This window comes from Lutra lutra, chromosome 17 (genome assembly GCF_902655055.1).
Source record: "Lutra lutra chromosome 17, mLutLut1.2, whole genome shotgun sequence".
Classification (NCBI taxonomy): Eukaryota; Metazoa; Chordata; class Mammalia; order Carnivora; family Mustelidae; genus Lutra; species Lutra lutra.
In genome coordinates this window covers 54150161-54438518 of record NC_062294.1, presented here as the reverse complement: position 1 = coordinate 54438518, position 288358 = coordinate 54150161, and the positions used below count along the sequence as shown (strand labels likewise).

The 288358-nt window shown below is 43.7% G+C and overlaps 9 protein-coding genes, 2 long non-coding RNA genes, 1 other non-coding gene and 1 pseudogene across 34 annotated transcripts; 6 read left to right on the top strand and 7 right to left on the bottom strand.

Annotated features, from left to right (window-relative positions):
- Positions 1 to 12831: 12831 nt before the first annotated feature.
- On the bottom strand, positions 12832 to 44562 carry LOC125088565 (zinc finger protein 615-like). Its single transcript, XM_047709770.1, has 9 exons — positions 44317 to 44562; positions 41349 to 41475; positions 40994 to 41086; positions 35090 to 37043; positions 24266 to 24499; positions 19916 to 20003; positions 19400 to 19526; positions 18099 to 18194; positions 12832 to 14571 (listed from the first exon to the last, which is right to left on the bottom strand). Exons 1-9 carry the CDS (start codon positions 44368 to 44370, stop codon positions 13211 to 13213), a joined length of 4134 nt encoding a protein of 1377 aa, XP_047565726.1. The 5' UTR covers positions 44371 to 44562; the 3' UTR covers positions 12832 to 13210.
- Positions 44563 to 53179: 8617 nt separating this feature from the next.
- LOC125088919 (zinc finger protein 432-like) lies at positions 53180 to 85235 on the bottom strand. Its single transcript, XM_047710547.1, is given in 7 exon segments — positions 53180 to 53601; positions 53604 to 54518; positions 71279 to 73003; positions 77669 to 77764; positions 78935 to 79061; positions 83515 to 83697; positions 85092 to 85235. Coding segments are annotated over 6 exon segments (3030 nt in total). The 5' UTR covers positions 83530 to 83697; positions 85092 to 85235; the 3' UTR covers positions 53180 to 53449.
- Positions 85236 to 98406: 13171 nt separating this feature from the next.
- On the bottom strand, positions 98407 to 114713 carry LOC125088876 (zinc finger protein 613-like). 3 transcript variants are annotated; one of them, XM_047710468.1, is made up of 5 exons: positions 114592 to 114713; positions 108705 to 108909; positions 106698 to 106824; positions 106323 to 106466; positions 98407 to 102538 (listed from the first exon to the last, which is right to left on the bottom strand). In XM_047710468.1, exons 2-5 carry the CDS (start codon positions 108717 to 108719, stop codon positions 100806 to 100808), a joined length of 2019 nt encoding a protein of 672 aa, XP_047566424.1. In that variant the 5' UTR covers positions 108720 to 108909; positions 114592 to 114713; the 3' UTR covers positions 98407 to 100805. The 3 variants fall into 3 exon arrangements, with proteins under 3 accessions (XP_047566424.1, XP_047566425.1, XP_047566426.1); XM_047710469.1 differs by having other exon boundaries at positions 106323 to 106415; XM_047710470.1 differs by lacking the exons at positions 108705 to 108909; positions 114592 to 114713 and adding an exon at positions 111857 to 111966 and having other exon boundaries at positions 106698 to 106826.
- An 8394-nt stretch (positions 114714 to 123107) lies between these two features.
- Positions 123108 to 125488, top strand: LOC125088887 (zinc finger protein 84-like). Its single transcript, XM_047710506.1, is given in 3 exon segments — positions 123108 to 123230; positions 124187 to 125027; positions 125030 to 125488. Coding segments are annotated over 3 exon segments (1341 nt in total). The 5' UTR covers positions 123108 to 123189.
- A 3331-nt stretch (positions 125489 to 128819) lies between these two features.
- LOC125088564 (zinc finger protein 613-like) lies at positions 128820 to 134402 on the top strand (annotated as a pseudogene).
- Positions 134403 to 139699: 5297 nt separating this feature from the next.
- Positions 139700 to 141916, bottom strand: LOC125088921 (uncharacterized). Its single transcript, XR_007123806.1, has 3 exons — positions 141811 to 141916; positions 141540 to 141675; positions 139700 to 140044 (listed from the first exon to the last, which is right to left on the bottom strand). It is a non-coding gene; the product is annotated as an uncharacterized LOC125088921 (long non-coding RNA).
- A 36-nt stretch (positions 141917 to 141952) lies between these two features.
- Positions 141953 to 174045, top strand: LOC125088884 (zinc finger protein 577-like). Of its 17 annotated transcripts, XM_047710490.1 has the most exons (9): positions 141974 to 142121; positions 148419 to 148524; positions 148613 to 148685; positions 150242 to 150325; positions 153313 to 153439; positions 153707 to 153802; positions 159772 to 160959; positions 161889 to 162038; positions 167470 to 167555. In XM_047710490.1, exons 3-8 carry the CDS (start codon positions 148677 to 148679, stop codon positions 162005 to 162007), a joined length of 1623 nt encoding a protein of 540 aa, XP_047566446.1. In that variant the 5' UTR covers positions 141974 to 142121; positions 148419 to 148524; positions 148613 to 148676; the 3' UTR covers positions 162008 to 162038; positions 167470 to 167555. The 17 variants fall into 17 exon arrangements, with proteins under 17 accessions (XP_047566455.1, XP_047566450.1, XP_047566444.1 ...); XM_047710489.1 differs by lacking the exon at positions 167470 to 167555 and having other exon boundaries at positions 161889 to 163672; XM_047710485.1 differs by lacking the exon at positions 167470 to 167555 and adding an exon at positions 143355 to 143446 and having other exon boundaries at positions 141977 to 142121; positions 159772 to 162010.
- On the bottom strand, positions 152672 to 152778 carry LOC125090113 (U6 spliceosomal RNA). The gene has a single exon (XR_007124198.1). It is a non-coding gene; the product is annotated as a U6 spliceosomal RNA (small nuclear RNA).
- A 7177-nt stretch (positions 174046 to 181222) lies between the features above and the next one.
- On the top strand, positions 181223 to 195071 carry LOC125088875 (zinc finger protein 260-like). The gene is made up of 5 exons (XM_047710467.1): positions 181223 to 181764; positions 188468 to 188593; positions 191124 to 191250; positions 191556 to 191645; positions 192350 to 195071. Exons 2-5 carry the CDS (start codon positions 188579 to 188581, stop codon positions 194194 to 194196), a joined length of 2079 nt encoding a protein of 692 aa, XP_047566423.1. The 5' UTR covers positions 181223 to 181764; positions 188468 to 188578; the 3' UTR covers positions 194197 to 195071.
- Positions 195072 to 227447: 32376 nt separating this feature from the next.
- On the bottom strand, positions 227448 to 260535 carry FPR2 (formyl peptide receptor 2). Its single transcript, XM_047710519.1, is given in 5 exon segments — positions 227448 to 227805; positions 227808 to 228434; positions 228437 to 228529; positions 255770 to 255840; positions 260516 to 260535. Coding segments are annotated over 3 exon segments (984 nt in total). The 5' UTR covers positions 228519 to 228529; positions 255770 to 255840; positions 260516 to 260535; the 3' UTR covers positions 227448 to 227530.
- Positions 260536 to 263436: 2901 nt separating this feature from the next.
- Positions 263437 to 272734, top strand: HAS1 (hyaluronan synthase 1). Of its 2 annotated transcripts, none has more exons than XM_047710481.1 (5): positions 263437 to 263551; positions 267140 to 267844; positions 269078 to 269303; positions 269907 to 270039; positions 271721 to 272734. In XM_047710481.1, the coding sequence occupies exons 1-5, from the start codon at positions 263543 to 263545 to the stop codon at positions 272394 to 272396; spliced, it is 1749 nt and encodes a 582-aa protein (XP_047566437.1). In that variant the 5' UTR covers positions 263437 to 263542; the 3' UTR covers positions 272397 to 272734. The 2 variants fall into 2 exon arrangements, with proteins under 2 accessions (XP_047566437.1, XP_047566436.1); XM_047710480.1 differs by having other exon boundaries at positions 263442 to 263551; positions 267137 to 267844.
- Positions 272735 to 277097: 4363 nt separating this feature from the next.
- Positions 277098 to 288145, bottom strand: SPACA6 (sperm acrosome associated 6). Of its 4 annotated transcripts, none has more exons than XM_047710523.1 (9): positions 287981 to 288145; positions 285334 to 285411; positions 279735 to 279803; positions 279117 to 279140; positions 278699 to 278776; positions 278471 to 278580; positions 277949 to 278105; positions 277662 to 277872; positions 277098 to 277198 (listed from the first exon to the last, which is right to left on the bottom strand). In XM_047710523.1, exons 1-9 carry the CDS (start codon positions 288096 to 288098, stop codon positions 277165 to 277167), a joined length of 879 nt encoding a protein of 292 aa, XP_047566479.1. In that variant the 5' UTR covers positions 288099 to 288145; the 3' UTR covers positions 277098 to 277164. The 4 variants fall into 4 exon arrangements, with proteins under 4 accessions (XP_047566479.1, XP_047566476.1, XP_047566477.1 ...); XM_047710520.1 differs by lacking the exon at positions 287981 to 288145 and adding an exon at positions 286103 to 286501; XM_047710521.1 differs by lacking the exons at positions 279735 to 279803; positions 287981 to 288145 and adding an exon at positions 286103 to 286501.
- LOC125088922 (uncharacterized) lies at positions 278073 to 281463 on the top strand. The gene is made up of 4 exons (XR_007123807.1): positions 278073 to 278160; positions 278685 to 278841; positions 279026 to 279183; positions 281024 to 281463. It is a non-coding gene; the product is annotated as an uncharacterized LOC125088922 (long non-coding RNA).
- Positions 288146 to 288358: the final 213 nt, after the last annotated feature.

Sequence of the window (288358 nt, the reverse complement as noted above, 5' to 3'; positions counted from 1 at the left end):
CCATGCTTGGAATAAGGCTGGAAAGTAAGGGGATCAAGGGAAACTGTTGCAATCAGAATGTTCATGCTGCCTCTGTGCCCTCCTCCAGCTTGCTCTCTCTAAATTAAATAAGTAAATCCTTTAAAAAAATAAAAACAAAACAAACAGATTCAGAGATAGACACATAGATGACAGAAAACAGATGATAAATTAGATAGATGACAGATTTCTTTCGAAGCTGGATTATGTGATGAGCTCTGGGTGTTATACACAACTCATGAATCACTGAACACTACATCAAAAACTAATGATGTACTATATATTGGCTAACTGAACTTAATAAAAAAAAATAAAAGTTGGTGTATACTAAAGCAAAAGCTCACCTATTCTCTAAATCAAAATAAATTTAGGTATTCAGATTAGGATGGAGACAGGAGAGGGCCAACGGATTTCTATCCAAGTGGAGAAGGAGGTTAAGTTGTTTGGACAGTCTGGCTACATGGCAGACAGGAGAGCAGGACCAGTAGGGGGGGACACTGCATAGGAACAGGGTGACGATTCAAAAGACCTCATAGGCAGAGCAGAAATGGACAATGGAAGAAAAACAACTATTATAAGAGGATACCAAGTCTTTGCCCTAGAGTACCCTGGTACCTTCTCTCTGTCATTCTTACAATGTCTTTTTATTTTTTTTTTTACAATGTCTTTTTAAAATCCATATAGTTCATGGAGATTTTTATGTGTGAATGCATTCTTTTGAGAATGTACACTGGAGCCTCAGTTTGACATCTGTCCTTCCACGCAGCAATGTCTAATTTTATGGGGAAGACTGAGGTGAGAACATAGGAGCTCCTAATAGTGTAAACTCCCGGAAATAAGGACAGATTCCTGGGAAATCTTTAGCCTTTCAAGACCGTGGAACTAGTACAGTAAAAAAGATCTCTGCTAGGATACAGATAGACCCTGCTGATATCTGGGTCATGTGTACAACGGACAGAGTCACCCTAAGGATAATGTTTATATGATGAGATAAAGGAAGTGAAATAAATGGATGTCCAGAGGGGCAGGGAGATCAAAGTGGTGATGTAAGGTTGGAATTGGATAGGTTGAACAGTGGGGACAGTGGTAAAATTCTTGGCATGCTGTCCTGACCCAGTTGAGAGGTCGTGGTTGGAGGCAAGTCATTCCTCCCCTGCTGAGCTTCTGATTAAGTCCATATGTCAAACCACAGTGAGCCTTGTTCCATTGTAACTTGTCCCAATCCCATTCCTATCTCTTCAGCTCCACAGTAGCCTTGAAAACCAACCACCCTGCAACTACAGTAACAGTGAAAATCAGCAACCTAGCAGCCACAGGAGGGGGCAAGAATGCTTCTGGAACTCCCCAAAATTCAACCCCAGGGAACTTTCACTTTTTAACCTATCTGCCAGCTTACTGGAAATGTGTGGCTTTTCTCTTGTGGCTTTTCTCTCTCTGATCTGACTCTGAGCTTGCTTTGTGCATTTGGGCATTCACCAGAAACAATCAGTGACAATTGTTTAACACCGCAGCCTTTGGAAGGTGACAGTGTGTGGGTATGTGATCCAGCAGCATAAGAAGAGGGCGCGCACACACACACACACACACACACACACACACACACAAAGAAGAAGAGGGCACACAGAAAGTGAGAGAACAGGATAAGAGGGGGTGATGGGAGGACCCAGAAGTTTGGGATACAGGGAATGCAGATAAAGAGATAATGCAGGGGGATAAAAGGCAAAAGGTGTTAAATGTTGCTTAGGAGTTAAACTGCAAGGCCAGGCTTAGGATTACAAGGGGACAAAATGTGCAGGGAAAGTAAGGTAAGGGAGTTATTAGGATCTGGGTGGAAAAGGTATACGGGATGTAATGGGAAAAGGGAATAATGGCAATGGAGAGATGGTGAGCAAGCATGGTAAAATGTAAGAACTAAATCTATGAACTATCTTGATGACCTTGGATTTGATCATGGTTCCTTAGACATAACAACAAAAGCACAACCAACAGGTGAAAAAATATATAAATCAGACTTCATTAGAACTAAAACATTAGTACATCAAAAAACACTATCAGGAGAGTGACAGACACCATACAGGAGAAAACACTTGCCAATCATATATCTGGTAAGATAGTAGTGTCTAGAATATAAAGAACTCTTATATCTCAACAAGACAGAAACACAATTTGAAAATGGATAAAGGATTAAAGAACAGTTCTCTGAAGAAAATATGCAGATGGCAAAAAGCACATGAAAAGATGCTCAGTGCCATTAGTCATCTGGGAAATGCAAACCAAAACTGCAATGAGTCACACCCATTAGAATGGCTCCTATAAAAACAAATATTTTTGTGAGAATGTAGAGAAATTGCAACACTTGAGCATTTCTGGTGGAGATGTAAAATTGTGCGTCTGCTATAGAAAATAGTATGGCAGCCCCTCACAAAATTAAACATAAAATTACTGTATGATCCAGCAATTTCATTTCTGGGTATACCAGAAGTGGTAAGGAAAGGAAAACGAAATCCTCTTTCCAGAAGAATGGGAAGCAGGAATTCAAAAAGGTATGAATGAGATGCACTCGAAACGGACTACAGGGAGCACTGGGTGTTATAGGCAAACACTGAATCATGGAACACTACATCAAAAACTAATGATGGGGGCGCCTGGGTGGCTCAGTGGGTTAAGCCTCTGCCTTTGGCTCAGGTCATGATCTCAGGGTCCTGGGATCGAGCCCCGCATCAGGCTCTCTGCTCAGCAGGGAGCCTGCTTCCTCCTCTCTCTCTCTGCCTGCCTCTCCACCTACTTGTAATCTCTGCCTGTCAAATAAATAAATAAAAAATCTTAAAAAAAAAAAACTAATGATGTATGATATGGTGACTAACATAACAAAAGAAATAAAAATAAAATAAAATAAACTGGATACTCTAACAGCCAGAGTAAATGAGGCAGAAAAACGAATTAGTGATCTAGAAAATAAGCTGATATAGGGATAGGCAGCCAGAAGCACATGAGAACATGAGCATTTGGCCCTAACTCTGTTTTTCTAGGCCATGGTGCCCTGCATTCTCAGAAAGTAGACCTCAACTACAAAACATCCTCTTTGCTAGCCTAACCATAACCCACATCCTAGATGAGCCCTGGACAGAGCCCTGTGAAAAACCTGCCACCTCCTGCTGTAGCGGGCCAAGAATTGACTTCTCCCCCTCTGGTATCCCCCCATGGGTACAGCTACAACCCTCTCACATCCTTAAAAACCCCAGCCTGACAGAAACTCAGGGCCAACATTCTTCTAGACGTCTGGCCGCTCTCCTCCCTTGCAGAGTGAATAAACTCTCTCCTGCTCATCGCACCACTTGCGCAGTTCCTTGCCTTCAGTGTCACTGGCCATCCTAAAGCAGTATCTTACCTGGGTGAATTCCCCGATGTCTGATGAGACATGACTTCCGAGCAAAAGTTTTCCTACATCCGCCCCATTCATAGTGCTTCTCCCCAAGGTGAGTTCTCTGATAGGTAATTAGGTACATTCCTGAGTAAAGCATCTTCCACAGTCTCTGAGTTCACAGGATTTCTCACCCGATGTGAGCACGTGAGACTCACACACAGCCGCCATGTGCGGAATGTTTAGTGAGGTAGCTTGCTAGGAGAAAGTTTTCCTACACTTGCTGCACGTGAAGAGTTTCACCACAAAGTGACTTCACTGAGGTACAATGAGATATGACTTCTGAGAGAAGACTTCCCCACACTGATCGGATGTAATGTGGTATTCCAGATGGAATCCTAGAAAAGAAAAAGGACAGTAGGTGAAACAGTAATATAGACTTTAGTTAATGATAATGTAACAATATTAGCTCATTCATTGAAACAAATGCAACACATTAATGTTAGATGTTAACTGGATGTAACAAATGTACCACATTAAAGTCAAATGTTAACTGGAAACTGGATGTGGGATATATGGGAACTCTTTGTTTTGTTTTTTTTTCTGTAAATCTAAAACTGGCCTGAAAAATATAGTTTAGAGGGGGGAAAAATTAACGATAGCCAGGCTACAGAACAGCTAGTATACAAGAGGAAGGAATGGGGTGCCTGGGTTACTCAGTCGGTTAATGTTCAACTCTTGATTTCAGCACAGGTCATGATCTCAGGGTCGTGGGATCAAGCACCACATTGGGCTCCACATGCAGCACATAGTGTCTGCTTGAGATGCTCTCTCTCCCTTTCCTTCTGCGCCTCCCCAGGCTTGTGCACTCTCTCCGAATAAATATTTTTTAATTTTTTTTAAATAAAAAGGAAGGAAATAAGGAATTATTGGGGTGTGAAGATAGTTTCCATTTCTGATCTGTATAATGAAAGAAGAACAGCACAGGGGAGGTATTCTGGAGGCAAGTAAATATGGGGCTACAGGCCAAATGTGACAATTGTCAACTTGGGAAACACCAGCATAGAACCAATACCATCAACTTTCAGAGGGAAGAAATTACTGAGGAAGTTACAATAAAAGTCAAGAACAGAAAATGGAGAACAGAAAAGCCAAGAATAGAAAGTGGGAGATTGTTAGAATATGAAGACCTAGGACTAGTTCATTTTTTGCTGTTCTTCTGATACAGGCAAACAACTTCCACAGCTGTTCTTTCCAGCGACAATTCTTCTGTGTCCAAATCTGCAGTATGTGGTCTCCAGTCAAGTGCATCTTCAGAAAAGATGAATTCCTAGTCCTATGACACCTCTCCTCCTCACTTCATTTATCATTCATGGGAATCTGGGAACTATGGATTCAGGAGAAAATTCACTTTAGGTGGAACAGTAATGATGGTCACTTCTGAGTGCTCAACCAAAATGGCACTTCTGTAGGCTCTAACCAGTGCTGCTAGGCCAAAAGCTGAATGGAGCAGGCAGGAGGATCCTGGTGGCTTCTGAGCACATATATACCAAGAGCTCCACCAAGATGCTGAGAAAACCTGAAAACATAATGACCACTTCTGAGATACTCTCAATATTTCCTCTAAAAGGATGTTCTGGGGTTACTTGAGGGTAGATCAACTTGCTAGTCATTATGAGTTTTACCCAAGGAGTACACTGGAAAGCACATAAGATTTGAAGGGAAACATGCCTGGTTTTAGTCCCAGTTAGTCTATATACTTGCTAAGGGACTTCTTAGCAATAATTAAGTGAGTCACAAAAACCACTACTTCTCTGACACACAGCCTTTGTAATAGTTAAAACATGGATAGAGATACGGAACTCACAGGCATCAAATATGTCACAGTGCCTTTTAGTAATAACAATTTCTAGTAACATTGGAGGGAAATAATGTATAAGTTAATAAACAAGCAATATACAGTATTTTATTTCATCCTCAATTATTCCTATTTTATTTTTTTAAGATTTTTTATTTATTTATTTGACAGAGAGAGATCACACGTAGATGGAGAGGCAGGCAGAGAGAGAGAGAGAGGGAAGCAGGCTTCTTGCTGAGCAGAGAGCCCGATGTGGGACTCGATCCCAGGACCCTGAGATCATGACCTGAGCCGAAGGCAGCGGCTTAACCCACTGAGCCACCCAGGCGCCCCAATTATTCCTATTTTAAAACAAAGGAAACTAGAATAGAGAGTTGAAAGACTACCTAAAAGCAAGCCATTTTGCTAATTAAAATAACGTAAACTCAAGAATATTTCTGAAAAACTTCAAGGGAATTTCCAAGATTATAAACAAGGTGATCTTCTAAATCACTGCATACAACAAAAGCTAAAATGCATAACCTATGCAGCAGGAATTATAAGGTAAAATAAACTAAAAGGAAACAAATGATTTTTAAAAAAAAAGCAAGATTTAAAATGGAGTGAGAGACAGTACTGGGTTGAGTCAGCAAATGCAAATAGTAAAGCTGACCATTAAAAGGCAAAGCTGAGGGGAGGAAAGATAGTGGAAGAGTAGGGGCTCCTGTTTCTGAATTCAGGGGAATTCCTATCAAACCATTTTGAACACCCAATGAAATCAGCCTGAGACGTAAGAATACACATCTGGATTTCTACAAGCAGAAAAGCAACAGCTTTTTGCAAGGTAGGACGCGGGGAATCGTGAATCTTTGGGGAGATACTGGAAAATAAACAGGGGGAGCAAGTCTCCGTAAGTTGGCTACTAGAAACGGATATAACACCAGAGCACATAGTCGGAACCCTTGGAAATCTGCTCTCGTGAGAGACTCCCTCTCTGAAAGGGGCTCTGGAAATGAAAAGGCATAATTCTAGTAGGGCATTGGGGTCTCGGGAGACGAGGAGCCACAGAGTGAAAAAGGGGGTGCCTGAACCCGTTCGTCTCCAAGCAGTGGAGCCAGGAAGCAGGTTATGGTCAGTGGGCTCAGGAAGGGACTCTTAGCTCCCATCGCACTAAACCACGAGCCTGGGGGTTGACGATCACACACTCCCTGAGCAGCCTGAAAAAGTCTGGAACCTGTGACCTCCCATCCGGTTCCGGGTCACGCTTCCTACGTCATCAGCACTCGACGGCCCCGGGGCTGCCCCAGGACGCATTGTTTCTCAGCCCTGAGTGTGTCACAGGGAGGTTCGTTCATTCAGACTGAATGACGTCACAATGACTGAATGTGACGTTTGACGTCACAATTGTCACAACCTCTCAGGGCGGAAGCGGCCTGGAAGGGACATCAGAGCAGCAGCTAGACATGATCCGGAAGCGTTGGGTGCACACACGAGCCTGCGGCCACTTGTAGTTTAGTCACAGGGGACAGTGGCACTCCTGGGCCCCTGGGACTATCTTTGGAAAAGCTTCGGTGGGCATGTGCCGTGGGAGGCTGCAGTTTCCAGTGGCGCCTAGAGAAGTGGAGGCTGTTTGTCCTGGAGGGTTTATTGAAGAGGGCAGACCGTGAACTTTCTGCTCTGGGCCAGAGGTGTGGGTGACGCCATTTTTGCTGATCCTCTGCAGAGGCACAAAAAGCCTCCAGAAAACAAAAGTCGCACAGAACATGGGCTTCCACTGAGCCCACCCTCCCCACGGTGGGTGGGGAAACGGCACCAGCCAGATTACCTAAGAAACAGTGGCAGAGGACAGTCTGGAAGAACAGGCGGACCGCAGCCCTACGGATCCTGTAATACTGTAAAATCCCAATGTCAGGGGAAGGTAGTATATTGAGCTCCAGGTGCTGCCTCACAACTTGTTTATTTTTCAGATAAAATTCTCCTTTTCTTTTTTATCTTTTTCTTATGCTTTTTCTTTTTAGATAATATGCTTCATTTTACTCCTTTTTTCACTCTATTCAATATGTCATATATGGTTTACTTTCCTTGTAATTTGGGGATGTAGTATCCTCTAACACACAGACCAAAATTCACCAAGAACTGGAACACCCTGCTTTGTCCATCCTGAGAGATTATAGTATCCCCATTTTCTTTTCTTTTTTACTTTTTAAATTTTTTTAAAAAGATTTTATTTGACAGAGATCACAAGTAGGCAGAGAGGCAGGCAGAGAGAGAGGAAGGGAAGCAGGCTCCCTGCTGAGCAGAGAGCGGGATGCGGAGCTCGATCCCAGGACCCTGAGCCGAAGGCAGAGGCTTAACCCACTGACCCACCCAGGCGCCCTTACTTTTTAAATTTTATTCTTGGGTTTCATTTTGGCTTTATTTTTCAAAGGTGACTTCCGACCGACAGACCACTCCAGATGTGCCTAGGGTGCACCTTGCTTGGGTCGTGGTTGATATTTTGGACTCTGTTCATTCACTCTACCATCCCTTGACAGAACGACTAAGAACTCCCAACAAAGAAAAGAACCAGAGACGCTGTCTAACAGCTGAGCAGAGTGACCTACCTTGGGCTCACCCCCGGGTCCTGAGACCATGACCTGAGCCAAGGCGGACACTTAACCGACTGAGCCACCAGGCCCCCCTTAAGTCTGAAATGACCAGAAACGCCTTCGCTAACACCCTGCACCCCAAGTTTCTCCGTGTCCGAGCCCCGCAGGGAAGCGTGAACCTGATACACACCTCTACCATTCCAGCTCTTCCTCACCACGCCCCGCAAGTAGAATCACTCACACCGACACCGACGCAGACAGTCGGGCCCTCGGCCATTAATTTCTTTAAACGCTTAAGAACACGGACTCCGGAAGGGCCGATTACTAGAGCCCAGATTTCCCCAGTGACCGAACCAAAACAAATCCCCAAAAAGGCAGTTTACGGGCCTCAGGAGCCTCACTCCGGGGACACCCACCTGACGCTGAACTTCGGTGGACTCCACCTGCCGCTACCAGAGACTGAACTCACTTCCAAATAACCCAGTCCCGGCGCCCCCAGCGGTCGCTAGAGACGCGTCAGGTGTGTCCTCAACCTCGCCGCGCTTAGGCAGCCGCGTTCTGGCGGCGGATGCGGCTCTGTGACGTACATGGCCACGCCCCCCGCAGCGATCTGGGCCCAAAAGACGGTAGCGGGGGCTGCGCTCAGGGCCGAAAGACGACGCTAAAGTCGATTTGGGATATCTCCTTGCCTTCTCCGCCTTCTCGTTGGCTACAGCGCTGTGATGAATAAGTTTGCAGAGGCGGACCCTATCCAAGGCCCGCGTCGCCCTGTGGTTTTCCTGGTTAGCCTTTTGGAACGATGGCGGCGCCCGTGAGCCGTTACAGAGGAGCACCGTGGGGGCGGCCATCTTTGCGGGGATGCGGTTCCGCTGGGTGAGGAAGACCCGGGGAACTAAGGACGGGAGAACACGAGGACCCTTCGACCGCCTACGAGGGGTGTGGGAGCCGAGGCGTTAAAGGGATAGCGGTCAGACCATGGACGAAGTACGGGAGAATTCCAGTCCTGGTGAGATTTGAGAATGGGGTAGAGTGGACGTGAGGACGATAGCGCAGTTCTGTGTTAGGTGGGTCGGAGACCCTAGAAAGGGCTGAGCGAACGGTGGAGGGCGGGGCTGCGGAAATAGATGCCCTCGGGGACCTGTCTAGGGCGCCCCATCCAGTAGGGAAAGGAGATGGGTGAGGCTTCAGATATACGCAAGTGTTTCCCCAAAATACCCGGGCACGGGAGAGTGATCAGATAATCAGACATGCTACTGCTTTGTTTGGCATCATTTCCAAGTAAAATAAACATACTTAAGAAATACTAGCCATTATTTTATGCAGGCAAAAGAGGTGGGGGGAGTGGAGGGTATAATCCATACATCTTTTTTTCAAGGTATTTTAGAACTATCTATACAGTTTAAATTTGTCATTCTCCCTGACCTAAAACTTCTAATGGTAAGAATCCTTTAAAATTCTCTTTATAAGGAGTACCTGGGTGGCCCAGTCGGTTGAGCACTGACTGGATTTTGGCTCAGGTCCTGAGCTCAGGGTTGTGAGACTGAGCCCAGTCAGACTCTGCACTCAGTGGGGAGTCGCTTGAGATTCTCGCTGTCCCTCTGCTCCTCTGCCCCATGCACTCTCCCTCACTTGGGCTCTCTAAAATAAGAAATCTTTTTTTTTTAATCAGGAAACATAGAAATTTTGTTTTTGTTTTTTTTAAGATTTCTATTGTTTGAGAGAGAGCCGGGGGAGGGGTAGAGAGAGAATTTCAAGCAGACTCCCCAGAGAGTAGGAGCTAGAGGCAGGGCTGATCCTAAGAGCCTGAGATACTGACCTGAGCAGAAATCTAGAGTCTGCCACTTCACCAACTGAGCCACCCAGGCAGCCCAAGTAATTTTTGCTTGCGAAAGCAATTTTTAAGAACAGAAGATTCCCAGGAACTGGCAGCGCGTGAGGGGTGGCCATTACCCACCAGAGGGAAAGAGCAGCTGGAACCACCCAAATTGGAATCGGAGCCTTGGAAAAAAGCCAACAAGGCCACCAAAATCAAGGCCTGGGGAAAGGGCCACCAAAGTCAAGGCCAACAAGGCCAAAAAAGGCCACCAAGATCAAGGCCAACAAACCTGGAGGCAATGAGAAAGCAGTACCTGAATCCATCCAGTTATACTGTGAGGGCGGTGGTGGGCAGTAATTCCGTTTTTAGGGTAAAGAGTGCTGAAAATTAGTTGTTCGTCAGGCCGGTGTCCTAGACTCCGCCTCAGAGATTCTGGTTTAGGACACATGGGGTGTGACTTGGGAGTTTGCATTAAGTTTCTCAGAGGATCTGAGACAAGAAGCCTGTCATAATCATTAGAAATAATTATAAACTGTTCTGTGGTTACAAATATTAGGATGGGTGATTCCCCTACTTCTGTCTTGGCTCAAATTATATCCAGAAAAGCCCATGGGCGTGTGGGTGGCGGGCGAGAAGAGCCTGTCCTGTTGCAACCTATACATTACTGTCAATTAGTATTACTAGGCTTTTTCTTCACAGTATTTATCACTTCCTAAGATTAGGTAATCCACTGTCTCCCCCTCACTAGACTGTAAGGTCCGTAAAGGCTGTGCTGTTGCCTGTTTTGTTCAGTAATGTTTCCTCAGTGAGCTTCAGAATGTATCTGAAGGAACGAAAACCAATAACCGGGCATTTCCTATTGAATGCTGAGACAGGCACAGGACAGGAAGTTTCTTTTCCTTTGAGAGAAGTGTTTGTAACTCAGGTAGGTGGATAACTATGTGGTATTTATGAGATCAAGGGAAAATATTCAGTAGTGAGAGGCCAAGAGCTCCACTCCCAGAAGAGGGAGAAGGAATCATAAGGAGAAAGCACATGTCTCAACTCAGCAGTGACCAGTGCAGCTGGAATCCTTGATTTGGTGGCAGCTCTCAAGGGTGATGGTTCTGGGGACAAATATGAAGGTTTTTCTCCATGTTATCCATGTTATCCCTTAAGGACCTCATCTCCCATTTCCTAGATTCTCCAGTCTTAGAAACAAAGACTCTTGTCCTCTTTTTTATTCTGAGACCTCTTTTTTATATTCTTGCCTGGTTTATATTCAGTTACTGAGTCTCTAATCACACACGATTTGGAAGGAGACGTCTGTATTCTTTAGAACTGCTTTCAAATGACTTACTGCTTCCTTCGGTGACAAAACATTCTGACCAGTCCATTGGCTAATTTATTTACTTTCCAGACCAACATATTTGCCCTCATTTTTCTGTGCTTGGTAACATAAAGCCATGCAAACCAATACGCTCCAAGATAACTTTCTGGAGATGATGACAGATTTCTCTCAGTCTATGCTTTTCAGCCACATAGTGAAGCTACAAAATTTGCCTCACTGTGCTGTCCAAAGGAGTAGCCACTAGTCACAGATGCTACTGAGCACTTGAAATTTGGTTTCGTGCAACTGAGGAACTGATTTTTTATTTTGTTTTTAAAACTTTAAAATTTAAATAGCAAAAACAAAATGTCAATGAATGTTTAACCTACTTCAGAAGATATGGACATTAAAAAAAAAAAAACTTACTTATATCCTAGGGTGCTTTAAAATCCATTGAGTCCTTGCCCTCCACTGAAGTAATACACCCTTTGAACAAGAAATTATCATAATCCCTAGAACCAAACAGTGTCATCCCTTATCTGTGGCTTCACTTTCAGGGGTTACCTGAGGTCAAAGGCGGTCTGGAAGCAGATGATCCTCCTGACAGCAGCAGTGGCCCAACCCTAAGTCACAAATCCTCCTGACAGCAGCACTGACCTAACCCTGGGTAACAAGTCCTCCAGATCACTTCGTATCGCACGGGCCTTTTATCATCTCACATAATCACAGAAGGGCGAGTACAGGACAGTAAAATGTTTTGAGAGAGACCACATTCACATAACTTTTATTACAGGGTATTGTTATACTTGTTCTATTTTATTACTGGTTTTGGTGTTAATTCTTACTATGATTAATTTATAAATTCGACTTCACCAGAGGTGTGCCTGTATAAGAAAAAACATACTGTACATAGGATAGGGTTCAGTGCTTGCCTAGCTTCAGGCATCCACTGGGGGGGTCTTAGAACATATACCCCACACATAAGAGGGGACTTCTGTACTCCATTATCTTCTCTGGACTGTTTGTGTCCCCTCCCCCAAATTCATATATTGAATCCTAATCCCAGATATGATGGTACTAAGAAGTGGGCCCTTGAGGGGCACCTGGGTGGCTCAGTTGGTTGAGTGGCTGCCTTTGGCTCAGGTCATGATCCCAGCATCCTGGCATCGAGTCCCACATCGGGCTCCTTGCTTGGCAGGGAGCCTGCTTCTCCCTCTGCCTCTGCCTGCCTGTGCTCTCTCTCTCTCTGACAAATAAATAAATTAATTAAAAAAAAAAAAGAAGAAGTGGGCCCTTGAGAGGTGATTAGGTCATGATGGTAGAACACACACGAATGGGATTAGTGCCCTGGTAGGACATCCCAGAGAATGGCTCTCCCCTTGCCCTGTGTGAGGACACAGTGAGATGACTGCCTTCCCTGAGCCTGGAAGCAGACCTTCAGCAGACACCAAATCTCCCACCACCTTTATCTTCGACCTTGCAGCTTCCAAAACAGAAATAACTTTTTTCTTTCATTATTTATTCAAGACTTCTCATGTGTAATTTAGAACATTCTGAAACTTTCATTATGTAAGAACTCTGCACTTCTTTTTCTTTTAAATAAATTTCTCTTTTTATAAGCCATCCAGGCTATAGTATGCTCTTACAGCCACCAGAATGAACCAAGACGGTATCTATTTCACGTAGAATAGATATTTACATCCTCTTTCTAGATTAGCTGGTGTAAATGTACCACTTAAACATAATCCAGGTACCTCAGTGCTCTCTCCCAGGAGACCATGGCCTTTTTCTATTTTGGTCACCGCTGAATCCTCGCCTCCTCAAACAGGACCCAGTACAAAGGGAGTATTTAACAAATACTCGGTAAATGAATGAACTGACTCATTCTAAGGCTGCTGTTCCTAAGTGCCTCTGTAGAAAATAACCTTCTAAGAGTTCACAGCAGACATCCCAGTTTCCAATTACTCATTCCCCTTGGACTGCAGAAACTGAATTGATATACACATGCCCCGTATCCCGCCCACCCAAGGTTAGCCCTGATTGAACTTATTTCCTCCACTTACTGAACTCGATATTCCTTCATTCCTTTGACAGACACATACAGCAACTGAGGCGTATGTATTTGGGTTGACATCAGATTATGCCTCTGTTTCAAGGCATATTTTTAACAGGATGAGCTCAAACTTTCCCACCCTCAGGATTCATAACGATTCCTCGCAGTATATACTTTTCAGCCATAATATGACCTAGAAATTTTTGCTCAACCCTTCTCTGCTTTCTCCTACTGGTTTTCTGCGACATAAAATAAGACATAATTGACCACGGAAGGCACGACCACATTCACTGCATTCATGAGGTTTCTGTCCTGTGCAAATCCTCTGTTGTCTCCTGAGGGCGCACATCTGGCTGCAGGCTGTCCCACTATGACCACATTCCTATTTGCTAAGAGCCCACTGATGTTTAGTGACGTCTGACAAGCCACAGAAGGCACCTGCACAGTCACAGTATTGACAAGGTCTTTCCCCTGCGTGGCACCACCGGTCTGTGATAAGCTGTGATTCCCTGAGGGAGGATTTTCCACTTTGACTGAGTCTCCACATTTCTCTCTTGTGTGTATTCTCTTATGTTTAACAAGGCAAGACATGTAGGCAAAAGCTTTCCCACACTCACTGCAGATATAGGGTCTCTCACCCGTGTGAGTTCTTTGATGGACGATGAGCTTTTGCTTTGTGGTAAAGGCTTTCCCACATTCACTGCATTCAAAGGGTTTCTCTCCTGTGTGGATTCTTTGATGTTTAATGAGACCTGACTTCTGGGAACAGGATTTTCCACATTCACTGCACACAAAGGGAGTCTTTCCTGTGTGAAATCTTTGATGTGCTATCAGGCATGTCTTCTGGATGAAGCCTTTCCCACACTCGCTGCATATGTAAGGTTTCTCTCCAGTATGGATGCGCTGATGTACAATGAGATTTCCCTTCTGGATGAAGCCTTTCCCACATTCACTGCATATATAGGGTTTCTCTCCTGTGTGTGTTTTCTGATGTATATTGAGCCGTGATTTCTTCAGGAAGGCTTTGCCACATTCAGAGCATTCATAAGGTTTTTCTCCTGTATGTGTTCTCTGGTGTTCAGTGAGCATGAACTTTCTGGAGAACGCCTTCCCACACAGACTACACCTGTGTGGTTTCTCTCCTGTATGAATGATCTGGTGATCAGTGAGCCAGGACTTCTTGATGAAGGCTTTCCCACATTCACTGCATACATGAGGCTTGTCTATTTTTTGTTTTTTCTGATGCTTGATGAATTGGGACTTAGTACTGATGAGTTTCCTGCTTTCAGGGAATTTAGTTCTAGGATGAAATTGTTCATTGTTAGCATGCAGAAGGGATTTCCCATCTCCAGTAAGATCTGCAGGGTTCTTTATTTCACAATTTCTGCTCTGGTGATGTAAAGTTAAGTTTGGTTTTGTAATTTTTCCATGTAAGTCATACATATCAGGATTTTGCCTTAACACAAAACGAGCTGTGCTCTGACGAACATTACTTTCAAATGTTCCCTCTTTGTGCCATCGTTCTATGCTATTCTCCATGATTTCAGTTTGTAAGTGCTCTGGCAAATAGTCGTCAAGTTTCCAGATTCCTAGAAAGGAAAAGAATAAGGAATTCATTTATCATCTTGATTTGGACAAAAGACAACTAAAAGACTCCCTAGATTTCATATGTCTATTTAGTGATGACTCTACAAAATTAGTATTGACACATGTTTGATGTTCCTTGCATATCTGATAAAACAATAATATAAATAACCCAAAAGATAGTTAGTGTAAAAACAAGGTTGGATCGTTCACAATAAATAAATACAGATTTGACTGATTTCTAAACGAGGCCTTGCAAAACACACAGCGCCTATGAAATAAATACACACAATTTCCTAGGAACAGCAGACGACAGGTTGGAGGGCCACCTCATCCAAACTGGCCAGAGACAGACTCAGTCACATCACAAATCTACTGAGGACTACTGTGTGCAGGACACGGTACTCATGCTGGGGACACACTCAGAGTCCTCATGTTCAGGGGCCTACACTGCAGTTTGGTTAAAGGACACAGGAAGCTGCACACTGTGAAAACTGGTATGAAGGAGCAATGGGGATGGAGAGAGATGCAGGAAATCAGGTGACACTGTGGAGGAAGACAGGCCTCCCTGGAGGATCCGCTGTCACCGTCTGCCTTGGGGAGCACCAATAATGATGCGCGCTGGGCTCCAAACAACATGTAACCTACAACATCCAAAAGGGAACTCCTGATCTCCCGTCCCGAATCTCCTCCTCCACAGCCCCTCTGGCACAGTGAATGGCACCTCTACTCTTCCCTCTAACCAGGACAGGACTCAGCACCGCCTGTCATCTGTGTCTCACTCACACATAGTTTCTCCCTCCGCGATCAGTCCCGCCTGCCCTCTTCATAATCATAACCGGAACTGGACCAACACCAGTGCCTCGCACCTTCGTGGAAGCCAGTCACTTTCTTGTTCCACAGCAGCAGCCTCCTGCTTGGCTTTCCCGTTCCTGCCCAGCCAGCTCCTGTCAGCTTTCTAGACAACAGCCAAGGTGATCCTTCCGAATGTAAATTATATCGAGTCAAGCCTCCACTGCTTGAAACTCCCTAATGTTTTCTCATCTCATGAGGAATAAAATCAAGGTCTTACCATGTCCCTGAAAGGCTCTTATGCGACCTGCTATCCCAACCCCCAGCCACCACCCCGTTGACCTTCTCTCCAGTCTTGCTCTGTCTACTCTTCCTAAATTCTGCAGACCACACTCCTGCCTCAGGAGCTTTCCAGTTTTACTGTGGAACGTTCCTTACCCAGGGAGCCTACTCACATCCCTCATCTACCTGCTCAAATGTACCTTAACAAGGATTTCCCATACCTCAAATCACGGGCAAGGCCAAGCACTCATTGTTCAGTCACGCTGTTTTAATGTCCCTAACACCTGTGTTCACGCCCAGAGCCTTACCTTCCACCTCCATCCATTCCTTCCTCTCACAAAGGCCATATTAATGTTGAATCTCACCTGTCCTCTGTAATGATTACATCCAGAACGTGACCAACATTTCCCCTCCACCCATGCTGAAGCCAACCGATCCGCCATCATGTGGTACAACAGCTGCCTACACGGCCCCTCTGCCCACCACTCTCTACTGCTTGTACAACAACCAGAGGGATTCCCTGGAAACAGAATTAGTTCGTGTCATCCCAGTACTCAAGAACTGCTCATGTTTTCTCATCTTATTAGAAACAAAATCATGATTCCTTGAAATGGATTACTTGAATGATCTTACTCTCCCTTCCCCCTGCTGTTACAGCCTCTCTGACCTTATTTCCATCATGTTCCCGACGGCACACTCCACTCTGCCCACACAGCTCCTTGATGTTTCTCAAACACATTCCTGCTTTGGGCTTTTAAGTTTGCTCCGCTCTCTGCTTGGAACACTCCCCATCCAGCAGCCTGCTAATTTCCCTCACCTCCTGGCCCTAAGGCACCTTGTAAGTTCCATTCCTAAAGAGGAGACCAAGCCCCTACTGTTCTGTTAGAACGACTAAATTTTTATCACAGTACTTTTAACCCTCTGGACATATTATTTATTTGTTTATTTTGATTCATTTTTTAAACCTCTTGGAATGAAAGCTCTTGGTGTACTTGTATGCATGTCCACTGGATCCTCAAGCATACAGTGCTATCACAAATGATTTTTAAAGGCATGAAGGAAGGAAGCAATCACACGTACAGAACACAGTTTTGAGAGTATAAGAGAGATGACAAAACTCTGTATTTGTGTAAGCAAAATAATACATTAAGGAGAACACAGTTTCATGTCCTGTGACCAGGTAACATGGTTAACTGGGACTTCATGTCAGCAGAATATGATGGAAAAAAATAAAAGTTTCAGAGAAATGAACACAACAGTTTAACACCTACAAGGAATGAGAAGAAAATTCAAAATTAGTAAATACATAGAGGAATTAAAGGAGGCCTGAGTTATGATCTGGCTTAGGTTAGAATGGAGACTGGAGAATGCTAAAATATCTTTTAAGCTCAAATTCATGAACAAGAGACTCCTTTAAAGATGAGAGCTCTGCATATAGGGAACATCTGAGGTAATGTCTGGATGGCCAAGGTGTAAGATGCACAGGAGTATAGAGAACCTAAGCTTATAGGGGTTTTCTGGGAGGGAAGATGAGAGTTCCTTGCGCTTATTGGGAACTTGGGAGAGTTGCCAAGGGGTGAGTGAATGATACAGAACTGAAGTCTGGAGGATCACTTTCAGGATATGTCAGTTTGAGAGTCTCCTGCAGGGAACAGAAGAAGCTTAGCTTATTAGAATAAAGAAAGTTTGAGGTGCTTAGCTGGTTCAGTTAGAGAAGCATGCGACTCCTGATCTCAGGCTGTGAGTGGGAGTCTCACACTGAGTATAGAGATTGCTTAATTAAATAAAGCTTAATTAAATAAATAAAGCTTTAAAAAAGAAAGAAAAAGAGAGATTAAGAGAGAGAGAGAGAGAGAAACAAAGACAGAGAGGAAGGAAGGAAGGGAAAGAAAGAAAGAAAAGTTTGAAAGTTAGGAGACCAGATGAGAAAATGGAAAACAGAACCTTTGGAGGACCTCAAAGTGAGGACAAGGGCCCAGTGAAGACCAGTTTACTTTGGGGACACAGCATCCAGGATTTAGAGGAGGTCAGGAAGGAAAATCAACATTGCCAGTGGGACAGAAAGGTGCAGCAGTTAGAAGACAGTGAGGAATTCAAAGTTTTCTGTTTGGGGAGGGGCCTCTGGGCAGTGGACGTTTATGGCAAGGAAGGTAGAAGGGTATGAAGAAAGGAAAGATTAAAAAAAAAAGAAGGGAAAGATCTGTGAATCCTAAGAAAAAGAGAACTATGCAAATAAGAAAAAATTAAGATGTACAGAAAATAAAAATGGAAGAGATCCCTGAATAGGTAAAACATACATTTTTCTCTAAATTCCTATGAAGAAAAAGAGGTCACACATCTGGAGAGAGATGCATGAAGGCACTGCCTACCTCTCACAGCTGTGCCTCTTATCTGACCAATCAGAGTATGATTTCCACAGCCTGCCCCCTCCTGACCCCCTCCAGGTTCTCGGACTCACCTGAAAGGGTATGACAGGGGATGTCATCTTCTCCTGTCCATGTTGGTTCTCCTGGATCCAACTTGGAGAGCGCATCTGGTTTGCCAGTGTGAAAACCTGTTCATGGGAATGACAGAAGATAAAAGACTAAGCTTCAGGCTTGGGGTCTGGGAAGACCACCAAATGTTACAGTTAAGGACAAAACAATTTTCACATCATAGAGGAAAACCTTTCTGCGTTATGCATCTCCTTTACTGTTGATACTCTTCTACAGTACTTCTGACATCTGATATGGGAGGTTTTCGCACACCGAAGAATTCCGTGACACCAAGGGACACTGACTGGGTGTCCAACAATTTAGTTCTGACATTCTCCACCTCGTGATGGCTTCAGATCCACAGGTTAGGGGTTCACGCCCACAACACTGCACACCCCCCCCCACTTCCCTGAGACTTCCCCAGTCACAAGTCCAAATTATTTCCCGGGCTTCTGATAGAATATGTATGCATCAGAGGTTCCCATGACCCCTTTTCAGATTCAGTTAATTTGCTGGAGCAACTCACAGAACTCAGGAAGTTTCCTTATCACATTGCTGGATTGCTATAAACCCAGGCACAGCCCAGTGTAAGAGGTACGCAGTACCAGGTATGTGGGAAGGGGTGGGGTGCTTCCATGCCCTCTCTGAGCACTTTCCCCCCACCTCCTTTTGTTCACCAATTCAAAAGGTCTCAAAAAACTGTCCTTTTGGGTTTTTATGGAGACATTATTAAGTAGACATGATTAATTAAATCATTAGACTTTCGTGACTGATTCAAACTCCAACTCTTCTCTCCTCCCCAGAGTTGCGATGGAACTCAGAGTTCCAACCCTGTCATGGTGGTTGGTTCCCTTGGCAACCAGACTCCGTCCTTCAGTTAAACAACTGCTTTCCAAAAATCACCTCATTAACATAAACTCAAATGTGGTTGAAAGGGTCTTGTTATTTAAGTAACAAAAGACACCCATTTTATTATCCTCTTATAATTTAGGAAATCACAACTGTTATAGGAGCTCTGTGCCAAAATTTGGGATGAAGACCGAAAATACATTTGTTTCACATACATGTATGTGCGATACATATATAGGTCATCGTAAATCACACATATGTACAAAGTAATGGCTTGCGCTCAGGAGAAGGGAGAATATATCCCTGTGTCTGGAGCCAGGGAGGAGACTAAGAATCTCACTTCAGAGCAACACAGACACCACAGAGCTTTAAGAAGCTGACAAAGGAAAGGTCACTGATGGGGACCCTCCAAGTGACACTGGGGAGCTGTCCTCACCCACTGACACCAGGTTCCTATAGTTCTCCAACATCACGTCCCGGTACAGGTCCTTCTGGGCAGGGACCAGGAGCTGCCACTCGTCCCAGGTGAAGTCCACGGCCACATCATCAAATGTCAGGGATTCCTGTAATAACAGTGTTCTCTAATGAAGTGACGTCCTTTTGATGATAGAGAAGAAACATTAAAATTTGTCTGCTTATTTCCACGCTAGAGACTGTATCTAAATATCTAGTGGGGGTGGGTATTTTGAAACATTGTGGAAGAAGCAGATGCCTAATTAAATATTTTGTAATTGTGCACAGTCATCCATCCATTTATCCATCCATTCATCCAATGAGAAGTTTCTATAACATGTAAAAGTTCAATCTTCTTCTTAACCTAGAAACACCATCCATATGTATATGATAAGCAGAAGAAATATGTATGCTTTTCAGATTAATGCAGCTGATTTTTTACAGGCCTCTACAATTCTATTAAGGAACAAAGGAAAGAATAAAACAAACCAAAAGTCACCTGGACCTGGATCATTTTTTCTGGCCTCTGAAACAGCTGGCAGTGGGAAAACTCGGCTTTGTGTCTCCTGGATCTACTTCTAGTTTCTCTTCAGAAATCTCAGTCTCGGTCAGGTGTGCCCCCATAAAAACTGACACCACATCCTGTAACTTCTTCCTCCTTCACATGATCCTTTTGCTCCTGGGGCATCAGGACCTGTGGGCTGAGGAGACAAGGGAGTCTGAGGGGCGCATTTCCTCTGGTCCAGACCCTCTCACAGCTCCTGAGCACACGGCACTGCTAAGCGTCCCTTTATTTGCTGGCCCAGAAGATTCTTCCTTCTGACCAATAAAGCCCAAGGTTCTAAATGCACGAAGTTTTCCTTCGTTCTGTGACATGTAAGTTGGGTGAGTGTGACACTGAAGAGGAAAATGAGATCTACCCCAGCACCATGCCTCAGGAGAAAGGGAATCTCACACAAATCACTTTTATAAAACAGAGCACACAGAAGGAGACTATCGGGCCACTGTTTTCCTTTAAACCATGTGTTCAGGTACCTCGCCAGAGCTTTTGTACAGTCGGTGAGTAGAAGCACTTCTTTCAAGCACACTGGTGTGAAAACCAGTGTACTGGGCAAGTCAGAGGCACTGTCTTACAAGTTAAGTATTATTACTTCATAATATCTCAGGGAGTTTTAAATAAAGACATAAGTACAGAATATTGCAAATAAATTGGAGAGTAGTAAATGAAGTTGAAGTGTTCTCAGATCCTGTCTCACTGGAGAAGAGTGTAAAAGTACTAATTAATAAAAAGAATTTGAAAAAGGAAGGCTCCATGCTGTATATTATCTCTAGTGTCATGATGAAAACTAACAATTGTCTTAATGTATGTAATTTTCGTGCTAACAGAAGGGGGAATATAATGACAAATTCATCCAAAACAAGGCAAAAAAAGGGGGGGAACTAAGAACACGTGGGGTACTACAGCTCACTTGGATGACTATTCTTAAACAAAACATACTAAGAATTATATGAAGTATAAATAAAAGAAGGATTTCAGTAAATTAAACACAAACGTCTCAAAATAGTCTGGATTAAAATATAAAATTTAACAATATGCTATTATAGGTTACATGTCTGAAACAATGGCATGGAAAATTCAAGAACAAAAGATTAGAAAAAGATACACCATGGGAAGAGTAACCATATATCATCTGGTGTAACTATATTCTCAGACAAAATGGACCAAAAAGTCCAAATATCACTACAGACAAAGAGAACACTCACTGGTTAAGAGATTCAATTCACCACATTATAAAAATTTGCAATTTCTATCCACTTAACAATATAGCCTTGAAATATATACAGCAAAAGTGGACCAAAAAATAAGAACAAACCAATCATTCCAATAGAAGACTTCAACACACCTCTCCCAGTAACTGACGGAACAAACAGCCCATCAACAAACAAAACAAAATCTATCAACGGCACTCTTTTGATGAACACCAAAAATATCTGATAAGTAGAAAGAAATACTGAAATTTTAAGACTTAAATAAATAGTAAGACATTGACTATGACAATGACCCAGAAAACCAAACATTTTAAAGATGCCATGTCTCTGGGGCACTTGGGTGGCTCAGTCAGTTAAGCCTCTGCCTTCAGCTCAGGTCATGATCTCAGGGTCCTGAGCCAAAGTCAGACACTTAACCGACTGAGCCACCCAGGCACCCCTAAGGTTGTCTTTTTAAAAAATGATTCAGGGACAATGAGATGTCCGTTCTGGGGTTGAGGGGACAAGGAGATGGCTAAACCCCACCCCACATCATACACAAAAATCACTGTTGAGGACAGCTACCAATTAATGAAAGATGCAAATTTTTTAAAAAGATTTTATGTATTTGACAGAAAGAGACACAGCAAGAGAGGGGAACACAAGCAGGGGGGATGGGAGAGGGAGAAGCAGGCTTCCCACCAAGCAGGGAGCCCAAGACCCTGGTATCATGACCTGAGCCAAAGGTAGACGCTTAACAACTGAGCCACCCAGGCGCCCCTCAAATCAATATATTTTTAAGAATATAGGAAAATCTGGGCGCCTGGGTGGCTCAGTGGTTAAAGCCTCTGCCTTCGGCTCAGGTCATGATCCCAGAGTCCTGGGATCGAGTCCCGTATCGGGCTCTCTGCTCAGCGGGGAGCCTGCCTCCTCCTCCTCTCTCTCTCTCTCTCTCTCTCTGCCTGCCTCTCTGCCTACTTGTGATGTCTGTGAAATAAACAAATAAAAATCTTTAAAAAAAAAGAATATAGGAAAATCTCTCAACGATATTAGGGTATGGAAAGATATTTAAAGAGGCTACGTAAACTATAGTATAAAGCAAATGATATTCTACTGGAAGAACTATAAATGGTACAACTGCTCTGTAAAATATTCTGGCATTGCCTGTTTTGGTTGAAGTTAAACACACCCTGAGACACAGCAATTTCACTCTGAGATACACATCTAAGCTACACCACCCTTCACACCGAAATAAGGGCACACGTGAACCAGAAAACAGACAAGAATTTTCACAGCAGCATTTTTCCTAACAATCCAAACTGCAAACAATACGTTTAATTAATAGTAGGAAAACCTGCCATATACTCAAAATACGTAATGCTGTGTAGAAACTACAACTACTACACAATTTGAAGCTAAGAATGATTGTCCCTACATCATTTCCATGTTTTTAAAGACTGTACTACAAAAACAAAGAAGCGTATGTGACAAACTTCTTACGATAGCAACTCCTAAAATATTTATTGTGTATTCACAGAATATGCCTGATTCTTGTTGCAGAGCAAACACAGATACATCTATTTGCAACAACATGAATCATTCTTAAAAGTATTGAGCAAAAGCAGCCTCGCATTTAAAGATGCATGAAGTATAATTACACTGACACAGAAAGATACAACTAAATAAAATATGATTATTGACTTTTATATGACTTTTTAATATGGCTTTTTATTATATGACTTTTTAATATGATAAAACTATACGGGGCGCCTGGGTGGCTCAGTGGGTTAAGCCTCTGCCTTCAGCTCAGGTCATGATCTCAGGGTCCTGGGATCGAGCCCCGCATCGGGCTCTCTGCTCGGCATGGAGCCTGCTTCCTCCTCTCTCTCTCTGCCTGCCTCTCTGCCTACTTGTGATCTCTCTCTGTCAAATAAAAAAATAAAATCTTTTTTTAAAAAAAAACTATATAAAGAAAAGCCTTAAAGGGCTTGATACTGACAGCAGGATGGTAATTACCTTTGGGTGTGAGAATGCAATATAGTTAGGAGGAGACTCATAGCGCACCACTGGATGCTGGCAGCATTCTATTTCTTGACATGGGCAGTGATGGCTTTATATAAATATACATTACTTTTATACAGATCAACTGGTAGATCTTTTAAACAAATAAATAGAAGTACTCAACAACACCAAAAGCCTGTTCTTTAAAAATACCAATAAAACATACCCATTTGTAGTGAAACGGATAACTCAGGTAAAATAGACTATTTTTTTTTTTTTTGTCTTGAAAAATACTATGAACATTTTTCGGTCGTAAGTTTGAAATCCTGGATAACTTCATAAATTTTATTGTCTAACCCTCCTGGAAACATGTTAACTCCAGACAATATAGCAGATGAATTTTATGGGTAAGCAACTGGACACATAGGTATGTCCACTACCACCTGATTGCTGAGTAGACCCAATACACCGAGATAAGAATAAATTATAAACATTGTTAACTGGAATGAAAATTAAGGTTATACTCAGACAATAGCATCGTGGACATGGAAAAAGAGATTCATGGAATTGCTTATATAAAAGAGAAAAGGCTCCCCCAGAAACCACTACACAGATTTTCACATATTTGGCTAGAAATGCACTATATAATATACTAAGCTCATTTCACAGAAATCCAGTCATTAGCAATGGGAACTGGAAGCACCATGACTGAATAAGACCAACCAGTACTTACTAATAAACCGAGATGTGGGTCACCTTGCAAGAAGGACGGATACTAAACAAAGTGGACATTCTTTCAGCAAAGAGTAAAGTGTGAATGTATGTCGGGAAAGGAAGCAACAGTGTTCGCCGCTGTTAGGTATCAAGAGGTGAGTGCAGGTGTTGACAAACATTTTCTGCAAGGGGATGGATATTACACATTTTCAACTTTAAGATCCCTGGCGCAAGAACTCAATTCTTCCTTTTCCGCGGGAAAGCAGCCATTGACGGCTCCTAACAGACGGAGGAGAGGGGTGGGGGGTGAATCTCTCGGTCTGAAGTTAGTCAACCTCTGAACAAAGGACTTTTAAAAACAAATAAAAAACAGAGGGTTTCGAACAGAGGGTTTCTTCTGAGCTCTGCAGCCTTCTGTTCCAGCAGCCGAGGTCGGAACCTCAATCGAAACTCCAGCTCCGGGACCTTGGCGTCCAAAGCCGCGGTCCTCACATGCATCTCTGTGTACCAGACACTCATTACACACCCGCTTACTAATCCGAAACCCAGGCCAGACACCCCGATGTTACGAGCAGCCACCCGGGCCCCAACATTATTGAGCCCCAAATTAAACCCCCAACTGGAACCAGACACTGCGATCACCGTAAATGATCCGCATCGCCTGCACCACCGACAAGCAGACGGATCTGCAGAACCCCAACCTCTCGACAGCCCGGACACAGAGGTTGAGCTCTACAGACCCTGAGCCGACTTACTGACCCCAAAAGTACCCTAACCACGGACAGGTGAGTCACAGACTCCCAGCTCGTTCCTCTCAAATGCCTCCACTTTCGTGCTCGGCCCAATCGATCCCCGCCAATAATTCCACGGGCTCACCCTACTCCGCTTCTACCCTGGGGACGTCACGTCATTCTGTGAGAAACAAACCTCCTAACGGGACAAAAATAGAAAACAAAGACCAGAGAATCTTCAAGGAATAAAAACACACACTGACCTGATTTTCTCCGGAACAAAAAGAGAGTCTAAACGTAACACTTCCGCGAACTGCTTCTACTCCTGGGAACGTCGCCCAAACTGCTTGTCAGCCTATGGCGGCCGAAGAGGACCTGAAGCCTTTGAAGAACGGCGAACAACTGCTGGGCGTTAGTTCAGGAAGCCAATATGTCCGCGCCCGCTCGTTGTGGCTGTGGGGGCGGCCATGTTGGGACGCCTGAAGTACACCAGTCAAAGGGACGGGTTTGCGGCCGCCAGCCGGGGTTGGCGAGGTTCTGAAAAGCCATTCATACCTCGTCCCCAACTTTGGCTGGGGCGGGAAATGGGTAGATTCCTAGAGACTCAAGCTCTTGGAGGCAAAAATGGTGTGGGCTAAATCGTGTTCGCGGGCTGGACAGGAAGTAACAAGGTCGGGGTGTATATTATCCACTTTGTATTTTTTTAAAAGGAAGTTAAAAAAAAAAAAAAAGGAAGTTTCAAAACAGTCAGTGGAACTTCAGGTGTGGATACCGCAGCAGAGAAGGACCTTTTGGAGAGAAAAAGTAATACATCCGGGGGTACCTGGGTGGCTCAGTGGGTTGGAGCCTCTGGCTTCGGCTGGGGTCATGGTCCTTGGGTCCTGGGATCAAGCCCCGCATCGGGCTCTCTGCTCGGCAGGGAGCCTGCTTCCTCCTCTCTCTCTCTCTGCCTGCCTCTCTGCCTACTTGTGATCTCTATCTGTCAAATAAATAAATAAAATCTTAAAAAAAAAAAAAAAAGGAAAAAAGGTAATACATCCGGTAAACGGACACCCGCGGAAAGCTTTTGGTGAAAAATTGCTTGCAGGAAGCGGTTTTTAAGAACAGAACGATTTTGGGCAACTAGAACAGTGTCGTTGCGGGACTGTTGATCACAGCAGGAAAGAATTCTTGAGAGGTTCTGTGGTGCAACTTAGTAAGTTTATTTAAGTAGCTCGGGAACTGGACCCCTCCTCGGGAAGAAGTGCACTTTTGCTGTATGAGACTATTGGTTATATGCTTAGTGCTCAAGGACGAAGGGACATGCCAGGAGTGTTAGATCACTAATGTTTTCTTTAAATTTCTACTCCTAAAACCATTTGCAAGATTTCGCTGGTTTGTCTTTCAGTTTGATATTAACTATGGGTGAGATTTACAGGCAGTCATGAGGCCCTGTAAGAATGTAGCAACCAGCACATATTTGATTTTTTTTAAAGATTTTATTTATTTATTTATTTGACAGACAGAGATCCCAAGTAGGCTGAGAGGCAGGCAGAGAGAGGGGGAAGCAGGCTCCCCGTGGAGCAGAGAGCCCGATGTGGGACTCGATCCCAGGACCCTGGGATCCAGGGACCACAACCCCAGCAGAAGGCAGAGGCTTTCACCCACTGAGCTACCCAGGCGCCCTTGATTCACTGCAACTGCCCCTCAGAACAATGTATTACTTGATTCTTACTGAAACGGTGGAGGTCAGCCTTCTGGGCTACATGTGAATTGCCGCTTCCAGTCGGGGAATAAGAGAAGAATTAGGCACAAACAAGTCAGCTGCAAGAGATTGGGAGCAGGGGACAACAGTCGAAAAGACTGCTGCCCCAAGCAACTCCACAGTCTCGCTTTTATTAGATAGAAACAGTAACCAACAGAAGAGTCGATGAAGGTCAAACGTTAGTCATATGCCTTGTAGATAAACAAGAAGGAGGGCAAAATATGTCTGGACAAGCAGTATAAAGTTTATAGTTGAACAAGCACATTCAAAGGACTTATCTAAGTAGCCTCAGGTGCTCTCCGGAGGGAAAGGAGAGATAACGGAAAAATGAAGCAGGCTGCGATCCGCCCTGAGCGAGGCGGGCATCCCCAGCTGCTCGGCTTCAAGGCCGTCTGTATCGTCCTCTCCCGCAGAGGCCTGTTGCAGTATCTGTTTTTCTTAAGGCTGTATCTAAATGTGCTTGGTAACTAGTAAAATTTCCCAGGGGTTATATTTTAAGTAATACATTGTTCTGAGGGGCAGTTGCAGTGAATAATTTTGTGCTTCTTTCCCTCGTGGGTATGAGACTGGCCATCACCAACTAAAGGAAAGAGCACCTGAGAGGAACCTACATTGGGGCTGGGATTGGGGCCTCAGGGAAAGGCCACAAAGTGAGGCGAACAAGGGTCTGGATCCAATGAGAAAGGTACAACCACAACTGACAGTCCAAAAATATTAAGGTCAACAGCTTTTCTCCCAAAGTACCAAGATGATTCAAAAGGATTAGTTTTTTCAACAAACAATGCTGGGATAATTGTATTTCTATTTGCAGAAAAATAAATTAGGACCTTTAACTCTAACCGTATACAAAAATTAAAGATATTTCCCAGACCTAAATGTAAGGGTTAACAGTATGAAATTTAGAAAGGCAAACTGGAGATAATGTTCATAAATCAAATAAGTTAGCCATAAGTTCTGAGACAAGACAGTAATGGATGAGCCATAAAAGAAAAAGTATTAAGTTGGACATAGTTAAAATACTATATATATATAATACAAAATAAATACAAATAAAATACAAAAAAAAATTTGTATTTCGGATATCTGGCTGGTTCAGTCTGTAGAGCATGTGACTCTCTTGATCTCGCAGTCAGGAGTTCAGGCCCTACACTGGGCATGGAGCCTACTTAAAAATAATAATAGGGGCACCTGGGTGGCTCAGTGGGTTAAAGCCTCTGCCTTCGGTTCAGGTCATGGACTCAGGGTCCTGGGATCGAGCTCCGCATCAGGCTCTCTGCTCAGTGGGGAGCCTGCTTCCTCCTCTCTCTCTCTGCCTGACTCTCTGACTACTTGTGATCTGTCTGTCAAATAAATAAATAAATATCTTTTTAAAATAATAATAAATAAATAAAATTACAAATAAATAAATATAAATAAATAAAAATTAAAACATCTGTACCTTTTTTTCTTTTAAACAGTTGCACTTTTTTTTAAAAACATTTTATTTATTTATTTGAGAGAGAGAGAGACAGTGAGAGAGAGCATGAGCGAGGAGAAGGTCAGAGGGAGCAGCAGACTCCCCATGGAGCTGGGAGCCTGATGCGGGACTCGATCCCGGGACTCCAGGATCATGACCTGAGCTGAAGGCAGTTGCTTAACCAACTGAGCCACCCAGGCGCCCAACATTTGCACTTTCTAAGCACAGTTTTTAAGAAGTGAAAAGTAGAGCCAGAAATTAGGAGAAAATATTTCCACATTATGCATCTCATAAAGGACTTGTATTCAGAATATATAAAGAAGTGTCAGGATGTCTGGGTGGCTCAGTAGGTTAAGCCTCTGCCTTCAGCTCAGGCGGTGATCTCAGGGTCCTGGGATTGAGTCCGGCATCAGGTTCCTTGCTCAGTGAGGAGCCTGCTTTTTGCTCTACCTGCTATTACCCCTGCTTGTGCACTCTCTGTCTGACAAAATATTTTTTAAAAATTGTCATATGGAAAGAAAGCCAAAGTTGGTGGCATCACAATTCCGGACTTCAAGCTCTATTACAAAGCTGTCATCATCAAGACAGCATGGTAGTGGCACAAAAACAGACACATAGATCAATGGAACAGAATAGAGAGCCCAGAAATAGACCCTCAACTCTATGGTCAACTCATCTTCAACAAAGCAGGAAAGAATGTCCAATGGAAAAAAGACAGCCTCTTCAATAAATGGTGTTGGGAAAATTGGACAGCCACATGCAGAAAAATGAAATTGGATCATTTCCTTACACCACACACGAAAATAGACTCAAAATGGATGAAGGACCTCGATGTGAGAAAGGAATCCATCAAAATCCTTGAGGAGAACACAGGCAGCAACCTCTTCGACCTTAGCCGCAGCAACATCTTCCTAGGAACATCGCCAAAGGCAAGGGAAGCAAGGGCAAAAATGAACTATTGGGATTTTATCAAGATCAAAAGCTTTTGCACAGCAAAGGAAACAGTGAACAAAACCAAAAGACAACTGACAGAATGGGAGAAGATATTTGCAAATGACATATCAGATAAAGGGCTAGTGTCCAAAATCTATAAAGAACTTAGCAAACTCAACACCCAAAGAACAAATAATCCAATCAAGAAATGGGCAGAGGACATGAACAGACATTTCTGCAAAGAAGACATCCAGATGGCCAACAGACACATGAAAAAGTGCTCCATATCACTCGGCATCAGGGAGATACAAATCAAAACCACAATGAGATATCACCTCACACCAGTCAGAATGGCTAAAATTAACAAGTCAGGAAATGACAGACGCTGGCGAGGATGTGGAGAAAGGGGAACCCTCCTACACTGTTGGTGGGAATGCAAGCTGGTGCAACCACTCTGGAAAACAGCATGGAGGTTCCTCAAAATGTTGAAAATAGAACTACCCTATGACCCAGCAATTGCACTGCTGGGTATTTACCCTAAAGATACAAACGTAGTGATCCGAAGGGGCACGTGCACCCGAATGTTTATAGCAGCAATGTCTACAATAGCCAAACTATGGAAAGAACCTAGATGTCCATCAACAGACGAATGGATAAAGAAGATGTGGTATATATACACAATGGAATACTATGCAGCCATCAAAAGAAATGAAATCTTGCCATTTGCAATGACGTGGATGGAACTAGAGGGTATCATGCTTAGCGAAATAAGTCAATCGGAGAAAGACAACTATCATATGATCTCCCCGATATGAGGGAGAGGAGATGCAACATGGGGGGTTAAGGGGGTAGGAGAAGAGTAAATGAAACAAGATGGGATTGGGAGGGAGACAAACCATAAGTGACTCTTAATCTCACAAAACAACCTGAGGGTTAATGGGGGGAGGGGGGTTGGGAGAGGGGGGGTGGGGTTATGGAAATTGGGGAGGGTATGTGCTATGGTGAGTCCTGTGAAGTGTGTAAACCTGGCGATTCACAGACCTGTACCCCTGGAGATAAAAATATATGTTTATAAAAAATAAAATTTAAAAAAAATAGTAAAAAAAAAATTGTCATATGGATAAGGAAGATGTGGTCCATATACACTATGAAGTATTATTGCTCCATCAGAAAGGATGAATACCCAACTTTTGTAGCAACATGGACGGGACTGGAAGAGATTATGCTGAGTGAAATAAATCAAGCAGAGAGAGTCAATTATCATATGGTTTCACTTATTTGTGGAACATAACAAATAGCATGGAGGACAAGGGGAATTAGAGAGGAGAAGGGAGTTGGGGGAAATTGGAAGGGGAGGTGAACCGTGAGAGACTATGGACTCTGAAAAACAATCTGAGGGGTTTGAAGCGGCGGGGGGTAGGAGGATGGGGGAGCCAGGTGGTGGGTATTGGAGAGGGCTCGGATTGCATGGAGCACTGGGTGTGGTGCAAAAACAAGGAATACTGTTACGCTGAAAATAAAAAAATAAAAAATTGTCAAAATTTTTGACAACAATAATGACAATAACAAAACCACCGTCCAGTTACTTTTGGTGATCATGAAAATTTCTAAAAATTGGATTGTGGTGATGGTGGCACAAGTCTCTAAACTTAGTAAATGTCATTGAGTTGTACACTCACTAATGGTAAATATTATATGTACATTTTGACAATAAACCTGTTGAAATGAATTGCTGTACCATACTACAAAATGTATAGGGTATGATTTTTTTAAAAAAACACCACATAGAATTGAAATATATAAACTACCTAGGCATAAAAGTAAATGGAGATATCTGGAACATATAAAAAAGTTACAACAAATCTTGCAGTAAGAATGTGAGAATTTGAGGGGCGCCTGGGTGGCTCAGTGGGTTGGGCCTCTGCCTTCAGCTCAGGTCATGATCCCAGGGTCCTGGGATCAAGCCCTGCATCAGGCTCTCTGGGAGTCTGCTTCCCCCTCTCTCTCTGCCTGCCTTTCTGTCTACTTGTGATCTTTCTCTCTCTCAAATAAATAAATAAAATTTTAAAAAAAGAATGTGAGAATTTGAATAAAGAGGATCAAAATAGAAACTGAACATAATTGAAGAATTTGTTCTTCAAGTATACCTTACTTTAATGCATACATCTTATGTGACTCGTTACCATCCTCCAAATTCACCTATATTATTACAGCTGTTTAATAATAATATCATATATAAATATGCATAAACATTTTATAATATGGAACTATGTTTTCAGTGAGATATTGTGATAAATTTAGGTTACACCTATTTTTCCCAGTTGGACTAAGATATAATTGACATAGGTTATATCTATTTTTAATAAACTTTTTGTTTTCAAAAAGCTTAGATTTACATAAAAGTCACAAAATACTACAAAGAGTTCACATATGCTTTATTCAATTTCCTCTTGTGTGACCGCTCTATATAATTATGGTACATTTGTCAAATTAAGAAAACAACATTGTATAAATGGAATATTATGGAGCCATCAAAAATGAAATCTTGGCATTTGCAATGATGTAGATGGAACTAGAGGGTATTATGCTAAATGAAATAAGTCGGTAAGAGAAAGACAATTATCATGTGATCTCACTGATATGAGGGATTTGAGAAACAAGACAGAGGATCATAGGGGAAGGGAGGGAAAAATGAAACAAGACAAAACCAGAGAGGGACAAACCATAAGAGACTCTTAATCTCAGGAAACAAACTGAGGGTTGCTGGAGTGGAGGAGGGTGGGAGGGATGGGGTGGCCGGGTGATGGACACTGGGCAGGGTATGTGCTATGGTGAGTGCTGTGAATTGTGTAAGATTGATGAATCACAGACCTGTACCCCTGAAACAAATAATACATTATATGTTAATTTTAAAAATTGTGTAATACTCAATTATATTACAGATTTTATTCATATTTCACAAGCTTTTCCACTACTATCTTTTTTCTGCCCAAGAATACAATAATGCATTCAGAAATCATGTTTGCTTGATTTTCTCATATAAAATGTATAATAAGAAAACTCTGTTAAAAATGGGCAAAGACCTTGAGCAGGTGCTTGATCAAAGACAAACAGATGGCAAACAAGCATATGAAAAGATGATCAACGTCATTCAGTATTAGGAAATCACAAATTAAAACCGCTGTGTGATACTAGGACTCAGATATTGGAATCGCCAAAATCCAAAAAATTTTGAGTAGAAAATGCTGCTGATAAGGGGGAGCAACAGGAATTTTTGATATTTTCTAGAGACAATACAAAAGCATACAGGAGTGTTAGAAGCTAGGCAGAGTCTTGAAAGTAGATGACCCCAATTTTTTGAAACGTGATCTAAAAAATCTCAAAATTTTAACAAAATAGCTCTCACTGAGGAGGAGCATTTAGGACAATGGTTGCTTTTACTTGTGTCAAACCTGAGAGGAAATATCAGAGTAAATTTGGTCGTAAGTTAAAAATCCTCTCTTTAGTCATGGACACACCACTTGATCATGGTGCACTACTCCCATTTCTGTGGGGACAGTGGGAAGAGTGGATGTAGGAGACAAATTTTTCTTCACATTTTTGTAGGAACCTTGAGAAGCAACTCGAAAGACTAAAAGGAAATGTTTCCATCTGAAGGTTGAGCCTCAAAACACCCACTAGCCCAGGGCTATGGGTCTCAAAACTCCCAGACTCCAATGCTCCCAAACACAGACAAACCCTGCACTCCCCAAAGACACTGACCTCAAATTCAACCTCAAGTTCACCCCAGGAGCTCTGGTCCATGGAAACTCCCGCCATAGGGGACCCCTGGGTGACATCCCTAAGGTAGCCTAGGGGCAGTGATCATGGGTCCACACCTGCCACCTAGTTTTCAGTCACTGAGCCTGAGTTAACACACAGGCCCCAGGCCCCTGACCATCGTCCTTTCATCATCAGTCTCTGAAGACTACGCCTTAACTCACGCTGGCATTCCTTCGTGACTGGCCCCAAATAAAACCCCAAATATGGCAAATGTCCCCACACGCGTTCCTGCTTCACTGGCTAGGCCCCCCACTCGGGACCCACACCCAGTCAGACGCACCAGACCCCCAGCCTGTGAGGGCTCCCTGGAGGGTGACCGCGACCGAGTGCGGTGCTCTCCGTGCTCTCCGTGCACTCTCCACCAGCGCTGGGGACGTGGAGGGCTGTGTTCACCTACCTGGAAATTCACCTGCCATTGGGGTTTTACGGAGGCATCCTCGGGTAGAATTGATCAGTTATTAATTCAATTTACCTCTCTCTTTTCTGAAGGATTGGGGGTGGGGAGGGAAGGGGAGAGGAGACAAGGATGGAAGTTCTAAGCTTCTGACTATGGCTTCGTCTCTCTGGGGACCTGTCCCAATCCAGAAGCCATACAGGAGCCCACCCAGTGCTGCCTCATTAGAATAAAAAAAATGCCCCTTCGGACTCTCTGCTCAGCAGGGAGCCTGCTTTCCTCTCTCTCTCTCTGCCTGCCTCTCTGCCTACTTGTGATCTCTGTCAAATCACTAAATAAAATCTTAAAAAAAAAAAAATTGCCCCTAGTGCACTCCTTAGTAATTTACAAGGATTATAGGAATGTGTGCCAGGAACCAGGGGTAGAGACCAATGTATATATTTTCTATTATCTCACAAGGCCAAAGAGTAAGTGCTAAATGATTCTACTTTCCTCATAGTCTATAAATGACAAACTTACAGAATCTCTGATGCCAGGGGTCAGGGTCACAGAAAATTTGACTATGAAGGAGTAGCATGAAGGGGTTCGTGTTGACAAAACATTCTGTGGTGTTGGTTACACAAACCTACGCATGTGATAAAGTTTCTTAAAACTATATAAAAAAAAAGAAAGAAAGAAAAATGAGTACATGTTACAACTGGTGAGATCAGGGCACCTGGGTGGCTCAGTCAATTAAGTGTCTACCTTCAGCTCAGGTCATGATCCCAGGGATCAAGTCCCGCATCAGGCTCCCTGCTCAGTGGGCAGTCTGCTTCTCCCTCTACCTTCCCTCCTGCTTGTGCTGTCTCTCTCAAATAAATAAACAAAATCTTAAAAAAAAAAAAAAAAAAAAACCCAACTGGTCAGACCCAAGTAAATCCTGTGGTTAAAAGCATTATAATTTCACTTTCCTCTATTTGATAATGAACTCTGGTTATGTAAAATGTTACCTTCGGAAATAGCTGGCTGAAGGACATTTAGGAAGTTTCTGAAATATTCCAGTGTTTGTGATTCTAAGCTTATTTCAAATTCAAAACTGATGGTACTTATAACTTGGTTAAACACATCCAAATATATTATTATACTATGAAATTAACATATTGCTTCATTTTGAAATACTTCAAGTATTCTGTAATAACAAACTTGGAACTAAAGAAATTCTGAAGTTAATTATATAATGACACAGGCATAGAACACTCCTACACTGTACATATTAAAATTTAATTCATGGTGAGAGTAACGGCCACTAGTTACAATTTATAAAATCAATGACAAGGCAATCAAATATAGCTTAAGTGTCCTCTTCTGGATGCTTGTGAGGCGTGTTATCCGTTATGTTTAGATGTGACAGAATGCTCTCATTCATCATTTCCCCAAGGCTTCAAGGCTTCTTTCCTCTAAGTTGTCTGATATTTTGCTGAAGTCCACCACATCCAATGTGTTCCTAAGTTATTTCTGTATGGATTTCCTGGCAAAATAGTACTTCAAGCCCTACTGTATTCATTGCCATAGGAAGTACTTGTCTAGTGTGAACTGACATCTATTGAGGTCTTACTTCTGGGCAAAGGTTTTCCCACAGTTACATTTCTGCCAACTGGAAATACTCATTATCTGTGATCACATGATAGGGTCTACTTCCCACTGAAGGCTTTCCCCATCTTTCACATTCATAGAATCTATTTCAGTCTACAGTTTTTAGATGTATAATGTCCTAAAACATTTTCATCAAGGACGATTGTGAGTTGTTTTGTAAATTTTTTCCTCAACATAAAATATGACACAATTGATTACTCAAGATGATACCATTCTTTGCACTGTTATTTTCTTTCTTTCTTTTAAAGATTTTATTTATTTATTTGACAGAGATCACAAGTAGGCAGAGAGGCAGGCAGAGAGAGAGAGGAGAAAGCAGGCCCCCTGCAGAGCAGAGAGCCCAATGCGGGGCTCGATCCCAGGACCCTGGGATCATGACCTGAGCCGAAGGCAGAGGCTTCAACCCACTGAGCCACCCAGGCACCCTGCACTGTTATTTTCATTACATACTATTATCTTGAGGGCCTACAACTGGCAACAGGTTATACCAAAGTGACTATCTATGAATTCTCTTATGTTTAACAAGGATTGACAAGTGGGCAAAAGCTTTCCCACAGTCACTGCAACCATAGGGCCTCTCTCCTGTATGTTTTCTTTGATGAACATTGAGCCCTGACTTTGTAGTGAAGGCTTTCCCACATTCACTGCATTCATACGGTTTCTCTCCTGTGTGAATTCTCTGATGGGTAATGAGGTCATTTTTACGCAAAGAAAATTTCCCACATTCAGGACACGCAAAGGAAGTTTTTCCTGTGTGAAATCTCTGATGTTGTATGAGGCAGGTTTTCTTCCTGAAAGCTTTATCACATTCATTGCATTTGTATGGTTTCTCCCCAGTATGAGTTTGCTGATGTATACCCAGAGTACTCTTCATGGTGAAGCCCTTTCCACATTCATTGCATATATACGGTTTCTCCCCAGTATGAGTTCGCATATGGGCAATGAGCATGCTTTTCCCAGTTAAGCCTTTGCCACATTCGTTACATATATAGGGTTTCTCTCCTGTATGAGTGCGCCTGTGCACATTGAGATGACTCTTCTCTGTGAAGCCTTTTCCACATTCGTTGCATATATAGGGCTTCTCTCCTGTATGAGTTCGCTGATGTCCAATCAGCCGTATCTTTGCTGGAAAGCCTTTCCCACATTCACTACATATATAAGGTTTCTCTCCTGTGTGAGTGCGTTGATGTACAATCAGACGGTTCTTCACAGTGAAGCCTTTCCCACAATCATTGCATATATATGGCTTCTCTGCAGTATGAGTTCGCTGGTGTACAATGAGATCACTCTTCATGGTAAAGCCTTTTCCACATACACTGCACACATAGGGCTTCTCTCCTGTATGCGTTCGCTGATGTCTGATGAGAGGACTCTTCAAGGTGAAGCCTTTTCCACACTCACTGCATGTGTAGGGTTTCTCTCCTGTATGAGATCGCTGATGTACAATGAGACAGTGCTTCACTGAGAAGCCTTTTCCACATTCACTGCACGTATACAATTTCTGTTCTGTATGAGTTTGCTGATGTGTGATAAGACTGTTCTTCAAGGTGAAACCTTTCCCACATTCATTGCATATAAAAGGTTTCTCACCAGTATGAGTTCGCTGATGTGCAACAAGACGCCTTTTCTCGATGAAGCCTTTTCCACAGTCACTGCATATATAAGGTTTTTCTCCTGTATGAGTTTTCTGATGTGTAGCAAGACTGAACTTTGTAGAGAAGGCTTTCTCACATAGACTGCATGCATGGGGCTTCTCTCCTGTATGAGTTCGCTGATGATAAAGAAGCCGACACTTCTTGATGAACGCTTTCCCACATTCATTACATGTATAAGGCTTCTGTCCCATATGAGTTTTCTGGTGTAAATTGAACTGTGATTTCTTGAGGAACGTTTTGTCACATTCAGTACATTCGTGTTTCAGTCCTGTATGAGTTCTCTGATGTTCAGTTAGACTGGATTTTCTAGAGAATGCCTTCCCACACAGACTGCATCCATGAGGTTTCTCTCGAGTATGAACTCTCTGATGATCAATGAGCTGAGACACCTTGACAAAAGCTTTCCCACAGTCACCACATACATGGGCTTTCTGCATGTTGTGAGTTCTCTGCTGTTTAATGACCTGCGATTTATTGTTGATGGATTTTACACTTACAGGAAATTTTATTACACTATAAAATTGTTCATGGTTAGTATGAAGAAGGGATTTCGCATCTTCATTAAACTCAGAGTTCTTTGAGTTATAGTTTATACCCCTGCTTTCAAAACGTAAATTTGATTTTAAAGGTTTTTCACATAAGTCAAATATATCATCATTTTGCTTTAACAGGAAATGACTTTCATTCTGATTAAGAATATTTGCAAATGTATTATGTTCACACCATTGTTCCACACTCTTCTGATTGCTTCGATTTTCCAAGTGACATTGCAGAGAATCATCAACGTTCCTGATTTCTAAGAGACAAATGAATAATGAATCACTCTATAATCTCTCATAATCTTAGCTTGGAATAAAACTGTTTGTTTTTTTTTTTAAGATTTTATTTATTTATTTGACAGAGAGAGATCACAAGTAGACGGAGAGGCAGGCAGAGAGAGAGAGAGAGGGAAGTAGTCCCGATGCGGGACTCGATCCCAGGACCCTGAGATCATGACCTGAGCCGAAGGCAGCGGCTTAACCCACTGAGCCACCCAGATGCCCTGTAATAAAACTGTTTTAAAAATGCCTTCACATTGGGCGCCTGGGTGGCTCAGTGGGTTAAAGCCTCTGCCTTCCACTTGGGTCATGATCCCAGGGTCCTGGGATCGAGCTCCACATTGGGCTCTCTGCTCAGTGGGGAGCCTGCTTCCCTCTGTCTCTGCCTGCCTCTCTACCTACTTATGATCTCTGACTGTCAAATAAATAAAATCTTTTTAAAAAATTAAAAAATAAAAAATAAATAAAAATGCCTTCACCTGGGGGTGCCTGGGTGGCTCAGTCCATTAAGTGTCTGCCTTCGGCTCAGGTCATGATCTCAGGGTCCTGGGATTGAGCCCCACTTTGGGCTCCGCACTCAGCGGGAAGTCTGTTTATCTCTCTTCCTCTGCCCCTCCCTCATTCAAGCACACTCTCTCAAATAAATAAAATCTTTTTTAAAAATAAATGTTAAAAATAGAACTACCCTAGGGCACCTGGGTGGCTCAGTCGGTTAAGTGGCTGCTTTCAGCTCAGATCATGATCCCAGGATCCTGGGATCGAGCCCTACATCAGGCTCCCTGCTTGATGGGCAGCCTGCTTCTCCCTCTCTACCACTTATGCTCTCTCACACGCTTTCTCAAATAAATAAAATCTTAAAAAAAAAAAAAAATAGAACTACCCTATGATACAACAACTGAACTACTAGGTATTTACCCAAAGGATATAAAAATACAGATTTGAAGGGGCACATGCACCCCGATGTTTACAGCAGCATTATTAACAACAGCTAACATATGGAAAGAGCCCACATGTCCACCAACTGCTGAATGGATAGAGAAGATGTGATATATAGACATACACACAATGGAGTACTACTCAGCCAACAAAAAGAATGAAATCTTGCCTTTTGCAATGAAATGGATGAAGCTAGAGTGTATTATGCTAAGTGAAATAAGTCAGTCAGAAAAAACAAATATAAAATTTCACTCATATGTGGAATTTAAGAAACAAATGAACATACAGGAAGATACATGGAACATATAGGAAGGGAAAAAAAAGAGAGAGAGAAGCAAACCATGAGCCTCTTAACTACAGAGAACAAACTGAGGGTTGCTGGAGGGAGGGAGGTGGGGGATGGCCTAAATGGGATGGGTACTAAGGAGGGCACTTGTGATGAGCACTGGGTGTTGTATGTAAGTGATGATCACTAAATTCTACTCCTGAAACCAATATTAAACTATATGCTAACTAACTAGAATTTAAATAAAAATTTGGGGAAAAAAAGATAAAGAAGATATGGTATACGCATACAATGGAATATTACTAAACCATAAAAAAGGAAATCTTGCCATTTGCAACAAAATGAATGGATCTAGAGGATATAATACTAAGTGAAATATGTCAGCCAGAGAAAGACAAACACCTTATGATTTTACCCATATGTGGAATTTAAGGAAAAAAACAAGTGAACAAAGCAATAAGAGACAAACAAAAAAGCAGACTCTTAAATACAGAGAAGAAACTGATAATTGCCAGAGAAAAGGTGGATAGGAGGATGGGTTAAATAGATAAAGGAGTTAAGAGCAACTTATCTTGATGAGCAGAGAAATATATAGAATTGTTGAATCACTATATTGTGTACCCAAAATGAACATAACACTGTATGTTAATTATACTTCAATAGAAAAAAAAAAAAAAGAATCAGAGTCAAGGTCTTAAAAAATTAGGGGAAATTCCATTTTGCCATCACTTTAGAAACTGGAAAGTAATAATAAATGGCCACAGCCAGTGTCAGGGCATGATTGACTGGATTACCAAAAAAAAAAAAAAAAAAAAGTGAAAACAAAAGCTTTAGGAAAATAAATGCAGTGATAGTATCTAGTAAAGAAAAATATGAATTAGCAAAACCATGAAGGAAATTACTTGAAGCAGACTTAAGTTATGACCTGGTTTGGGTTGGAAATCATGTAGCATGTTAAAAAGATATTTTCTTGTTAATCAAATGACCTTTAAGAAGGGAGCTCAGGGGCACCTGGATGGCTCAGTCAGTTAACCATCCAACTCTTGATGTTTGCTCAGGTCATGATCTCAGGTTGTGATATTAAGCCTTGTGTCAGGCTGTGGAGCCTACTTAAAATTCTCTCCCTACCCCCCTCCCCCCCAAAAAAGAAGAAACCTCAGCAAGTAGAAAACATGCCAGGATAGGGAGAAATTTAAAAATGTGTAGTTGTGTTGAGATGAAAAAGAACCTAAATTTTTAAAAAAGATAGAGAGAAGATGATTCCCATTCTCATACACAAAATGTGAAGTCATAGGCTGCTACCATGAAGAAGGATAAAATACACTGAAAGAAAGCAGACTGTATTAAGAGAGAAGCCAATTAGGATGTATGAGAGAAGGAAAAGAGATTAATTCATGGGAATAGAGGAAGCTTTTCAGAGTTATGAGAACTGAGAAGAAAATGAAAACAGAAGTATGGAGAGAGAACCTCCAGGGTTCTGGTGGGAAAGTAGGGGAAGGGAGCCAAGGAACAACATAAATGCACAGAAAAACCAGGTTATCATGGAGACAAAGCATCCAAGGTGGGGTTAGATATTATGGAAGGAAATCATTATTTCCTAGTAAGGCAGGTAAGGAAAGTAGTAAGAAGAAAGTGATGAACTTAAAGTTGTTTTTTTCCAGAGAGGCCTGGAAAGTGGAATTTCATTGCAGGAGAGGTGGTAACACAGGCAAAAACACTGTGACAGCAGATGAAGAGGAGGAAGATTAGAAAATCCTAGGAGGGAGAGCCTGGCTGGCTCAGTCACTGGAGCATGTGACTCTTGATCTCAGGGTTGTAAGTTCGAGGCCCATGTTGGGTGTTTAAAATACCCATGTTGGGGGCACCTGGGTGGCTCAGAGGGTTGAGCCTCTGCCTTCAACTCAGGTCATGATCTCGGGGTCTTGGGATCGAGCTCCACATCGGGCTCTCTGCTCAGCAAGGAGCCTGCTTCCTCCTCTCTCTCTGCCTGCCTGCTTGTGATCTCTCTCTCTCTCTCTCTGTCAAATAAATAAATAAATAAATCTTTAAAATACCCATGTTGGATATTTAAAAACAAAAATCCTTAAAAAAAGAGCCTGGGTGGATCAGTAGGTTGAGCATCCGACTCTTGATTTTGGCTCAGGTCATGATCTTAGGTTGTGGGATTGAGACCTGCGTCAAGACTCCATGCTCAGTGGGGAGTCTGCTTGACGATTCTCTCTCTGCCTCTCCCTCTGTCCTTCCTGCTCATGCACACTTTCTCTCTAAAAATAAAGAAATAAAACTTTCTAAAAAATAATAAGAGGGGCACTTGGGTAGCTCAGTGGGTTAAGAATCTGCCTTTGGCTCGGGTCATGATCTCAGGGTCCTGGGATCGAGCCCTGCATTGGGCTCTCTGCTCGGCAGGGAGCCTGCCTCCCCCTCTCTCTCTTCCTGCCTCTCTGTCTACGCATGATCTCTCTCTCTCTGTCAAATAAATAAACAAAATCTTTTTAAAAAATAAATAAATAAACAGGGATCCAATCTCAAAAGAAAAAAAAGGAGCATATTTTCCTCTAAACTTCAACAAAGAAAAAGAATTCTCATATGAGAAGAGAGATACAGGGACGGGCTGTTGATGTTTCCTCAGACACGGTCACAGTCCTTGATGCCTTCTCTGAATGACCTAACACCACTAAGCCGCCCACCTTGCCAGTTCTCACTCACCTGGGCAGATCTGACTGTGCATTTCATCTTCTCTCGTCCAAAGTTCTCCTCGCTCCAACTTGGACAGTGCATCTGGTTTGCCGGCTTGATACCCTGTTCATGAGAAAAGACGGAAGACTCAGTGGACTGGGGTACATCAAGAAGGGATAATGTTACATTTTAGGAACTAAACAGGTTTCATATCTGTAACATCAAGGCTTTTCTCTCAGAAGATGGGACATTATACCCTCTTGTCTAAGGCAAGAGAAGGATCTGAGGATCTACCATTTCAGAGTATTAAAGAATTAAGTAGCTGAGAAAGAAAGAAAGCCACTGGCAGAGCGCCCTGTGAGTGACACAGGGAAGCTGTCCTCACCCACTGACACCAGGTTCCTATAATTTTCCAACATCATGTCCCGGTACAGGTCCTTCTGAGCAGGGGCCAGGAGCTGCCACTCCTCCCAGGTGAAGTCCACGGCCACATCATCAAATGTCAGGAATTCCTGTTATAACACAGTTATGTTTAATGAAGTGATATTCTTGTGGTGACATGGAAAAAACAGATAAAGGAAGTTATTCTGCTCATTTCACTATATAGGAAATGGTGGTTTTTATTCTTTAATACAGTGTGATAGAAAAAATCTTGTATAATATTATGTCATGTGCAATCTTCTATTCATTCAACGACCTTGAATATTTAAGGAAATTTCTGTAATATGTGTCACAAAATCCTCTTGCTAGTGTAGGAATCTATAATCTATATATATTTGAGAATCTCTTTGCCAATACTGAACTACATAACACTTATAAGCAGACAAATAATATAGATTCCTAAATTCACCATGAGCATTCGAGCTAATATCAAAACCAGTAATGAAGAGACTGCAGATAAGACAATATGTACTTATTTCAGTGGTTAATAAAACAAACAAAAGAAGCTGTATAAACATGTATAAAGCAAAAGGATTAACAGATGACTAAGCAAATTTAAAAAAAAACTATAAAGAACATATTTATGGACACATATATGTAAAAAGACAAACATATATGTATGTGTGCATATCATTAGGCAGGGTTAAAACTGTAAAAGATACAATGAAGAAACAGCTGTAGGAAACACATTTTTACATTTATAAGTAGTAGGGGCAGTTAAGGACCTCACTGACCACAATACCTCTCTGAAAAACCATCAGAGACCTATGTGAACTTCAGACCTATGTGCCATGAAACGTTAACATCCCTCAAGGAACCAGTCTGTTTTCTCCTCACACTTGAAGCCTGTGATATTGTGATATAAGAAGAAGTCTGTATTTCGTATTCATCTCTGGTTCTTTGCACAAGAGCTCCTACAGCCCTGGAATTTCCTAAGTGGTTGGGATGGGAGGGATATCTTGCGTTATTTGTAATAAGCTCCTTTCAACCATACCTGAATATATATTAACGAGGTAACACTAGAGGGACCCTAGATGCCCTAAGGATATGGCTGGTTGCTAGGGAAACCAATCTATTGATTACAGGGCTGGGACTTTCATCCCCATCCCAGCTGTCCAGGGGAAGGAGAGGGACTGGAGATTGAGATAATCACTAATGGCCAGTGATTTAATCAATTGCCCCTACATGATGAGACCTCCATAAAAAACACAGCACTCCAGGGGACACTTGGGTTGCTCAGTGGGCTAAGTGTCTGACTTTGGCTCAGATCATGATCTCAGGGTCCTGGTATGAGCCCTGCATCGAGCTCCACGCTCAGTGGAGAGTCTGCTTGTCCTTCTCCCTCTGTACACCCTACTTTGTGCACATATGCACATGCTCTCTCTCTCTCAAGTAAATAAATAAAATATTAAAACAACAACAATGACAAAACTGACTCACACTACACTATAGGGCTCAGAGAAGTTCCAGGTTGGTGAGCATATCAAGGTGCTGGGAGGGTGGCTTATCTTGAGAAGGCTTGGAAGGTCCTTGCTCCTTGCTCTGGGCTTCTCTTCCATTTGTTTGCTTCCACATTCTATCCTTTATAATAAATTGGTAAATGTGAAGTAAAGTGTTTTCTTGAGTTACGTGAGTCACTGTAGTGAATTATCAAAACCAACAAAGGGATTGTGGGCACTGTCTATTTGTAGTCAAGTCAGAATTATGAGTACTCTGGGCACCCAATACTTGGCATCTGACATGAGGGCAAATTTGTGGAGTATGTGTTGGAGGGGATGTGGAGAAAGGGGAACCCTCTTACACTGTTGGTGGGAATGTAAGTTGGTGCAGCCACTTTGGAGAACAGTGTGGAGATTCCTCAAGAAATTAAAAATAGAGCTTCCCTATGACCCTGCAATTGCACTACTGGGTATTTACCCCAAAGATACAGATGGAGTGAAAAGAAGGGCCATCTGTACCCCAATGTTTATAGCAGCAATGGCCACAGTCGCCAAACTGTGGAAAGAACCAAGATGCCCTTCAACGGACGAATGGATAAGGAAGATGTGGTCCATATACACTATGGAGTATGATGCCTCCATCAGAAAGGATGAATACCCAACTTTTGTAGCAACATGGACAGGACTGGAAGAGATTATGCTGAGCAAAATAAGTCAAGCAGAGAGAGTCAATTATCATATGGTTTCACTTATTTGTGGAGCATAACAAATAGCATGGAGGACAAGGGGAGATGGAGAGGAGAAGGGAGTTGAGGGAAATTGGAAGGGGAGGTGAACCATGAGAGACTATGGACTCTGAAAAACAATCTGAGGATTCTGAAGGGGCGGGGGATAGGAGGTTGGGGGAACCAGGTGGTGGGTATTGGAGAGGACACGTACTGCATGGAGCACTGGGTGTGGTGCAAAAACAATGAATACTGTTACACTGAAAATAAATTTAAAAATTTTTTAAAAATGGGAAGATTTAAAATGTAATGTTAATATTTTTATAATATGCCCACTAAAATAGTTTAAACATGGCCTATGCAGGAAAATGAAATCATTTAAAGGTGTCTCATGGACCCAGGCATTTCCCTGGTTTCTCCCTTTCAAGGTATCCTTATGAAAGGGAACACAATTCCAGATAATGAAAGTAGTTCATTTTGGGGCTTCCTATGATCATTGCTGATTCAGAAACATTTGGTGTAATAAAATGTTTTTTTTAATAAAAAATTTGAAAACAACAACAACAACAACAACAACAACTTACGGAGTATGATAGTAAATCCATGTAGTCAGTGTCAAGATTGAATCAAATTGTAAACAGGTGATATCTGGAGAGTTGGAGAACTGGTCATTTGTGCACAAAAACTCACGTTTGGTGTCAGAAGTGTTGGCAGTAGATATATCACAGTAATGCCTACCATAACTTACCAAGATTCTCTTGTGATGATTGTCAGAGATATTTGCAGCAAACTGACAGCTCATGTGACCTACAGGGTCTTACACAGTCATATATATTCATTCCAACATGAATCACAAAGTATGAATCCTATGAAAAATAGGTTCCTGATCCTACTTTGCCCAGATTTCTCCAGATCCTGCTATTCTCAATTTAAACTTTTCTTTTTAATTGCACTGATCTTTTTTTAGTCGATTTCTACAAATCCATTGGGAAATAAAGGAAAGAATAAAAGAGCCCAAAAGTCACCTGGGCCTGGATCATCATCTTTTGATTTGGGGAAATGGCTGCTAACTTGGATGCTCTGTCTTTAGCTCTTCTGGATCAGCTCTAAATTTCTGTTCAAAAATCTCAGTCTCCAATCAATGGTTTCCCCAGAAATGACGTCATCTAAGTCTTGGAGTCTTCTCCTCCCTTTTCCCTTGATCTGTCTAGTTCCTGGAGAGCCAGCACCTACAGGCTGAAAAACAAATTACTCTGAGTGGCACATTCTCTTTAGGCCCAGATGTTGTCACTGTTGCTGTGCATTCACCTTATACCAAGGCCCCAAAAGATCTGTCTTTTTATTAAGTACTCTGGGCCAAGAAAACATAAAATTCAGAATGTTTGGGAAGCACCTTTCTTCTGTAGAGTGGAAGCAGTGTGACTATCAAAGGGAATGTGGGACAGAGACCTAAAAAAGTGTGATACCCAGTGGCAAAGAACTCCTTAGGTGGATTCATTTTAGGAACAAGGACATACAGACAGTTAAGATGTACATATTTTAATTTTTAAAATTAATTTACTTATTTACTTATAGAAAAAGAGGGAACAACTGTGAGCAGGAGAGGGGCAGAGGGAGAGGGAGAGAGAGAATCCCAAGCAGGATCCACGCACAGCACAGAGCCCAACAGAGGCCTCAATCTCATGACCCTGAGACCACGACCTGAGCCAAAACCAAGAGTTGGATGCTTAACCGACGGAGCCACCCAGGCGCCCCATTATCTTTTAAATCATGCATGTCCATCCCCCTCTTCAAAAGTCTTCTTACATCCTAGGCTGCATACATTTTGATTTTGAGAACATCGTGCTAAGCAAATATTAAGCGGGGTCTTATTTAATTTCTCATTACCAGCCATTTCTTGATACTCTGTAGAGAATTATAAGTATAAACCTATATAGGATAGTCAGCAAAAATATTCTTTAGAAATAGAACTGAAATAAAGACATTTTCAGGCAAAAGCAGAGAGAATTCTTCATCAGAAAACCTGTATCACAGCAAACATGAATGTTCTTCAAGCAAAAGGAAAGGATCCACCAACATAAGCAGAGGAGCAAGGAGTCAAGAGAAACAAAACTGGTAAGAGTTTAAGTCTAACTTAGTAGCACATGGGGATGCCTGGGTGGCTCAGTCGGTTAAGTGACTGCTATTGACTCAGGTCTTGATCCCAGGATCAAGTCCTGCCGTGGGGGGCGGGTTCCTTGTTCAGCAGGAAGCCTGCTTCTCCCTCTGCCTTCCACTCCCCCTGCTTTTGCTCTATCTATCTCTGTCTCTCTGACAAATAAATAAATAAAATCTTTTTTAAAAAGGCCAATTATGAATATTCACCTAACATGTCTATATACCTCTTTAGTCAGGTGGCTGGTTACAACATTTAAATAGAAAAAGTCTATATCGTCTTTTTTTTTTTTTTTAAGGATTTTATTTATTTATTTGTCAGAGAGAGAGAGCCAGCACAAGTAGGGGGAGCAGCAGGCAGCAGTCAGAGGGAGAAGCAGGCTCTTTGCTGAGCAAGAAGCCTGATGCTGGACTTGATCCCAGGACACTGGGATCATGACCTGAGCTGAACGCAGATGCTTAAGCAACTAAGCCACCCAGCTGTCCCTATACCATCATAAAGCACACAGAGGTCAAGGTCAGTGTTAAAGAACAGGACATTTCATGGGAATAATTTAACATTCAATTTAACATTGAAAGTATTGCTAGTAAACTAAAAATCTACTTCTAAGAATTTCTGAAAAGGAAACCCTGGCAACAGTGTAGTATTTGATAGGACGTTTAGTTTCTTCATTATAGTTTCCATAAGAGCACTTATGTTTTAAATCAGAAAATTATCAGCATTCTATAAGTAAAACTGTGTTGCTGGATCATTAATGTAAGTTCATAACTTTAAAAGTTTTTATACTTCCTGTACCCCTGGGGCAAATAATACATTATATATTAATACAAAAAAATAGGGACGTCTGGGTGGCTCAGTTGGTTAAGCAGCTGCCTTCGGCTCAGGTCATGATCCCAGCGTCCTGGGATCGAGTCCCACATCGGGCTCCTTGCTCGGCGGGGAGCCTGCTTCTCCCTCTGCCTCTGCTGCCACTCGGCCTGCCTGTGCTCGCTCGCTCTCTCTCTCTCTCTCTCAAATAAATAAATAAAATCTGTAAAAAAAAATACAAATAATAATAAATAAATAAATAAAATGACAAGGAAAAAAAGTTTTCATACTTTATGAAAACAGAAACAAGGGAGAGGCAGGAATAGAGCAAATGAGATATAAATACAAATTTTACAAAGCACAAAACCATAAATATGGGGAAATCATCAGCCTTCTTATTCAAATATACTAAGTTCCTGCCATCACAGATCACCATTTTAGGTATTTTACTTCACTGGATCTTCAAAACAACCCGAGGGAGATTTTGACTTCTTTTTGCTATCAGGGAAACAGATACAGGTCACATCAATCACACAGTGGATTGAAAAATCAGATTCATTTCAGGGATGCCTGGGTGGCTCAGTCAATTAAGTGTCTGTCTTCAGCTCAGGTCATGATCCTGAAGTTCCGAGACTGAGCCCCTTGTTAGGCTCCCGGCTCAGTGGGGAGTCTGCTTCTCCCTCTCTTTTTGTCCCCACTTCCAGCTTGTGCTCTCTCTCACCTTCTCTCTCAAATAAATGAATAAAATCTTTTAAAAATCAATAAAAACAAGATTCAATTCATTCCAAAATTCATTTTCATTCCACTTCACAGCAGGCCAAGACTATTTGTAAATAAGAAATCTGTTCATTAAGTAAACGAAGGAAACAAGTAAAAAGCTATTAGAACTCTATTAGCCATGTAATTCCAGAGGCATTTAGAGTAACCTTACAGGACCGCAGCTGTCTTTAGAATGCACCAAAACCAACAGAAGACGGACTCATGATGTGTCTGGGTGGCTCAGCGGTTAGGCTTCTAACTCTTGATTTTGGCTCAGGTCATGATCTCAGGGTTGTGAGACGGAACAAGTCTCAGGCTCTGTGCTGGGCATGGAGCCTGCTTGGAATTCTCTCTCTCTCCCTCCACCTCTCCCTGCCTGTAACAAAAAAGACTGCTTCGTGAACAAAGGATGGACAGAGGGTTAGATAACTGGTAGAGCTAGTCTAGTAGGACATTAATGGTAGAATCTAGGTGGTAGGTGTATGGACAGAAACTTTAACATTCTTCTGATATTTCTGTATGTTTGAAAATCTTCCATGCTAAAATGTTAGGTGGAGAGAAAGATACTGAAATAAGCATTTAGTAACGTGGCCAACTAGCAAGTAGATATTTAAAGTTAATTGATCTTTTTATATTCTAGAAAATTATAAGGAAAAGGGAGTCAGAAAGGAATAACACGCTTACAACTGTGATTAAAAAAAAAAAAAAAAAGTCCACATTGGAGATAAAGGCAGGGGAACAAATCCATGAGTAAATGCATAATCATGAAATGTCCCCAAAATGATACCTAAACATTTCAAACATTGCACCTTTATACAAACATATGCAAACACTGACTACGAATCCACTCACAATACCACAGGTTCATACATTAAAATCATTTGTAAATGTTTATTACATGAAATAGGGGAACAGAGAAAATTCATTGTACCATTTACACAATTTATCGGGATTATCAATATTAAGCACATAACATGAAAGCCTCAAACTGGAATGTACTAAAATTTAGACAAGGGTTATCCCTTGGGAATAGAACTTAATGACAAGAGATGTTATTTTGCTTGTGTCAGACGGAATCTGAAAAGAAATATCCCAGAGGAATGGGCAGGAGTCTTGCAGGACAAAGGAGAAAAGGCTGCATCTTAAACAGGAAACCGCTATGAGGTACGCGGCATCATTCATCTCGCCAGAAACTTTGAAGTTCGACAGTAAGGGGTGATTTTGGGGATCAAAGAGGGTTTAAGACTAGAGCTGAAGACCTGGGGCTACCGGGCAGAAGGGGAAGGCAAAGGCACCTCGCGTCGGTGGCAGCAGCCAAGCCCCGGGCCTCCAGGCGCAGTCCACACTCCAGCAGCGGCGCGGACGCCCGGGGCAGCCCCCCCCGAATCCCGTGAACCCCACAGACCCCTGCACGTGAACCCCGAAACAGCGCCTCATCTTCGAGCCCCGAACCAAATGCGCACCATATGCAGCCGTCCCTGACAGCCACCACCTCCGGCTAGCCATCTCCGAGCCCCAGAGAGTAAACGGCCCCCAGACGTGCCCTCGGCCCCAGGTCGCTGTTCCCCAGAGATCTTCAACCACGAGCCGCGAGAGCGACTCCGGACTGGGGCGCACACGCCACACGGCGGAACACCCACCCACGCCCTCCTCCCGCTGGAATCCCCGCCGCGTCACCCCCAGGCGGACGCCGACCGCCACTCCTCAGCCACCGCCCACGAACAGCCCCAGACACTGACCTGATTTTCGCCACACACCACCACGACCGGTCGGCGCCTGAACTTACTTCGCCGAACTTCGCCCGCGTGGCCCGGCACCGCCGGACGGTGTCCAAACAGGGGTCTGAGGCATTTGTAGAGAAAAGGCAACTGGATCACGGCTTTTCCGCTGCGGCAACATGGCCGCGCCCGGGCCGTGCCCCACGGGGGCGGCCATCTTAGATCACGGTCGTACGGGCCGCCGAGGGGCCCCTTCCGTGCCCGCGAGCAGGGACCGTTGGGAAAGTGGAAGGGCGGGTCGGTCCCGGCGGAAGCGCGCGGGTGTCTCCAAGCTGAAGCTTAAACGGGGCAAAAACGGCGCGGCGGAAATCCCTTTCAGTGAGCCGACTGGAAAATTAAACTTAGATGGCTCCGTTGGCACTACCCCGTTAAAAGAAAGTGGAGGTATCTGTCCAGCACAGAACTCGCTTGGGGAAAGGCGAACCCACCTACGGAAGCCTCCTCCACCGAGTTTCTAGCAAAAATGGGTTTGAAGAGACTTTTGGACAAAGCAGAAGCTCTGGGGGCACAGGGATGGTGGTCATTGACTGGGAAATAAAAGCGTCGGAACGAGCCAGTTAGGCTTGGGGGCAAGTAATGGGGGGAAAAGGCCACGGCAAGTCATAAAAGGTCAGTGCCCAAGGCGAAAGCTGACTCAAGGACGCAGGCGGATCTTTCCGTGGGTCCAGAGAGGAAGACAGGCTTTGACCAAAGGCCAGAAATAGGGAAGATTGGAGGGAAAGGCCTATCTATGCATGTGAAATTGCCAACTATTTTCCAGTTAGTGTATCAACCCATTCCACCAGCCATGTATGAGAGCCACTCTCCACGTCCTATTATAAGAGGTATAGGAAAAAGACCAACTAATTTTTTAAATAGCTCAATAATAAGCCACTTATTTTTTAAAATTGCAAATATCCGATTTTTTAAAGTGCATCTAATATTCAAATAAGTGCAAAGTGAACAGGAAGCAAAAATATGTTAAGCCTTAATATTCATAAAGGCTGAACAATGAATAACATTCAGAGTGGCGAGGCCATGCAATAAAGACACTCTTGTGCTAAGTCTTATTTTTCTCATCTGCATAGGTAAATTGTCCACCACATATGGCTTTGAGTGAACTGAGATGTTACTATCTTGCTTATCATAGTTGGAAGTTTAAAGTGCACACATTTAATATTAGGTATTTGATGTGTTTAGTCAGGATTCAGACTAGAGCATATCAACCAGTAAAATGTTTCTGGAGTACAATCCTGCAATTATCCAACTTAAAACTTTTCATTTTTTTGAGCCAGCAATTAATTTCAGGGATTCAGTAGAAATTTATTTTTTTGAGAACATGTACAAGAATAATTATGGCATCAATTCTGACAATTTTAAGGAAATAACAAACACAAATTTGTTATGTAAATGTACTTCTCTTCCATCTCTATATGCACTTTTGGATAGCATTCCTTCCTAGTGACTCTGACCAGTGTTTCCAATAGGACAAATAACAAACAGGATAGAACTAGACTTGCTCCGTGAGGTATAGTCTATCTCTTGGAGCTCTTTTAACACATTAGAATAGAGCCCAGGCTAGCCTGTTGCAGCATGAGAGCCTGTGAAAGACCCCATCAATTCCATCGGAGGTTTAGAGGTGTTTAAAAAAAAAAAAAAAGCCATCTCATTCATACAGGCTCTGTCCAGACAGCTCTACCAGACAATCCAACCCTAGACCCACACAAAAGAATAAACGTTTGTCTTTAGACATTAACTTTTAGGAAAGTAATTCTGTAATGCAAAAGTAACTAATACCAATATGAATGTGCCTCAGTAGGTGATTCGTTAAATAAATCATAAATGAACATGCAGACAGACATAAAAAGAATGAAGGACACGGTGAGTTTGGTGCAGCCACTATGGAAAACAGTATGGAGTTTCCTCAAAAAATTAAAAATAAAACCACCGTATGATTCAATAATTCTGCTTGAACATACCCAAAGGAAATGAAATCACTATCTCAAAAAGACAGTTGTTCTCCCATGCTCATTGCAGCATTATTTACAAGACCCATGGCATCAAAACTGTGTCCTATACAAATGAATGGGGCTTGATCCCATGACCCATGAGATCATGACCTGAGCCAAAACCAAGAGTCAGATGCTTAACTGACAGCCATCTGGGTCCCCAAAAGAAGACTTTCTTTATAATATTATCTTTTTCCTAACTTACTTTAAGAACATAGTATATAGGGGCGCCTGGGTGGCTCAGTGGGTTAAGCCGCTGCCTTCGGCTCAGGTCATGATCTCAGGGTCCTGGGATCGAGCCCCGCATCGGGTTCTCTGCTCAGCAGGGAGCCTGCTTCCTCCTCTCTCTCTATCTGCCTCTCTGCCTGCTTGTGATCTCTCTCTCTGTCAAATAAATAAATAAAATCTTAAAAAAAAAAAGAACATAGTATATAACACATACACAAACTATATACATATACAAACTATGCGTTAATGGACTGTTCATGTTATGGGTAAGGCTTCCGGTCAACAGCAGGCTATTAGTAGTTACCTTAAGTGCACTGAACACCAAGTGCTGGGGAGCATACAGAACAGTATTTTACACACCGCTGGTGAGAATATAAAACAGCACAGCCACACTAGAAGAGAGTAGTTTCTTATAAGGCTAAACACAACTTACCATACATCCCAACAATCACACCTGAATTTATTGTAGCGAAACGAATTTACGCTCACACAAAACCGTCTATGCGGATTTCATACCATCTTTACAACAGCTAAAACCAGGAGATCTCTTCCAAGAATGAAGTGATAAACAAACTGGTGATCTAGTATGTTTATTACTCACTAATAAAAATAAAACAACCATCCATTAACTCACGTAAGTCTTCAGAGCAATTTGCCAAATGACAAAAACATGAAAAGTTTACATATGTTCTACTAATAAAAAATTATAAATTTGTATATAGTCAATAATGTAATAACTTTTATGGAAAAATATAAAATTATGTCAATAAATATAACATATAAAATATTTTAAATCCAGTTGTAAAAATGATTTTTGTAACATAAAATTATACAACTATATTGATGGAAAACAGAAGTGGTTGTGAGAGGTAGGTTTGGATAAAGGGTATGAGCATAAAAAGGTTCAATGAGGGAATCTGTGTTGATTACAGTATTACATGATGGTTGTGGTAGTTACATGAATCTGTATATGTAATAAAGCTTCTTAGAATTAAAACATTAAAAAAAAAAACCCATGAAAATCTAATGAAATCCAAACAAGGTTAAGGGCTTAGCTAACAGTATACTACCAAGTCATTTTCCTGGATTCAATAACAAGACGTGGCTTACATAAATGTTTTTACTGGGAAATGTGAGGTAAAGGATACTAGGGAACTCTCTGGACTATTTTGCAATTTCTTATAAGTTAAAGTGATTTCAAATTAAACATTTTACAAAAATCACTCAGAAGGTGGTTTTATAAAATATTTGGTCATATTTATAAACTTAGTTAAGCAAGTACAAATACTTGTTTTATAAAAAACATAATGTAAAACATTATTTCCTTTTAAACTACTTCAGTATGCTAAATTTACAATTAAGTTTAGAGCCCAAGAAAGGTTAAAAACAAATCATATAATACAGGGTAGTCCTAGAATACTCCATAGGACACTCTGCATTGTATATAACAATAAATATTCATCAGTAATGAGGAAAGCAGATGACTTTTTGAAACTATGAAATTACTGACAAGGCCACCAAAAAAGGGTTTCAAAGTATCATCTGAAAATGTACATCAGGTGAATTATCTGATGTATAATGAGGTCAGACTTCACATTTAAAACATTTAAAAGGTCAGACTTAACTTTTAAAACATTAAAAACATTTAAAAGCACTCCGACATTTACCACTTTCACAGGATGTCATTCCTTCATGAGTTCTGGTATTTGACTGGAGGTGCTCCACATTTAGCATGTACATGAAGTTTTCATTTCTGTATGATTTCCTGACAAAACGAGGCCAACTGTGTCACTGATATCCTGCCATATATATACTGTCCTCCAGTGTGGACTCTGACCCTCAGGTCTTCTTTCTGGGTGAAAGCTTTCCCATGATCATCATACATTTTTTTTAAAAAATCGTATTTCTATGAACAATAAGCTCACTGACGCTTTATGATGATCCCTGATAATAAAGTCTACCTTCCCCCTGAAGGCCCTCCTAGTCTCTGCCTACACAGAATTTGCCTCAGTGTATACTTTTCAGAATATAATGAAGCTAAAAAGTTTTGCCCAAGGTATCTCCACATTGAATGTATCAGAGTTTTCTCAACATGTTTTCACTGACAGAAAATATGAGGTAAGGATCACTGAAGGCACTACAACACATTCACCGCAGCCACCAGATTTACCTCCTGGACAAGTTCTTTAATCTTCTCAGGGCACGTATCCGAAAACCGGCAGTACCAAGATTACATTCCAATCTGCTGGAAACACTGATGTTTAATGAAGTCTTGGTTGCCAAAGAAGGCATTTTCATAGTCATCACATTCATAGGGCTTCAGGAGTTCACTCATAAGTAATGAGCTGTGATTCTGTGTTAAAAGGATTTCCAACTTGACTGAATCTACCCATTTCTCTTGTGTGCATTTTCTTATGTTTAACAAGGTTTGACAAGTGGGAGAAGGCTTTCTCACAATCGCTGCATCCATAGGGTCTCTCTCCTGTATGAGTTCTTTGATGGACGTTAAGTACTGACTTTGTGGTGAAGGCTTTTCCACATTCACGGCACTCATAGGGTTTCTCTCCTGTGTGAATTCTCTGATGGGTAATGAGACCGTATTTGTGAGAATAGGATTTTCCACACTCAGTACACACAAAGGGAGTCTTTCCGGTATGACAGCGCTCATGTTGTATGAGGCATATCTTCTGGCTGAAGGCTTTCCCACACTCACTGCATTCATAGGGTTTCTCTCCCGTGTGAGTCCGCTGATGTATAATGAGGGTGCGCTTTGTGGTGAAGCCTTTTCCACATTCATTACATAAGTAAGATTTCTCTCCTGTGTGAGTTCGCTGATGTATAATGAGGGTGCGCTTTGTGGTGAAGCCTTTTCCACATTCGCCACACATGTAAGATTTTTCCCCAGTATGAGATCGCTGATGTACGATGAGGTTACTCTTCACTGTGAAGCCTTTTCCACATTCATTGCATATATAGGGTTTCTCTCCAGTATGAGTTCGCTGATGGACAACAAGATAGCGCTTCATGGTGAAGCCTTTTCCACATTCAGTACATATATAGGGTTTCTCCCCCGTATGAGTTCGCTGATGCACAATGAGATTGCTCTTCACCGTGAAGCCTTTTCCACATTCGCTGCACACATAAGGTTTCTCTCCACTATGAGTTCGCTGATGTGCAATCAGATAGCGCTTCATGGTGAAGCCTTTTCCACACTCACTGCATGTGTAGGATTTCTCTGCCGTTTGGGTTTGCTGAGGCAAAGTGAGACTGCTCTTCCCGTTAAAGCCTTTTCTGTATTCACTGATGATACAGACTTTGTCTTGTGTATGAGTTTTCGGATGTTTAGCAAACATGACATTTCTGAAGATGAGTTTTCCACGTGGATCACACCCATTGGGTTTCTCTCCTCTACGACTGCTCTCATGGTAAATGAGCGGAGACGTCCTGATGCAGGCTTTCCCACCTTCGATGCATGCATGGGGTTTCTCTATTCTATGAGTCCTCTGATGCTTAAAGTCTTGGAATTCAGTGCTGCAATGTTTTGTGCTTTCAGGGAATTCAATTCCAGAATAGAAATGTTCATGATTACCATGCAGAAAAGATTTCTCTTCTTCATTAAACTCAACAGCCTTCCTTATTTCACATCTTCTCTTCTCGTTCACTAAACTCAAACTTGAGTTCAAAGCTTTTCTACATAAGTCAAACACGTGATTTTGCGTTATGGCAAAATGTATTTTGCTCGGATGAACAGTATGTCTAAACGCACTCTGCTCCCCGTACTGTTGTGCGCTCTTCAGAAACCTCCGGTTTTGAGAGAGCTCTTGCAGGTGACTATCAAACTCCCCGAATCCTAGGAACACAAGACAGTAACAAATTCTCACGAGGACAGTATGGAATAAAAGTGTTTTAAAGATATTGTGGTGGGGGTGGCTCTTTATTGTTGACAATTTTAGAAGAAAATTATAAAGATTAAGATGAAATAAATATCAGATCCAAGAAGAGATAAGGAGCATATTTAGAGCTAAATGCCCACAAAAGATAAAGAGTTCTCATCTGGGGAAAGGAATATGTGGGGGAGCTGATTAGGTATCCTCAGACACCTGTGACACATTGTGTTAAAGACTAGAAGATCACTTCACCACTCCCCTTCACGGTACTCACTCACCCAGATGGGTTCTATCCCGGATTTCATCCTCTGTTATCAATGGTTCACCTCTGGTTTCCAGCTTGGACAATGCATCTGGTTTGGTAGCCTGACCCCCTGTTCATGAGAAATGACAAAAAACTTAGATGCAGTGACTTGGGGTAAAGTAGGTTGAGATGGGAAAACATTACATTTTAGAGACAAAACAATTTCTCATATGCAAAGTAAAAGCTCTCTTTCAGGATAGAAAAGATTATACTCCTCTGTTTAGGGTCAAGAGAGGGGACTCTTCTGAAGACCATAATGACTGCAAAGCTGTCTTTGAGGGACAGAGGAAAAGCCAGTGACTGAGCACATCTAAATGACACAGAAAGCTGTCCTCACCCACTGACACCAGGTTGCTGTAGATCTCCAACATCACGTCCCGATACAGGTCCTTCTGAGTGGGGCCCAGGAGCTGCCATTCCTCCCAGGTGAAGTCCACGGCCACATCCTCCAGTGTCAGTGATTCCTGTAATAACACGCTCCTGTTTAATATGATGTGAATTACTTTTGTTAACATGGAAGAAGCATGAGGGAGGCTATTCTAATCACCATACAGCCTCAACTATATATAGTTTTTTTCTTTTTAGGGCGCCTGGGTGGCTCAGTGGGTTGGGGCCTCTGCCTTCGGCTAAGGTCATGATCTCAGGGTCCTGGGATTGAGTCCCACATCGGGCTCACTGCTCAGCAGGGAGCCTGCTTCCCCCCTCTCTCTGCCTACTTGTGATCTCTCTCTGTCAAATAAATAAATAAAATCTTAAAAAAAAAAAAAGAAAAGAAATTTCAGGAGACCCAAGTGGCATAAACTCCTGAATCCCCCAAGAAACTGGCCTGCCTTCCCCACAGAGTCAGTGCACATCATGCAGCTTTTCATGTCTCTCTGGTTATGATGTCTCTTAGAGATATCAGACTCAAAGTGACAGCTACCGTAACCCACAGGATGCACCAGTCACACCCGTGTTCTAACAGTAGTCCTTTAGAATGACCCCTGTGAGTAATATATTCCTGATTTCACTTTGCCCTGCCTTTGAATTTAGAGTCTAAGTTAATTTCTCCCCAGAATCCAATTATCCCAATTTATACTAAAAGGTTGAACTGATTTTTCTCAGGTCACCAGAAACCTGTGAAAAACATAGGAAAAATGTAACAAACGAAAATCACCTGGGCCTTCGTCATTTTCTTCTGTGCTCACAGAACAGTAACATGGATTCTTCTGTCTTTCATCTCTCCTGCACCTGCCACGAAGTTCTTAGAGTCAGAAAGCTCGGAGTCTGCTTGAAGTTGTCCCTAGGAGCAATGATATCCAAGTCCAAGCACCTCTTCTTTCTTCCTTCATCACTTGATCACTTCATCACTTGATCACTTCATCACTTGATCACTCTTGCTCTTGGGGACCTGGGACCTTTGGCTGAAGAGCAAATTGACTTTGAATGTCCATTTCCTCTGGGCCTACGCGTGATCACTGCTGCTACACACTTACCTTAGAGGACCTCGATATTTCCAACTGTGCCTCTAGAGGCTTTCACACTCTAGGGCAGTAAAGCGGGGTCCTAAATGAGTGAGAGGTGCGCCTCTCCTCTGTGAAGTAGAAGCCGCATGGCTATTAAAGGGGAGGTGGGAAAGCAATAGCAATAAAGCACGATGCCTCAGAGGCGGGTGAATTATCAATAACAACCATTTAGAACATATGGAAGGTTCCGAAGATCTGGACATTGTGTCTTTAAAAAGCATGCGTGCTCATGCCCTGCTTTGAAAGTCTTTATATGCCCCATGGATACACACACTTCAGTGGGAAGACTGCTGTACCAAGCAAATCACAGACTGTCTTATCCCACTTTGTGCACTAAATGATTAACCTTGCCCAACAGAGGCTTGGCTTTTGCCCTTAGTTTCTAGGAGGAAACTTCTAAGTCCTTGGGATATTCTGCATGATAAGAGTGTCTCTGCTGACCTGGGAGGCTTGGGCCATGCAGGGCAGTCTATTCTAATAAAATGATTTATGGGGAAGGGCCGTGGATCATGTGCTATCAGCCGGGCCTCTGGAGGGGCTGGAGGAGACTAAGGTCAGCCACACAAGCAGTCAGTCATAAGTGCTCATTAACTCCAATAGGAACTCTGATGCCAAGGCTTGTGTGAGTTTTCTCTGGTGGGCAATAATGATAGAAAAGGTAAACAAATGGGGAAGCTATAAATTATTAAACTATATACACCTAATGGCAGAATCACAAAATATAAATAAAAACTGATAAAATTAAAGAGAGAAATAGGAAATTTAATAATAATAGTTGAAAGTTTCAAAATTCCACTGTCAAGAATTAAAAAACAAACAAACAAACAAAAAAAACCAAAAAAAAACCCCAGAAAACCAGGGGCACCTGGATAGCTCAGTGGGTTAATTTTCTGCCTTTGGCTCAGGTCAAGATTTCAGGGTCCTGGGATCGAGCCCCACCTCGGGCTTCCTACTCCGTGGGGAATCTGCTTCTCTCTCTCTGTGCTCTCTTTCTCTCGCTTTCACTCTTGTCTTATTCTCAATCTCAAATAAATATTTTTAAAAACCTAAAAAAAAACAAACCAGAAAACCAGCAGAAATATTTAAGACTTGAACAATATAATCAACTGACAATTATTTGATGCCATACTCAATAGCAACAAAATACACATTCTGTTCAAAGGTACATGAAACATTCTCCAGGAAAGACCATAATTTAAGATATAAAACAAATATCAATAAATTTATAATATATTTTCCAACCACAACAGAACTGAATTAGATATCTGCTTCATAATAAAATTCAGAGGGGCGCCTGGGTGGCTCAGTGGGTTAAGCCGCTGCCTTTGGCTCAGGTCATGATCTCAGAGTCCTGGGATTGAGCCCCGCATCGGGCTCTCTGTTCAGCAGGGAGCCTGCTTCCTCCTCTCTCTCTGCCTGCCTCTCTGCCTGCTTGTGATCTCTCTCTGTCAAATAAATAAATAAAATCTTAAAAAAAAAAAAAGAATGAAATTCAGAAATACACAAACATTTGGAAATTAACTAGTATACTTCTGAGTAATCATGAATTAAAAATAAATATTAATTAGATGAAATGGACAAATGCCTGGAAAGAGACAAATAACAAATGGACAGAAGAACAGTTCTAAAAAAAAGCCAAACAGACATAAAACAAGAAATTGAATTAGTAATTAAAAACTGTCTCCTGGGGCACCTGCATGGCTCAGTTGGTTAAGCAATCAACCCTTGATCTCTGATCAGGACTTGATTTCAGGGATCAAGCCCTACTTTGGGCTCCATGCTGGGCGCGGAGGCTACTTAAAAAAAACTACCTCACAAATTAATGCTTATGCCCAGATGTATTCCTTCTATGGTGTCACTATTACCAAAATACCAAAGCCAGACAAAGGCACCAAAGGAGAGGAAAATTACAGACCAATCTCTTTCATGAAATACGTGAAAAATCATTAACATATTACCAAAACAATAAGCGAAATAAGAGAAAGACAAATACAGTATGATTTCTTTCATATGTGGAATCTAAGAAAACAAAATGAATGAACACATGGGCGAGGGGAGAACAGAGGGAAACAAATCATGAGAGCCTCTTAACTACAGAGAAAAAACAGTTGATGGAGGAAGGTGGGTGTGGGGCAGGACAGACAGGTGATGGTATCAAGGAGGGCACTTATTATGATGAGCACTGGTGTATATGTAAAGGATGAATCATTGAACTCTACTCCCAAAACCAATACTGAACTGTATGTCAATAAGAATTTAAAGGAAAGAAACACATATTAGCAAAAAAATCTAGGATAATATAAATAGGAATTACAGTAACTAAGGGGGATTTAGCCCAGGAATGCCAGTTTGGTTGGCTGGCTGGCTCAGTCTGTTAAGTGTCCAACAATTAATTTCAGCTCAGGTTGTGATCTCAGAGTCGAGAGATCAAGTCCTGCATGGGGCTCCAGGCTGGGTGTGGAGCCCACTTAAGACTCTCTCTCCCTCTCCCTTTGTCCTCCTCCCACCCCTCGCAAACTTAAGTGCCCTCTGTGTCTCAAAAAAAAGATAGATGATAAATTTCAACATAACAGCTAGAAATATAAACTACCTCAAGAGAATGAGAAGATAAGCTACAGACTAGATAAAATACTTGCAAAAGACATATCTGATAAAGGACTGTTACCTGAAATATACAAAGAACTCCTAAAACTCAACGATAAGAAAAGACATCCCAATTTTAAAAATGGGCAAAAGCCCCAAATGGACATCTTACCAAGGAAGATACAAGGATAGCAAATAAGCATATGAAAGGCTGCTCAACATCATATATAATTAGAGAATTACAAATTAAAACAACTCTGAGATGCCGTTACACACCTGTTAGAACAGCCAAAATTCAAAACACCAATAACACCAAATGCTGGCAAGGATATAGAGCAAAAGGAACTCTCATTTATTGCTGTTGGGAATGCAAAATGATACAACCACTTTAGAAGATAGTTTGGCAGCTTTTTTTTTTTTTTTTAAGATGTTATTTATTTATTCAGCCCCACTACCCGAACTACCACCAACACCCAGTGGGTCACTCGGGACCTCGGCTACTGTCATGCCCCATTTCTATCACTTCCAACAGAAAGTCGGGTTCTGAATCCCCAATTTACTGTACATCCTGGTTGCTGACCTTGAGCCATGTAATGAACCCACATGGCAACTTTCTGTTAGAGAAGGCCAACCCTGCACCTCCTAGAAAATGTTTTGAATGGAGTACAAGTCCATCAGGACTACAGTGTGAATGGTGGTACACAGCCTGCATGGTAGTAGTCAGTAATTCTAACACAGGTTGACCATCCCTACCAGACTCACAAAACCTTCCTCTGTCCCCATGGAACTTGTGGTTTGCCCTCAGAAAATACCCCAGGAAGCTAACCTTTAATCTGAATGCCCCCTTCACCCTCTGGTCCAAATCTTGTCCAACCACAATGGTATGAAAGTAGAAATCAGTCACAAAAAGAAAGTGGGACAGTCAAAAATATGCGGAGATTTAACAACATGCTAGTAAACAACCAAGGGCCAAAGAAGAAATCAAAAGAAATTTTCAAAGTACCTTGAGACAAATGAAAAGTTGTGGGATGGAGCAAAAGGGGCTCTAAGGGAGAAGTTCATAGAAATTCAGGTCCTTGTCAATCCTTGTCAATCCACCTGAAAGATCTCTAATAAACAACCTAATTTTACATGGGAAAGAAGTGGGGGGGGGGGACAAGCAAAACCCCAAATCAGTAAATATAAGGAAATAACAAAATGGAATGTGGAAATAAATCCAATGGAGACTAAAAAGACAAAAGATCAATGAAAATACAAGCTGCCTTTCTGGGAAAGATAAACAAAAAACTGACAAACTTTTAGCTAGACTGACGAAGAAAGAGAGAGGACTCAAATACAATCAGGAAAGAAAGATAACTGATCCCTGTCTCACATCAAAATCCTAGAGAACACAGGCAACAACCTCTAACATCGGCCGTAGCAACTTCTTACTAGACATGTCTCTGGAGACAAGAGAAACAAAAGCAAAAATGAACTTGGGACTTCATCAAGATACAAAGCTTCTACCCAGCAAAGGAAACAATCAACAAAAACTAAAAAGCAACCTATGTAATGGGAGAAGATATTTGCAAATGACATATCTGATAAAGGGTTAGTGTCCAAAAATCTATAAAGAACTTACCAAACTCAAGACCAAAACAAACAAACAAACAAACAAAAACCCCAACCAAATAATCCACTTAAGAGATGGGCAAAAGACACAAGTAGACATTTTTCCAAAGAACAACTACAAATGACTAACGGATACATGAAAAGATGCTCAACAGCACTCATCGTCAGGGAAATACAAATCAAAAGCACAATGACATATTACCTCACAACCGTCAGAAGGACGAAAATTAACAACACAGGTAACCACACATGTTGGCAAGGAAGCAGAGAAAGGGGAACTCTCTTACACTGTTGTGGGAATGCAAGCTGGTGTAGCCCCTCGGGAAAACAGTTTGGAGGTCCCTCAAAAAGTTAAAAATAGAACCACCCTAAAACCTAGCAAATGGCACTACTAGGTATTTACCCAAAGGATACAAAAATACTGATTCGAAGGGACACATGCACCCCAATGTTAATAGCAGTGGTATCAAAAATAGCCAAATAATGGGAAAAGCCCAAATGTCCATCAACTGATGAGTGGATAAAAGTGTGGTATATATATACGTATATACAATGGAGTATTACCCAGCCATCAAAAAGAAATGAAATCGGGGCGCCTGGGTGGCTCAGTGGGTTAAGCCGCTGCCTTCGGCTCAGGTCATGATCTCAGAGTCCTGGGATCGAGCCCCACATCGGGCTCTCTACTCGGCAGGGAGCCTGCTTCCTCCTCTCTCTCTGCCTGCCTCTCTGCCTACTTGTGATCTCTCTGTCAAATAAATAAATAAAATCTTTAAAAAAAAAAAAAGAAATGAAATCTTGCCTTTTGCAATGACATGGATGGAGCTAGAGTATATTATGCTAAGTCAAACAAGTCAAAGAAAGACAAATGCCATAGGGTTTCACTCACGTGTAATTTAACAAACAAACAAACAAACAAAAATTAACATAGGGGAAGGGGGGAAGAGAGGGAGACAAACCATAAGAGACGCTTTTAACTATAGAGAACAAACTGAGGGTTGATGGGGGGAGTGGGAGATAGGCTCAATGAGTGACAGGCATTAAGGAGGGCACTTGTTGTAATGAGCACTAGATGTTAATATGTAAGTGATGAATCACTAAATTCTACTCCTGAAACCAATATTATACTATATGTTAACTAACCAGAATCTAAATAAAAACTTGAAACAAAAAAGATAAATAAGCAAATAAAATGATGATTTTTTTAAAAAGGTGAAAATGATTTTAAAAATGTGAAATACTCAGGGAAAAAGATTACCAAAAATTTAAAACACCTTTTGAAAACTGTATCAGAGGGGGCGCCTGGGTGGCTCAGTGGGTTAAAGCCTCTGCCTTCAGCTCAGGTCATGATCCCTGGGATCGAGCCCCCGCATCCCCCGCATCGGGCTCTCTGCTCAGCAGGGAGCCTGCTTCCCTTTCTCTCTCTGCCTGCCTCTCTGACTACTTGTGATCTCTGTCAGATAAATAAATAAGATCTTTAAAAGAAAAAGAAAAGAAAAGAAAAGAAAACTGTATCAGAGAAATTGTGACAACTTAAATAAATGGAAAGATACACTTTGTCCATGTCAGAAAATGGTCCATTTTTTTAAATGAACCGAACAGACCATTCTCCAGAATTGGCCTAGAGTCACAAATCTCAATCATAATCCCAGGAGGCTTTTCTGTATAAACTGACAACCTGATTCTTAAATTCACCTACAAATGCAAAAGGTCTAGAATAGCTAAAACAACTGTAAAAAAAGAACAGGATTGGGTGCATGGGTGGCTCAGTTGGTTTACCAACTCTTGGTTCCAGCTCAGATTGTGAACTCTGAGTCCTAGGATCACGTCTGGTGTCGTGCTCCACACTCAGCTTGGAGTCTGCTTCGGATACGCGCACTCCCTCTCCCTTTGCCCCTCCCCCTACTCTCTAAAATAAATAAGACTTTATTAGTGAGTCTGTACCACCTGACTACAAGAATTTTTATCAAAACTACAGTAATCAAGACAGGGTAATATCCATGTCAGAACAGATGAATGAATAGAATATAGTACAAAATAAGACCCACACATATACAGCCAACTGACATTTTACAAAGGTGTAAAGGCAATACAGTGGAGAAAGGACAACCTTTCAACAAATGTTGATGGAACAAGTAGATATGCTATACCAAAAAAAAAAAAAAAAAAAAAAAAGAACTTGGATCCATACATTGGATCATATATCTTTTTTTTTTAAAGATTTTATTTATTTATTTGACAGGCAGAGATCACAAATAGGCAGAGAGGCAGGCAGAGAGAGAGAGGAGGAAGCAGGCTCCCTGCTAAGCAGAGAGCCCGATGTGGGGCTCGATCCCAGGACCCTGGGATCATGACCTGAGCCGAAGGCAGAGGCTTTAACTCACTGAGCCACCCAGGCGCCCCTGGATCATATATCTTGCTCAAAATAAAAAACAAACGTTAAGTGAAAAACCTAAAAAACAAAACAAAACAAAAAAAAAAAAACCCAGAACACCCTAAACCTTTGAGAAGAAAAGATTGGAGAAAATCCTCTGCTCTTGCAGTAAAGCAGATTTCTTAGGCACAACATCAAAAGAATAATTCATTAAGAAAAGTTCATATGTCGGACTTCATAAAAACTAAATCCTTCTGCTCTCCAAAACATACTGTTAAGAGAATGTTGGAAGGCAAGTCAAAGACTAGGAGAAAAATCTTTGCAAAGCATATAACTGGTAAAGGAAAGTCTTGTATCCAGAATATAGAATGAATTCTCAGAAATTAACAAGAAAAGACAACACAGAAGTGTAAAAGACTTGAACAAGTACTTCACCAAGGAAGATATATGGATGCCAAATAAGCATATGAAAAGATGTTTAACTAACATCATTAGTCATTATTAGGTAAATACAAATGAAAACCACAAGGTAAAAAACAATAAAAATAAATAAAACCACAAGGTACTGCTCCACACCCATCAGAATACCTAAAATCAAAAAGAACGCCAAATCAAAGTGTCAGCAAAAACATGGAGACACAGAACAATTATCCACTTCTCTTGGGAATACAAAGTACAGCCATCTGGGGAAACAGTTTCGCCATTTCTAAACAAGTTAAACATACACCTACCCTATGATTTAGCCATTCAACTCCAAGAGATTTACCCAAGAGAAAGAAAAAGATATAAACATAGACTTGAACATGAGTGTTCATAGAAGCTTTATTTGTAAGAGCTAAAAATTGGAAAAACGACCGCCCATTAACAGGTGAATTAATAAACTATACAGAATGAACGGATAAAGCAACATGGAACACAAAGCAACAAAAAGGAAAAGAAAGGAACTACTGATGCACACAAGAATGTTATCTTGAGGGGCGCCTGGGTGGCTCAGTGGGTTGAGGCCTCTGCCTTTGGCTTGGGTCATGGTCCCAGGGTGCTGGGATCGAGCCCCACATCGGGCTCTCTGCTTAGCAGGGAGCCTGCTTCCTCCTCTCTCTCTGCCGGCCTCTCTGCCTACTTGCGATCTCTATCTGTCAAATAAACAAATAAAATCTTTAAAAAAAAAAAAAAGAATGTTATCTTGAAATATGAATGCTGAGTGAATCAAATCATAATAAAAATGAGTACATCCGGGGCGCCTGGGTGGCTCAGTGGGTTGGGCCGCTGCCTTCGGCTCAGGTCGTGGTCCCAGGTCCTGGGTTCGAGTCCCGCATCGGGCTTTCTGCTCAGCAGGGAGCCTGCTTCCTCCTCTCTCTCTGCCTGCCTCTCTGCCTACTTGTGATTTCTCTCTGTCAAATAAATAAATAAAATCTTTAAAAAAAAAAATGAGTACATCCTGTAGGAGTCCATTTCAATAAAACTTAAGGAAATATAAACTAGCCTGTAGTGATGAGAAATAGATCAGTGGTTGCTTGGGGAAAGATGAGAGGGATGGATTAAAAAGGGGCACAAAGGGGCGCCTGGGTGGCTCAGTGGGTTAAAGCCTCTGCCTTTGGCTCAGGTCATGATCCCAGGGTCCTGGGATCGAGCCCCGCATCGGGCTCTCTGCTCAGCAGAGCCTGCTTCCTCCTCTCTCTGCTTGCCTCTCTGCCTACTTGTGATCTCTGTCTGTCAAATAAATAAAATCTTTTAAAAGGGGGGGGGCACAAAGAAAATTTGGTGGTGAGGGGTATGTTCATGATTTTCATGGTGGCGACACTTTCATGAGGATATATGTCAAATTTACCAATTACCGACTTATAGCTTATTTTATGTCAATTTTACCTCAATAAATCACTTTGGAAAAGGGGAAAAGCCAGTGATAATTATAATGTAGACCAAAATATAATGCCAATGAAAAAAAGGCAACAACAAAAGATTACATATGATTCTGTTTATATAAAATGCCTAGAAACTGCAAATTAAGAGACTCTAGAAGGTAATTGGTGGTGTGTGGCTGAGGGTAGGAGTGGAGACGGAGTGTACAGAGGACTAAGAAAACTTTTCTGGGTGACAGAAATGTTTTAAAGTTGGATTGTCTTGAAACTGGATTGTACTCATGGTTGCACAACTCTAGAAACTCAGTTAAAATCACTGAAATGTAGGGGTGCCCGGGTGGCTCAGTGGATTAAGCATCTGCCTTTGGCTCAGGTTTTGATGCTGGGGTCCTGGGATTGAGTCCCACATAGGGCTCCCTGCTCAGAGGGGAGCCTGCTTCTCCCTGTGCCTGCAGCTACCCCTGATTGTACTGACAAATAAATAAATAAAATCCTCAAAAAAAAAAAAATCACCAAAATGTAAATACTTACGCCTGGTGAATTTTATGGTATGTAAATTAAACCTCAGTAAAACTACAAAATTATAATTGAATACTTTTTTTTTTTTTAAAGATTTTATTTATTTATTTGACAGAGAGAGATCACAAGTAGATGGAGAGGCAGGCAGAGAGAGAGAGAGAGAGGGAAGCAGGCACCCTGCTGAGCAGAGAGCCCGATGCGGGACTCGATCCCAGGACCCTGAGATCATGACCTGAGCCGAAGGCAGCGGCTTAATCCACTGAGCCACCCAGGCGCTCTATAATTGAATACTTTTGAATATAGTTATTATATTAATGTTTCACTCAGACACCATGGCATTGGCTCACCAACCCTGTTGATACTCACTGCAGTGATTAAGAATGTATAAATATCATCTCCTACGCAAATATGTTGAGGATGAGCAATTACATGATACAATTAATTTTTCTGTGTGTTTATACAGATGATCCTAAATGTAGGAGGGAAAAATAAAGTTTTCACTATGGAACAGAAGATAGGGTAAAAGAGACGCTTTTACTTAGAATGACTCTAAAAGGAAATATCCAAAAGTGCAGTGAACTTGAAGCCAAGAAAAACAAAAGCTACATCTTGAACAGTCAATATATCACTAGCTCACTCCGAACCCATTTAGTCTTGTGGGAAAGTGAGAAGAGTGGTGATGTTGGGAGACGAACTTTTCAGTAAGGTCCACGAGGACGGACTGAAGCAGCGAACTGGGTTCGGATTAACTGGAGAAAAGGCCCCTTTCAGGTCTGTCTCCGGCATTCATGGTTTGATCCTGAACCTTCCGATTCTCTGGGGGCCCTGGACCTCCTCAAACACTGACAGCCCCACCGGGCGTCTCCGGGAGGGAGTCCTGTATCAAAGGCCCTACTAACCCACAAGCAAGCCCAAGGAGCCAACAGGGACATCTCCAACCCAGGCTTCTCTGACGCGGAAGCCGGACGAGACAGGCGTTCACGGACATACTCCCCACCCCACTGCTCACCAACCGAGTCCCACAGACAGAGAGATCCACGTGGACCTCAAACCCTAACCCAGTCGGCCGCTTCGGCCGAGACATCTTCAGACTCTTATGCACCGACTTTCCAAAGGCCCCATCACTCCCCTCAGATTCCTCAGGGACTGAATCCCAGTAAAATCCCCAAAAAACCGCTCGGGTTTCACGGACCCCACAGGCCGAGAGCTAAGCCCAGAACCCGACTCACCTGAACCCGAACCGCTACAGACGCTGCTGTCAGCGACGAAAGATCACCCACTTCCGAAGCCACCCCTCTCCGCGTGCCCTTCCTCGCGGTACCTAGGGACTCGGGTCCTCCCGCGAGGACCTGGGAGCGCTACGGGACTTCGGAGCTCCAAGGACTGGCCCGGCTCTATGACATAACGGCCACGCCCACCCCGGCGCGTCTGATGGGAGGGGGCATAGCGGCTGTGTGGGGAGATCGAAATCATCACGGGCCACCTCAGTGTTTTTACCTCCTCGTTGGGAGGGATGGTCAGCAGAGTTGTGCCAACCGCGTAAGACTCCGAGGTCGGTGTCTACCCAAAGCCACCAGGCACGTTTATCCGCCGAGGGAAGAAAGATGGCGGCGCCCTCTGTGCACTGCCGAGAGCAGTCGTTAGGCGGGAGCACCGTGGACGCGGCCATCTTAAAGGAAGGCAGGTGTCCGTACGGCTGGGATGGGCTCAGACCAAGGCCGACTTGGGGAAAGAAAGTTTGAAGAAGCTGGAACGTCGCTGAAGAGGCATCGGTCAAAGAGTCGATAAAACCAGTGGTCGCTTAACGTCTTACGTTTAGGTAGAGGGCGGTTGTGTATAGACTGGGTAAGGCCCTAGTCGTTTAGAAGGAAGACCGCTTTTGACGGGCGAAGCTAAGAGGGTGGGCTTCCTAAAGAAATGCTAATCCCCCCGTGGGAGTGGATACACAGCTACTACCTCCAGTAAGGAAAGGGATGAAGTGAAAGTGCAAATGTTTGTTTGCCTTACAAAAATAAATGAAGATGACCCTGGGGTATTGGTGAATATGAAATTACGAAATAATGTAATTATTATACTTTGCATAGTGCCCAGATTTTTAAGAGCGCACACATTAAAGTGTTTATTATTATTTAGGCGTGGGAGGTTTAATTGTAGGGGATTTAGTTACTCCCTTTTTAGAAGGCAACCTGAATCAATTTACATTTTTCATTCTCTGACCTAGAAATATTAATCGCAAGTTTACTTAGTAAAAAAATTTTTTTTAAGTTTGTTTTAAGATTGTATTTATTTATTTGGCAGAGAGATCACAAGTAGGCAGAGAGAAGGGGAAGCAGGCTCCCCGCTGAACAGAGAGCCCTATACGGGGCTCAATCCAAAGGACTCTTAGATCATGACCTGAGCCGAAGGCAGAGACTTAACCCACTGAACCACCCAGGCACCCCTAAGGATCATTCATTCATTCATTCATTCATACATTCATACATTTGACGAGCAGAAGCAGGCAAAGCGGCAGGCAGAGGAAGAGGGAGAAGCAGGATCTCCACTGAGCAGGGAGCCTGACTGGGGGCCTGGATCCCAAGATGCTGGGATCATTACCAGGAGCGTCAGGCAGACACTTATCTGACGCCACGCAGGTGCCCCCCAAATTTTCTTAATATTAACGACGTTGGCTTTTGCAATTAAAAAGGAAAAAAAATCTAGGGCACCTGGGTGGCTCAGTGGGTTAAGCCTCTGCTTTCCGCTCAGGTCTTGATCCCAGAGTCCTGGGATCCAGCCCTGCATTGGGCTCTCTGCTTGGCAGAGAGCTTGCTTCCCCTCCTCTCTCTCTGCCTGCCTCTCTGCTTACTTGTGATCTCTGTCTGTCAAATAAATAAATAAAATCTTAAAAAAAAAAGAATTGATAAAGGAAGTTCTAACAAAAAGGGAATGACAGAAGGAAACATGAAACACCAGGAATAAAGAAAAATAAATAAAAAAGGTAAATATATCATCAGACGTAATAGGCTATTCCCCTTTGAGTTTTTAAAATTATGTTTGACGATTAAAAGCAAAAATGACAACTTTACCTGCTCCGTGTATGAGCAGGTTTGGGAAAGATCAGTTAAGACCACTATTATAGGGGCGCTTGTGTGGCTTAATGGGTTGGGTTTCTGCCTTCGGCTCAGGCCATGAAATCAGGGTCCTGGGATCTTGCCCCGAATGGGGCTCTCTGCTCAGCGGGGAGCCTGCTTTCCTCTCTCCCTCTGCCTGCCTCTCTGCCTCCTTATGATCTCTCTGTCAAATAAATAAAATCTTAAAAATCTTAAAAAAAAAAAAAGACCACCATTATATGCTACACACACCTGACAGGAAGTCTAGGATCAAATATGACTGTGCCAAGTGCAGGACAAGATACAACTGGGACATTGATACACTGAAGGTGGGAATGTAAATTAGTATGGCTACTATGGAAAAGTTTGTCAGTTTCTTATAAAGTTAAAAACACAAACTTAACATGGGTATTTACCCCAAAGAAATGAAAACTTACGTTCATACAAAACTGGATTCATAGTATCTTTATTCATAATAATGAAACACTAGAAACAACCCAAAGTCCACCAATATTAAACAAATAAACTATGGTGCATTTATAGCAAAAGAATACTACTCAGTAACAAAAAGTAAAATTATTTATATGCCCAACAAATTGGATGAAACTTAAGGGCAATTTGCTGCGTGAAATAGAGCCTATCCCAAAGGTCACACTGTGTCATTCCATTTTAACAGCATCCTTGAAATGACAAGATCAGAGTGATGGAGTACTGGTCATTGGCTGCCATGGATCAGGGTTGCCGGGAGAGTGTCACTATAAAGGGGCGGCACATGGATGTTTCTTTGTGTGGGCACAACAATTCTGCATCCTAACTGTGGTGAGATTTACAGGAGTCTATCTATGTGATCAGGTTTCTTATAACGCTACACTAAAAAACAAAACTTCACATCAATTAATGCATGCAAACACTAGTGAAAACCAAATAAGGCCTATAGTTTACTTAGTGCATTGTTCCCATGTCATTCTATTGGTTTTGATTATGTGTTATGGTTATGTAAGACACTGTCACTGAAGAACCCAAGTACAAGTACTCAGGAACTTTGTACACGTTATAATTTTATGTGAGTCTAAAATTATTTCCAAAAACTTAGAAAAATCATATATAAGGTTATTTTTGTAAACTACTTCCAAACTTGAATAAATATACCCTAATTTGTTAAATTACATTTATAAATATATTCCTTTTTTTTTTGCCTGAAAGAGAGGACTTTAGAACCTAAGAAATCTAAGAGCTATGATGGCCTCACTGAGAATATGGTTCAAGGTTTCCTGCCCCAAAATAGACATCAGATGTAGAAGATTAGACTTAATGATGGAAAACTCAGGTATGCATCGTTTTCGTGAGGCTTCTTTCCTTCAAAATTTCTCTGCTAGCTACTCCACATTTAGTGTGTTCATGAGTTTTATGTCTGTAATGAATTTATCAGAAATGAGGCAGAATGTAGCGCTAAAATTCATATTCACTGCCATTTTCCTTCAACATGAATTTCACACAATTATTGAGGTTTTAATTCTAGGCAAAGGCTTTTGCACAATCATATCATTGCTACTGTGTGTAAGCTCGCTGGTAGGATCTATTATGATCACTGATGAGACAGGGTCTTTATTCCCATAGGAGGCTTTCCTATTCTCGCCATTCATAAGCTTTATCTTAATATATACTTTTCAGACATGTAATTACCTAGAAATGTTTCCTCAAGACTTTTCTGCATTGAAATATCAGGTTTTTTTCCTGTTGTGACATATGATATGAGGTAATTGATCACTGAAGGCACTAGCACATTCTCTGCATTCATTGAACTTCACTCCTGTGCAAATTCAGTATTTCCCAAGGGTGAAAATCTAGCAACAGGCTAATTGATCTATACCGACTATATTCAGGTATGCTGGGAGCACACTGATGTTTAATGAGGTCACTGAACTATCACGGTTTACCACCTGCGAGAGTTCACTTGTAGGTAATGAGTTCAGATTCTCTGCAAAGGCTTATGTACCTTGACTTACACATTTCTTGTGTGTATTGACAAGGCTTAACAAATGAAAGGTGTTGTGAAATCGAAAGTCTTTCTATGAATTCTTTGATGTACGATGGCTGCTGACTTGGTATTGAAGGCTTTCTCCCATTAACAGTCTACATAGTTTGCTGCATAAATTCCCTGGGAATGGGATTACCACAGTCAGTACACATAAAGGAAGTTAATTCTGCGTGAAATCTCTGATGTTGCATGAGGCGTATTTTCCTCCTGAGGGTATGACCATATTCACTGTGTCACTGGGGTTTGTTTCCATTATGAGTTCTCTGATGTACAATAAGATTTCTCTTTGAGGAGAAGCCTTTTCCACAGTCACTACATATAAAGGGTTTCTCTCCTGTATGAGTTCGCTGATGAACGATTAGTCGGCTTTTCACGGTGAAGCCTTTACCACATTCATTGCATGCATAAGGTTTCTCTCCAGTATGAATTTGCTGATGTAAAATGAGCTCAGTTTCCGTAGCAAAGCCTTTCCCACATTCGCTGCATATGTAGGATTTCTCTCCTGTATGGATTTGTTGATGTACAATGAGATAGCGTTTCATGGTGAAGCCTTTTCCACATTCACTGCACATGAAGGGTTTCTCTCCAGTATGAGTTCGCTGATGTACCACAAGATTGCTCTTAAAGGCAAAACCTTTTCCACATTTATTGCATATATAGGGTTTCTCTCCAGTGTGAGTTCGCTGATGTAACATCAGTCCACTATTCACAATGAAACCTTTCCCACATTCACTGCATCTGTAAGGCTTCTCGCCAGTATGTGTTCGCTGATGGACGACCAGCCGACTCTTCAGGGGGAAGCCTTTCCCACATTCACCGCAGATGTAGGGTTTCTCTCCAGTATGAGTTCGCTGGTGTATTATAAGCATGCTCTTCACGGTGAAACCTTTTCCACATTCACTGCATACATAGGATTTCTCTACTGTATGATTTCTCTGATGTACGATGAGATTACTCTTCCTAGGAAAGCCTTTGCCACATTCATCGCATACATAGGGTTTCTCACCTGTGTGGGTTCGCTGATGTTCAATTAGTCGACTCTTCATCGTGAAACCTTTCCCACATTCGTTGCATATATAGGGTTTCTCTCCTGTGTGATTTCGTTGATGTACGATGACATAGTGCTTCGTGGTGAAGCCTTTCCCACATTCACTGCAGATGTAGGGCTTCTCTCCAGTATGAGTTCGCTGGTGTATGATAAGCATGCTCTTCCCGGTGAAGCCTTTTCCACATTCGCTGCATACGTAGCATTTCTCTCCAGTATGATTTCGCTGATGCACAATGAGATTCCGCTTCCCTGGGAAACCTTTTCCACATTCGCTGCATATGTAGGGTTTGTCTCCAGTGTGAGTTCGCTGGTGTTCAATTAGACGACTCTTCATGGTGAAGACTTTTCCACAATCATTGCATAGAAAGGATTTCTCTCTTTTATGAATTCTCTGATGTTCATTGAGCCTGGACTTTCTGGAAAACACTTTTGCACAAATATTGCATCCATAAGGTTTCTCTCCTGTATGAACTCTGTGATGATCTGTGAGCTGAGACTTCTTAATGAAGGCTTTTCCACATTCACTGCATATATGGGGTTTTTCTATTTCATGAGTTCTCTGATGCTTAATGACTTGGGACTTACTGCTAATAGGTTTTGCACTTACAGGGAGTTTAACAGATGAATGAAAATCTTCATGCTTATCACGCAGAAATAACTTCACATCTCCGCTGAATTTAGTAGAGTTTTTAATTTCATAGCTTTTGCTCTGGTTGACTAAACTTAAATTTGATTTCAAAGTTTTTATATAGAACTCAAGCATATGATTTTGCCTGGAAGGAGAATGATTTTTGCTTTGAGGAACAGTATTTCCAAATGCATCATTTTTGTGGTTTTGTTCCATACCTTTCAGCATTCTTGGATTTTCCCAGTGACCTTGCAGGTGGTTATAAACTTTGCTAGGTTCTAGAAGAGAAGAGAACAATGAATCCTTTCATAATCTTGTTTTGAATATAACTTTAAAAAATTCTTTCATGTTTCTTAAAAAATGGCATATTACTGACAATCCTATGATAACAGTATAAAAGAAATGCCATATAAAATGTTCCTTATCTCTTATACATTGGTAAAAACACAGTAATAGAGACGCCTGGGTGGCTCAGTTGGTTAAGCAGCTGCCTTCGGCTCAGGTCATGGTCCCAGCGTCCTGGGATCGAGTCCCGCATCGGGCTCCTTGCTCGTCGGGGAGCCTGCTTCTCCCTCTGCCTCTGCCTGCCATTCTGTCTGCCTGTGCTCGCTCTCTCTCCCTCGCTCTCTCTGACAAATAAATAAATAAAATCTTTAAAAAAAAAAACAACACAGTAATATAAACAAACCAAAAGAGAAAAGCAGTAATTTTAAATAAGGTTATGCATCTGACAATGTATGTAGATTTGCTGCTTTCTAACTAGGATCCCACAAAACATGCAGAAATAGTAAAAACAGAAGCAAGTCATTGTTGGCAGAAAACGACAGGGTTGGAGGAACACCATTCCACAGAACTTGGAAAAACACCAGATCATAAAGGGAGAAGAGACCACTATCTAGAACTATGAGGGTTGCATTTGTTCACTCCAAACTGTTTCCTGAATGGCTCCTGTGTACAAGGCACTATGCTGGTGTTTGGAATATATAAAATATGCCTCACTTTCACTGATCATAAATCAAGTCAGGGAAAACCAAATGATGAAGAAAAGAAAAACGAAGGGAGTTGGATATTGTGAAATGTGATTGAAGGAGCAATGCAGACTGGAAAGTGGAGGGAATCAGGATATACCTCCATAAAGACAAGACAGTTGAATGATGAGTTCAGGGGAGAGTGGTTAATGACAGTGAGGAATCTAGGATTTCCCTGCTACCATATGGCTTGGGTACCTACCACTCGGTAGGTAAAGGCATGTCAAATGGAGATGAGGAATATTGCTGAAATTCAGAACATATAGGAAAAAATCTGTGTTGTAGAACATAAACTTTGTGAGGATTAGGGGACAATGTAGTACAGACATCGAGGTCTGGTTGGAGGTGTAGATGGAGATAGCAGTGTTGAAATGATAACATACCTGTCATCAAGAAAAGAAGACTGGGTGAAAAGTTGTGAGAATACAGATAATGAAAGATGGTTGAAGGCACAGAAGGTTTTAGACATTTCAACACTTAGGCTGGGGATTCTTTAAGTTCACCTAGAGAACCCAAAATCTGACTAGGGACACTGGACAACCATGCAAATGGAGGTGTATGAATAAATGCATTTGTTACCTAGCAAGTAATCAAGTAAGGTCTTCAGAATTGAAAGTGACCTGAGACAGACTCTTGCATAGTAATCCTGTTCCTCAATTGGCCTTTCTGTAGACCACCACCAGACTAACTTTCCACAGACATCAGTCAGATTTAGTGAACTCCACCCTTAGCCTGGCTCTCATGTTATCATACGTTCCATCTACACTGAATAGGCGGATCATGACTGTAGGAAATCTGGCAGCCGGACAGTGTACCGGGTAGCCATTTTCATAAGCTGACATGCTCCTGCACAGGATATAGAAACTGTCAAGCTGATGACATTCTGCGTTCAATACGGAAATCGTACCCAAGCTTTTCCCATTTCAGAGTCTCCGATATGCTGTTCCCTCACTTGCCAGCAGCAGCATCTAGTTCAGTAGCTCTACGTTTGTGTCTTGGTTGGCAACAGGTTGTACGAGAGGAGCAACTTCCTCCTCTAAAAGTTCAGCTTTACCTTCAGTTTTTCTTAGAACATCTAGCTGTTCCTTATTGTTACTCCACTACCACTGTCCAGGTGAAAGGTCATAGAACCTAGAGCTACAAAAAATACAAAACCGGGGCACCTGGGTGGCTCAGTGGGTTAAAGCCTCTGCCTTCGGCTCAGGTCATGATCCTGGGGTCCTGGGAGGGAGCCCCGCATCGGGCTCTCTGCTCTGCAAGCAGCCTGTTTCGTCCTCTCTCTCTGCCTGCCTCTCTGCCTACTTGTGATCTCTATCAAATAAATAAATAAAATCTTAAAAAAAAATGCAAAATCGGGGCGCCTTGGTGGCTCAGTGGGTTAAAGCCTCTGCCTTCGGCTCAGGTCATGATCTCAGAGTCCTAAGATCGAGCCCCGCGTCGGGCTCTCTGTTCAGCGGAGAGCCTGCTTCCCTCTCTCTCTCTCTGCCTGCCTCTCTGCCTACTTGTGGTCTCTGTCTGTCAAATAAATAAATCTTTTAAAAAAAAAAATGCAAAACCAAGCACAGCCCCCCGCCATGCTACCTCAAGTACTCACATATCAAATCCAGTCATTCTGGCGATAAAAGTGCATACCCTCGTGAATACTCCCATTTATCCATGTGTCCACTCCACTGATTCTCCCGTCGACACCTTCTAATGCTGCTTTCGTCCAGCCAACTTCAAGCCATTCTGAGTAGTTAATACCATGCCTTGCAGTTTCCTATTTCATGCCTTCATTCCTAATTCCCAGTGGCATCTTCCTAATTCAAAATGTAGATATCCTTTGTATATATCATGCTGTCGTTTGATTCCGACGATACAACCATAAACTCTATTTCCTTTTTATTTCTAAATTAGTCCCTTTATTGTTTTTTTTTTCATAGTTACCTTCAGTTAAGATTTAATTTCAACCAAAGAGAGGTCTGGCCCTTGCCATTGGCTCCAGGGAAGTGATCTCTAGGGCCTCACAATGTCCTACCTGATAGGAGTGCCTTTGTTTGCCTGGGGCCTTTGGACACTGGATACTCTAACAGTGTGGTTTATGAAGGAGACTTTGGGCCATGCCATGTCAGTTTCAACCTCTGGACCCTCAGAGGAACTGGAGAATTAGTGTGATTTCTGGTGGGGCTAAAAACTAAAGTTCAGCTATGTAGGCAATGTGTGAGTGAGCCCCAGTAAAACCACTGGACGCCAAAGGTTCAAGTGAGCTCCCCTGGTTGGCAATACTCTTTGCATATTCTCACACACCGTGGCTGGGAGGAGGTAATGCTGGCCACAAATCTAGAAGCACTATGTGCTTCTAGAATTCCACTGCTGGGTGTATACCTAAGAAAATGAATGTTCATAGCATAATTCTAAAAGCCAAAAAGTGGAAAAACCCAATGTCCATCAACAGATGAATGAGTAAATAAATTGTGGTATATCCATATAGTGGGAATAGTATTTGGCAATAAAAAGGAATGAAGTACTAACACATGTTAAAGCATGAAAGAACTTTAGAAACTTTAGGCTAAATGCAAGAAGCCAGACACAAAAGACCAAATATTTTATGATTATATAAAATATCCAAAATAGTCACATCTCTAGAGGTAGAAAGTCGATCAGTGGCTGCCCAGAGCTTGGGGCCTGGAAAGAAAAGTTTCTTTTTAATTTTTACTTTATTTTTTCTAAAATTTTATTTTTAAGTAATTTCTACAACCCCCAGATCAAGAGTCACATGCTCTACTGAGTGAGTCAGCCAAGCGCCCTGGAAATGATTCTTTTCAAAGTGATGAAAATCTTCCAAAATTGCTTAAGGGGATGGTTACATAACCCTGTCAATGTACTACAATGCACTGAATTGTATGTGCTAAGTTGGCAAATTATAGGTTATGCAAATTATTTCAAAGCTGCTTTTAAAAATGGGGAAAACAAATGATTTAGAGAAATGGGAAGACCTTGGACAAACCAAGGGAAAATCGGAAATATTAACCATACGAAGGAAGCCATCAAGGCAGGCATAAGCTGATTTTGGGTAGAAGTGATGTAGGATGTAAAACCATCTTTTCTAGTGAAACACTGAACAGAAAGAGCAGAGACCTTAAAGACAAGAATGCTATAGCTGAGAGCAGTGTGAACGGGGTAAGGTGCACAGTACAAAAGGCGAATCTGACGCTCAGACGAGATGGAAGGGGATTGTTGGTGGAGGGAAGGAGATTACTTCTCCTCATGCAGGGACTCAGAAATCTTGGGCAGGTAAAATACCCACAATGCTACACAGTATGTAGGAGACACCAATTTGGAGTCTCTTCTAGACAACAGAAAGAGCTTAATTCATGAGCCAGAAGGAAAGCCTCAAGTATCAGGAATTCAGCAGAGAAAATGGAAATGAGTTGGAAGAATCTCCAGTGGAGGGGAAAGCTAGAAAGGACTGATGCCCTGTAAGAGACCAGGTTACTGTGATGGTACAACACAGGCTGGAGCCGGCTGTAGGGAGGGCAACTCGAATTTCCCGAGAGCCGGGCGGGAAGGTACCAATAGTAAGAAACGGTGTGAATTCACACGGCTCTCTTTGGAGTAAGGCTTGGGGACTGGGGGCTGCGGATTTCACAGCCAGGGTGGCGGAAGGAATAGGGACACACACTCTGACAGGGTACAAAGAAAGGGTAAGCCACAGACTCCATGGAAGAAAACTAGGCAAACCAACAAAAATCAAGATGTAAAATGAAAAAAAGCAAGGATCAGATATCAGAAGAGAAAGAAAGAGTTCAACTTCCCTCTAAAGACCTAAAGGGAAAGTTCTGCTATGGGAGAGAGATACAAGGAGCACCGCTGCCAGCCTTCTCTCGATGATGACGAGGGCAACTTCCAGTTACCCGGGTCCCGGTTCTCACTCACCCCGCCAAGTTCCACCGTGGACTTCCTCCTGTTTCGCCCACGGTTCCTCCCCTCGTTCCAGCCTGGAGAGTGCAGCTGGCTTGCTGGCTTCATACCCTGCTCGTGGGAAAGAGAACACTTAGACTCACTGAATCGGGCTGGGGTCTGTCGAGATGGGGGAATGCTACATTTGAGGGCCTGAGACAGTTTTCACATCTGCAAAGCAGAGGCTTGTCTCTCAGGGGAGGGCACATGTGATTCTGTGAGATAATGATGTGGATTTGGTCTTTGTACCCGGTTCCCGGCATAGACCTCCTAAGGCCCTTGTAATTTCCTAAGTGACAGCCATGCCAGGAGCATCTTCTGTTAGAGCACTTGGTCTAAATTCCGGTTCCCAACACAAGAACTTCTAACACCCCTAGACTCTCTAGAGTGATGAGTGTCTTTCTGTGAACTAATGACTGATGGCAGGGACCCCTGTAGAACTTGAGTGTGGTGGCTGGTTGCCACAAAGACACTGGCAGGATGAGAAGGTTGGAACCTTCAGCTCCAATCCCCTGCCCCTGCCACTGGTAGACTGAGTTAATCACGATTTAAGCTATCATGCCTACAGAATGAAACCTCCATAAAAAGCCCTAATCCACCAAGTTGGGAGTTTCCAGGTAGGTGAACACACCTGAAGGGCTGGGAGGGTGGGCAGACCTAGAGTGGTCATGGAAGGTCCACACCCCTCCCTCCATACCACGCCTTATACAACTCTTCCTTTTGGCTGTTCCCAAGTTTTATCCTTTATAATAAAATGGTAATCTTAAGTAAAGTGCCTTCCAGCTCCGTGAGCTGTTCCAGCAAATTGCCAGGCCTGAAGGGGGTTGCAGGAATGCCCAATTTATTGCTGGACTGAAGCACGGGTAACCTAGGTAGTGGGCACCCAGCAGTGGCCACTGGCATCTGAAGTGAGGACAGTCCTGTGGAACTGAGTCCTTAAGCCTGTGGAGTCCGAGGCTAACTCTGGGTAGTGGCAGAACTGAAGTGAATGGCAGGACACCTAGCTGGTCCCTGGAGAGTTGGAGAACTGGTTGTTGGTGTAGAAAAACCCCACAGGTTTGGCACCGTTTGTGGTGGTAGTAAGAGCAGGTCGTAGTACATCAGACCCTTGTATCATGTGCCCAAGGAGGCACTGAGAATCTGCCAAATGGAGCAAAGCAGTGGCTCTGGAGTGTAAGTAGCTGAGAACGGAAAGGCCACTAACTGGGCACCCTCTGAGTGACACAGGGGAGCTGTCCTCACCTACTGACACCAGGTTGCTGTAGTTCTCCAACATCACGTCCCGGTACAGGCCCTTCTGGGCGGGGGCCAGCAGCTGCCACTCCTCCCAGGTGAAGTCCACGGCCACGTCCTCCAGTGTCAGCGGTTCCTGTAACAACATGTTCCTGTTTCGTATGAGTGTTTCTCTTTCATTGATTCATAATAAGTACACAGGAAGTTGTTCTGCTAATAGTAATTACAAAGCTGAGACCAAGTCTGATGTATAATTTGTGGTCTGCACATTTTAAGGAAATTCCCTGACACCAGCTGGGTAGCCTAAAATTCAACTCAGCTCTAACACGAGCTACCTGGAGATAGTGTCACATTTCATGAGGTCAGTCCCACAAGGCCACCTCTGCCCCCACTTCAGACACCACCAATCCAAGTTCATGTTGTCACCTGTGCTTCAGACTAACCGGCTATAGACTGGAGGTCCCAATGACTCCCTTCTTGGGTTGAATTTGCTTGAGCGGCTCAGAGAACTCAGTTTACTTACTGCATACTAGTTTATTGTAAGAGAATATTATAAAGGACGCAGATTTCATCCATGAACTCAATTTCAAACCCCCCTCCCCTCTCTGGATGATGGGGGTATCATTGAAAATCCCACACTTCTAATCATGGGTTGGTCTTTCTGGTGACACCCCCCGCTGCAGGAATCCACCCAGAGTCATGCCATTAGAACAAGAGATGCTTCTATCACCCAGGAAATTCCAAGGGATTTAGGAACTCTGTCACAGATGAGGTCAAAGACCAAATATTTAATATTTACTTATTAAAGATTGCCTTTCAAAAAAAACAAAAACAAAAAACAAAAAACAAAACAAAACAAAACAAAAAAGACCAAATATTTGAACAAAAGATGCCTCTGGTACTCTTTTCACTTAGGGAATTACAAGGATTTTAGCAGCCTTGTGTCAGAACTAGGGGCAGAGACCAGTGTATGTTTTTTATTCTTTCATAAAAGGTTAGCATCATAGATACACTTATGAGATAATCGGTGAACTGGAACATTCATTAAAAAAATAACCAAAAAAATGAAGCAGACACACAAAAAGATAGAAAATATAAAGGAGAATTAATAAAGACTGAGGATAGAGTGAGGCCTATACATAGTTTTTGGGAGCAATTACAGAGAATCGGAGAAGCAATGCGAAGATCTCAGGACTGAGAAAACTTCAGAACTGACCAAACATCCTGCAACACAGACTTAGTCAGCAAGCAAAACCCGGCAGGAAATCCGAGTCTAGACTCATCAGTGAGTCTATGACTGCATAGAACACCAGCTGCAAAAGTCAAACTATGAAAACAACCAGAAAGAAAAGACTCATTACCAACTAAAGAGAGATAAAATTTAGTGAAATAAAAACAATAGAAGCAGGGAAAATGTTGTAATAAATCTGTATTTGGTCTTTCCCTGGTTCCCAGCACAGTTTCTTAAAACTGTTGGACTCTCTGGAGTCCTAAGTGTCTTCTGCATCCTGATATGATGACTAATGGCTGGGGGCCCCCTGCAGAGCTTCAGGATAAGAGACCTGAAAGACCCCCAGCAGCCAGGGAGGCAAGACGGACTGGACGACCAGCGATTTAATCAACTATGCCTGTATAAGAAAACCATCATAAAACCTCCTACACAACAGATGTGGGGAGCTTCCAGGATGGTGAACACACTGAGGTGGGGACAGGGTAGTTCCATGAGGGAGGACCTCCTCACTCCTTCTCCCTTACCTGGCCCTGTGCATCTCTTCCATTTGGCTATTCCTGAGTTGTAGCCCTTACAGTAAATCAGTAAATGTTTGTAAAGTGCTTTCCTGAGTTCTGTGAATTGTTCTAGCATATTACCAACCCTGAAAGGGGGGTTGTGAGAACTGTCAAATTTACAGCTGGTCACCACAAATATAGGTAACAATCTGGGACTTTGGGCTGGCACCTAAAGTGGGGGCAGTCTCACAGAACCAAGCGCTTGGCCTGTGGGATCTGATGTGAACCCCAGGTAGTGAGTGTCAGAATTAAGTTGAATTGTAGGACACTCAGCTGGGTGGGTAGGACACCCAACAGAGTTGTAGAATTAGTAGGTCTGAGTAAAATAGACACATTTTGTGTCAGAGCTTCTGTGAATAAAAAAACAGATCAAGAGTGTGGAATGTCTTCAATGTCCTGCCCTGTGGTCATAAAGCTTATGCCTGAATGCCACCAGGGAATGAACTGAGACCTGCTTGTCAATGGACCTGCCATATCAGGGAAAAACTGATGGAAATCTATCCCCACATCATTGAGAGATTACAGAGAGAAGAGAATAGACTTGGTAGAGTCTGCAAATTCTTAACACTGCTGATATTATCACATTCTGATTATTTTACGTGACATGGAGACCCATTTGGAAAAACGAAAATTTAGGTTCCTACCTAATATCACACTTGAAAATATCTTTTCCCTGTTTCAAGTTAACCATAAAATAAAGGAACATATGATGTTCACGTTACAATCCAAAATCCATAGAAAAATAATAAATTTTGTGAAAGGAAAAAATTAAAACATCTGTGTTGAAAAAGATATCATGAACAGAGTGAAAAGAAAAGTGACAAGCTGGGAGATGTTTTTTTAATAAACAAAATAAAGGACCAATACACAGTGGTTAATTCTCATTAACTGGTAAGAAAAAAATGTTTTTCTAAATGTAAAAGGCATTTCGCAAGAGAAGAAATCCAACTGGCCGACAAGTAAATAAGGATTCCAACCTCAAAAGAAGGCAAAAGAATATTGGACCAATCCAATTGTTGAAAATTATGCAATCTTGGGGCACCTGGGTGGCTCAGCCAAGTGTCTGCCTTCAGCTCAGGTCATGATCTCAGGGTCCTGGGATCAAGTCCCACGTTGGGCTCTCTGCTCAGTGGGGAGTCTGCTTCTCCCTCTCACTCTCCCTCTGTGCACTCCCGCTCTCAAATAAATAAATAAAATCTTTAAAAAAGAGAGAAAATTTAGCAATCTGATCCTGTCCTATTAGCACCGGGAAAGATCTCAGGCATGGATCAAGCACATACCATTTAGGAGGCACTCACTAAATGCTTCACATCGTTTAACTCCTTTTGCGGAGTATGATTACAGGCAAATGAATTTTGTAGTTAATAGTCACCAATCAGTTGCGCTTATTATTCCTTCAGATGCTTGAATTATAGCATCTTAAACCAACAGATTATGTCCTTTGGAGTATGATTCCACTGATACACAAAATGTTGTGATAGTTGTGTTTACAAACACAAATATACATAAACCTAAATACATTTCTAAATGGGCATGTGTATACAGATGCACACACAGGTTCAGTGACAGCAAGAACACACCAAGTTTCTGAAGTGGTACGAAGCAATGAGGAAAGGGGACAGAAAGAGGGAATTTTTTTGCCCATGTATACTCCATCATGAGGATTTTTTTCCTTTAAAAGGTCCTCATGAGAAAAAAATAATAAAAGGTATTCATGGGGGGCTTCTGGGGGGCTCCATTGCTTGGGCGTCCAGCTCTTGATTTCGGCTCAGGCTCAGAGTGACCTCAGAGTGGTGGGATCGAACCCTGCATAGGCTCCAGGCTACCCTCTCAGAGGCTGGGATTCTCCCTCTCCCTCTGCCCCGCCCCCCACTTGTGTGTTTTCTCTCTCTAAAATAAATAAGTAAGTAAATAAATAAATCTTTAAAAAAAATGATACTCATGAGTCATTTGTACAAATATAAGAAACAAAAGCAATAAAGGAAGAGTACGTAAAAATTAGATCTTAAAATGGAAAAGGATAACACATTTTCTGGGATAACATGAAGTTATACAGCAAACACTCCAGAACCTTATAACTCAAGCTCTTACCAGACAAAATTTCCTGCAACTATCTAACGCCGAATCTGTAATTTAATGCCAGTTCAGCCACCCGTTCATGAAGCCTTGCATTGGTCCCCTGCAAAAATCGTGGTCACGGAGTTTCCTTGGCCTATTCCCACAGGAGACTCTGAGGAACTCTGTAATAGCAGTAGGAAGTCTGCTGCTTCCTTTATTGGAAGGCTACTGCTCACAACACTGTCTACTCCATCACCTCTAAGATTATAACATTTTCCTTGAGTCCTCAGTGCTAGAGGAACCATTCTGCTTTCTCCTCATGGTCACTGCATATCACATGATTCTCTCGTGTTGGTTTTGCACACAAGAGATGCAGTGTGACAGCTAATGTAAGCCAGAGGATCCTTCAGTTACATGTGGTGTTATAACATTCGTCATTTACTAGGAATCATATGAGCACTATGTTCTTTTTTATTTTTTTCTTAAGTAGGCTCCATGCGTGGAACCCAGTCCAGGCCTTGAACTCATGACCTCAGATCAAGACCTGAGCTGAGATCAAGAGCCGGACAGTTAACCAACAGCACCACCCAGGAGCCCCTGAGCCCTATATTCTTCCTTCTGCTTTGTGACAATGTTGGGGTTAGAGTCAAACTTTAATTCTCTGTAGATACTGAAGTGATTTTTACAAGCCTCTACACATCCATTAGGGAACAAAGGAGAGAATAAAACAAGACAAAAATCACCTGGGCATTGATCATTTTCTTCTGTTTTGAGAAATGGCCAGCAACTGCAATATTCTGTCTTTGTGTCTTCTGGATATGCTCTAAATTTCTAGTTAGAAATCTAGTCACAGTCAAAAGTGGCCCAGAGATGACACAGTTTAGGTCCTGGGATCTCCTTTTTCTTCATTCACTTCTTGTCAGGATCTGTGGGCCAAAGAACAAAATTACTTCCAGTGTTGCATTCTCTCTTGCTATGCACTCACCTTAACACATGGTCCCAGTATTTCTGTCTCTTTATTCATTCCCCAGAATTCATGCCTTAGGCATAAGACTCTGAATGTGTAGAGATAACAAGGATGGGGAATGTGGCAAAGGAGAATCGAACAGAACTATGCCTCCCTGGCAGGTAATTTTCAGATCAATTTCAGAAATGAGGCCATATGGACAGTGAGGAACAGCGAATTTTTCCTTTAAACTATGTTGCTCTCCTACCTCTTTTAAAAGTCTTTACATACCCTATCTACATACACTTCAATGTGAGGAACAATGAGCACACCAAAAAAAGGGGGAAGGAACAAATTTTAAGAAACACCTCAAAAATATAAATACTGGGAAAACAGCAGTCTTTACATACATAGGTAACCTGAGAGGAAATATCCAAAAGAATACACAAAAATTACAGAAGAATAAATACAGAATCTTAAATAAAAGGCCAATTAGGGATGCCTGGTTGCGTTAGTCGATTAAGTGGCTGCCTTGGGCTCAGGTCATAATCTCGCGGTCCTATAAATCGAGTCCCGCGTCAGGCTACTTGCCCAGCGGGGAGCCTGCTTCTCCCTCTCCCTCTGCTGCTCGCTGTGCTTGTACTCTCTCTCTCTAATAAATAAATAAAATCTGGTGAAAAAAAGGCTAATTAATTTAAAATCTGAATCGTTCCTCTCCCCCAAATCTTTCATTTCTGCAGGTTCAAAGGGATGGGCTCATGTGGGGGAGCCAAAAGAAATTAAGAAATTATATGGAGGACAGATTTGGGCTTGAAGCTTTTGAGGCATGCTAACATTCAACAACTCTGTTCCAGGAGCGAATATGAGCCCAAAGCACCAACCAGCCAGTGTTCCTGAACATGCACGCCTGTTGTCACACAACCCTGTACAGAAGACAGACGATACCAAACCCAGACCAGCTACACATATACATTAACCTCCCTTAATGGTTCCCCGATCACTGAGCTCCAAATTATTCCAGATGCGCGCCAAACGCCACCTTCATTGACAAACATTACCCCGCCAGCTGTCAATCACCTACAAGGAGAGTGACCCGCGACGACTCTGAACCCTGACTTCAGGACTCTCGACGACTCTAAACCCTGACTTCACGATTCTCGGTAGTTGATCTGTTCAGACATTCCACCACTGACCACCACAGCCCCCCACGATTGACCCCAAAGACATCTCGATTACATACAGTACAGACTCCTCCGTGCTCACCTCCAAAAACATACCCGCCCCTCGCTACCTTCACGAACTTAAGGGGCCAACAACTGACCCAGAGGCCGTTAGGCCGCCCCTCTCCTCCCCAACCCTTCTCCACAGACTGACCTACACGCGGGCAGGAGTCTCTCCTGAGCCTGCAGCGACCTCTTCAGGGCCAACTTACTTCCCTAAACTTCCTTCGCTCTAGTCCCCTCACCCAGCCTCTTTTCCCGGGAACACCTGACTGGGGTCAGCGGCGCTTCTGGCACGTTTCTATGGAAAACGGATTATGGGTTTCCGGCGCTTCCTTATGAGGTCATACAGCCGTGCGCCCGTCGCCTGGACGCCCTGGGGGCCGCCATCTTGGCACACCTGACGTACTGGAGGCGCGGCGGCCGCGTTTTCGCGGTGACAGGATGGTGAGCGTGCCAAATCCCTCGTGCTTCCTGGCCCCTCAGCTCTTACGGGAGAGTGGGGAGATGTTTAGAGGCTCCAGTTCACTCAAGGCAGACATTACATGGGCATCATCTTTGAAGGGGCAGGGCTTCTCGTGGTAAGGGACGGGGAACGGCACCAAGTATTCAAAAGCCGGGAGCCCTACCCGGTCTAAGGGGCGTGGCTCCTACCGCCTGAAGTCTCAGCAAGGTGGGAAATTAAAATAACCTCTGGGCCCCGCAGTCTCGATTCTCATTGAGAAGAGGCTCAGAAGCCGTGTCAAAATTTAAGCAGGGTGACAAGAAAGCAGGCAGTGCGCTGTGGCCGGGGAGGGTTGCGCCCGTAGCGGGTGCGCGTCAGCCCGGACGGAGTTAGGTGTCCGGGCGGCGGAGCACTAGCTGCCTGGGAGCTGGGCGAGAGTGCTTCAAGAGAGCACGGTTTGGAAAAGTGAGAGGACATGGGGTGTGCGGCGGTCGCAAAGAAGGCCGAAGCCACGGACGTTGAGCCTGTTGCCAGCCTCATCCCAACCATGCCCCTTATCCACCCTAGGCAGCCGCTTGTCCTTAAAGATTAGTCTGCGACGTATTCATGAAATGAGCCGTGGGTGTACTCCTCCCCACCGCCCCCACCCCCGCTTCTTTCGCACAGCATAATTGCCATTGGGCTGTTTCCAGTGTTTTGGATATTGCAACTGGAAATCTTACGAACATTCATGTGTAGAAAATAAAATGACCACAGAGAACTGATTTAGCACAGTATTGTGCGTCTGCAGCACCAAGCCGCCTTTGCCAGCCATTTGCAGGCCTACTACCCGTTTCTAGCCCTGCTCCAGCTCATATTCGCCCCACTCCCCTGAGGAACCAGAGATCTCGAGAACACAGGTTGTGGCACAGACGCCAGGTTAACCTGTTTGCTCCCACTATGTTCAACCCCGTAGGCCATCATCATGTTCAGAATCCACCTGATAAAATCATGTAACTACAGGTCAAAGCATGAAGTCAGTTCTTCATCATTACTATGCAGGCCTGGTCTCCTACCTGATACTAAGTCTGTACCATCTCGTTTTCATAAGGCAAGCAAGGTGATCCTAGCAAAACACAAATCAATCATGAAAATTTTCCTGTTCTCAATTATCTAATGACTGCATTACAGAATCAAATCTCAAGTGTTGACATAACCAAATTTAGGTGCTTAAAAATGTGTTGAACTTCCCCCCCAATAATCCAGGGGTGTGTGGTGAAAGATAATACAACTCCTGCATAGCAAATATCCATTTCTTCCTCTCTAACCAGGATTCAAGGGTCTTTTTTTTTAGCAAGATACCTTTATTGCATCAAGAGAAAGACTGGGTAGAGGAGAGAGGACAAGAGCCCCAGTCATAAGAGGAAGAAAGAAAAGAAAAGGAAGATCACACGCGCAATGAAGCAGGTCATGGAGGAAATGGGAACTATGAAATTACGGCAACGTTCAGAGGTGATAGGGCTATGAACAATGTAAAGGTTCTCCAGTACACTCAAGAGGAATCTTGCCTCCTTTCATATGCTAACTTTCTTCCATCTTAGACCGAGGTTCTCATGCCTTTTATTTTACTTATCCTGGGCATCCCATTCCTCTTCTGCTCCCCCCCTTTTATAGGTAAACATTTGTTCTAATAATACACATGTACACAAAACATTTTTTGAACAATTGCGTTCTATTAGAACTGCCTTACAATTGCTCATTCTTTGCAAAGATAGAGCTTTTTCTTTATAATCGATTCACCTTCATCTTCCAAGTCAATATATAATTATTTTTCTATACCACACAGGATATGTGACTCTATAAAGCAGCACCATGCAACAGACTGTTCGGCGATAATGAAATGTTCTACATCTGTACTGTCCAACACTGTAGTCACTAGCCACAAAAAACTATTGAACTCTTGAAATGTGAGCCCTTGATACTGATGAAACACATTTTCAATTTAATTTTGATTAATTTACATTTAAATTTCCACATGTAGCTAATGGGTACTGAAATTAGTGCAAAACTGTCAAGGAATATATAATCAATGTGGGGAGATAAGACATGGGCATTTTTTTTTAAATTTTTTTATTTTTTCAGCATAACAGTATTCATTATTTTTGCACCACACCCAGTGCTCCATGCAATCCGCGCCCTCCACAATACCCACCACCTGGTGCCCCCAACCTCCCACCCCCCACCCCTTCAAAACTCCCAGATCGTTTTTCAGAGTCCATAGTCTCTCATGGTTCACCTCCCCTTCCAATTTCCCTCAACTCCCTTCTCCTCTCCATCTCCCCTTGTCCTCCATGCTATTTGTTATGCTCCACAAATAAGTGAAACCATATGATAATTGACTTTCTCTGCTTGACTTATTTCACTCAGCATAATCTCTTCCAGTCTGACATGGGCATTTTTTTAAAAGTATTTGAATCTTGGATTATTTATACATCTTTTTTCTTTCCAAGTTTTTATTTAAATTCCAGTTAGTTAGACTTTGTGGTGTGTGCCTTCCTATATGTACTACAGCCATGGAGTTTCTCTCCCCAGTGAATTCTCTCGTCTTTAGTGAGCTGAGACTTCCTGATGAAGGATTCCCCACATTCACTGTATACATGCATTTCTCCATTTTGTGAGTTTTCTGATGCTTAACAAATGGGAGCCTTAGTGCCAATGGGTTTTCCAATTTCAGGCATTTTCGTATGAATTTGCTCATATTTTGTAAGGAGAAAGGATTTCCCATCTCCACCGTGTTCACCAAGGTTCTTTATTTCACAGCTTCTGTTTTAACTGACTGAATTTAAATTTGATTTCAGAATTTTCCCATGATTTTGCCTTAAAGGAAAATTATCTTGGTCCAGATGAACAGTACTTTCAAAGACATTATGTTCACACATTGTTCAATATTTAGTCGTCTTTAGAAATCTCTGGGTATGCAAGTATCACTGCAGATGATCATCAATTTCCTCGACTTCTAGGAAAGAAGAGAACAATGAATGCCCAGGTGTGGACTGGCCAGTCTCTAGTATTGAATGCATGACCTCAGGATGAAAGAATCTTTAATAATGTTCCTTATTTCTTGAACACTGGTTAAAAACACAATACACAAAACTCGAGTGGCAAAAGCAAAAAGCATATAAATGAGCTTAGATGATTCACAATGAGTAAATATAGAGTCAGCTGCTTTCTAAATAGCATCTTGCAAAAACATGCAGAGAGTAGAAAATAAGAAAGCCACTGTTAGAAGGGAAAATAGAGGTGAAAGGAAAACATCATCCAAAATTCCAAGGGCTGCATTCAGTCATTCCACAAATCCTGATAAAATGCCCATTAGGTACTGGCCACAGTGCTGGTGTTGGGGACACACAAACATCTTATTCTCACTGAGCTTATATTCTAGTTAGGGAAAATAAAATAAGCAAAGAAGAAAAAGAGGAAGCTTTAAATTATAAGAAGTGGTTTGAAGGAGTAAAGGAGATGAAGAGGGGTGGAGAAAATTAAGATACACTATGGGGTAAGACAAGTCTCAACCCGTGAGTTCAAAACGGGGAATGGGGGGATAAGGAACTTGAGGAATTAAGGTTTACTCCTAAATATTTTGCTTCAGTCAAGAGGTAAATGGAAACTGCCTTCAAGAGGGTGAATGTTACTGAGGTTCAGAATGTGGGGGAAATAAGTGGACTTTTAGAAGTACATAAACATTTAGATTTTTATTAGACCATAAAGTGCCAGAATCCAGTTGGATATATCAATGTTGAGTATTGGCTTGTGTGGACAGAGCAGTGTGAAAAACATCAGTATATAAATATTTAAGGATAAAGGATGAGCTGAAGTCATGTTCAGAGAATGCACAGATTGAAAGAAAGTTGAGGACCAAGATGTTAATCACTCAAATATTTAGACTTCTGGTTGGGAAGATCCCACCAAAGGAAACAAACTGATTATGCTGGTCAAGTATAGAAGCAGATGCTTATTATGAACAAATAGTTCAGAGAGGCAATTCAGAAGGTTGAATCCTCAGTGTTTGATTTCAGCATATCTATGATACTCCTAGGCAGTTGTCCTGTTTCTAAAATTCACTCTTTTCTTCATTCTGCATAGTACCATCACACTGGTCACATGTGTAGAGAGTAACTCTTTTTTTTTTTAAGATTTTATTCATTCATTTGACAGAGATCACAAGTAGGCAGAGAGGCAGGCAGAGAGAGAAAGAGGGGGAAGCAGGCTCCTCACTGAGCAGAGAGCCCGATGTGGGGCTCGATTCCAGGACCCTGGGATCATGACCCGAGCCGAAGGCAGAGGCTTTAACCCACTGAGCCACCCAGGCGCCCCTAGGAAGAAACTCTTACCTCAACACTCCAACTTTCAGTCTAGCTGAGGTATGTTCCCAAATAAAGGGGCAAAGATGAGAGATGATGACCATCCAGGAATTTCCAACAGACTGGATGGACACACAGAGTTCTCCAAAGGCAGATGTCCTTTTAAAGATTTTATTTTATTTCTTTGAGAAAGAGTGCAAGCTAGAGAGAGCTCAAATGGTAGGGAGGGGCAGAGAGAGAGGGAGAAGCAGACTCGTCCCTGAGTAGACTTGATGCCAGAATGCTGAGATCATAACCCAAGCCAAAGGCAGACACTTAACCAACTGAGCCACTCAGGTGCCCCGCACATGTGTTCCTAAACGTGGTAAGAAAAACACACTCGTTATGCTGTACCTATACAGATGTCACAACTGACCTTCTCCCACTTTGAAATCCCTAATGCACCGATCCCTCAACCTGCAACGGACTGCATCTTCTTCCATAATCCTACATTTATGTCTCCATGCTGGTATCAGTTAAGCAGCAGGAAAGACCACTTGCCTCCTTTGGAACCAAGATTGAAGCCAGCTATACATTGTTTTTCCTAACCCCTGGCTATTCCTTATTATTGCTATACAGTTACTACAAGGTAGAAATTAAGACTACCCAGAGCTAGAAAAAAACAAAGTAAAAGACCCTACAATAATGCTATCTCAAAGAACCCAATTACTAATATATAAAATCTAAACACTCAATGTGGCAATAAAAGTTAACATTACCTTGACTACCCCATTTACCCATTTCCATTCCACTACTTGCCCCACAAATAGCCTCTGACACTGGCCTTCAGATGGCTAGCTTCAGACCAATCTGTGGTAGTCTTGGCCATGGCTTTGCACATTTCCTACTACTTATGCCTCCATCCTTTGTCCTTCATTATATATATATATATATTTTTTTAATATAAATTATATAAATTATATATAAATATATATATATATATATGTATATATATATATATTTAAGATTTTATTTATTTAGAGAAAGAACATGCATAAGCAAGGGAAGGGGCAGAGGGAGGAGAGAGAGAATCTCAATCAGACTCCGTGCTGAGCATGAAGCCCAATGCAGGGCTCCACGGCATGACCCTGAGATCATGACCTGAGCTGAAATCAAGAGGTGGATGCTTAACTGACCGAGCCACCCAAGTGCCCCACATGACCTTTATTTAAAACCTAGATATGCTCCCACATATCATGCCATCATTCCCCATGCTCTCTATATAACTATAGGTTCTATTTCCTCTAGATTTCCACAAGATCACATCTTTACTAATCATTTTGACACATAACCTCAACCTTGAAATCTAGCAGAAACACTTTGTGTTCAAAATCTACGTTGCAGGGGCGCCTGGGTGGCTCAGTTGATTAAGGGTCTGCCTTCAGCTCAGGTCAGGATCTCAGAGTCCTGGGATCAAGCCCCACATCGGGCTCCCTGCTAAGTGGGGAGTCTGCTTCTCCCTTTCCCTCTGCCCCTCCCCCTGCTTGTGCTCTCTCTCTCTAAAATAAATAAATAAAATCTTTAAAAGAAAAAAGCGTAGGGGGAGCCTGGGTGGCTCAATTGTTAAGCATCTGCCTTCAGCTGAGGTCATGATCCCAGGATCCTGGGACGGGGCTCCACATCAGCAACTCAATGAGGAGTCTGCTTCTCCCTCTCCCACTGCCTGCCGCTCCCCATGCTTATGTGTACACACACACTCTCTCTCAAGTAAATAAATAGAATCTTTTTTTAAAGAAACCTATACTGCATACAGATTTTCATGTATGAAAATGTCATATATTCACCACAAAATGTCATATATTCACCACAAAAATCTTTGCCTCTAGAGAGTATTTTTTGCTTCCGTTGAAATTCAGCATTTTAGCTGTGAGTCACCAAGTAAACTGCCACAACAGCATCCTCTAGAGAACTTTAAATACTGACATCCCCAGACTTGCACCCAAAATCTAACCAACCGGACCGAAAGAGAGAGGCCTGGATACATGCATTATGCACACAGTCTCCCAACGAGAGCCTAGGCTTTAAGAAATATTTGAAAAATAGATGGATACAGTATTTTCAAGGCTGCGTTTCAATGGTCTGGGCACAAAGTACAATGAGAATTCATAGAAGGAAGACACAACGGAGTGGTCAAAGACCATGTCATGAAAAGAGAATTTAAAGTGAAAAAAGTATACATATACGCAACTGTACGAACAGGAAGACAACAGTAATATCACCTTCCTGTCCTGGGATCATGGCCCAAACTGAAGGCAGATGCCCAACCAACTAAACCACCCAGATGCCCCAGCACTTACTTTCTTGAAAGACAGTTTTATTCTGCTTCTAGAAAATTAGCCTCTCTGAGATCTTCCAACCTCACCACCTCTTTAACTCACACTATTCTTTCTTTCTTTCTTTTTTTAAGATTTTATTTATTTATTTAACAGAGAGAGAGATCACAAGTAGGCAGAGAGGCAGGTGGCGGGGTTGGGTGGGGGGGAAGCAGGCTCCCCACTGAGCAGAGAGCCCGATGTGGAGCTCGATGCCAGGACCCTGAGCCGAAGGCAGAGGCTTAACCCACTGAGCCACCCAGGCGCCCCACCCCCCACTATTCTTTCTTAACTACTTTAGTAGATACTTGTTTTTCTAAACTTTTAGAGGACCCTAAACTTATAAAGAAGATGAAGAAGAAGAGAAGGTGGAAGAGAAAGTGATTTTAGTTCCTCAAGAAAATTTCTGAATTCACACAGGAGTTTCTGTGAACTTAGGAGCCTTTATAGAGAATAAGAGCTTAACTCATCAAAGTGAAGGCAAGCTTTAACGAAATCAGAACAGAGCAAGAGACAGAAAATAGAACCTTTGGTCAATTTCAGAGTGGATAAAGTGAAGTGTCTTAATTCACTCAGGTTGCTATAACAAAAAACAATAGAAATTTATTTCTCATATTTCTGGAGGCTGGGAAGTCCAAGATCAGGGTACCAACAGATGTGGTGTCTGAGACCTCCTTTTTCATAGACAGTGCCTCCCAGCTACAACCTCCTATGGCAGAAGAGGCAGGACCTTCATAACCTAATCACTTCTCAAAGGCCTCACCTCTTAACACCATCCCCTTGGGGGTTAGGATTTCAACATCCCATCCTAACCTTGAGAGGACACATTTAGTCTAGAATAAGTTAAGAACCCACGGAAACACACAGATCAGATGACGCTGTGGGCACAGCATCCAAAGTGAGGTTGAACGCTAGGAAGGAAAATCACTAGTTTGCAATGGAATGGGAAGATAAACTAAGTGGAATACTATGTTGAATTCAAAAGTCTATGTTCGGAGTAATGCCCGGAAGGTGAGATTTCATAGTAAGGGAGGTAGGAGGTAGAAGAAGTAGGTAGAGACACTGTTATAATGAATTTAAAAAGGAGATTTGAGTTGGGGTGCTTGGGTGGCATGGTCAGTTAAGCATCTGACTCTTGGTTTCAGCTCAGGTCATGATCTTGGGGTCTTGAGACCAAGCCTGCATTGGTGGTCTCACTCAGCACAGAGTCTATTTAAGATTCTCTCTCCCTCTGCCCCTTGCCACCACTCACACACACTGTTTCTCTAAAATAAATAAATAAATCTAAAAAAAAAAAAAAGAGGCGATCTTAGAAATGTAGGAAGAAGAGAACCAAACAACAACAACAAAAAATAAGATGTACATAAAACAAACAGGGATCCGCTCTCTGAAGAACAAAAGGGGCATAGTTTCCTCGACTCCTATAAAGAAGCTCTCGTGAGGGAAGGAGGTTATGAGCGGGACAGCTGTTTAGACATCCTCAGACACTGTCACAGCTCTGGAGTCTTCCCTGACTCATGGGAACGTGACTTCCTCAGCCGTCCACCTTGCTGTTCTCACCCACTCACCTGACTGGGTTCAACTGTGGACTTCCTCTTTTTCTTTTTCTTTTTTTAAAGATTTTATTTCTTTCTTTATTTGTCAGAGAGAGAGAGAGAGAGCGCGCATGCGCACAAGCAGGCAGAGTGGCAGGCAGAGGCAGAGAGAGAGCAGGCTCCCTTCCAAGCAAGGAGCCCGATGTGAGACTTGATCCCAAAATCTTGGGATCATGACCCGAGCCAAAGGCAGCAGCTTAACCGACTGAGCCACCCAGGTGTCCGGGTGGACTTCTTCTTCTATCACCCACAGTTGTTGCCCTCATTCCAGCTCGGGGAGCACATCTGGTTTGCTAGCTTGATAAACTGCTTGTGGAAAAGAGAACACTTCGAAATGGGCTGGGGTCCGTCAAGATGGAGGAATGCTACATTTGAAGGACGGAGACAGTTTTCACATCTGCAACCCAGAGGCTTTTCTCTCAGGAGACAAGTCGTTATATACTCTTGTCTGAAACGAGAGAAGGATCTGAGAATCTACCACTTGGGAGCACTGCAGATACTCAAAAGCGTTAAGTGGCTGACAGAGGAAAGACCACTGATGGGTCCCTCTGAGTGACACAGGGGAGCTTCCTCACCCATGGACACCAGGTTCCTTTAATTTCCCAACATCACATCCTGGTGCAGGTCCTCCTGGGCGGGGGCCAGGAGCTGTGACTCTTCCCAGGTGAAGTCCATGGCCACAAATTCCTGTAACAATAGGTCCTCTTTAACATGAGTGTTTCCCATTTATTTATTTATTTATTTATTTATTTATTTTAATTTATTTGACAGACAGAGATCACAAGCAGGCAGAGAGGCAGGCAGAGAGAGAGAGAGGAAGGGAAGCAGGCTCCCTGCCGAGCAGAGAGCCCGATATGGGGCTCGATCCCAGGACCCTGAGACCATGACCTGAGCCGAAGGCAGAGGCTTAACCCACTGAGCCACCCAGGCGCCCCCCCATTTATTTTTTTAAAGATTTTTTTTATGTAATCTCTACACCTAGTGCAGGCCTTGAACTCACAACCTTGAGATCAAGGGTCGCATGCTCTATATACTGAACCAGCCAGGGACACCTCCCTTTTACTGATACAGAGGTTATGTAAAGGAAGTTATTCTGCTTATTTTCACCATATATGCTGCATTAATATAAGCAGTTAAAAAAAAAAACACTTTGTAGGGGCATCTGGGTGTCTCAGTTGGTTGAATGCCCAACTCTTGATTTCAGCTCAGGTCATGATCTCAGGTCCTGAGATTGGCCCCATTCCGGGCTCTCTGCTCCCTCTTCCTCTTTTCCTCCCCCCACCCTCCGTCTTCCTCTTTTAAAAAATGTTGTAAGGAATAAAGTATTTTAAAACATCTAAAGAACAGGAACTATAAACAGACAAGTAGGCAGATTTGAGGAAAAGAGTATTTCTGAAAACAGAAACACACATATTTTAAAAGCATATTAGGGGGTGCCTGGGTGGCTCAGTGGGTTAAGCCTCTGCCTTCGGCTCGGGTCGTGATCTCAGGGTTCTGGGATCGAGCCCCGCATCGGGCTCTCTGCTTGGCAGGGAGCCTGCTTCCTCCTCTCTCTCTCTGCCTGCCTCTCTGCCTACTTATGATCTCTGTCAAATAAATAAATAAAATCTTAAAAGCATATTAGAGGCATTGAAGGGGCAGTTAATGGATTAGAAATTACCCAAATTGCAGCATGGAGCTATGGAAACTAGGGAGAATATTCTGCAAGGGCATGATAATTTGCTGAGAACTCACTGAAAGCTGTTACACTCAGTTACCGTTGATGATAGTTAAAGGACACAGATTAACATCAGCCAAGAAAAGTGGCACAGAAGGCAGAGTACAGGAAAGTTCCAAACAAGGAGCTTCCAGCTGTCCTCCCACAATGGAGTTATGGGCAGTGTCACTTCCTCAGCACAAACTTGTGACCACAGGCAGGGGGAACTGCCAACAGAGAAAGCTCACCTGAGCCTTGATCTCCACTCTCTATCAGGGCTCGATCACGTCAACTGGGCAGGACACATACATGGCTTTCAGTCTCCTGCTTCTCTACAGACCCAGACACTCCTTGATACACAGCCCCACCCCAAATCACACTGTGTCTTTTCATTTGCTGTCTTAATCTCTAGCCCTTCTATAATAAATGTAACCTTGAGTATAACAGGTGTTCTGAGTTCTGAGTCTTCTTAGCAAATTATCAAACCTAAAGATGGTCTTGGGGACCCCCAACATAAAAAGGAACTTGTTTGCTAAATATATATATAATATACGCATAAATATTAACCATTTAAATATATATACATATTACCTTTACTTTTTTAAAAAAAGATTTTATTTATTTATTTGACAGAGATTACAAGTAGGCAAGAGAGGCAGGCAGGGAGAGAGAGGAGGAAGCAGGCTCTGCGGAGAAGCAGAAAGCCCAATGCGGGGCTCGATCCCAGGACCCTGGGATCATGACCTGAGCCAAAGGCAGAGGCTTTAACCCAGGCGCCCCTTACCTTTACTTTTTAAAGAAAACTACCTACTTGAATCATGTATGCGTTTTTTTTTCCTTTTTTTTTTAATTTTTAAATTTATTTTCAGCGTAACAGTATTCATTGTTTTAGCACCACACCTAGTGCTCCATGCAATATGTGCCCTCATGTATGCGTTTTAAAGATAAAAGTTTCAAATGATTATAGATAGATAGACAGGAAGAAATAAAAGAAAGTAAGGAAAAGAAAAGAAGGAAGGAATGAAGGAACGAAGGAAGGAATGACTATTAACCTAATCTCTAGGCCTAATCTCTAGGAACTTCCTGAAAGTTCCAAGCTTTTAGTCAAGGGTAAACAGTCCCATTCTGCAGACATCCAGGAGCCCACCAAGAGTCACTTTATTAGAACTAAAGATACTTCTATCACCAGAAGTTCCAAGGGATTTAACAGATACTCCTATTATCCCTATAGCTCAGGAAATTACAAGGGTTTTAGAAGCTCTGAGTCAGGAACTAGGAGCAGAGACGGAATATGTATTTCTTACTATGTCACACTAAGCCTTTGGAATCAAAGATCTCGCTCAGGAACCACCTTAACCTTAACCACTTTCTACAGATTTCCTCATTTCCTTCAAATTCACAGGGGCCCTTATCACTCAGCCTGCATCTCAGATAGCAAGGCAATTTGGTTCAAGGCCCAGAAACTTCCTGACTCTCTAACATCATCAGAGGAAAAGGTGCAAAGACCAAAGGCAGGGATACTGTGGGCAGAAATCAGTGAATACAACTTTTAGAGACATTCAAGGCACATCCCTCCAAAATCAACTTTCCTTTTCACTTGAACCTCCATGGTCCTCCATGAGGAACAGCTGAAGAGCTTCCACTTCATTTTCCAGCCTAAAGCGCTTTCAATACAATGGAATTTGGGGAGCCTGGGTGGCTCAGTCGGCTAAACGTCCAACTCTTGATTTTGGCTCAGGTTATGATCTCAAGAGTTCTGAGATCAAGCCCTGTGTCGGGCTCTATGCCTGGCATGGAGTCTGCGACTTGGGATTCTCTCTCCCTCTGCCCCTCCCCCCACTCACATGCTCTCTCAAATAAATAAAATCTTTTAAAAAAATAAAATGAAAAAAAAAATAGTGAAATCTCTCCTGTTACCTATAGTGGCTATGTCTATCATTGTCCCCCAGGGACAAACTGCTTTTCCATAAAATGCATGTGTTTGTGTGTATCTGATGCATGTATGTGTGTGTATATACATATATAACATGTGTATATACATATATAACATATATGTGTATATACATATATAACAAAATCCTTGAAGAGGGATTTTGAAGGACTGAGGGGAAAGTAGCATTTGTCAGGTCTATACCACAGCCCAGAGTTCCTGGGACTCCAAAGCTTCAGCCTCTCAACCAGATACACAGGGACCTTACCAGATACTGTCGTATGGCCCTGTATTAATCCTCAAACCTGGAAAAGGCACCATCGTTTACTGATGGCTGCCAGCACCATCATTAGCCCAATATGAATTTCCAAATTTGAATGGCATTCACGGACAAATGCCAGCATCCCTCCCCTCTCCACATCAATCCTTATGTTCAAATAATAATCTCCAATACCTCAGAAAGTGACTGTATTTGGAGACAGGGTCTTTGAAGATATAATTCAGTGGAAATAAGGTCACATAGGCTGGGCCCTAATCCAGTGTAAGTGGTCTCCTTATGAGAAGAAATTCGGACACAGACACACACAAAGGGAAGACTATGTCTTGAAGGTGGTCATCAATAAGCCAAGGAGAGACTTCTGAGGAGCCAGCTCTGTGGACCTTGATCTCACACTTTAGCCTCCAGAACTGTGAGCAAGAAAAGTCTGCTGTTTCAAACACCCAGTCCGTGCTTTGTTATGACAGCCCAAGCAGACTAATATACCCACTCCCACTGGGCCAGAGAAGGCAGAGTGAGCCCAGCAGACCCCGAACCCTGACCTCAGTACCCTCACTCATCACCATGTGCAACAGTTGAGAACACGGTACATGGACCAAGGACAAAGTGATGAGGCCTCAAATGTACAAGAGCATTTCCCTAAAATGCACCAAGATGGAAATGGAACATTTCAGAATTCTAACAAAACAATGTGGTTATCATTTGGCAAATGGCGAGCTTAATGCTACTTAGAACTGATTTTTATGAAGGTGAGGGGGTGGAGCAGTAGAGGATGCAAAATGAGATGGCCTTCTTAAAGAGGAAAACATGGACTCTATCCCATTAAAATGTTTTATTTACCTGGGATGCCAACCTCAGAAAGGTGAGTTCAGCACCTGGTCCTCAGGTTCACGGTAGGCCATGCAGCCCATTCAGGGACCCTGACTGCAGATTTAAGTAGGAGGACGCCGACCATCATGATACAAAGCGTAGATCCACAAGACAAGGAGCGGAGAAGACCTGCAGACCGAGTCGAAGAGGAATCCATTTCTGATTAAAGAGCATCTGCCCGGCATCCGTCTTGTTAAAGGCCATTAGTTTGCATGTTTTGTTCACCAGAGTATCCCATGTCTACAACATTGCCTGGCACAGAACAGATGCTCAAAAAATGTTATTTGTAGTAGTGAATTGAGTGATTGACTCGAGAGTTTGGAACACACCAAATTTCCATTTTTTCCCTTGTAAGCAGGACTCATGGTTTTTAAGCTGGATAGATCTTTATTGAACCAAGAGAAAGAACCCTGAGTACAGAAGAGATGACACGGGCCCCATTCCCCTGACGATGAGGATGATGATGCCACGTCATGTCTCCATTCATCACAACACAGAGGAACTGGGATCCCTGAGATGCTGGCGACTCTTAAGTTGCCATGGCAGTGGCAGACCATGGACCAGAGTCAGGGCTCTTCTCCATGACATGTGACGGAATTCTCACCTCCACCCATCTAACACAATGTCCTCAATATTTAAAGTGACATCTCTTTCTTCCATTAATTGGGCTTGTTCTGCGGATCCTATTCCTTCACTGGTCTGCCCCTTCTATATTGCCAGAGGCCTCTATTCAGGATTCTTTTTTTTTTTTTAATGTTCCTTGGATAGCACTGATCTTTGAAATTTCATTCCCATAGCTCCTTTATTTCAGTGACAAAAATATGTTTGATTGATTAGTCCATTAGGTCATTCATTTAGGTCATGCATTCACTTTCAATCACCTTTCAAAGCTATGTAATTCTTTCCTATTTTTATATGTGCTGGGGAATATACAACTGTCCAAACTATCCAGATAGGCATTTATAATCCAAGTGGAGAGGTAAGATACGAACCTTTTAAAAAAGTCTCCATATCCCATTTTACATGTGTAAAACTAAGTGAATCCTTTCCTGCTCCCTCTCCAAATAATAATATGCCCTTGAACAAGAAGTTACCAGGATACTCTGGACCTTCTACAGTATGTCCTTTTCAACTAATGTAGGTGTATACATCCTTTGATTACATTTGTTGGAGGGTCAAATTGCTACACACATATAATCCAGCTTTAAAAAAAAAAAATGCCAGGTTAGGGGAACCTGAGCGGCTCAGTCAGTTAAGCATCTGCCTTCGGCTCAGGTCATGATCCCACGGTCCTGGGATCGAGCCCCACATCAGGTTCCCTGCTTCTCCCTTTCCTTCTGCCTTCTACTTCCCCTGCTTGTGCTCTCAGCTAAATAAATCTAAATAAATAAAATCTTTTTTAAAAATGCCAGCTTGAAGTCAGCAGGGACTTTTGTTCAGTTCACTGACATCATATGTGGGTTCTAGAACAGCACTAGGTAAAAGAAACAGCTGATCAATGTTTTTCTGAGTGGTGTGTGTACCAGATTTCTAGGGAAAGAACCTGGCTGATAGGTTATTCGTGGGTCCTGGGCAGTTGTTCCTTTGGGTGAGATTTACAAAGTTAAACACATCCAAACACACGACAGTACGCTATTGAATCAAATGTATTCACTTTCCTTTTGAAGGCTGAAGGATGGACTTTGGTAGCCTAAAATAAACTGAATAAATTCAGAACCAGAGAAACACCAGAGCTAACCCTATAATGATGGTGGATAGGAATGAAAGATTCATGCCCCCCCCGAAAAGGGAGGGGGTGTACTGTTAGAGCTCTAACCATTGATGTGCAATATATACCACCTGCTTTGAATTAAAGAGTGACCATTGTACCAATGAGGAGTTTGACTCAAGGTATACGGTCCTAAAATATAAACTACGTACATTATCTGAAGTAAAATGATGTTAGACTTGTGGCAGAAATCTCTAAAATATTCATCTTCACAGGGCTTATTTGCTTTATGTGTTTTCTGGTACTTTGCCGAAGATGTTCTGTACGATTTCCTCTGCCAAGGGATGAGGCAGAGTGCTCCACTGACAACCGGGCCACATGCACTGCCTTCAGGGTTCTTCCAACTGTTGTTCTCCTGTGTGAACTCTCTGACGCCTACTGAAGTCCTACTTCTGGGGAAGGCCTTTTCCAGGGTCATTCTATTTCTACCAGCTATGAGCTCACTGATGATATGGGACTTTTGAAGCCCCGGTAAGGTCTACCTTTCCACAAAGGCTTTTCCGATCTTTATACTACATCTTTGCACTATGCCTGGTCTTTATACCGTTTGTCACCGTACACACTTATTGGCCGCAAAATGAACAAGGAGGTTTTAGTCAAGGATTTTCCACCTTGATCGTATCACATTTTATTTCAGCGTGCTTTTCGTGACATAAAATATGACGCAACTGATCAGTGAAGGCACTACCACACTCACTGCATTCAAAAGGTTTCTCCGAGCAAATTCTGTTATCTGCTGACGGCGCGCATCTGGCACCTGGATGTCCCACAGTGGCCATGTTCCCATCTGTTAGGAGCCCACGGAGATGCAAGGAAGTCTGAGCTGCTACAGGAGGCATCTGCACGGACACTGTGTTAACAGGGTCCTTTTCCTGCCTGCTGTCATTTGAAAGCGATGAGCTGTGGCTCTCTGCGAAAGGATTCTCCAATGTGACTGAACGTGTACCTTTCTCCCTTGCATGCAACATTCCCTTATGGTAAACCAGGCAGGACAGGTGAGAGAAAGCCTTCCCACAGTCAGCACATCCATAGGGCCTCTCTCCTGTATGAGTTCTCCGGTGTCGATTAAGGCATGACTTATCTCTAAAAGCCTTCCCACAGTCACTGCAGGTATAGGGTTTCTCTCCCGTGTGAATTCTCTGGTGGTTAATGAGACCAGACTTGTGTGAACAGGATTTTCCACACTCAGTACACACAAAGGGAGTCTTTCCGGTGTGAAATCGCTGATGTGATATGAGGCATGTCTTCTGGCTAAAGCCTTTCCCACATTCGGTGCACACGTAGGGTTTCTCTCCCGTGTGAGTTCGCTGATGTATAAGGAGATTGCCCTTCTGAATGAAACCTTTCCCACATTCACTGCATATATAAGGCTTCTCCCCAGTATGCGTTCGCTGATGCACAATGAGATTGCCCTTCTGAATGAAGCCTTTTCCGCAATCACTGCATATATATGATTTCTCTCCTGTATGAGTCTTCTGATGGGCATTGAGCTGTGACTTCCAGCGGAATGTTTTGTCACACTCAGTGCATTCATAAGGCTTTTCTCCCGTGTGAGTTCTTTGGTGTTCAATGAGCCTGGACTTTCTGGAGAATGCTTTGTCACACAGACTGCATCCGTGAGGCTTCTCTCCTGTGTGAACTCTCTGATGGTTTATGAGCCGAGACTTCTTGACAAAACCTTTTCCACACTCACTGCACACATAGGGTTTCTCTCCTGTATGAGTTTTCTGATGCATGATTAGCCGTGATTTCTTGGGGAAGGCTTTGTCACATTCAGAGCATTCATACCGCTTCTTACCTACGTGAGTCTTCTGATGTTCCGTGAGTCTGGACTTTCTGGAAAAGGCTTTCCCGCATATGCTGCACCCATGAGGCTTCTCTCCCGTGTGAACTCTCTGATGATCCATGAGCCGAGATCTCTTGAAGAAGCCTTTTCCACATTCACTGCATACATGGGGTTTCTCTACCTTGTCAGTTCTTTGATGCTTGATGAATTGGGAATTTTTATTCATAGAATTCCCACATTCAGGAAATTTAATTTCAGTACAATACTGGTCATGCTTTATATGGGAGAAAGATTTTGTATCTCCACTAACCTCAACGAGGTTCTGTACTTCATAGATTCTGTTCTGGTTGACTAAACTTACATTTGATTTCAGTGTTTTCCCATCTAAGTCAATGATATCATGATTTTGCCTTAAGGAAAAATTACTTTTACTCTGATGAATGATGTTTCCGAATGCATTATGTTCATGGCATCGTTTCATTCTCTTTGGACATCTTTGATTTTGCAAGTGCCCCTGTAGATGACCATCATCTTTCTTGATCTCTAAGAAAGAAAAGAAGAATAATTCTTTCCATGAGTTTGGTATACAATAAAACTATTTCACAAATGGCTTTTGTGACTTGAGCTGAAGGCAGAAGCTTAACCAACTGAGCCATCCAGGCGCCCCAGCCTTGGGCCTTTGAACTCACCATTTGGTCTACTTGGAGCTCAGTTCGTCAAAGGACTCACATCCCTCATGCAGCTGCTCAAAGGCATCTTACCAAAGAGTTACTCCCATTCCCCGAAGACCTATGATCAGGGCCCCAGCTAGACTCCCAGGTGCTATAGCAGCTCCTGGGCTTCACACACTATCCCACTGCTGTCCCACTGATCTTCCTGGCACTTTTCACCATAAGACACCATATTCGTTTATTTAGATTAGTTTTGTTTCTCCTCGTACAAACTCATCTCTGTAAAGAGTTTTGTTGTTGCTGCTGTTGTTCACAGCTGTTGGGGCCCATGTGTAACATGCTACACACACACACACCCCAATTAAAATAATAAAAAATATTTAACACAATGAACCAAGGAAAGAGCCTCATGTATGGAACACATTAAGGAGACTCCTTCAAATACAGCTGACCTTGACTTCAGGAAAAGGGAAGCCAACTCTATATAAGCAAGAGCTCTATCATGGAAATTATTGATCAAAGAGAAATTTCCTTCCTATTAGCCTGGTAAATAGGGCGCCGAGATGGCTCAGTTGGTTGAGCATCTGCCTTTGGCTCAGGTCATGATCTAGGGCTCTGGTATTGAGCTCCACATTGGGCTTCCTGCTCAGCAGGAAGTCTGCTTCTCCCTCTGCCCCTGCCCCACCACTCATATTCTCTCAAATAAATGAATAAAATCTTAAAAAAAAAGACTGGTAATATGATTAGTTGGGACTTAATGTTACTGATTATCATAAGGAAAAGAAAAGATTCAAGAGAATGCATCCAGCAGTCTCATTTAAGATGGATAAACTAATGATCAGAATGAATAATGATTCAAGGAAATTAAAGCAAAGCAGGCATGGGGGTTTAATGATGTGGTCTAGGCTGGGAACAAAGAATGACAAATTTTAAGAAATCAACAGGAATAGCCAAGACTTTACATAAGGAAGCTGAGAAGGTAAGGAAGGGTCCATCACTTCACTACCCCTGGTTCCCACAGAGCCCCTACAACTCTTACCATTTCCTAAGTGATAAGAGTACTCAGAGCAACTTTTATTCTCATGTTTAGTTTCTGACCGTGGCTCTTGACCCAGGGCTCATAAATCCCTTGGAATTTCCTGGGTGATAAGAGTGCCTTTTGGAGGGGCGCCTGGGTGGCTCAGTGGGTTAAAGCCTCTGCCTTCAGCTCAGGTCATGATCCCAGCGTCCTGGGATCGGGCCCCACATCGGGCTCTCTGCTCAGCAGGGAGCCTGCTTCCCTTCCTTTCTCTCTGCCTGCCTCTCCCTACTTGTGATCTCTGTCTGTCAAGTAAATAAATAAAATCTTAAAAAAAAAAAAAAGTGTCTTTTGGGGGCACCTGGGTGGCTCAGTGGGTTGAGCCTCTGCCTTCGGCTTAAGTCGTGATCTCAGGGTCCTGGGATCGAGCCCCGCATCGGGCTCTCTGCTCAGTGGGGAGCCTGCTTTCCCCTGTCTCTTGGCCTGCGTCTCTGCCTACTTGTGATCTCTGCCCGTCAAATAAATAAATTAAAAAAAAAAAAAAAAAAAAAGAGTGCCTTTTGTTCTAATAAGAACAAAACTCTGGGTGGGCTGGTCAGCAAAAGACCAAGCCGTGATTAGAAGCTTGGAATGTTCAGCCCACCCTCCAACCTCCAGAAAGGGGAGAGGGTTGGAGACAGAGTAAATGACTGATTTGGCCTACGTGACGAAGCTTCCAGAAAATTCTACGAGTATGGGGTTCGGGGAGCTTCCGGGTTACTAAACACATGGAGGTGTTAGGAGACAGGGGCCTGGAGAGGGGATGGAAGCTCCCTGACCTTTCCCACATACCTCACCTACGCATCTCTTCCTCTGGGTGTTCATCCATGTCCTTTATCATATCCTTTTCTAATAAACTGGTAGACAACAAGTATTTCCCTGAGTTCTCTGAGTTGTTGTTGCAAGTAAGCAAATCTAAGGGGGAGGGGTTCATGAAAACCTCTGATTTATAGCCATGAGACAAATTTGAAACTGGGGACCTACTAAGTGTGACTGATATCTAAAGTGGGGGCAAAAAAAGAACACCCTTTTCCTCAATCAGTAAGTGTGATTATTCTTTCCAGAAAAATAAAAAATATGGGTGCCTGGGTGGCTCAGTTAAGCGCCTGCCTTTGGCTTGGATCATGATCCCAGGGTTCTGGGATCAAGCCCTGAGTCAGACTCCCTGCTCAGCAGGGAGCCTGCTTCTCCCTCTCCCTCTGCCTGCCACTCCCCCTGCTTGTGCTCTCTCTCTCTCTGTTATGTATATAGAAAAATATATAAATAAAATGTGGAAGGAAGGAAGGAAGTGGGGGGCAGTCTCATGTGACAGAGCTCTGAACCTGCGGGATCTGACACTACCTCCAGATAGATAATGTCGGAATTGAGGTAAATTGTAGAAGACCTGGCTGGTGTCACAAAGAACTGCTTGGTGTGAGGAAAACTGCCAACAGGTGGTGTGAGAAGTCCTGTGTGTGTGGTCGTGGTGTCAGGGTAAAGAAGATACGAGAGGTTTTCCTGCTTGGCCAGACATTTAAGACATAAAGAACAGCAGCTACTGCGGGATGTTTATGTCCCTGCTTGCCAAAGTCACACTGTTGAAATTCTAACTCCCAAAAATGGAGGCGAATGTTAAGAAGGGAAGCTGAGGGGCGCCTGGGTGGTTCAGTAGGTTAAAGCCTCTGCCTTCGGCTCAGGTCATGGTCCCAGTGTCCTGGGATCGAGCCCCACATCGGGCTCTCTGCTCAGCAGGGAACCTGCCTCCTCCTCTCTCTCTCTGCCTGCCTCTCTGCCTACTTGTGATCTCTATGTCAAATAAATAAATAAAATCTTTAAAAAAAAAGAAGGGAAGCTGACATTGTCCAAAGGGGAGGGAAGTGCAGGAGCCAGCAGCCAGTGCTCAAAGCAAACACTTCCCTTTGGAGAGAGGTGTGGAAGGTGGACGTCTGTAGCAAGAGAAGCAGAAGGAACAGGTAGTGACACAGTCCTGGGAGATGAAGGGTGGTAAGATTTGAGAATTTTAAAAAGAAATCTAGAGAGAAAGGGGCGCCTAGGCGGCTCAATCGTTAAGCGCCTGCCTTTGGCTCCGGTCATGATCCCAGGGTCCTGGGATCGGCTCCCTACTCAGTGGGAAGCCTGCTTCTCCCTCTCCCACTCCCTATGCTTGTGTTCCCTCTCTTGCTGTGTCTGTCTCTGTCAAATAAATGAAATCTCTAAAAAAAAAATTGATGGAGGGGCGCCTGGGTGGCTCAGTGGGTTGGGGCCTCTGCCTTCGGCTCAGGTTACGATCCCAGCGTTCTGGGATTGAGCCCCGAGTCAGGCTCTCTGCTCGGTGGGGAGCCTGCTTCCTCCTCTCTCTCTCTGCCTACTTGCAATCTCTGTCTGTCAAATAAAGAAATAAAATCTTTAAAAAGAAAATAATTAATGGCGACCTGTATGAAACAAACAGGGATTGAACCCAAGAAGTGGTAAGTGCTCTAAGCACCTCAAAGGAAAAGAGCCCTTCTCGGGGAGAGTCCTGGAGCTCTGTTCATATGGCCTTAGATACCCTTGCAGTTGGGACAGGTCTGAGTGACTAAATACGACTTCCCTGCCACCTTCCTTGTTGGTTTTCTCTCACCTGGACAGATTCGACTGCGGATTTCATCTTCTGTTGTCCACAGTTCCCCTTGTTCCCACCTGGAGAGTGCATCCGGCTTCCTGGCCACATACCCTGTGCGTGGGAAATGACAGAAGAGGTAGGCTCTGTGAACTGGGCTAGGGTCTACCAACACAGAACAAAGTCATATTTCAGGAGCCACGCAATTTGCAGGTCGGCAAAGTTAAAGGTCTTCTCTCAGGATGGGCACATTATACCCTCGAATCTGGGGCCAGAGAATCTGGGGACTGAGAATTTACCCTGCTGAGCAGCACAGACAGGCCAAAGCTCTCAGAAGCTGCGAGAGGGAAGACCACTGATGGGTTCCTCTGAGCGACCCAGGGGAGCTGTCCTCACCTACTGACACCAGGTTCCTATAATTCTCCAACATCACGTCCCGATACAGGTTCCTCTGGGCAGGGGCCAGGAGTTGCCACTCCTCCCAGGTGAAGTCCACGGCCACATCCTCCAGCGTCAGAGATACCTGTAACAACACAGTCCTGTGTCATGGGAGTGTTCCTCTAGTTATTGAAATGGAAGGAATATAAAGGAAGTTGCTGAGCTCATGTTCACCACACAGGCTACAGCTATACATTTAGGTGTTGTGATTTTTTTGTTAAAGATTTATCTATTTTAGAGGGAGAGCAAGCATGCAAGTGGGGGTTGCGGACAGAGGGAGAGGAAGAGAATCTCAAGGAGACTCCAGGCTGAGTGCGGAGCCCTATACAGGGCTTGGTCCCAGGAGGCCAAGATCATGACCTAAGCCAAAATCAAGCATTGGCCACTTAACAGACTGAGCCATCCCAGTTGCCCCAGGTGTCTTGATTTTTTTTAAAAACTACATTGTTGGCGGATGCCTGGGTGGCTCAGTGGGTTAAAGCCTCTGCCTTCAGCTCAGGTCATGATCTCGGGGTCCTGGGATCGAGTCCCGCTTCGGTGTCTCTGCTCAGGGGGAGCCTGCTTCCTCCTCTCTCTGCCTGCCTCTCTGCCTACTTGTGATCTCCGTCTGTCAAATAAATGAATAAAATCTTTAAAAGAAAGCAAAAAACTACATTTTTGGGACACCTGGGTGGCTCAGTCGGTTAAGCCGTTGCCTTCAGCTCAAGTCATGATCCCAGGGTCCTGGGATCGAGTCCCAAATCAGGCTTCTTGCTCGGCAAGGAGCATGCTTCTCTCTCCGCCTCTGCCTGCGACTCTGTCTGCCTGTGCGCTCTTTCTCTCTCTCTCTGACAAATACATAAATAAGTAAAATCTTAAAAAAAAAACTACATTGTTATAGAAGCAAAAAATACATCCACAGTCAATCCTATATATAACAAAATGTTCTCTAATCATTCAGTAGCAATCACAAGTTTCTGTAATAAGTAGCCATTAAATTCTTCTGCTAAATTAAAAACATTTCCAATGTATGTATTTGAACCATTAGCTCCAAACACATGAAGAGGAACCTTACTTCTGCTATAGGACTTTGTAATCATTGGAATTCTTTTTAATCTTTAAATATATTCAGGGACTTCTACAGGATTAAATTTTAAAAGGTAATAAAAGAGGAGGCAGTACAAATCAGCTTTGAACATGAGCAAGGAGCATATACTATCTTACATAAAGGCAAGTTCAAAAGCAAACCCTCTGGATCCCAACAACCTTGCCAGACAACAGTACCTTCAACACTCTACAGCTGTATCTGAACTCAAACACCAACTTAGCCACCTGTTCATATAGGACCTTTGAAAGTCATGCAACTCTCCCATTTCCTTAGGTCACCTAGGTTTTATTTCTAGATTAACCCTGACAGCCACAAGGCTGGGTCCATGGGTCACCTTGTTATGATCCCAGGAAGAAATGCGCCCACTGAGTTCTCCTGGTCTAGCCTCAAAGAGCTCTTCGAGAAACCTTCTTTTGCATTTAGGAGAAAGCTGAAGCTTAGGACACTGTCTACTATATAACATCTAGGAAGCACCATTAAACAAAAGTCCCGACACCTGAGTGCCACGAAATATATAGCGACATCCTTGTGGAACCAGGCTGCTTTCTCCTCTGTCATTGCATATGCTGTGATCATCGTGATTCTCTAATTGTGATGGCCGCCAGAGCTAGCAGACATAAGCTGACAGCGAGCGTAGCCTGTAGGATGCCCAGTCACCTGTGATGCTCTAATACTGGTCCCTCAGTGTGGATCCTATGAATATATTCCTGATCCTATCTGCCTTGATATGGAGAGTTGGAATCTAAATCTATTTCTGCACAATCTGTTTCTGCGCAAGTCCTACCTTACCAATTTAGACTTTTCCATGTAGTTCAACTGAGTTTGAAAGTTCTCCAGAAATCAATGACAGAATGAAGGAAGGAATAAAACAAAGTCACCTGGTCCTTAATCATTTTCTTCTGTTACTGGAAAACAGTCAGTAAAGGGGACTTGTGTGTTTCGTTTCTTCTTGAATTCATTCCCCTCAATTTCTGAAATCTCGGTGTCTGGTCAATGGTGTCCCCACAAATGACCACACGCAGGTCCTGGGCCCACCTCCTCACTTTACTTGTTAGCTCTTGCTCCTACAGTAGAACCTGTGGGCTGAAAAGTAAATTCACTTTGAGTACACAGTTCCTCTGGACCAAGATGTTATCCCTGCTCCTGCCCCTCACAGGATTTCAAGGCCATCTGTCCCTTTGTTTGGAATCCCAGAATCTACTGCACCCCGGGGCGATGAAACACCAGACTGTGAGTTTGTGAGCACTTCTACTATGGACTGGAAGTGGAGTCTGTGAAAAGGAGCCCAGAAAGGAGAACCAGCACACAGGACACCCCACAGCAGAGGGGCTTCTCACACAGGTCAGTTTTGGAAGAACCACACCTCAAAAGGTGAAGATTTGGACCTCTATTCCTTTAAGACCGAGTGTGCTCATGTACAAAAGTTTTTGTACACACCTCAGTTTGAAGACAAGCTCAGCAAAGCATTACCCAACAAACCATTTTAACTAATCATCATGTGAAAGGAAACAAAGGCAAACCAAGAGAAAAAAATTAAAGCCTATAAGCAAGACTATTCTTTCTGACTATATACACATTGAGTGCAGTATAAAAACATGCATTACATAGAACAAGTTCAAGAAAGCCATTATGTCTGGGGAGGGAAGGGAGGGGGGATCAGAGGTCATCACTGAAGTTGCATTCACAGTCAGTTTATGTCTTTTTTTTTTTTTTTAAGATTTTATTTATTTATTTGACAGAGAGAGATCACAAGTAGACGGAGAGGCAGGCAGAGAGAGAGAGAGAGGGAAGCAGGCTTCTCGCTGAGCAGAGAGCCCGATGTGGGACTCGATCCCAGGACCCTGAGATCATGACCTGAGCCGAAGGCAGCGGCTTAACCCACTGAGCCACCCAGACGCCCAGTTTATGTCTTTTAAAAAGTACCATGACCAAAAAGACAAAACAAAATTAATTATTATCATGTACATCATAGAGGAAAATCCCACTGAATGAAAATGGCAGAGTGGGAAGTTCCAAGGCCGTGTACCTCCACGGAAACACCGAAACAACAAGAAGTGTCAGAATAGAGAACAAAACAAAACCTTTATCCTAACTCTGAAAACAGTCACAGGTTTATAGCCCCAGAGTGATCACTCAATCGAGAAAGAGGCAACTTAAAAATGATAGGAAAGCTCTGTGCCACTTTTATTTGTCCCCGCTTCACCACCTCCCCAGTTTGGGTAGTTGTCCTAGAGACGGGAGCCAGCATTCCCAGTGGGGGAGTCTGGTTCCTGGTCCTGGAATGAGCAGAGCAAACTGGATTTGCAAAGAATTGTGTTCACTTGTTCCAGCCTGCGTGAGGCCTACCCGAAGGGCTAATGCGATGCGCCTATCCCTCTAATTTGGACCTCACACAAGACAGAAAAGCAACGGATGTTCCTCAAAAACGATGTAAGGTGGGGGCGCCTGGGTGGGTCAGTTGGTTAAGCGACTGACTCTTGATTTCAGCTCAGGTCATGACCTCAGGGTTGTGGAATCAAGCCTCAAGTCCAGCTCTGCACTTCGCATGCAATCTGCTTGAAATTCTCTCTCCCTCTTGCTCTGCCCCTCCCTCGACGCATGTGCACTCTCTTAATAAATAAATAAGCAAATAAATAAAATCTAAAAAAGAAAAAAGCCCCCCCCACACACACAAAACAATATAAGGTGTACAAACAACCTATAGCTGCCTGGGACAAAAGGTTACAGTTGAGGCACAGCTGAAAGGCTGGGAGAAAAAGCTGGGAAGAGAGTTTCTTAGGGAACTTAAGCCATTCAAAAGCCCCAAGGCATAGTGGGGAATTTATAAAGCCAAGTACAGGCGCAGGGCATTTTCCTTTCCCAAGCTTTCCCTCTGGCTGATCTCTACCTGCAACACAAACAGGAAATGAAGGTTAAGGCAGGGCTATCAATGCAGTGGCCTGGCACCGAAGGAACAGCCAGAAAACAATACACAACCATGAAACATTACACTAGGTCAAAGAAGCCAGACACAAAACGTCCCGTATCGTATGATTCCACTTGTATGAAATATCCAGAATGGGTAAATCCACAGCAACTGAAAGCAGACTGGTAGTTGTCAGGGCTTGGGGCAGGGGACAGTGGGGAGTGACTGCTTAATTGGGGCAGGGATTTCCCTCAAGAAGATAAAAATGTCATGGAACTAGATAGGAATGATGGCTGCACAATGTTATATATTTACTAAAACCCACCGAATTGTTGGCTTTAAAATAGTTAATTTTGTTTTGTGAATTTCACCTCAATAAAAAAATCCAATACATCCTACATATCTTCAGGAAAACAATACAGTATTTTCTCTAAAGTCCAGAACAAGACAAGGATGAACAGTAACACACCATTATCTATAACTATTCTAGAAATGCTACCTAGTTAATTCAACAAAGGATCAAATAAGAATAATCAATTTCAGAGAAGAGTAAGGAAATTATTAAAAGTTCCCCCAATATTGGGACGCCTGGGTGGCTCAGTGGATTGGGACTCTGCCTTCGGCTTGGGTCATGGTCTCGGGGTCCTGGGATCGAGCCCCGAATCAGGCTCTTGGCTCGGTGGAGAGCCTGCTTCCCTCTCTATTTCTGCCTGCCTCTCTGCCTACTTGTGATCTGTGTGTGTCAAATAAATAAATAAATAAAATCTTTTAAAAAAAAAGTTCCCCCAATGGGGCACCTGGGTGGCTCAGTGGGTTAAAGCCTCTGCCTTCGGCTCAGGTCATGATCCCAGTGTCCTGGGATCGAGCCCCGCATCGGGCTCTCTGCTCAATGGGGAGCCTGCTTCCTCCTCTCTCTCTGCCTGCCTCTCTGCCTACTTGTGATCTCTGTCTGTCAAATAAAAAAAATTAAAAAAAAAAAACCTTTAAAAAAAAAAAAGTTCCCCCAATATGATTAAATAAGAGTCAGAACTTCAGAGATTTGAGTGAACATACATCAAAAATAAGTTTTCCATCGTACAGCCTATGTATTAAAAATATTATACTTCTGAGGTAAAAAATCAAGTTTTTAGTCAGATGGCTGATTATAGAATTCCATCTAAAAGTTGATCTCATTTTGGGGTGCCTGGTGGGCTGAGGGAGAACTTGTGACTCTTGATCTTGGGGTCATGAGTTCAAGCTGCACACTGGGTGTAGAAATTACTTAAATAATTAAGTCCAAAACACGCATTTCTTATAGTAGTATTACATGACTGGCTATTTTAGGGGAAAGGTTTTAACAGTTTGTATTGAATACTTTCAATAGAGATTTTGCTAGAATCCAAGAAATCCACTTCTAGGAATCTATGCAAAGGGAATAATGAGACAAGCATCCAAAACTGATATACAAGTATTATTAGGTCTGCTGAGAATTCATTGAATGAATAAAAGTTCACATATCCAGTGAAATATTATGCAGCTATTAGAAATGTTAACAACCTATATTTAGTGAAAATACATATATCTCAATTTATGCATAGTATAAGCACATGAAAAAGATGCTTGGTATCATTCTTCAGAGAAATACAAATCAAAACCACAACTGAGATACCACTCATTCTCACTAGGATGGATATAGTTTAAAAAAAAAAAAAAGGGGGGGCGCCTGGGTGGCTCAGTGGGTTAAGCCTCTGTCTTCGGCTCAGGTCATGATCTCAGGGTCCTGAGATTGAGTTCCACATCGGGCTCTCTGCTCAGCAGGGAGACTGCTTCCCCCTCTCTCTCTCTGCCTGCCTCTCTGCCTACTTGTGATCTGTCTGTCAAATAAATAAATAAAATCTTTAAAAAAATTTTTTTCAAAAAAAAAAAAAAAAGAGTATACTTACCTTGATCAGCACTGAGTAATATATGGAACTGCTGAATTACCATATTGTACAAATTAAATAACACTATGATAATTACACTGTAATTTTTTTAAAAGTTTGTAAACAAATGTTTATAGGAGCATTATTTATAACAGCCAAAATGCAGAAACAACCCAAAACAACCCAAATATTCTTCAGCTGATGAAAGGACAACCAAAATGTGCTATATCCACACAATGGGGTATTATTCAGGTATAAAAAAGGAATGAAGTACAAATACATGTTACCACATGGATAACCCTCTTACATTAAGTGAAAGAAACCAATCACAAAAGTGCACATAGCATATGACTGCATCTGCATCGTTTATATGAAATGTCCAGGACAAGCAAATCTATAGAGACAGAAGCATTAGTAGTTCCTACAGGTAGAACTCTAATTATATGCTTGCTGAAACATTCAGAGAGAAATATATAAATGCCTGCTATTTACTTTGAAACACATGTTAAAAATTGTAAAAAGGTAGATTAATGATTGAGAAGTGATATATGGATAGATATAGAATAAAGGAAACAAAATCATGATGACAATCTAAGTGTTAGGTATAAGGGGTGTTCAAATGTAAAACTCTTTAAACTATGTTTGAACGTTCTAATCAAAATGATAGGGAATGGGAAGTTCATAATACTAAGAATTCAGTGAAGTAAGCAGAAACAAAATAAGTATTTTTGATGTAATTGCTCTTCTAAGAGACAGTAAATCGAAAGAGAACAAAAAGTTAAAAGACACCATTCACAATGGCAAAAAAATTAAAGATCAAGATGGGTAGGAGGGACAGGAAACCACATGTATGGGTAAATGGAGAATCATAATCTGCTTTCAAAGGTAATAACTGAATACTTAAGTATTTAAATTCTATCTAGGGGCACCTGGCTGGCTTAGTCGGTGGAGCATGCTACTCTTGATATCAAGGTTATGCGTTTGAGCCACACCAGGGGTGAAGAGATTACTTAAACATAAACGTGTTTAATTCTACCTAGATGAATGCAGAGATTAAGTGATTCCAGTCATAACGGCACAGATTTGCCTCCTGACAATATATACTGTAACAGAATTTAAAAGAAAATTTTTAAAGAAAAAACTTGTTTATTATATCATATTTATGACATAAACTATTAAGGCAAATTATGCCAGCATTGCAGCAGGTTATGGGAATTGTGAAACATAGGAAAATAAAGACTGAAGGAGAAATAAATGAAAAAGGTTAACAAATACTACCCCTGGGGAACAGAACTGGGGTAACAGCAATGTTAGTTTACTTGCGTTACCATGGCACCGAAAAGAAACATTTCCAAGTGGGTGTGCAAATGCGTCCACAGACCAAACCTGCAGAAAGGGCAAAACCCTCATCTTTCGTAGAAACCACTTGGGTCATCTTTAATCCTCTATCTCCAACAAACAAAAGCAAACTTAGGGGCTTGGATTGGAGAGAAAGAAACCTTGGGACCTGAACCCACCCACCAACCTGCCTCAGCCGCCACAAACCTCTCAAGAGCCGACACACCAGGACGTCCCCGACCCCCGGAATAATCCCGACACACCAGGGTTCGCTGACCGTGCGCCCCAGCTCGTCTCGGAGCCGCAGGGTAAAACCCGAATCCGAAGCGGACAGCACTTTCACTGACCAAACACACCGCTCCCTAGTCTTCAGTCACCGGGCGCTACAGACAGAAACCAAACCCTGACCACGGACGCGGAAACGGGGATCTCCACACACCTGTAATCACTGACCCCCACAATCCTTCAGCACCGACTCCAAAGCCACCGCACCCACAGACAGCCCCTCACGGGCTCCCACTTGCTTCCTCTCCCCAAAGGACCCCACGCCTCCACCGACCCGGGAAGCCACACACACCTCGGTCCTCTCATCCCGCTCCACAAACCGAAACATACACAAACCTGATTCTCTAGGGACCCCACCGCAACCTCCCACAGGCTGCACTTCCGCGAATACTCCCGCCGCGCCCCTGCCCGGACTCCACGCCAGCTACGGCGGCTGACGAGGGCCAGAGACGTTTCCGCAGAGCCTGGACTTCCGGCTTTTCCCGGAGTTAGTATGTCTGCGCCCGTCTGGCCACCGGTGCCCTAGGCGGCCATCCTTCAGTAATCGACGTACACAAGGCGAAGTGGCCGTTTTGGCCGGAAAAGCCAGGTAAGGCTCGAAACAGTAAAAACCTACCGAAAATACTCCCGTTTCTCGCACCTAAATCCTGCGAGGCAAACTGCACTGATTTTCAGAAGCTTGAATTTACACAAGGTAAACATGGAGTAGGCTAGTCCGCCTCAGCGGGCTGGCGAGAAAAGTAATCCCTACGCACGAAGAATAATTTCGCAGAGGGCGCAGACATCTTAGAAGTTAGGTATCCGTACAAAAATTAAAAAGTCTTTCAGCAGAGGAAAAAGAGCAAACATAAAGGCCAAAGGACAAATACCCTGGGAACGCTTCAGACTGGATATGGAGGCCAAGAGGAAGATTTTTGAGGACAACAGAATATCTGGAGAAGCTCTCACGGTACAGGGAGAGTGATAATGCCATCCAAGGAAGTGAAAAACAAGGACTGGGAGAAACTAAGCTTCCCTTTGGAGAGGTGGCGGGGAGACACACCGCCCAGCAAGGTGAGGAGAGCAGTCCCAAGCAGATGTCCAGGTGGCAAGTTACTCACACGTGGTAGCGGGCTCCCATCTGGAGCCAGTGCCAAGGCAGGGCTTTCTGAGAACCAAGGGCCAGAATTTCTGGGAGGAATAAGACAACTCCAGGGAGAATTAAAAATTGTACAAGAAATGAAAAATAATCATAGTACACTACATGGCTAAACTATAAATGGTATTTACATAGTCATAATGTAAACACCAAATCTAATCCAACCGAAATTAACATATAACTCCTGGAAGATGAGGAAAAATAAATTCCTACGTGTAGAGAACTGTATTTGCAGGAAAAGTTGTTCTGAAGTTTCCTTTATGATAAATTTATGGATAAAGCCCCCAAGTTAAAAAACCACTGTTAGTATACCCATATTAAACTATCAAAATCTTTAAAAAAAAGTAACTCTTGGGCGCCTGGGTGGCTCAGTGGGTTAAGCCGCTGCCTTCGGCTCAGGTCATGATCTCAGGGTCCTGGGATCGAGTCCCACATCGGGCTCTCTGCTCAGCAAGAAGCCTGCTTTCCTCTCTCTCTCTCTCTGCCTGCCTCTCTGTCTACTTGTGATCTCTCTCTGTCAAATAAATAAATAAAGTCTTTAAAAAAAAAAAAAAGCTTTAAAAAAAAAAAGTAACTCTTAAGCTTAAGAGAACTACAAAATAAAACAGAACCATGGGGGTGCCTGGCTGGCTCAGTCGGAAGAGCGTGTGACTCCTGATCTTTGGGTTGTGTGTTCAGTCCCCATGTTGGGTGTACAGATTACGTAAATAAATTAATTAAAACTGAGAACCCAGTGGTTTACTCAAAAACACTGAGGGGGACCTGGGTGGCTCAGTTGGTTCTGGTCGTTATCGCAGGTGGGATCAAGCCAGGCCTGCATCAGACTCCCTGCTCAGCAGAGAGCCTGCTTCTCACTCTCCCTCTGCCTGCTTGTGCTCTCTGTCAAATAAAGAAATAAAATCTTTAAAACAAAACAAACAAAAAGCCCACTGAAATGATATGTCCTTAGGAAGACTAAGACAAGAAAATTCATAGCACCTGTATTTAAAATAGCCCCAAACTAGGGTGTCTGTCAATATAGGAGAATGAGGGTAGAATAATAGTTATAAATACCCACAATGTGATTAAAGATAACCAACTTAAAATCGAGGGGGGGGGAATGGAAGTAAACAAGCAACTTATAAAATTAAAGAAAAAGTGAAATAAGATATTTATTTAAAGATTTATTTCAGGGACACCTGGGTGGCTTCGTCCATTGAGCATCCATCTTCAGCTTGGGTCATGATCCCAGGGTCTTGGGATTGAGTCCCGAAGGATTGAGCCTGCTTCTGCCTCTCCCTCTGCCTGCTGCTGTCCATGCTTGTGCGTGCACTCTCTGTCAAATAAATAAATAAAATCTTTTTTAAAACAAGATTTTATTTATTTAAGAGGGAGGGAGGGCCAGAGGGAGAGGGAAAGAGTATCTGAAACCAGGAGTTGGACCAAGAGTGAAACTGAAACCAAGAGTTGGACGCCCGACCAACTGTGCCACCCAGGTACACGTGAGTTAAGATTTCTATTCACCCCTAAGATGGGCAAAGATTAAAAGATTGATGAGATAGTGAAGAAATAGGCACTTTGAAAGACTTGGCCTTTTTTCCCCCATGGGTGAAGCGAGGGTAATATTTAGGTCCATCATCAATAGCTTTTGATGTGGGTCACAAAGGCAAAAGAAAAAAATTAAATTTCCTTAAATCTTACATCCATTGACATCCTTGAAACAGGCAGAGTGACCTTCCCCTAGGAACTCAACTGCCTCAATGTTAATACGTTGGTAAGAGCAAAAGGCAATCTTAGCTCAACATTATCCTGACCTCCAGGACCCTGTAAGTCTCCTTTAACTTATAAAAACTTCTTTGGAAACTTCCTTTATCTCTACCCTCCAAGATGTGTATTAGCTATCATCTGCCAAGCACATGGCCTGCTGATGTACAACTGAAGGGCCTCACTGAAGCAGGAGAATGAAGTTCTTGTCTCACAGGGTCGAAGAATGAATCTCACAAAGAGTGAGTAAAGTGATAAGAGTTTTATTAAGCAAAGATATAGGGAAAGCTCGCAAGAGTGAGAGGGGTCCTGATTTGCCAAAGTGGGCCTCCACCAACAATTTTTCTTTAAACTGACCAGGAGCTTATGGTCTTATCATTCTTGTAATGCCTTGGTTTGAGTAGGGACTGGTGATAACATCTTTAATGGCTTACTTTCTTCTTTGGCGTCTGGTTATTCTTTGTTAGTCACAATGTGACTGTCATAAAAAGATGTCACCTAACCACCACCACCCAAGCCTGGCAAGAAGACAACTTTTCCTTAAACTAAATTAGTTTACTCTGTGCCTACTGCCTTTGTGGTACTACATTGGCTTTTCGAAACCCTATACCGTTCTCTACAAGCACTCCCTAAGGTTGCTCCAATGGTTTCCACTCCTTGAAGGACGACTCCCTTTCTTGTACGGACATGTCCACCTATTTCAAGATGGCCACGCCCGCCGTAAAGTTTCGCTGCTTGGCACGCACCGCCCGCAAAGTGGAGGCGACTGGCCGTTGGGCTTGGCGCACCTTCAGCATCCGTAGAAACGGGAGCATGCGCACTGCCCTTTGTGTCGCTCACAACTGACGTAAGCGGACTAGTACTGTTCTCTCGTGCAGAAAAACGAGTCGTACGACCGGTCTTCCAGTATGGCGGCTCCCTTATAAATTGGCCAAGTGGGCGCCGCCATAATCTGTTTCACAGGGTCTTTGTCTAAAAGACCGGAAGCGGAGTGGAATCTTTGTCTGGGGAAGGACGGCCCCGGGGTGGTGGTTTGGCCGACGGTAGCCTGGGATGCCGCAGATGTTAAACTTAACTTTGTGAGGTGGAACAATAGCTGAAGTGATGGGCCGTGGCTCTTTCCACCCACCCAACTAGTGCACGAAGGCTCTATTAAGAGGTCTCTGTTTCTCCTTCTGGCAGCGGAATGAGTTGAGCGAGGTTTGTGGAGATTTGGAGTTAACGGTAGGGGAGGCTTGGGTTGTCCGTGCGAGAAGTAAGCCGTTATGGGATTCTGTGATTGAGGGAACGGGGCAGTCAGAAATGGTGCAGGCCTGGGGATGGTCAGGGATTGGAGTCGCCTGAAGAAAGGTATTAGAGCTTGGGGTATTGCTTTGTTCAGTGACTGGGACGGTCTTGGAGGCAAATCAGTTAGTGGCATTACCGAGACAGTGGGTCAGTGATTTGGATGCGCTTGGGAGAGGTCAGTGATAGGGGCATCTTCCAGGTAAGGTCACTGATTGAGAATGATGGGAGGTCAATGTTTGGGGTGTTCATGAAGGAACTCAGGAATGTGGGTGTCTTGGAGGGTGTGTCAGTGCCTGAAAAGGAATTATGGGGAAGATTAGTCCTTAGGACGGCCTTGAGGGGCATGTCAGCAATTTGAGCATTCTTGGAGGTCAGTGACTGAAGAATCCTTGGAACATGTCACTTATCAGGATGTCCTTGGGAAGGTTTACTAAGGCCAGTGTCCATGGTGGGAATATTCGTGGTGTTGGGAGGCTGGGGTTCAGTGATTGAGACATCTTTTGGTACATAGTTTAGTGTGTGGGTTTTTTTTTTTTTTTTTAAGATTTTATTTTATACTTATTTATTTGAGAGAGATTTGAGCGCAATTAGAGAGATCACAAAGGGAGAGGTAGAAGCAGTTTTTTTTGGTTGAGCGCCCGACTTCTTGCTTGATTCCAGGACCCAGAGATCATGACCACAGTCAAAAGCAGGCACTTAACCCATTGAGCCACCCAGGTGCCCCTAGTTGCGTGCTTTTGATGTCCTTTGCTTAAGTTGGTGTTTGGGATGTACTTGGAGTGAGGGATCAGTGATTGATTTTTGGGGGTGGTCAGTGAAGGGATAGCTTCTAGGGAGTTCAGTGCTTGGGGCAGCTTCCTTTCTTGTCTTTGAGGGTCTTCAATAATAGGTTATTTTATTTTTTATTTTCTGGTAGATATGAAAGCTAACTTTAAAAAATCTTTCTTTACTGAACTCTTATTTCTAATGTAATTACTAATTGATTCTAAGTGTAAGCAGGTAAGCAGAACACCTGCAGGTAAGTTTAACTCAGAGAAAAGAACATGGACTTTGGATTTGGGCAGACCTAAGGTTTTTATCCATATTCTGCCACTTTACTATGTGAACTTGAGCAAGTTTCTCACCCTGAGACTCTTTTTTCCCATTTGTTAAACAAAAACAAAAAATAAACTGTGCTAACTGCTTATACACTTAAAGATCACAGAGTAGATACCCCAGACAGGTTAGCAAGCAGTATCCCAGTATTTATACCTGTTTCTCTGGATTTTTTAGGCTTTTAAAAATTTCTCACTGGACATTTCCCCCCTATTTCTTTGTAATGGTCTTTCTCTAAGTGCAGATTTAGTTTTGAGTACAGTTTTGGCAAAATTACATAATTTAATGATGTCAGCTTTGTTTCTTCATTATAAAATAATCATGTTTATTGAAAAATAAGTCATCAGGTAATACACATTACTTTTTTCCTTACTATCATATTAACCTACCACCTAAGAAAAACATAATTTTAGATATATATATATATATATATATATATATATGCATTTGTGTGTCTAAAATACACATACACATACAAATAAGGACTCAAACTAACTCAGAAAAATCTGTTAGACTCACACTGTTTCTCTAATCTCCAGGTCCTGGCTTCCTGGGATTAAATAGTTCCTATGAGGAAAAAAGTGAAGGTACGAAGATCAGCATTGCATCCTTATCCAGAGACCTTGAACTAGAGCTTCAGAATAGAGCCCAGAATCAACAACAAAGCAGATATTAGACTTTCTGATGGTATATAAGTGAGTTTATTTATATATTTATTTTCCACTAGGCTTTCATGTGGGTTTGAGAAGGCTTAATAATACACATATTAAAATATGTTTATTCAATATTTATGAGGACTACTTTATACCAGATACAGCATGGAGAGATAGATATCAGAATTTGGGGAAAAAACTGACAAAGGATCAACTTCACAGCCAAATTGCAATGAGAATATGTAAATCGTATGTTTATACAAATTATTTTAAGTAGAACATAGATTATAACCCAAAAGATTTTTTTTTAAGATTTTATTTATTTGACAGAGAGATCACAGCTAGGCGGAGAGAGAAGCAGGCTCCCTGCTGAGCAGAGAGTCTAATGTGGGGCTCGATCCCAGGACCCTGAGACCATGACCTGAGCCGAAGGCAGAGGCTTAACCCACTGAGCCACCCAGGCGCCCCAACCCACAAGGTTCTAAGTAGTTCATAAAATTGAGCAGCAAACTTGTGTTTACTGTTCCACATCCCACTTACCTATTGCTGCCTATCAGGTCACCCTGAAACCGGTGGTACGCATTTATTTATTTATTTATTTTTAAGATTTTATTAATCTTTTTGACAGACACAGTGAGAGGGAACACAAGCAGGGGGAGTGGGAGAGGGCGAACAGGCTTCTTGCTGACCAGGGAGCCCTATGTGGGGCTCGATCCCAGGACTCTGGGATCATGACCCGAGCAGAAGGCAGACACTTAACTGAGCCGCCCAGGTACCCCTGCATTTATTTTTTATCATTCTCATGGAGATTCAGTGGGTCAGGAAGTAAGACAGGGCTCCACGGTGGTGTCTTACATGTTTGTGGGTTCCCAAGACCACCCTCGGGTTCAATGATTTGGTAGAAGAACTCAAGAGTACTCAGAAACATTGTTATACTCACAATTACAGTTTATTAAACAAAAGCAGAAAGGTACATAAGGCCCAATCCAGGAGATACCAGGCAGAAACTTTCACTTATTCTTTCTGGGTAGAGTCATTGTGAACAGTGTTGGATTTTCCCAGCAGTGACTTGTAACAACACATTTTGAGTATCGCTAATCAGGGAAGCTTACTCAAGTCTTTGTTTATAGGGTTTTTATTTGGGTTGGAGACATAGGCAACACTGACTATATGAATGGCTGACTTAAGTCGCCAGCCCTTTCAGAAGTAAAGCTGCCATGGTGCGCCCCAAGTCTCCCACCATAAGCCACAATGATAGTATGAATTATCTGGTGTAGCCCAAGGCTCTCAGGTAAAGCTCTTTCTAGGGCTTAGAGGTTAGTTCCTATGAACAGGTAAGCACCAAACCAATCTTTGGCATGTGCAGGGTGTGGACAATGCACATTGCTGGTTAATCCTTTTTTGCACAGTTTTTCTCCTCACCATGATGTCTGAAACCTCAGCTGGGAAGACTCAAAGGATGGGGACTGGAATCATCTGAAAGCTTCTTTCTTTCTATTTCTGTTTTCCAAGATGGCGTGACTCAAAAACTAGACAGCTGAGGCTCCTGATGAGTATTTATGCACGGCTTCCCTTTGTGGCTTGGGCTTCTCCCAGCATCATGCTAGATTCTAAGAGAACCAGACTGAAATTACAGGCCTTTTCTGCCTTAGCTTCAGACATTATTCTACTGCATCATTTTTTTTTTTTTAAGATTTTATTTATTTATTTGACAGAGAGAGTGAGCAGAGGCAGATAGAGTGGCAGGCAGAGGCAGAGGGAGAAGCAGGCTCCCCGCTGAGCAAGGACCCCGATGTGGGACTCGATCCCAGGAGGCTGGGTTCACGACCTGAGCCGAAGGCAGCTGCTTAACCAACTGAGCCACCCAGGCGTCCCTACTGCATCATTTTTGTTACAAGCAAGTCCCTAAGACAAACTAGATTCAAGGGGAGGGGAACAGGCTTTACCTCTTGATGGGAGAGTGACAAGATCACACTGCGGAAGGTTTTGGAATGGGACATACTGTTGTGGTCATCCTTGGGAAATATAATCATCTCCCACCTGGCCATCAATAAAAACTCGTTGGCGATTTGCCTTAAGGAGAAAGCTCCTCAGGAAAGTAGATCATTCCTGTCATGTGAGTAGGAAGAAATGTTTCTGGTAGGTTACTAGTGAGACTGTTCAATGCTCAGTTCCCTCTATAGCAAACCACCAATAAAGTGGTATATTCCCTCTGGTTATTTCTCAGCCATCATCAGAAAAGCCCGTGGTGTTATATCAAAGCTAAACTCAGTGATCAGAGTGCTTCAGGGTTTCAAAACAGTGTAGCTCAAGTCCATAGGCTCCTGGTGCTCTGACTTTATCCGGGGATAACACCTAGATTATCAAGAAAAATGGATGGATTCTAAGACCATCATCATTTGTTCTTCCACCAACAGCCCTCAAAGTTGTTTTTTCTTTAAATTAGTGGTTTTCCATTCGGAATGATTTTTATCTGCCCAGGGGACATTTGACCGTGTCCAGAAATATTTTTTATTATCATAACTGCTAACAGTATCTAGTAAATAGAGGCCAGGGATGCTGCTAAACATCCCACAACACACAATACAGGCCTCCACTGTGAAAAGTTATCCAGCCCAAAATATCAGTAGGGTTGAGGTTGAGAAACCCCAATTTATATTAATTAGTGAACGTTTCCAAGTTACATCTATTAGCAAAGTCTTAGAATATTTCCTTCATAATCTCAGTTCATAATCCAATTCTTCTATTTTAAAAAAATTCCCCCCAAATTAAAAGAATTTAAATTTCAATTGCATTAGTAAAGCTTAAAGTATTCTGTGTCAAAATTTCAAACAGTACAGAAGTTTCTAGAGCTAAGCACTTAAGTTCCCCATTAATCCTTTTTCACCATCCTCAGGATAAACTATACAAAAACTTAGGTATTAAGTATTTGGGTCCATGGATCCGCTATAATTTTCCTTGAGTAGGGTATCAAGTTACCAAAGCAGATGCATTCTACCAGTTGGAACATGGAACACAATGGATAACAGAGGAAGAAATCCAGAGTCAGATTCATCCAGGTGAGTGAAAAACCAACCCTGTGGCATAAATAGAAGTAAATTCCTGTTTGGTCAGAAACAGGGAGGCATCTATTGTTTGGAGAAATCTTGACATTTTTAAGCTCTGAGTGTGACAGCATGGGGGACATAAGTTCCCACATACATTAATACTGTTTCCACTTTTTTTTTTTTTTTTTTAATAGTAAGCTCCATGCCCAGGGTAGAACCCAACACAGGGCTTCCATTCACAACCTTGAGATCAAGATCTGCGCTGAGATCAAGAGTCGGACACTTAACCGACTGAGCCACCCAGGCTCCGCTTGACTCCACTTTTTAATCTCTCCTTATTGGGATTCTTTTTTTTAAAGATTTTATTTATTTATTTGACAGAGAGAGATCACAGGCAGGCAGAGAGGCAGGTAGAGAGAGAGGAGGAAGCAGGCTCCCTGCTGAGCAGAGAGCCCAATGCGGGGCTCGATCCCAGGACCCTGAGATCATGACCTGAGCCGAAGGCAGCGGCTTAACCCACTGAGCCACCCAGGTGCCCCTGGGATTCTTTTGCTTCGTCTTTAAAAGAACACATTTCTGGGAGTGTGTGGCTGTCTCATTTGGTAGATTGTGTTTAGGGCTGTGAGTTCAAGCCCCATGTTGGGCATGGAGCCTACTTAAAAAAACAAAAAAGAGTTTTCAAAAAAATAAAAGAATACATTTCTTTTTTATGTATGTGGATCTAATCCCATTCTAATTCATCTTGGAACTTGTTCTCCTAATCTTTCTCCCTGGCATCCTCAGTTTATCTGCCTTCTCCTATCCATCCCCATGGTTATAGCTCTCTTTTCTAATACACTCAGCATTCGTAAATTGTCCCTTGTCTCCACATTCTATAGTTTCTTCCATTTTTTTCCTCCTTCCACTTAGAAATGTCTCAGACTTTCACTGTATCCCCAGCCTCATTTCCTCTTCAGCCTTTGCTATGGGATTCCATTCCTTCTACTTCATGGTCATTGTGGCTCATTGGTCTCCTTTATAGAAGACACCTGGCAAGTTGATTGTCATACAGACAGACACCAAGAAAATCAAGGCAACCTTAGAACTATGGAGAGTCACCACAAAAATAATGCATTTAGAAAAATATTGTCTCTGAGCCTAAACTTTGATGTCCCTTTAGCACAAAGATCCCGTACATTTGACATACTTGGGAAACATTTGAAACCTAATGTAGAGTACATTATTCAGAATAAAAGCTATGCAAGAAATGAAGTTGAATTTAATGGATATGATGGCTATGATGAAATATTTCTTTATGCTAAGCATGAGAAAATTCATACTGGAGAAAAATATAATAAATATAATAAGCACTTAAAGGTTTTCAGCCATAAGCCACAGCTTATTAAACACTGGAAAACTCAAACAGGAGAGAAACAGTGTAACTGCTGTGACTGCGGGAAAGCCTTTTCCCAGAAGTCAGACCTCATTAAGCATCAGCGAACACACACCAGAGAGAAACCCTATGGTTGCAGCAGGTGTGAGAAAGCCTTTAGTTGGAAGTCCCATCTCATTTTACACCAGAGAACCCATACAGGAGAGAAACCTTATGGATGCAATAAATGTGGGAAAGCTTTTACTGATAAGTCATGCCTTAATAAACATCAGAGAACTCACACAGGGGAGAAACAGTTTGAATGTTGTATATGTCAGAAAAGCTTCAGCGATAAGTCACAGCTCATTATTCATCAGAGATCTCACACGGGAGAGAAACCCTATGGCTGTGATGAATGTGGGGAAACATTCCCCCTAAGGTTTAGCCTCATTTTACATAAAAAAAAACTCACACAGGGGAAAAACCTTACGGATGCAATGAATGTGGAAAAGCCTTCATCCAGAGATCTGAGCTCATTAGACATCAGAGAACACACACAGGAGAGAAACCTTATCATTGCAGTGAATGTGGAAAAGGCTTTAGTGTAAAGTCACTCCTCAATACTCACCGGAGAACACATACGGGAGAGAAACCCTATGGGTGCAGTGAATGTGGAAAAACGTTCTCCAAGTTTAGCCTCATCCTACACCAAAGAACACATACGGGTGAGAAACCTTATGAATGCAGTCAGTGTCAGAAAGCTTTCACCCAAAAGTCACACCTCACTATTCATCAGAGGTCTCACACCGGAGAGAAGCCTTATGAATGCAGTGAATGCCACAAAGCCTTCAGCCGGAAATCCTATCTCCTTATTCATCAGAGAATTCACTCGGGAGAGAAACCTTATGAATGCCTCTAGTGTGGGAAAACTTTCTCTCACAAGTTTAGCCTTATTATTAATCAGAGAAACCCTATGGATGCAGTGAATGTGGGAAAACATTTCCTATCAAGTTTAGCCTTGTTTTGTATCAGAAGACACATACAGGAGAGAAACCCCATGAATGCAGTGAATGTCAGAAATCTTTCGCCCAGAAGTCACATCTTACTATACATCAGAGAACTCACACAGGAGAGAAACCTTATGGATGCAGTGAGTGTTGGAAAACTTTCTCCCACAAATTCAGCCTCATTTTACATCAGAAAACTCACAGGGGAGAGAAATCATGAATGAAGTAAATATCCAGAAGTTGTCATTGAAAGTGAATAACTGATTATACCAGAGTTTACATAGAAGTGAAACCTTAAGACTACAGATGGGGACACAACTCCCCCCACCCCAGACTCACACCTCTTTGCTTACAAGGGAATGGTACTGGGGGGAGCCTGGGTGGCTCAGTCATTAAGTGTCTGCCTTTGGCTCAGGTCATGATCCCGGGGTCCTGGGATTGAGCCCCATATCCAGCACCCTGCTCAGTAGGAGGCCATGCTTCTCCCTCTCCCACTTCCCCTGCTTGTGTTCCCTCTCTCACTGCCTTTCTGTCAAATAAATTTAAAAAAGAGAGAGAGAGAATGGTACTGGGTAGAATTCCAAACAGGAGAAAATACCTTCCTCCATATATGTCAACTGAATGTAGCCAGAGGGAATGAATAGGAGAGAACATCTGTGTGTGTCTGTATTGACTGTGAGGATGTTGTTGGCATGAAATCCAGCTACACTGATATCAGACACTTGACACTGAGGAAAAAATTATATACTTGAATGAATCTGAGGTATCATCTTTTATGGTTATCATTTTATGAGGGTTGTCATTTCCTGTAGTTGTGACATAGTAAGCAGCATTATGAAAAATTTTAAGTATGTCAATAAATATACTTGCAGAAAACTAAGCAAATATTATAGCAGAACTATGTGATAATATGTTTTACGTCTATTTTTACTAAAATGATTGTTCATAATTGGGAATTGCATGTGTTAGCATAGCAATTGTGACTCCCTAGTACACATACTTCAGAATACACAAAACTTGCCAATAGAATATTCTGCATTGAATCTTTATATCATTACAGTGCTATATAAGTTGTAATTGAACTACAAGGTTCATTATTTTAGCAAGAAATCTTAATACTGAATATCTCCTGTCACCCATTTCCTGGTATTCGTAAATGGGCCTGGAAGATTTTGAACGTTCCTTGAGTAAAATGTTTTTTCATCGATTCCAAGATAGAATTTTCTTTCTCCACAGAATTAATAGTGAAGTTAGAATGCGACACACAGTTGGTGACTTGACAGGTTTAAATGGAGAATTCAGTACATAAAATAATGGTGTATCAATCATACAATCCAAGGTATCTTGGGTTGGATGAAATACAGTACAAGTATCTGTAATAAAGAATTTTCTTTTAAATCGATCAGATATTTAGGGTTTGAAGAGAAAGAGTATTCACAAGTTTTATACCCTTTTGAATTCTTAACAATTTCCAAGATTATCCCTGATATCAGAAGACAGAAATTAAATACTAGCTTTGGTCCTGGTACTGGTTGATTGGACAATGTAGCTTGTTCTGATAGTCAAATAAAGTAGGCTTCTATTTCCCCTATACTGTACAAGGTATGCTTCCCTCTCAAAGAGCTTATGTGAAACTTTAGAGCTGTTTTTATGAATCCCTCTCTAGAATGTGGCTGGAAAATCTCATAAATTATTTTTCTTAAATGGGGATTAAACTCTAAGATACAGTGAGCTTGGTTTTATTTTGCAAAAGTAGGTTTCCTTTTCAAGCACATTGGTTTACATTAACATGGGGGAAATTGCAACACCCAGTTTAAGGTGGTTCAATGTATTGGACAGGACTCCATGACTTATAGTAACATGAGACTCTGGTAAAGACAAAAGCTACAATACAGCCTGAGAAAAAAAAAAGCACAGGTAAACATTAAGGTGTTCTACAACATGCAGGCACAGATTCCAGGGACTTTTAGTCACAGAACACCATCTGTCTCCAAATCATAAGTCACCGACATATATGTGTGAAGTATCTCAGTTTCAGAGAAATCAAGGCACGAGATTACTCAGGGGTCTTTTATACTCACAAGTCACATAGCCAAAACCAGGCTTTGTAAAGAGGAGCAAATCATCCACCTCCATGTTTTCAATAAGCAATGTAGATTAGCTGGTATTGCCCCACATTAAGCAGTACAATATTGCATGAGAGGGGAAAAACAAAACAAGAGGGGCTAAGAATAATCCCAAGGACACTGAGAGACTGCCTATCCCAAACCCAGGAACCAATAGTCTTACAAATGGAAGAGTTTTGAAAGTCTTGGGGGTTTGAGGGGTGATAGTGAAATGTCACCTACAGTATGATGTAATGGTTAGCAAAATGAATACTACTGTTCTGCTGTCTGCATTTTCAAAGGATTTGTTCAAGAATGAGTGGAAACTCCATTGTCCTAAATGTAAAGCCTGGGAAGTTGACGAGAGCACTGCTCTTTTGAAGACAAAAGATTCTTACCTATGAGCAGTAACAGCATATTATTGAATGAGTTTTCACTGACCTTGTCCCTCATGAGCTCCCACCCCAAACCACTTTCCAACAAGAAAGTCACCGTACCTATAGGGGTTAAGTACTCCCCCCCCCCCCCCCCCCCCCGCTTCCCTTATCATGTTGATTTTGGGGTTATAAGTTCGAGTCCCATGCTGGGTGTGGAGATTACTTAAAAATACAACTAAAAAAAAAAAAAAGAAAGAAAGAAAAAGACATCTCCATAGAGGAAGAACCTTCCCACTTCAAAGGCGGGAAACATGTGACTCATCTTTCCTCATCCTTGTCCACTGTCAGCCAAACCCTATTTGCAAGGAAGTAACTGCTATCCTATAATGAGGGTTAGTAAAGCCAACTCTCTTCAGGTTAAATTTTAATTCTAAACCTAAACTTTCATCACTATATTAAAAGTATCTACATGATCCTGTGAAATTGAAGTTTAAACTACCTCTTACTTGACAAACTCACTGGTAATCTGTTATTTGATGTAAGATTTCACTATGATGTAAGACTGGCAGCTCGTGATCATATCGCTGACTTCCCTCCTTACGAGCCATGGCTTGTCTGGGGTGCAAGGGAAGTATAACAATGAGAAAAGACTACTTTGGTTATGGAATCTTTATCTCTTTTCGCCTTGTATGGAGTTGGTGCAAAAACATGTCAAGACCATGTTAAAAAGAATCAAGTTTTCCATGATTTCTTCTCACTACATGGTACAGGCCCCTTTAAGTTCAGTTCCCCATCCTATCATAACAAGTAACAACCCTAAAACCGGCAGTGAGTCTTCAGGAGATCTGGCATATTGAAGAAATACCTGTAAAGGGCTTATCTGGTGATGGTCTTGTGGACCTTTATTGAGTGGATTCAGGTGCTCTTGGTATTTTGACATCAAGACTTGTCCTACAATGAGCATCAGATTATATAAACCCAAGGATCACTGGTTTACTTTAAAATCCAGTCATCACAAAAATAATCTTGATGAGATGAAGCCATGTCGTGATGCTGGATAGTGGGTACATAGGAATTAAGAAATTTTTTTTTTATTTAAAGATTTTATTTATTTATTTGACAGACAGAGATCACAAGTAGGTAGAGAGGCAGGCAGAGAGAGAGGAAGGGAAGCAAACTCCCTGCTGAGCAGAGAGCCCGATGCGGGACTCGATCCCAAGACCCTGAGATCATGACCTGAGCCGAAGGCAGCGGCTTAACCCACTGAGCCACCCAGGCGCCCGGAATTAAGAATTTTTTAAAAAGATTTATGTTTATTTATTTTAAAAAGATTTATTTATTTTAGAGAGGGGGGAGGGGCAGAGGGAGAGAATCTTCAGGTAAACTTCCTGCTGAGCTTGGAGCCCAATGCAGAGCTTGATCTCAACCTACAAAATAATATGGTCATTTCTGTGCATATTTGTCTGTGTCCAAATCTCCCTTTCCAAGATACCAGTCATTGGCCCAGCCTAATCTGGCATGACCTCATCTTAACTTGATTATATCTACAAAGACTATTTCCAAAAAAGGTCACATTCACAGTTACTAGGGGGTTAGCAAAATTCATCTCCTTAGGGAACAAAATTCAATCCATAACATGGAGTAAGAAAAAGAAATAGATGAATGATGATGCTAAGAGATTTTGGCAGGAGTGGAAATGTTCACTGTGACAGGGAACATAATGTGGAAGAGATTTGGGCTGGGAAGTCAGGAGTTCTATAATGGAGATTCTAAGTTAGATGTGCTCGTTAGTGTCCAAGCAGAGCTTTCTGCTACAGTCTGATGTACCTGGAAAGTTCAGGGAGAGGTTAAATGTGGAGAAATAAATCTGGACCACATTTCTTCTGGGGAATAGATCCAGATAAAGAAAACAAGAGCTTTGGACAATTAGGGATCAACAGATGAGTGTGTAACAAACATGGTAGGGAGCGAGAACATGATAAACAAGTGTTTCATTAAAACAAAGTCATAGGGGCGCTTGGGTGGCTCAGTGGGTTAAAGCCCCTGCCTTCGGCTCAGGTTGTGATCCCAGGGTCCTGGGATTGAGCCTCGCATCGGGTTCTCTGCTCAGCGAGGAGCCTGCTTCCCCCACCCCCCTCTTTGCCTGCCTCTCTGCCTACTTGTGATCTCTGTCAAATAAATAAATCTTCAAAAAAAAGGATCTTAAAAATAAAATGTTAAAAAATAAAATCTTAAAAAAAAAGAAGACAAAGCCATAAACATTGTCTTGAGAGTTGCTGATACATCAATTAAGATAAGAACTCAGGGATAAGGATGTCATTTTTTGTTTGTTCTTCCAAATAATAGATTCTTTTACTTTTCTTTCCATGAGATGATCTATGCTACACAAAAACAGAATATCACCTTCCTTCTCTGAATTCCCATTATACTTTGTGTACTAGTTGCTCCTACAAATACTGTATCTTTATGATGTCGAGATAACTGGAGTCCCACGCTTGAGTCAAGGGCCTGTTTTTCATTCCCCCTTGTGCAAGAAGAAAATACAGCTTGGTCATCCATTTACTTCATCAAATGACTGGACAGCGAGGTTGGGGAGAGACCACACTTTTCCATCTGTATCAGTCAAGCTATTTCTTAAATGCCAGGTTTTTATTGAAGGGATTTTCAATATAATCTTACCAACGTTGCTTCCTTGGAAAGTCTGGTTTTATTAGAATTGGTTGAGGGCCTGGACATGTCTTTATGCAAAGCTCCCCAAGAGTGCTATTGTGACCCTAGCTGATGAACTGCAGTCCTAACACACAGTAAAAGAGATTGAAGTTACTGGGAAACAGAAATGTTTATCTACAGCCATTCTTCAAAACATCTAGATTTCTTCGAATTTTCATTTCCTTTGCTTCCTCAAACAAGGGTTACATTTGCAGCTGCCTACTTTATTCTTTTTCTTGTGTGTTTATTCTTTTTTTTTTTTTTAAGATTTTTATTTATTTGACAGACAGAAATCACAAGTAGGCAGAGAGGCAAGTAGAGAGAGAGGAGGAAGCAGGCTCCCTGCTGAGCAGAGAGCCCGATGCGGGGCTCAATCCCAGGACCCTGGGATCATGACCTGAGCCGAAGGCAGAGGCTTTAACCCACTGAGCCACCCAGGTGCCCCTCTTACGTGTTTATTCTGTTTCTCTTTCCACCCCTAGAATATGACTTCAGTGAAAATAAAGAGTATTTTTGTGTTTCTCTAACACTAGCACCATGCCATACAGTAGTAGCCAGTGAAGAAGGATATACTGAATGAGTGAATTGTGTCTGTCTGTATCCCTTCAGGCTTTTTGAGCTGATGCTGCCAGTGACTTCCTTGTATTTTACTGTCTCCAATGCCCTACTAATAAAGCAGACAAATCTTGATTCATTGTGAATTCACCCTGTTTTACACTGATAGCTGTCATCTTTTGATTTGTTTTATATTATTGTGTTTTTAAACATTTCCAACAGATAAGGAATTAGTGTTTAACAAGTACAGTGTTTTTCAGTTGGGGAAAATGAAAATGTTCTAGAGATGAATAGTGATGGCTGCACCACAATGTGAATGTACTTAATGACACAGAACTGTACACTTAAAAGTGGTTAAAATGGTAAATTTTATCTTACATGTATTTAATTATAAATCTAAAAGGTTTTTTTCTTGTTTTTTTTCTTTTCTTTTCTTTTTTAACTATTACTATTTATTTATTTATTTATTTAGAGAGGGAGAGAGAGGGGAGGTGGGTAAGGGATAGAATCTTAAGCAGGCTCCATGTCCAGAGCGGATCCCAACATGGAGCTCAGTCTCACAACTCTGAGATCATGATCTGAGCCACAATCAAGAGTTGGATGCTTAACCAACTGAGCCACCCAGGCATCCCCCAAATTTTTTAAAAGAGATAAGGAATATACAGATATAGATATAGATATAAATATACTTGGCATTTCTTTTAGGTTGATATCATAGGTTTTTCCACTAAAGAGCCAGCTATCCCACTGTATTTTTTTTTTTTTTTTAGATTTATTTACTATAGAGAGCACACAAGAGAGAAAGGGTAGGGGAGCAGGGGCAGAAGGAGAGACCTTTTTCTTTTTTTAAAGATAAATTTAGGGGCGCCTGGGTGGCTCAGTGGGTTAAAGCCGCTGCCTTCGGCTCAGGTCATGATCCCAGGGTCCTGGGATCGAGCCCCACATTGGGCTCTCTGCTCTGCAGGGAGCCTGCTTCCTCCTCTCTCTCTCTCTCTGCCTGCCTCTCTGCCTACTTGTGATCTCTGTCAAATAAATAAATAAAATCTTAAAAAAAAAAAAGAATTTAAAGATAAATTTATTTTAGAGAGAGAGCATGTGTGCACAGGGGGAGGGGAGGAGAGGGACAGAGAAGCTGACTCCCCACTCAGCACAGAGCCCAATGAAGGGCTTGATCTCACAACCCTGAGATCATGACATGAGCCAAAATCAACAGACTCTTAACCACCCAGACACCCCAGGGAGAGAGGGTCTTAAGCAAACTCCACACTTAGCATGGAGCCCAACATGGGGCTTAATCTCACAGCCCTGAGATCACTACCTGGGCTGAAACCAAGAGTTGGACGCTTAACCAACTGTGCTACCCAGGCGCCCCCCCCGCCCCAACATATTTTTGGAGCAGTTTTATTCCATATCATGGTCACAGAAGGATTCACTGTTCTCTTCCTTCCTAGAAATTCAGAAAGCTGATGATCATCTGCCTCAGCACTTATAAAACCCAAAAGTTTCAAAGAGGACAGAACAGTTATGAACTGAACATATGTGGAAATATTGTTTATCAGAGCAAAAGTCTTTTTCCTTTCAGGCCAAATAATGAAAGGTTTCATTTACATGGAAAAACTTTGAAGCCACGCTTAGATTTAGTCAACCCAAGTAGAAGCTATGACATAAAAGAGCCTGCTGGGTATAGTGGAGATGGGAGATCCTTTCTCTGTGCTAATCACAAGCAAACTCATACTGAAATTAAAGTCCACAAAAGTAGAAGACCGATCAGCACTAAGTCACAAGTCATTAAACATCATCAAACACACAAAATAGAGAAAGCCCATGAATGTACTGAATGTGGGAAAGCCTTCCTCAAGAAGTCTCAGCTCACAGAACATAAGAGAATTCATACAGAAAAGAAACCCCATGCATGTAGTGTATGTGGGAGAACGTTTTCCAAGAAGTTCAAGCTCACTGAACATTAGCGAACTCACAAAGGAGAGAAACCCTATGAGTGCTGTGAGTGTGGGAAAACCTTCCTCAGGAAATTTCAGCTTACTGAACATCATAAGACTCACATAGGAAATAAACCACATGGATGCAGTGTATGTGGGAAGGCATTCTCCAGAAAGTTCAAGCTAACTGAACATCAGAGAACTCATACAGGAGAGAAACCTTATGAATGGCCTGAACGTGGCAAAGCCTTCTGCAGGAAGGCAGACCTCATTATACACCAGATAAATGAAAGAGGAGAAAGGCCCCATCAATGCAATGAGTGTGGAAAAGGTTTCTCCAGAAAAATCACAACTCATTCTACATCAGAAAACCCACACAGGAGAGAAATCTTATATAAGCAGTGAATGTGGAAAAGGCACAATCTCCTTGTACATCAGCAAACTCACACTGGAGAGAAACCCAGTGTGCACTGGATGTGATAAGGCCTTCAGCAGAAGGCATGTCTCATAGCACATCAGCAATTTCATAAAGGAAAGACTCTTTTGTATGTACCGAATGTGAAAAATCTTGTTCACAGAAGTCAGGACTCACTAAACATCAGAGAATTCACACGGGAGATAAACCCTTTAAATGCAGTAACTGTGGCAAAGCCTTCACTACAAAGACAATGCTCACTGTCCATCCAAGAACTCACACAGGAGAGAGACCCTATGCATGCAATGAATGTGGGAGAACTTTCTCCCACATGCCATGCCTTGTTAAACATAAGAGAATACACACAAGAGAGAAATATGTAAATTCAGTGAAGGTTAAATATTCTTCCATAGAGGGTCACAGCTTATTAAATACTAGTGAATTCATGCAGGAGAAAAGCCCTGTTGATACAGTGACTGTGCAGATGCCTTCTATGACCCCTCAGACTTCATCAAACATCAGTGGGCTCCTCACAGATAGGAATGCAGTCATAGTGGGACAACCAGTTGTTGGATGTGCACCCTCAGGAAATAACGGAGAGTCTGTACAGGAAAGAAGTCATGAATGCAGTGAAGGTCGTCATGCCTTCAGTGGTGAATTACATCTTAGTTTATGTCCCAAAAAACACACAGGAAAAAACTGGTACATTCAATTTGGAAAAGCCTTGAGCAATAATGTCTAGTTGATTATATGGTTATATATAAACAGAAAACCTATGAATACAGAGGCTAGGAAAGCTGTTTTTTGGAAGACAGACCCTGTCCATCATCAGTGATCACCACAGATCATCAGTGAGCTTATAATGAGTAGAAATATGACAGTGGAAAAGTCCTTGCCCTCGATGTGTCAGTTCATGTTAGAAGGCAGGGAATGTGGCAGGGTTTTCAGTGGTACATTCTGCCTCATCCATTAGCAGATGAAATCACAGAGAAGGGGCGCCTGGGTGGCTCAGTGGGTTAAAGCCTCTGCCTTCAGCTCAGGTCATGATCTCAGGGTCCTGGGATCGAGCCCCATATCGGGCTCTCTGCTCAGCAGGGGGCCTGCTTCCTCCTCTCGCTCTCTGCCTGCCTCTCTGCCTCCTTGTGATCTCTGTCTGTCAAATAAATAAAATCTTAAAAAAAAATCACAGAGAAAACACCATTAATCCACTAATTGTGGAATATCTTTTTTTTTTTTTAAAGATTTTATTTTTTTATTTGTCAGAGAGAGAGAGAGAGAGCGAGAGAGCGAGAGTGAGCATAAGCAGATAGAGTGGCAGGCAGAGGCAGAGGGAGAAACAGGCTCCCTGCTGAGCAAGGAGCCCGATGTGGGACTCGATCCCAGGACGCTGGGATCATGACCTGAGCCGAAGGCAGCGGCTTAACCCACTGAGCCACCCAGGTGTCCCTGTGGAATATCTTTAACAAAAACTAAAGTTCTTATGAAACAAAGAAGGCTTGTGAAAATGAGGAATGTTTGAGAGCTCTATGTACCTTTTTCAACTTGACCTGTATATTGTGTGATACCCGTGATGGGCATTTTCGGACAGGATACCTTGAACCACATTCCCAATTACCATGTTAATGGTAATTTAGAGGAGATAGTCTCTGCCCTACATCACTGGTTAACATTATTATCACATTATATTCACTTTTCCCATTTGTGGATTTTTTTTTTTCTAAAATTATATTCAGTTCCCATCCAATATCCTGTGATGGTTAGCTGTTGCATTTCTTTGGCTCTAGGTTTAAGTATTATTTCAGGCAACTGAAGTCCTTCAAAAATGAAATGAATATATTAAACTCATGAATAAAACTTAATGTCCTTGAATGAATTTAAATTGAATTTAAAAATAAGACCAAGCATTATACAACATCATCATAAAAGTGATTTTTAAAATTTTCTACATTTGAAAAGGTAGAAAAACCATGTTTGCAAAATGAACTAAAAGCCCAAGGACAATTAGTAATTTAAACCAATACAATAAATAACAAAATACATCCCAATACAGCTCTTGGTAATATTTTTTTAAAACATGAAAAAATAAGGTAAGCAATTTGAATACAAATTAAGATGACTACTTCCATCCTAGTTCTCCTCCTTCCTGGATTATTAAAATTATTATTCTCAGAATGCTGGGGATCTGAAGTTCTAAACTCATAGATAACTATCCAGTTGCATTCTTCCCTTAGAGGTAGTACCCTGTCTAGCCCTACCTTTTGTCTCACTGATGGAACCACCCAGACATTCTTCCCGGCATGTATTCCCATTTTCTCCCAACTCGGAATCCTGGGTCCTACCACATGAAGAGAAAAACAGGTCTTCACAGAATCAACCCTGGCCTGGTTCCAAGAGGCCAGACTTTGAACTGGACCTGGAGTAGGCTGAATCTAGTGCTGCACTGGAATATAGAGGCCTGGAACCAGCCTGGAAAATATTTTCAGAATCTAGTAGGTGTAATTTTTTAAGTAGGTTCCATGCCCAGTGTGGAGCCCGGCATGGGGCTTGAACTCAGGACCCTGAGATCAAAAGTTGGACGCTCAACCAGCTGAGTCACCCAGGCATCCCTGATATGTATAATTAATTGAATGTAGTTAGGGGTAATGATAGGGGCTGGCATAAAACTGATACAGGAAGAGGTTCAGACCAAGTCCCCTGCTGAAAAACTGCAATCTCAAAAAGGGCATTAGATTAGGTGTTAGGGAGGGCGCCTGGATGGCTCAGTTGGTTAAGCAACTACCTTTGGCTCAGGTCTTGATCCCAGAGTCCCGGGATCGAGGCCCTCATTGGGCTCCTAGCTCCGCAGGGAGTCTGCTTCTCCCTTTGACCTTCTCCTCTCTCATGCTCTCTCTCTCAAATGAATAAAATCTTAAAAAAAAAAAAATATATATATATATCTATATATATAGATATATATATATATGGTGTCAGGGGGAAACTAAAGTAGAGGCCTCTCAGTAGGTGAGGTATTTTAATGGCAGTTAGGTGATTTTTTTTTTTATTTTTTTTTTAAGATTTTATTTATTTATTTGACAAAGATCACAAGTAGGCAGAGAGGCAGGCAGAGAGAGAGGGGAAAACAGTCTTCCTGCTGAGCAGAGAGCCCGATGCAGGGCTCAATCCCAGGACCCTGAGATCATGATCTGAGCTGAAGGCAGAGGCTTAACCCAATGAGCCACCCAGGTGCCCCTAGGTGATTTTTTTTAAATCAATGACGTAAGTCCCACTAGAATCACTTGGAGAGAACATCTTAATTGTTTTAAAGATTTTGATATGGAATATAAAGACTTTGGGTCGTGTATAAACGTAATGTTTATATTGTATCAATTTCAATATAAAGCATATTACAATAACTCTACATGTTTACGCTCAAGTATAAGGTCTTGAATGTGAGTTATACACTGTAAAAGTTAGACTAAGCTTCCTGAGGGTAGGAAACTTGTTAACCGCTATATACAAGATGTCTAGAAGAATACGCAATACAGAGTAGGCACTTGATAAATATTGAATATTTAATTAATATTAAATTGAAATATTAATTGAATCTCATTCAATAAGCAATCTGGTCTTAACTAAGATTTAAAACAGGGCCAGGAAAAAATTAACTAACTCAATAATTAAACAGGGCCAGAGAGAACCAAACTGCAAGTAACCTCAATGTATCCCAAAACAAGCTTTAAGAATACCGGAGGGCAAAAATATCCTGATCTCCCTGGCTCTCCTCACTCCCACATGATAAAGTTGACAGTGTCTGTCATCCAACCAAAACTTATCAGGCAGGAAAATATGATCAGTGTTGAAAGAAACCAATGAGAAGTGACTAAAACTGACATATATGCTAGACTGAGCAAACAAGGACATTGTCCTGTATAGTTATAGCTGTATTCTATCACATCAAAAACGTAGAGGTATGATTAATATGTTAATAAGAATGTATTGGGTTTATAAGATATGTTTTACTTCATATTTTATAAGCCCTCCCAGAATATTGTTGTTTATTCACTATCTTGATCAGAGAGTGGAGAGCAGTTAGCAGTTTCACTAGGCATTCCTCACAATGATACCTCTTACCCCCCTGGCCAAGAACTCAAGGTTTTTCTCTTTTGTATAAGTTCAGGTTCTCTAAGCACTTTTTCTCTCTTTTTTTTTTTTTTTTAAGATTTTATTTATTTGACAGAGAGAGATCAGAAGTAGGCAGAGAGGCAGGCAGAGAGAGAGGAGGAAGCAGGCTCCCTGAGGAGCAGAGAGCCTGATGCGGGGCTCGATCCCAGGACCCTGGGATCATGACCTGAGCCGAAGGCAGAGGCCTTAACCCACTGAGCCACCCAGGCGCCCCACTTTTTCTCTTTTTAATAAAAGCTTCTGTTCTCTTTGTAGTTGAATTTGTACTTGAGTGTTTTTTGTCTTGTCATTAAATTCACTGACCTTCCCTTTTGCAAACACAAGTAGGATAAAATACCGTTCCTAGGTTTTAGACTCCTCACCCACCCCAACCTATTTTTCATTTTGGAAAGTTTTTATTACTGTCTTTTAAAGTTCACTGATTTTTTTCTTATACAACATCTAATCTGCTATTAATCCCATCAAAGTATGTTTTATCTCAGAAGTTGTAGTTTTTATCTCTAGAAACTTGGATTGGGCCTATCTTTTTATAGCTTTCATATCTCCATTTAATATGGCTCAATTTTTAAACAGTTTTTAAAGTAATATCTACATTCAACGTGGAGCTTGAACTCACAACCCCAAATGAGCCAGGCAGGTGCCCCAACATGGTTTACTTTTAACCTAATATTTAAAGTGAGTTTCTAGTGGTGCCTGCATGGCTCAGTCAGTTAAGCATCTGCCTTCTGCTCAGGTCATGATCCTAGGGTCCTGGGACTGAGGCCCACATTGGGCTCCTTGCTCAGTGGGGAGCCTACTTTTCCCCCTCCCTCTTCCTCTGTCTGCTGCTCCCCTGCTTGTGCTGTCAAATAAAATCTTTAAAAAATATTTTCTCGTAGGCAGCATGTAGTTGGACCTATTTTATCTAATTGATAATCTCTTTTTACTGAGGTATTCAGATCATTCATAATTAAAGTGGTGTTATTTATCCCAGCTGGTTTTGCTCCCCTTTTTGTCATTTTCTACCTTCTTTTGGAGTAACTTTTTTTTTTTAATTTATTTATTTCGGGGGTGGGGGGGGAGAGTGAGACAAACTCCCCACTGAGTGGGGAGCCCAACACAAGGCTTGATCCCAGGATCCTGAAAACATGAGTTGAGCTGAAATCGAGAGTCAGAGGCTCAACTGACTGAACCACCCGAGTGCCCCTGGAGCAACTATGTTTTATGATTATCTCCACCGTTGGCTTTTTAGGCATAACTTTATTATTTAAGTGGTTTTTTTAGAGTTTATAGCATGCATCATTCATTTATCGGCGTATCTTCAAATTATTATACCTTCTCATGTATAGTACCAGAATCTTATATGCCAATTTTCTATAGCCAAATCAGCTTCTTTGAAGAAATTATCTTCTGGATGCTCCTAGGATATATTTTTAGTGGACGGGTAAACTGGCTTTACATGATAATTACACATTAACATTCCTAAGTCCATATACTTTTGGAATCTTTACAAAATATAAAGAATTTTCTGGCATTTAAACTTCAGTGCAGGCCACCTTTTTTAGTCCAGTTTCAGTCAACCAACCAAGCAAACTGTAGAGCCATTCTAACTGAGTTTGAACATTAAAGCCAGAAGTAATTCATGGACAGCCCATATTGTTAAATTTGCCTGATTCAAATTTTTATTCCTTCCACCATAATTCCACAAATGTTTCCCAAGATTTTTTTTTTCTTTAAGGATTTTATTTATTTATTTATTTATTTGACAGACAGAGATCACAAGCAGGCAGAGAGGCAGGCAGAGAGAGGAAGGGAAGCAGGCTCCCCGCTGAGCAGACAGCCCCATGTGGGGCCCGATCCCAGGACCCTGAGATCATGACCCGAGCCAAAGGCAGAGGCTCCAACCCACTGAGCCACCCAGGCGCCCCCAAGATTCTTTTTATATAATAAATAAATTTATATAAAAAAAATATATATATATTCTTTTTATCAAAAGAATGCAAATTTTTTAAGCGATGTAATTCACCACAGTACTAGACTGCTTTGGCTGTCATAAAAAATACTAGAGTGGGTGTTTGAAACAAAAGAAATTCATTTTCTCACAGTTCCAGGGGCTAGAAGTCCACAATCCAGTTTCCAGCAGATTTGATTTCTGGTCAGTACTCTTCCTGGCTTGCTGACATCTGGCTGCCTTCTCACCATGTCCTCGCAAGGCATTTCTGCAGTTTGTCTGCACAAAGAAAGAACTCTCTGGTGTCTCTTCCAATAAGGACACTGAACTCACGGGGATCAGAGCCCCACACTTAGGATCTCATTTAACTTTAATTACTTCCTCCAAAGTCCCACCTCCAAATATAGCGGGGTGTTAGGGTGTTCTACATGTGAATCTGAGGAGACACAAACATTCAGTCCATAATATTCCACCCCTACCCTCCAATTCTTTACCTTTTTGCATACAAAATACACTCCATTCCAGCAACCCTCAAAGTCTTAACTCATTCCAGCATCAACTCTAAAGTCTACACAGTCCAAGTCTCATCTAAGTCATATATGGTTGAGACTTCAGGTGCAATTTACCCTGAGGCAAAATTTCTCTCTAGCTGTGAACATGTAAAATTAGAGAAGTTACTCATTTCGAAAATACAATGGTAGGACAGGTGTAGCATAGACACTCCCGTTCCAAGAGAGAAATTAGGAGGAAGAAAGGGGTATGGGTCCCTCAAAAACTCAAAACCTAGTAAAGCAAATTCCATTAGATCTTAAGACTTAAGAATTATCATCTTTGGTTACTTATCTTCGGTTATGTCAGGCTGCCAGGCATTGTAGGTCACGTTGTAGGTGGGAATCCTAACACTCTTGAAACTTTACATTCAAACCTGCAATTTTACATTCTGCAGAATGTAAAGCTCCACCAAGGGTATTTTTGCCTGCATTTACAATTTTTGTAACCCTAGCATGCAGAACAGCGTTTGCCACATAGTAGGCATCTTATAAACATCCGGATGAATGAATAAGCCCTTTAATTAGAAGGTGCTCTAAGCCTGGTTGTGTAGCTGTGGGGACGGAGTTCCGCACTGGAAGCTCATCAGTTTAATTAGTTGGGCTGCAATATTGAAGAGAACCACTTCCTTTACTCAGAGGGTTTTTTTTTTTTTTAAAAGGATTGCTTTTATTTATTTATTTATTTATTTATTTATTTTAAAGATTTAATTTATTTATTTGACAGATAGAGATCACAAGTAGGCAGAAAGGCAGGCAGAGAGAGAGAGAGAGAGGAGCAGAGAGCCTGATGTGGGGCTCGATCCCAGGACCCTGGGATCATGACCTGAGCCGAAGGCAGAGGCTTTAATCCACTGAGCCAGCCAGGCGCCCCTGTTTTGTTTTGTTTTTAAGATTTAAAAAATTTAAGTGCAATCTACCCCCCCCAGTCACCCCAAGATCAAGAGTCACACGCTCTATGACTGAGCCAGCCGGGAACCCCTCAGAGCTTTTGATTCAAGGTATTTTTCATCGTTAGAGAGAGAAAAGCCGCATCTTTGACTCCCGCCACCGTAGGAGAGCCCGGCTTCTCTTTGAGCTCTGCCGCCTGTTGACCCCCATCAACCCTGTGCCCCGTTTTCACCCACACGAATCCTACCAAGAGCCTTCTAACCCCGTCTGCCCACTCTGACCAATGCCGCTTTCTCCACAAAGACCCCTCCAGCCAGCATTCCCAGGATACTAACCCGTTCCCCTCCAACGGTTGCTCCGGCTCGGCTCGAACTCCCTCCCCTGAGCACTTCTACGCGGGCCGCGCGCACTTAGCTTCTCCCCGTCCTTTAACTGAAAGCGCCTTAAAGCCCGCGACCATCTCGGCGGGTCCTGAGGAGAGACGTGGGCAGGCCTGAGTTTCTCAGGAGCTAAGCAGTATATGCACCGCCCCCGGTGAATGTTACAAATTCGGGGCCCAAAGGCTAAAAGTGGTCTGGAAATAAAGCGTTTTCAATAGCTGCTCACCGTCTAGAGCCTTTCCGAGAATGTAGCAAAGCGAAACACGCCCGCCTCCCGGCACTCTGTGGCGAAACCGCCGCTCTCTGCAAACAGCCTGGAGTCGGCGCTGCAATATGACGTCACAGAGGCCGCGCCTAGGGCCAGATTCAGGATCTCGGGAACCACGCGCGTTGGCCCTCGTCGGCCGCCGTCTCGGTGCTTCTAAGGGTCTGTCAGTTGCTGAGGTGGGACTCGAGGGCGGTAGGCACGGAGGGGAAGTGTTTGGAGAAGTGGTGCGGTGATCTGTGTCCAGCGGTGAAGATCGAGGTTATCGCCAGGTCAGTATCGGTTCTGGGAGTGTTTCGGGGCCAGGGAGAGCGCGTTGGGTTTGGGATTTGTTTTTGGGTTTTTTTTTATTTTTTTTTTTTTATTTTTTTTTTTTTTATTTTGTTTGTTTTTGTTCCGGAGCGCGTGGGGGTAGGTGTTGGGGGAAGCGAGTGGGAATTCTCGCTAGCGGGTTGTGTTGGAGGATCATTTGGTAGTTCCCTGGGGAGGGGGAGCTTGTGAGGTTCTGTGCTGGGACGAGAACTTGGGGAGAGTAGCGGTTTGGGGTGTCTGGTGGGGGGAAGCGGGGGTCGTGTCCGTGTTGGGGACGGAGTTTGGGGAGTTCCGTTGTTGATGCTGAGCACATCCTTACTTTTAAAGAGTGGATTTCTGGCCTCTTGCGCCCATGTTTACTGTATATTCTTGCAGAAAATGTGTTTTCATTTTTATATCCGACCGATGTAATGGTTCCTAAGTAGTGCTCAAACTCCCAAATAGTCCGGCAAGTAACTCTTGTTAAATTTTAGTGTATTTCAGTTTTAATGTTAGGATGAGTTGTGTAGGTACTGGTATATTTTATACATTTTGATTCTGATATCCTGTCAGCTATTTCCATATTACTAACGCTTTGGAAGTTATCGGTTTTGTTTTGTTTTGTTTTTATCTATTGCAGTTGTGTTCTATCACGTGGGTGCTTTTATTTTTGAGTAAAACTGATGTGGGTATAGGTCCAACACTTTCAGGAACATGTGATGGATTTCCTTTAACACAAATGTTTTGTTTCCTTGACCAGCTGTGGTGGTGATTTTCCACATGTGTTTTAGACATATCTGTTTATGTTTATTCCTAGATAGTTTATACTGTTATAAGCCTAAATCTTGTGGTTTTATTTTCCATATGACCCCACCCCCTCTTTTTTTTTTGTTTCTTCTAATTTTTTTTTAATTTTATTTATTTATTTGTCAGAGAGAGTGAGCACAGGCAGACAGAGTGGCAGGCAGAGGCAGAGGGAGAAGCAGGCTCCCCACTGAGCAAGGAGCCGGATGCGGGACTCGATCCCAGGATGCTGGGATCATGACCTGAGCCGAAGACAGCCGCTTAACCAACTGAGCCACCCAGGCGTCCCTCTTCTAATTTTATATAATGCACAAAAGCAAAAATTTGAAAGATGTACTTATTTTGTCCCCTCAGTCTACTATTAATGTTACTGCCACTAGCTTATACATTGATTCCTTAATATTTTCTAGTTGAGTATTTTTGTTATCTGCAAATAATTTTGGCCAGGTGGCAAGTGTATGAACTGTGGAATAAGAAGAATCTGCTTCCGCCTCTGACTTGGGTAGGTTAATATCTGAGTCAGTTATTTTATTTGTGAAAAAAGCTATCATACTTAATAGAGTTGTTATGAAGATCAAACTAGCAAATGTTCTTTAAGTACAAAGTGTAATGCGTGGCACCTAGTATAGTCTGAATAAATGGTAACTATGATTTTTCAAGTTTTTGTTTCTCAAAGATTTCCCCCCCAGCTTTATTGAGATGTAATTGACATACAACATTCTGGAGGTTTAAGGTGTACAGTGTGTTGATGTAATACACTTATATATTGCAAAATAATTACTACCATAGGTTAGGTAAAACTTGCATCATATCACATAGTTACCATTTCTTTTATATGGTGAAAACATTTAAAATCCACTCTTTTAGCTTTCAGTTATATAAAACAATCTTTATAGTAATCACCATGCTGTACAATGCAGCCCCTCAAATAACTTTAAAATTACTTAAATTTATATTTTTTCCTCTCTCTTTATTTAATATTTGATTTATAGATTACTAGATTTCCTGGTGTCGTATATTCCTGGAAGAAACCATATTTGTCCGTAGTGATTTGTTCTTTTAATATGTGGCGGGGTTCCATTTGCTGATATTTTATTTAATATTTTTGCATCCAGAAATAAAAAGCTGTCTTGAATTTCTTCAGAGTAATCAGTGGTGAAGGGAGCTGAGTGGTGGTGTAGATAATACAAAATTATTACTTTTAAAAATTTATATTTTTAAATTTAATTTATTTGACAGAGAGAGAGAGACAGCGAGAAAGGGAACACCAGCAGAGGGAGTGGGTGAGGGAGAAGTAGGTTTCCTACTGATCATCAGGGAGCCCAATACAGAACTGGATCCCAGGACCCTAGGTTCATGACCTGAGCCAAAGGCAGGCACTTAACCAACTGAGCCACCCAGGCGCTCCGATAATACAAAATTAGATTTGATGCTCTGGTTTCTCTTCAGATCGTATAAATCTTTTGCCTTTTACAAAATTAGATTTGAGTTGATAATTATTGAAGGCACATAATGGATATGAGGTGTTTGATTATACTTTCCTTCCTTCCTTCCTGAAAGTGCACACTTGGGCAGGGGCAGAGGGACAGAGAATCTCCAGCGGCTCCACACCCAGCAAGGAGCCTGAGGCAGGGCTCAATCCAACGACCCTGAGACCCTGAGACCATGACCTGAGGCGAAATCAGGAGTTGGATGCTTAACCGTCCGAGCCACCCAGGTGCCCCTCCTCTTTTTTTGTACATAGGGTTTTATTATACTGTTTCTTCTTCTTTGGCTTGACCTTTTTCATAATAATGGCTGTTAACTTTATACAAATGGAGGGGTGCCTGGGTGGCTTCATTTGGTTAATCATCCAGCTCTTGATTTCATGATCTTGGTCCTGGGATTGAGCCCATCATTGTTGGGCTCCCTGGACAGTGGGGACCCTGCTTCTACCTCTCCATCTGCTGCTTCCCCTGCTTGTGCTCACTCTCTGTCTCTCTCTCAAATAAATAAAATCTTTAAAAAAAAAAAACTTGATACAAATGGAATCATAGGGTATATGTCCTTTGGTGTCTGGCTTCTTTTGCTCAGTATTTTGTTGTGAAATTCATCTAAGTTGTTGGATATAGCAGTAGTTCATTTTTTATCATTGCTGTATGGTATTCTTTGGTGTGATTATATCCCAATTTATTTATGCATTCCACTACCTAGTATGGTCTGAATAAATGTAGCTATGATTAGACATTTGGTTGTTACTGGCTTGTATCTATTATAAACAATGCTGATACAAACATTTTTGTGCTTGCATTTTGATGCATGAAAGTTCTGTTGGATATATACTTAGTAGAATTCCTGAAGTTTAGGGTATACTAGGTACAAGGAGAAATAACAAAGGCCCAGTCATAATGGGAGTTTCTTAGCATATCTCACTCAGTAACAGAGAATAAGGAGACAAAAAGCTAGAAGGCTGTAGTTTAACTGTGGTGGGCAAAGTTTCTGTAGAGAGCAATGAGAGAGAAAATATTTTAGGCTCTGCAGGCCAGATAACCCTGCACCTGCTCAACTCCACCATTGTAAGATGAAAGTAGCATAGAGAATACGTAAACAAATGAGTATGGCTGTGTTCCAGGAAAATGTTATTTACAAAAAAGATCACCAGCCCACTATACTGCCAACCCCTGAACAATTAGAATAACGTGATTAATAAACGTGACCAGTGTAAAACACTCCCCCCACAATGAGTTTTCTCAAGTGCACATAAAACAGTTATAAAAATTTAGCATATGGGGGGCGCCTGGGTGGCTCAGTGGGCTAAGCCGCTGCCTTCGGCTCAGGTCATGATCCCAGGTCCTGGGTTCGAGCCCCACATCGGGCTTTCTGCTCAGCAGGGAGCCTGCTTCCTCCTCTCTCTCTGCCTGCCTCTCTGCCTACTTGTGATTTCTCTCTGTCAGATAAATAAATAAAATCTTTAAAAAAAAAAAATTAGCATATGGTGAGCCATAAAGCCAGTCTAAACAAATTTCAAAGGATTGAAATCATATAGAATACTCTCTCTGACTACAGTGGAATTAAATTTATAAAGCAATACCAAAATGATAACTAGAAAGTCTCCCATTTTCTGGTAAGCATACCATACATGTCTATATAATCCATGATTCAAAAAAAATTATAGTGGAAAAGTTTTGAACTGCATTTTATAATCTACATGTCAACTTTTGTTGAATTCAACTAAAGCAATCAGTGGAGGGAATTTAGACACATATTAGAAATGCATATATTAGAGGGGCTCCTGGGTGGCTCAGGCATTTACACACACACACACACACACACACACACACACACACACAGTAATTTTATCCAGCCAGAAGAAAAAAGGAAACCTTGCCTTTTGCAACATGGATGGACCTTGAGTGCATTATGCTACATGAAATAAATCAGAGAAAGACAAATTCTGTATGATCTCACTTATATATAGGGAATCTTAAAAAATGGAACAAAATGAAAAAAACAAGGTCATACGTAAAGTGAATAGATTGGCGGTTGCTAGATGCTGGGGGGTTGGTGCAATGGGTGAAAGGGATCAAAAGATGTAAACTTCCAGTTATAGAATAAATAAGTCATAGGGATGTAATGTACAGAATGGTGACTGTAATTAATAATAACATATTGTATATTTGAAATTTTATAACTATACGGTGACAAATGTTAACTAGACGTATCACGGTGACCATTTCATAATGTATACGGATACTGAATTGTTACCTTGTACACCTGAAACTAATATTTGCCAGTTATACCAAAAATAATAATACCAACAGATAGTAATTATATATAGAAAGGAAAAGAGAGAATCTCAAGCAGACTCCCAGCTGAGTGCAGAGGCCAACTTGGGGCTCAATCTCACAACGCTGAGATCATGACCTGAGCCAAAATCAAGAGTCAGATTCCCAACTGACTGAGCCACCCAGGTGCCCCTAAAACCCAGCTGCTCAGAAGTACAAGTGGCAACATGGGAATTGTGACTGGTATCTGAAATGTGGTCATGCAAAACTGAGCCTTAATCTGTGGGATCTGCATGAATTCCTGGTAGTTAGCATCAAAACGGAGTTGAATTTTAGTATATGTGGTGTCCAGGGAGTTAGGAGAATTGGCTGGTGTGGGGACGAACTCCCACACATTTGAAGTCAATAGTGTTGGGAGAAAAAGCTTGCTGATAAAACAAGAACAAAATAAAATCCTATAAACCTCTTGTAAAAGGGAGCCCCTGGGTGGCTCAGTGGGTTGGGGCTCTGCCTTCAGCTCAGGTCATGATCTCAGGGTCCTGGGATCGAGCACTGCATTGGGCTCTCTGCTCAGCGGGGAGCCTGCTTCTCCCTCTCTCTCTGCCTACTTGTGATCTCTGTCTGTCAAATAAATAAAATCTTAAAAAAAAAAAAAACTCTTGTAAAAGGATACATCAGGTATAAAACCATTTGCATAAACTTCTTAAATGCACACAGAAATAGAATATATATTGTTACTTTACTCACCAGTTTATTATAAGAGATACAAATGAACAGCCAGATGAAGAGGTACATAGGGTGAGGTCCAGAAGGGTCCTGAGCACAGGAACTTCTGTCTGTATGGAGTTGGGGTGCCCCACCCTCTTGGCACCTCAAAGTGTTCAACTCAGAAGCTCTCCAAACTGTGTAATTTAGGAGATTTTGTTGATTATATAGGCATGATTATATAGCCGACTGATGATTAAAACTCAGTCTCCAGCTCCTCTCCACTTTGCAGAGTTCCAGCGGGTGAGGCTGGAAGTTCTAACCCTCTCATCATGCTTGCTCTTTTGGGGGACCACTCCCTATCCTGAAGATGTCCGTGGACCCCCAGCCACCAATAATCTCATTGGCATATCAAAGCTACTCTTGTCACTCCAGAGATTCCAAGCATTTTAGGAGCTGTGTGCCAGAAACCTGGGACAAACGCCAAATACCTGTTTCCCATTGTACCATAATGAGTCTAAGGAAGTAGCCACTCCATTCCTAGGCTATTATAGGTTTGTAACAAAAGGAATACTGAATTTTATGAGCTACTTTTTCAATATTGCTTTAGGCTTTTCTCTTCTAACCTATTTATTTTGTTGGCTACTGTTGGCTGCCATCCTGACATCCATGCCCCTTTTGTTAAGAAAAATCCCTATTTTATTTAGACAGCCCTCCATCTAGGAACTTGATCTTTTTTTTTTTTTTTTAAAGAATTTATTTATTTGACAGAGATCACAAGTAGGCAGAGAGGCAGGCTCCCTGCTGAGCAGAGAGCCCAATGTGGGATTCAATCCCAGGACCCTGGGATCATGACCTGAGCCAAAGGCAGAGGCTTTAACTCACTGAGCCACCCAGGCGCCCCCTAGGAACTTGACCTTAACCTCAGTTCACTATAAAATGCAGATTAGTCCTACCAATCAGGATATTTCCATTGCCATTTTTTGTTTCATTGCTATGTTGCAGGCACGGACATTTGATGCAGCTCTGATCTGTTAAGTATGAGGGAAAGTCTGCCAAACAGCTTCTGGGAAATGGTTGAGTCCTTGATCACCAATCCTAGAGATCTCAGGTGTAAATTCATTCATGTCTAACCCCCTCTTCTACCTCCCTCCTGCCCCTGTGGAGTTCTGCATTTGATTGTATATCATTCTTTTTAGGCTGGCACTGCAGGGAGACTAGACTGAAGGGCCAAGATGGGACAAAGTGTTGTCCGGATTAGACATGGGGATGGTAGGTATCCTTGTTCACTGCGTTCAGCAGTTGGTCAGAGAATGGGTCAGAGATGAGCTCTCTGGGTATGGAGGATTCAGGAGAGCAAGAGAGTCTTTGAGAATAATTTGCTGCCTTCCAGGTTGAAGCAAGATTCACTTCATGGTGTTGGTGTCCTCAGAGTATGAGTTTCTAGCATGGCTCCAGGGCTTGGCCCTTGGGGAGACTGATCTCTGACGTGCTGCTGCTGAGGCAGGGATGGCTCTGCCTTTGCATTCCGGCTTGTGTGGGAGTTGCCGGCTGGGTGTGCATAGAAAATACCACAAGGGGTTACTTCCAGGGGTTCTGTTTTTGCAGCTATGACCATATGGCCACACCATAATATCATGTGCTAGGGAGTAAAATTCTTTTTTTTCTTTTTTAAGATTTTGTTTATTTGAGAGAGAGAGAACACAGCGGAGAGAGGAGCAGAGAGAGAGAAGCAGACTCTCCCCTGAGCAGGGAGCCCAACGATGCTGGGCTCAATCCCAAAACCCTGAGATGACCTGAGCTGTAATTGAGAGTCAGACACTTAACTGACTGAGCCACCCAGGTGCCCCAGGGAGTAAAATTATTAAAGTGCACAAGAAAGAAAAAAAATTGAGGCTGTTGGAAAAGGAATATGTCATAATGGAGAGAGGCAGATGGGGATTCAGATTCCCACATTGCTACTTAGGGAGGATGTTAACATGGCCAACATACTTCACCTGATCAAGCCTCAGCTTACTTATGTTTAAAATGGAGATCATGGTTACGTTATAGAGTAGTATTTAGGAGTAAATAAGATGATGCTCATGATTTTTATACTACCTTGGTCTTCAAATGGGATAATTGCTCCAGTGCAATAAACAGAAATTTTAGGAATGTGTGGGCACAGGTGGTTTTGAGGCAGTTTCCGAGCCACCGCTTGTACCCATTATCTTTCCTAAAATTGATCTGTGTGAGAACTTGGCAACAGACAAGATCATCAGCTGGGTTTTTTTCCCATGTCTTTCACATCCATTCTAGTCCAACTTTGCCCCCCCAAAAGGGGCGGGGCATTCCTCTCACCCATTCCATGTCTTCCTATGGAGCATGGCCCCATGATCTGAAAGCTTTCCTGGTGTTAAAAGAGACAGAGGAGGGGCACCTGGGTGGCTCAGTGGGTTAAGCCTCTGCCTTTGGCTCAGGTCATGATCTGAGGGTCCTGAGATATAGCCCCGCATCAGGCTCTCTGCTCAGCAGGGGGCCTGCTTCCTCCTCTCTCTCTCTGCTTGGCTCTCTGCCTACTTGTGATCTCTCTGTCTGTGAAATAAATAAATAAAATCTTTGAAAAAGAGGACATGTTGGAGCCTTTTGTTAGAGTAAGTCTACATGGCAAGAGAAAGCTGGGGTCCCAGGTGCATATCCTCTTACAGTTGAATTTGCTCTTGAATCCACAGATTCTAGTCTACAGGAATAAGATATTTTCAGTATTGAAAGAAGGTGGAGGTCCCAGTCTTGGGAGATCATCATTTCTGGCAGCAGCCTGACCTGAGATATCTGACCATAACTTCCAGGCAGGCCCAGAGCAGACAGAAGACAGTATACCCTGCAGTTGGCTAGTCCTTTCTTCAGAACAGGAGAACATGACCAAGGACCGGGTAAGGTTTACTTTGCCTATTTTTGTCCTATGTTTCCCAGTGGATTTGTGGAAGCTTCTAAAACAGTCTGGGGCGGGGCGCCTGGGTGGCTCAGTGGGTTAAACCCCTGCCTTCGGCTCAGGTCATGATCCCAGGTCCTGGGTTCAAGCCCCACATCGGGCTTTCTGCTCAGTAGGGAGCCTGCTTCCTCCTCTCTCTCTGCCTGCCTCTCTGCCTACGTGTGATTTCTCTCTATCAAATAAATAAATAAAATCTTTAAAAAAAAAAAAAAAAAAGAGTCTGGGGCACCTGGATGGCTCGGTCTGTTAAGTGTCTGCCTTTGGCTCGGTTCATGATTCCAGAGTCCTGGGATCCAGCCCTGCGTTGAGCTCCTTCCCCAGTGGGGACCCTGCTTCTCCCTCTGCCTGCTGCTTCCCTTGCTTGTACTCTCTCTCTGTGGAACAAGTAAATAAAATCTTTTAAAAAATGTTAAATAAAACACAGTCTGATAAAATGAGACAGTGTATGTTGATAAAAATAAGGATCTGTCAGAAAATAAGTTTAGGCTATAATCTTAAAATCTGGGCAAGTTAGGAAGCAAGATATATGGGTCACAGGATTCATACAAAGCCCTTAAGGATGGAACCGAGGTAAAAGTGTAAGATCTTGTGGGCTTCCTTACCTTTGAATTTGTGTCTCATTTTTGACAGCTGTAATAACAAGAAAAACATGAAAAGTTACATGATGTGTAGTGACCTTGAGGAGAAAACAAAGCAGTTCTTCAGGGAAAATAATTTCATTGCCCTTAGTGCAATGAAAGATTGCACTTGATTGGACAACATTCTTCAAAAGCAGTGCACTTGGACAGTAGAACTTTCTGGCAGTCCACACTTTACCCATGAATAAAGCCTAAGTTATTTAATAGAATGAATAGGCTGCTTGACCTTTGAATGATCCTCCATTAAGAAGAATTCTGCCATTTGGGTGCCTGGATGGCTCAGTGGGTTAAGCCTCTGCCTTCAGCTCAGGTCATGATCTCAGGGTCCTGGGATCGAGGCCTGCATCCGGCTCTCTGCTCAGTGGGGAGCCCGCTTCCCCCCACTTCTCTCTCTGCCTGCCTCTCTGCCTAGTTGTGATCTCTCTCTCGCGCTCTCTCTCTCTGTCAAATAAATAAATAAAGAAAATCTTAAAAAAAAAAAAAGAATTCTGTCATTTGGCAGAAGACAGCTGAAAGTTCCACTCTTTGATAACAGCTCAGAGTACAGATAGTGGCAATGCTTCTTTATACATTCTTATACATTCTTAATACATTCTTAACCACAGGTTTAGAGAATGAAGGCAGAGTTAATTATTCCTGGTCTGGCATTTATATTTTTAATTACTTAACTAACATGATGCATGGTTACATTTGCATATAAAAGATTCAAACATAAAGAAGTATTTTTTTTAAAGATTTTATTTATTTATTTGACAGAGAGAAATCACAAGTAGGCAGAGAGGCAGGCAGAGAGAGAGGAGGAAGCAGGCTCCCCGCTGAGCAGAAAGCCCGATGTGGGGCTCGAACCCAGGACCTGGGATCATGACCTGAGCCGAAGGCAGCGGCCCAACCCACTGAGCCACCCAGGCGCCCCACAAACATAAAGAAGTATTTACACCAAAAGAGAATATCTGCTTTCTCCTCTTCCTGCTCAACCCCGAACCCAAGAGGTAACAGATGTTAATAGTTTCGGTCTCCAGTCAATCTCTTTGTATAATTGACATGTGAGAGTATATATATATATATATATATATATATATATATATATTTTATATGCATAAATATGGGTACTTAATACATGCATTTTTTCATTTTTCATTTAAGAGAGTGCCTTGAAAATCATTGGCATCAATAGGTTTACATCTAACACATTTTTTTAAGATTTTATTTTTACACAATCTCTAAACATAACATGGGCCTTGAACTTGTAATTGCAAGATCAAGAGTCGCATGCTCTACCGACTGAGCCAGCCAGGCGCCCCTTACCAAATTGATTTTAATGTTTGTGTAGTAATGTTACAGCATGGAGGTACTGCAGTATATCCTCAACTGCTTTTTTTTTTTTTTTTTTTTAAGGTTTTCCATTTTATTTTTTAGGGAGAAAGAGCACACATACAATGCAAGCAGATGGTGGGGAGGGACAGAGGTAAAAGGAGAGAGAATCTTGAGCAGGCTCCATGCCCAGTGTGAAGCTGAACACAGCGCTGTGTCTCACAACCCGGAGATCATGACCTGAGCTGAAATCAAGGGTCAGACATTTAACCAACTGAGTCGCCCAGGCGCCCTCCCATCAGTTTTTTTTTTTGTTTTTTTTTGTTTTTTTTTGTTTTTTAAATATGGAACGCTTCACGAATTTGCGTGTCATCCTTGCGCAGGGGCCATGCTAATCTTCTCTGTATCGTTCCAATTTTAGTATATGTGCTGCCGAAGCGAGCACCCTCCCATCAGTTTTTGATGGACATGTAGCTATGGATAGTTTTTCCCTGTTATAAATAATGAACAATCTTCCTCCACATTGATTTGTCTCTGCAAATATTTTTTTTTCAAATATTACTGTAGTACTCTTTTAGGCTAAGAAGAATTAATTAATAGAATTCTGTGGTGGTGGTGTCTGAAGGTTTGTGTCCCTACAAAATCCGTATGTTGGGATCTTAACCCAAAGATGATATGTAAGCAAAGGTGGGGCCTTTGCACCAGGGAGTGGGCCCTCACCAGAATGCAACCATACTGGCTCCTTGATCTGGGACTTCCCAGCTTCCACAACTGTGAGAAACAAATTTCTGTTCTTAAAAGCTACACGGTCTCTGGTATTTTGTTACAGGAACCCAAATGAGCTAAGACACAAGGTCCTGTGGTATGTGAAATACTCACAGGCGTAACTTATCATGGGAAAATGACTAGAATGTGTTCCTATCCCTCTTTCCTGCGCCATCTGTCCCACCTTAGATGGTGTTGGCATTTGTTGTTACAGGTACCATTATCATTCGAGGATGTGGCTGTCGGCTTCTCCTGGGAGGAGTGGCAGTTACTGGCTCCATCTCAGAAGGACCTGTACCGGGACGTGATGTTGGAGAACTATAGGAACCTGGTGTCAGTGGGTGAGGACAACATCACAGTCCATTGCCTTCTCTTCCTCGTTTGATAAAATCGGTAGTGTCTATGAAATATCTCCTGGTTTGGGCTAACACACTGTAGGGAATAGACTTATTTTCCTTTTTGGTGCTAGAGCGTATATGCTCTCCCTTCCCCAGGAGAAGAATTTTGCTTTACTGAAGTATATATGATATACAGACTTTCTCCAGTTTTCACAGATTCCCCAAGCTTTAATACGTGGTGCCAAGTTTTTAATGAGTTCCCATTTACAGGTTATCAAGCCAGCAAACCAGATTCACTCTTCCAGTCGTTGCAAGGAGAACCACCATGGATGGTAGAGGGAGCAGCTTGGAGTCAGAGCTGTCCAGGTGAGTGAGTGAAAACCAAGAAAATGGGGAGAAAGGACAATAAAACTCCAGTTGGCCAGTGAAAGGTCAACACTTTGTAAGTGTGTGGAGAACTTTTCTTATATCAGTTGGTGACACAGAAATCTGAGCAACTCCTTTCTGTATCTTATTTATTGGGCTGTTCTTTGCCTGCTATTAAAGGATGAGGTCTTCCTTTTTTTCCTCATTTCTAGATCTCATTACAGTTTTGGCTCTTGTAGGATCCAGATTTCGTACCTGGTTCCCTCCTGCCCAGCTTGTGCAGGTCTTCTCCCTTTCCTTTTCTGCAGTGTTCCCACCTCCTGTCCTCACCGACTTGCTCCTTCATAGATGGCTTTGCATTTGGCACAGTTCTCATCTTCTGCCCATCCCCACCTCTTTCGAAAGGGCTAAAATCTACCTCCCTGACAACCCGCCTCACCTGAGCTCATCTAAAAACTACGTGTACCTTGTCTCTTAGGGCACCTTATTTACTTAATCAGCCTCTGCTTCCCCAACTTCCAGGCTCTGGGTTTTTGTGTTTTTTTTTTTTTTTTTAAATGTTTTGCTTGATTCTCACATTAAAAGTTTCATTCAGGGGTGCCTGGGTGGCTCAGTGGGTTAAAACCTCGGCTTTTGGCTCAGGTCATGATCCCAAGGTTCTGGGATCGAGCCCCGCATCGGGCTCTCTGCTCAGCGGGGAGCCTGCTTCCCCCTCTCTCTCTGCCTACTTGTGATCTCTGTCTGTCAAATAAATAAAATCTTTAAAAAAAAAAGTTTCATTCATTCTCAAGGCCTAAGCTCTCTGTTCTTGGTTGGGAAGTCCCAAATTACCCTCTTCTACTAACATCTAATCTGCAGTGTAACCTTCTGTATGTTGCCAGCCACCAGCACAGCTGCCCTTTGATGTCCTTCCTGTATGCAAAACAGAGTCCTCCTACTGCCCTCGAGTGTATTCGAGTATATTTGAAGAGTTAAGCTCTCTGTACTCTGACAGTTATTTCCAGGTTGACATCTCCCCTTCTGTAGTCTGATCGGACTTCTAATTCTGTATTTTGCCGGCACCCAGGATAATGATCCTGGGAAGTCCTCTTTCCTTCAGCTTTAGTGTTGGAGCCGGAGATCATTTTTCCTCCCAGTGAATCCTCTTACTCCTAGTGCATTTTACTTAGGTTCTGCTGTGCTGCTGTACACTTGAGGTGCTTGGTCACTGTGAGTTGCCTTGAGTTTTCTCTATTATTTCTGACAGTCTCTGCTATGTTTATTAGATTTTATTGTTTTGAAAAGTCTTTTGAGAACTGCACACTCTCCGTCCCCACCTCGGAGGAGGCTGTGATCATTTAGTCTTGCACTGCACCAGTTGTTGCACAACATTGGCTGTTTTCACTTGTCCAGTTAGTCCCTTTTAATGGTGTGGCTGCATTCCTCGGTGGGCAGGGGGCTTAAAACAGTGGAATGTGATAAGAAAACAGGATGAATGAGAACTGGTTAAAACAATAAGAGGTCTACATATACTTAGAGGCTGAGAAGTAGAGTGAGAAGTTTTGGGGCTGTGGTAGGAGGAAGGTCAGAAAATGTCCCAGAAACAAGTGACAACCTTATTCCAAAGAGGAGGAAGTGATATATTTTATTGAATAGCACAGGTCATATAATGTCCATTGAGCTGAGGACTGTGTCTGCACCACACTGACTCAGTCATGATCACACGTTTTATTTATTTTTTTTTTAAAGATTTTATTTATTTATTTGACAGAGAGAGATCACAAGTAGACAGAGAGGCAGGCAGAGACAGAGAGAGAGGGAAGCAGGCTCCCTGCTGTGCAGAGAGCCCGATGCGGGGCTCGATCCCAGGACCCCGAGATCATGACCTGAGCCGAAGGCAGCGGCTCAACCCACTGAGCCACCCAGGCGCCCCAAGATCACACGTTTTATTGTATTGTTTTACTGGTGGGTATGAGGCTTCTTTTTCCATATAGAGAAAAGGTCTCTGTCTTACTCTTCCTTCCTGCGTGTAGACTACATAATCATTCACTGACACCATTACTTGCATCTGTTCCTCACGTTTTGAACGTAGGTCTTGTTTTGTTTTGTTCTTAAATTTTGTTTTTAAATCAGGGATGTGCGTAAACTACATGGGAACTTTTTCAAACCACTGGCTTTGTCTCTTGAGATTTGGTTTCTAATCTAGTAGGTATAGGGAGTGCCCTGAGCATATGAGGTTGGAAATAAATGCTTGCTAGACCAGCTATGCTTGGATCCCTGTCTTGGAGAACGGCCACCCTACTGCACTCTGAAAGTTGGATCTAGTGAAGGACAGAAATACCTTCTAAGTTTCAAAGTCCAAGTTGTAAAGGGTCGACATAGGTGCGTAAAATTCTAAAATTTTTAGCATTTGATTGTGAGGCATAGATAGGCACTGTTTTTGCAAAGTTAGAGAAAATTGAGCTTTGGTAAAATGTTACAGAAAGAAAAAAGTACTTTTTGGAAGAATTATAAAATGAGTTCTGTAAAGGGGTGCCTGGGTGGCTCAGATGGTTGGGCCTCTGCCTTCGGCTCAGGTCATGATTCCGGGGTCCTGGGATCGAGCTCTCTGCTCAGCCAGAGGCCTGCTTCCCTACCTCTCTCTCTGCCTGCCTCTCTGCCTACTTGTGATCACTGTCTGTCAAATAAATAAATAAATAAATCTTTAAAAAAAAAAAGTTCTGTAAGAAAGATAGCTGAGTTTCAAATCAAAATGATGAGTCAGTAAAAAGATTTTGGAGATGGAAATGGGGAAGGCAATGTGGGAGATTTTTAATAGATTGAAAGGAAATGGCTGATTCCTGTGGATTTTATATTAATAATTGGCTTAGAAAGTGTGAATTTGGGGCATCTCGGTGGCTCAGTCGTTAAGCAGCTGCCTTTGGTTCAGGTCATGGTCCTGGGGTCCTGGGATCGAGCCCCACATCGGGCTTCCTGCTCAGCGGGAAGCCTGCTTCTCCTTCTCCCACTCCCCCTGATTCTGTTCCCTCTTGTGCTGTGTCTCTCTGTCAAATAAATAAATAAATAATCTTTTTTTTAAAAGTGTGAATTTGGTTCTGTTTTAACTTTGTAAAGCTATTTATAGATAGTCTTACTTGATAGCTTGCTCAAGTCTTGCTTGGTAACTGGGTAGTAGCATTGAAACATAGAATGTTACAGCTTAGAGTTCTAGGAAAAATGGTAGATAAGGCAGGTTGATGTTTTGTTCCTGGATGGGGAATGAATCTCTTAATTGGTGGATGACAGAGATGATGTAGGAACAAATTGAGAAAGAATGTGGCATTAGTTGAAAAAAGAAAATTTGGGGATGAGTATGTCAAGTAGATTATAATGGCAAATATAGATGTGGTTTATATGGATATAAATGACCTATATCTGTGCTGTCCATTGTGTTGGCCACTGGCCACATATGGCTATATAAATTTAATTAACATTAAGTAAAATTACACTGCCACTCTGGTCAGCCACATTCAAGTGCTCAGTGCCACACATGGCTAGTGGGCACCATATTAGAAAACACAGATACAGAACATTCCCAAGATTGTAGAAAATGTTATTGAACAGCACAGTACACAGTTATAGTATGACTAAACTAAGTGGAGAAGGTCATGTTTCCACCAGTCAGTACAACTGTACTCTTCTCTGGGACAAGGGCAGATAGTCCAAGGACCTTTTTTTTTTCTTTTTAGAGAAAGAATGTGCATGCGCATGAGCAGGGTGAGGAGGCAGGGAGGGAGAGAGAATCTTAAGCAGCGTCCATGTTGAGCATGGAGCCAGTTGCAGGGCTCGTTCTTACGACCCTGAGATTATGACCTCAGCCAAAATCAAGAGTTGGATACACTGACTGAGCTACTCTGGTGCCCTAGAGGACCTATTTTTAAATTCTAGGTGGACATATATGTGTCAATATATTGATTGGACTGAGTGAGGTTGTATCATTTTTACGTAAGCTATTGAAGTATTGAATACAGTATTACTCTTAATAGGTGATTGGTGTTTTATGTAAGTTTAGTTTTGGTGTGCAGGTGGAATGAAAGGGGAAAGGTTTAGTAACAAGGCAGTTGTTGAATATTTTATCTCAGTAGTCTTGGGATGAGATGCTTTAGGTCCTGCATTCTGACTTTCCAATTCTACCCCTTTCTTTTTTTTTTTTTTTTTTTTTAAGATTTTATTTATTTATTTATTTGACAGACAGAGATCACAAGCAGGCAGAGAGGCAGGCAGAGAGAGAGGAGGAAGCAGGCTCCCTGCTGAGCAGAGAGCCCTATGCGGGGCTCGATCCCAGGACCCTGAGATCATGACCTGAGCCGAAGGCAGCGGCTCAACCCACTGAGCCACCCAGGCGCCCCTACCCCTTTCTTTTGAAAACCCACATTGTTTATATGTTTGATCAGTGTTTGTTTGATGTCTCTGGATTTATTTTCAGATGCCTCTCCCAAAACTCTTAAGACTTGGAATCCATGAAATTCTTTTCCTGGGTCTTCCTCTTTCTCTCGTCATTCTTGCTATATTATCTCATCTGGTTCTGTGCAGTCCAAATACTTAAGTACTGTTTAGGTACTCATGACTTAAAATTATTATCTGAAGGGGCTCCTGGGTGGCTCGGTTGGTTAAGTGTCTGGCTCTGGATCTCAGGGCTGTGAGTTCAAGCCCTGCACTGAGCTCCATGCCCACTTAAAAAAGTGGTATCTGAAGTCTAGAGCTTTCTCCACACTCATAGATCTAACTGGAAACATCATATTTGTTCTTGAATGTGTATATTATCTCAGACCTGATATGTCCCTCAAAATGGAGCACTTGATTCTCCACAAATGCCAAACCTCTCTCCCTAATCTTCTTCACCTTATTAAATGCCACCAGCAGCTATCCAGATGTGTAAACCACATACTGAGAAGCTATCCTGGATGATTCCCTTTTCTTCCTCTGCATTCATTCTTACAGTGAGGCTTATCTTTCCTCTTATCACTGTCTTTCCCTTCTCTGTACTGTGTCCTTGTTCTTGTACATTTCTCCATCTCTATGGTGGTCAGTCATGCTGAAGCTGCTGTTACCTCTTGCCTGAACTCTGCGGTAGCCTCCTGTGTATTCTCTCAACATCTTCATCCCTCCGGTTTATTCTTCATACAACAGCCATATTGGGATATATTGGGAAATACCAATTCAAAGTGGGTTGTGTTCCTTCCCAAAAATGTCCAGTAGCTTATGGCCATTGCTCTTAGCATAAAATCTAATTTATAAAAAAGTCTTACTACGTCATCTATATGTTCTCAATTCTTCCTCCCTTTTCCAACTTAACTATTTCCACTTCACTTAAGCTCAGGATAGTCCAGGCACACCAGCCTCTCTTGTATTTCTTGATCATGCCTGAGTTTTTTTGCCTCTGGGTTTTTGCATTGGCTGTTCCTTCTTGGAACAAGTAGGCAGAGAGGCAGGCAGAGAGAGAGTGGGCGGGAAGCAGGCTCCCTGCTGAGCAGAGAGCCCGATGCGGGGCTTGATCCCAGGACCCTAGGATCATGACCTGAGCTGAAGGCAGGCGCTTAACCAACTGAGCCATGCAGGCGCCCCTTATTCTGATGTTTAAATATCATAATGTAATATATTCCCAAACACCAGCACATTCAATATTTGTCGGGTGAATGGATCCATCCCTTTTGTCTTCTTTTGTTTTACTCCAATCACAGTGTGGTTCTGTTTTTACTTTTGTCTCCATTTTGCAAGGTCCTATTTGGAAAGAAGAATCCCAAGTTATATTTATTCATTGTAGGCTATCCATTGTTCTTTTTAAATTAGCTGTTCTTCCTTTTGCAGTTTTAAAATACCGTCTTTTTTCATAGAACATAGACAGGGATCTTATAAAGAGCTAGCCCAAACCATGGCACTTTTTTTTTTTTTTTTTTACACATTTTCCCCCTTAAAATTATCATGGATGTTTTTATTGTTCTTTTTCCTAGAAGAAATATGGGAGATTGATCATATGCACTGGCACCCAGAAAACCAAAACGAGAATAAAACCTTGGAAAGAGATCAGCAAAGTTATGCACTTGGAAATAATTCCGATTTATGTGAAAGTCTTGTTCCTTTAACACAAAGACACAATAAGTTTGGCTCACATTGTAAAAGTTTGAAACCACATTTGGGTTTTGTTATTCAGAATAGAAGATATGCAGGAGAGGACTCTGATGAGTTTAGTGGATGTGGGAAATCATCAGTCTATATCCAGCAGGATACAACTCTTAGTGGACTTAAATGCCATGGATGGGTGAAACCCAGTGGCACTAGATCACAGTTCAGTGAACATCAAAAAACGTATACAGAAGAGAAAGCACATGAATGCAGTAAGTGTGGGAAAGCCTTCTCCAGGAAGGCACAGCTCATTAGGCATCAGAGAACTGAAAGAGGAGAGAAGCCACACGGATGCAATGAATGTGGGAAAACATTCATGAGGAAGATTCAGCTCACTGAACACCAGAGGACTCATACTGGAGAGAAACCCCACGAATGTAATGAATGTGGAAAAGCCTTCTCCAGAAAGTCGCAGCTCATGGTACATCAGAGAACTCATACAGGAGAGAAACCCTATGGGTGCAGTGAATGTGGCAAAGCCTTCAGCCGGAAGTGCCGGCTCAGTAGACATCAGCGATCTCACACTGGAGAGAAGCTCTACGGATGCAGTGTGTGTGGGAAAGCCTTCTCCCAGAAGGCATACCTCATTGCACATCAGAGACTTCACACGGGAGAAAAGCCTTATAAATGCAGTGAATGTGGAAGAACTTTCTTTTTCAAGTCGGACCTGACCAAGCATCAGAGAATTCACACGGGAGAGAAACCTTATGGATGCAATGAGTGTGTAAAAGCCTTCAGGAGCAAGTCAAAGCTCATTCAGCATCAGCGAACTCATACTGGAGAGAGACCGTATGAGTGCAGCGAATGTGACAAAGCCTTTGCCCACGTGTCGGTCCTCATTAAACATAAGAAAACTCACACAAGAGAGAAAGCTATAAATTCACTGAAGGTGGAGAAACCTTCCTCAGGGAGTCCTAGCTCTTTGTACATGAGTGAACTTGCACAGGAGCAAAACAACATGAACACAGTGCCTGTGGAAATACCTTCTTTGGGAACTCAGCCCTCGTTAAACCTCCATGAGTTCCTCGGGGGTAGAAATGTAGTGTTTGTGGAACAGCCTTTTCTAGGAAGTCAGGCCTCAGTAGGTAATTGGGAATTTCCACAGGGAATAAGTCTTGCAAATGCAGTAAATGTGACACCTTCTTTGATAAATTATGTCTTATATGTTATAGACATTGTGTAGGAAAGAAAATCGCTGGTACCAGAATATATCTGATATCAGAAAAGCCTGTACAAGAATCCTCAACATATGTCAGAGTTCATTTTGGACACAAATGCTATGGGATGCAGTGGTGGTATAGAGGTATAGAGGTGGTATAGAGGATAAGTCTGTGAGAATTCTGACTTATTAAATTTCTATGAAATTTCACTGGGCAGCAATGCAGATAATGTGAGAAAACCTTTTCCTGGAGGTGATACCTCCATTGGTATCAAAGAATTCCCACAGGACCAGAACATTAGGAAAGAATGTGATGATGTTTTCAGTGATAAATTCTACCTCATCCCATCAGAGAAGTGTAGAAACCCCTCTAGAGACACCGAATATGGGCAACGTTTTCAGTAAAATGTGGAAGAACTCATAGGAAGGAGAAACCCCTGAACACAATAAAAGATGGAAATTCTAAGCTGGGGATTCTATTGCCAAACTAACGAATGTGTCACAATTTTGAATCTTGGGAATCTGGGAAAGACTTCTCTGATAAATGAAATCCTGTGTTATGTAGCAAAAACCTATGAATGTGATGAATATGGAGCTACAACTTTATTAGTCTCTTATGGCTGTTGTAACAAATTACCATGCATTTGGTGGCTTAAAACAACACAGTATTATCTTACAGCTCTGGAGGTCTAGAATCTGAAATGCGTCTTGCTGGACAAGGGGTTGACAGGGCTACATTTCTTTTTGGAGGCTCCAGGGAGAACCTGTTTTTCTTTGTCATTCCAGCTGCTAGAATTTGCCTGAATTTATGGTTTGCCGACCTCTTCCGCCTTCCAAGCCAGCAGTGGCTGGTCAACTCTTCCATCACTCTGACACTGACTCTTGCCTCCCTCTCCTACATTTAAGGACCTGTGTAACTACACTGGGCCCACCCAGGTAATCTAGGCTAACCTCCCTATCTTAAAATCAGCTAATTAGCAACTGTAACTCCACCTACTACCTTGATTTCCCTTGCCTTATACTGTGACATACTCACAAGTCCTGGAGGATAGGATGTAGACATCTTTGGGGGCCATTATTCTGCCTCCTTCAGACCACCCGCTGGCACCCAATTATTTGTGTCCATACCACATGAAAAATACATTCAGTCTCTCTCAGCACCTCCAGATGTCTCAACCTATTACAGTACCAACTCAAAGTCTAAAATTCCATCTAAATCTTGAGTTTAAACGCTCTAAATCAAGAATTGGTTGAGGCTCTGGATATGATTTGTCCTGAGGCACAATTCCTCTCTGTGAGCCTGTGAAATTCTAGAAACAATTCACATGGCCCTAAAATACCCAATTGCATCTTTTACTTTAAATGCCTTTTGCCACATAATGTAACATATTTACAGGGTCTGGAGATTAGGACATGAACATCTTTGGGAGTCCATTCTGTCTACCACAAAAACATTAGATGTCAGAGTATTCATACTACAGGATATTCCTACCTAGCCATTAAATAAATCTAGAGAAGCGTGTTCACAGAGAAGTAATTGTCTTTGATAATTACAGTCCAAATACAGTAACTTTTTTTCTACAATCAGGGACTCTTACACCTGTGTCATTAGATGTGACAGCAAGGAATACTATTAAGACATATAAATAAAAAGATCAGTACTGGAAAAGAACTCATAAATGCTCTAAAGGAATGTGAGATTTATGTGCTGCTAATGCTGCCAAATGTATTCGTATGTATTCTGAAATTGTATAAATCAACATCCTATTCTGAGCGTAGAATGCATATTCCATAATGGACCTAAGTAACAGAATTCTTCACAGCTAATACCAACGACCTTTTTTGTTTAACACGAAATGTTTAATTTTATTCACTCAGTAAGTAACAAAATATATGAATGGCCTGTCTTCAGACAGGGTAGTAGGGAGATCAGCACAGCTAACTTGAAAGAAAGGAAACAAATGAAGGGAGTCTTATGACTACCCCAGCCTGGACAGAGTTTCCATTCTGTAGCATAGGGAGGGGGAATCTCATCAGATCCTGGCAGTTTCTCTGAATTGAGGCAGAGTTTAGAGTTTGGAGAATTCAAGGTGGCTTAAATTTATGGCACAGATTAGAGGAGAGGAGAGAGCTGCACCCAAAGCGAACCCATTCCCCCACATGATTTGAAGTTGTAATCAGCACGTATGTGTGAGGAAGCTCCCTGGGCTGGAGGAAGAACCACTGGAACGAACAGCAGAACTATCCTTGGAACTTGCACAGGTTGGGAGTAATTTGTTTCCACCAGTTGGGATGGAAACCCCTCCCAGTATTTGGAAAGTCACAGCAGAACTTCAGAAAAATAGTGTCTCAGTGGGTCACTCAGATTGGCTCTAGAGTAATGGCTGCTCTGAGCCCTCCTGACAAAGGATAGGTGCAAGCTGCTACAAAACCAAACTGTCTCCAAGCAGTTTAACTGCTTCCCAGACCTACGCCCAGTAGTATTTAAAGAAGAGAAAGCGGGGCGCCTGGGTGGCTCAGTGGGTTAAAGCCTCTGCCTTCGGCTCAGGTCATGATCCCAGGGTCCTGGGATCGAGCCCCGCATCGGGCTCTCTGCGCGGCAGGGAGCCTGCTTCCTCCCCTCTCTCTCTCTCTCTGCCTGCCTCTCTGCCTGTGATCTCTATCTGTCAAATAAATAAATAAAATCTTTAAAAAAAAATAAAGAAGAGAAAGCAGTCCATCAACTGAGAAAACCAACAATGTGGAAATCACAGTGTCTGGCATCTAGTCAAAACTTACCCAGGTATGCAAAAAAACAAAACAAAATTAGGACCTATCAACATGACGAAAAGTCAGTAGAGACCCAGGATTGACCTGAGTGACAGAATTAAAGAAAATCATGTCAAAACAGCTATTATATATACTCTGTCTGCTTAAGAATGTTGTAGTAAATGGATTATTAAAAATTACTGTGGGGTTTCTTTCCACATGAGCAAAGGGGTAGATGAGGCCAGTCTAGTGACTGGAGCCCCAACCCTAGGTTGTTCAACCTTCCAGGAAGAGGTCAGAAGGAGATGATTTCCATCAGGACCAGACCTCATGAGGAGGAGACCCAAGCCCAGCTGAAGTTGGGGAGTGTAGTTTGGTCTCTTTCTAGTCCCTCTGGCTTTTCTGGGAATGGAGGCACCTGTGCTGAGGCACAGTTTTCTGGAAGGTGCAGTTTGAGATATATTGTCTTCCTAGTTAGTACCTAGTGCTTCTTGGCTGTTTGGCTGCCACAGGGGTTCTGGGACATGCAGTCCATCTGCCTTTGTTTTTCTTCACATGAGAATTCTGCCTGGGTTCAAGTAGCTATTAAAGAGGGTGCCTGTCAGACCCTATTAGAGATGACTGGGGCTTCTATATGCAGCATGTGAGGGAATTGGTTTTCTTTGGTTAGATTCCAAGTTCATCCCGTGGCTCAGCTTGGAAAAGGTCAGATCTTGGTAGGTCTTTCCTGCTGTGTGGCTGCCGCAAGAGATGGCTCTAGAGAGCTCTTGTTGTGTGGGAGGCATTTGCCCTCATTCCGCCTGCTCTGGGGGGCTAGGTGGACCCCATATTAGGAGCTTGGGAAGGGAATTTGTGGGTCCTACTGAACCTTACTGTTCTGTTTATCCCATCCCTTCTGCTCCTGGTCACCAGAAAAAACTTTGGTAGTCTGTGTTCTGTGGAGTGTTTTGTCCTGGCCTCCTCTTAACAGCTCTTGTCACCACAAACAGAAAACTTCTAGAACAGTGTCTGCCATGCAGTGCCTTGAAGACTAAGCAAGCAATTTTGAAATAGTATTGTTATGAGTGGGATGATGATTTCAACGGAAAGAAATTTGATTTACCTACTTTAGAACCTCACAACACAGTCTCTACAGATTTACAGATTCTACCTACTTTCATCTTGATTTCCAGTCTAGAACTTGGGTCTCAGATTTTAGAACCTGCCAGACCTCAGGGAAGAAGTCCAGAATCAGCTATCCCACAAGAAGTTGCCTAGTGCTAGTTCTGTATAGGGAAGCAGTTACTCCAGGTTTGGCTTTCTCTGTATTTGTGTTTTAGGGGTGAAGGTAGACTAGAAATTCCTAGCTGGTGTGTGGGCTGATTAGTCTGCTCTCTGAGGGCTCCATTTTCTAACCCCAGCTTTGTGCTTTTAAGAATTCATCCTTCGTGGGGCACCGGGGTGAAGTTAGACTAGAAATTCCTAGCTGGTGTGTGGGCTGATTAGTCTGCTCTCTGGGGGCTCCATTTTCTAACCCCAGCTTTGTGCTTTTAAGAATTCATCCTTCGGGGCGCCTGGGTGGCTCAGTGGGTTAAGCCGCTGCCTTCGGCTCAGGTCATGATCTCAGAGTCCTGGGATCGAGTCCTGCATCGGGCTCTCTGCTCAGCAGGGAGCCTGCTTCCTCCTGTCTCTCTGCCTGCCTCTCTGCCTGCTTGTGATCTCTCTCTGTCAAATAAATAAATAAAATCTTTAAAAAAAAAAAAAAGAATTCATCCTTCGTGGGGCACCTGGGTGTCTCAGTCAGTTGAGCATCCAACTCTTGATTTTGGCTTGGATCATGATATCAGGGTCGTGGGACTGAACCCTGTGTTGGGCTCCACACTGAGTGTTGAGCCTGCTTGGGATTCTCTCTCTCCTCCCCACCCCCCACCCCAAACCCCTGCACTCACATGCTCTTGCTAAAAAAAGGAATTCATTCCCCCATGAAAAGAAGGGTGTTGAGTAATTGTCAAAACTAAAAGCTGGGGTGCCTGGGTGGCTCAGTGGGTTAAGCCTCTGCCTTCGGCTCCGGTCATGATCTCAGGGTCCTGGGATTAAGCCCCCACATCAGGCTCTTTGCTCAGCGGGGAGCCAGCTTCCCCCTCTCGCTCTCTGCCTGCCTCTGTACCTACTTGTGATTTCTCTTTCTGTCAAATAAATAAATAAAATATTTTTTTTAAAAAGACTATTAAAAAAAACTAAAAGCTAGTCTGTCATTGAAATGAGTCTTTTATTCTTTTTTTTTTTTAGATATTTATTTATTGGACAGAGACACAGTGAGAGTGGCACAAGCAGGGGGAGTGGGAGAGGGAGAAACAGACTTCTCGCTGGGCAGGATGCGATTTGGGGCTCCATGTAGGGTTCCATGTGGGGCTCAATGTGGGTCCTGGGATCATGAACTGAGCCAAAGGCAGAGGCTTAACAACTGAGCCACCCAGGTGCCCCTTGTCTCCTTTACTCTTTTTTTTTTTTTAAGATTTTATTTATTTATTTGACAGAGAGAGATCACAAGCAGGCAGAGAGGCAGACAGAGAGAGAAGGGGGAAGCAGGCCCCCTGCTGAGCAGAGAGCCCGATGCGGGGCTGGATCCCAGGATCCTGAGACCATGACCTGAGCTGAAGGCAGAGGCTTAACCCACTGAGCCACCCAGGCGCCCCTCTCCTTTACTCTTAATCAGAGCTTTCTTGTCAGATATTCAGAACCAGAAAAGACAGTAGACTTTAAAATGCTGATGATTGGGGCGCCTGGGTGGCTCAGTGGGTTAAGCCTCTGCCTTCGGCTCGGGTCATGATCCCAGGGTCATGGGATCGAGCCCCACATCGGGCTCTCTGCTCAGCGGGGAGCCTGCTTCCCCCTCTCTCTCTGCCTGCTGCTCTGCCTACTTGTGATCTCTGTCTGTCAAATAAATAAATAAAATCTTTAAAAAAAGAATGCTGATGATTTCCAAAGAACAGAAGAAAATGACCAAGGCCCTGGTGGGTTTTTGTTTCTTGCCCTTGTCATCATGGATTTGCAGAGGCTTATAAAAATAACAAGTGGAAATAGGCAAACATTCCTAAATTCAGAATTGAAGGAATAACAGCCATCAATCAACATTAGGGCAAAGGTAGAATAATGAAATGTAGACCACTGAATTTGCTAAAGGAATGCAGGTGAATAGATATTTAAGAACGTATGATGTAGGGGGGCCGGGCTGGCTCAATCGGTTAAGCAGCTGCCTTGGGAAGAGTGGTTCCCTTGGGAAGAGGTTCTGCTCAGAAGAATCTATATCTGGGTATGATGCTGGAGAATTCTAGCAATCTGTGACAAAAGTTAAAGATGATTGCTGTGTGTCCTGCAAAGTGTCACAGACAATAGCCTTTCCTTTTTCAGTTGCCCTGGCTTCCAAAGAGCTTCAAGATACTGGAGTTCAGTTTATAGGCAATAGATTCTTAGTCTGTCTTCTGTTCCCAGATAGAATTTGTGTGCTTTTCCCTTCGATAGATACTTGATCTGTCAAGGTGAAACTGTGTCAATTCCTGAGACTTTCGTGCTTTTCCTTAGATATCTCCCACCAAGCCCAATTATAAGTGTCCAAGTCTTTGTCATTTCCCATGAACAGGCTATCCAGCTACCAAGCCAGATATGATCCTTAATTTTGAGCATAAAGAAGAGTCATGGAGCATAGAAAATGAAATGCAATGTCAGTACTTTTCAGGTAAGTGAGCAACTGAGAACAAGAAGATGTGAGACCTTGAAAGTAACGTAGTTAGCCATGAGGGGATGACCCCTTCCAAACGCATTTTAACAAGGGTCAGGCTTTAGAGGTCCTTACAGACACCTAAATAATTAATGAGGCTCTCATTTGCCAGGTGTTTCGGGGAGATGTGCACCTCTTTTTCTCTCTTTGGATTGATTTATGTTTGGTAGAATGTTTCCTGTACAGCTTCCAAACCTCCTCCTCCTCTTCTATTTCCTCTCTGGCAATGCCCCTTCCTGTTTTCTCAGCAGCTCTTATTTTCACCCCTTTTACCTGATCAAGGGATGTAACAATTCTAGTTAACACAGAAGCCTTTTATCCTAAGTTCAGGTTTTTGGACTTCAGTGGACCTTCTCTGAATGTATCAAAACAAGCTAGAAGGTGGGAATGTTGACCACAGTGGTGGTGTCTAAATATACTAGAGCTTGTTGTCTGTTGCATAAAAAAATTAGAAAAGAATCCATAAGAGGGGTGCCTGGGTTGCTAAGTCGATTGGGCGTCTGCCTTCAACTTGCGTCCTGATCCCAGCGTCCTGGGATCGAGCCCTGCATCAGGCTCCTTGCTTGGTAGGAGGCCTGCTTCTCCCTCTCCCACTCCCCCTGCTTGTGTTCCCTCTCTCGCTGTATCTCTCTCTGTCAAATAAATAAATAAAATCCTTAAAAAAAAAAAAAAGAATCCGTAAGAGGGTTAACTATGCTTATCTTTGAATGAGAAGCTGAGATTCTTCATTCTAACCTGTCTCCACCAGATATTTATTCAAGACTTATGTTGGCATCTTTCTTTGGTCATTGTCTGCACCTGATGGATGGACTTTGTCCATTCTCTGGGCATCTTCACAAGTCTCCAGAGTCAAGAGATCATGAAGCTTCGTCCTTGCCTATTTCTATCATTTGTTTCTAGTGTGGTTTATTCATTTTCATGGCTTTAAGAATACTATTTATATGCTGATGAGCCCCAAATTTCTGTCTCCAACCTAGACTTTCTTCTTTTATCCATACACATTCACCTATGTGTTTCATTTCTGCACTCGGAAATCTAATAATTACTTCAAACGTCATGTCACTCTTGGTTCCTCTTCTCACTCATACCATAAATCCAGTCCATCAGCGAGTGTAGTCTGTACTTTCTCCTCATTGTATCTGGAGGTCCTCTACTCCTTTCTATAACTATTGTTTCATCCAAGCCCCAACATCCTTTGTCTCTTGCCAAAATTATTATAGTTTTCTTGAGAATGCTCTCAGTTCTTTATTCTTGCTTCTCTCTCTTCTCCACGTAATAGCCAGATTTCTTGGTCTTTTTTTATTATTTATTTTTAAAAAGTAATAAAGTTAGTTGTTCCATCCTCTCACCCCCAAAATTCATGAAGACAAAAAGAAACTTTAGAAACATGCAGACTTATAAAGACATCAGGTTCAGACAATTATCTGAGTATGGAAGATAACTAAACCATCATATGGAAATAACAGTCTTCTGAGTTGGAGGAAAGAGGGAAAGATCTAAAGTATAATAATAAAAAAAAAGTGATATGTGCCATAGCAGGTCTTTACTGATTTTCCCAAGCACAGTCCACAATCCTAAAAATAGTATTTATGTCACAATACTTAAGACCTCGTTAGTGTGATAACTGATACATATATATACACACAGGATGACATTCTTTTTTTTTTTTTAAAGATTTTATTTATTTATTTGACAGAGAGAGATCACAAGCAGGCAGAGAGGCAGGCAGAGAGAGAGGAGAAAGCAGGTTCTCTGCCGAGCAGAGAGCCCGATGCGGGGCTCGATCCCAGGACCCTGAGATCATGACCTGAGCCGAAGGCAGCGGCTTAACCCGCTGAGCCACCCAGGCGCCCCCACAGGATGACATTCTTAAAGTGAAAATCAGGGCATGTCATCTCTCTCCCACTATTACCTTGAATGGCATCCTGTTACTATTAGTATAATATCCAAATTCCTCCTACATGTGAGCATTTCCTGACTCCTGCCTAAATTTTTGCTTACTTTTTTATGTAAAAATTTTTTGAAGTGTAACATACCCCAAAATATATAGATATAAGGGTACAGCTCAGTTAATTTTTACAGTCAGTATACTGTGTACCAGCACTAGATCAAGAGTACCAGAGTACTGTGCAGGGTGCCATTGTGTGAACATAAAACAAATTCTCCTTTCCACATTCAGGCTGTTATAAGTAATACTCCTACATATCTTTTTTTTTTTTTTAAGATTTTATTTATTTATTTGACAGAGAGATCACAAGCAGGCAGAGAGGCAGGCAGAGAGAGAGGAGGAAGCAGGCTCCCTGCTGAGCAGAGAGCCCGATGCGGGGCTCGATTCCAGGACTCCAAGATCATGACCTGAGCTGAAAGCAGCGGCTTAACCCACTGAGCCACCCAGGCGCCCCACTCCTACATATCTTTACATAAAGGTCCTTTATTTTATATTTTTCTCCTATTGAAAATGTTTATTTGTGAGCAATTTAGACTTAGTGAGAAATCCCAAAATTATACACGAATTTCTTACATACTCTTTTTTTTTAAAGGTTTTATTCATTTATTTGAGAGAGAGGGAAAGAGAGAGAATGAGTGGGATGAAGGGCAGAGGGAAAAGCAGACTCCCTGTGGAGCAGGGAGCCTGACATGGGGCTCGATCCCAGGATCCTGAGATCATGACCTGAGCAGAAAGCAGACGCTTAACCGACTGAATCACCCAGGTGTCCCTTACATATTCTTTTTTGTAGATTTCCCTAAGTGGTAATATTTTACCACATTTGCATTATCACATTCTATCCACCTATTATTCCATTCACACACATACACACATCCTGTCTTTCTGAACTCTTTATACCGAAATACTTGAATGTGTATTTCCTAGAAATAAGTTAATTTTTCCACGTAAACAAAATACTAAAAAAAGAAAAAAATCAGAATATTGGTATGGATATAGAACCATTACCCAATCTACAGAGCTTACTCAGATTTTACTGATTGTCTCATTACTGTTTTTTATAGTAAATGGAAAAAAATATTTTTCTGGACCTTTCCTTATTATCTTGCTCATTCTATTGGGGGTACATTGGCTTTCACTCAGAAGTCAGAGCTCACTCATTATGACCCAAATCCTTTAGGTAAGAAACCATATGGATGGAATAAATGTGCAGTGAATTCTTATGAACCACTCATGACCTTGCTTCAGAGAACTTGTGCGGGAAAGAAATCTCATGAATGCTGTGATTGTAGGAAAGCCTTTCCCAGTAAGTTAAAGCTAATTACTCATCAACAAACTCACACAGAGGACAGACCATTTGGGTACAATCAATGTCCAAAAGCCTTCATTACAAAGTCAGCACTCATCTGTCATCAGAAAACTCATCATAGAGAAGGGAAATCCTATGTATGCAGTAAATGCGGGAAAGCTTTTCCTTGGGAGTCAAAACTCACCTTACATCAGAGAACTCATTCAGGAGAGAGACCCTTCAGATGCAGAGTATGTGATAAAGCCTTTAAGGTTCAGACACATCTGACTGTACATCAGAGAACTCACACAGGAGAGAAACCATACGAATGCTCAGATTATGAGAAAGCCTTCTCAAAAAAGGCTCAGCTCATAATCCATCAGCGAATTCACACAGGAGAGAGACCATATGGATGTAGTCAATGTCCAAAAGCCTTCGTTACAAAGTCAGCACTCATCTATCATCTGAAAACTCGTCATAGAGAAGGGAAATCCTATACATGCAGTAAATGCGGGAAAGCTTTTCCTTGGAAGTCAAAACTCACTTTACATCAGAGAACTCATTCAGGAGAGAGACCTTTCAGATGCAGAGTATGTGATAAAGCCTTCATGGTTCGGACACATCTCACTGCGCATCAGAGAACTCACACAGGAGAGAAACCATACGAATGCTCAGATTGTGAGAAAGGCTTCTCAAAAAAGGCTCAGCTCATGATTCATCAGCGAATTCACACAGGAGAGAGACCGTATGGATGTAGTCAATGTCAACAAGCCTTCATCCAGAAGTCAGATCTCACTAATCATAAGAAAACTCAGCATGTAGTCAGGAAATCTCATGGATGCAGTGAATGTGGGAAGGTTTTGTCCTCTAAGTCAACTCTTATTATACATCAGAGAACCCATACAGGTGAGAAGCCCTTCAAATGCAGTGTATGTGATAAAGCTTTCACATCGAATGCACATCTTATTGTCCATCAGAGAATTCATACAGGAGAGAAACCATATGAATGTTCAGATTGTGAGAAAGCCTTCTCCACTAAGGCACATCTTACAATTCATCAGCGAATTCACACAGGAGAAAGACCATATGGCTGCAGTGAATGTCAGCAGGCTTTCATCCAGAAGTCAGGTCTCACCATGTGCAAAATTGTCACGCGAGAGTGAAATCTCATGGATGCAGTGAATGTGGAAAGGTTTTGTCCTGTAAGTCAACTCTCATTATACATCAGAGAACCCATACAGGTGAGAAGCCTTTCAAATGTGATGTCTGTAATAAAGCCTTTACAGCTAAATCCTATCTCACTGTACATCAGAGAATTCATACAGGAGAGAAACCATATGAATGCTGTGATTGTAAGAAAGCATTTGCTACTTTGTCAACTCTCATTGGGCACCGGAGAACTCACACAGGAGAGAGGCCCTATGGGTGCAACAGATGTCCAAAAGACTTCTTCCGGAAGTCAGCTCTTATTAATCATCAGCGAACTCAGCATAGGAGAAAATTCTCTATGCAATGACTATCGGAATGTGAGAAATCGTTTTTGATTAATCCTGTCTATTCAGAGAACTCATATAAAATAGAAATGTCATGAACGCTTTGATTATAGTAGACCATTCTGGAACTTCTATAGGAAATGAACCTTCTAGATGCAATTAAAGCTGTAAGCCTTTCATCTGAACACTCCTCTCAGTCTACCGCAGGGATCGCACCTAAAGAGAGAAACATTGTAAATTCAGAGATTGTCAAAAATTTCATTTGAAACTCACAGGCTATGTGTTTAGGAGGAAACACCTGTGGATGCAGTGAAAGTGGGAAATCATTCTTTTCAAGTCACATTTGTTATACATTAGGATATTCGTTCAGGGGAGGGACCCTGCAGTTGTAGTGAGTGCAGAAAAGCCAAGAAAAATCACATCTCATTGTACATTGTATTTGACTTTATTATTTGTTGGAATGACATGTAGGAACATAATTTTTAGGAGTTAATAAAATTTATTAAACATAAATATTATGCTTATAATATTATAACATTTTATTAGACATAAAATATTAAGTAATAAAATCTCATGGAAATAGAAATGTTCTATTTCCTTATAAATCAGAATACCTTATAATATATAATTTGACTTAGTAAGAATACCAAAGCATTAGACTGCATAAATTTGCTGTCCTTATTTTTACTGTCTTTTGTAGTGTTTCTGCCAAGTGTGATGAACTATCACTACTTGAAACTGCTATTGTTCTAGAGCCTTATTTCTTAGATATGCAAAAGTGATAAAAGATTTGCATGGAATACTAAAAAATAAGCAACATATGAGACAAAGGGGGAGAAAAGACTTGTGTTCATGTGTGTGTTCATGTATATTTATTGCAAGTGCTGTATAATGCAGGAACTCTGGATTTATTATGAAAACACTTCCTTGGGCACTAGAAACATTTTCTCTCTTAGCATTTCCTAAAATGCCCAGTATTTACTAATATTAAGGATAACACTGCAGAAGTTGGAGTTCTTGAAACATAGCTGGAATGGAAAGTGGTTCACTTGCTGTGGAAACAATTTCGCAATTCCTCTAAAAAGTTAAATGTAGAATTACTATATGACCCTGGAGTGCCACCTGCAGCTATCTATTGAACATACTTGAAAGCAGGTACTTCGGTACTTCTACATGAAAGTAGAAGTACTACAGTACTTCTACACTGTTCACAATAATCAAAAGGTGGAAGTAATCCAAGTGTCCATCAGTGGATGAATGGATCAGCAAAATGTGGTACGTGTGTGTATATACATGTATTCACATAGATATACATAATGAATATTGGTTACCTATGCAAGTGAAATGTTGTTGAATAAACGTAAGCCTCCAAAACATGATAACTGAAAGAAGCCAGACACAAAGGACCCCATATTGTATTCCTGTTTATATGAAATGTGGAGAATAGGTAAATCTATAGAGATGGCAAATTGGTGGGTTCCAGGGCCTGGGGAGAAGAGAGCATGGAGACTGACTGATTAATGGTTATGGATTTGTTTGTTTCTTTTTTAGAATGATAAAAATGGGAACTAGGTAGAGGTGGTAGTTGCATAACATTGTGAATGTAGTAAACATCACTGGATTGTATACTTCGAAATGCTAATTTTGTTTTATGTATATTTTTACATCAATAACGAATATATTTGGAAAAAGTACCATTGAAAAACTGTTGATTTTTGGGGCACCTGGGTGGCTCAGTGGGTTAAGCCGCTGCCTTCGGCTCAGGTCATGATCTCAGAGTCCTGAGATCGAGCCCCACATCGGGCTCTCTGCTCAGCGGGGAGCCTGCTTCCTCCTCTCTCTCTGCCTGCCTCTCTGCCTGCTTGTGATCTCTCTGTCAAATAAATAAAAATAAAATCTTTAAAAAAAAAAGAAAAAAAGAAAAACTGTTGATTTTTATCTGTATTTTGAGTGCCAGCATTCTTGCAATGATAATGCAAGATTAAATGATAAAATATTAATGGTAATTAATGAAAATATAACTGCTTAGCCAAACAGATGCAAATATATCTTCTTCATCTTAATAGATATCAGCTACCAAAGCTTGACAGCTAACTTCACGCTGAATGATAAAACTTGAGAGATATTTCCTAGTTGTTTGGCAGTGAGGTCTGCTGCAACATCTCTCCTGAGCTGGAGATCTTAACCAGCACAATATGTCAATAATAAAAATGAAAGGGCTTACTCTTGGAAATGAAGAAAAAAGTTGTCATTATTTGCAGATGACCTGATTGCCTAGATGGAATGACAGGAGAATCCACAGACAGCCATGGAGAATAATAAGAGTCCAACAGGATTCTCTGGATACTTGATCAACATGCAGCTTCAGTTGAGTGCCAATAAAGTGCTAGTATATAAATACATTATCACTTGGGGCGCCTGGGTGGCTCAGTGGGTTAAAGCCGCTGCCTTCGGCTCAGGTCATGATCCCGGGGTCCTGGGATCGAGCCCCGCGTCGGGCTCTCTGCTCAGCGGGGAGCCTGCTTCCCTTCCTCTCTCTCTCTGCCTGCCTCTCTGCCTGCTTGTGATCTCTGTCAAATAAATAAATAAAATCTTTTAAAAAAAATTCCTGTTCTTTCATTCCTGGTATATGTCTCACATATATATATATATTTTTTTTACTGCCCTATTTCTAGTATTTTTTTCTTTGGCCCATGTTTTATTAGGAGGAATACTTTAAATTTCTAAATATAAGCAACACATTCAATCCTACATTTATTACTTATTGCTAAAGCACATACACACACATACATACGTTTTTTTAAAAACAGGACGAAAACTGCTAGAATGCACACCTGAGATCTGTGGTCATCTCCAGGAAGAGAAGTAAGCCTAGAAATGAGAGAGAGGATGCAGATTAACTTTTTTTCTCTCATATTTTTACATTATTTTCCTTGTATATATACATAATAATTTTTTAATAATTTACTAAATTAATAAAAATATAATTTTCTATATATTATCACAGAATTACTAAGTGCTGGAATTTGTGATATATGTTTCCACAAAGCATTTATGTCCTTCATTCATGGCATAATTTATATTCTTATATTTTGTATATGTGTCTCCCACTTTAGGCTGGGAATTCTTATAATGATCTAGTTCGGTTAATCTTGGTATATCCGAGGACTCACAACCTATTTGGGCATATAGTAGATATTGAAGAAACTTTTTGAAATGAAAGATAAGGGTTTACCTTTGAGATTATGTTCTGGACACGCACACTTAAGGATTTGGGAAATCGTCTAAATAAAGAACCATCTTGTGTGGCTGTATGAGCATAGACAGAAGCATGCTAGAATGGCTACTCTGAGTGGCAGTTTTGAGTTCACTGGTATGGAGTGCTCTTCCCAGAAATGTAATTTCTGTCCAGGGCGTTGCCAGGGGCCCAAGAGTCCCTGTCAGAGCTGGGTATATTGGAACAAGTCTGTGACCTGTGCTGTCACACTGAATTCTAATCATGACCTGCAGTCTCTTTGCTGAACTGCTTCTTCCCATGACCCCAAGAGAATGATGTTTGATGACTTTTCTTGGTCCAGACTGGGATTAGGGTCCTGGGGAATACCTTTCTTCTCTCATCCTATGCTTCCACATCATGTGGAAGGCCATGCACTGAGGCCCATACACTTGATTCTCACCAGCATGGCTGTGGCCTCCTTCTTGGTTCTTCTCTACAGGGGGATCCCCGAGACGATACCTACCTGGGGACTATCACCCAACCTGGGCAACACTGGATGTAAACTTGTCTATTATATCCATAGAATGGCCTCAGGCCTTTCTCTGCACCACTTCCCTCCCGAACAGTTTTCAGGCTGTCACCATCAGCCCCAGAACTTGTGGGGGGATGGGGCTCAAAGACAGAGCTTGGAAGAACACCGGTTCTTCCTGCTTCCTATGTTGGATCTCCAACCTGCTGAGAAGTGTCTTTGTTCCTATGCTGTTTGAAGCTCTTCAGCATATTCACAATTGTACCAAGATACAGGATTATCTTCTAAAACTCCTGAAACATCTAGTACCACAAAATACACAATTCTAATGACTTTCCCAGATGGTGTATTCATGGGAGTCATGACTGGATCCAATGTATATATGGTACTTCTCCTTCATGGACACCACCAGAGAGTGAGGCATATTCACATCCTCAGAAATGCCCACAGATTCTCACCAGAGGCAAAAGCCACTCAAACCACCCTGCTTCTAGCAAGCATCTTCATTTATTTCTTTACTTCACCAATTCTATTCTTACAATTTATAATGTTTTTTGTTTTTTCAAATCTCACCGTTGGCTGCAGAACACTATCGGCTTTCTGTTGGCATGTTGTCCCACCCTCAGCCCTCTGATATTGTTGCTTCAAGATCCCCAGCACCAAGATTCTGCTCTTAAATGGTGAATGAAAAAATCTCAAATTGCTAATGATGCACTCACAACACAATTTTTCCTCGAAGAATCTACTTATTCACTTAACTTAAAGATATATGGATGTCTAAAACATGACAGACACATACCCAAGATACTGATGATGAGAAGATCTATATGACATTGACCTAGTCATGTAGAGGCTTTCAGCTTCATATAGAAGGCAATCAAATAAGTACAATACTGTATAAATGTTAATATTATCTTGATGCTTTGTCATTTTTTTTCTTTGAAATGTTCGATGGGAGCATGGAAATAAAGTTGCACAGAAGTAACTTTGGGACATCAGAATTTTTAATGGTTTATTAGGACAATTATTAAATTGGATGCAGTAGTATGTAGTGATAAGCCATCGTCTTTGAAATAGAAGAACTAAAAAGCTATTCATTCTAACTGATTTCTAGCTGTGTAAAGTGGAGTAGGTGCAATTATTCAAACATTTGTATTGTAAAATATACCATGCAGAAAAGGCATCTGGGTGGCTTAGTCGTTAAGTGTCTGCCTTCGGCTCAGGTCATGATCCCAGGGTCCTGGGATTGAGCCCTGAATTGGGATCACTGCTCAGCAGGAGGCCTGCTTCTCCCCCTTGCTTGTGTTCCCTCTCTCACTGTGTCTCTGTCAAATAAATAACTAAAGTCTTAAAAAAAAAAAAAAAAAGCAGTCACACACGCCGCTATCAGGTTAACATAAGATGGCAGCAGCTACGTGTGAGCAACTATCTACTACCACTCAGATCAAGCAACAGAACATCCCAGAAGCCCTATTTATCCCAGTAAACTCCCCTCCCTTCATTTTTTATGGTCTAGATCTCTTCACAGAGACACTCCTGGAGTTCTTTCTTGAGTCAATTTCACTTCTCTAGATTTCTCCTTTGCTAGAGACATCCTTAGAGTCTCTTCTGCTGGATTCCCTTTTCCTTGCCCAGGGAACATTTTCTTTGCTGTAAGGACCTCAAAACTCTTCCAAAACAGCCAAGATGTCCCTGAAATACATCATGCACTTAGGTCTAGCTGAAGGGTGATGTCCAGAAGGGTCCCCAGTGGCAGGAGCTCTGTCCCTGTGGAGTTGGAGTGCACCATCCTCCTGGCACATGGATATGTTCACCAACCTGGAAGCTCTCTGTAGTTTATAGATTTTTAAAAAAAGATTTTATTTATTCATTTAACAGACAGAGATTGCAAGTAGGCAGAGAGGCAGGTAGAGAGAGAGAGAGAGAAAGCAGGCTCCCCGCCAAGCAGAGAGCCGATATGGGGCTTGATCCCAGGACCCTGAGATCATGACCCGAGCTGAAGGCAGAAGCTCAACCTACTGAGCCACCTAGGCACCTGGATTCTTTTTTTTTTTTTTAAGTAGGCTCTACACTCAGTGTGGGGCTTGAACTCACTACCCTGAAATTGCTGCTCTGACTGAGCCAGCTAGGCACCTTGTTTATAGATATATTTTTTATGGACACTTAATCACATAGGCAATGTTTAATTTGATAAAGGGATTTTACAAAAATCTTTGGTAAACATCATACTTAAAGAAACTTTGGAATCAGGAAGAAGACAATATTGCATCATCATACCCTTTCAACATCGGACTGGAGGTCTCACCCAGTGTAAAGGGAAAAATAAAGGTTTAGAATGGAAAAGGATGGGGGAAACTCACTATTTAATGAGAATATGGGAGGGTGCCATCGGGGTCTCTGCTTGGCAGGGAGCCTGCTTCCCCCTCTCTCTCTGCCTGCGTCTCTGTCTACTTGTGATTGCTTTCTCTCTCTGTCAAATAAATAAATAAAATCCTAAAAAAAAAAAATAAAGAGAATATGGGAGTGCCTGTGTGGCTCAGTTGGTTGCCTGAGACACAGAGTCACTGCTTGATGAGAGGAGGTTGCTCAGGAGAGAGTACCAAGGGATCAGTCTCAACCAGTGAAATGAGGTGAGAGCAAGAATCCTTGAGTAAATGCCCTTATTGAGGGTCAGGTAGTACCTCCTATTGGAAGTGCCCTATTGGGGAAGTACACAAGAAAAGACTGGTGGGTATTTCACTGGTGTGTTTGAATGGCACTAGGTCACACAGAAGGGTAGGAAGAGGAACTTGTGCAGGGGTGAACATTATTACAGGGATACACCTAGTTGCCTAATTGGTATACTCTCTGTCTGTTTGTGGGGATGTTGAGGCAGTGGGAAAATACGAAGTTTTAAAAATTTATAACACAATAGTCACAAACGATTAGAATAAGATAGTTTATCAATTTTGCTTGGCATAGTATCAATATACAAATCAGCTGTATTTCTATATACCACCAACAGAGAGCTCAGCAATAAAATTGTAAAATGTCTTTACAAGAGCATTAAAATTTTCAGATATCATGAAATGACTCTAATAAAAACGTGTAAGACTACTGTTAAAAAACATTTTTCAGAACTTTATTGAGACATTAAAGAAGATTTAACTAAGTGGAGTGATACACAGTGTTCATGGATTTTAAGACATTATTGTAGAGATGTCACTTAAAGGATTTACAGATTCAATGCAGTATCTGTACAAATCACGGTCACTTTGGGCGTTGGGGGGTGGAAGCTGACAAAGTGAGTTAAACATTTTGAGAATATAAAGGCCCTAAAGAACAAAGAGACTTGTAGAAAAAGAATACGGCAGGAGGCCTTTATCAGACTGTAAGACTCAGAAAACTCCCCTAGCTAAAACAGTAGTGCTGGCGCAGGGATAAACAAGAGAACAATGGAACAGAACGTCCGAAAACCCAGAACGTCCGAATACCTAGCCATGCAGATGGGGACATTTGCCTTAGGATAGAGATGATTCGACCTGGCAGTGGGGAAATCGACTAGACAATGCAGCTGGGATCATTATCTACACAGTATTCACAGAAACAAACGACCGGGCGGGCTGTGACTAACGAGGATATGCAGGATCGTTATTTAATGTACCCGGTTTGTCTTGGGATACGAGATACAAGGTGTACTCTTTTGGCGTGGGTCGCGGTTGGTCCACAACCGTTTCCGGTCACGAAGCACACATCCTAATGTCGCCTCTACTCCTTCAGATCCACTTCTAGTCTCCTAATCCCCGTTTTCTCAAGTGTGCCGCCAGCATCCTAGCCGCCCCCAGTTCCCCGCCCCCAGGACCGCTCTTCTCTGTACGGATCCAGACCTTCCCAACATGGCTGCGCCCAACGAGCGGCTTCCAAAGGGCGAGGAGACCGAGCGAACGCAAGCATTTCCGTCTCAGCCCTGGGCTGTGATTGGCTTAGCGCTCCGCTCAAGGTCAAAGACCAGGCGAGAGCGATTAAGTCCTACTAGGCATGCGCGACCGCTGTGACAGCCGCTGCCGCGGTGAAGACGGTAAGTCTTGAAAAGAAGAGAAAGGATGGGCTGGATTTGCACCTCTCTAGTCTGGCCGGCCAGCTCCGGTCGCCTAGGGTGGCCTCCTCGCTCTCCGTACGGCGCACGACCCAAGATGGCGGCGCACGGTGCACAATGGCCGCTACCACCGCAACGCGGCGAAATCGGAGCGGCGACGCTGCCCGGCGATAAAATTCTAACCAGGGCCAGAATGAGGGCCTGTGCGTTGGTGGTTCGCTCCAAAGTGCCACTGATTCCGAGACTCCGGTCCGCAAACTTGATGAGCGGAAGCGGAAGGGGCGTATGGAAGCTTGGGTTCTCATGGCGTAAGGTCACAGATTTGCGGTCGAGGATCGGTTTCTCCTAGAAGCTGTCAGAGTCCCGCGCTGTGGGACTTCCGCGACTTGAGATGCAGGTCGTGTGGGTACTCGTGGGGGGTGGCTGTTTTCGGTGGCTGCGGGGTTGTCAGGGGCGTTGGCGGAAGCTTGGACTGGCATTAAGTGTTGAGGACGAAAGACAGTGCCTACTGAGAGCGACAGGTGGGTTCCGGGTCGCGCCCCAGGCGGTAGACAGAGGCGTTGGGAGAACCACTGACCGAGGGGCCCATCGGGGTCTGTTCGGTGAGGAAAGGATTGGGGGTCATCTGAGGTCCCTATGGTCCGAGTGTGAGCATCCGAGGGATCCGTGATCCTTCTGAAAATAGGTGTCTGGGGGGCTGTGAATGGGTGCGAGAGAGAAGCGCAGGGTGTTCGTGGGAGAGGTGGGTGGGATTGGAACGCGCGGAGTCGGAGGGAGACATTTGGGTGTGCATATTGGGGTGTCCTATTTCCCAGCTTTTTATGCTGAATCTAAGCGTACAGAAAGTCGAAAGAATAGCAAAACGGGGGGCGCCTGGGTGGCTCAGTGGGTTAAGCCGCTGCCTTCGGCTCGGGTCATGGTCTCGGGGTCCTGGGATCGAGTCCCGCATCGGGCTCTCTGCTCAGCAGGGAGCCTGCTTCCCTCCCTCTCTCTCTGCCTGCCTCTCTGCCTACTTGTGATCTCTGTCTGTCAAATAAATAAAATCTTAAAAAAAAAAAAAAAATAGCAAAACGGTTCAACCGACGTGAATAGATCCACGAGTTGTTAAAACCGTGCCATAAACACTTAGAAAGTGTGTGTGCGTCTCAGCCAGTGGACATGTGCGTTTTTGCACGCGCATGAAATCAGGGTAGTCCTAGCTTTTTCAGTTAGCAGTAATCGCTCCTCGGATAAACCTCGTTGGCTAAGATGCTGCCACTGCTCAAAGCTAGTCCTAACTTTCTATGTCCTGTCTGCTACATGTTTGTGTGATTTGTCGTAAGGTGCTAAGTTCTTTAATTCTCGGTTTTTCCACTCAAACACATTGGTATTTAGCTCACAGGTACTTCTGAGGGCCCTAACTCCATGACCTCATCTAAACCTAATTACCTCCCAAAGGCCTTATTCCCAAATACACATGAGTTTGAGGGCTGCTTTTTTTTTTTTTTTTTAAGTAGGTTCCATGCCCGAGCTGGGGCTTGAACTCACAACTCTGAGATCAAGAGTCACATGCTCTACAGACTGAACAAGCTAGGCACGGCTGGAGGACATAAATATTAACTCCATAACAGGTAGGTACCTGACAAAAGGTAGCTATTATGATTTAAATGTATACTTCCTTAATGGGAGTTTTTATGTTTCAAACAGTTCTGTTAACTTTTAAAATTATATATATATAATACACATATATATATATGAACATATACATACATATATATTTCTTAACTATGTGTATTTATGTTTCATATTAAATGTTCTTGTCATTTTTTATTACAGTATCATTATATACTTATCATCAATAAAAGCAGATAATCACCTTAAACTATCTGTAATGTTTTGAAATGTATTTTTTTAAAGTGAATTATATTTAATGGATATTTTCCCTTTTTTAGTGGGTAAGAGTAGACTGGATTAAATGCGCATTTCAGAGGCCTCTGGTTTAATTTTACCACACTCCCCAATAATGTTCCATTATCTCATGCATCCACACACTGTGTCAGGTTTTTCGACATCTTTAGTGACAGTGGGTTAATCATCTTTTCATTCTTTTCTAATACGATAGCCCGATTTAGAAAAAAGTGACTAGCCTCACCTATTCTTTATAGTTTTGTTTAATCAAGATCATATTTGATTTGAAAATGGAAGTCTCCGTCCTTGTTCCATCTTCCTGGTCTCTCCTTCTAACCCTCCCATACCTTGGAACTACTATGCACAGATTAGAATGTATTATTCCCTGGACTTGTATAATTTTATCACATGTATTTGGATATACTCTTAAGTAGTAGTAAGAATACACATTTTAGTTTTTTGAGTTTGTATGTTTTATAATGAGGATATTATATTATAATGTGGTATTCTGAGGCCTGGTTTTCTTGATTTGGTACCAGTCTGTGATTTATCCGTCTTGCGTGTAGGCTTGGTGCATTAATACGAATTTCATTACATAAATACAGTGTAGTGCATGCATCCATTCTCCTGCTGTTGGACATTTGTATTGTTTCTGGGTTTTGGCTGTTAAAAGTAGGGAAGTTCTGAAAAATCTTGTATGTCTCTTAGTTGTGAGAATTTGTCTAGTCTAGGCTATATACTTAGAAGTATAATTTCTGGCACAAAGTAGATGAATTTTTATCTAGAAGGAAAAACCAAATTGCTTCTGTAATACGGTACAGAACTCTATCATCAGCAGAGTATAAAAGTGCCTGTTGGTGCATAAGCTTTCCAACTTAGTATTTTCATTATTGCTTTTTGACCATTTTGGGGTTAAAAACCTCATCTCGTTGTGGTCTCCATATGCACTGTTCTCATTACTCACAGGTTGATCATCTTTTTTTTTTTTTTTTAAAGATTTTATTTATTTGTCAGAGAGAGAGGGAGAGAGAGCAAACACAGGCAGACAGAATGGCAGGCAGAGGCAGAGGGAGAAGCAGGCTCCCTGATGAGCAAGGAGCCCGACGTGGGACTCGATCCCAGGACGCTGGGATCATGACCTGAGCCGAAGGCAGCTGCTTAACCAACTGAGCCACCCAGGCGTCCCGGTTGATCATCTTTTTATATGTTCATTGGCCAATTTTCTTCTTTTATTTATTTTAATTTAGTATAGTTGATAAACAATGTTCCATTGCATTCAGGTGTACAACATAGTGATTGACCATCTTTATATATTAGATGGGCCAACTTTAAATAAAACTGAAAAGTTTGTCTTTACCCGACATATTTGGAATGCGTATCTTTTGCTAGTTATTTTGTAATAAACAGTTTGGCTGGTCTCTGTCCCCCACTCCTAGGAAGTGGCCTCTAAAACCTGTCACTCCTGAGTGACAGGAGTCTTTGTTATTCGTGGTGGGTCTGTAGATAGTTAGGACAGTGAGGTGACTCAGGATGGGGCTGTTTTATGTCATATGCCAGAAAGACTGACCATGTGATCAGAGGGTTGGGGCTTTGAGCCTGGTGATATTAGCCCAACCTCTGAGATGGTAAGGGTGCTGGGGGTTGAGTCACATGGCCAGTGGTTAGGTCAGTCATGCTTACTTAATAAAAACTATAGACACTGACGCTCAGGTGAACTTCTGTGGTTGGCGGTACCCTACATATTGTCACTTACAGATGTGTTAAATGAGTAATGTGTCCTGAGGCACCTGGGTGGCTCAGTGGGTTGGGGCCTCTGCCTTCAGCTCGGGTCATGGTCCCAGGTTCCTGGGATCGAGCCCTGCATTGGGCTCTCTGCTCAGCAGGGAGCCTGCTTCCCTTCCTCTCTCTCTGCGTGTGATCTCTGTCAAATAACTAAAATCTTAAAAAAAAAAAAAAAAAAAAAGGGTAATGTGTCCTGACTCCAAAAGGATAGGACGATGGAAGCTTCTGGTTTGGGAGGATCCCAAACCTCACTTACCCTGTTGTCTCTCTCCATTTGACTGGTTATGACTGGATTGGCTGGATATCATTTTGCTATAATAATATGTTTTTTAAATTACTTATTTAAAAAATTTTTATTTATTCACTTGAGCACACGTCAGAGCAGATGAGTTGGGGGGAGGGCAGAGGGAGAAGGAGAGGGAGAAGCTGACTCGCCTCTGATCACAGAACCTTACTAGGGTTCCCATCTCATGACCCTGAGAGCATGACTAGAGCTGAAATCAAGAGTCGGGCACTTAACCCACTGAGCAACCCTGGTGCTCCTCTTTTTGCTATAATAAGACTTCTATCTTGCAGTTTCTCCCAGGTACTTTGTAAATACTGGCTTTTCTCCCCTTTTAAATCTTGTTTGAATATGAAATTGCAATTAATGTTTATATTGAATTAAAGCAGTTGCATAATGACAATTTTGTTTTTCTTTTAATTTATTTTTCCCATTTATTGCTCAGGTTTTTATATGGTACATTTTTGACTTCAGAGAGAGATTATCCCTGTCCCTAAGTTTAAAGAAATGCCATGGACTATTTCAGATACTCTTCCTTGTGTATTTTTAGTTTAGTAATATATATATATTTTTTAAATTGTCAGTGGTGGGGCACCTGGGTGGCTCAGTCATTTGAGCTGTATACTTTTGATTTTGGCTCAGGTCATGATCTCAGGATCCTGGGATTGAGCCCCATATTTGGCTCTGCATTTAGCAGGAATCCTGTTCAAGGACTTTCTTCCTCTTCCTCTACCTGCCCCCCACCTCTCAAATAAATAAATCTTTAAATTGTTGGTGGCCATGGTTTTTTCTCACATGTCTTTTCATTATCTGCTGGGCTAATGAAACAGTTCTTACTACACTATCCTTGCATCCTTGGAATAAAGTCAACTGTGCATAGTAGGATTCTTCCTATATTTGGCTTTCTTAGTATTCTTCTTATATATCCCTGCATATGGTTTCTCAGTATTTTCTTTAGGCTTTATATAGCGGAAGTCCCATTCCCTGGCCTTGGTTCTTGAGTTCCGCCAAGAAAGAATTCAGAGTCAAACTCTTTTTTTTTTTTTAAAGATTTTATTTATTTATTTGACAGACAGAGATCACAAGTAGGCAGAGAGGCAGGCAGAGAGAGAGAGAGAGGAGGAAGCAGGCTCCCTGCAGAGCAGAGAGCCCGATGTGGGGCTCAATCCCAGGACCCTGGGATCATGACCTGAGCCGAAGGCAGAGGCTTTAACCCACTGAGCCACCCAGGCGCCCCCAGAGTCAAACTCTTAAGCGAGCAAAGGTTTCATAGCAGTTTAAGCAAAAGTACATTCCTTTTTTTCTTTCTTTCTTTCTTTCTTTCTTTCTTTTTTTTTTGGCAAAAGTACATTCTTGAGATGGGAGAGCAAGCAGGCCCAGAGGTGGCAGCTGCACCCTAGGTCAGGGTTGTTTTTTCTTTTTGTGTTTGGATAGGTTATGGGTCATAGGTAGGGCAATGTCTGACTGAGGGTGCAGCCAGTCATCTAAGGGACTCCACCTACTGGGAGTTTTTGGCCTTATATGGCCCTTGTCAGAACTGTCACGGCAGCCATTCTCTGGGGAGGGGGTTAAAACCACAATGTAAATGTATTATAGTAAGGCTCCGAGTTACTCTAGGGCAGTCATGGGGAAGAGCGCAGGCATATCCTCTGGGATCTTCCTCCGGTGTTTGGAGGTTGGCCTCCGCCCTTTTACAGTCGGAAATCACTTGTTCCCTGTTCATACCCAGCTAGCTGCCTACGCTGTCAGTCGTTGGTGTTTGGCTTCTTTTGCTTAGAATAATTAATGCTTTTCATCTTCGTCCATGATTTTCCATTTATCATGAGTTTATTCTCTGCTGCTGAGTACTAAGCGGTGGCACAGATAGGCCACAATACGTTCATTCCCCGCTTGATGGATGTTTTGGATTTAGGGGGTCGGTTTTAGATATATATTTTTTAAAGATTTTATTTATTTATTGGACAGAAGGAAACACAGGGAGAGAGGGAACACAAGCAGGGGAAGTGGGAGAGGGAGAAGCAGGCTTCCCGCCCAGCAGAGAGCCTGATGTGGGGCTTCATCCCAGGACCCTGAGATCATGACCTAAACCGAAGGCAGTCACTTAACGACTGAATCACCCAGGTGCCTTGGTTTTGAATATTCTCAATAAAGCTGCAGTATGCATTCATGTACAAGTCAAAGTGGCTGTACCATACTGTATTTTTACCAGCAGAGGAGGGGAGTTCTTTTTCTTCACATCCTAGTCAGTACTTAGTATTTTCAGTCTTTTAAATTATAGCCATTCTGGAGCACATGGCTGGCTCAGTTGGTAGAGCACATGACTCCCGATCTTAGGGTTGTGAGTGCGAGTCCCAAATTGGGCCTAGAGCTGATTGATAGGTAGATAGATAGATAAATAAATAAAATTATCGACATTGTAACAGGTTTGTAGGAATATTTTATTTAGGTTTTAATTTGCTTTTATTTAGCTTTTAATTTGCAGCCTTTTGTGTGTTCATTAGCCGTCTCTCTACTTTTTTGGGAGGGTAAGTGTCTGTTTAAATATTTTGTTTCTTTTTTACTAGATTGTCTCTTTTGTGAAGTTGCAAAAGTTCTTTTTATTTTTTAGATAGAAGTCTTTTAGTCAGGTATGCATTTTGTTAATATTTTACTCTAGCCTCTAGCTTGATCCTTCTTTGTTTTTTTAAGATTTTATTTATTTATTTGACAGAGATCACAAGTAGGAGGAGAGGCAGGCAGAAAGAGAGAGGAAGCAGGCTCCACGCTGAGCAGAGAGCCCAATGTGGGGCTCGATCCCAGGACCCTGAGATCATGACCTGAGCCGAAGGCAGAGGCTTTAACCCACTGAGCCACCCGGGCACCCCTTGATCCATTTTACAGGTGACTTTTGAATATCAACATTTTTGGTCCTGAGATGTCTACTTTATCAGTTTTTTTTCTTCTACTGTATGTTTTGTGCCCTGTTCAAGAAATCTTTGCCTAATTCAAGGTCACTTAAAGTTTTTCTGTGCTTTCTTCTAGAAGTTTCACTATTTCTTTTTTTAAGTGATCTCTGCACCCAGCTTGGGGCTTGAACTCACAACGCCAAAATCAACAATCATGTTCTCTACTGACTGAGCCCACCAGGCATCCCAACAGATTCACTTCTTAAATCTTTACTGGTTAATTTTGGCATGGGGTAAACACGGATATCCTATTGTTTCAGTAGCATTTGTTAAACATTTTATTATTTTTTTCATGCTCGTGCTTGCCTCTAACTTGTTGAATATATGAAGTATATTTAATAGCATTTTTGGTGTACTGGTCCACCAGGTCTCTCCCTTTGGCCATTTTTGTCTGTTTCTCTTCCTTGTTTTTTTTTGCCCAGCTATGGGTCATATTTCCTTGGTTCTCTGTTTGTCTGGTAATTTTTGATTGGATGTCAGATATTGTCAGTTTCACCTGGCTGCCTGCGGGATTTCCTTTTATTCCTTTTACTACTTTTGAGGTTGGTTCTGGGATGTAACCACGTTACTTTGAAACAGATTCTTTGGAGGCTTTCTTTGAAGCTCCATTAGGTGGTGCCAAAAGAGTCTTTTGTCTAGGATTGTTTTGTCCCCATTTCTGAGGTGATACTCTCCTGAGACCTCTACATAGTGTAAGACCGGGCATATCAGAAGGTCTTTCCACCCAGGCTAGTGGGAATGCCGCTATTCCTGCTCTTGTGTAAGCACCAGGAATTGTTTAACCTGCTTCTTGCCAGTGGCCTTGGTAGTTCGCTCACAGTTCATTAGTGCTGAGCCGGAGACTCAAAGGAACCCTCATCCTCTGTAGAGTGAGTTTTCCCTCTCTTCACTGGTATACTGCCTGGCAAGTGTTAGTCATCTTTGCTTCCTCAGATTTTGAATTCTGTATCATTAACTTAGCAGCGCTGCTAGACTCTTTGGGTTCCTTCTCGTGCGGTGGCCTAGAAAGTCTCCAGGTAGTGAGCTCTGGTGCCCAAGGGTCTCTAGCCTTGTTTCACTTCTTCTCTGACTTCTGGGTGAGAAAACGGTTGTTTTAGACACGTTTCCATTTTTTTTTTTAATTGGTTAAGATGAAAGGATAATTCATAATTTGGTAATTTTCTCTGGAATCAGAGGTTCTATCAGTTCTGAGGGTTTGTGTTTTAATCCTTGGTCCAAGAGTTACTGTGTGGCTTTTAGCTAGGTGCTTGACCTTTCCTTTCTTGGTTTTCTCTAAAATAGAATAATTATAGTCTACCGCCTAGGATTGTAAGGGTTAAGTGAGAAAAGAAGATGCCTGAAACAATTCTTTGCATGTATGGGAACCTGCTTTTATTATCATTTCCACGCCAAACAAATCTTTCCTTGAATCCATAGATGCCGGCTTCCTAGAATGATGCACTTCCTATAAAGGAAGAAACGTAGATCTCAAGTCTAGAAACTCATTCTTGCCGAGGATACCTTTGATGAGACACCCGAATACTGAAAATGACCAAGTCCCAGGTTAGCTGTTTATTTCCCAGATTTCTAGAAGTTTGTAAAAATGTATACAATCTGAAGGTTGCCAGAGTTGGTAAGGTAGGGGGGAGAGGGATAGGCAAAATGGGTGAAGGGGAGGGAAGATACAGGCTTCCAATTATGGAATAAATAATTCATGGGAATAAAAAATACAGCATAGGAAGTATAATCATTGATATTGATTATATTGATATCTGTCTCTGTGACAGATGGTAGCTGCACTTGTGGTAAGCATAGCATAACCATAGACTTGTTGAATCACTATTTTGTAACACCTGAAACGAATGTAACATCGTGTGACAACTACAGTTAACAATTTAAAAAATGTATACAATCAAAGGGAATGATGTATATAGATCTCTTGCAGCTGGCAGACATGTGCTTAGACTGGGAGACAGAATAATGACCTGGAGTAGCCAATCAGGGAGGGAGTTCTATCTTATCTGTATGTCACGTGTTGCAAGGTGTGAACAACTGTAACATTGCCACAGAAGTGGCAGGATCCAGAGCAGAGTTGCAGACATTTTTGTGGTAATATTGGAAACCACAGAAGAACAAAAACATATTTAAGATTTACTTTGTATATAAGCAGGAAGCACATGAACTTTCTGAGTAAGTATTTCTCAGAGATTAAAGATGAAGAAGTGTCTTTGATGGGTCTTCCTCTTCAGTTTTTCTCCAGACTGTGGACCCAGTAAATGGTCATCTTCCCAAGGAAATGTGGGAGATTCAAAAGGCATAGCTAGAAAACTTTAAAAAACTCTTCTTATCTACAAAGAGAAGATAAGATTAATTTTTACCCGAGGGTCACGGTGTACGTTATTGCGTGAACATATGTAACATGTTCATAACATATTTCTAACAATATGCAGCACACAGTAAGAGTTCTGTTTTTGCTTTTGTGAGTACCACGATGTAATACATAGCAAAGTTAACTTCTAAAAGGCAGTTCTGAGCATAACATACTTTATGAAAAACACTGCAGGGGCGCCTGGGGGGCTCAGTGGGTTAAGCCTCTGCCTCCGGCTCAGGTCACGATCTCAGGGCCCTGGGATCGAGCCCCTCATCGGGCTGTCTGCTCAGCGGGGAGCCTGCTTCCCTCCTCCCCCCGCCCCCTGCATACTGTGATCTCTGTCAAATAAATAAATAAAATCTTAAAAAAAAAAAAAAAAAAGAAAGAAAGAAGGAAAAAGAAAAATACTGCAGTGTCTACCAAGTGTCTGCAGGAAATGTGTCCGCTTGCTCCGGTCTGTTGCTGCTTGTACCCTGGGCATTGGTTCTCTTTGGTTTCTTCTGTCTCATTGAACTTTTTGCAGTTCCTGGAACCCAGCATGGTATTTAACACTTAACACATGCTTCCTCTGGAAGAGCCACAGCTCCCGTGTCTTCCCAGTCTTGCCATTGAGCACACCAGGAACCATGCACCTCTTCAGCTTGACCTCTTCCTCAGAACTGTTCGTTCTTCACCTACTTGTGCCCCCGTTTTAACTCGAGCGAACTTCTGTTGTAAGCCTTGTTAAACCAGACCGTCTTGCCGTATGTGAACTCTGTAAAGGAGTGTACTTGCCACTCCGCAGGGTGTCAGGATTGTGCTTTATTTCCTTTTTTACTGCAGTGTATAGTGGGTAACATTAAATGCTCCTGGGGCACCTGAGTGGCTCAGCTGGTTAAGCGGCTGACTTCGACTCAGGTCACGATCTTGGGGTCCTGGGATCGAGACCCAAGTCGGGGCTGCCTGCTCAGCGGGGAGTCTGCTTCTCCCTCTACCCCTCCCATAGCTCACGCTCTCTCTTTCCAATAAATAAATAAAACCTTAAAAAACAAAAATAACATTAAATGCTCCTAAGGTGGGCTGTAGATGCTTTTTAGGTAAAGTCTTAACAACATTTTACATTGGGTGAATGAATGAGGGAAGAAGTGAATGAAGAATGCAGAAAGGAAGGGCACCTGCGTGGCTCAGTCAGTTAAGCATCCAACTCTTGATTTCAGCTCAGGTCGTGATCCCAGGGTTGTGAGATCAAGCCTTTTGGGCTCTGCACTAAATAGAGAGTCTGCTTGGGATCTTCTCTCTCCCTTTGCCGCTGCCCCTGTTCTCTCTCTCAAATAAATAGATAAATTTTTACAAAAGATGCAGAAAGGATTATTTCAGTGGATTTATTAGCACACTAAGTGTAAATCAAAACTAGATATAGAGAAATACTTGTTTATAAATTTCTTTTTTTAAAAAAAGATTTTATTTATCCATTTGAGAGAGAGAGAGAGAGAAAGAGCATGAGAGGGGAGAAGGTCAGAGGGAGAAAGAGACTCCCTGAGGAGCCGAGAGTCCGATGCGGGACCCGATCCCGGGACTCTGGGATCATGACCTGAGCCGAAGGCAGTTGCCCAACCAACTGAGCCATCCAGGCGCCCCTGTTTAAATTTCTATAGTAAAAATAATCAGAATAATACCCTATATATCTTCTATAATTTATTCCATTATATTAACTCCAGATTAAAGAGGATTATGTTATTACAGGGCTTGTTGTCATTCAGTGATGTGGCTGTGGATTTCACCTGGGAAGAATGGCAGCTGCTAGATACTGTTCAGAGGAACCTCTACCGGGATGTGATGTTGGAAAATTATAGCAACCTAATGTCATTGGGTAAAGACAACTTTCCTAAAGACAACTTTCTCACCATGAGTCCATTAATTGCCTGTTTTTTTTTCCCCATTGATAACAATTTTTTTTCCCATTGACACAATTTATGGGTACTCTGATATCCTTATTGATTTTGGAGTTACATAGGTGATGGAACTTATTTTCTTTATGTCCAGTGATGGTACTTACGTTCATTTTCTGAATGAAAGCTTCTGTTTTGCTGAGATTTACTCTCTATTCCCTAAAACAGAATTTTTCATCATAGGCCCTAATACTGCTCAGTTCTCTGGGGGATTACTTCTTGACAGGTTATCAAGTTACTAGACCAGAAGCAATGGTCCACTTGGAGAAAGAACAAGGAGTGCTAGAGAGAGAATTCCCAAGTCCGTCTGGTCCCGGTGAGTCACCAGTGCAGTGGGAGTGAGTGGGAGCCAAGTGACAGTTGATCATTGGTGTGTTGGGACCCTTGTTATTTTAACATTTTTGCTCATAGTCTCTGAATCTTAAGAGTTGACTTAGAGCAAGTGAAAAGAGGTCATCAGTGTGAATGGTGTTCCCTTCTCTCACCATATATGACTCATTGGCTAGCCACCTAGCAGAAGATGTACCTCCTTTTACTACTCTGGGTCAGATCTTGGCCTATTTCATTTGGTCTTTCCCTTTTGGCTTAGTTGTTCTTTTGCAGCTCGTTAAATACAACCTGCCTTCCCCACATCTTATCCATATTTGCATCGCTCTTCTGTTAGGCTTTCAGATATTCATAGATTGCCTCCAGAGTTTGAGGACATCACGTCTTCAGTTCATTACTTATTATCTATTTCTTTTATTGAATACCTTTGACTTATATTGTGCACCTGCTCGGTCACTTTCTCCATTCTCTTTGGATATTGACTTGAGATTCCATTCCCCTCCATTTCATAATGGTAGGATTCACTGATTTTTTTTTTCCCCCTAGAAGTAATGTGGCAAGTTTAGGGTCGGTATCAGGAAAATATTGAGAAAGATGAATCTGTGGAGGAAAATAATGAAAATAATGCATTGGGAAAAATATTTTCTCTGGGAAAAATATTTTCTCTGAGCAAAAATTTTGTTCCTTTTGTAGAAAGACCACGTCAGTGTTTCTCAAGAGGAATACATCTGGAACAAAAGTCAGATTCGAAATTTCAGAGCAAAAACTATGCAGAAATGAATTGTGATGAATTAAACAGCCACGGGAAACCATTTTTCCATACTCTGCATGAAACCTGCCATACTCAGGCCCCGTACAGCGAACATAATTTCTTTGTGAAGACGTTCAGCATGGCAAAAAATCTTAAAAGACATCACAGAATCCACGTAGAACGGAAACCTTATGAATGTAGTGAGTGTCCAAAATCCTTCAGGTATAAGTCAAAGCTCATAATACACCAGAGAACTCATACAGGAGAGAAGCCGTACAGATGCCCTGAATGTCAGAAAGCTTTCAGTACAAAATGTCATCTCACTCTACACCAGAGAACTCATACAGGAGAGAAGCCGTACAGATGCCCTGAATGTCAGAAATCTTTCAGAACAAAGTATCATCTCATTCTCCACCACAGGACTCATACAGGAGAGAAACCCTATGAGTGCAAAGAGTGTGGAAAAGCTTACAGGGAGAAGACAAAGCTCAGATTGCATTACAGAACGCATACAGGAGAGAAACCTTTTGAGTGTACTGATTGTGGGAAAGGTTTTATGCAGAAGTCAAACCTGATGATCCACCAAAGAACTCATACAGGAGATAGACCCTATGGATGTAGAGAATGTGAGAAGACCTTCTGTAGTAAGTCTCAGCTTGCTGTTCACCAGCGAACTCATACAGGAGAAAAATCGTACGAATGCAAGGAATGCGGGAAAGCCTTCAGTAAAAACTCGCATCTCCTGACACATCAGAGAATTCATAGAGGAGAGAAACCTTATGAATGCAGTGAGTGTGGAAAAGCTTTTGTACACACATCACAGCTTATTGTACATCAGAGAAATCATACAGGAAGAAAACCTTACGAATGCAAGGAATGTGGGAAGGCCTTCAATAAAAAGTCACACTTCATAACACATCAGCGAATCCATACGGGAGAGAAGCCTTATGAATGCAGCGAGTGTGGAAAAGCTTTTATAGACAATTCACAGCTTATTGTTCATCGAAGAACTCACACGGGAGAGAAGCCTTACGAATGCAAGGAATGTGGGAAGGCCTTTAATAAAAAGTCATCCCTCATAACACATCAGAGAATTCATACAGGAGAGAAGCCTTACAAATGCAGTGAATGTGGAAAAGCTTTTATAGACAAGTCACATCTCATTGTCCATCAGCGAACTCATACGGGAGAGAAACCCTATGAATGCAGTGAATGTGGAAAAGCTTTCATACGAAAGGCAATGCTCATTGTCCATCAGAGAACACACACAGGAGAGAAACCTTTTGTGTGTCCCGAATGCCAAAAAGCCTTTAGCAGTATGGCCATGCTTAGTAGACATCAGTTGATTCATACAGGAGAGAAACCCCACGGATGCAAGGAATGTGGAAAAGCTTTCCGCCAAAAAAGCCATCTTATTATCCATCAGCGGTGCCATACTGGAGAGAAACCCTATGGATGTGTTCCATGTGGTCAGATCTTCAACCAGAAGTCCCAGCTCATTAGGCATCAGAGACGCCACACAGGAGAGAAACCGTATCAGTGCACTCAGTGTGGAAAAGCCTTTTTTGAGAAATCATATCTCAGTGTCCATCAGAGAAGTCACACAGGACAGAAACCTTATCAGTGTAATGAGTGTGGGAAAACGTTCTCTGTCAAGTTCTTTCTCACTTCACATGAGGAAATTCATACTGGAAAGAAATCTCAGGAGCACGGTGACCACTGGAAAGACTTTAGTGAGATGTCAGATTTCACTGAATACAAGAGAAATCACTCAAGACACACCCTATGAATGAAAGTTAGGATACATTTGGTCAGTGTCAGTTTAAGAGAACTTACCCAGGAGAGAGATCTTTAAATGCAGTGAATATAAGAAAATTACCTACCACCAGTGTAGCCTCATTTCATTGAGGAAGGGCATATGAATGAGGTGAAAAGTCAAAATCTTTTCTTGACAGGTTCCCACCTGTCCTCCCATTATACATAACACAGAAATGAAACCTGAGTGCAACAAATGTTTTTGATGGGTCATCCTCTGATAGGGAAAAAAAAAGACCTCACAAATGTTGCAGATCCTGGAATACTTTGCAAACAAATGAGCTTTCATACCAAAGAAAATAGACACTGAAGACTTGTGATGGGGAATGCCTCTGGCATGAAGTCTAAACTTAATGTGCATCAGATTACACTTATTAAGAATTAGTGTGGTATAATGGTGCTAGGAAAGGTTGCTTACATATAACCTTTAGAACAAAAATTTCATTCCTGTCACATTGCCGTTTATTTAAGGAAAATACATGAAGTAGTCAGGAAAAGCAAATAACTTAGGCATGCCAAAGGACACTTTGCCTCATGTTTGAATATATTGGATAGTCAAAGCACTAAATTAAGAATGATCCAAGATGAATGTATTAGCTTTGCTTTACGTCTGTTTTTGTAGTACATGTATATAGTAATTTCATGTTTAATAAGCTCATGAAAGGAAGTTGTATATCACAAAATTCTTGTTTGTTTGTAATGTGTAGTATCCATCAAGAAATGCCAACGTTGTGGGGCGCCTGGGTGGCTCAGTGGGTTAAGCCGCTGCCTTCGGCTCGGGTCATGATCTCAGGGTCCTGGGATCGAGCCCCGCATCGGGCTCTCTGCTCAGCGGGGAGCCTGCTTCCTCCTCTCTCTCTGCCTGCCTCTCTGCCTGCTTGTGATCTCTCTCTGTCAAATAAATAAATAAAATCTTTAAAAAAAAAAAAATGCCAACGTTGTAAGTTTTTTTGTATCATATAAATTGCAAGGGAAGTAATTAGACCTAAGATTAAGACTTTTTTAAAAAACTCTTTACTGGTATACATAAGTGGATCTGGTAATAGTTTTAGCCCTTTGGAATAATAAATTTTTTTAAACAAATTACCTTCCAGTTGTCACTCAGAAAAAAAATAAATCCATTAAAAATAGTGAGATTTGGGGGCGCCTGGGTGGCTCAGTGGGTTAAGCCGCTGCCTTTGGCTCAGGTCATGATCTCAGGGTCCTGGGATCGAGTCCCGCATCGGGCTCTCTGCTCGGCAGGGAGCCTGCTTCCCTCTCTCTCTCTCTCTCTCTCTGCCTGCCTCTCTGTCTACTTGTGATCTCTCTCTGTCAAATAAATAAATAAAATCTTTTTAAAAAAATAGTGAGATTTGGGGTGCCTGGCTGGCTCAGTCGGTGGAATATGTGACTTTTTTTAAAAAAAGATTTTATTTATTTATTGACAGATCACAAGTAGGCAGAGAGAGAGGGGGAAGCAGGCTCCCTGCTGAGCAGAGAGCCCCATGAGGGACTCCATCCCAGGACCCTGAGATCATGACCTGAGCCAAAGGCAGAGGCTTAACCCACTGAGCCACCCAGGCGCCCCTGGAATATGTAACTTTTGAAAAAGATTTATTTGAGAGAGCATGAGCAGGGGGGAGGAGCAGAGAGAGAGGAGAAGCAGGCTCCCCACTAAGCAGGGAGCCCAATATGGGGGTCAATTCCAGGACTCGTGGATTATGACCTGAGCTGAAGGCAGATGCTTAACCAATTGAGGCGCCCAGGCGCTGTGAGCATGTGACTCTTGGTCTTGGGGTTGTGAGTGTGAGTCCCACACTGGGTATAGAGCTTACTTAAAAATCTCTAAAACATACTGAGATTTAAGAGTGATGAGTAATCACAAGTCTTCCGTCCCTGAGTTCTGAGAAACTGGAAGCAGCTGCTATTTGCAAAGAAATGAAAACCTTTGGTGGTGGTATTGCTCAAATGCGGAATGTGGCTTAGACCTATGGTCAGATGTGCTACCCACTGCTTTCTCTCATGTGGCCTAGTTTATCAGCTCTGGCCACTGCCATAACAAACTAGTATAAACTGAGTGGCTCAATTAAACAGAAATTTATTGTCTCTGATCTGGAGGCTAGTCTAAAATCAAGGTGTCATCGGGGCCATACTCCCTCTAAAACCTGTTGGGGAGGGGTGCCTGGCTGGCTCAGTCGTTAAGCGTCTGCCTTTGGCTCAGGTCATGATCCCAGGGTCCTGGGATGGAGCCCTGCGTCGGACTCCCTGCTCAGTGGGAAGCCTCCTTCTCCCTCTCCCGCTCCCCCTGCTTGTGTTCCCTCTCTCACTGTGTCTCTGTCAGATAAATAAATAAATAAAATCTTAAAAAAAAAAAACCCACCAAAAAACAAAAAACCAACCAACCAACTTGTTGGGGAATCCCTTCCTGTCTCTTTCTAGCCTCTGGTGATTTGCTGGCAATTTCTGTCACTCCTTCCTTAGCTTGCAGCTGCATACCTCCAGTCTCCGTGACGATGACTTTTCCCCCACGTGCCTGTGTCTTCACATGTCCCCTTTCTAAGTACACCACTCACTGGAGTACAGGCACACTCTACACCTGTAGGACTTCATCTTAAACTAACTCCATCTGCAAACACTCTGTTTCCAAATACAGCCATATTCTGAGGTACTGGAGGTTAGGTCAATATACACTTTTTGGAGGAAGGGAGAGAGAAAATTCCTAACACCTAGTAATTCGGATGTAAACCTATAGAGATAATCCCAGTTTCAGGTCCAATACACTTACTCAGGCAGGTGTTCACACTCATCCAGCCTCCACAGTGGAGATCGAGGAGGAACAGTCAGCATTTACGCCTTTCTGAGACACACCCCGCATCCTGTACCAATGGTGCTTGCCGCTGTGACAGCAGCTACATGAGGGAATGTCTTGTACTACCAACAAACTAACCCAAACAGTAAGTGAGCACATCTATGTTTATGAGTTTGCCATAAGGAGTTTTGTAGTTGTTGTTTCTTAAAAGATTTTACCTATTTACTTGGGAGAGAGAGAGCATGAAAGGCAAGAAGGTCAGAGGGAGAAGCAGACTCCTCGCAGAGCTGGGAGCCGGAGGCGGGGCTCGATCTCAGGACTCCAGGATCATGACCTGAGCCGAAGGCAGTGGCTTAACCCACTGAGCCACCCAGGCATCCCGCCAGAGGAGTTTCAACTGAGTTTTTTTTTTTTTTTTAAGATTTTATTTATTTGACAGGCAGAGATCACAAGTAGGCAGAGAGGCAGGCAGAGAGAGAGGGGGAAGCAGGCTCCCCGCTGAGCAGAGAGCCTGATTCAGGGCTCGATCCCAGGATCCTGAGATCATGACCTGAGCCGAAGGCAGAGGCTTAACCCCCTGAGCCACCCAGGCACCCCATTAACAGTTTTTTGCACTAAAAATGCCTTTAGTCTTATCTTTTACGAGATGCAGGTGTGACCTAATGTGTTCTTTGCTCAGCTGGAAATTCCTGGAATTTCTGGTATTTTTTATTTTCACTCTCCCTAACTGGCTAATTCTTTTCTGAACTCATCTCTTTAAAAAAAAAAAAAAAAGATTTTATTTATTTATTTGACAGAGAGAGAGACACAGCAAGAGAGAAAGAGCACAGGCAGGGGGAGTGGGAGAGGGAGAAGCAGACTCTCCACTGAGCTCCGGGAGCCCAATGTGGGGCTCGATCCCAGGACTCTGGGATTATGACCCGAGCCGAAGGCAGACGCCCAACGACTAAGCCACCCAGGCACCCCTGAACTCATCTTTTTTTTTAAGATTTTATTTATTTGACAGACAGAGATCATAAGTAGGCAGAGAAGCAGGCGGGGGCGGGGGGAAGCAGGCTCCCCACTGAGCAGGGAGCCCGATGTGGTGCTCAATCCTAAGACCCTGAGATCATGACCTGAGCCAAAGGCAGAGGCTTTAACCCCCTGAGCCACCCAGGTGCCCCCTGAACTCATCTCTTTATGGAAATTCGTCACCTGGAGAAAGTGGCAATCAAGGCAAATGACTATTATTTTGTTTTCCGCCCTCTTCACTCAAAGCCCACAGGTTGATTTAGAATCATTTGCCACCCTAGTTGTCAAAGGTGACAGTTTCACACAATGTCGTATCACTACATAAGGTGGGCCTCCATCTTTTCAGCTCCTCTTAACAGTTCACCTCCTTCCCGGCTTCAAACTGCTCAACTAACTGAGCCACCCAGGTGCCCCCAGTGCACTCATTTTATATTTTTGTGGTGGTATCTCACTTTTAGGTACCAGTTCTGTATCAGTCAATATAGGCTTAGTAATGCCTTGCTATCAATACCCTACCAATTGTGGTGGTTTACAGGAGTATAGTATTTTTAAGTTCATGCCACACAATGACTACAGGTTGGCTCCACGTCTTCCTCACAGCCCAGACTGAAGGAGCAGTGTTCATCTGAAATCCTGTTTGTCTTAGTGCAAAGGAAAGAGAACAGGGCAAACAATTTGCAGGCTCTTAAAGACTGACAGTGATACATTCTACTTCCCCCCACAATTCGTTTCTTGAAAAAGTCACAAGGCCAAGCCTTTAAGAAAGGGCTATGTAATCTTTTGGTAAGGCAGCACAGCAACTAATAATGACAATTAATATTAATTAAAATACATATTAATAAAAGTGAATTCACGCTATCTTCATGTTAATTTACTGTCACTGTGAGGTAATTAGAGTCAAAGTGTAGTAAAATTCAACGAAGATGCTAGGCAAAAATAATCCTATCATGTTTTAAAAATTACACAGACTACGTGACAAGGGCAGCATGTAAACTGCAAGCAGTATCCTGTATTAAAGCATTCTAAAGTGCTATTTTCCTAAAAAAGTATAAAGTTATTGAGTGTTAAGAATGCACCCTATGGTTAAGGACACACACTTAGAGTCATCATTAAGGAAAATAATAAATGAAAAGAAAAAAAGAAAGAAAGAAATCATTAAGGGACTAAGAACAGAGTGTATATCTTCCAAACTAGTCAAAGACAAAAGTAAAGAGCAAAAATAGAATGATTAAAAACCAAACATTACCACAAACCCAAAAGAAGGCTAAAAAGTAGACTATAAAGAAACAGGGTAAGCTGCCCAAACAGAAAGAGGTAGGATCAAACAATAATTTGTTAGTAAGTTAAATGAAAATGAAATAAATGCTCTGGTTTATATACAGTTTGTCAGACTTGGTAAATAAAATTAAGATACTGTGTTTTTTAAAATGAAATAACCACATAAAACATATGGAATGGATTTTCTTTTATGAAAAAGCATCTCATGCAAATACTAAACATGGCAAACCTAGTACAACTAAATTAATATCAGAAAAAAATCGGGGTGCCTGGGTGGCTCAGTGGTTAAAGCCTCTGCCTTTGCCTCAGGTCATGATCCCGGGGTCCTGGGCTCTTTGCCCACATCGGGCTCTTTGCTCCGCGGGAAGCCTGCTTCCTCCTCTCTCTCTGCCTACTTGTGATCTCTGTCTTTCAAATGGATAAATGGAATCATTAAAAAAAAAATCTCTAAGGGGACAGTCACTAATTATGGGAAGAAATGCTAATGCTAAATTCATACATTAGACAGGGACTCAAATTATCTAAAGTAAAAATGTAAGATTTACAATCATAAGAGGCAAAGTTACAATCATAGAGGGAGATTTTAATCCCTTTCTACCAGCATATTACAGAATAAACTGATAAAATGTTTATAAAAGTTTTGAACATACTTAATAAAAATCAGTATAATGAAGGTATTGTATGCAACCTCAAAATTCACAGAATTTTCAAGTACTTCTTTTCTTTTTTCTTTTAAGATTTTATTTATTTATTTGACAGAGAGAGATCACAAGTAGATGGAGAGGCAGGCAGAGAGAGAGAGAGGGAAGCAGGATCTCCGCTGAGCAGAGAACCCGATGTGGGACTCGATCCCAGGACCCTGAGATCATGACCTGAGCCGAAGGCAGCGGCTTAACCCACTGAGCCACCCAGGCGCCCTCAAGTACTTCTTTTCAAAGTTTACCATGTTTGCCATGACCTGGGCTTTATTATAAAACAAATTTCAACAAACTCCGAAGGACTAAATATATGTGCAATTGTGTTCTGTTAAGCTCACATACACTTGGAAGTCAATGACAAATATTAGCTAGAAATCTATAATGTTGGAAATTAGGAAAAAATTCTAAATATTCCATGAATCAAAGAAGAAATCATTTTTCCAACTTTGCATTCTAATCATTTTTAAGTATAAAAAGGATGAAAATCTAAATAATGGTCCCTATGTACCTACAAAATAGATTCAACAAATTCACCATTTCGTTATGTATCTATTTTCCATTTAGTTATCTACCTATTTATCTTTTCAGAATCATCTGAAATTAAAGATACCATGACACCTTACTTCTATATTATCTGCATCCCCTGCATAATCATATCATTACCAAACCTAAGAAATTAAATAGGAAATTAAAAAACTGGGGTTTCCTAAGTGATTAAAAGTGTACACCATGGGTAGCTGGGTGGCTCAGTCCTTAAACGTCTCCCTTTGGTTTAGGTCATGATCTCAGGGTCCTGGGATGGAGCACCCAGTGGGGCTCCCTGCAGGGAGACTGCCTCCTTCTCTCTTCCCCATTCCCATTCGCTCTCGCTGCCGCTATCTCGTGTCTCTCTCTGTCAAATCTTAAAAAAAAAAAAAAAAAAAAAAAAAGTACAGTAGGACATTTTGCTGCGGTCTGACAACAGATCACATTAACAGGACTAGTCCTGTTTGAGCCTGGGTCTCCACTGTGTTGTTCGGGTATCACAAAAATCCTCTTCTGCCACGGGAAAAGAAACTCAAAAGCAAGGTCTTTATGTGACATCTCCAAGCACAGATAGTTTGGAGGCGTTCAGGTGAAGTGTGTGTATGTATATGTGTGTGTATATATATATATTTGATGAGAAAAATTTTTCTTTATTTCCCAGGATGTGTAACAGGAGTTTGGAATAGGGCTGGTTGGTTTGATCTACAGAGACCACCAGATGCTTCCAGAAATGCAGTAGCTCTCCTCTTCACTTTCTCCGGGTTTAGGATTCTCAATAGTGTCCCCACCACTACCCTTCTCCCAGTTCTGCTGAGGCCCGCCCTCGGCACCTGGCAAGCCCCCCAGCGCTGCAGAGCGCCAGCTCCCCTTCTCCCCCCGGGCCGCCATCCGTCCCTCTTCCTCATCGTCGGGCACGCACGGTTGGCTTCCCGGTTCTACTGGCCCGGTGCCTCCCCTTCCACGACCTCTACTTCCAAATACCCTAGAGTTACTTCTCTTCAGTGCACGCGTCTACTGAACCCCATGCAGAGCACGATGCCGGTCTTCAGAGGTCTTCCAGGATTCTGCGGTCTGGTGCAAGAGCAGCCGGCTCTCCTGTTAGAGGTAACGCTTCCGCCGCCGGACGCGCTACTGAGCATGCGTACCGGCACCCGGAGGCGCGGTGGTCAAACGCGCTACTGAGCATGCGTAGCGGTCCCGGCGTGCTGCAGAAGCGCGGGCGGGAAAGGCTTTCCCGAGGAAGTAGACCGAGAGCGGGAGAAGCCGGCAGAGGCTCCTGCCCCGCACATCATTTTAAGAAGACCGCTCCCATTGTGCAGCCGATCAGTGCGGGCGGCCGTATGACTCACTGCGTATCCACGGTGCCGAGTTCCAGTCTTTGGAAGGATGCGGCCATTTACCTCCACCTGCCCAGGCATGAGCGAGGGAAGTGGTCCGCGCTGGGGGGAACCGGAAGCGGAAGTGGTGTGTGCCGTCCTTTTAAACCTGTGGCGCGCTGAGGTGGCTGCAGCTGCCCGCTTAGAGGTGCAGTGCCTAGCGAGTGCTCGGGGCGGGTGGCGGTGGGTCCCGAGGCGTTGAAGGCAGCCTGGGGGCGTCTGGCGTTTGGCGGTGGGCTGGAGGATGTGAGGACTGGAGAGGTGGCTTGGGTGTGAGAGCAGGTGTCGCGGGAGTGGGTCAGCGAGGGCTAGGGAATCCTCCCTGGTCGGTGCTTGTTGGCTGTGTGAGTCCGACAGCCTAAATGTGGTGGGTCCCTGAATGGGGTGACCTGCTTCAGGATGAAGTAGCAGCGTGTGGGCAGCCTCGTTTGTGTTTGTGGTTGAGTAGCTTGTCGGGGTTATGCACAGGTTCGAGAAGTGTGGTGAACTGGGGGAGGCCTTGATGGGCAGGGCGTTTTCAGTAATTTGCCTTCACCGCCTGGGAAAATGGGAAGATGCTTTCTGGGGGCATGATTCTCCTAGCTGACCCACAGTTTGGTCCGTCATACGGACTCACCCACCCAAGGCCTGTTTCAACTCTCCTTTGACTCCAGCTCATACTCTCTTCTTATTCGTTCTATGAAAAACGAAAATACTTTGAAGTGACTAGATTAAATTAATCTGCAAAATATACGTGTTATGAAAGGTGTGGCTTCTGCCTTTTGTCGTTGGGTTTTTGTAAATCTCACTTGCGTGTTTCTTTTCTGGTTGGTTATGAAACAGGTAATGAGAAACAAGTCAGTTTCCCCAAAATATGCTACCTAGAGATAATAGTTGTTAACTTTTCCTTATTTTTTTTTAATTTTAGGCTTTTAAAAAAGATTTATTTATTAGAGAGAGAGAGAGAGACCAGTCAAGTGGCGGGGAGGGTCAGGAGGAGAAGTAGAGACTGTCAAGCAGACTCCCCACTGAGCACCAGTGGGACTTGGGGCTCGATTTCAGGACCCATGAGATCATGACCTGAGCAAAATCAAGAGTCAGATGCTTAACCGACTGAGCCATCCAGGAGCCCCTTTATTTTGCTCTTCTTATGTCTTTTGCAGTTATTAACTGAACAATTTCTTAAAACTGGATTTATCATGTATACATTCCCATAGTCTTTTTAAAAGATTTTTATTTATTTATTTATTTGACAGAGATCAAAGCAGGCAGAGAGGCAGGCAGAGAGAGAAGGAGGGGAAGCAGGCTCCCCGCAGAGCAGAGAGCCGGATGCGGGGCTCCATCCCAGCGTCCTGGGATCATGACCTGAGCGGAAGTCAGAGGCTCCAACCCACTGAGCCACCCAGGCACCCCTAAAATACTTTTTCAACAGTTAAAAAAAATACTTTTAGTATTTCATCAAATGAATATACTATGGAATTTTGCCTGGTGTCCCATTAAAAGTATACATAAATTTGGGCAGAACAATCTATAATTTTATCTTAATACAAATTGGTCTCTCCAGCTCCTCAAGAAAACTTTCTGGTTTTTTAATAGAGATTCTGGATATTTATCTTGTCTTTAATAATTATATTTTTACTGCTATTGCTGGTGTTTCTTTTTGCCATTTAAACTTTTGTTTTAAATTTTGCTGTGAAGAAAAGCAATTAAAATACCTATCTGGAGGTGCTTGGGTGGCTCAGTCAGTTAAGCATCTGCCTTCAGATCAAGTCATGAGCCCTGCGTCCTGGGATTGGGCTTCGCATCAGGCTCCACTCAGTGGGGAGTCTGCTTGGCGATTCTCTCTCTCTCTGTCCCTCTCCCACTCATGATTGCACTTACTCTCTCTTTCTCTCTCAAAAATAAATAAATAAATCTTTAAAAAAAATTTATCTGGGCCCATTGCTGAATTTTCATTATTATGCATAATTCTACTTTTTTTTTTCCCTCTTGAGATATTTTAGGAAAGCAGTCAAAAAATATTCAAATGATTTTAGTGGGAAGAATGTGGATTTTTAAAGTCTTGGTTTACATCTCAGTTATACCGCTAGCTAGAACATTGGGAAAGGTACCTAAACTCTCTGAGCGTCCAGTTTCTCATTTGTGTAAACTAAATTCATAGCGACTCTGAGGGTTGTGAACATTAAGTGAAATCTATGTAGAGTGGCTAGAACAGTGGGTGGCAGTTGTACTTTTAAGTGTTTCTCTTCTTTTCTTTCTGTTCATATAGCTACATGCTATATTTTTGTGTGTCTTGCCTCTTTCCTTCAATATTATGTATATGACCATCTATGTTACATGTATCTTTAGTTTCTTATTATTTCTTTCATTCGTATTATTAATATGACACAGTTTATTTTTTTCCATTTTACTGTGGGTGGACATTGGAATTATTTCTCATGTTTGGTTATACACTGTACTGCTGTGAACATTCTGGTATACATATCCTGGTATACTCTCCTTCGATTTTTCTGAGATATTTACTTGTTGCTTGGTCATAACAGTCAACTTCAGTAGCTAACACCATGCTTTTCTTGAAGAAGCTTTTCTAATTTGCACCACTATCAACAGCATATGGAAACTCCTATTGTTTTAAATCCTTGCCAACCCTCTGTATTTTTAGATCTTTTGCTTTTGGTCCATCTACTGGGATTGTGGTAGTATCTCACTGTAGTTTTAATTTACATCCTTTTTTTTTTTCTTTTTAAAGATTTATTTATTTATTTATTTATTTGATAGAGATCACAAGTAGGCTGAGAGGCAGGCAGAGAGAGAGAGGAGGAAACAGGCTCCCTGCTGAGCAGAAAGCCCGATGCGGGGCTCGATCCCAGGACCCCGGGATCATGACCCGAGCCAAAGGCAGAGGCTTTAACCCACTGAGCCACCCAGGCGCCCCCTAATTTACATCTTCTTTATTATCAATAGGACTGGGCCCCTTTTATTATGTTCCAAGGATATAGGATTTCATTTGCATAACATGCCTCTTCACATCTTTTGCCCAATTTCTTGGGTTATCTGCCCATTTTTAATTTTAAGATTCTTTTAAAGGATTTTATTTATTTATTTGAGAGAGAGGGCATGAGCAGAGAGAGGGGCCGAAGGAGAGGAAGAAGCAGACTCCCCACAGATCAGGGAGCCCTACGTGGGTCTCGATCCCAGGACCCTGAGATCATGACCAGAGTCAAGGCAAATGTTCGAATGACTGAGCCACCCCGGTACCCCTTATTTTTTTAAGATTTTATTTTTAAGTAATCTCTATACCCAGTACAGGGCTCAAACTTACAACCCTGAGATCAAGTTGCATGCCCTCCCAACTGAGCCAGCCAGATGCCCCATATCTGCCCATTGCTTAAAAATTGATTTGTTAGGGGCACCTGGGTGGCTCAATGGGTTAAGCCTCTGCCTTCAGCTCAGGTCATGATCTCTGGGTCCTGGGATCAAGCCCCGCATCGGGCTCTCTGCTCGGTGGGGAGTCTGCTTCCCCTCTCTCTCTGCCTGCCTCTCTGCCTACTTGTGATCTCTCTCTCTCTCTCTAAAATAAATAAATAGACTCTTTTAAAAAAATTGATTTGTTGGGGCGCCTGGGTGGCTCAGTGGGTTAAGCCGCTGCCTTCGGCTCAGGTCATGATCTCAGAGTCCTGGGATCGAGCCCCGCATCGGGCTCTCTGCTCAGCGGGGAGCCTGCTTCCTCCTCTCTCTCTGCCTGCCTCTCTGCCTGCTTGTGATCTCTCTGTCTAATAAATAAATAAAATCTTTAAAAAAAAATTGATTTGTTCTTTTTATTTTCTGCGTATGAGTCCTGGTTGGTGATACATGTTGCAGACGTTCTCACATTCTGTGGTTTATTTTTCATACTTTTAAAAAGATGGTTAAATTTTTTGTTAGTAGCTGTATTTTTAATTGCTATTGTCACTATATAGAAATGCATTGAACTTTATATACTGATATTTGTATCTATCTATGGTATAAAACTTTGTTAGTTTTACTAATATATTTGAGGAGTCTTTGAATTTTTCTTTGTAAACGATCCTAACAAAAGCAAATTACTGCAGTTTCACCTTCTCTATCCTTACAGGTATTTTTTTCTTTTCCTTGTTTTCTCATGGCTAGGATGATCAATATAATGAAGAATGAAAATACTGCCATTAGGCATCCTTTTCTTCTTGATCTCAGTAGGGGAAAATTTTCAGTGTTTTACTCTTAAGCATGATGTTTGAGGTAGGTTTTCTGATAAATAATGTTTTTTGGACTAAAAGTTTCCTTCTAGTCCCACTTTGCTAAGATTTTTGTTCTTTTTATTGTCTTTTTAGTCATCAGTGTAAGTTGAAATTTTTCAAATGTTTTTCATTAACTTGATTTTTCTTATTTAATTTTGTGAATTACATTTATTGACTCTGGGATTTTAAATCAACTCTGTACTCCTGGGGCACCTGGGTGGTGCAGTCGGTTAAGCATCTAACTCTCGGTTTCAGCTCAGGTCTTGATCTCAGGCTTGTGAGATCAGGCCCCACGTCAGGCCCCAGTGGTGAGTCTGCTTGAGATTCTCTCTCCCTCTCCTTCCTCGCCTCCCCCTGCTCTCTCTCTCAAATAAATCTTTAAATAAATAAATAAAATATAATATATAAGATATTTTATATATAATAAATAATATATAACAATAATAATATAAATAAAAATAATTAGTAAAAATAAATGAAATAAATCTTAAAAGAAATAAAAATAAATCAGCTGTGTACTCGTGGTATAAAACCCATAATGACATCCTAAATTAGCTATTCTCTGCATTGCTGAATTTGACTTACTATTCCTTTGCATAGTATCATTGGTGTTCATTTATGAGATTTGCCTGTAATTTCTTTTTCTTTTTTTTTTTTTTTAAGATTTTATTTATTTATTTATTTATTTATTTATTTGACAGACAGAGATCACAAGCAGGCAGAGAGGCAGGCAGAGAGAGAGGAGGAAGCAGGCTTCCTGCCAAGCAGAGAGCCCGATGCGGGGCTCGATCCCAGGACCCTGAGATCATGACCTGAGCCGAAGGCAGCGGCTTAACCCACTGAGCCACCCAGGCGCCCCTGCCTGTAATTTCTTTTCTTTCTTTTTCTGTTCTTAAAACTCAGCTTCTGCCAGTTATATGTTTCCCAATAGACTATACTTTTGAAGTTGCAGATTTTAATATATAATCAAAAACTCAAAAACAGCGGCACCTGGGTGGCTCAGTGGGTTAAAGCCTCTGCCTTCGGCTCAGGTCATAATCCCAGGATCCTGGGATCAAGCCCCGCATCGGCTCTCCCCTTAGCGGGGAGCCTGCTTCCTCCTCTCTCTTTCTGCCTGCCTCTCTGCCTACTTGTGATCTCTGTCAAATTAAAAAAAAAAAATCTTTAAAAACTCAAAAACAGCTCCTATGAACCTGGGAAAGTCCTTGCTGGCTGTTAACACTTTTCTTGCAGAGCAAAGCACCAGCCAAATAGCAAGCCCAGATCAGTTCAAACTAGTCTGAGACACTATGGCTACCAAATTTGACCTTTCATTGCCTTTTACCCTCATTATAAAACTAAAAATCATGTGGTAGGTGGGTGGAGATCTAACATGTTAGACATGCAACACATGAAGACGCATGACCTTTAAGTGTGCAGATTTAAATAAATCTCTGCCTCTCCATGCTGATGCGTGAACCTTTTCCCACTGAAGTTTCTATAAAAACTTTCCCTAACTTCTCCTCAGGGGATCAGCCTAAGGATTCCTTCCTTTGTGCTGCCTCCCTGGTGCTTGACCGTAGGTCCCAATAAAGCCTTGCATGTGCTTTTAAATTTTGGGTCCAGGGGCACCTAGGTGACTCAGTTAAGCGGCTACCTTCGGCTCAGGTCATGATCCCAGGGTCCATCCTCATTTCCACCATTGCTGGGTCCAAGCGTTCAAGTCCAATAACAATAACTGGGGAAGTTATCAATCCGTAAGTATGTGTAGGATGTATTATGAATATTAAGAGCATCTCAGTCTTGGACATTGTACTTCTAGAACCTTAAGGTGTTCTAACTAACCGCTTAAGGTGTCAAACTCAATGTTACTTTTGTTCCCAGAAGCCTGATCAGAGTCAACAGAAGGCCCATCCTGGAGTTCTTTGTGAGGGTAGGTCCTCTGCAATAAAAGCAGAGATTCAGGGCCTGTGATTGAAATGCCTTCTAAAGTAAATACTCCCCTTAAATCCACAGCTCTCCCTCTCCGGGAACACAAAGATGCCATGATGTGAGGAGGTAGAGGTTCCTGAACAAGCAGTGTCTTACTGGTGATGGTTCTCTTGACTAGACCTCTTATCAAGACCCAGAGAAGAGCTGGAAAAGTCATTGGAGAAGATGTTGGAGTCACTGGCCATTTTCCAAGAGCAGCTTAAAGTCACCAAATCTCAGGTGAGCCGTCTTTCCGAAAGATTTGAGGACATTTCTAGAATGTTCATAATGAAGACCAACACTACACAAACGATAAAAGTCAGGTGGGAAAAGGGCACAGAAAGAAGATTGAGACGCAGCCATGTACAGATGGCGGGTCATTCCAAGTGTTTAACGTGTTTAATGTCAAAACATTGCTATGTAAACCATGAGGTTCAAAGTGGAGTTGACAGTTTTCCTCTGGTGCCGGTAGCAGCCGTAAGCAAAAGAGAAACAGGCATTTTTATGAAGTACATTTTTTGCCTAAAATACCTTTTCCATTAAGACAGTTCCTCACAGTCGGTAAATGCTTTCTGGCACTTAGGCACAAGGTCTTCCTCAAAAACCAAAAGAGTTGCCCAAAATCAGTATCACCAGTCCCTCCTCCCTTTCTGATTTGAACCCACTCCAGTTGCTTTTAATCTCCTCCTTCCTCCAAAAGTGGTTTTTATCGGGATCACCAGTGACTTCATGTTGTTAAATCCCACGCTCAGTTTTTATTTGACCTTTCAGCAGTATCCGGCATTGTCGGTTCTTCTTCCTTAAAATACTGTTGTCATTTAGTGTTCAGAATGCCGTGCTCTCTGGATTTTCTGCCTTATTGGCCACTGGTAGGGCTCAACTTCTTTTTGTAATTTGTCTTGTCTCCCATCCTATTATCTTAACCCCCAGAGTATCTCAGGGCTCATTGCTTGCATCTGTTGTATTTGTACTCTGTAGTGTTCTCATCTAGTTCAGTGTAAGGCATTCTCGTATGGCGATGGTTTCCTCTTTATATCTCTAGCCTGCACTTCTCCCCTAAGCATCGCCCCCTATATCGTACTGACTCCCTGACATCTCTAAGTTACACATCTCTACAGATATGTCCAGCTAATCATTTCCCAAACCAAGCTCCTAATCTCACCTGAACCTATTCCTTCCATAGTTTCCTTGTTTCAGTTTCTCCTAGTTTCTCACATAAGGGGTCAGCAAACTTCTCAGCAGCTGTAGACAATACAGAAGCCAATGGGCACGTCTCCCTTTTTTACGCTTTTATCAATATCTCTGTTTCCCATCCTCTGAGGGCAAATCCTATTGGCTCTGTTCACACAGTAGACTTCAGATCTATCATTCTTCATTGCCACAGTTAGAGCCTAGTCAGAGCCATCATTATAGGTCACTTGGACCACTGCAGCTGCCTCCTCACTGTTTTTCTTGCTAACGTTCTTGGCGTCTTTCAGGCCCTTCTCCAGATTGCTTTCTTGCTTTGGCCCTTAGTATTTTCTTATAAATTTTAGAATCAGCTTGTCAGTTTCCACAAAACACCTCCTAGGATATTGGTTTTATCCAGTTGCTTGGGTCTATCAATTTGGGGGATAATCAACATTTTTATACTGTGAAATTTTCTCTTTTTTAAGATTTTAAAATTTGTTTATTTAGAAAGAGGGAGTGAGGGAGAGTGAGCACGTGTGCACAAGTGGGAGGGGAGCAGAGGGAGAGAGTCTCAAGCAGACTCCTTGCTGAATGCAGAGCCCAACACAGCCCTTGATCCCGTGACCCATGAGATCATGACCTGAGCCAAAACTAAGATTCAGACACTCAACCAATTGTTCCACCCAGTGCCCTTATATCATGGAATTTTCTAATCCAGGGACATGGCATTTTCTTGGATTCTTTCATGTTTTCTTTAATGTGTTTCAGTAGAGTTTTGTGGTTTTGAGTATTGAGGTCTTGCAAATTTTTTCAAGTATTCTTTCTTTTTTAAAGATTTTATTTATTTATTTGACAGAGAAATAGAGAACACAAGTAGGCAGAGGCAGGCAGAGGGAGAGGGAGAAGCAGACTCTCTGCTGAGCAGGGAGCCCGATGGGGGGCTCGATTCCAGGACCCTGGGATCATGACCTGAGCCAAAGGCAGCTGGTTAACCAATTGAGCCACCCAGGCTCCTCAAGTCTGTTAAATTTTATTATAGGCTTTTTTCCTAGTGTTTTCCTGATGTTTTTTTGTTATCAAAAATCTCAGATATACGGAAAAGTTGAAAAAATTTTACAGTGAGCGTTCATATACCAACCAACTAGATTCTGTAATTAACATTTTACTGCACTTGCTTTATCACCTATGTAATGTTGTGATTCATAAGAAATATACATTTGGTCATTCAGACAACCAAAATACATCTGTCACCTATATTTGGTCTTGTCCACAGTTCCTGGCTCATAGCTCGCAAAATCCTTGAAATTTTCTAAATGTGGAGAGTGATAACACTATCTTTTGTGATGTGAACAATGACTTTTGGAAGCATCCAAGGATGAGGGCCGGTTGCCAGGAGAACCATCCATGTGATTGGAGGGTTGGAACTTGCAGTCACACCCCTGACATAAGGCAGTGGGAAAAGGGCAGGAGGTTGAATCAGTTGTCTGTGGCCAGTGATTTAGTCAGTCATGGCTGCGCAGTGAAGCCTCCATAAAAACCCATAAGGACAGTGTTCAGACAGCTTCCAGTTTGGTGAACAAGTGGAGATTGGGGAGAGTGGTGCACCTGGAGAGTGCATAGAAGCCCCCTGTCCTTTCCCTGTACCTGGCCCTCCACATCTATTCTGTCTGTCTGTTCCTGTGTTCCTTTTATGGTAAACTGCTAATCTAGAAAGTAAAATGTTTCTCTGAGTTCTTCGAGCTACTCTAACAAATTAATTGAACCTGAGGAGGAAATTGCGGGAACCTCTGATTGATAGCCTGTCGATCAGAAGTACAGGTGACAATCTGGACTTGTGACTGGCATCTGAAATGGGAGAGGGGAAGGGAAGTCTTGTGGGATTGAACCCTTAAATGGTGGAATCTGATGCTCTCTGCAGGTAGATAATGTCAGAATCGAGCTGAGTTGTAGGACCTGAGCTGGTGTCCCAAGAATTGTTTATTTTTGTTATGAGGAAACCATCACCCTGACATGTTGGATATTGAGTCTCAGGATATCAAAAGAACCTGCTTCTCCATTTAGGCATCCCTTTCTCCCTTGTTTTTTGATGTATTTTGAAATAAATTGCAAACATTAGCAAACCGCTCCCAAAATACTCCAGCATGTTTATCATTAACTTGGGGTTTAATATTTATTTATGGTGCTTTTATTTATTTTGATGTAAAATTTATATACAATGAAATCTTAATGAACTATTAAGTAGTTAACAATCTTAATGATTTTAAGATTTTTAAAAGATTAACAAATCTTAATGAACCATTTAGTAGTTTTGACATATGTATGCTCACCTGTGTTATATCCATTGACATGACAATGTGATTTTTATTCTTGATTCTGTCAATCTAGTGAGTTACATTAGTTGATTTTTGAATGGCAGAATACGTTTAATGAGTTTTTAAGTTTCTTCCACAAAGGCGAAACTAGATTCACCAACCCTTGGATATATAATGTCTTGTGAAAATGATCATAATAAATTCATATGCATTTTTTCCATATCACTGAGTGAAAAGTCCCCTGAAACAAGAATATGCAGTTACAGTGAACACTGGCATTTAGGGATGTGGTCGTGGACCTCACATCAGAGGAGTGGCAGCTACTAGGTGCTCTTCAGAAGAACCTACACTGGGATGTAATGGTGAAAATTACAGCAACCTCATGTCTGTGAGTAAGGACCCTTGGTGAGCCCCCCAGCCTATTGCCATTCCTTTCTTAACTGCTGGAATTTATAAGTTTTCTGAATGTTTAACATCTTTGAACTTTGGATTTATAGATGGTAAAACATTTGTGTCTGTCTGAACCTGGAGAAATGTTCTTGCTCTCACCCCCCGAATGAAAGTTTCGCACTTTGCTGAAGCGCTAACTTGAAACAGTGCCTTCCAACGTCTTCAGAGGTTCCAAAGACCAAGCTCTTGGTGGCATGTTTATCCACATGCAGATTGTTAGGCTTCCAGACTTGCAGCCATCCTCCATCTGGGGCAGGGAGTCATGGGTTGTAGAGGGAAGAATGAGCAGTGAGAGCCATCTCAGTGACTGGGTAAAAGCCAGGTCCATGAGTGAAAGCCTAAGGAGCTAGAACCTTTGATACGTTATTTTGAGAGCATAACTTAAAAAACCCTTAAACTCTTGAGGCACCTGGCTGGCTCAGTCAGTAGAGCGTGCAGCTCTTGATCTTGGAGTCATGAATTTAAGCCCTACTTTGGGGGAAGAGATTACTAAAAAATAAATAAACTTAAAAAAAAAATAAAAGGAGATAGGCCCTTTATGTCTTTGTACTCTGTCAGATCTGGAACTTTACTAGCACCAGCTTTCTTGGTTAGACTCTCTTTGTAGCATCTTTACTCTTCTTCACCAGCACTGCTCACTTTGCCTTCTTCCTCCTCAGCATCTCACCTATGGTCAGAATTAAGTTTCCAGATACACATGGACTTTTCCCTTAACCGTGACTTTTATGTCCCTCTGCTTCCCTTCTATTTTTTCTTCTCCTTCTAGTGGATGCCTCAACTTGTATTCAATTCAGAACACCATTTCTTTCCTTGATCCCTTGACCCTTGTTATGAAAATTGGCCCCTTCTAGTACCTAATCACATACACATTCATTGGTCTCCTTCCTAGAAGATACCTGGCACGTTGATGATGGTATAGACTGGCTCCAGGAAAACTCTTGACAGGCTGAATCCCCCAGAGAGGCACCAGGAATGTGATGTATTCAACAAAATATTTCACCTGAGAAAAGACTTTGAGCAGTTTGATTCAAATGGAAAAACTTGGGAACATAATTTAGATTTACTTTTCCAGAACAGAATTTATTTAAGTAAAAAAGCTGAAAAGTTGTTTTTCCACCCTATGCACAAAAACACTCATTCTGGAATTGCTGTGAATATGATTGTGGAGAAGCTGTCAGTAAGACGTTGTGCCTGAATAGGAGTCATACAGAAATGAGATTTTATAAATGTAGTGAGTGTCAAAGGTCTTTTAACCATATGTCACAACAACTTCTACACCAAAAAGTCACCCAGGAGAGAATCCCTGTGGATACAGTGAACGCAGAAAATTTTTCTCCCAGAAATCACAGTTCATGGTACACCAGAGAATTCACGCAGGACAGAAAATATGTGAATGCAATGAGTGTCTGAAAGCTTTTATTCTAAAGACAGAGCTTATTTTACTTTGAAGCACTCACACAAGAGAGAAGCCTTATGAGTGCAGAGAATGTCCACAGGCTTTTAGTAGTAAGTCTCAGCTCACTCTGCACCAGAAGTGCCACACAGGAAAGAAACCCTATGAATGCAGTGAGTGTGGGAAAGCCTCTCCCGACAAATCTGGTACAGTTTTCCATCAGAGAACTCATGCCAGAGAGAAACCCTATGAATGTAATGAATGTCGGAAAACCTTCATTAGTAAGCTGCATCTCATTAAGTGTGAGAGAATTCATACAGTTGAGAGACCCTATGGATGTAAGGAATGTGGAAGAACTTTCTCTCTGAAGTTTAGTCTCACTTTTACATCGTAAGACACATACAGGAGAAAAGCCCAGTGAATGAAGTCAGTGTCAAAAGCTTTCATCCAAGGTCACAGCTCCTTGAACACCAAAGAACTCACCCTGGAGAAAAATCCCTTTCATGTAAAGAATGTCGGAAGGCTTTCATCCAGAGGTCAGAGCTTGCTTTACAACAGAAAATTCATAGGGGGAGAAACCTTATAAATGCAGTTGATGTCAGAAAGCTTTCGTGCGGCAGTCAGAATGCATTTTACATCAGAGAGTTCATACTGCGGGGAAGCCTTTCCGATATGGTAGATTGGAAAGTCTTTAGCACCAAATCACCACTCATTATACACCAGAGAGAGCACACAGGAGAGAAACCCTATGGATGCAATGGATTGTGGGAAATTCTTCTCACAGAAGTCACAACTCCCCATACATTAAAGAACCCATACAGGAGAAAAACCATGTGAATGCGATTGACAGAAAACCTTTAGCCGTAAGTCCCCACTCATCATACACCATACAGGAGAAAAGCCCTATATATGTAGTAAATGTGGGAGACTGGGGTGCCGGGGTGGCTCAGCTGTTAAACGCCTGCCTTCGGCTTAGGTCATGGTCCTGGGATCAAACCCCACGTAGAGCTCCCTTCTCAGTAGGCAGCCTGCTTCTCCATCTCCCACTCCCGCCGCTTATGTTCCCTCTCTTGCTGTCTCTCTCTGTCAAATAAATAAGTAAAATCTTTTTTTTTTTTTAAAGATTTTTATTTATTTGTCAGAGAGAGAGAGGAGAGCGAGCGAGCACAGGCAGACAGAATGGCAGGCAGAGGCAGAGGGAGAAGCAGGCTCCCCGCCAAGCAAGGAGCCCGATGTGGGACTCGATCCCAGGACGCTGGGATCATGACCTGAGCCGAAGGCAGCTGCTTAACCAACTGAGCCACCCAGGCGTCCCTAAATAAGTAAAATCTTAAGAAGAAATGAGAAAGCTTTCTCCTGGAAGCCTTGTCTAAGTGACATCAAAGAACACATACAGGAGAGAGACCCTACAATGCAGTGAATGTGTGAAATACTTTGGTGTCGAGTCACACTTCAGTAGACACCAAAGATGTCGTATAGTAGAGAAATCAGATGGATAAGATGGATATGGTGAGGGGCGCCTGGGTGGCTCAGTGGTTAAAGCCTCTGCCTTCGGCTCGGGTCGTGGTCCCAGGGTCCTGGGATCGAGCCTTGCATCGGGCTCTCTGCTCAGCGGGGAGCCTGCCTCCTCCTCCTCTCTCTCTCTGCCTGCCTCTGTGCCTGCTTGTGATCTGTCAAATAAATAAAAATCTTTAAAAAAAAAAAAAGATGGATATGGTGAAAATAAAAAAGCGTATAAGGAGGTCATTCCAACATGAGATAGCAGGCATATGGGAGACAGTTCTTATGGTGATTAAAGAAAAGCTTCCACTCAGATGTTTAATTTCACTGAGAATTAAAATGAGAAATCTAGGGGCGCCTGGGTGGCTCAGTCATTGAGCATCTGCCTTCGGCCCAAGTCGTGGTCCCAGGGTCCTGGGATCGAGCCCCACATAGGGCTCCCTGCTTGGTAGGAAGACTGCTTCACCCTCTCCCACTCCCCCTGCTTGTGTTTCCTCTCTCCCTGTGTCTCTCTCTACCAAATAACAAAATCTTTTAAAAAATAAAATTAAAATTAAAAAAATGAGAAATCTAGTACCGAAGATAAATACAACAAAAATCTTCAGTAATAACTTGCAGCGCAATCCTTCATCAGAAGAAGGCATACATGAGAGAAACTGAATTCCGCAAATGTGCAAAAGTTTTCACACAGAAACCCATAAGGGAAAGAAATTATATACAGGGAAGGAATGTAGCAAATTTCAGATGTATCAAAGAATTTACTCCAGAGTGAATCATAGAAGAGTAATAAATGTGAGAAAAATCTTTTATTGAAAGTGAGAAGCATGTGTTATGGGGCGCCTGGGTGGCTCAGTGGGGTAAAGCCTCTGCCTTCAGCTCAGGTCATGGTCCCAGGGTCCTGGGATCCAACCCCACATCGGGCTCTCTGCTCAGCAGGGAGCCTGCTTCTCTTCCTCTCTCTCTGTCTGCCTCTCTGCCTACTTGTGATCTCTCTCTGTCAAATAAATAAAATCTTAAAAAAAAAAGCATGTGATATTAGAGAATTTACACTAAAAAATAACTCTGATTGCTGTAAAATGCAAGATTAGTTACAAAGAACTTAAAAAAATTTTTTTTTTAGAGAGAGAGAATGGGCGAGTGATCAGAGGGAGGGGCAGAGGGAGAGTGAAAGAGAATCCTAAGTAGGTTCCATGCCCAGCTCAGAGCTCGACTTGGGACTGGGGGCTCGGTCTTACAGCCCTGAGATCATGACCTGAGCCAGAATCAAGAGTCAGCTGCTTCACCGACTGAGCCACTCAGGTGCTCCTTGCAAAGGACTTTTCAGGCAGATTCCCCAGATGTTAATGTTTTACTGCATTTGCTTTATTCTCTCTCTCCATGTATATACACAAACATATTATTTTTCTGAGCCATTGAGAGGAATTTTCAGACGTGATGTCTCTGCAGTGTGTAAATGCTAAGAACAAGGACATTCTCCACCATATCACAGTATAACTATTAAAATCACGGGGTGCCTGGGTGGCTCAGTGGGTTAAGCCGCTGCCTTTGGCTCAGGTCATGGTCTCAGGGTCCTGGGATCGAGCCCCGCATCGGGCTCTCTGCTCAGCAGGGAGCCTGCTTCCTCCTCTCTCTCTCTGCCTGCCTCTCTGCCTGCTTGTGATCTCTCTGTCAAATAAATAAATAAAAAATCTTAAAAAAAAAATTAAAAAAAAATCAGGAACAGTGATTCAGTACTGTTATCTGATTTACATCTGGCTGGCTCAGTTGGTAGAGCACTCAACTCTTGATCTTGAGGTTGTGAGTTCAAGCCTCACATGGAGTATAGAGATTACTAAAAAATAAATAAACTTAAGAACAGTTACTTGGGACAATTTTTAAAATTACATTGGAGTGTTTATCAATAATAAAATTAGATTAGTTATTTTTTGTTTGTATTCTGTCTTAGAACTTTTGTACCCATCCTTGTTGATGTTGGTATTATTTTTTTAAAAGATTTTATTGATTTATTTGACAGACAGAGATCACAAGTAGGCAGAGAGGCAGGCAGAGAGAGAGAGGAGAAAGCAGGCTCCCCACTGAGCAGAGAGCCCGACGCGGGGCTTGATCCCAGGACCCTGAGATCATGACCCGAGCCAAAGGCAGAGGCTTTAACCCACTGAGCCACCCAGGCGCCCCTGTTGGTACTATTTTTAATAATAACATTATTAATATATTTTATTAATATTAATAATAAATATTATTTATAATATAATAATATATTTTATTAATATATTTTATTATAAATATAATATAATGTATTTAATAAAATATAATATATTTTATTGATATTAATATAAACATTAATATATTTAATAATATTATTATTATTAAAAATAGTATTATTATCAAAACATTAGCATGGCTCCAGAAGTCAAAACTATACCCAAAAGTATACTCAGCAAAGTGATTTTTATGATTTTTAGGATGTAGACTTCCCATAAATAAGTCCAACGTTTGCATTTTGCATCACAACAGTGCAGTATCCTTATAACTGGAGTAATATGAATTACTGTCCTGTCTGCAACCTATTTTTTTGGATGAGGGTAAATGAGGGTATAGAGGGGAATATATGACTCTTTCCCAGTATTTCTGAGAGTTGAAATTCCTATTTACTTATGCTTATTCATGAATATGGAGTAAGATAAGGATAGTTTGAGTTGCCTAGCTGGCTCAATGAGTAAAGTGTGTGACTCTTGATCTCGGGGTCATGAGTTTAAGCCCCGCACTGAGCATTGAACTTAATTAAAAAAGAAAAAAATAGGGGCGCCTCGGTAGCTCAGTGGGTTGAGGCCTCTGCCTTCGGCTCAGGTCATGATCCCAGGGTCTGGGATCGAGCCCCGCATCGGGTTCTCTGCTCAGCAGGGAGCCTGCTTCCCTTCCTCTCTCTCTGCCTGCCTCTCTGCCTACTTGTGATCTCTGTCTGTCAAATAAAAATAAATAAAATCTTAAAAAAAAAAAAGAAAGAAGGGTAGTTCCTTTTAAAAAAAGAGAGAGAGAGAGAGTTAATCATTTTATATGTTTTACATATGCTGAGGCAAAAACCACATACTCATCGATGGGACACTCTACCGCAGGGAAAAGAAGTGAGTTGGAGCTATGTTTATCAGTACGATTGAATCTCACAAGCATAATTTTGGTCGAGAAGTCTGGTCACAGAATACAAACAGTGTAAAGTTAAATGGTATAAAAAGGAGCATCTAGCTTTTTTTTTTTTTACTTGAAAAAAAGAAATGAATAAATGGTATAAACAAATAAGTTTGTTAGAGATACATATATAGTAAAACTATAAAGAACAGTAGGGGAATGCTAAACACAAGATTTTAGATAGTAATTACTTATTAGTATGAAAGGGGAATTTGGTCAGAAAAGGCAAAGAAAAGGCTTTCACAGCGCCGATAGCACTGCTTACCTCTCTGAAGCCTAGTGGTGGATGGGAGTCCTCACTAATTTTGTTTTCTATCTTACATACATATTATACGTATGAAATATTATAATTTCAGAAAGTACTATAATATGTGAATAAACATCAACATCACTTTCCTTTGTTTTGACTGTGGTACCTAATTGACAAAAAAGGTCTAACTCAAGTACTTGGTAATCAGTATTTAGTGTATGAACAATAAAATTACATTTCAGTGTCTTTCCATTATTTTTATCATTGTAGGGATTTCATGAGGTGTCTGACAATGCAGCCAGACCATCCTTATATTAGCCAAATACTTCAGAGAATTGCACAGTGAGATTCTGGAACAGTAAGAAACAATTTGGCTTCATTTTTGCTTCACTGCAAATTTCTACATGAAAAATCATTTGAAACCAGGCTTTTGTTTTAAAGCAGTAGGTACGGAGGGTGGCTCGGTGGCTCAGCTGTTAGGCCTCTGCCTTTGGCTCAGGTCATGATCCCGGAGTCCTGGGATCGAGCCCTGTATTGGGCTCCCTGCTTAGCAGGAAGCCGCCTTCTCCCTCTCCCACTCGCCGTGCTTGTGTGCCCTCTCTTGTTGTCTCTCTCTCTGTCAAATAAATAATCAAAATCTTAAAAAAAAAAAATGCAGTAGGTACACGGTGCCTGGGTGGCCCAGTTTGTTAAGTGTCTGCCTTAGGCTCAGGTCATGATCCCAGGGTCCTGGGATCAAGTCTTGTCTTCCTTCCTTCCTTCCTTCCTTCCTTCCTTCCTTCCTTCCTTCCTTTCAGTAATTTCTACTTGCCCAAGGTGGGGCTTGAACTCATGATGCCAAGATCAAGAGTTCCTTGTGCACGCTCTTCCCAGGAGCCAGCTAGATGCTCCTTTTTATACCAGTTAACTTTACACTGTTTGTATTCTGTGACCAGACTTCTCGACCAAAATTATGCTTGTGAGATTCAATCGTACTGATAAACATAGCTCCAACTCACTTCTTTTCCCTGCGGTAGAGTGTCCCATCGATGAGTATGTGGTTTTTGCCTCAGCATATGTAAAACATATAAAATGATTAACTCTCTCTCTCTCTCTTTTTTTAAAAGGAACTACCCTTCTTTCTTTTTTTTTTTAAAGATTTTATTTATTTTTATTTGACAGACAGAGATCACAAGTAGGCAGAGAGGCAGGCAGAGAGAGAGGAAGGGAAGCAGGCTCCCAGGACCCTGGGATCATGACCTGAGCCGAAGGCAGAGGCCTCAACCCACTGAGCTACCGAGGCGCCCCTATTTTTTATTTTATTTTATTTTATTTTTTTCACTTTGCATAATGCCTTCAAGGTCCATCCATGTTGTCGCAAATGGCAAGATTTCCTCATTTTTTATGGCTAAATAACAGAGTACATAGTTCGCTCATCTGTATTTTTAACTACTTCCCTGGCTGGTTCTCTTGTGGCCACTGTGGAGATCAGTTTTGTGGAAATACCATCATAGACAGTATTTGGGGGAGGCAGGGAGGTGAGGCTGGGGATATGAGGACAAACTGTAAAACATCCATAACCTATTTTTGGCAGTCAAGTCAGTGAGGGGTGAGATGAGCGCCAGTCTCTGGAAGAGACATTAGGATGAATGAGGATATTCTGGGTTTCTTAAAAGGTTGTTTGTTTGGGGAGCCCCAGAAAACTTACTCCAGAGAAGCTGACAGGGAAGTAAGCAAGTTCTGAGCCTCTCCCAAGTGGGCATGAAGAAGTGAGACTCAGCAAAACTTCCATTTTCTTTATTGTGTCTTGGCTCCAAGCAACCACTAGGTGGGAGTTGTGTTCTAACTCAGGTTTTCATTAGCTCTTGAACAAACACAGTAATACCAATAGCATCAAGCCCAGATCAAACCTGGGTTTGTTTTGCTTTTGCTGGCCTTTGATCCCCCAGATTTCACTCTTCTAATAAGCCCAGTTTTAGGTTACATAGCTCGGATATGAGTAGGATGGTCTACTTCAGGCTGCCTGGATTCCAGAAACCAAGAGGCTTCTTTAGTGTAAAGGGGAATGGAATGAGAGGAATTGATTTTTTTAAGATTTTATTTATTAATCTGACAGAGAGAGAGATCACAAGTAGGCAGAGCAGCAGGCAGGGCGGGGGGGGTGGGGGTGGAGCAGGCTCCCTGCTGAGCAGAGAGCCCGATGTGGGGCTTGATCCCAGGACCCTGAAATCATGACCTGAGCCGAAGGCAGAGGCTTAACCCTCTGAGCCACCCAGGCGCCCTGTTTTTTTTTTTTTTTTTTTTTTTTTTTTTTTAAATAACCTTATTGTGAAGGATACCAAAGGTGCAGAAAAGTGAATAAAACAAGTATACAGCTTGTCTCATTCTTATAAAACAAACACCTATGTGCCCCCACATAAGTCAAGATCTAAAAACTTAAGGAACCCCGGAAGCTTGCCAGCCAACCATGTATACGTTTCAGATCAAACCTGCTCTCTCCTCCTAGCTATGATCGCCCCTCTTGGCTTTTATGTAATAAATCCTTTGCCTTTTTTTTTTTTATTAAGATTTTATATGTCTGAGAGCGAAACTGAGCACAAGTGGGTGGAGGGATGGGGGAGAGGTATAAGCAAACTCCCCGAGCCCAACATGGGGCTCAATCCCAGGACCCCAAGATCAACACCCACGCCAACATCAGCCACTTAACCAGCTGAGCCACCCAGGTACCCACATCCCTTGCCTTCTAAAATTAAACCTAAGTATGTATACCTAAGTAGTATAGTTTAACCACCTTTTGGAAAACTATGTAAACGGAATATAACAAATCTATTCTAACATATGTAGCTTTTTCACTTAACATGATGATCTTAAGATTGATCCATATCATGGGCTACTTCAGCTGTTCTTTTTGTAGAGTAATTAATTTTAGGAATAGACTGCCATTGTTCATCCTACTGAAGATGGACATTTGGTTTGTTTCCAGTTTGGAGCTATTATGAAATATGTAAGTATTTTATAATCTTGGGCACACTCTTGTCCAGCTGTTTTTCCCTCACATATCATCTATGCGTCCTAGCGGGCACAGGCTCATGTTTGTTGGAAGGATGTATATCTAGGTGTAGTTTGGTTGGGTCATAGAGTGATTTTTTTATTTAATTTTTCATTTAATTTTATTATTTTTTAAAGATTTTATTTATTTGACAGAAAGAGACACAGCGAGAGGGAACACAAGCAGTGGGAGAGGGAGAGGGAGAAGCAGGCTTCCCAACGAGCCGGGAGCCTGATGTGGGGCTCGATCCCAGGACCCAGGGACCATGACCCAAGCCAAAGGCAGACGTCCAACTGACGGAACCACTCAGGCACCCCATAGAGTGATTTTTAAAAAAGACTTTAAAGAGCAAAATGAAAACATCTACAAGAAAAGAAAGCTTCAAAAATTGAAAACATTTTGATGATCTCTCACTGATTGCCTTTCCTTCCTTTTTTCCCCTGGGGAATATTTCTAATCAAATATCATATGTCATGGGGTACCTGGGCGATTCAGCCCATTAAGAGTCTGCCTTTGGCTCAGATCATGACCCTGGAGTCCTGGAGTCCCTATGTCAGGCTCCCTGCTCAGTAGGGAGTCTGCTTCTCCCCCTCTCTCTGCTCTTTCCCCTGCTCATGCTCTGTCCCTCTGTGTCTCTCTCTCAAATAAAATCTTAAAAAAAAAAATCATGTCATTTCCCCCTTTAATAGTTTTTTTTTTTGAAGATTTTATTTATTTATTTGACAGAGAGATCACAAGCAGGCAGAGAGGCAGGCAGAGAGAGGAGGGAGCAGGCTCCCCGCTGAGCAGAGAGCCCGATGCGGGGCTCGATCCCAGGACTCAGAGATCATGACCTGAGCCGAAGGCAGCGGCTTAACCCACTGAGCCACCCAGGCGCCCCACCCCTTTAATAGTTTTTATCTGTAACAAATAAGGATTTTTAAAAACTATAGCCACCATATCATTACAATTGACAATTTTTTAATATATTTGTGTTCGCCAAAGAAACAGAACTAATAGGTTGTGTAGGTATGGGTATGTGATTTATTTATTTATTTATTTACTTATTTATTTATTTATTTTTATTTTTTCAGCATAACAGTATTCATTATTTTTGCACCACACCCAGTGCTCCATGCAATCCGAGCCCTCTACAATACCCACCACCTGGTGCCCCCAACCTCCCACCCCCCACCCCTTCAAAATTCTCAGATCGTTTTTCAGAGTCCATAGTCTCTCATGGTATGGGTATGTGATTTATTGTGAGGTATTGACTCGTGATTGTGGAGGCTGAGAATTTGGAGTTGGAAGGGATAGGGAAGATGTCTTTCTGATTAAATAGTAATTCTTTTTTTTTTTTTTAAAGATTTCATCTGTTCATTTAGTTGACAGAGAGAGGGAGAGAGGGAACACAAGCAGGGGGAGTTGGAGAGGGAGAAGCAGGCTTCCCACCGAGCAGGGAGCCTGACACCGGGCTCAATCCCAGGTCCCAGGCCCGAGCTGAAGGTAGACGCCTAAAGACTGAGCCACCCAGGCGCCCCTGATTAATTAGTAATTCTGTTAGCTGTTCCTGAGACCCTCTCCTTTTAAGAGTAGAATATTGACAGCTTCAACTACTCACATCTGCCACTTCAGGACAAAATCAGCTCCAGAGGGCCCTGAACAAGATACTGGGGCAGTGACCTTTCTGTCAAGATTTATTTTGCTAACTGGGGCGCCTGGGTGGCTCAGTGGGTTAAGCCGCTGCCTTCGGCTCAGGTCATGATCTCAGGGTTCTGGGATCGAGCCCCGCATCAGGCTCTCTGCTCAGCAGGGAGCCTGCTTCCCTCTCTCTCTCTCTCTGCCTGCCTCTCCATCTACTTGTGATCTCTCTCTGTCAAATAAATAAATAAAATCTTAAAAAAAAAAGATTTATTTTGCTAACTGAACTGCCCGCACATTTCTCTCCTAATACCTTCCTCTCCAGCCCCATAAGAAGACCATTTGTTCTTGGGTGTGAACTATAAAGATATATCTGTGTTTGCAAGATCTGGTATTAGTTCTTATTCTGTTCTCCTGTAAAGAGAGCATTTATGCAACTGCTAATCACCAGAAGAATCTGATGGCACATCACAGTTACCAGAGAGCTTTGTGAATAAATATGGATTCCTGCCTTCTGCACCAGACTTTGTTAATCCGTGATGGCTTGATGCTGCAGTGACCTCACCCATATTTTCAAAAAATACCTTCCCAAGTGATTCTGGCTAACGGCATCAGTGGTCGGTTCACACTTGGGAAACAGTTACCTAGAAGGTATTTGGGGCTGGGAGAGCCATGAGATGGGAATGTGAGGAAAAAACACAGTTGCTCAATCTCCAGTGTCCCAAGATTATGAGGCATTCACACAGATTCTCTTTTATCTACTACCTTAGGGTGGGATGAGATACAGGAGAAATTCCCACTCTCCTATCTGTGGAACGTACATTCTGGAATGAGGGGACTTCCTGGATTAGAAAACAGATTTCCTTGTTCAGATGCACTTAGAAATTCACTCTGGGTGGGGGAGTGGGGATCTGGTGGCTCAGTTGGTTGTGGGCTGATTCTTGATTTGCGCTCAGGTCATGATCTCAGGGTTGTGAGATCTAAGACCATGGCGAGCTTTGCACTGGGCTTGGAGCCTGAGTAAGTCTTTCTCCCCGTCTCCGCCTGCCCTTCCCCTCAAAAAAAAAAAAAAAAAAAAATCACTCTGGGAGAACTTGTGAAGGAGAGAATCTGGTTCTCTTAGAGGATTGCTCCCAGTGACGTTGTACAGCCAAGGAGGAAGGTCACACTCCCACTTCCTTGCTTTGTGTCCTGACAGCCACAGGGTGGAGCTCGATTTCTAAGTTTGTTTTCTTTAGCACACGAGACAAGTAGGACACCAAAGCCAGCCATACCAGATTGTTTCCTGCTGCTTCCTTTTGGCCCCTCAGCTCTCTCTGTCCTGATAAAAGCAAATTTAGAGGACTTCGGTGCCTCTTTGAATGGGTTGCATTACTTGAAGGAGCTGAAATCCAGAAGCTAAGAAGCTTTCCTGGTATGAAGGAAAAGGAGCCTGAATTTCACAGAACTATTAAAAAAAAAAAGTGGGCTATAACAAATCTAAGGGGAAAATGACTAAATGGTAAACATGAAGATTAGGGACACCTGCACAACTCAGCGAGTTAAGCATCAGCCTGGGGTCATCTCAGGGCGTTGAGATCAAGCCCTAGGCTGGGCTCCACCCTCAGCGGAGAGTCAGCTTGAGACTCTTATCCCTCTCCCTCCCCGCCCTTTCTCTGCCCTCCCTCTCTAAAGTAAATAAATGAATCTCTTTTTTTAATGAAAATTAATACATTTGAGTAAAAGAAATACCCATGTACCAGCAGCAAGTCAAGACATAGATCATGATCAGCGTTCCAGAAGCCATCAACCACAACATACTTTTTTCTGATCATTTTCCCTCCGTCTTTCCAACTGTAGCCACTATCTTGATTATGGCAGTAAATTCATCACTTTCTTTCATAATTTTACTACATGGTTATGTATTTCTGAACTGTCAGTTAAGCATCTGCCTTCAGCTCAGGTCATGATCCCAGGGTCCTGGGATCAAGCTCACATCAGGCTCCCTGCTCAGCAGGGAGTCTGCTGCTCCCTCTCCTGTTCCCTCTGCCTATGCTCTTTCTCTCTCTTTCTCTGTCCAATAAATAAAATCTTTTTAAAAAATAAAATAAAACAAAACAAAAAAAACAATTTAGCCAAAAGCCACAGAAATTATTAGAAACAATTTAAATGGTCATTAATATGTAGCTGCTTAAATGTTTTGTTACAGCAAGCCAGTGGAATACCATGCAAGCATGAAAAAGATTGAGGAAGCTCTTTACATGCTGATATAACTGACATGTTATTGCTAGAATTTACCTAGTTGAAAGGATGGTTGCAAAAGGTATTATTTTAGGTAGATGAATATCCACCTACTTTTTGTAATGGAGGGGGATGAATATTGGGTAGGAAGTTGGCAGTCTCTACCACATCCTACCTCTTTGTCCCCTCTATACTCTTCTGAATAGAAGTAATCCTATCCTTCCCAGGGGTGATAGCCCCAATGTCTTATTTTGGAGTTTTAGATTCAGTGAGGTTTATAAGTGTTTCTTTGTGAAAACATTCCATAACTTAAAAGAATCCTCAGCTTCCAGAGACCCAACCCATAATGGTGTGATAGGAACCGGGCATACACAATGAAGACTTACAATGAAGGACAGAAAAATAGAGAGGAGATAGCAGGCACTGTTCTGTTGTGAATAACCAAGGCCAGTGAGCAGGAATCATAAGAATTCACGGCCCTGACAGTGAAGCACTGTCAATTAGTGCTTCGCAGTGAAGCACTGTTGATAAACCACTTTGGAAGTGCTGGTTTTGTTGAGATGATGTACACCATCCTTTGTGGCTCCTGGTTTTGCACTCTTGCATTTCTTACTTGTTTCTTCTTTTCTATGGCCACACCTTAGTTGGACATTTCTTGGGAACCAAAAAGCATTTCTAGGAATCAAAAATGCAAATGAAATGGGTACATTGCTGTGCACTGGAAAAGCAAAACTTCAGGGGTGACTTGAGGGAAGGGAAGAAGGAGGATGACAGTAAAGCAGGAGAAAGAGTGAGGAACTTGTGATAACAAGACTATCTAATATTTAGTTTGAGTTCTTTGGGCATTGTATCAGGAAAGTATGTTACATAGTAACAGATAATTTGTGCATGATGTTTGCAGAAAGAAGAAGAAAAAAAAAAAAAGCTAAGTACTACTGTGGTGGACTGACTTCAAAACAAAAGCACCAGACAACAGTTAGCCAGAGTGCTTTACCTGAAGCAGAAACTCAAAACCAGAGGTGTTCATAAAAATGTAAACCACATGGGAATTTGTAAATATTGTAAACTGCAGTGAGAATCTACTAGGCACTCCCAATTCATGAAATGAGGGTGAGCGAGCATTTCAGCTACACATCAAAGGTTCTTGTTTGACACCTGGATGACACTATTGTCTGTTGATTCATTAACTCAGTATTTATTGTCTATCACACAATAGGCACTATTTTATACATAGGGCATGGGGATCCATCAGTGAACAATATGGACCAAAATCCCTGCCTTCAGATAGCTTACATTCTCATTATCTGAAGGAAACCATACCAAGTACTACACACAGTTTCCATACTGTTTCATGACAACAAATCTGACAGTTTGAGTGAAATGGCTAAATTCCTTGAAAGTCACAGTTTGCCAAAATTGACAGAGGAGGAAATAGAAAATCTGAATAGTCCCATAACTATTAAAGAAATTGAACTCATTACTAAAAGCCTTCCCAGAAAGAAAACCCAAAGCCAACTAGCTTCACTGGTAAAATTCTAAACATTTATGAAAGAAAAGAATCAGAGGAATCACTTCCCAGGTCTGTTTAGGAGGCCATCAGTAGTTCGATGTAAAAGCTGACAACATTAGAGGAAAGGAAAGTAATAGACCCATCTTTACACATACATAAGTGCAGAGGTTCTAAACAAATCTAGCGAACTATGTTATCGATAGACAAAATACATCATGACCAAATGTCATTTATTCTGGGGCTGCAAGGGTAGTTTGGTGTGCAGAAATTAATCAGTGTAATGTATGATGATATAAATGAAAGAATAAAACTAATATCTTTATGTATGCATAAATGCATGTTATACAATCCAATAGCCATTCATGATATTAAAAAGAAAACTCTTAGTAAACTATTAATACAAAGACATTTCTGTAATCTGATTAAAAATAGCTTTTAAAAAACGTAAGCAAAATTTTAATGGTAAAATAACTAGGGTTTTTCCCCATACTATATACTCTCTCATCTAAACTTTATAAATTCCCCATCACTTTCTCTTCTCTTCCCTTGTACTCTTTGGCAACCTCCACTTTATCCCAGGGTAGAAGCTGATGTCCAAAATTAAAATCACACCTTATGTCACTTTTTCCCCCAAATCAGGGACACCCAAGTATTTTTCCTGATGAATATATTAGTATGACCCACAGAAAGATGAAACTGAAATGGGAGCAGGGTTAAGAGCACGCAGAGCTCAAAAACTTCCTCCAGCCTCCTCACATTGCCAGTAACTCTGCTTCTGTGGGTGGTAAAGCAGATTTAGTTCTGGTCTGGGTTACATGGTCTGGGTTACATCCTCACTAAGGGCTCTCTCCAGACTGGCAGGCAGGGAGTGGATCAATCTCTCTCGGAAGTCTTGGCCCACAAAGACATAGAGCATTGGGTTGAGGTAGCTGTTGAAGAGGACCAGGGAGCTTGTTGGATTAACAAAGACATGAAGAATTTTGTACTTACCCTCCAAGAGTATCTCTTTGAACCAGACTGTGCTTAAAAGAGCAACCAGTTGAAAGGGGAACCAACAGAAAAAGAAGGAAGCCACAACAGCAGTAAGGGACGGCTAGATTTAATCATGCTTTTGCGTATCTTGGCAGCAATGAGCCCGCAGCTCATAGCAATGATGGGCATTGGCATGCTGAAGCCAATGATAAACCAAATGATCCCGCTGGCTGTGAATATGGAGACAGTCAACTTTGTCCTCTCTTCAGTACTGTTGCCCCAGGGTGCAAAGTTGAAACTACAGTAAATATTCCCTGTTCCATCATTTACTGTAGTCAAGAAGATGAAAGCTGGCAAGATGAGGATTAGGACAAGAATCCACGGTCCGATAATCACTTTTGTAGCCAGACTTACAGTACAGTGGTTCTGGGCCCAGACTGGATGCAGGACACAAATACAGCGGTCCAGGGCAATGCAAGCAATGAGGAAGACACTCCCAAACAGGTTTATGTCCACCACAATGTGAACCGCCTTGCGTAGGAACGAGCCAGAAGGCCACTGTTCTCTCATGGCCTTTGAGACAATGAGGAATGGTAGGGTGGCAGTGAAGGAGAAGTTGGCCAAGGCAAGGTTCAGGTAACAGATGGTGCTGACTGTGCATGCCATCCGGAATCCAGCCATCCAGATCAAAAGCCCATTGCCCAAAATGCCAAGGACAGAAGTGATCCCAAGCACCACAGTGACAGAATCCACAGAACCGTGTAGCCAACAGACTCTTGGGGCATCTCTTCAGGTCCATCCATAGGGTTGGAGATGTTGCTTTCCATCTTGCCCACACCTGAAACATTTCAACAGTTGCCATGTCTCATCTGTGGAACCATCTTAACATCCCTATTCATGGTCATCGACCTCCACTAAGATCCCACTCCAACCAGGACACCCACTCTCCTGAAACTTGTGGCCAGTCATACGATAAATATAAAATTGCAACTCTCTTGGCTTTTACTTTGAGAAAGGATAGTTCTGCATATTCCCATATTATTCAGATGCATTCCACCTATCACGCTGATTGCTTAGACAAGAGGATGACAAGGCTCCTGTTCACTAGCAGAAAAATACGCTGAGGATATACTGTTAAAAATTGATTGGTAGACAATTATGGCCTCGGGAGGGAAACACTGGACTCAGAGTCAGTAGGTTCAACTCTCACCCATGATTCACTGCATAGATGCTGGCAAGCTCTTTCAGCCCCTGGTTCTCCAAGACTCCCAGCTCCCACTATGAGAACCTTTCGCCTGCTGTTTGCTTAGTATTGAGGTTAAGGTTTCAGAATTTGGGGGCGCCTGGGTGGCTCAGTGAGTTAAGCCGCTGCCTTCGGCTCAGGTCATAATCTCAGGATCCTGGGATCGAGCCCCGCGTCGGGCTCTCTGCTCAGCAGGGAGCCTGCTTCCTCCTCTCTCTCTGCCTGCCTCTCTGCCTGCTTGTGATCTCTCTCTGTCAGATAAATAAATAAAATCTTTAAAAAAAAAAAGGTTTCAGAATTTGGTTTGAGTTTATAATTGAGGGCCTTGAGCATGTAGTTACATTGTTACATCATGTGGATTCTGTGCTAGAAGAAGTCGGCAAAGGGGGCCCTATCTTTACTTTCAACCTTCTGTTTCTTGTTGCTTGATATGGAACTCTTCTGTGGGATGTGAAGAATTTTTACCCATTGCATGGCGTTAGTGTTCTATGGGGTAAAGAGTATGAGAGTAATCAAATTTGTTAGTAGTATCTGTTATCAAAGACCATGTACTGTGTTAACTGCTAAATATGGGGATCCAGTTTGATCTACATAAGAATGCTATAATGCTTGTTATTTCTGGTTTTCATAAGAATAAACAGATGTTCAGAACAATTATAGAAACTACCCAAAGTCACTTCAGTAGTAAGTGGTAGAGGAAGGACTTTGACCCAGGTTAATCTAGTTTTCTCTGTTACACAACCAGACACTGCTGGTTGCCCCTAACGTCCATTCCCCTAGTCTCTTCTGCCCAAACAATTTTGTTTAGTTACTCATGCTTCAGAAAGGTGTTCTTCTCTCAGTTTCTGGAGGCAAATTCTGATTAGTTTCACCAGAAATTGGAATCCCCTTTGCTTTGCAAAGTCTTGGTTTGATAGTGGGCACATGACTAAATCCTGGACAATAACATGGGGAGATATCTGAGGGAGATTCTGGGATAGATTTCCTTGCGCTTAAGAATAAGAATCCCATCCATCAACAGATGAATAGATAAAAAAGATGTGATATGAAGAAGATAAAGAAGAAGATGGTAAAGAAGATATAGATACACACACACACACTGGAATATTATGTAACCAAAAAAAAAAAAAAAGAAATCCTGCCATTTGCAAAGACATGGATAGAACTAGAGGGTATTATGCTAAACTAAATAAGTCAATCAAAGAAAGACAATTATCATATGATCTCACTGATATTTGGAATTTGAGAAACAAGGCAGAGGATCATAGGGGAAGAAAGGGAAAAATGAAACAAGAAGAAACCAGAGAGGGAGACAAACCATAAGAGATTTTTAATCTCAGGAAACAAACAGGGTTGCTGGAGTGGAAGGGGTAGGACGGATGGAGTGGCTGGGTGATGGACATTGGGGAGGGTATGTGTTGTGGTGAACCCTGTGAATTGTGTAAGACTGATGAATCACAGACCTGTACCCCTTTTTTTTAAATTTTTAAAAAAAAAATTTTTTTTTTAAAGATCTTATTTATTTATTTGACCGAGAGAGAGACCACAAGTAGGCAGAGAGGCAGGCAGAGAGGGGGGGAAGCAGGCTCCCCGCCGAGCAGAGAGCCCGATGCGGGGCCCGATCCCAGAACCCTGAGATCATGACCTGAGCCGAAGGCAGAGGCTTAACCCGCTGAGCCACCCAGGCGCCCCACACAGACCTGTACCCCTTAAACAAATAATATATGTTAATAATAAAAAAAATACAGATAAAGAAAAAAAAGAATAAGAATCCCCCTTTAGGGGCGCCTGGGTGGCTCAGTGGGTTAAAGCCTCTGCCTTCAGCTCAGGTCATGATTCCAGGGTCCTGGGATCAAGCCCTGCATCGGGTTCTCTCCTCAGTGGGGAGCCTGCTTCCTCCTCTCTCTCTGCCTGCCTCTCTGCCTACTTGTGATCTCCGTCTGTCAAATAAATAAATAAAATATTTTTTAAAAAATAAAATAAAAAATAAAAAAGTAAAAAGAATAAGAATCCCTCTTAAAAAAAAATACGAGAGGGGAGAATTCGAGAGATAAGTGACACCATAAGACGAAACAACATTAGAATAATTGGGATTCCAGAAGAAGAGGAAACAGAGAGGGGAGCAGAAGGTATATTGGAGAGAATTATTGGAGAGAATTTCCCCAATATGGCAAAGGGAACAAGCATCAAAATCCAGGAGGTTCAGAGAACCCCCCTCAAAATCAATAAGAATAGGTCTACACCCCGTCACCTAATAGTAAAATTGACAAGTCTTAGTGACAAAGAAAAGATCCTGAAAGCAGCCCGGGAAAAGAAGTCTGTAACGTACAATGGTAAAAATATTAGATTGGCAGCAGACTTATCCACAGAGACCTGGCAGGCCAGAAAGAGCTGGCATGATATATTCAGAGTACTAAATGAGAAAAACATGCAGCCAAGAATACTATATCCAGCTAGGCTATCATTGAAAATAGACGGAGAGATTAAAAGCTTCCAGGACAAACAAAAACTGAAAGAATTTGCAAATACCAAACCAGCTCTACAGGAAATATTGAAAGGGGTCCTCTAAGCAAAGAGAGACCCTAAAAGTAGTAGATCAGAAAGAAACAGAGACAATATACAATAACAGTCACCTTACAGGCAATACAATGGCACTAAATTCATATCTCTCAATACTTACCCTGAATGTTAATGGGCTAAATGCCCCAATCAAAAGACACAGGGTATCAGAATGGATAAAAAAACAAAAACCATCTATATGTTGCCTACAAGAAACTCATCTTACACCCGAAGACACCTCCAGGTTTAAAGTGAGGGGGTGGAAAAGAATTTACCATGCTAATGGACATCAGAAGAAAGCAGGAGTGGCAATCCTTATATCAGATCAATTAGATTTTAAGCCAAAGATTATAAAAAGAGATGAGGAAGGACACTATATCATACTCAAAGGAACTGTCCAACAAGAAGATCTAACAATTTTAAATATCTATGCCCCTAACGTGGGAGCAGCCAACTATATAAACCAATTAATAACAAAATCAAAGAAACACATCGACAAGAATACAATAATAGTAGGGGATTTTAACACTCCCCTCACTGAAATGGACAGATCATCCAAGCAAAAGATCAACAAGGAAATCAAGGCCTTAAATGACACACTGGACCAGATGGACATCACAGATATATTCAGAACATTTCATCCCAAAGCAACAGAATACACATTCTTCTCTAGTGCACATGGAACATTCTCCAGAATAGATCACATTCTTGGTCCTAAATCAAGTCTCAACCGGTATCAAAAGATTGGGATCATTCCCTGCATATTTTCAGACCACAATGCTCTAAAGCTAGAACTCAATAACAAGAGGAAATTTGGAAAGAACCCAAATACATGGAGACTAAACAGCATCCTTCTAAAGAATGAATGGGTCAACCAGGAAATCAAAGAAGAATTGAAAAAATTTATGGAAACAAATGATAATGAAAACACAACGGTTCAGAATCTGTGGGACACAACAAAGGCCGTCCTGAGAGGAAAATATATAGCGGTACAAGCCTTTCTCAAGAAACAAGAAAGGTCTCAGGTACACAACCTAACCCTACACCTAAAGGAGCTGGAGAAAGAACAAGAAAGAAACCCTAAACCCAGCAGGAGAAGAGAAATCATAAAGATCAGAGCAGAAATCAATGAAATAGAAACCAAAAAAACAATAGAACAAATCAACGAAACTAGGAGCTGGTTCTTTGAAAGAATTAATAAGATTGATAAACCCCTGGCCAGACTTATCAAAAAGAAAAGAGAGAGGACCCAAATAAATAAAATCATGAATGAAAGAGGAGAGATCACAACGAACACCAAAGAAATACAGACAATTATAAGAACATACTATGAGCAACTCTACGCCAACAAATTTGACAATCTGGAAGAAATGAATGCATTCCTAGAGACATATAAACTACCACAACTGAACCAGGAAGAAATAGAAAGCCTGAACAGACCCATAACCAGTAAGGAGATTGAAATAGTCATCAAAAATCTCCAAACAAACAAAAGCCCAGGGCCAGACGGCTTCCCAGGGGAATTCTACCAAACATTTAAAGAGGAACTAATTCCTATTCTCCTGAAACTGTTCCAAAAAATAGCAATAGAAGGAAAACTTCCAAACTCATTTTATGAGGCCAGCATCACATTGATCCCAAAACCAGACAAGGATCCCAACAAAAAAGAGAACTACAGACCAATATCCTTGATGAACACAGATGCAAAAATTCTCGCCAAAATACTAGCCAATAGGATTCAACAGTACGTTAAAAGGATTATTCACCACGACCAAGTGGGATTTATTCCAGGCCTGCAAGGCTGGTTCAACATCCGCAAATCAATCAATGTGATACAACACATTAATAAAAGAAAGAACAAGAACCATATGATACTCTCCATAGATGCTGAAAAAGCATTTGACAAAGTACAGCATCCCTTCCTGATCAAAACTCTTCAAAGTGTAGGGATAGACGGCACATACCTCAATATTATCAAAGCCATCTATGAAAAACCCACCGCAAATATCATTCTCAATGGAGAAAAACTGAAAGCTTTTCCGCTAAGGTCAGGAACACGGCAGGGATGTCCGTTATCACCACTGCTATTCAACATAGTACTAGAAGTCCTAGCCTCAGCAATCAGACAACAAAAGGAAATTAAAGGCATCCAAATTGGCAAAGAAGAAGTCAAACTATCACTCTTCGCAGATGATATGATACTCTATGTGGAAAACCCAAAAGACTCCACTCCAAAACTGCTAGAACTTGTACAGGAATTCAGTAAAGTGTCAGGATATAAAATCAATGCACAGAAATCAGTTGCATTTCTCTACACCAACAACAAGACAGAAGAGAGAGAAATTAAGGAGTCCATCCCATTTACAACTGCACCCAAAACTATAAGATACCTAGGAATAAACCTAACCAAAGAGACTAAGAATCTATACTCAGAAAACTATAAAGTACTCATGAAAGAAATTGAGGAAGACACAAAGAAATGGAAAAATGTTCCATGCTCCTGGATTGGAAGAATAAATATTGTGAAAATGTCTATGCTACCTAAAGCAATCTACACATTTAATGCAATTCCTATCAAAGTACCATCCATTTTTTTCAAAGAAATGGAACAAATAATCCTAAAATTTATATGGAACCAGAAAAGACCTCGAATAGCCAAAGGAATATTGAAAAAGAAAGCCAAAGTTGGTGGCATCACAATTCCGGACTTCAAGCTCTATTACAAAGCTGTCATCATCAAGACAGCATGGTACTGGCACAAAAACAGACACATAGATCAATGGAACAGAATAGAGAGCCCAGAAATGGACCCTCAACTCTATGGTCAACTCATCTTCGACAAAGCAGGAAAGAATGTCCAATGGAACAAAGACAGCCTCTTCAATAAATGGTGTTGGGAAAATTGGACAGCCACATGCAGAAAAATGAAATTGGATCATTTCCTTACACCACACACGAAAATAGACTCAAAATGGATGAAGGATCTCAATGTGAGAAAGGAATCCATCAAAATCCTTGAGGAGAACACAGGCAGCAACCTCTTCGACGTCAGCCACAGCAACATCTTCCTAGGAACATCACCAAAGGCAAGGGAAGCAAGGGCAAAAATGAACTATTGGGATTTTATCAAGATCAAAAGCTTTTGCACAGCAAAGGAAACAGTTAAAAAAACCAAAAGACAACTGACAGAATGGGAGAAGATATTTGCAAATGACATATCAGATAAAGGGCTAGTGTCCAAAATCTATAAAGAACTTAGCAAACTCAACACCCAAAGAACAAATAATCCAATCAAGAAATGGGCAGAGGACATGAACAGACATTTCTGCAAAGAAGACATCCAGATGGCCAACAGACACATGAAAAAGTGCTCCATATCACTCGGCATCAGGGAAATACAAATCAAAACCACCATGAGATATCACCTCACACCAGTCAGAATGGCTAAAATTAACAAGTCAGGAAATGACAGATGCTGGCGAGGATGCAGAGAAAGGGGAACCCTCCTACACTGTTGGTGGGAATGCAAGCTGGTGCAACCACTCTGGAAAACAGCATGGAGGTTCCTCAAAATGTTGAAAATAGAACTACCCTATGACCCTGCAATTGCACTGCTGGGTATTTACCCTAAAGATACAAACATAGTGATCCGAAGGGGCACATGCACCCGAATGTTTATAGCAGCAATGTCTACAATAGCCAAACTATGGAAAGAACCTAGATGTCCATCTACAGACGAATGGATAAAGAAGATGTGGTATATATACACAATGGAATACTATGCAGCCATCAAAAGAAATGAAATATTGCCATTTGCGACGACGTGGATGGAACTAGAGGGTATCATGCTTAGCGAAATAAGTCAATCGGAGAAAGACAACTATCATATGATCTCCCTGATATGAGGGAGAGGAGATGCAACATGGGGGGTCGAGGGGGTAGGAGAAGAGTAAATGAAACAAGATGGGATTGGGAGGGAGACAAACCATAAGTGACTCTTAATCTCACAAAACAAACTGAGGGTTGATGAGGGGAGGGGGTTGGGAGAGGGGGTGGGGTTATGGATATCGGGGAGGGTATGTGCTATGGTGAGTGTTGTGAAGTGTGTAAACCTGGCGATTCGCAGACCTGTACCCCTGGGGATAAAAATATATGTTTATAAAGCTGTAAAAAAAAAAAAAAAAAAAAAAGAAAGAAAGAAAGGATGAATCCCCAAGTTTTGTAGCAACATGGACGGGACTGGAAGAGATTATGCTGAGTAAAATAAGTCAAGCAGAGAGAGTCGATTATCATATGGTTTCACTTATTTGTGGAGCATAACAAATAGCATGGAGGACAAGGGGAGATGGAGAGGAGAAGGGAGTTGAGGGAAATTGGAAGGGGAGGTGAACCATGAGAGACTATGGACTCTGAAAAACGATCTGAGAATTTTGAAGGGGTGGGGGGTGGGAGGTTGGGGGCACCAGGTGGTGGGTATTGTAGAGGGCACAGATTGCATGGAGCACTGGGTGTGGTGCAAAAATAATGAATACTGTTATGCTGAAAAAAATAAAAAAAAATCAAAAATAAAAAAAAAATACAAATCCCCCCACCAAAAAAAAAAAAAAGGAATTCAAAAAAATGTAGTGTCTTCATCTGGACCAGGTCACATCTGTAACTACTGCATCCAAATTCAACCCAGAATGTGTGACTCATGCCACATTTACAAATTTTGTGATCTGTTAGAGGTATCAAATATCCAGGGTTGGTGGGTTGGATGCCTGGCTGGCCCAGTTGGTGGAGCATGCGACTCTTAATCTCAGGCTTTTGAGTTCAAACCCCACATTGGGTGTAGAGATTACTTAAAAATAAAATCTTAAAAAAAATAGAAATATCCAGGATGGCTATTAATAATTCATATTCATGAACCCCACCCTGGAATCTTTGCATAAAAGGACCTGTAAACCACACACATTATTACTGTGGATTATGAGGGCTCCTGTTTGGTGAGCCCTTCGAATGTGCTAGTCACTTTCCGTTCTATATTCTCCAATTACAACAAACTTGCTGTGGGGTAGGAAGAGGAAACCTCAGCTCTGGCAGGGGAAGTGACTTGCCTAGCGAGTGTCACAACCATTAGGGGCACAACTGAATTTATTACCAGATTTCAAATGGCAACTCAGTACTTCTGTGGTAGCTTACTCTGTTTCTTTAGCACATTTGCTCTTCCAAGTTTTGCTTTTTTTTTTTCCCCTTCAAGTTTTGAAACAACTATTTCAGTTCTTCTTTTCTCCTCTCTGCTTTTACCCTGCCTCTCCCCTCCTTGTCCCCACTCTCAGCTGATGCCATTGTCTCATATTATAATGGGAAAATGGTAATCATTAGAATTTTTTAGCCTGCTCTGCCGCAAACCTTCCAATCTACCTGCACCTGTTGTAGTGAGTAAAGAGTTCTTGTTCATCCCAGCCGCTACCCTCCTGTGTTTGCTTCAGATCCCTCTCTACTCACCTTCCAGAGAACTTTCTTCCTGCATTATCCCTTTTCTTTTCTGCCAAAGACAAAAACCTAAGATTTTCTTTCTACTAGGTCATTCTCACTATCTCATAAACATTATCGTTATCTTCTCCCTTTAAAAAGAAACTGTCCTGGGGCGCCTAGGTGGCTCCTAGTTGGTTAAGCGACTGTCTTCTGCTCGGGTCAAGATCCTGGAGCTCCAGAATTGAGTCCCACACCGGGCTCCCTACTCAGAGGAAAGTCTGCTTCTCCCTCTGACCCTCCCCACTCTCATGTTCTCTCTCTCTTTCTCTCATGCCATCTCTCAAATAAATAAATAAAATATTACCAAAAAAAAAAAAGAAAGAAAGAAAGAAAGAAAGAAAGGAAAAGGAATAAAAGAAAAGAAACAAAACCAAACCAAACCATCCTGGGGCACCTGGCTGGCTCAGGGGGTAGAGCATGTGACTCTTGGTCTCCGGGTTGTGAGTTTAAGCCCCACATTGAGCAGTGAGCTTACTTTAAAAAGTAAATAAACAAAAATTAAAAAATAAAAAAGAAACCATCGTTGGCCCATATTCCTTTCCAGCTTCAGCCCTGTTTATCTCAAGAGAATTCTATGAAGAGGATTCACAAACTTAAGAAGGGAGCCTCTCCACTCCTCACCTCACATTTTCTCCTAAACATACTCCAGACTGACTTTGCTGCTCTGCACTCCATAGAATGTGGTCTCCTCAGGGATACCTGTGGCCTTCTTGTTGCCGACTCCAGTGGTCCCTACTCAGTCCTCATCCTGATACCTCAGTGACGTAGGACCCATGTATGACCCCTTCCTCCTCCTTTAGACATTTTTCCTATGCTTTAAGATGTTAAAATGTATCAACAGCACACTCTTGGTTGTTATAGCTCAACTAAATTCTCAGTCCAATTTACTAGCTTTTTCTTATCTAAATTTAACTTATTTTATTTTTTTAAAAAAAGGTGGGTTTTTTTGGAGATTTTATTTATTTAGGGTACCTGGGTAGCTCAGAAGGTTAAGCCTCTGCCTTCAGCTCAGGTCATGACCCCAGGGTCCTGGGATCAAGGCCCACATTGGGCTCTCTGCTCAGCAGGAAACCTGCTTCCCCCCTCTCTCTCTGCCTGTCTCTCTGCCTGCTTGTGATCTCTGTCTGTCAAATAAATAAATAAAATCTTAAAAAAAAAGATTTTATTTATTTAGAGAGAAAGCATGTGTGCACGTGAGCAGGGGGAGGGAGAGACTCCCAAGCAGACTCCACACTGAACACGGAGCCCAACATGGAGCTCACTCTCACAACCCTGAGATCATGATCTGAGCTGAAATCAAGAGTTGGTTGCTTAACCGACTGAGCCATCCAGGCGCCTCTGAAAATTTTTTGTTACTTTATTTTATTTTATTTTTAAAGATTTTATTTATGTATTTGACAGAGAGAGAGACACATCACAAGCAGGCAGAGAGGCAGGTAGAGACAGAGAGGGAAGCAGGCTCCCCACTGAGCAGACAGCCCAATGCAGGGCTCGATCCCAGGACCCCGAGATCATCACCTGAGCCAAAGGAAGAGGCTTAACCCACTGAGCCACTCAGATGCCCCTGGAAGATTTTATTTCTATTTAAGTAATCTCCACACGCAACTTGGGGCTCAAACTTGATCAAGAGTGACACACCCCACTGACTGAGCCAGCCAGGTGCCCCCTCTATGTTTAACTTTAAATGTTAGGGTGTCTGTGGGCTTATACCTGCTCCCTTCCATCCTCTATGTGTAGTCTTTCCATAGTATCATTGTCTCATGGCTTATAATACCACACTGATACCTTTTTTAAAGTTTCACTTATTTAAGTCATCTCTGCACCCAACATGGTGCTTGAACTCACAGCCCTGAGGTCAGGAGTCCCACACTCCACCAGCTGAGCAAGCCAAGTACCAAGGTACCAACAGCCACTGACTTCTTGACATCCCCTTGTGGCAATCCTATAGGCATTCCAAACCTGACATTACCCAAACCAAACTCAACTATCCCATCTTCCCAAATCAGCCTCTCTCCTAGTATTCCATATCTATTTGGATTAAACACTCAGCTGTAAATGCTCCAAATCTAAAGTGGATCCTTGATATCTTTCTCTTATCACCCAACCCAATCCCAGTCTACCCATTCTGTCTGCAAAGCAACTGAATCCACACCCAGAATCATTCCCATCCCCACTGTGCTTGTCCATGGCCCCTCGTCTGGGCTGCATATTTGTACTTACTTTGCAAATAGCTTGTTCTGCTCTAAATACCTCTCCTACCACTAGTTTCCCACCCCCCCCCCAAAAAAATCCATCTTCCGACAATAGCCAAATGATCTTTTAAAAACACAGAGCAGGGGCACCTGGGTGGCTCAGTGGTTAAGCCTCTGCCTTCAGCTCAGGTCATGATCTCAGGGTCCTGGGATCGAGTCCCACATCGGGCTCTCTGCTCTGCAGGGAGCCTGCTTCCTCCTCTCTCTCTCTCTGCTTGCCTGTCTGCCCACTTGTGATCTCTCTCTGTCAGATAAATAAAATCTTAAAAAAAATAAAAATAAAAACACAGAGCATGACATTATTCTGCTCAGCATCTTCCAGTGGTTTCCAGACTCCCGACTTCCAAACTTAAGCTTACCGAGCACTCTTGGATCTTCCCCATCTATCCTTTTGTGACCCAATTTCCAAAGTGTGGGAGAGTCCCCACACCAACAAACAATTCTTGAACACCAGCAGGTGTCCAAGAATTCAACTGAGTTCTCACACTATCAGACTACACAGGTTAAAGGTTCAGTACTAAAAGATGCCCGCCTGTCCCTGAGCAATTCCAACACCAGTTACAAGCCCAGAGTACCTGTGCTTCTGACTGATGGGCTGTAAATCAGAGGTTCCTATGAACTCTTCTGATTAATAAATAGATTAATAAATAAACAGATTCAATTAATCTGTGGCTTGCAGAACCCAGAGAAATACTTTCCTTACTAAATCTCCAGTTTATTATAAAAGGATATAACTCGGGGCACCTGGGGGGCTCAGTTGGTTATGATCCTGGGTGTCTTGGGATCAAGCCCCAATTTGTGCTCCCTGCTCAGCGGGGAGGCTGCTTCTCCCTCTTCTTCAGCCCTTCCCCCTGCTTGTGCTCTCTTATGCACTCTCAAATAAATAAAAAAAAATATTGAACTAGATTCTTTTGGTACTAAAACTCTATAGAGTAACACTGTCCAATAGAGACATACATGTGAGGCACACATGAGGCTTACCATTCTTTCTACAAAGTAAAAGAAATCAATTTTGATAACATTAATTTTAATAATATATTGTATGTAACCCAACATATCAAAAAGAATATCATTGGAACATGTAACCAATACAAGAATTATCAATCAGGGGCACCTGAGTGGTTTAGCGGGTTAAAGCTTTTGCCTTGGGCTCAGGTCATGATCCCAGGGTCCTGGAATTGAGCCCCGCATCGGGCTCTCTGCTCGTGGGGATCCTGCTTCCCTTCCTTTCTCTGTTGGCCTCTCTGCCTACTTGTGATCTCTGTCTGTCAAATAAATAAATAAAATCTTAAAAAAAAAAAGAATTATCAATCAGCTATTTTACATTTTTTTACCATGCTAAGTCTTTGAATGTACTAAACGGGTGTTACACTTACAGCGCATCTCAGGTTGGACAAGTGAGAGCATAATAACCATGTGTGGCAAGTGGATTCTATATTGGACACCCAGCTCTGAAGGTTTAGGAGGTATCTGCCACCTAGTAGATGTTCAAATAATAATTTTTTAAATTGTCAGGCCCCCAACTTACCACCAGCTGAGATCTTTTTTCTGTTGTTAGTTCCCAGCTTCCTGCAGAGTGATTCCGGTTGGGTAGATGTTTTATTGGACAAGGTGGGGGGAGGAACAATGGAGTTGGAACCAATCAGGTGACAGAAACCCACAGTTTCTTGCAATTTCCAGAAAGCATGCTGGATATGTTGTCAGTGTATTCTCCTTCTCTAATATTCTCCTTACCCCCAGCCTACTGTGGGAGACAGGGATTCAGCCTTCTAGATGTCAAGGGTCCAAGGGGTGTGGATGTCCAAGCCCTTACTCCTTCAGAGATTCAGGACAATGAAGGAAACAATTACTGAGATGAGAAGAACTCAAGACAAGCAGTACAAAGCCGGAGAGGATGGTTAAACAAAAACCTGTTTCTCTCTTCACACGCCACTTCTGACACCAAATGTGTAGTAAAGGGCTGGATCCCACAAGACTGCCCCATTTCAGAAGCTACTTGGAAGTCCCAGGTTGTCACGTATACCTGACTGACCAGCTAAGAATCAGGGGTCCCTGGGACCCCCTCATCAGGTTCAGTAATTTGCTAGAGTGGCTCGGCAAACTCAGGAAAGCAACTTGCTTTTGTTTAGTTTATCATAAAGGATGTGACTCAAGACCAGTGGAAGCCAGCATCCATGATGTCAGTTTGGTTGAAAAAGAGCAGTAGAGTTCCTATCACCTGCAGACATGGCTGGACCAGCTGAGGAACATGTAGGAATGCAACCCCACTAGCTTGCTAGTAGTTAATTAGCACTACCATAAAGGTAGAATCACCAGATGTACTTAATGGAACCTCTAACATAAAGAACAAAGATATTTTTCAGATTCTCAGTCTCTTGAGTTAGAAAAGACCTCCAGAGGAACCAGATGAATGGGCACCATAGCATCCACCTTCTCAGGAGACTCCTGACCCAAATTTGCCCTTTATATTATTTTATTTTGCCCATTATTTGCCCATTATTTGAGAGAGAGCATAAGCAAGGTGGAGAGGGAGAGAAAGAATCTCAAGCAGACTCCCCTCTAAGCAGGGAGCCTGATGCAGGGCTCGATCCCATGACCCTGAGATCATGACTTGAGCCGAAATCAAGAGTCAGACACTTAACCAACTGAGCTACTCATGCACCCCAAACTTTGCCCTTTAAAACCCCTTACTTGGAGCACCTGGGTGGCTCAGTGGGCTAAGCCTCTGCCTTCGGCTTAGGTCACTGCTCTGCCCTCAGCATGGAGCCTGCTTGGGATTTTCTCTCCCTCTTCCTCTGCCCTTCCACCATCTACCCTACTCCTCCAACCTACTCACCAGCTCTCTCTCTCTAAAAAATAAATAAGAAATAAAAGGAATAGTAATGAAGAACACAGAGAGAGGTAAGGGAGATGCGTAAGAGAGGACCCTTCACCCAACACCATCATGAAGATCAATCCCCTACCCTTCTACTCCTGAGGGAGATAACTTTGGGGCCACTGATCTGAGGAGATGGGCCCGTTTTGAGATTTTAAGCACCATCATACTGTTCCACAGAGTTGTTCACAAATCCAGTGGATGGGTACAACTGTGGAGAGCCAGAAGACAAGAGTCTAAGAGAAAGAGATGAAGACAACTATTTTTTTTTCTCCCTGAATCACGATACCAATGGGATGTTTTTGATTATAAGTTACAAGTTATAGGAAAACTGTGAATCCCTTAAACCATGAAAAAATTATTATATAAAATAATTCGGGGTTGCCTGGGTGGTTCAGTCATTAAGCATCTTCCTTGGGCTCAGGTCATGATCCCAGGGTTCTGGGATCAAGCCCCAAATTGGGCTCCCTGCTCAGCAAGGAGCCTGCTTCTCCCTGTGCCTCTACCTCTCTCTCCCCCTCTGCCTGCTGCTCCCCCTGCTTGTGCTCTCTCTCTCTGTCAAATAAATAAAATCTAAAAAAAAAAAGTTGGAAGTAAGTTCTAAATTTGAACAAAAATTGAGTTTAATGTAATCCTTCCAGTCCACCATCGCATTGGTTTTCTTCCAGGGACTTCCTGAACATGACCATAAGATGACTGCCATTATTAGAGACATCGCCATCATGTCCACATAACCACCCAAACCAGGAGAATGGGGATGGGCAGAAAAACTGACTTCACATGCCTCTCATTTTATAAGGGAGAAAATTCTGTTCTGGAGTTTCTGCAAACCTCTTCTTACTTTTCACTGGCAGAACTGAGTAACATACCCATTTCCAGACCAATCCCTGGCCAAAATAAAAGTTTCAATGAAGTTGCCTTGATTGGCTTACAGTGAAGGAAATTGTCACCTGAATAAAATGGAATCCACTTATTAAGGAATAAGGGTGGTAGAGCTTATATAAGTGTAGGCCTCAAAGGGGTTCTCCCTTGCTGGCTCCTGGAGATGTAGGAATTAATCAGACACAGGCTCTGACCAGCTGAACAAAGAGATGAGACAGTGAAGTGCGTGCACCACTGGCTCAGGTCCCTGGGCTCTCTAAGCAATAGAAATTTACTAGAGGTTGGGGCACCTGGGTGGCTCAGTGGATTAAGCCGCTGCCTTCGGCTCAGGTCATGATCTCAGGGTCCTGGGATCGAGTCCTGCATCGGGCTCTCTGCTTGGCAGGGTGCCTGCTTCCCTCTCTCTCTCTCTCTGCCTGCCTCTCCATCTACTTGTGATCTCTCTCTGTCAAATAAATAAATAAAATCTTAAAAAAAAAAAAAAAGAAAAAAAAGAAATTTACTAGAGGCCAAGCAGGAATTCCAGGCAAGATTCTTACTGGGATGCTCAAGCGCAAGGGAGACAGCTTAAAGGAAGGGTGCTTCATGCTGGCTCTCTGAATAAAGTCTGGGGAAAGTTTTTAAAGAGACTGAAAGGGGGAAAGGAGTGATTCTAAGCCTATAGTTGGGGAGAGATGGGATGTTGGTGCACAGGTGTAACAAACAAAACATGCTTTGTCATGCACTGCATGTCTCATTATTATGTTAAATCTTCACCCCCGGGAGTGTTTTTAATAATATGATAGGGAATAGTCAGTGAAAAGTCAGTGCTGGGGCCCACCTTGGTGCAGACTGGTTTGGTTCCGTCTTTGCTAGGCTTTGTAGTAGAGTCCTCCTTTGCTAAGCTTCCTTCCACATTCCTGCAAGATATGCTGCTCAAGGGGCCTAGGGTTTCAGCTATCAAGGGATGCTGGTTTCACGGTCAGGGTTGAAGAGGACTCAAGTCCAGTCCCTGCTCTGTCTCATTTGGTCACAGTAGGTGACAGTATACATACATAGTAATAGAGGGATGCCTGGGTTTTTATGGGATCTCCAAAAGAAACACCTAACTCAGACTGATGAGGCCTGGTGTTGTTCAGAAAGAGGTAACATCTAGTCTGGGTCTTAGAGATTCAGGTAAAGAAGAGAAAGAAGGGGCCCCTGGGTGGCTCAGTGGGTTAAGCCGCTGCCTTCGGCTCGGGTCATGATCCCGGGTCCTGGGTTCGAGCCCCGCATCGGGCTTTCTGCTCAGCAGGGAGCCTGCTTCCTCCTCTCTCTCTCTGCCTGCCTCTCTGCCTACTTGTGATTTCTCTCTGTCAAATAAATAAATAAAATCTTTAAAAAAAAAAAGAAGAGAAAGAAAATTGCATTCTAGGCAGAGGGGAATGAAAATGCACAGGAGAGAGGCCAAGAAATAGGTTAAACTGGTTGTCGGAGCATAGGTGGGAGGCAGAGAGTGATAAGTGATGGCAGAAGCCCTCTCTTGGAGGGTCATGACCGCTACCAGGAAGACCTTGGGGTTCCTGGGGGGGGACAATCAGTTGAGCATCTGATTCTTGGCTCAGGTCGTGATATCAGGGTTGTGAGATTAAATCCCATGTGAAGCTCTACACTTAGCACAGGGTCTGCTTGGGATTCTAACCCCCTCTCCCTCTGCCCCTCCTGCTTGTGCTCTCTCTCCCCTAAATAAATAAATATTTTAAAATTATTTTGTAAAGATTTTATTTATTTGTGAGAGAGAGCATGAGCAGGGAGAGAAGCAGAGGGAGAGGGACAAGCAGACTCCCTGCCAGGCTGGGAGCCCAATGCAGGGCTTGATCCCAAGACCCTGAAATCAAGATCTGAGCTGAAGTCAGATGCTTAACCGACTGAGACACCCAGGTTCCCCTAAATAAATCTTTAAAAAAAAAAAAAGGACTTGGAATTTCTCCTTAAGAAAATGAAAAGCCATTGAGACCATACCAAAATACAAGGCTTCTATATAGCAAAGGAAATGATTAACAAAACAGAAAGACAACATACTGAATGTGATATTTGAATATTTGCAAATGATATATACCATAAGGGGTTAATATCCAAGGTATATAAAGAATGTAGACAACACCAAAAAAACCCCAAATAATCTGATTTTAAAGTGGGTAGGGAGGGTGGCTCAGTTAGTTAAGCAACTGACTTTTTTTTTTTGACAGAGAGAGAGATCACAAGTAGGCAGAGAGGCAGTCAGAGAGAGAGGAGGAAGCAGGCTCCCTGCTGAGCAGAGAGCCCGATGTGGGCCTCGATCCCAGGACCCTGGGACCATGACCTGAGCTGAAGGCAGAGGCTTTAACCCACTGAGCCACCCAGGCGCCCCAGCAACTGACTCTTGATTTCAGCTCAGGTTGTGATCTCAGCTTCATGAGATGGAGCCCCACATCGGGCTCCACACTCAGCACAGTCTGCTTGAGATTCTTTCTCTCCCTCCTGCTGGTGCTATAGATAGATAGATAGATGGATAGATAGATAAGATCTTTCTTCAAAAAAAAAAATGGGCAGAGGACCTGAATAAATGTATCTCCAAAGAAGACAAATGGATGGCCAACAGACAAAAGAGGAGATGTCCAACATTACTTAATCATCAGGAAAATGCAAATCAAAACCACAAACTTCTCACACCTATCTAACTGGCTAGAATCAAAAAGACAAAAAATAACAGGTATTTTGAGGATGTGGATAAAAAGGAACCCTCATGTTGGTGGGAATGTAAATTGGTACAACCACTGTCAGAAACAGTATGGAGGTTCCTCAAAATTTAAAAATAGAAATAGTGTGTGATTCAGTAATTCCACTGCTGGATATTTATCCAAAGAAAACAAAGGCATTAAATTAATGTTTAATTCTTTTTTAATTAAAAAGATAAATGCATCCTTATGTTTATTGCAGCATTATTTGCAATAGCCAAGATATGGAAGCAACTGAAGTATACATCAATAGGGGAATGGATAAAGAAGATGTGGTGTACAGATATAATGGAATATTACTCGGTCATAAAAAAGAATGAGGGGCGCCTGGGTGGCTCAGTGGTTAAAGCCTCTGCCTTCAGTTCAGGTCAAGATCTCAGGGTCCTGGGATCGAGCCCCGCATCAGGCTCTCTGCTCAGCGGGGAGCCTGCTTCCCCCTCTCTCCCTCTGCTTGCCTCTCTGCCTACTTGTGATCTTTGTCTGTCAAATAAATAAATAAAGTCTTTTAAAAAATAAAAATAAAAAAATAAAAAAGAATGAGATCTTGCCATTTGCAACAACATGGATGGATCCAGAGGGTATTATGCTAAGTAAAGTGTCAGAGAAGGACAAATACCATATGATTTCACTTATATGTGAAATCTAAAAAATAAAACAAATGAAAAAACAAACAAAAAGTGGAAACAGACCCATAAATACAGAGGACAAACTGATTGTTGCCAGCAGGGAGGGTGTAGGGATGGGCAAAATGGGTGAAGGGGAGTGGGAGGTACAGTCTTACAGTATGGAATGAATAAATCATGGAGATGAAAGGTACAGCATAGGAAATATAGTCATGATATGTAAAAGCGTTGTATGGTGACAGATGGTAGCTAGACCTGTGGTGAGCCTAGCGTAATATATAGAGTTGTTGAATTGCTATGTTTTACACCTAAAACTAATGTAACCTTGTGTGTCAACTATACTTCGATTTAAAAAATAGGAAACAATGAAAAACCATTTAAGCAGAAGGGGAATTTGTCAGATTGTGGTTCAGGAAAAAAAAATTGTCCTAGAATCCTGCAAAGGGATAGATTTAAGAATGTTCCCAATTGAAGGCAGAGACCTTAGAGTGGAGGATGTGGTGAGAGATTAAAGGGAAGTTGTTGAAGAGCTGCTCAGGGCAGGTTTAAGATCCCAGAGAGGAGGTGTGGTCTGGAGAGAGATATCCAGGCTCAGGAGACTGTGCTTGGAGACTGGACAGTCATGAGGGGGAAGGAAGAAGAAGGGCTCTTTATGAATCCCACAGTTTTTGAGTTACTGTTACTATTGCTACATAATAAGCCCCCCTAAAACATAGCGATGTTAAACAACCATTTTATTATGCTCATAGATTATATGGGTTAGGAATTAGAACAAGGCACAGAGGAGATCCTTCTTTCTGCCCCCAAAGACTCAAAGGTTTGGGAATGACCTGAAGGTTGGAGATTGGAGTTGCCTGTAGGCTCCTTCATCCATGTGTGTGGTACCTGGGTGAGAATGACTCCAATGCTGAGGACCTATAGAAGGCCTTTCCAGCATGGTGGTCTCAGGGTAGTCAGATTTTTTGCATGATGGCTGCCTACCTCCAGAACAAGTGTCCCAAGAAAACCAATAGAAGCTTCATGGCCTCTTCTGACCTAGCGTCAGATGTTAGGTAGTGTCATTTCTACAACATTCCATGGTCAAAGTAGTCCCAGTCCCACCCAGATTCAAGAGGGCATGGACCATAACTTTCAGTGGGAGAAATGTCAAAGAATTTTGTGGCAATTTTCTTTAAAATCACCAGGGTAATTTGGTGGATTTGGGGGCCATCACTGAGATAGAATTCCATGAGAAGAAGCTGAGTATATTAGTATGATAGGGCTGCCTTAAAAAAATACCACAGACTGGGGGGATATTCCAGCCTCTGGAACTGCCACAGTTCCAGAGGTTGGAAATCCAAGATCAAGGTGTCAGCAGAGTGGTTTTTCTCTGAGGCCTCTTTCCTTGGCTTGTAGATGAATGGATGTCTTCTGTGTGTGTCTGTATCTTCATCTCCTGTTCTTATAAGGACACCAGTCAGATTGGGTCAGGGCCAAAGACCCTCTCCAAATACAGTCACATTCTGAGATAGTGGGGTTAGGGCATCTCATATGAATTCTGGAGGGACACAGTTCTTCCATCTTCCATCACACAGAGTTGTCAGAGAAGGTAATGAGATCAAATTCTGGAAATGAGCCTGAAGGGACAAATAAACCCAGGATGATGTGCCTGGAATTCAAGACTAAGGTCCGAGCTGGAGGCAGGGATTTGGGGATTATTAATGAGGTGTGGTTGAAGCCTTAACTGTGGATAGGTTCACCCAGAGAGAATGTAAAACATGAGAGGAAGAGATTCTTTTCTGATTACTAGCATATGGTAGTGTGTATTGCACAAGACTCCCTACGAACTAATGATAATTCATGCCAACTAACTAAACCATACTAATCCAGGATAACTCTGCATCAGTTATCTTAGTCCTTTTGCTCAAACATGTCCTCCTTGAGCATTATTATCCTTAATTTACAGATGGGGTGACTGAGGCTCAGCAAAGTTAAGACAGGGGTCAAATCCAGCCCCCATCTATTTTTGACTAGCTCATGAAGCCAAGAATGGTTTTTATATTTTCTAGTGGCTGAAGAAAATAAAAAGAAAAATGTTCTGTGTCAAGTAAAAATTATATACAATTCCAATTTCAGCATTTTTTAATTTAAAGATTTTATTTATTTATTTGACAGACAGAGACCACAAGTAGGCAGAGAGGCAGGCAGAGAGAGAGGAGGAAGCAGGCTCCCCACTGAGCAGAGAGCCCGATGCGGGGCTTGATCCCACGACTCTGGGATCATGACCTGAGCCGAAGGCAGAGGCTTTAACCCACTGAGCCACCCAGGCGCCCCCAATTTCAGCATTCTTAAATAAAGCTTTATTGGCACACAGCCATGCTCATCATTGTCAATGGCTAAATAATTGTGATGGAGACACTATGGTCTGTAAAACATAAAATATTTATTATTGTGGCCCTTTACAGAAAATGTCAGCCAATCCTTGGGTTGGATGGCTTGACCAATTGCAGAACTAGTCAATGGTAAATTTGGGTTTCCAGCCCAGGCAGTCTGGGTTCACCGTCTCAGGCACTGTGATTTACTGAAAGACTTTGCTGGCCATTTCAGATATCAGCTACCACAAGGGTCAGGGATTTTTGCAACATAGGCAGGAACTTGTCCCACCAAGGCCCAAGCTCAATTTCATTTCCCCTTTGGCCTTACACAGGTTAGACAATGGGGACACTCAGGAATCAGAGTCCTGTTGAGAATTTCCTTTTTTTTTTTTTTTTTTCACTTTAGTCACTTTGCCTCTGTCCGGTTTGCAAATCCTGGTATGTTAATCATGGGCCATTTTGTAGCCAAGAACAAAACCGACATATGCTTCAATAAAGAGGGCTTATGGGAAACATGCAGGAGCATCCAAGAAGCCCAGTTTCAAGAAGAACACCGGACTTCCAAAGACCTGGAAATTTGTGTGGGAGTTACTCTCTGTGCGGTCCCACGTCTCTTGTTTTCTCAACACCTGATCCCTTCTCCTCCATGAATAGTAGTGCCCTGTGCCATTCTCTTCACTTTAATTCCCAGTAAGACTGTGATTCCTTTTGACTCTTGGTTACATCCACACTTGTTACCTTCTTTCCCTTGGGAATCTTCTAACATGTGTCTTACATGTATGACTCCAAAATAATTTTTATAAAACAGAAATCTGAACATGCCCTACTTCTGATTAAAAATCTTCAGTGATTTCCAATTTCATCCTCATCCTCCTAGCTTGGGATGCTGTGTGTGAAGTTAAGGAGCTATGACAGCTATTTTGTAGCCATTAGGTGGCAATCTCCAGGAAAAAAGTCACCAAACGGGATGATGAAGTGGAAGGATTAAAATAAATGTGGTTCTTGATGTTATTCAGACAGAACCCAACCTAGTACTGTCCATTTCTGAAATTCTTGTAAAGTAGACCATAAATATGTTGGGTTCAGACATTGTTAGGTATAATTGTAAATTGTAAATGACTCACAGTTGAAAAACCCTGATTTATTCAGGGCCTTGGGAATAATGTTTTTAGGATGACTGTCTTTGCTCTTCTCAGGAGACCAGAACTTAGAATTAATTGTCTGGAGCAAGGACCACAGTCTATGGAAAATCCAGGTGGGAAATGTATCTCTTGGGGCTGGGGACCTCGACAAGGACTCATTAGAATGATGAGGTCAAGAGAGTCTTTGGAGTGAGTGAGAGAGAAACGCAAGATGAAGAAATAAATATAGCGAACGTACCCTATTCCTTCTGGATGTTTTGCTATGAAAGAGAGCCAAGAATTTGTTGGAAACTAAAGAAGGACGTGGAATTAAAGAATGCATTTTTTATAAGATAAGAGGTTCTAAACCCTCTTGAGGTGTTGAAGGGAATGATGGAGTAGAGAGAAAATATCGTTGCTACAGGAGAAATCGGAGAAAAGTGAAGGAGGGAAGTTCTTGAGAAGGTGGGGCCAAGATTCAAAAGACAAGGGTAAGGCTAGATCTCGGGCAGGGGTATTTGCGTGTCGGTCATGGAGGCCAAAGCAGAGAAGAGTGACGCAGGGGCAGATAGGAGGGCTGCATTTGGTGGAGTACAAAGCAGGGCATCAGCTGTGAGTGGGCATGACAGGAAGTTCACAACTTTAAGGAGAAAGCAAAGTAATTATATGGACCATGGGGAAATGAATGTGATAGGGAAGCAGTAGCCTTCCAGAGCAGTGATGCCTGGTCTCCGCATGAAGAGGCCGGTGCTGGATATTCCCTGGGACACATTAACAGGACTCAGCTCTGCCTCCTCAAAACTGCAGCCTTAAACCTTAAGGCAGTCACCTCCCCTCTCCAAGCCACAGTTTCTTCCGTCATTTGGTGATGATGGTCAGCCCATTTGGAGCTTGGCGAGCTCAGAGGCCAGAAGAATGGGGCTGCAGCCCAGTGATGGCACCGTAGATGTGGCTCAATAAATTGGAGCCACTGTGATTTGTACTGGTTGCACGTAATAGGCTTCCTGCCCACCCTCCAACTGTGGTGGAGTAAGAGTTGCAGTTGTGTCCCCTGCTGTCATTGCAGAATCTTCCTTATTCATTGCTTTTCAAATGATTACCTTAAAGATGCTTGAGGACAAACAGTCCTCAGGGTGTCTCTGTGGTTAGTTGTGGGGTGGGAGGAGTCGTGAGGGAGAGGGGAAACATAAGTTACTTCTCAGACTGTAGGACATTGACGTTCCATGGAAACATGAGCCATGTATGTAACTTTAAATGGTCTGGTAGGGGGCTCCTGGGTGGCTCAGTGGGTTAAAGCCTCTGCCTTCAGCTCAGGTCATGATCCCAGGGTCCTGGGATAGAGCCTGGCATAGGGCTCTCTGCTCAGTGGGGAGCCTGCTTCCTCCTCTCTCTCTCTCTCTGTCTCTCTGCCTGCCTCTCTGACTACTTGTGATCTCTGTCAAATAAATAAAATCCTAAAAAAAAAAAAAAGGTCTGGTAGGCACGTTAGAAAAGTAAGAAGAAACAGGTGAGGGGCGCCTGGGTGGCTCAGTCAGTTAAGCATCTGCCTTCTGCTTGGGTTGTGATCTCAGGGTCCTGGGATGGAGCAGAGTCGGGCTCCCTGCTCAGCGGAGAGTCTGCTTCTCCCCCTCCCTCAGCCCCTCCTCCAACTCATACATGCTCGTGCGTGCTCTTTCTCTCTCTCTTTCTCTCAAATAAATAAATAAATAAAATCTTTTTTTAAAAAAAAGAAGAAACAGGTCATGTTAATTTTTTAGAAAATATTTACTTAATCTCCCGTAGCCAAATAATTGTCATTTCAATATGTAGTCAACCTAAAAATTATTAATGAGATATTTCACATTATTTTTAACTTTATAAGTCTTTGAAATCTGTTGGGTGTTTTTATTTGTATGGCCCATCTCAAGTAAGACTAGCCATGTTTCCAGGGCTCAGAATACAGGCGGTGGGGGGGTGGTTGTGAATGGTTACTGCTCTAGACAGCTCAGGTGCAGAGGCAGGATGGTAGAGCAGGAAGAGGAGACCTTGGCTGGAATCTGACAGCCTGAGCTGCCGAGTGACCGTAAACAATTAACTTAAATGCTCTAAGTCTCAGGTTCCTCATCTGCAAAATAACTGTAAAAACCAAACATTATTCAGTACATATGGTGTGTCAAGCTCTGGCTCAGGCTTTATAGTATTAACTGATTTCATTCTGCGACAACCATTTGAGGAAGGCTGCCGCAAAGTTTAGAAGGGACGTAAAGCTCTTGGCAAGAGCCCGGCATGTGTTTTGCACAGCCCGTCTTTGTAAAACTCATCCCCAGCATGTATTTGGAAGGTGATTACTACCGTGCTCTTCTTCATCCCCAAGAGTACTGAGCCCACACAATGGGTGGAGGAGGGCACCCCATCTATCTGGTCAGGAGAACTGTAGAGACCAGAGTCTGACTTCCTCTAGCTCAGAATCCACAACATATAATGCTTGTGACACAGTGTCTGTTATCATTCACTGATGCATTTTGCCAACCTTTGAAAACCAACCAAATATTGTGCCTGACCTCTCACAATGGCAAAGGAAAGGGGAGCTCCCATGCTCCTCAAGAGAGAGGGGGGCAGGATCTGAGGTGGGAAAGTTGGGTCTGGTAACCCTCAGGCAGAGAGTCATGGGAGGAAGAAAGTCTTAGCTCATGTCTGTCTGACTGTGAGTCACTGGAGCTCTCATCAATCAATCGTCAACCAAATGACCATACACCTTTTTTTTTTCTTTGCGTTTTAAAAATTGTGGTAAGATACACATAACATGATATTTACCATTTTAAGTACATAAGTTAGTGGCATAAAGCATATTCATGTTGCACAACCATCACCCCTCCCTAGTTCCAGAACTTTCTCACTACCCCAAACAGAAACGCTATACCCATCCAACAGTAATTCCCCATTCCCCAGCCCCTGGCAGCCTGAATCTGCTTTCTGACTGAATTTGCCGGTTCTGGACATTTCATCTACATGGAATCCTATGATATGTGACCTTTTATGTATGGCTTCTTTCTGTTTTCGAGGTTCATTCATGTTATAGCAAGTGTCAGAGCTTTGTTCCTTTTTATGGCTGAGTAATATTCCACTGTGTGGCCCACACTTTTCCTCTCCATCCATCTGTTAATGGATATTTGGCTTGTTCCCTTGCACTCTCTGGCTCCTGTGAAGAGTGCTACTATGACCATGAGTGCTCGTTTTCTTAAGAGTTCTTGTTTTCTCTGTATACTTTTGCCTAATCTTTTCTACCGGAGGGCAAGGACCTTATCTTCTTGAGTTAAGTGATCTCGCTGGTAGGCGACTTGAATGTTAGTAATTGTGGGAGCGTCTGTGATAGTGTGATTTGTAATAAGAAATATATATATTGGATCTTCACCCCTGTTTCTGGCATAAAGCTCCCAAATCTCTTGGAATGTCCTGTGAGGAGAGTGATGAAGGTGTTCGTTGTTACGTTAATGAGGTAACTTTTGAACCGCATCTAAAGATAGGGGCCAGTCACCAGAGGAGCCAACTTTCGGTACCCGCGTCCCCCTCCCCCCACCCCATTCGCCACCTCCTGGGAGGGGAGAGGGGCTGGAGCTTGAGTTCAGTCACTAATGGCCAAAGATTTAATCAGTCATGGTTATCATAGGAAGCTTCCATTAAAACCCCAAAGGCTAGGTTTTGGAGAGCTTACAGTTTGGGGAATCAGAACACTTCCACATGCTACCAGGCTTAGCCCCAAACTCCATGGGGACAGAAACTCCTTTGACTGGGACGTCACCCTCTGTTTCACTTCATCTGGCTGTTGATTCATATCCTTTAATATCCTTGGTAATAAGCTGGTAATCTAGTGAGTAAACAGGTTTCCTTAGCTCTGTGAACTACTCTAGCAAGCTAATCGAACCCAACAAGGGGGTTGTGGGAACCTGATTTATAGCCTATATGTCAGAAGCAGGTGACAATTTGGATTTGCAACTGGCATCAGAAGTGGCGGGGCAGGGGGCAATCCTGTGGGACTGAGCCCCCAACCTGTGGGATCTAACTCTAACTCAGGGTCGTGTTGGAATTGTGTTAAACTGTAGGACACCCAGCTGGTGTCAAAGAATTGCTTGGTGGTGTGGGGAAAACTCTCACATGTTGAAATGAGGTTCAGAATCAACCACTCCTCGCTTTCCTCTTCCTTGACCCGTTCTTCGTCATGGCAGCCATGCATCCAGCCCCAGTAGATCTCCAGTGGAGGAACTAGATTATAGACTTTTAATCGATATTAAATTAAATCTATAATAATTAAATTAAATCTAATTTAATTATAGACATTTTAATCCATTCAAATCTAAGTAGCTCCATGTGGCTGGAGGCCATAAGCTTGGCTCTGTAGCCAGTATGACTGAGGGTCCCTCTCCCCCTCTCCCCACCACACTGTGAGCTCATCAAGGCTGTTCTGAGTCCCGTTTGCCTCCGTGTTCTGTCCACAGAGCCTGGCATGTACAGCCCCCAGGGAATATGGAGAAATGAGTAACCGCATGCTCTCCTGTTTGCCTCTGTATTCCCAAATTTCTCTCTGCTTTTGACGACTATAATTGTGAGAGAGCCGCTGGTGGTTTCTGATAGCCTTTCAAACCTCAGGGAGACCTGTAGGTTCCCAGCCCAGATCACAGATCAGCCCTCAGGAACAAGGGCCAGCAGACGGCAGGAGCGTGGAGGTAAAGGGCCAAGGTATTTAGGTTCCCAGGAGGCTCTGGCTCAGCCACAAATAAGGCCAACACAGGCATCACATCCTTGACTGTTTGGAAATCAGGAGAGACTCTGGTTCCTATCACTCAAGCAGGCCTGATCCACTTCTGCTTCTGGTCCCTCAGCTCCGCGCCTTTAGAAATCATGGAAGACTGAGCAATTTTGCCTCATCAGAAGATAGATCTGTGAAGGGTAGAGAACAGAGAACCTCAGCTCTAGGGCAACTAAGGGAGCGCTGGGGACCCAGATTCCAGGCACCGAGGACTTCATGGCTTTGAGCCTTCGCCTTCCCACTTGTACAGTGGGTCTGTGAACAAGCCCTCTGTAGAGGATTGTCTGCACAAGGACAAGGGACAGAGAATATTCACAACAAAGTGCTCCTCTGCAGGAATGAGAATGAGCCAGGGTTAGCAACGTGCGCACTGCAGTTGAGTCTCACAGGCATCCTGTTGAGCAAAAGAAGCCAGGAAAACGAGGTACCGGGGTGGCTCCGACTCTTGATTTCAGCTCAGGTGATGGTCTCGGAGTTTTGTGGTCGTGGGATCGAGCCCTGCGTCAGGCTCTGTGCACGCAGCAGGGAGTCTGCTTGAGATTCTCCCTCTCTCCCCCTGCCCCTACTCCCACTCCTGCATATTCATTCTCTCTCTCTCTCTCTCTCTCCTTCACTAACTAAATAAAACCCTGAAGAAGCCACTGCTACCAAGCATAAAAGAGGATGCACGTTCTGAAATTTTAGAACAGGGGTCGATTAGACTGGGTCTGTTAGACTCAGGACAGTGCCTCTCGTGTGTGTGTGTGTGTGTGTGTGTGTGTGTGTGTGTGTGTAGGACATGGTGGGGAAGGACAGGCACGCGGTCAGGGCAAGGGGATGGTGAGAAGTTCTCCTTGATCTTGTAACCATTTGTTGATGGTACATTAATGTAAGTGTAACATTCTGTACATATATTATACTTTGGTAAAAATTTCACAGAAAGAAAGAAAGGGCAGAAAGAAAAAAGGAGGGAAGTAGAGGGAATGGAGGGGTGCAGGGACAGAGAGAAGAGAAAGGGAGCACTTTCCTGGCACAGGAGAGGTAAAGGATGGGTTTCGGAGTTTTCTGCAGCCGCAGAGTGGACGTGGGTGAGTGCACACAGAGCTCCAAGAAGAGAGTGAAAATCACGCCCTACCCTTCCCCACCCCGCCTTACCTTATCCACACAGAAGGGCGGTGGGAGAAGCACCAGCACCGCACGCAGAAACACCTGGGTTCCAGGCACACCTGTCAGTGACCCAAAGCAACTGGATAGGTCCCGAGGCAGAGACCACGACAGACAAACATCCACTCTGGGCGTATTATTTCCATGGGCTACAGATGGCCTCGGGCCCCCAAGTCTCAGAGTAGGCAGGGACCGTGATTCCCGGACTCTGACATGGTGGAGATCCCCAATCTCCAGGAGGGCTCCCCCGCCCCCTCTAGGTCTGTGGGAGCAACACCAGGGATATGTTGATGTGGCTTGTGCCCTCTCACAAAGAGACAGTTGTTAAAATGTCAGGAATTGTAGGAGCCATTATTAGAAATCAGTCATATAAAACTAAGTCACATCTTAAAAAGACAGTAAATTCTTAAAATCCACCACCTCCTAATTTCTTTGCTATATTTGATGAGCAAATCAAGTTCCAACATACATCTTTGTTTCACGTCTTTCATTAACATAAACAAAAATACCACCTGACGTTCTCGTCAGACCCACACTTGTTCGTCAGTGACACAAGCTACGTCTTTGCTGGATTAGATAATTTTCAAACACTCATTTGTAGTCTGATATTGTGATATTACTGTTGGCGACAGAAGTATAAAAATTGGTGCTGGCTTTTGCAAGAAATAGCAAATCTCCTGAAACTATAGTTGTACGGAATTTACAACAAAGTATCGTGGATTGTGTCGTTATTTATCATGTATCATGTATGTATCGTGCTATCTGTGCTTTATAATCAGTAAATCTTTTATGTAAACAGAAGTCTTTATATACGGGAAACCTTTTTTTCTGGAGCTGATTGTTAACATTTAACAGCACTACGATTCAGTACGAGCCCTATTCATATCCCAGCGTTGCCGCTACCTGTGGGACCTTAGACGGGTCACTTACCTTTTTGAACCTCAGCTTTCTCTTCTCTAACACCGGATCTATAGTAACCGTCTGAAGGAGATGTCTGGTTAGAGCTAGTAAATGTGAAGGAGGTGGCCCAGGAGGCATAGGTCATGGCCACCATCAACCCATCAACATTTTGGCTATTTCCACCTGCCGGAAACTGGCCTGCTCTCCCTCTGCTTCCTCCCGTCCTCTGAGATCCAGACCACAGTGACACATCCCTTGCCCTCAGACCCGCTCCCTGGTCCATCCTCAGTCCTTCCCCAGGGCACCTCCCTTTGGCAATCAGCGGATCAGGGGATCATTTTGCAGACTCTGTTTTAAATCCTTCTACCATGGTTTTCAACCCTTACAAGCTAACCACCATCTGGGACATTTGTTCAAGTCATTTCCGGGGCCCTGAGCTCCTTGAGTCAGAATATATGGGAGTGGGACCCAGTGCTGTGTATCTCTAGCCACTGCACGCGAGTGGCTGGGCTGCCCCTTCCTTCCTTGAGCGCCAATTTTGGCATTTGGAAAAGAGAACTCCTCACACGCATCAGAGGCACAAGGGCCAGGATGAGAGCGGGGTCGGAAACCCACAGCCCAGGTGCTGGCAGGAGACAGCACGGACAGGCTGCATACCTTCCTTTCCTCATCTCCCAGCATTGTGGTCGGAGCCCCGGGTGGCTGCGGCACTGACCATGGAGGGGGCTCCCGGCATCTGCCTCTCAGACTTCCTCCATCCAGAGCCCAAAGGGCACCCCTTCGTGACACACCGTCTGTGCTACACACTGTCCACTCCCCAAATTCTGACACACACCTCGAAATAGTCTGCAGTGGGCAGGTCTTTTCACCCTGCTCTGGAGCTGAAGAAGCTGGGTCCCAGGGATCGGCTCTGTGGCCAACACAGTGCTGTCCACGCACAGCAGTGTGGTCACGGGCTCTCCTTGTCTATGGGCGGAAGGGGGCACTCGGCCCAGGTAGGACATGACTTGCCGAAGGCCACCAGCCTTGGAACCCAGGAGGAGCTGACTCCAGGCCATGCACCCCTCCCAGACCCTGCCGGGCTGAGTCCCCAGATCATAGCTGAGGTGGCCAGGGTCCCTTTTGCCGCCTGAATCATTCATGGAGACCCTCCGTGCCGCTAGCTTGGGAATAGTTAACATGTATCTCACATAGCAGTGTGCCAGGGGGACACTCCCTCTCCCTGAATCTGCAAGGCTACCCTGTGAGAGACAACTTGAGATACTCCCATTTCACAGATGAGGAAAGAGAGGCTCAGAGGAAGGAAATGGCTCCTTGGCAAGAACACACAAGTAACCGCCTCCTCCTTGGGGGCCCCAGACTGTCCCTCCAACTCCGCATCCTTGCATCTGCCTTCTGACTCAGACAGTTGTGTTCCTCCCGTGGAAACTCATCAGGGGCTGGCCTGTGTTGGAAGCGGACTCAGGTTCACAGTGGACCGCTTTCGGAAGGAAGTGGTAGAGGCTCAGAGCCAAAGCCATGTGAGCGGGAGTAACTTGGATCTCTTTCTGTTGGAGCTCAGAAGAGAGTCCAGCCCCAGGCCTCCTCTTCAGCACCCCGGAGTGCAGATCCCTCCCTCAGAGCAGGGGTCCAGGCCCCCATCCCATCTTCCCTCAGACCCAGGGTCCAGGACCCCATCCCTTCCTCCCTCAGACCCAGGAGTCCCGGCCACCCTCCTCTCCTTCCTCAGACCCAGGAGTCCAGACCCCAACCCCTCCTCCCTTAGACCCAGGGTCCGGCCCCCAATCCCTCCTCCCTCAGACACAGAGCTCCAGACCCCCAGCCACCTCCTCCATCAGATCCAGGAACCAGGACCCCATCCCCTCCTCTCTCAGACGCAGGAGTGCAGGCCCCCCATCTCTCCTCCCGAAGACCCAGAGATCCAGCCCCCAGCCGTTCCTCCCTCAGTGACCTTTTCTGGTTCTGCTGCCTCCTTGCTGCATCACTCTGGCTAGGAAACTGTTCTTCTCGGGCCTCAGGCTCCCTCTCTGATAAAAGGAGATCCTTCTCTTGTTTTCCTGGGAGAGGACAGAACTCCCAGAAAAAGAAGTCTCCTCTTCTTCCAGGCCCTCTTTGTGGCTCTTTCTGTTTCTGTTTCCTCCAGGGACATGGACAGGAGCAGTGGAGGAAAATAGGATGAGGCATCCCCAGCTGCAGGGACAGGGTTAAGGAAGGACAGGGCCCCCCCGAAGGCCCCACAACTTCCTCCTAGAAGCCGAAGGTGGATATGCAGTCACTGCTGCCTCCCTCTCTCCCTCCCCTCCAGGATTTCTGCAGAATCTTGGAGGCCTGGGTGTTTTCCAGAATGCAGGCTTGTGGGGGAAAGGCCCCCTGGGCTGCCGCTGTCCGGCCTCATCCAAGGCTTCTGAGTTCCTGGAAGTCCACAGGCAGTCTGCTTCCAGATTTGGGTCTTTGCTGACCCTGGGGCGCCTTGCCTAGGGTCCCACCTGCCTGGGAGCTTTGACTGGCCACTCAGGGATCCCCCCGCCCCCCCCGCCAGCTGCTGGGTAGGGGTGGGGGGATCCCAGCACTGGGCTCTCTTCCAGCCACTTTGCCTTCCTCCCTGTTCCTCTCCCCTCCTTCCACCTCCTCTCCCCTCCCTGTTCCTTCTACTTCTCTCCTTTTCCTCCTCTTCTTTGTCTTTCCTCTCTCCACCTTCCTTTCTGTTTTCCATCAGGATCTCACTCATTCATCTGACACATACTTATTGAACACCTACTATGTACCAGGCACAGGTCCAGATCCCAGTGGAGCGGAGTCATGACCAAAACAGGCAAAGCCCACCCTGTATGGATGGAGCTTGCGTTCTAACAAGGGAGATGCACATTACACGAGAAAGGCAATAAACGGGCAACTTACACTTTATGCAGGAAGGTGGAAACTGCTCTGACAAATGGGAAAGAGCTGAGGGAGGTAGAGGGGAACAGGAGTCCTGGTGTGGGGGGGCAGGCTTCCAGATGAGGGTGGTTGGGTAAGCCAGCCTCCCTCTTCCCTTCTTCCTCCTTCATTTCCTTCTTTCATTCCTCCTCTCTCTCCATCCTTCCACCCTCCCTCTCTGTTTCTCTCCCTTCCTTCTCCCTCCCTCCTCTCTCTCTCCCTCTCTACACTCTTCCAAAGTACTTCCTTCCCACCCAGGACACGCTGCAGATTCCCACCCAGACACATTTGCCTGGACTCAAGTATTTAACAAAACACCACAAGTTCCTCGCCTTACTTCTCCGGGGCCCTTGCTCTCCCTCGTTCCGCAGGAGACAATGACTGAGAAGTGTACCTGCCTTGAAATGTGGCAAATGTAGGCAGAAGGAGCTCAGATGAAAGGCAGTGAGCGGCCTCTCAGTCTCCTTGCTCGTCAGGCTTCTCAGGGAGCTCTGCCCAACCTCTCTGCTCTCCCCTCTTCCTCCAGCCCCACGGCTACTGCCTGCGTCCCAGCTCTGACTGGCTCAGAGGAGACCCTGATCTAACCCCACTCACACACCCCTGCCTACCGTAAGTCCCGGTCTTTCCATCCAGTTTGTCCCTCACAGGCACCCAGAGCCGCACCCCCCCCCCAGTCTGCTCCCAGCCCTCCCATAGCTCTCCAGCACCCCACCCCCAGACCAAATCGCAGCCCCTGAATCTGCCAATCAAAACCCTGCATGCAGTGAACCCAGCTATGCACCCACCCCCCACCCCCGTGCTTTGCCCTCTGTGCTCTACAACATCAACCCACCTGTATTTTGCGGACTGACCAGCACATTTCTTGCCTTGCATGCCCTTCCTACTCCACTTTCTGTCCACCAGCCCCACCCCCACCCTTACCTTGGCTAACTCCTCATTAGTCAGGACTTGCCTCTCCTGGACATCACCTCCTCCAGGAAGCCCACCCTGGTTCTCCATCTGGGTTGGTGCATCCTCGCACTGGTCTTTGATCCTCTGTTTATACAGCTGTCTCCTTGACAAGATGGGCATCTCCACAAGGGCAGGGCCCGGGTCTGAGTCATCTTTGTGTGCCTGGCATCAGGCAGCCAAGATCCTGGCCCACCAGCAGTGCAAGAGATATCCCCACAACGCACAAATGTTCTTTTACCCTGCCTTTTCTCCATTCCTGCCTTATTATCTCCCCAATCTTCACTCCTGCCCTGGTTTTCTGGAAACCAAACCCTGCGGTTTTCTGATGATGATGGAAGTCTTGGGAGGGCCATTGTGTACCCAGGGCAGGGAACAGAGATCAGCCTCCACAGGAGCGGTGTGTTTTGGGAGAGATAGCCATTAGTTGGGGGAACAGGGGGTGATCCTGCCAGTACCTCTTGCCTCCTGTGGGAGTGAGTGCCTGTTTTCATCTGTCCTTGTCTTGACTGCTGCCAGCCTTGGTCATCTCTCCCTGCAAGGAATTCTGGGTGACTGGACATGTGAATCTGAGGGAAGAGGGGGCTGGGAGCTTGGACTTCTGGGAGGGAAGAAGGGGCTGGGGGTCTGGACTTCTGGGTCTGAGGGAAAAGGGAGCTGGGGCCAGGATTCCTGGATGCTGGAAGTGGAAACCACTGGGGTTTAAAGTCCTGGTCCCTCCTGCTTCATCCACACTCTGGTTTTAGAAACATCTGGTTTTATACAGCTGCTCCACCCGGGCAGGGTGCGGTGGGGGCTGGGCAACCAAATGCCCGCCTTCTGAGTGGAGCCTGGACTGCCCCCACCCCCACTCTGGGGTAGAGGAATCTCCCTCCCCTCCGGTTCTGGGCTCAGCTCCCACCGGGGGATCCATCATCCTGACACAGCCAGACACCAGGCGGCCAGGCTCCTGGCAACAGAGTCGGAGACGCACCCGCCCTGCTGAGGTGGGCGGGGTGCCTCTCACTTTGGCCCTGAACTGGCCTTCTCCCCGACGGCCAGGCTCAGGCCAGGCCCAACCTAGTGATGGGCCCACACACCCTGACTCCCCGGGGAAACCCAGGCAGTGAGGACTTGGTGTCCTGCAGGGTAAAGCTCCAGGAGAGTCTGGATGAGATGGTGGAGCAGGAGGGAGAAAGGAGGACTTAGAGACAGAAAACACAGTCAGAGAGAAGCAGGGAATGAGGGAAAGAGAAAGAGAGAGATTGAGTCAGAAAAACACATACAGGGGCGCCTGGGTGCCTCAGTGGGTTAAAGCCTCTGCCTTTGGCTCAGGTCATGATTCCAGGGTCCTAGGATCGGAGCCCTGCATCTGGCTCCCTGCTCAGCAGGGAGCCTGCTTCTCCCTCTCTCTCTGCCTGTCTGTCTGCCTACTTGTGATCTCTGTGTGTCAAATAAATAAATAAAAATAATCTTAAAAAAAAAAAAAGACTCTGCCTTCTGCTCAGGTCATGATCTCAGGGTCCTGGGATCGAGCTCCCCTCCCCCAGTGAGGCACTCTGCTCAGCAGGGAGCCTGCTCCCCCCACCCCCGCCCACTTGTGATCTCTGTCAGTCAAATAAATAAATAAAATCATTTTAAAAAAAAGAAAAAAGAAAAACACATACAGATGGAGCCTCAGAAGAAGATACACAGAGACTGAGGGAGACAGAGGCAGAGACAAAGAGAAACAGCCACTGAGAGGAACAGGGACAGAGAAACAAAAACAGGGAGATGGCAAGAAAAGATACAAATATGGATATTCACAGAGAAACACAGAAGACAGACAAACACAAAGAAAATAAAGGCAGAGACACGGGAGAGTGAGAAAGGAAGAGAGAGAGAGACTTACAGAGTAGGAAAGTTGGGGAGACCCAGAGTCAGAAATGAAGAGACAGACAGAAACCCAGAGGGAAGCAGACAGGAATGGACACAGAGAGAAGGAAAGGGAGAGAGAGAGTAAGACAGAGACAGGGAGGCATGGAGAGAAACAGGAACACACCAAGAGAAGGAGACAGAACAACGAGACAGGTGGACAGAGAGGCAGAGCCAGAGTGACAAGGTGACAGAGATCTAGAGAGAGTAGGAGGTGGGAATGTACAGCTACAGACGGAGAAACAGAGGCAGCTATAGAGGGAGAGAGATGGACATCACCAGTTCACGCAAAGAGGAACGGAGAGAAAGAAATACAGAGTTTTTGTAATTTGAAATCTTGGAAAAAGAAGGGTATGGAAGCAATGACATTTATCACTGAGACTCCTGGTCCTGAGCGCCTAGGGGCTTAGAGGTTCCAGGACCCCTCTAAGTGAGGCCACTGACACCTTCACTCTCACTCAGGTTCCCAGGGCTCCCTGGGGGCAGCTGACCCACAACTCTGTGGGTTCACCCTGGAGCCCCTGGGCGACAAATCCCAGTGCCCAGCCCCCTCCCCGGGCCCTGGCACACGCGCACACGCTCGCACGCGCACACATGCAGACCCACAAGCACTCACAGCTCCTTCCAGACAGCGGGCCTCACAGCCAGTGCGCGCGGCCACACCCACAACCACGCACGTGTGCGCACTTTCTCGTCCCCGGGGCTTCGAGGGGAGCGGCTGGGATGCGGGAGGGAGGCCGAGAAATCGGGCAGACGGGAGGAAAGACGGGGGCGGGGGGTAGAAAGCGAGGGAGAGGAGCGCAGAAATGGAGAGAGACAAGAGGGGGGAAGACAGCAGAGAGCAGAGAAGGCGGCCTTGGAGGGCAGGGAAGGACGAGACGGAGGCCCTGGGAAGGGAGGCCGTGGGGCGCGGGGGTGCGGGCAGTGGCGGGAAGCGGGTGGAGCTGCCCGGCTCGTCCGTGACCTCAGAGCCCCTGGCCCAGCTCCTCCCTGACGTCAGCCCTCCTCCGCCCCCGCCCGCGTCGGTCTTCAAATGACCCCGGGGCTCCCCAGCCACAGCGAGACCCGGGAGCGAGCAGGAGAGAAGCGCCCGCGGGACCCGCAGCGATGACACAGGTGCGTGCGGCCCTGCGGGGACTCTGGCGCCTGTGTGACCACGTGGGGGTGGGGGAGGCGCAGCGCGCTCCTGTGCGTGACGGCGACCGTGGGACAGTGACCCCGTCGGAGCGTTCGGGTTCCATCCCCTTGTGAAGGTGGCTATCCCGTCTGTAGTGTGTGAGATGGGACAAGTGGTTGCGAACCCGCTGTGTCTGCGTGCGGGGTGCGGGTGGGCGAGGCAGAGCTATATTTGCTTGACACGTGGGCCGGATTTCTACTTTTTATGTGTTCAATGACTATTAAGTTGAACCAAATGAAATCGCGGCTATCTGGTCACTTTTGCTCTTTCAAAATGGCCATTTCATTGGGCTCAACCTTAACTGTTACTAATCTTCTGAAGCTCTGTCCCTTTGCTCCCACCCGGACACACAGTGCCTGTGTGTTTTGTTGCTCTGTGGGTATCGGTTCCTGGTTTAGCTCCTTCCTGCCCAAAGGCCCCTATTCTCAAGTTCACCTGCGTGGTTGTGGGTGAGGGTCTCAGGATGGCTAAGTTCTAAGAGCAGGTGTCTGGGGTTATTTCTAGAACATGAATGTCTTCCTATGTGGGCACATTCTGTGTGTCTCTTGTCACGTGTGAATATATGTGAGGGACTGTGTGTCCACAGCAGATACAGGTGTGTTTCTGAGTGTTGGCATTAGAGCCCTCCAGTGGACACAGATCTCAGCCATCCCCAGCACAAACTGGGCCACACGGAGAAAGTCAGACGGGACCAGGTTTGGAGCAAAAGGACAGAGAAGGAGAATTCCAGAAGTACTAATAATGTAATTATTAATACTGAATGATTACTAGGCTAAAAGCTCTACCTATAGAAGCTAAAAGCCATGTCCTATAGAAACAGCACGTGAGCCACATACATGATTTGAAATTTTTTAGTAGCCGCATTTTTAAAAGTAAAAAGAAAAAGGTGAACTTAATTTCAATAATATATTTTATATAACCCGATGTATCAGGGGCCATCAGACATTTTCTGTATAAAGCTAGACGGTCAATATTCGAGGTTTTTACGTGTCATATGATCTCCACTGCAACTACTCAACTTTGGTGTAGGGTAAATCAGCCATAGACAATATGTAAACAGAGGAGCGTGGCACACAGCCACGCTTGATTTAAAGATGCTGAAATTTGAATTTTGTGTAATTTTCACATGCCACAAAATACTATTCTTTTGACTTTTTTCACCCATTTAAAAGTGTAAACACTAGGGATGTCCAACTGGATCAGTTGGTAGAGGATATGATTTTTTTTTCTAAGATTTAAAAAAATTTATTTGACACAGAGAGAGAGAGTACAAGCAGGGGGAGCAGCAGGCAGAGGGAGAGGGAGAAGCAGACTCCCTGCTGAACAGGGAGCCCCATGTGGGGCTCAATTGGAATTGAGACCTGAGCCAAAGGCGGATGCTTAACCAGCTGAACCACCCAGGTGTTCCTGAGCATGTGTTTCTTGGTCTCAGGGTTGTAAGTTCAAGCCCCACACTGAGTGTAGAGGTTACTTTAAAAATAAAATCTTGGGGCACCTGGGTGGCTCAGTGGGTTAAGCCTCTGCCTTTGGCTCAGGTCATGATCTCATCAGGCTCTCTGCTTAGCAGAGAGCCTGCTTCCCCCTCTCCCTCTGCCTGCCTCTCTGCCTACTTGTGATCTCTCTCTCTGTCAAATAAATAAAATCTTAAAAAACAACAACAACACCTAAAAACTAGTCTTAGCTTGCAGGGTTGTAGTGAAGAGGGTAGCAGGCATTTGGCCTGAGGGCTGTAGGGTGCCAAACCCTGCTACCTCTCAGAAATAGGATTTCATGAATAGACACATCAGACTGTATTTGCTATAACATAACATAAAACTTCATAGCAAGATTTAAAAAGCTATCATTTCAGCATGTAACCAATGCAAAAATATTAGCGAGACATTTTCCTCTCTTTTTTTCAAATGAAGGCTTCAGAATCCAGATGTGTGCACATTTTTGTGCTACTTTATAATTTTTTAAAAGATTTTATTTATTTATTTGACAGAGAGAGATCACAAGTAGGCAGAGAGGCAGGCAGTGTGGGGGGGAAGCAGGCTCCCCGCTGAAGAGAGAGCCCGATGCAGGGCTTGATCCCAGGACCCTGAGATCATGACCTGAGCTTAAAGGCAGAGGTTTTAACCCACTGAGCCACCCAGGCGCCCCAGATACTGTATTTTCATTGGAGACACTTGATTTGCATTTAGAGTTCATAAAATTTACTGATAAAAAAGAAGCTTCCTACACCCTACTTGTTTCAAACATACTTAAAAGCTTTCCAATAATCGAATCAACTAATTTAACTTAAATAAAATTAAAAATTCAGTTCCTCGGTCATACTGGCTGCTTTTCAAGGACTCAATAGCCACATGTGGCTGGTGACGCCTGTACTGGACGGCACGAATCTGTACCCTCATGACTCATGTAACTCATAAAAAAGCCCATGAGATGGGCGCTGGTGACACAGGATTTTAGAGGACGATGGAGCCAAGCTGCCTGAATGGCCTTGGGCAAGAGCATCACCGCCCTGTGCTTCAGTTTCCTTATACGTAACAGGAGCGTGTAACAGTAACGACCACACTTGGAGCAGTACTCGGCGTGTAGAATGGGGCTAAATCCCCATTTTACGAGACAAGAAAATGGAGGCAACCCCTCTCTCTGATTCTGAACTCTTCCCGAAACAGGTACTGGGCACTTGGCCCTGTTGGAAACCTGAGCAGTGAAGGAGAATGTGGTCATGCCTTTGGGAAGTCAGAGAAAATACTCTTCCACCTGTGAGCTTCATGACCTTGAGCAAGCCACTTTTTCTGGCTAATCAGTCCCCAGTTTTACTATGTATATGGTGGCGGTAAACATTATCTGCTGTTTCCCCCCCTCCCCACCCCACCCCTGCCCAGCTCTCCTGAGGAATAAAGCCAGTATATAAGCTGGTGGTTCAATGATCAGATTCTTGGGTTCAAATCCTGGCTTCTCGGTGATCCAGGTGTGACCTTGGGTAGGCTGCTCCACCTCTCTCTGACTCAGTTGCCTCGTTTGTAAAATGGGGATGACAGTACCTACCTCATAGGGCTGTCCTGAGGATTAAAATAACTTGGTTTCTATAAAAACTTATGGCAGCATCTGGTACCTACCATATTGCATTATTTTTAAGACGATGATGATGATCTCAACACTAAGGAACCTTTCATTGTGAGATGAGTGACTATTTTATGTGTCACTAAGAAGCGGGAGAGGAGGAGAGCCTCTGTTAATGAAACTGTGACATTCCGTTGAGTGTAATCCTCACGGATTTTTAACACGGAGCTGTTTAAAATGTGTGTGTGTGTGGGTGGGGGTGTATTAGAATCAATATAATCAGGCATTGAGCTTTGCTCAGTGTTTGCCACAATTCTTTTCATTAGTGAAAATAACTTTGCAGTACTCGGAGATCTTCTTTACAAAAAGGGGATGTTGTGTTGGTTTTGGGGAAAAAACCGTAGGTTTTTCCTTCCCTTTCCAAGAGGATTTCAGGACTCTTTCCCCTTGCTATCCCCTCTCTCTGCTCCCAGCAGGACGTGCCCAAGCCCAACCGGGCCGCCCGCCACTGCTCAGGCCTGGCCCGGCGGGTGCTGACTATCACCTTCGCGCTGCTCATCTTGGGCCTCATGACCTGGGCCTACGCCGCCGGGGTGCCGCTGGCCTCCGATCGCTACGGCCTCCTGGCCTTCGGTCTCTACGGGGCCTTCCTCTCCGCGCACCTGGTGGCGCAGAGCCTCTTCGCGTACCTGGAGCACCGGCGGGTGGCGGCGGCGGCGCGGCGGGCGGCGGCGCGGGGGCCCCTGGACGCGGCGGCGGCGCGCAGCGTGGCGCTGACCATCTCGGCGTATCAGGAGGACCCGGTGTACCTGCGCCAGTGCCTGGCGTCCGCGCGCGCCCTGCAGTACCCCCGCGCGCGGCTGCGCGTCCTCATGGTGGTGGACGGCAACCGCGCCGAGGATCTCTACATGGTGGACATGTTCCGCGAGGTCTTCGCCGACGAGGACCCCGCCACTTACGTGTGGGACGGCAACTACCACCAGCCCTGGGAACCCGCGGCGGCGGGCGCTGCGGGCGCGGGCGCCTACCGGGAGGTGGAGGCGGAGGATCCGGGGCGGCTGGCGGTGGAGGCGCTGGTGAGGACGCACAGGTGCGTGTGCGTGGCGCAGCGCTGGGGCGGCAAGCGCGAGGTCATGTACACGGCCTTCAAGGCGCTCGGCGACTCCGTGGACTACGTGCAGGTGAGTGACAGGTGCCTGCGCCCCACCGTGGCCCAGACGCTCGGAATCCGTCTTCTCTAGGAGTCTTCCTTCGGGGCAGAGATTGGCATGGACCTGTTTCTAACTCCCTTTGTTTATCCAGCCGTTCGGTGTAGGGATCCTTTCGGTCACTGGTCGCACATTCCTTCGTAGATTCCTCTGTCCCTCCATCCAGTAAGGAGACGTTTGCTTCATTCGTGTAGCGAGTCACCAATTCCTCTCTTTCTTCATTCATTCATTCTCTTCCTTTTACTCCTACTCAGTTTTTAAAAATTGTAGTTGTCTTCACTCCTCCCTTCTTACATCCATGTCTCCAATATGGAAGCCATTCGTTTATTTTATTCACTCATTTACCTGCTGGATGCAGACTCTTTCCTTCCCTCGTTCACCCATGCATCTATCCAGTCATCCGCTCGATCTAAAGATTTATTCATTTATCCATCCAAGGTAGAAATCATTCATTGCTTTATTTATTCACCCCTTCAGTGTGGAGGTTTCTTCCTGTCTTCATCCACTGTAGAAATTCATTCAGTAAAGCACTGCATTAATTTTCAACTACTGCCTAACAGAGGACCACAAATTTGGCAGCTTGAAACAAAACACTTATTATCTCCTAGTTTCCAGGAATCTGGAGTCTGGGCAAAGCTTCACTGGTTCCTCTGTTCGGGTACCATCAGGCTCGGATCATGATGTCAGCTGGAGCTGGGTCTTATCTCAGGCTCAGGGGCCTCTTCCAAGCTCATTGTTAGTGGGCAGAATTCATTTTCTTGCAGCCATAAAACAGCTCCTTCCAGACCAGCAAGAGAAAGTCTCTGACTTCTAGACCTTCTTTCAAAGGGCTCACCTGATTAGGTCAGACGCACCCAGGAACTCTCAATAGATTAGGCAACTTCATCGCATTGCAAAACTCCTTTACTATTTGTATATAAGGCCATATAATCATGGGGGTTATGTGCCATCACTTTTGCCATATCTATGGGTTAGAAGCAAGTCACAGGTCGCACCGACATGCCAGAGGAGGGTGTGATACAAGCGTACGGGTCTTAGGGAGGTCCTCTTGAAGTGTGATTAGACATTGAAGATGACTACGAAATTTAAATTATGTTCGGATTGGGTGCAGATTGTCCCAGCAGTTCCCCACTCTTTGGTCCTCTCTCCTCAAGCACCAACCCTGGGAAGGGATTTGGCCTGATCCTGGCCCCTTCCACCCCACAGGTCTGTGACTCGGACACAAGGCTGGACCCCATGGCACTGCTGGAGCTGGTGCGGGTGCTGGATGAAGACCCCCGGGTAGGGGCTGTTGGGGGGGACGTGCGGATCCTTAACCCCCTGGACTCCTGGGTCAGCTTCCTAAGCAGCCTCCGGTACTGGGTGGCCTTCAACGTGGAGCGGGCTTGTCAGAGCTACTTCCATTGTGTGTCCTGCATCAGCGGTCCCCTAGGTGAGCAGGGGTGGGGCTTGGGAGGGCCATGGATAGAGCGGAGGGGACGAGAGGGAGCCAGAACGGCCTGAGGATGTGATTGAGATTGGGGACAAATATGGGGCTGCCACAAGGCTTTGGGATAGGGATAAGACTGGAAGTTGGAGATGGGATGGTGTTTTGTGGGGTCGGAGAAAGGGTGTGGATAGAGATAGGGAATGGAGAAAGGTTTGGGGGAGTGATGGGATTGAATTAGAGTCAAGGACAGGGTTGGGGCCAAGTTTGGGGTTGGTGAAGGGTTTTTGGATAGGGGTGGGTAGCGGCTCGGGCTGAGAATGGATATGGGGTTGAGGATGGAGTTGGGGTGGTTTTGCTGTCAAAGTGGGTGTGGGTGTAGGTCAGGGACAGGATTGGGGCACATTTGGGATGGCTATGGAGTTGAAGAAGGATTGGTGTTGAGCAGGGAATTGGGGCTGGCGTTGTTGCTGGGGCCAGGGCTGAGGACAGGATTGAGATGGTTGAGGATGGGGGCGGAATTGGAGGTGAGTTGGACAGGAGATAGGACTAGGGACAGTACTGGTGACAGCAGAGGCTGACGCTCCTACACTCCCCGCCCCCACCTAGGCCTATACAGGAACAACCTCCTGCAGCAGTTCCTTGAGGCCTGGTACAACCAGAAATTCCTGGGCACCCACTGCACCTTCGGGGACGACCGGCACCTCACCAACCGCATGCTCAGCATGGGCTATGCCACCAAGTAAGCCAGGGGCTCAGGTAGCGGGGGTGTGTGGAGGCCATTGACTCTGTGCGTGTGTCAGGAATTCTCCAAACCCAAAGTATCTTGCGGGACAGTGGGCTCTCCCAAGTGAGACAGGAAGGGAGGTTGGAAGATACCGGAAGGGGCAGGGATGCCATTACATTGATCGTGTGGCCCAGCAAGGCAAGGAGGGGGTGGGGGAATTGCACCTAGAAGACAGGACTCGAGATGGGGCAGGATGGCTCTATCCCAGCAGCGCCAATCACTCTAAGTGTGGTGGGAAGGGAAAGGGTGTGGGATCTAGCAAGAGTGTGAGTGAGAAGAATCAGGAAGAGCTGAAATTCAGTGAGACTTGGGGAGTATGGGTTCGACCACGAGTTCGGGGGAAGGAGATTTCTACAAAGCTAGACCCCATGAAAGGGCCAGAGAGAACTTGGGGGTACACCAAGGGAACCCATGCATTCATTCACAAGGCAGGCATTCATTACAATGTGTTTTTGTTTATTTAAGTAATCTCTACGTCCAATGTGGGGCTTGAACTTAGGACCCCAAGATCAAGAACAGCACTCTCTTCCCACGGAGCCAGCCAGGCGCCCCTCATGTTTTAAGCTCCGAGGAGGCAGCAGCTGACAGGAGACAGGAACTCATGCTTACGCCTACTGGGGAGACAGTGACTAAGCAGAACCTGTAGCAGGCTGGCTAACGGGGCTGGATAACCGATGTGCCGGGAAAAGGGCTTAGAGAGTCTGGGAGCAGGGGATGAAATGTTAACCAGGATGCCCTAGGAAGAGAAGGGATGGAGGCTGGAAAGGGTGCGGCTGGAGCCCTAGCAAGGGGGAGAGCCTCAGGGGAGGAGGACAGAGTGGTAATGGGGTGTACTCAAGAGAGGCTTATGGGCCACCCAAGAACTCTGAACGAAGATGAGGGAGCCATGGGAGGGCTCTGGGCAGAGGGGTGACATGTTGTTTTAACAGGATCCCTCTAGCTGTTTTGAGTACAGACTGCAGGAAACAAGGACAGGGGACGGAGGCTACTGAGGACGCCAGACAGCACAGGGGAAGGAGACGCGACGGTTGTCAAGTAATACCCATGGGGACAGAGTAGTTTGACACCTTCTACCAAACTTGACTGTCCGTGGCCACCTGATGACGGTCCATAAACGGGATCTTAGCCTTGGGCGGGCTTAGCTGCCAATCGGGTGGGGCTTGACCAGGGTGTCCGCTGTGGCCACGGGAAGGGCTTGATGGGTCCCTTGAGCCCCAACACACGGCCGCCTCCGGAGAGGAACATCGCCTGGCTTGTCCGCCGCCAGGGCCCTGCCAATAACAGTGAGCACTGGAGTCTTCGTAATCAGTTAGTGATAGCATTAGTAATAGGTCAGTAACTGTAATGACATTAGTAACTGTCGTCGTGGTATTAGTCATCAGGCAAACAGTAGTAGTTGCTAATACTTATTGAGCAAGTACAACGGACTTGCCCTTGGCGTGTAATCCTGATCTGGGGCTCACCGTAGCCCTATTAGGTAGGAATCCTTGTCCGTCCCATTTGACTTCTGAGCAGAACAGGAGGCCCAGGGAGGTCAAGAAAGCTTGCAACCCTGGGGCAGTTGGGCTGGCGCTGACCCCGGGGCTGGCCTCAGGGAGGGTGGCGCAGATGGCCTGACCCGTCCCCTCTCACGCAGGTACACCTCCCGCTCCCGCTGCTACTCTGAGACCCCCTCGTCCTTCCTGCGCTGGCTGAGCCAGCAGACACGCTGGTCCAAGTCCTACTTCCGAGAGTGGCTCTACAACGCGCTCTGGTGGCACCGGCACCACGCGTGGATGACCTACGAGGCGGTGGTCTCGGGCCTCTTCCCCTTCTTCGTGGCAGCCACCGTGCTGCGGCTCTTCTACGCGGGCCGCCCGTGGGCGCTGCTGTGGGTGCTGCTGTGCGTGCAGGGCGTGGCGCTGGCCAAGGCGGCCTTCGCGGCCTGGCTGCGGGGCTGCCCGCGCATGGTGCTGCTCTCGCTCTACGCGCCGCTCTACATGGGCGGCCTCCTGCCCGCCAAGTTCCTGGCGCTGGCCACCATGAACCAGAGCGGCTGGGGCACCTCCGGCCGGCGCAAGCTGGCCGCCAACTACGTGCCCCTGCTGCCGCTGGCCCTCTGGGCCCTGCTGCTGCTCGGGGGCCTGGTCCGCAGCGTGGTGCACGAGGCCCGGGCCGACTGGAGCGGCCCTTCCCGCGCCGCCGAGGCGCACCACCTGGCAGCAGGGGCCGGCGCCTACGTGGGGTACTGGGCCGTCATGCTGACGCTCTACTGGGTGGGCGTGCGGAGGCTGTGCCGGCGGCGGTCGGGGGGCTACCGGATCCAGGTGTGAGTCCAGGTGTGCGGGCTGCTCGCCCGAGGGACTTCAGGGGAAGCGAGAGGACACCAGCAGGGGCCCTGGGGAGCCACGGACTTGCTGGGTGATTCTCTGGGCCTCGGTTTCCCTCCTCTGTGAAGCGAGGGGGTCGACCCAAGATCCTTCAGCCTGGACTATTTTGGGGCTGGGACTTCAGGGTCTCTGGGGAGGGGTATTTATTGATCAGGGCGTGGATTTTTAGGAGTGGGAGGACAAGGGTCCCCACATGCTGTCCTGGGGCCTCCTTCCTCCCTGTTATTTAATATCCATTTGTACTGTGTGATTAGGATGTAATAAAGAATTTTATTTATTTTCTTCTGGGTCTCCACCCCCCTTTTTTTTGAGAACTGAAGGGCTACAGGGTTGAAGGCTGGGGACTCGTGGCTCTGGCTTGGGGGCAAGCTGTCTGAATGGAGAGAGGCTCCTTCTTCAGGAAACAGGGCTAATAATCCCATGGGTCAGAGTTGTGAGGGCGAAATTTTTCAACTTTTCATCACAGGTACTTATGGAGTGCCTGCTAGGCAGGAACACGGTTAGGTGACACGGAGGACATTTTCCTGGTCTGTCCACTTGGCTACTCTCTAAGAAAGGTTAAGTCATATGTTGTCTCCTCAAACCCCTAGCACCTCAACCTTAGCTTGCTTCCCATCTCACTGATCTTCCCAGTGATCTGCGTCTGTGCCCACACAGGCCACCTATCCCCGCTCTTGAGGGCCAGCTGTCTGCTTCAATGCCAACCACTTCCACCGGGGCACTGGACCTCATGCTCTCGGGTCCACTCAAAGATCTCACGCCTTCCGTTCTTCCCATGTCATCAGTTCTTCCCTCCCCATGAGTCTTTCCCATCAGCATTGTGTGTCACAGCAATGTGCTGTCACTCTGATTTTTAAATACATTTTAAACATATGTTTGTTTATTTATTTGGTAGGGTGAGCGGTGAGGGAGCACAAGCATTGGGAGTGGCAGAGGGGGAAGCAGGCTCCCCGCTGATCAGGGAGCCCATTGCGGGACTTGATCCCAGGACCCCAATATCATGACCTGAGCTGAAGGCAGACGCTTTACCGACTAAGCCGCCCAGGTGCCCCCCACTCTCTGATTTTTAAGATTCCCTCTCTTGACCTATTTCCTCCTAAGCTACAGTCTCATTTTTAAAAGATAATCTCTACCCGCAATGGGGCTCAAACTCACAACCCTGAGATCAAGATCTTTTGCATGCTCTACTGACTGAGCCAGCCGGGCGCCCCACACCGTCTCATTTCTAACAGCAAAACTCCTTGAGAGCTGTTTACATTTGTCTCCAATTTCTCTCCCACAAAGTTCAGCCTTGTCAAGTGTGTAATTCAGTGGTTTTTAGTAAGTTTATAGACTTGTGCAATCATTACTGTAATCTCATTTTAGAACATTTTCGTCACCCAAAAAGGAACCCCATACCCACAGGCAGTTCCTTGCATTCCCTCGCCCTGAAACCACCTCGATGCCCTAGACACCCATAATCTACTCTGTCTCTACAGATTTGCATGTATCATTGGCTCATTCTTTTTTTTTTTTTTTAAGATTTTATTTATTTATTTGACAGAGATTACAAGCAGGCAGAGAGACAGTCAGAGAGAGGAGGAAGCAGGCTCCCCACTGAGCAGAGAGCCCGATGTGGGGCTCAATCCCAGGACCCTGGGATCATGACCTGAGCTGAAGGCAGAGGCTTTAACCCACTGAGCCACCCAGGCACCCCGGCTCATTCCTTTTTATTGCCAAATAATATCCCACCACAGGGATGTGTCACATTTGGTTTACCCATTTATCAGTTGACGGACATTTGGGATATTTCTGGTTTGGGGCCATTGTGAATAATGCTGTGAACATTCACATATAAGTTTTTGTGTGAACACGGGTTAAGTTCTCCCCAGGGGGATTCTCAAGGAGTGGAGTTGCTGAGTCATGTGGTGAACCTGTTTAATTTATTGAAGTGCCAGATGGCTTCCACAGTGCCTGTACCATTTTATATTCTCACCAGCAAAGGAGGAGGGTTCCAATTTCCCTACATCCTCACCAACATTTGTTATCACCTGACTTTTTATTTTATTTTTTATTTTTTTAAAGATTTTATTTATTTATTTGACAGAGAGATCACAAGCAGGCAGAGAGGCAGGCAGAGAGAGAGGAGGAAGCAGGCTCCCTGCTGAGCAGAGAGCCCGATGCGGGGCTCCATCCCAGGACCCTGGGGATCATGACCTGAGCCGAAGGCAGCGGCTTAACCCACTGAGCCACCCAGGCGCCCCTCACCTGACTTTAAAAAAAAAAAAATTAGAGCTGAATGGGGTGAGGGGTAGAGGGAGAGGGAGAAGCAAACTCTCCGCTAAGCAGGGAGCCCAATGTGGGGCTTGATCCAAGGACCCTGGGACGCTGACCTGAGGCTAAGACAGACAGAGCCACTCAGGCACCCCTCACCTGACTTTTTGATTATAGCCTCCCAGATGGTGTGAAATGGTATCCCACTGTGGTTTTGATTTGCATTTCCCTGATGACAAGTGTGGCCTCCCACTGACTTTTATACCCATGCCAATCAGATGACTCCCCCCACCACTGCTGTATGGAAATGGCTCTGGTCACGTTCATCAGTGATGTCCCCGTTGCTAAAACCAGTGGTCAATTCTCAGGCCTCATCTTTCACCATGTGGCAGCATCTGACCCAGCTGATCCCTCTCCCTGTGAAATGCTGTCTTCACTTGGCTTTGAGAATGCTGCAGCTCCCTGGCTTTCCCCCCGTTTTCCTTCTCAGTTCCTCTTTATAGTTTGGACTGCTTAACTTTGGAGAAACCTCCTCCTACCCACTTCTCTTATCCATCTACACTCATTTCCTCTGTGTAACCAGTGGCATGGCAAGCCAGTGGCATGGCTCTGGATACCTCATTCATGCTCCATGCCTGGAAAGGGGGCTGTGCCGCTTGTATCTTCAGATCAGACCTCACCCCTAAATTCCAGACGCATCTACCCAACTGCCTCCAAGACACTTCCACTTGGGACACCTCCCTTATCAGATCCAACCCCTCATCAGATCCAGCCTCCAAGACACTTCCACTTGGGACACCTCCCTTATCAGATCCAACCCCTCCTCTTTCTCCTCCTCAGTCCGCATGGAACCTGCTCTACAGCAGTAAATGGAGCTCTGACACTCTAGCTGCTCAGGCCAAAAATGCTAGAACCACACTGTGCTCAACAGTGGCCCCTACCACACAGGACTGGTTTGGTTTTTTTTTCATTCACTCATTCTTTGATGACATCAATCAGTCCCCAAACCATTGACCAAGTATGTACTGAATTCCATGTTTTGCCAGGTTTGCAAATATAGAAATGAATAAGAGGCAGCCCCTGCCTTCCAGCAGCCCTTAGTCAAGTAAACAAAGAGGGTTCCAGAGTTATAACCAGGATGCCCGGACACTTATGACTTTTATTTTCATAGATGAAGGATAATTTAAATTATTAAAGCTATAAAAGATTATAAATTTAGCTCCTCAGGGGTGCCTGGGGGGCTCAGTCAGTTAAACATGTGCCTTTGGCTCAGGTCATGATCCCGGAGTCCTGGGATGGAGTCCCAGATCTGCCTCCCTGCTCAGTGGGGAGCCTGTTTCTCCCTCTGCTTCTGCTCCTCCCCCTCTTAAATAAATAAATAAAATCTTAAAAAAAAAATAAGTTTAGCTCCTCAGTGTCACTGGCCACATTTGACCTGCCTCATGGCCATAGGTGGCTGGAGGCCACCACAATGGACAGTGCATATCTACAATATTCCCGTCATTGCAGAGGGTTCTACAGACATTGGCACTGCCATGCCTGTTGACACCTGCCCCTTCTCCTTTCTTCCTCTCATACCCAACACTCTGATCCACCAGCAAACCCCACTGGTTCTACCTTCAGGACAGATCTAGAACCACTGCTCCTCACTGTCACCACTTTGTCCCCGAGCTGCATCTCCTTCCTGGATTAAAGCTGTCCAGATTACCATAGCACCTAACACTGGTTCCTGCTTCCACCCCTGCCGCTAGAGTTTATCCATGCATTAGCCATGCAAATCAAATAAAATCATGACCTTCCTCACCTCAAAAACTGCCCATAACTCTCATCTCAGAGGAAAAGCTAAACCTTACAGTGCCCAGGGTCCTGCGTGATCTGGTCCCTTCACATTCTCTCTGCACACTCATTTCTAAAGTCTTCCTCCAGATGCCTCCCCACGGCTATGTCCCCAACACTAGGCGCATTCAGGGGCTTCTGCCCCTGCTAGTTTCTGACTTGATCCATGTCTTATTGTGCTTAATTTTCTTGTTTATTATCTGACCATCCATTACAATCTAAACTCCATGGGGCTCTGGGTGGCTCAGTCAGCTAAGCATCTGATTCTTGATTTCAGATCAAGTCATGATCTCAGGGTTGTGAGATCGAGCCCCATGTCCAGTCCCACGTCAAGTTCAACAAGGACTCCATTTCTGCAAGCTGAAATGTCAAAGAGACTGCCAGAAATCTGGGGAGGGGTCTGGGCTTGTATCTAAAGTCCTCAACACAGGACCTTGTACTGTGACAACTCTACATATTACTGTCATTAGAGGAATAGTCACCTGGGCATAAATGAGGTATGCTGGCCTCCTCCTACCTGCGTTAGTAGTGACCACCGGCAAAGATGGAAGAATCTACAGAGCTGAAATATATTCTTTATTTTAGGAATGAAAACAGGATAAGGAAGAAAAAGATACCTTTGTTAGCTGCCCTGGAAGTACCATCGAAAGAACATCCTGGGGAAACAAGGAGGGATTTGTGTTGGGGGGAAAGGTTGGGGATTAGATATCCGGGTTCTGGAAGCCTGGGTTCCAAAGGTAGATAAGGCCTGCACTCTTGGATCTGAGGGAAGAGGGCCTGGGGTTTTGGACTCCTGAAACTGGAGGAGGAGGGGACTGGGGTTCTGGACTCCTGGGTCTGAGGCGTCTAGACTCCTAGGTCTGAGGGAGGTGGCGGCTGGGGGCCTGGGATCCTGGGTCTGAGGGAGGAGGTGGCTGGGGGTCTGGACTCCTGAGTCTGAGGGAGGGGGTGGTTGGGGGTCTGGACTCCTGAGTCTGAGGGAGGGGGTGGTTGGGGTCCTGGACTCCTGGTCTGAAAGTGGAGGGAGGTGGGGGCCTGGAGTCCTGGGTCTGAGGGTGCTGGACACCAGGTCTGAGGAAGGAGAGCAGGTGCTGGGACTCCGCGGTCCTGAGAACTCACCACACCATAAGGGTCGTACCGGCTGACGCTAAGGCCACGACGGCCGCAAGCAGGCACTGGTTGCTCAGCGTCAGAGCCTCGGGCTTGGCCAGCAGCTCGCCCAGGCTTGGCCTCCAAGGTTTGATCATGTCTGCCTCCCGGGGCGCCCAACGCAACACTTCCCGAAAGGAGACCTGGAGCTCGGTCTCCCCACGTGGGGGCGCACCAGTCACTGCGGGGCACGCACGTCAGTCAGGCGCGAGCCCCGCCTCCAGCGCAGCCCCGCCCCCACGCAGCCCCGCCCGCACCGTTAAGAAAGAAGTAGAGCCGCGCCAGTGGGATCTGGTCGTGCACGATCACGCAAGAGAATGTCCCACGGTGCACGGGTTGCACCGGCCGGATCCGCGCCAGGTATCCCCGGGCCCACGGGAGGTCTTGGAAGTAGGACACGTCCTGCGTCCGGACCTGAGGGACGTTCGGGCTGAAGTGGCGGGAGGAGAAGAGCCTCGCCCGTGCCCAGGTCAGATTCCCTCTGCCGGGTCTAGCCAATACGCCACGCTCAAGCACCGCCCCCGAGCTAGACCACGCCTCCTCGAGCCCTGTGCCCACCCCTAACCTCAGAGTCACCGACCCTTCACGCACGACCCCGCCCCTAGAAGCGGCCTCCGGAGCCTCGCCTCCTCTTCTAAATCCCGGGAACCCCACCTTGCACGAAGCCTGAATCTAGACCCAGCTCCCCCAATCCCCACCCGCGGCGTCCTGGCCCCGCATCCTCTAGAGAAGCATAACCCTCCTCCTAAGCCCTTCGCGCTGGCCCCGCTCGGACTCACACCTCCTCCTGCGAACTTCCAGGAATAGGTGATTTCCTCCTTAGGCAGTTCGAAGTTCACAGTGCAAGAGAACTTAGCTTCATGACCCCGAGCCACCGTCAAGTCCTGAACTGAAAACAGGTCCGCGTCATCGCCCGGGCCCGCCCCCGTTTCGCCGGGTCTCTTTCCCGCTCAGCTCCCGTTCCTCCGGTCCGGGCGGTTCCTTCCCTTCCAGGCTCCGCCCCTCACCTGGGCAGTCCAGCGGGAGGTCGCAGACCGTGGAGTAGCACCCGCGGCAGCGGAAACGCCGGGCGACCTCCTGGAGTCCTGCGGAACGGAAAAGCTGCACCTGGGCTCCATCCGCGTTCCCCAGCCCGGGTCCCTCTGGCCAGGTTAGGGTCTGTGAAGCCTCCGGGCTCTGACGGCCACACAGGTCCCGGGCGCCGCCTTCCCCGCGCTCACTGGCTGGCTTGCAACGCTCTTCGACCTCTAGGACTCCTATTGGCTTGTTTTTGCTTTCGGGCCCGCCTTGTATTAGGTTTGTGAGCAATACCTGGTTTAATTGCTTTTCTCCAGGGTTCTTATTGGTCTCCTGTTCTAAATGCCAGGTTTCGCTCCCGACCACCTCCCTTCCCCCTCAATTCGGAGTTTGGGATGAAGAGCTTACCGCAAGGAGGGATGCAGGCCTGGACTGTGGAGAGAGAGGAAGCGTTACTATCCTGGAAGGCCTGGAGGTGCTTACCTGAAGCTCCCCTAGAAGACAGGTTACCGGGCCAGATGCTTTCCTGAGGGGGCGGAGCCAGGCCTGCCACCGCCCACCTAGGGGGCGGAGCCAGGCCTGCGGCGTTCTACCCGTAGCCTTCCACCTGTAGGCGGGGCCAGGCCTGCTGTATTCCTCTAAGGTTCCGCGCAGACCTGCAGCTAAGGCGGGTTCGACACTGGTGTATTTCACCGGGGGGGGGGGGGGGGGGGGGCGCTAGTTTCAGGGGACAGGGTCAAATGAGGGGGGTTCAATTAGAGAAGAGGTGTGGCCTGGCTAGAATTCGCCCACGGAGGGGGCCCAGTTGGAAAGGAGACGTCCCAGAGTGTGCAGCGCCCGGGAGATCCGGAGAGAGGCCCAGGTTAATCTGGGACAGAAGCATCCCAAGATGGGGGGGGGGGGGAATCTTAGCAGATTCTAGAATGTTCCTCGCAGGGGAAGAGACTCAGAGGGACTGGACTGAGGGGAGAAGATGGCTGGCTCAGGGTTTTAGAACTGTGTGTGCGCGCGCTTAGCTTCTTTTACCTTCTTTAAGCTGCGCAATGACCTTCCGCATTTTCTCCGCAGCATTAGGAAAAGCCACCTTAAAGGACCCTGGAGGGTGGAGGGGGGCCTTGTTGTAAAAACCTTTCCTCAAGGAAGTGTTTGTCACTTCCTCAGTCCCTTCCAAACCCACATGTGTAGTATATAAAACACCCCTTTTTATCCCGCCTCCTGCCCTGTCTACCTGGAAGGCTGACAGATCCCCCAAGTCTCCCTTCGTGTGCCTCTGGACTATCTTTCTGATGGAACCCCTCTTCTGCATTCTCTGTGTTGATCTTGTTGAGGGGAAAGGGGAGGATAAAGATTAAATTCCTCACCAAGTTCTGCTAGGCCCTGTAAGATCTGGCCTAGTTTCCTCCACCTCTCTATACTGTGCCTGTTACCCACCTTTCATTTCCCCTAGTATGAACACCACCATTAATTTCTATCATCTCAGGGCCTTTGCATGTGCTGGCGTGTTCCTAGCACATCTTTCCCGCTACTCCCACTCATCTTTCATCTCCTACCTCATGTCATCTCCTTCGAGGTTTTCCCTGACCACAAATCTAATCTAATCCAGTTCCCTATTTTTGCCTCTCCAAGTGTTCCATTTGCTCCACGTAGAGTTCTCACCAGTGTACAATTATATATATTTATATATACAGTGATCATTTAAGTCTGTGTCTTCAGTTAGTAAATAGGTCATTCTTTAGTGCTGTATCTCCAGAACCCAGGAGAGGGCCCTGAGTCTTAGCAAGTGCTCAGGAAGTATGTGTAGAATGAATTCCAGGATCCAGCTAGAGTGGAGACCACAACTGGTGGCCTGTGGCTCTAGTCCATCTCTTGAATGTGTTATATTTGGACTGGAAAGTATTTTTAAAAATGAACCAGTTGCCATCGTATAAAATTTGGGAAAGTCACATAAAATGTTTGGCATCTGTTTTCCAAAATTTGGAAGAGCTCTAACACAAGAGACTGTATTTTCATGAGGCAGCAATTAGCTTGGTGGCAGCTACCCCCTTTCGCCAGGGCCCGCACCTGCCACTTCCGCATGGTCTCCAGACTATTCATTTCTACCCCCTTTGACTCTTTTTATCTCTGTTCTCGAGGGTGTTGGAGTTTTGACCATTGTACTGGCCTCCAAACTGTGAGGTTTTGTGGCTCTTCCCAATGCGGATGGCTGGCTGGATTGATTTACTGGTGGAGGTGGTTTGGGAATTTAGAAATGCAGCAGATGTGGGGCACCTCGGTGGCTCAGTTGCTTAAGTGTCCGACTCTTGATTTCTGCTCAGGTCATGATCTCAGGGTTGTGAGATCAAACCCTGCGTTGGGCTCCGCACTCAACACAGATTCTGCTTGGGATTCTCTCTCCCCCTTGGCCCCTTCCTGTGCTCTCTGTCTGAACTGTGTCCCTCCCAAACTTATAATGTTGAAGCCCTAACCCCCAGGATCTCGGAATGTGACTGTACTTGGATATACAGCCTTAAAGAGGTAATTAAGTTATAATTAGGTCATTAGGGTGGGCCCTGATCCAGTGTATTGCCCTATAAGAGGAGATCTGGACACTGACACACCGAGGGGAGAGCATGTGAAGACACAGGAGAGAGAGAAGATGGCCATCTACAAGCCAGAGAGAAAGGCCTGAGAAGGAACCAACCCTGCTCACATTGACACCTTGATCTTGGACTTCTAGCCTCCAGAATTGTGAACAAATACATTTCTATCTTTTAAGCAACCCCGTGTATGGCACTTTGTTAAAGGGGCCCTAGGAGACTTATACACAGGGATTGCTGGTTGCTTCCAAATATTTCTGTAGTAACATCACACTGCATTTCTGCTGGGGAAAGCACCCCCCGGCCCTACCAACCACCCAACTAAAAGACTATATTCCTCAGTACCCTTGCAGCTTCGTGTGGTCCTGTGACCCACTTGTGGTCATATAACCAAGTTTTGGTCTGATTTGTAAGTGGAAGTGTTGTATGCGAGTCACAAGAAGGAGCCTTAAGAGAGAAGGGGCACCATCTTACTGACTTTTCCCCTTCCTCCATCTGCTGCCTGAGACTTGGATTTGATGGCTGGAGCTCTAGCAGTGACGCAGAACCATGAGGATAAGGACCGCATCCTAGGATAGTAAAGCAGGAAGCTGGAAGGGGTTTGGGTCCCCCAGAAAAGGAAGTGGTGCTGCCATCTGAAACTTAAGTGCCTGCCTCAAGACTTCTAGCTTCTTTATGCCACTGCCTGTGCCTCTGTGATTTCAAACCATACAGAAAGGTAAGGAACTAATACTGGTGACAGAGTGGCTGATGGGATGATCCTTGGGTATAAACTGGAGAGAAGGGGCACTGAAGCCAGGAAGTGGGTTCAAAACGAGGGGTGAAGGACCTAGAGGTCTCTCCTTGGCCACAGGGTGGGCGTGTGGTCTGGAGATGGCAGGATGGTCAGGAGGATGGGGTCAGAGTGGGGTGCTCAAATGAGAGTCCAGGATGCTGGAGAGTCATTCAAGAAATAACTCTGTGCCGAACCAAGTAACTCACAGGGAGGATGAGTGTGGGATATGCCAAGGGAGCTATGGCAGGTGTGTGTGTGTGTGTGTGTGTGTGTGTGATATCTAAGTACGTCATGGGAATAAGGTAGGGATGGCGTGAAATGTCCAAAGAGGCCAAGAGGTGAAGGTTATCTCAAGTGAACCATGAGGGGGCATGGGTGGATGTTGCCAAGTCTCCCCCAAAGGGGTGTGTATCGTTAGGAAACTTCTAGCTGTTTCAGACCATCCGGGTTTGAGTCCTGGCTCATCCGTCTGTGAGCACACCTGCCTCCCATCTGAAGAATGCATTTCAAGTCCTCTTCCCTGCATGACCTTGACTAAATATGTAACTTTCCTGATCCTCGCTTGGTAAAATGAGGACAATATTAGGATTGGGGGGTGGGATTTAACGCCATACAATATAAAAGCATCCCCATGCCAAACTACGTGACATTGGATGGCTGTGTGAGAGGATGTTCGTAAGCGCTTAGGATGGTGTCTGGTATACAGTGAGTGTATTACCATCTCCAAGTTTGAGATGGGGAAACGGAGGCACAGAGAAGTTAGGAAGGTAGCTGAAGATCACAGAGCTAGATTTGACCCCCGGTGGTTGAACTGCATTCCCTCGGGCACACTGCCCTTCTCCCCACACTGTACCACCCACTCCCTGGTTTATAGACACAAACAGTATCACCTGCCACCATCCAGAGCCTCTCTGAGTCAGCAGGTCCATCTCTTAGGTCCTCCATCTGGGAGACCTAGGAATTGCCCTTTCCCTCCTCAGCCCCCCACCCCAATACAGCCAGTCCCAATATCTCCTGGGTCCATCCTTTCTGTCCAGCTGGGCCCCAACTTCCCCATCTGGAAAGTGGGGTTACAAAACCCCGCCAGACAGGGCTGGTATGAAGGTAGCCTTCAGGAGGATAATTAGTTATCAGTTAGTGCAGACACAGCCTCTCCCATGTGTGGGGCAGCTTTGGCACAGAGTCCGATCCATCATCTTCCTACCCCTCCCCCCTCACGCTTGCCCCTCTCTGCCAGCCCTCGTCTTGGGGTTGCGACTGGTCTGAACCACTGCTGACCTCCTCACAGGTCTCCCTGCTTCTGCCTTTGGCCCTCGTGGCCTTGGTCAGATCCTGCCTCTTTCTCTCTGCCTAAAACCCTCTGTGGCTCCCACCTCAAGCTGAAGTCAGTTCAACGGTCCGCAAGAACGGCTCTCCAGGTGCGCTCCTGGAGCAGCGGCGGCTGGGAACTTGGTTTCCTGGCCCTGCCTCAGACCTACTGGTCAGGAATGGAGGGTGGGACCCAGGAGTCTGCATTTCTGCAAGCTTCCAGGACCTTCTTGCACACACCGGGGCCTGAGAACCACTGGCCTCTGAGGTCCTACGGGATGTGGTTCTTGTGGCCTCTGACTTCAGCCTCCCATCACCCATCCCCGTCGACTGCACTCCAGCCCTTCGCACTGGCTCTTCCCTCTGCCCAGGATGCTCTTTCGCACGCCCCTCCCCAGTTATCTGCCTGGCTCTGCCACCTGGTTCAGGGCTTGCCTCAGTTGGACCTTCTCCTGTGCAACAACCCTGACCAGCCTATTTAAAATAACCACCCACTGGGTCCCCCGTTCCCTTTCGCTCCCTGTCTGCCTCCAGATCCTGGATCACCAACTGACATACTGCAGTGTTTCCCTGATTATGTTTATTGTCTGTCCCTCCCACCCCCCAGTATGAGCAACGTGAGGGCTAGTGGTCTGCAGATTTGGTCACAACTATGTCCCCAGTGTCTCTGGCACATTCGATGAAAACACCTGTCAGTCGTATTGCACCAGCTTCTCCCGGCCTCCAGTCTGCCCCGCTCAAAACCCCAGAGGGTCTTTCTGTGCCCAGAGCGGCGCCCCCCTTCCCCCTGCTCACAGCCTGCGGACAGTCTTAAGTGTCCTTGACCTTTCAGCTAAACCCTGGACCTATGTGTCTAGCTGTGTCCTGGATATCCCCCAAGTTCCTCACCTTCGCAATGTCCTAGCCCAGCTCACCATCTGCTCCCACCCCTGCTCTTTCTCCCGGGCTCCCTGTCTCAGGGAGGACCCAGGGCCCACCCTCGCATGGAGCTGGACCCTGGGCACTCTCCATTACCCCTCGACCCTAGTCCCCAGACAGACTGTCAGACCCAAGCCCCGTCACTCCTGCCCTTGACTCTCTTCTTGAGTGCCTGCTTCTCCACCTTCACAGCCCTGGCCCAGCGTGGGCCTCCTCACCCCAGCCTCCACCCAGGCCTCCCAGCCTCCACTGCCTCCCTGCTCCAGTGCATCCCACACACAGGTCTAGGGGGGTCTTCTACATGTAGAACTGCACTTGCTCCTGCTCTCTTCAAAACCTTCTATGACAAGACGGCCTAAGTGGGAAGAAGGTGTTTTCTGGAGTCCTCAGCACCTCCCCCCACCCCAGCTTTGAGTTGCTCAGGCCTCTCTATGGGGATGGGGGATCAGCAGCTGAAGTCTTCTCTGGGCTGACTCCCCCAGATGCCCCCTGGGTGGACAGGAACCTCCTCAACTTTTGGGATCCTTGTCAGAAAGCTTGGTGGGCAAGACCAGAAAACAAAGGTAACAGCAGCCGCAGAAAGAAGCCCTGAGCCCTGGAGCAAGGACTGGCCAGTTTAAGCGGCACGCAGTGCTCCCTCTCCCTCCCTCTCCCTCTGAGGCTCCTCTCTCTCAACGTACTGCATCGTACTGCATCGCAATCAGGGAGGCAAGGACCTTGTCCCATCTTATAGGTGGGTAAGTTGAGACCCAGAGGGAGGCAGTAACACATCCAGAACCTCATAGCCAGGAAGCGGGGGAGCCACACAGCCAGTTCAGAGCTCATGTCTACCTGACCCCAACTAGGCTTCAGACTCTAGGTCATTTCTGCACTGGTCTTTGAGCTCCCCACCAACACCTGCCCATCCCTCCCCGCCCCCGACAAGTAATCAAACTCACTCAGCTTATTAGCACTGCCTCCTCCGGATCTGCCACATTCTGTGCCCCCCCACAGCCATCTCTTGGGGATTTGCACCCCACATCCACCAAACCATCCCCACCCCACTCACCCCGGGCCATGGCCATCTCCTGGAGAGAGTGGGTCATCTGGGTGAAGGCGTCATGCAGGTGGCTTCTCTCATCGTAGTCTGGGAGCAAGGGTAGAGGACAGAGGCTGGGAAAAGCAGTTTCCTCAACACCACGTCCACGGTGTGGACATTCTCTGTCTCTCTAGGACACCTCCTGTCTCCAAGTCTTTGTCCTGGCCCCAGTGCTGTCCCCCATCTCTGGGTCTATCCCACACCCCCTTCTATCTATCCTGTCTATCCTGCCTTCTCTAAGTCTTTCCCCCATCTCTGTTCTCCTTCTGGAGTCTGTCCCCCAACTTTACCCTCCTCCCGGAGTCTCTCCCCCATCTCTGTCCTCCTCAGAGAGTCTGTCTCATCTCTCTTCTTCCCCCTGAGTATCCCCCATTTCTGTCCTCTTCCCTGAGTCTCTCCCCCATCTCTATCCTCCCCCGAGTCTATCCCCCACCTTCTCCAGGAGTCCGTCCTCCCACATCTCTATCCTCCCCACTCTCTGAGTCTGGTGGTCTTCCCATCTATATCCTCCCTTCAGTCTGCCCCCCAGTCTCTATCCTCCCCCCCTTTCAGTCTGGACCCCCACTCGATCCTCCTCTCACTGAGTCTGTCCCTCAGTCTCCGTCCTCCCCTCTAAATCTGCCCCCACCCTCCCACTCTGGGCGAATCTCTCTCAGTGGTTTTCCACGCTGTCTGGAAGATCCCTGTGCATTATGCGCCTCGCCCCCCAGGCCCCTGGGGAAGTGACAGGTCGCCTCACTGATTTCAGTGTCTAGGAGGCCCTCAAAGGCAGCGGCGAATGCCTCCTCACACTTCTCCAGCTCGGGGCCCTGTACACCAATAAAGATCTGGCAGATGCGCATGCGCTCCTTATAGGACGTGAAGCAGAGGAGACAGGCCCAGGCGGGGGCCCTCAAGACCATGAGGGCGACCAGGGCAGATGGGACAGCGCTGTCTTGGGCCAGCAGGGCCATAACAGAGGGTCGTGGCCCAGGGAGAAGCTGGTGACCTTTGTGAGGTCACCATGGGGTGGGGGAGGGGCATGGGGTACAGGTCAGAGGTTGGATTTCTGCTGTCGGTCAAATGTCAAGGTCTGGGTTTTCAGGGAGATGGGGTGTGAGGAGTCAGGGGTCAGGCAGGCGATGCCCCAGCTTGTGGATGGGCCGGACGCCAGGCTCCCAAGAACCTCACCTGTGACCCTGGATGTCCTCACAGGTTAAAGGGTCTCAGGGACCCAGAGGCCGGCAGTGTGGTGTGTGGTGGCCTGACAGGCCCTGGGGTGGGGGATGGGGGAGTCAGAGCAGAGATGGCACAGAGATACGGTGAGAGCCCGAGAGACAGAAACTGAGACATGGAGAGATACCAGAAAGCACAATAAGAGAAGGAGGGAGCGTCTGAGAGGCCGCAGGGTAGACACACAGCCCGCTCCAGAGACACGGCGGAGATGGACAGACAGAGAAAGCAAAATAGAGGTTTCTTCATGGGAGAGAAATTCTTTGAGGGAAGTGGGAGGAGGGAATGCAGGGACAGGAGAGACAGCCCAGCTCCTCCTCCCAGGGTCCCCGGGCATGGGGCAGCGGTCAGGGGCTGGGGTCCCCGCCGGGCGTCCCGTGCAGGGCGCAGCCTGGGGAAAGCTAGGAGGCCGTATAGTGATCTCCGTGGGTGTCCTCCTCAACTATACAACCTCCTACCTCAGCCCGGGGGGCGCGGCCGGTGGACAGACAGACGGATGGATGGACAGATGGGGTCAGGGAGGGTGGGGAGGGCCGGGAAGACCCCAGCCGCGATGGTGAGCCCCCGACACGGACCCACAGACTCGAGCTTGTGTGCGGCGAAGGCCCCGCAAGGTCGGTTCTACGGGTGGGTGCCAGGACCCAGGAATCCGGGCCCCCGGCCCCCTCCTCCCCAAGAAACCCAGGAATCAGTCCCTTGGCCCCTTCCTCAGCAGGGACCCAGGAGTTCAGGCCCCTGGCCCCTTCCTCCTCAACGGTCTCTGGAGTCCAGACCGGCAGGCCCTTCCTCTCTCAGACACGGAAGTCCAGGCCCCCAGCCTCCTCCTCCCTCAGACCCAGGAGTCCAGCCAGGCCTGCCTCCCTGGGGGAGGCATAGCCCGGCTTCCTAGATGTGGAGTCAGAAGGAACCTCACCTGTTTGGGAGTTTGGCCCCTTGGGCAAGCAGCTCCCTCCCTCTCTACCTGTCAGATTCTGGAATCCAGGACTAGGGCGGAGGCAGGGATATGAAACCTTCAAACCTTTCTAGATATTCCCCCATTTCTTCTTTTGGCCTCCCATCATTTATAATGATGACAGCTGTGATCCCTGAGCCCTAAGGCTGCCCCACGCCCAGCAGAATGCTGTCAGCTCCCGCACTGGGCAGGGAAGAAGGCCTCCCAGAGATCCGGAGAGGCTGGGCCCCAGACGGGCAAGTGGGAGGAGCTGGGCCTGGTAGGCGGTGGCCCAGCCCCCAGCCTTGCCACCCCAGGGCTAAGAGTGTGCACCTGCGAGTCGCAGGTCAGTCCCTCTGTCCAGTTCTGTCTGTCTTGCTCTCTCCCCACCACGCTCCACCTCCATCTTTCAGGCCCTCTCTGCCTGCTGTCTGTCCCTGCTGCGCCTGGTCCCCGTGTCGGACCCTGGCTTACCTGGTCGCCGCCACCTCCTGTGCCTGTTTCTCATTCTCCGCGCTCGTCCTACTCTCCCCTCCATGGTTCCGGCGCTCTCCCTCGCTGATGGCCTCTCCCTCTCTCTCTCCTTTCTCATTCTTTTTCTTTCCCTTAGGTCTTTCTTCCTCCCTGGTCCTCCTCCCTCCCTCTCTCTTTGTCTCTCATTCTCTCAGTCTCTTTCTTCCTCAAGGTCTCGGTCTCTGGCCTTCTCCCTTCTCTCCCTTTCTCTCCATCTCACATCTCTGTCTCCCTCTGTCTCTTTCCTCCCTTCCCTCCCCTCCCACCCTTCTTTCTCCCTCCCTTCTCCTTCGCCCCCTCTCTGTCTCTCTCTCTCTCTCTCTGTCTTTCTCCTTCCCT

Bases quoted from the DNA above. Each gene is read 5' to 3' on its own strand.
- LOC125088565 (XM_047709770.1), bottom strand. From the start codon at position 44,370: ATGAGCTGTCAGTTTGCTGCAAATATCTCTGACAATCATCACAAGAGA. The intron at 41,476-44,316 runs GTAAGTTATGGT...GTGTTATAACAG, and splicing joins ATCATCACAAGAGAATCTTG to GAATTCCTGACATTTGATGA. The intron at 19,527-19,915 runs GTGACTTTTGGT...CTGTTATTACAG, and splicing joins AAAAAATGATCCAGGTCCAG to GAATCCCTGACATTTGATGA.
- LOC125088876 (XM_047710468.1), bottom strand. The intron at 106,467-106,697 runs GTGAGGACAGCT...CTGTGTTGGTAG, and splicing joins TAGGAACCTGGTGTCAGTAG to ACCCTAGCCCAGTTCACAGA. The intron at 102,539-106,322 runs GTGAGAGAAAAC...TTTCTTTCTTAG, and splicing joins CCGCAGTCGAATCTGTCCAG to AGATCAAGAAAGATGATGGT.
- LOC125088884 (XM_047710488.1), top strand. The intron at 150,326-153,312 runs GTAAGGTTTACT...TTGTTGTTACAG, and splicing joins AGAACATGACCAAGGACCGG to GTACCATTATCATTCGAGGA. The intron at 153,440-153,706 runs GTGAGGACAACA...TCCCATTTACAG, and splicing joins TAGGAACCTGGTGTCAGTGG to GTTATCAAGCCAGCAAACCA.
- LOC125088875 (XM_047710467.1), top strand. The intron at 191,251-191,555 runs GTAAAGACAACT...ACTTCTTGACAG, and splicing joins TAGCAACCTAATGTCATTGG to GTTATCAAGTTACTAGACCA. The intron at 191,646-192,349 runs GTGAGTCACCAG...TTCCTTTTGTAG, and splicing joins CCCAAGTCCGTCTGGTCCCG to AAAGACCACGTCAGTGTTTC.
- HAS1 (XM_047710480.1), top strand. The intron at 267,845-269,077 runs GTGAGTGACAGG...TCCACCCCACAG, and splicing joins ACTCCGTGGACTACGTGCAG to GTCTGTGACTCGGACACAAG. The intron at 269,304-269,906 runs GTGAGCAGGGGT...GCCCCCACCTAG, and splicing joins CTGCATCAGCGGTCCCCTAG to GCCTATACAGGAACAACCTC.
- SPACA6 (XM_047710520.1), bottom strand. From the start codon at position 286,316: ATGGCCCTGCTGGCCCAAGACAGCGCTGTCCCATCTGCCCTGGTCGCC. The intron at 285,412-286,102 runs GTGAGGCGACCT...CCTTGCTCCCAG, and splicing joins CCTCCTAGACACTGAAATCA to ACTACGATGAGAGAAGCCAC. The intron at 278,581-278,698 runs GTGAGGGGCGGA...ACCTGTTTTCAG, and splicing joins CCTCCCGCTGGACTGCCCAG to TTCAGGACTTGACGGTGGCT.